The sequence below is a fragment of the Theobroma cacao genome, chromosome 10, assembly GCF_000208745.1.
Source record: "Theobroma cacao cultivar B97-61/B2 chromosome 10, Criollo_cocoa_genome_V2, whole genome shotgun sequence".
In the NCBI taxonomy this organism is placed as follows: domain Eukaryota; kingdom Viridiplantae; phylum Streptophyta; class Magnoliopsida; order Malvales; family Malvaceae; genus Theobroma; species Theobroma cacao.
The window spans coordinates 3,613,921-3,828,848 of record NC_030859.1 but is presented as its reverse complement, the minus strand read 5'-3'; the positions used below and the strand labels follow the sequence as shown (position 1 = coordinate 3,828,848).

At 33.1% G+C, this 214,928-nt stretch overlaps 28 protein-coding genes and 1 non-coding gene across 49 annotated transcripts; 12 read left to right on the top strand and 17 right to left on the bottom strand.

Moving 5' to 3' along the window:
• Nucleotides 16,687-27,649, top strand: LOC18586373 (uncharacterized protein slr1919). Of its 3 annotated transcripts, XM_007009740.2 has the most exons (16): nt 16,687-17,223; nt 17,714-17,889; nt 18,690-18,855; nt 19,018-19,070; nt 19,514-19,657; nt 20,467-20,571; nt 20,664-20,789; nt 21,220-21,420; nt 22,124-22,230; nt 22,322-22,484; nt 22,723-22,788; nt 23,781-23,874; nt 24,729-24,841; nt 25,349-25,419; nt 26,163-26,316; nt 26,649-27,649. In XM_007009740.2, the coding sequence occupies exons 1-16, from the start codon at nt 16,866-16,868 to the stop codon at nt 27,087-27,089; spliced, it is 2,538 nt and encodes an 845-aa protein (XP_007009802.2). In that variant the 5' UTR covers nt 16,687-16,865; the 3' UTR covers nt 27,090-27,649. The 3 variants fall into 3 exon arrangements, with proteins under 3 accessions (XP_007009802.2, XP_017984759.1, XP_017984760.1); XM_018129270.1 differs by lacking the exons at nt 24,729-24,841; nt 25,349-25,419; nt 26,163-26,316; nt 26,649-27,649 and adding an exon at nt 23,984-24,100; XM_018129271.1 differs by lacking the exons at nt 23,781-23,874; nt 24,729-24,841; nt 25,349-25,419; nt 26,163-26,316; nt 26,649-27,649 and adding an exon at nt 22,935-23,013.
• LOC18586372 (rhomboid-like protein 19) lies at nt 27,319-32,941 on the top strand. 2 transcript variants are annotated; one of them, XM_018129272.1, is made up of 9 exons: nt 27,319-27,410; nt 29,263-29,329; nt 29,434-29,555; nt 30,990-31,050; nt 31,140-31,306; nt 31,650-31,755; nt 31,852-32,054; nt 32,145-32,282; nt 32,406-32,938. In XM_018129272.1, exons 2-9 carry the CDS (start codon nt 29,318-29,320, stop codon nt 32,506-32,508), a joined length of 912 nt encoding a protein of 303 aa, XP_017984761.1. In that variant the 5' UTR covers nt 27,319-27,410; nt 29,263-29,317; the 3' UTR covers nt 32,509-32,938. The 2 variants fall into 2 exon arrangements, with proteins under 2 accessions (XP_017984761.1, XP_007009800.2); XM_007009738.2 differs by lacking the exon at nt 27,319-27,410 and having other exon boundaries at nt 29,075-29,329; nt 32,406-32,941.
• Nucleotides 34,080-44,545, top strand: LOC18586371. 4 transcript variants are annotated; one of them, XM_018129194.1, is made up of 8 exons: nt 34,080-34,209; nt 40,746-40,903; nt 41,457-42,197; nt 42,273-42,709; nt 43,259-43,351; nt 43,435-43,570; nt 44,143-44,303; nt 44,416-44,545. In XM_018129194.1, exons 2-7 carry the CDS (start codon nt 40,804-40,806, stop codon nt 44,286-44,288), a joined length of 1,653 nt encoding a protein of 550 aa, XP_017984683.1. In that variant the 5' UTR covers nt 34,080-34,209; nt 40,746-40,803; the 3' UTR covers nt 44,289-44,303; nt 44,416-44,545. The 4 variants fall into 4 exon arrangements, with proteins under 4 accessions (XP_017984683.1, XP_017984682.1, XP_017984685.1 ...); XM_018129193.1 differs by having other exon boundaries at nt 44,143-44,418; XM_018129196.1 differs by having other exon boundaries at nt 34,082-34,209; nt 41,886-42,197; nt 44,143-44,418.
• On the bottom strand, nt 44,634-48,621 carry LOC18586370 (probable ubiquitin-conjugating enzyme E2 C). Its single transcript, XM_018129197.1, has 6 exons — nt 48,301-48,621; nt 47,712-47,739; nt 46,129-46,359; nt 45,628-45,691; nt 45,481-45,540; nt 44,634-45,079 (listed from the first exon to the last, which is right to left on the bottom strand). The coding sequence occupies exons 1-6, from the start codon at nt 48,435-48,437 to the stop codon at nt 45,024-45,026; spliced, it is 576 nt and encodes a 191-aa protein (XP_017984686.1). The 5' UTR covers nt 48,438-48,621; the 3' UTR covers nt 44,634-45,023.
• LOC18586369 (MLO-like protein 6) lies at nt 50,025-54,949 on the bottom strand. 2 transcript variants are annotated; one of them, XM_007009730.2, is made up of 15 exons: nt 54,585-54,949; nt 54,045-54,102; nt 53,718-53,953; nt 53,418-53,534; nt 53,267-53,327; nt 52,662-52,750; nt 52,285-52,359; nt 52,078-52,172; nt 51,942-51,991; nt 51,656-51,696; nt 51,392-51,565; nt 51,244-51,279; nt 51,096-51,163; nt 50,915-50,975; nt 50,025-50,795 (listed from the first exon to the last, which is right to left on the bottom strand). In XM_007009730.2, exons 1-15 carry the CDS (start codon nt 54,708-54,710, stop codon nt 50,358-50,360), a joined length of 1,725 nt encoding a protein of 574 aa, XP_007009792.2. In that variant the 5' UTR covers nt 54,711-54,949; the 3' UTR covers nt 50,025-50,357. The 2 variants fall into 2 exon arrangements, with proteins under 2 accessions (XP_007009792.2, XP_017985033.1); XM_018129544.1 differs by having other exon boundaries at nt 54,594-54,944.
• LOC18586368 (tetraspanin-6) lies at nt 64,980-66,898 on the bottom strand. Its single transcript, XM_007009729.2, has 3 exons — nt 66,249-66,898; nt 65,680-65,996; nt 64,980-65,172 (listed from the first exon to the last, which is right to left on the bottom strand). The coding sequence occupies exons 1-3, from the start codon at nt 66,738-66,740 to the stop codon at nt 65,133-65,135; spliced, it is 849 nt and encodes a 282-aa protein (XP_007009791.1). The 5' UTR covers nt 66,741-66,898; the 3' UTR covers nt 64,980-65,132.
• Nucleotides 70,008-72,672, bottom strand: LOC18586367 (serine carboxypeptidase-like 28). The gene is made up of 9 exons (XM_018128697.1): nt 72,248-72,672; nt 72,058-72,153; nt 71,846-71,938; nt 71,658-71,743; nt 71,238-71,501; nt 70,930-71,057; nt 70,720-70,815; nt 70,512-70,620; nt 70,008-70,389 (listed from the first exon to the last, which is right to left on the bottom strand). The coding sequence occupies exons 1-9, from the start codon at nt 72,663-72,665 to the stop codon at nt 70,237-70,239; spliced, it is 1,443 nt and encodes a 480-aa protein (XP_017984186.1). The 5' UTR covers nt 72,666-72,672; the 3' UTR covers nt 70,008-70,236.
• On the bottom strand, nt 75,026-81,092 carry LOC18586365 (serine carboxypeptidase-like 27). The gene is made up of 9 exons (XM_018129421.1): nt 79,865-81,092; nt 79,677-79,772; nt 79,441-79,533; nt 79,253-79,338; nt 78,872-79,132; nt 77,339-77,466; nt 77,160-77,255; nt 75,734-75,839; nt 75,026-75,480 (listed from the first exon to the last, which is right to left on the bottom strand). The coding sequence occupies exons 1-9, from the start codon at nt 80,226-80,228 to the stop codon at nt 75,340-75,342; spliced, it is 1,371 nt and encodes a 456-aa protein (XP_017984910.1). The 5' UTR covers nt 80,229-81,092; the 3' UTR covers nt 75,026-75,339.
• Nucleotides 93,849-102,735, top strand: LOC18586364. 2 transcript variants are annotated; one of them, XM_018129200.1, is made up of 5 exons: nt 93,849-94,157; nt 94,263-94,549; nt 95,329-96,201; nt 97,170-98,342; nt 99,507-102,735. In XM_018129200.1, exons 2-5 carry the CDS (start codon nt 94,360-94,362, stop codon nt 102,506-102,508), a joined length of 5,238 nt encoding a protein of 1,745 aa, XP_017984689.1. In that variant the 5' UTR covers nt 93,849-94,157; nt 94,263-94,359; the 3' UTR covers nt 102,509-102,735. The 2 variants fall into 2 exon arrangements, with proteins under 2 accessions (XP_017984689.1, XP_017984688.1); XM_018129199.1 differs by having other exon boundaries at nt 99,504-102,735.
• On the bottom strand, nt 102,717-107,726 carry LOC18586363 (RNA pseudouridine synthase 5). Of its 2 annotated transcripts, XM_007009722.2 has the most exons (14): nt 107,570-107,726; nt 107,435-107,492; nt 107,321-107,348; nt 107,182-107,228; nt 106,993-107,083; nt 106,287-106,452; nt 105,764-105,851; nt 104,841-104,925; nt 104,579-104,654; nt 104,315-104,382; nt 104,007-104,076; nt 103,761-103,839; nt 103,149-103,242; nt 102,717-102,992 (listed from the first exon to the last, which is right to left on the bottom strand). In XM_007009722.2, exons 1-14 carry the CDS (start codon nt 107,670-107,672, stop codon nt 102,909-102,911), a joined length of 1,137 nt encoding a protein of 378 aa, XP_007009784.2. In that variant the 5' UTR covers nt 107,673-107,726; the 3' UTR covers nt 102,717-102,908. The 2 variants fall into 2 exon arrangements, with proteins under 2 accessions (XP_007009784.2, XP_017984690.1); XM_018129201.1 differs by lacking the exons at nt 106,993-107,083; nt 107,182-107,228; nt 107,321-107,348; nt 107,435-107,492; nt 107,570-107,726 and adding an exon at nt 106,561-106,769.
• Nucleotides 108,212-111,099, bottom strand: LOC18586362. Its single transcript, XM_007009721.2, has 4 exons — nt 110,795-111,099; nt 109,581-109,727; nt 109,181-109,474; nt 108,212-109,025 (listed from the first exon to the last, which is right to left on the bottom strand). The coding sequence occupies exons 2-4, from the start codon at nt 109,713-109,715 to the stop codon at nt 108,393-108,395; spliced, it is 1,062 nt and encodes a 353-aa protein (XP_007009783.2). The 5' UTR covers nt 109,716-109,727; nt 110,795-111,099; the 3' UTR covers nt 108,212-108,392.
• LOC18586361 (general transcription factor IIF subunit 2) lies at nt 112,288-117,111 on the bottom strand. Its single transcript, XM_007009717.2, has 6 exons — nt 116,784-117,111; nt 115,168-115,276; nt 114,094-114,224; nt 113,892-113,960; nt 113,575-113,721; nt 112,288-112,837 (listed from the first exon to the last, which is right to left on the bottom strand). The coding sequence occupies exons 1-6, from the start codon at nt 116,997-116,999 to the stop codon at nt 112,721-112,723; spliced, it is 789 nt and encodes a 262-aa protein (XP_007009779.2). The 5' UTR covers nt 117,000-117,111; the 3' UTR covers nt 112,288-112,720.
• On the bottom strand, nt 117,780-123,969 carry LOC18586360 (beta-taxilin). Of its 2 annotated transcripts, none has more exons than XM_007009714.2 (12): nt 123,790-123,969; nt 123,184-123,553; nt 122,977-123,056; nt 122,398-122,506; nt 121,500-121,567; nt 120,606-120,683; nt 119,881-119,945; nt 119,494-119,560; nt 119,202-119,384; nt 118,590-118,646; nt 118,351-118,446; nt 117,780-118,249 (listed from the first exon to the last, which is right to left on the bottom strand). In XM_007009714.2, the coding sequence occupies exons 2-12, from the start codon at nt 123,548-123,550 to the stop codon at nt 118,115-118,117; spliced, it is 1,305 nt and encodes a 434-aa protein (XP_007009776.2). In that variant the 5' UTR covers nt 123,551-123,553; nt 123,790-123,969; the 3' UTR covers nt 117,780-118,114. The 2 variants fall into 2 exon arrangements, with proteins under 2 accessions (XP_007009776.2, XP_017984670.1); XM_018129181.1 differs by having other exon boundaries at nt 122,977-123,053.
• On the bottom strand, nt 125,104-137,898 carry LOC18586359 (E3 SUMO-protein ligase SIZ1). 3 transcript variants are annotated; one of them, XM_018129178.1, is made up of 18 exons: nt 137,826-137,898; nt 137,655-137,716; nt 136,796-136,876; nt 135,951-135,993; nt 134,580-134,658; nt 134,178-134,343; nt 132,523-132,653; nt 131,062-131,130; nt 130,689-130,776; nt 130,495-130,570; nt 130,189-130,262; nt 129,890-129,997; nt 129,323-129,484; nt 128,262-128,366; nt 128,097-128,177; nt 126,780-127,953; nt 126,203-126,564; nt 125,104-125,616 (listed from the first exon to the last, which is right to left on the bottom strand). In XM_018129178.1, exons 2-17 carry the CDS (start codon nt 137,676-137,678, stop codon nt 126,437-126,439), a joined length of 2,589 nt encoding a protein of 862 aa, XP_017984667.1. In that variant the 5' UTR covers nt 137,679-137,716; nt 137,826-137,898; the 3' UTR covers nt 125,104-125,616; nt 126,203-126,436. The 3 variants fall into 3 exon arrangements, with proteins under 3 accessions (XP_017984667.1, XP_017984668.1, XP_017984669.1); XM_018129179.1 differs by having other exon boundaries at nt 125,104-125,611; XM_018129180.1 differs by lacking the exons at nt 134,580-134,658; nt 136,796-136,876; nt 137,655-137,716; nt 137,826-137,898 and having other exon boundaries at nt 135,951-135,979.
• Nucleotides 140,543-142,320, top strand: LOC18586358 (peptidyl-prolyl cis-trans isomerase FKBP13, chloroplastic). Its single transcript, XM_007009705.2, has 5 exons — nt 140,543-140,993; nt 141,101-141,193; nt 141,638-141,698; nt 141,806-141,874; nt 142,006-142,320. The coding sequence occupies exons 1-5, from the start codon at nt 140,634-140,636 to the stop codon at nt 142,068-142,070; spliced, it is 648 nt and encodes a 215-aa protein (XP_007009767.2). The 5' UTR covers nt 140,543-140,633; the 3' UTR covers nt 142,071-142,320.
• Nucleotides 142,609-148,106, bottom strand: LOC18586357 (transcription factor GTE6). 5 transcript variants are annotated; one of them, XM_018128598.1, is made up of 9 exons: nt 147,946-148,106; nt 147,042-147,172; nt 146,433-146,648; nt 145,656-145,733; nt 144,849-145,073; nt 144,564-144,662; nt 144,336-144,394; nt 143,375-143,525; nt 142,609-143,257 (listed from the first exon to the last, which is right to left on the bottom strand). In XM_018128598.1, the coding sequence occupies exons 2-9, from the start codon at nt 147,165-147,167 to the stop codon at nt 143,087-143,089; spliced, it is 1,125 nt and encodes a 374-aa protein (XP_017984087.1). In that variant the 5' UTR covers nt 147,168-147,172; nt 147,946-148,106; the 3' UTR covers nt 142,609-143,086. The 5 variants fall into 5 exon arrangements, with proteins under 5 accessions (XP_017984087.1, XP_007009765.2, XP_017984088.1 ...); XM_007009703.2 differs by having other exon boundaries at nt 147,042-147,167; nt 147,946-148,105; XM_018128599.1 differs by having other exon boundaries at nt 147,042-147,167; nt 148,020-148,105.
• LOC18586356 lies at nt 149,443-150,096 on the bottom strand. The gene has a single exon (XM_007009702.2). The coding sequence runs from the start codon at nt 150,094-150,096 to the stop codon at nt 149,443-149,445; it is 654 nt and encodes a 217-aa protein (XP_007009764.2).
• Nucleotides 150,592-150,663, bottom strand: TRNAP-AGG. The gene has a single exon. It is a non-coding gene; the product is annotated as a tRNA-Pro (tRNA).
• LOC18586355 lies at nt 150,736-153,093 on the top strand. The gene is made up of 2 exons (XM_007009701.2): nt 150,736-150,871; nt 152,168-153,093. Exons 1-2 carry the CDS (start codon nt 150,799-150,801, stop codon nt 152,815-152,817), a joined length of 723 nt encoding a protein of 240 aa, XP_007009763.1. The 5' UTR covers nt 150,736-150,798; the 3' UTR covers nt 152,818-153,093.
• Nucleotides 153,631-156,437, bottom strand: LOC18586354 (elongation factor 1-alpha). Its single transcript, XM_007009698.2, has 3 exons — nt 156,346-156,437; nt 154,996-155,477; nt 153,631-154,891 (listed from the first exon to the last, which is right to left on the bottom strand). The coding sequence occupies exons 2-3, from the start codon at nt 155,455-155,457 to the stop codon at nt 154,004-154,006; spliced, it is 1,350 nt and encodes a 449-aa protein (XP_007009760.1). The 5' UTR covers nt 155,458-155,477; nt 156,346-156,437; the 3' UTR covers nt 153,631-154,003.
• LOC18586353 lies at nt 163,029-163,901 on the top strand. The gene has a single exon (XM_018128790.1). The coding sequence runs from the start codon at nt 163,029-163,031 to the stop codon at nt 163,899-163,901; it is 873 nt and encodes a 290-aa protein (XP_017984279.1).
• LOC18586352 (nucleolar complex protein 2 homolog) lies at nt 164,494-171,312 on the bottom strand. Its single transcript, XM_007009691.2, has 14 exons — nt 171,209-171,312; nt 170,980-171,112; nt 170,802-170,862; nt 170,217-170,322; nt 170,076-170,127; nt 169,885-169,991; nt 168,454-168,522; nt 167,316-167,846; nt 166,637-166,939; nt 166,141-166,464; nt 165,836-166,042; nt 165,394-165,483; nt 165,208-165,305; nt 164,494-165,005 (listed from the first exon to the last, which is right to left on the bottom strand). The coding sequence occupies exons 2-14, from the start codon at nt 171,086-171,088 to the stop codon at nt 164,849-164,851; spliced, it is 2,214 nt and encodes a 737-aa protein (XP_007009753.2). The 5' UTR covers nt 171,089-171,112; nt 171,209-171,312; the 3' UTR covers nt 164,494-164,848.
• Nucleotides 171,678-174,115, top strand: LOC18586351 (elongation factor 1-alpha). The gene is made up of 3 exons (XM_007009689.2): nt 171,678-171,744; nt 172,357-172,840; nt 172,947-174,115. The coding sequence occupies exons 2-3, from the start codon at nt 172,379-172,381 to the stop codon at nt 173,832-173,834; spliced, it is 1,350 nt and encodes a 449-aa protein (XP_007009751.1). The 5' UTR covers nt 171,678-171,744; nt 172,357-172,378; the 3' UTR covers nt 173,835-174,115.
• Nucleotides 175,484-180,898, top strand: LOC18586350 (cyclin-L1-1). The gene is made up of 9 exons (XM_018129613.1): nt 175,484-175,626; nt 176,365-176,541; nt 176,649-176,730; nt 176,995-177,135; nt 177,376-177,545; nt 178,892-179,165; nt 179,500-179,926; nt 180,029-180,067; nt 180,161-180,898. Exons 2-9 carry the CDS (start codon nt 176,390-176,392, stop codon nt 180,229-180,231), a joined length of 1,356 nt encoding a protein of 451 aa, XP_017985102.1. The 5' UTR covers nt 175,484-175,626; nt 176,365-176,389; the 3' UTR covers nt 180,232-180,898.
• LOC18586349 (protein IQ-DOMAIN 1) lies at nt 182,608-186,330 on the top strand. 5 transcript variants are annotated; one of them, XM_018129644.1, is made up of 7 exons: nt 182,726-182,820; nt 182,930-183,008; nt 183,178-183,258; nt 183,343-183,660; nt 184,392-184,619; nt 184,974-185,093; nt 185,261-186,330. In XM_018129644.1, the coding sequence occupies exons 3-7, from the start codon at nt 183,190-183,192 to the stop codon at nt 185,981-185,983; spliced, it is 1,458 nt and encodes a 485-aa protein (XP_017985133.1). In that variant the 5' UTR covers nt 182,726-182,820; nt 182,930-183,008; nt 183,178-183,189; the 3' UTR covers nt 185,984-186,330. The 5 variants fall into 5 exon arrangements, with proteins under 5 accessions (XP_017985132.1, XP_007009748.2, XP_017985133.1 ...); XM_018129642.1 differs by having other exon boundaries at nt 183,175-183,258; XM_018129645.1 differs by having other exon boundaries at nt 182,930-183,015; nt 183,175-183,258.
• LOC18586348 (mitochondrial import inner membrane translocase subunit TIM14-1) lies at nt 187,067-190,324 on the top strand. Its single transcript, XM_007009682.2, has 3 exons — nt 187,067-187,245; nt 188,468-188,646; nt 189,710-190,324. The coding sequence occupies exons 1-3, from the start codon at nt 187,243-187,245 to the stop codon at nt 189,864-189,866; spliced, it is 339 nt and encodes a 112-aa protein (XP_007009744.1). The 5' UTR covers nt 187,067-187,242; the 3' UTR covers nt 189,867-190,324.
• On the top strand, nt 191,881-199,043 carry LOC18586347 (mitochondrial substrate carrier family protein C). The gene is made up of 7 exons (XM_018129231.1): nt 191,881-193,864; nt 194,340-194,760; nt 195,166-195,310; nt 196,188-196,303; nt 196,406-196,484; nt 197,198-197,431; nt 198,335-199,043. The coding sequence occupies exons 1-7, from the start codon at nt 192,679-192,681 to the stop codon at nt 198,683-198,685; spliced, it is 2,532 nt and encodes an 843-aa protein (XP_017984720.1). The 5' UTR covers nt 191,881-192,678; the 3' UTR covers nt 198,686-199,043.
• Nucleotides 199,266-202,376, bottom strand: LOC18586346 (ATP synthase subunit d, mitochondrial). Its single transcript, XM_007009677.2, has 5 exons — nt 202,082-202,376; nt 200,976-201,057; nt 199,921-199,985; nt 199,738-199,824; nt 199,266-199,650 (listed from the first exon to the last, which is right to left on the bottom strand). Exons 1-5 carry the CDS (start codon nt 202,250-202,252, stop codon nt 199,549-199,551), a joined length of 507 nt encoding a protein of 168 aa, XP_007009739.1. The 5' UTR covers nt 202,253-202,376; the 3' UTR covers nt 199,266-199,548.
• LOC18586345 (LOB domain-containing protein 1) lies at nt 210,673-212,429 on the bottom strand. Its single transcript, XM_007009676.2, has 2 exons — nt 211,981-212,429; nt 210,673-211,345 (listed from the first exon to the last, which is right to left on the bottom strand). Exons 1-2 carry the CDS (start codon nt 212,317-212,319, stop codon nt 211,022-211,024), a joined length of 663 nt encoding a protein of 220 aa, XP_007009738.1. The 5' UTR covers nt 212,320-212,429; the 3' UTR covers nt 210,673-211,021.

The window sequence follows — 214,928 nt, the reverse complement described above, 5'->3', positions numbered from 1 at the left end:
CATTTTTTTATATAAAACAATATTTATAGAAACACGTGTAAGAAATCTTTTGTAATGTGTAAGTAAAATAAATTCACACATACAAAAATTTACAAAGTTATAATGTACAATAATGGTTACAATGACAAGTGACCCAAAATACACCTAGTGTTGGTGCTAGAAACCTACGTCTGTGTGGTAGAGATGTCAACTGGAATCCTCGACAAAATAAGGTACTACAAGCTACCACAGACCTGAAATGTTTGGAAAGGAGGTGGGTGAGATTTTGCAATCCCAATGAGTAAACAGACATTATTATAAATATCTAAAGGCGAGTAACAGGGAGGCAAGTTTAAACAACAAATCACAAACCATTTCATAATGTTTTCAATTTATTTCTTAAACCATAAAATATTTATAATTTACCAAAACAGTTGTTAAGGCTTATGTATTTTATAAAAGAAAACAAGGCTCAAGTCAAAACTAATCCTCGGGGATACCTTGGTCGAGGCATCTAACCGAGTCCGCCAAGGTTGTTATAACATTTACATGTGAAACACATTTTTATTTTTAAAACAAGTCGTTCCTTGGCGTTGACTTGGAAACCCATGTCTACAACCGGAGTAACTATATAACCAGGTTTACCGTGTCTTTCTAATAAGCAATCCATGGAAACCCGTCACTGCAGTGACTAACCCACCAATTTTAATAAAATTTAGACAGTATAACGTGACTTTTATTTATTTATCCAGTCTACATAGTAAAAACAGCTTACATAAATTTCTCAATACACTTACAAAATATAGCCACATATACTCATATCTCATAAGCCATTCATAGAAAAATATATAATTTTCAAGACAGTTAACAGCCTCCAATTACTCAATTTCATAATCAACACAATATATTTTGTTGTCACATTTTATTTCTAAAACATCAAAAATCCCGTTTTAATTTCGTTTTCATTTCATAAAATACATAAAGAGCATTTTTAAAATAACTCTAGATAATTCACAATAATAATAGGTTTACTCACCGTTTGTACAAACTAATTGCTTTTTAGGTGCCCCAATAATTACTCGTCAGGTACGATTTCCTTGCATTTACCGGAAGGCTCTCCTCCTAGTCACATTGCAAAAATTTACTCAATTCATCACATTAATGCTAAATCACTATATATTTGACTTAAATCTTATACTAATGCATGGTATGAAATGCAATAGTCAAAAATGGCTTAAACGTAGTATTAACCTATTTTTGACACTTTACCCGATAAATTGCTAACGCGCTCCCTTTTAGCTCTAAATTGTCCCATTCTCTCTCCAACATTTCTAACCATTAATTATCAGCCAATAGTCCTCTAATATAACCAAAATCAGCTCACTCTATTCTTTGAAAAATTCGGCCAAAAATGGGACATTAACTCTGTAAATTTTCTACTTTGTTTTTCTATCACATTTAACCATTTTTTAATCATTTTCTCTTCATTTCTCTTAGAATAAAAATCAGATCATCATCATTGTACATCAATGCATATTCAGCTAAGGGTGGGTATTGTGAAAATTTAATGGTTTCTTGCCCAATTTAATTTCTAAACACATTTAACTAACTAAAACTATCAATTTAACTAAAAATCAAAACCTAAAAATTTCAATTTCTCTCCCCTAGAATTTCGTCCAACCCTTTATATCACTTTTTGATCTCTCTCCTCAAGCATGCTAAATGGAAACAAAGGCATAGGAAAGGTAGAAATCAAGCTAAAGTCGAAAAATTTTGCCGTTAAACGCGTAAACGGGCGAAAAACGCGAATTCCCCTTTGAATTTTTCTAGTTTCCCTTTGTTTTCTTTCTTTTCTTCCTTTCCTCTCTATTTCCTCTCTTGTTCTTCCTTATGGCCGGTCAGCACTTAAAATGGGGTTTAAATGGGCTGACTTTTCATTAAAATAATATTATATCATTTTTTAAAATGCCACGTGTCACTTTCCTATTGGTCTATTTTTAAAATTTCATCCATTTGTTTCCAAATTATCACCATACACTTGTCCCACATAGCCATAGCTTAGATAAAATTCTCAGACTTATCCAAAGTCTCGGTGGAGTAATTTTTGAAATTTACACTTTTACCCCCATAAAAGTAAAAAATTACATTTTTACCCAAAAAAATTGAAAAATTGCCCACAAACATGTTTTTCATCCCTTATACTCATACCATTCTCCAATTTGTCAAATTTGATCTAAATTCTCTCAAAATCTCAAATTTTATCCGCGAGTGGTAAAATTACGATTTTTACCCCTACACTCCAAAAATCACCAGAATTAAACTTGTTCACTTCCTATCATTAAATTATACTCCAAATAGTTAATATTGGTCAAAAATTTCACTCCATGATCAAATTATTATCTTAGGTGGCAAAATGACGATTTTATCCCTGAACATCAAAATTTTTAATTTTACCCCTAATGAACCCTTGAACTCCGAACAATCATTTTTAGTCATTCCTTGACTATAAAATAATAAATTTTATCCTACGATTCCTATTTAAACTAGTTCGAGGTTAAATCAATTCAAGTGTACCGTTAGGTACAATACTGGGTTTTACACATACCCTCTTCCCTTCATCAAAAGGTTAAATTCATAGTTGAGGGCCAACTGATAAGTGTATCTGCGGAGGAAAAAATGAGTGCTCATCTGATAGTTGAGCCCTCTTCCATTCAACCCTCATCTGCCCCCTATGTAGAGGCGACAGAAGAAGTCCTAGAGTGCTCCTTCAGATCTTTTGAATTTGTTAATGCTACTTATGTGGGGGAGGGAGAAATGATACCAACTTTTTGTTTGTCAGTAGCAACTGAAATAGGGGTAAAGCAGACAGTGGGAAAAAGATGTCGTGCAGGTTTGGGGTTAGGAAAGAATTTACAAGGAATTAATCGTCCTTTGACTCCAATAAAGAATGAAGAAAGGTTTGGTTTAGCGTACAAGCCTACCAAAGAAGAGAGAAGGAAATTGGCAGCTCAAAAGAAGATTAAAGGGATGGCTTAACTTGAGGGAAAGGAAGAAGAATTTGGGAAACGGACAATTTTGTACTTATATGGGACTTTTCGCTCTACCGGTTTCATTCATCCCGAAGCACTAACAAAGGTCAATAAGGTTCTACAGATGGTTGATGAGTTGTCAATCCATATGATCAAAGACGAAGAATCTAACAAGAAGAGCCCTGTGGTGTATCAAGTACTACCAAGAGAGGAGCTAATCAATTGGACAGCCACAGAGTTACTTGTCATCTTTAAGTCTTTAAAAATGTAATGAACAAATCTAAATGCCTATGCCCAGGGGTGTTAAGAGTAATTTCTTGTTTAAGTAGGGCTTTCTGTTACCTTCATCATTTAAATAATTGACAATGCATAATATGTTTCATAATTCATCAACCTTTTTACATATTTCTTTTTTGTCTGTTCTTTTAGCCAATAAATACTTGCCCATACATATGTCCAATTTTACCTATTTGCAGGTCTTTAAATAATGAACACGAAGATAATTTGGAGAACAATGTGAATTTTGATTTCGAGAAAGTTTCGAACATTGATGAATTGAAAAATGAAGATGATGTGGATGACTATGACTTACCCCATGATTTGTCAAGATTGTTGGAACATGAGGAAAGAGAGATCTTACCTCATCAGGAACTCACATAAATGATTAACCTTGGAAATGGGGAAGAAAAGAAAGAGGTTAAGATTGGCACTTCGTTATCATCTGATGAACGGCAGAAGCTAGAAGAACTACTCCGTGAATATGTGGATGTGTTTGCTTAGTCATATCAGGACATGTCAGGTCTCAATACTGACATTGTCGTCCATAAGTTGCCTTTGAGATCAAACTGCAAGCCCATTAAACAAAAATTGAGAAGGATGAAGCCAGAAATGTTGTTGAAAATTAAATAAGAAGTAAAAAAATAATTTGATGCTGGGTTCTTGAAAGTGGCCAAGTTTCCTGAATAGGTAGCTAATATAGTCCCGATTCCTAAGAAGGATGGAAAAGTTCGAATGTGCGTTGATTATAGGGATTTGAACAGAGCGAGTCCGAAGGATAGCTTCCCTTTGCCACACATCGATACTCTTGTGGATAACACAGCAAAACATGCTTTATTCTTATTTATTGATGATTTTTCGGGGTACAATCAAATTAAGATGACACCCGAAGATATGGAAAAAATAACGTTCGTAACTATGTAGGGAACGTTTTGTTACAAAGTAATGCCATTTGGATTAAAGAATGCAGATGCCACCTACCAAAGGGCAATGGTGACTTTGTTCCATGATATGATGCATAATGAGATAGAGGTATATGTGGATGACATGATTGCAAAATCTCGTACAGAAAGGGATCATACTGTCAATCTCAAGAAGCTGTTTGAGAGATTGCGGAAGTTTCAGCTCAAGCTGAATCCTGCAAAATGCACTTTTGGTGTTACTTCTGAAAAATTGTTGGGGTTCATAGTGAGTGAAAAGGGAATTGAAGCGGACCCAAATAAAATACGAGCTATTCAAGAGTTGCCACCTCCTAAAACACAGAAAGAAGTGAGAGGATTTTTAGGGAAGTTAAATTACATTGCTTGATTCATATCCCAACTCACCTGCAAATGTGATCCAATCTTCAAGCTACTTCGAAAACGAGACCCAAGAGAGTGGAATGAAGAATGTCAAATAGCCTTTGATAAAATCAAATAGTATCTCATAAATCCACCAGTGTTGGTACCACCAACGACAAGAAAATCTCTATTTTTGTATTTGACTGTGAATAAGAATTCCATGGGATGCGTATTGGGGCAACATGATGGAACTGGGAAGAAAGAACAAGCCATATATTACTTGATCAAGAAATTCACAGAGTATGAGTCCAAATACTCTGCGCTCGAAAATATGTGTCGTGCTCTAGCGTGGACCGCCCAAAAGCTCCGACAATATATGTTGTATCATACAACGTGGTTGGTGGCGAAGTTGGATCCCATCAAGTATATTTTTGAAAAGCCTATCCTGTTTTGAAGAATAGCACGAATGGCAAGTTCTACTGTCTAAATATGGTATTGTGTATGTGTCCCAAAAATCAATCAAAGGGAGCGTCATCGCTGATTTTCTTGCAGATCGAGCTACTGAGGATTATGAATCTATAAGTTTTGATTTTCCAGACAAAGATTTGATGGCCATCTTGCACATAGAAAAGGACGGTCTCAATGAACCTAATCCCTGAAAAATGTATTTGGATGGGACATCCAATGCTTTGGGGCATGAAATTGAGGCAGTGTTGATTTCTCCAAATGAAAAGTACTATCCAGCCACGACAAGATTAAATTTCAATTGTACTAATAGTATGGCGGAGTATGAGGCGTTGGTAATGGGATTACAAGCAGCAATCAAGATGAGGGTCGACATGATAGAGGTTTACGAAGACTTGGCTTTGGTGATATGTCAAATGAGAGGCGAATGAGAAGCTAGAGATTCTAAACTAGTTCCATATCAAAAGCTAGTTACAAAATTAAGCAAACAATTCAAGAAAATCAACTTCAACCATTTGCCTCGAGAAGAGAATCAGATTGCTGATGCTTTGGCCACTCTTGCAGTGATGTTCAAAATAAAAGAGGCGGCTGATATACGCCCTTTTGATTTAGAAGTCCGTGAAGCCTTCGCACACTACTTGAACGTTGAAGAAGAGGTTGATGGTAAGCCATGGTATCATGATATCGTACAATATATTAGGCACCAGAGATATCCGGAGAATGCCACGGATAATGACAAGCGGACCCTTAGAAGATTAGCAACGGGTTTCTTATTGAGCGGAGAAGTGCTATACAAAAGAAGTCGGGATCAAGTACTTTTGAGATGTGTGGATGCTATTGAGGCCAACAAAATAATGGAAGAAGTCCACGAAGGAACTTGTGGAATTCATGCTAATGGACATATGTTGGCCAGACAAATTATGAGAGCTGTATATTATTGGTTGATATTGAAATCAGACTGCATAAACTTCATTCAAAGGTGCCACAAATGTCAGATTTATGCAAATATGATCCATGTTCCATTAGCCCCATTGCACGTTTTCACGGCGCCTTGGCCATTTTCAATGTGGGGAATAGATGTAATTAAGCTTATTACGCCAAAAGCCTCCAATGGACATCGATTCATATTGGTGGCCATTGATTATTTCACGAAATGGGTAGAAGCGGCTTCCTATGCTAATGTGACATAAAAGGTGGTGTGCAAGTTCATCCAAAGGGAGATAATATGTAGATATGGGCTGCCGAAAAGGATTATTACTGATAATGCAAGCAATTTGAATGGTGCGATGGTAAAGGAGGTTTGCACTAAATTCAAAATCAAACACCATAACTCAACAACTTACCGTCCGAAGATGAATGGAGCGATAGAGGCAACCAACAAAAATATTAAAAAGATTATTGAAAAGATGACTGAAGTCTACAAAGACTGGCACAAAAAACTTCCTTTTGCCTTGCACGCATATCAAACTTTTGTGCGTACCTCTACGGGGGCAACTCCGTACTCATTAGTATATGGTATAGAAGCAGTTCTACCTGTTGAAGTAGAAATCTCATCATTGAAGGTGTTGATGGAAACAGAATTGGAAGATGCTGAGTGAATTCGCTCTCACTATGAACAATTGAACCTGATTGAGGAAAAAAGGCTTACGGCTCTTTGTCATGGCCAGTTGTACCAACGAATGATGATGCAAGCATACAAGAAAAAAGTTCGTCCCAGGCAGTTTCGAGAAGGAGAGTTGGTTCTTAAGAGAATACTCCCTAATCAAACTGATTTTCAGGGAAAGTGGATGCCGAATTGGGAAGGGCCATATGTGGTAAAGAAGGCTTTTTCAAGAGGAGCTTTAATTTCGGCTGACATGGAGAGGGAAGATCTGCCTAATCCGATAAACGCGGATGCGGTGAAAAAGTACTATGCTTAAAAAAAACAAAAAACAAAAAACAAAACAAAACAAAAAATATAAATAAAAAAGAAGGGGGTTTGTGTTGAAAACCCGAAAAAGGGCAACTCATACCCAAAGGAAGAGGCTCATGCTTAAAACCCGAAAAGGGCAGCTTAAGGCCAAAAGGCAAGAATTTGGAATGAAATTGTCAGTCCAAGAAGAGTACCAGATTGAGGTGAAAATGCACTATGAACGGAGCTCCACAATTTCGCAAAACATGAGGAGTTATAAAGTCTGCAACCTACAAATTTGCTCAAGGCATCAATCAAGGACAATTCTTGAAGTCGAAAATCAGATTGGTTTCTCTAAATGGTCTAAGTGTTCATTGTTTGAATGATCTAATCATTGCTTTGTAAATTTCCCTCCATTTGATCTTTTGTACATTTATATATATGAAATCCTCCTTCACTTCTATATTTCAAGCCTTTCTTTCCACTAATATATAATCCAACATGATGATTGTCATGGATATAAATGATGACTGGTAAAGAAATGAACTAATTAAGCAAGAAATTGCGTTCATTGTTTAACAAAAGACTTAATGATGAGAAAAAGGAATGGCAGAGCTTTAAACTTGAGCAACAAAAAAAAAAGTCAAATGTCAAAAAGAATAGGGCACGCCTAAAGAAAATCAAGAATGTCAGCCAATGAATAAAGGTACAAGACGAAGGTCATTGAAAGCTGCAGTGAAAAATTGGATGAAGCAAGAGAAAGGTCTTGGAACCTTAATGAATCATAAACATGAAAGCGTTCCATCATTTCAATCATGCATACATGCTTAGCCATGTACATAAACTTCTTAAAACAAGAATCAAAATTAATTCATGTTTTAAGCTTCGAAAGCAGGAGTTTTAATTTTTAACTCAAACCTGTTGTGAGATAGGTCGAGCCTAGATTAAGTCTAAGAATTTTAATTTTAAAATCGAACCTATTTTGAGATAGGTCGAGCCTAGATTAAGTTTAGAAATTTCAGTTTTTAAATCAAACCTGTTTTAAGATAGGTCGAGTCCTAGATTAAGTCTAGAAATTTCAATTTTTAAATCGAACCTATTTTGAGATAGGTCGAGCCTAGATTAAGTCTAAGAATTTTAATTTTTAAATCGAACTTGTTTTGAGATAGGTCGAGCCTAGATAAAGTCTAGGAATTTTAATTTTTAAATCGAACCTATTGTGAGATAAGTCGAGCCAATTTAATAAAAAATTAGTTAATAAGCAGGGATTAAATCAAAAGTAGGCTATAATAGGATAACTTAAGATTAAATGGTACCGTTCGTGGAACGGGCGCCACGGAGGTACTAACTCTTCTCCGTGCGTAACTGCACTCCCGAACCCATCTCTAAAAAAAACGTGGATCAGTTCTCGTTCTTTTTACGGACCTAAAATTAATTTAGGACTTCGTCAATTAGAATCGGGTTAATAGGTAACCAATCACACTTAGATAAAAAAGATTGGTGGCGACTCCTAAACAACCTTATTTTCGTCGACGTTTGACGGTCGGGTTCTCGGACCCGCACGTTACGACACCTTGCCTTCATCGTCATCATTTTATATACTAGATTAAATTCAAATTCACTTTTCTAAATTTATATTATGAACATAACATAATGAAAATTGATATAAATTTAGAACTTTTAGTAGAAAACTATATGACTGTGTAACCAATTCATAAGTTAATATTTATAATACCCACGATACAACAAAATGAACAATAATATTATTCATACAGTATATTGAGCTCAAATTAGGAAACAAGAAATTAGCAAATTGGTTTGAGCATACTCATAGAGGGGGACAGGATTTACATGGAACTTATTCAGCAAACTAATACCAAATATTAACAAATTATCGAACATATTCAGCAAAACCAAATTAAATCCAAAAAACGAAAAAAAAAACTTCATACCGACAAGATTTATAGCAATTAACCGTCTTCCAATGGCCTAAATGAAATGGGAGATTTTCACCATGTCATCCTCCCTCCGCATCTAGTGCCACCTTGTACCGATTCCATGGAACCTCAATCTTTGCGATCAATCACAACGAAATTTCTCTCAAATTCAAAAACCTTAGAGTGAGAAAGAGAGAAGAGGAGATAAGATGATTGGGAAAAACCTAGAGGCAAATGAAATTTCCAAAAGGCTTTAAGAAATTGTGAAGAGAGGGAAAGAGATGATTTCATTGTTATGAATCAGAGAAATTAGAAATTCAACTTTTTTTTTTTTTGATGACAAAAGGATTTAAAATTGGGGTAAAGAGTATAGAGAAGTGTTTGGGCAAGAATCAACAAAAATATTTAAATGAATAGAAAATGATTTTTTTGTTAAACCCTTAAGCTGCCACCAACAAAAAAAAATCATGCGTTATTTGCTTAATACACTTTATTTAAATGAAATTATTTAAGTATTATTTAACAATATTTAAATACACTAATTTTTTATTTTTTATATTTAAATACATAAATTTAATTGCAATTAAAGTCTCAAAATGTTGTAGTGATATAAGAACATTTTTTCTATTTTTTGAAAAGAGTCTTATGCCTTTCAAAAGCATAAAATATTTTACGAGATCAATGAGTTTTTTTCCTTTTAACTCATAAAATGTTTTATATCTATAATAAATTTTTTATCTTTTAAACAAATATAAATCTTAAAAATGAAAATATTTTACGTTAAAACAAACAGACTCTTACTTTTACAAAAATTAATTATTCTATTTTATACTTATATAATAACTATTCTATTCCAATAATCATTCTTTTCCATGAATGTTAAGAGTTGAAAAAATGCTTATAAGAGCAAGCATTGGCCCATCTTCAAGGAATCAACTCAGACTCCTTGTAGCTCTCAAGGTTCTATGGTACTTCAAGGGTGCCTATCAATTTTTTTTTGTCAATTATATGAGGATATTATTGGGTTGAAGGTTGGTTTTTTTTTTTTTTAGGATTTTAACAAATACCTTAAAATCATATATTTTGCATTATTCAATCTGATTAAATAAGATTTCAATACAAATTTAAGTAACGTAGTGATATTAGGATACATATTATTTAAATTGATTATAAATAATAATTTTAAATGTTAAAATTTAATTTATTTATATTACCTTTTGTTTATAATTTTTTTATAAATATTGTAATATTTTTTAAAAAAAATAATCATTGATTGCTACTCATAGACATAAACTAAGACATAGGTTGGTGGCTTATTAAGTATATAAAGAACATGAGAGAGAAAATACCGCAATAGTATCTAAAGAATCTAGACTTGAGATATTTAGATACATTCACTTATGCACAATAAATTCTAACTAACTAATCATGTTGTCCAATTTGGGACAATTAGTTACGTCTCAACTTGCTAGAATCTCAATTTTCTCAACAACTCGCTATATAATAACGACATAGATAGTTAGTAGCAAAGCGTTCCACCATCGCTCAATTTGAAGAGAGTTTCACTCCCATACAACTTTATCTCTGTTACACACTAACGTAATTAAGAAATTAATGTAATACTTATTAAAATTTGTTAATTATTTTAAATATAATTTTAATTTTAATTTATTTTTATGAACTATTGTAGTTTATTAATTTAATGTTCATTAATAACATACTTAAAAATTAATTTTAATCGGATATTTAACGGATATGGATATTTATTACATAGTGTTTAGAATATTCAGATACAAATTCTTATAATAATTCAAAATTTTAATTGAGTATTTATAGAATTCAAATACACTGCATCAAATAATAGAGTTTGAATTAAGATATTTTAAAAATAACATATACCTTATTCATTGATATCTCTAAATTTAATTTAAATAAATAATCATTTAGTATGGCCAAATTTATAATTAAGGTGATGTCACGCTAAGTTTCCGTAATAATTTTGATGTACTTGGGTTTGTAATATAAACACAGATGCTTAAGGCATAATTGGAATCGGAGAATTGGGCGACAACTCATTTAAATAAAATTGTTTGCTTCACACATCAAATAGCACTTCGCAATTCCTAGAGTTTGGAATCTGGGTTCATATCCTGACAGCGAAAATAAAAGATAATATCATAAATTTAAATAATATTTTGTTATACTCAATTAAGTTTTATATTTATATTTTAAATTAAATAAATTATTATAACTAATAGTTAATTAATTATCATTAGTCAAAACGTCATATGTCATTTTATATCATGTGAGGTTAACATTTCATAATACATAACGACACAACATATTGATACAACATAATAATATGATATTTTCATTTTTTATCTCAATCTCACGTCAATGACACGTAAATATAATATTTTAATTAATAATAGTTAATTAACTGTTAACTATAAAAAGTTAAAAACTTATTGACATAATACTCAAATAAGTCATAAACTATTTAAGAAAATTCAAATAAATTTTTTTTTTGCATTCATTCAAACCCCTATAATTTGTTTTAAAATCAAATAAGCTCTTATAATTAATGATTGATTAATTGTTATCAGTTAAAACATGACATTGACATAGTGTTGATGTAGAGGGTGAAAAACGTCACATAATCACGTTATCATTCCAAATTAACATGCCACGTTTTCATCAATTATGAAATGTCAACATGTCATATTATCATCAATTATAATATGTTAATATGCCACATTAGAGCCATGCATCATAAAATGATAAATAACATTTTAACTAAGTCAATCATTAGTTATAATGGCTTATTTAACTCAAAATAAAATTATAAAGGTTTATTTTGCTTAAAATAAAAGTACAAAGGGTTGATTTTTTTTTTGTGCTGAAAATTCTTGCAGAACCCAACAACCCTATTAAAATTTTATTAATAAAATAAAATAAAAACATACATAGGAAGGGGTTCATCAACCTTACCTCTGATTTTACATGAGCATAAACTAAAATTAAATAAGGCCAAAGGAGGTTTCATTGTTATGTGCATAATTTTGGATGCTACAGTAAAGATAAAATCTTTTGTTTTACAAGAGCCTAAAAGTAAAAGGAAATAACAATAAAAATAAATTAGGAGTACTACTCTTTTACATTTATTTAAAACAAACATATGGTAAATTAAATCTATTTAATTTTAAAATACCACCTAATTAGCCTTGAACTTGAATGAAAATCTGAATATTTTGGTGAGTATGGCCCTAATTTGATAAAAAGTCTGCCGGCTGATTACCTTTCTTATAGATGTGTGAAATTTTATAAGAAATATTCTGCAAGCATTTTTTTTATAGATTTCAGTAAATACTGTAATTTGTGTGACCGTTCTTTATCTTCTTGCAGCATATTAATAACTACCAAAACATCCATCTCTATCCAAACCTTAGATATTATGTCAAACTTATTTGATTCGAAATAAAAGTATAAAGACTTGATTGATATAATAAAAAAATCAAAACGACTCAATAATCTCAACAATCTAAAGTTTTTTTTTTTTATAATTGGGGGATGGGAGATTCGAATCATGTTCTATAGGCAGGGGGATCATGCACCAACCAATGAGACAAATGCTCGAGTGCAATCTTAACAATCTAAAGTTAAATATTCAAATGAAACTTTTTTTAATTGAAATTAAGGAAAAAAAATTCATGAGTGGATATTATAAATTGAAAAAAAATTGATTTTATATATAGGAAAAAAATAATTGTGGGAGATCATTAAATACATATTATTATTAGTTGATTGAGAATATGAGAAATAATTGAGAATTAGGGTCTGTTTGTTTTGCAGTAAAATATTTTTCGAAAAACATTTTCAGGATTTGCGCTTGTTTTGAAAACAAAAAATTAATTTTAAATGTAAAATATTTTACAAGTCAACAGGGTTAACCACAGAAAATATCTTACGCCCTTGAAGGGCGTAAGACATTTTCCAGATAACAACAAAAACACTTTTATACTAAGTTTGTGAGTATAAGTTTGATAAAATATTAATATTTAACTTAAAAAATTAATTTAAAATATTAATATTTAAATTATACAACACTATTAAAATTAAAAAACATATTTTTTAATGAAACCATTCAACACAAGTAAATTTTTTATTTATTAATGGAATAAATCCTAGTAATAATTATAATAAAAAATATTTCAATGATCATCATTTGATGAATACACATTTATAATATTTTTAAATTTTACTAATAATTATAATAAAAAATATTTCAATTATCGTCATTTAATGAATACATGATTATAAGTATAGATTTTGAATATCTTACACAATTGATGAATATTTATATTTTTATAGTTATGATAAAAAATTAATACGGTGGAAAATTTTTTGAAAATTAAAGTCTATTTTCATTACAGATATGTGGTTAAATGCTTTGGGAAATATCATTATTGATTTTATCCATTTTCATTTTCATTCTTAATTTTGATTCAAAATAAGTGAAAATCAAATATCAATATTGTTTTATAATCAACTCTTATTTATTATTTTAACACACATAAATAACTCCACCATGATAAAAAATATTTTTCATAAAATGATACAAATAATAAAAAATATTTTTGACAGTTCATCCAAACAGTAGAAAACATTAAATTATCCTATAAAACATTTTATACAAAAAAAAAATTTCTTCAGCAAGTCATTTTCTAATTACCAAAGGGAATATATAAATCAAAATTGCAACACCATGGGTAACAGAGAATCATCAAAACCATCCAAACCCAAATTAAATAATATCTCAAATTCCCAAAATAAGAAATCTAAAAAAAAATTCAAACCCATATAATTATCAAAATAAATGGCAAGAGAATTTAATCAAAATCGTCTAACTCTTGAAAAAATGAAGAAAATAAGATAAGTGAAACTATCTATCCATGTGATGGACACTTTTTGGAGATGGAGAAAAGAAAAGGAGCAAAAGCATGTGAGATAGAGAAACTTTTAACTACCTTTCTTTTTTTTGGTTATTTCTTTCATACAAATTTTTTTTAAAAAAAAGACTTTGCCTTGATATAGTAATTAGGAAATAAATTTATGAGTACAAAACTTTGGGAAAACTTTATTTTCTTTTTCTCGAGTAAATTTTAGCGACGATCATTGAATTTATATCTTTTTTTTCGTTTCTCTTTCCGAATCTAGTCACTAAATTTTTTAAAGTGTGTAATAAATGATTTCATCAAAATAAATAATAAAATAATAATATAATAACCACTTAAGTAATCATATCGTTTAAAAAATAATTTATATTAACCTTTTTTAATCCATTTTTTTCTCACCATTTTTGTTTCTTTGAAAAAATCTATGAAAATAATAATAAAAATGAAATTGAGAATGATTAAAAAAAGTTTTCATAGATTTTTAAATAATGTGATTATTTGAATGATTACTATATCGTTATTTCATTATTAATTTCAATCAAATCAATTAGAATAATCGTATCGAGTATAATTTTAAAAAAATAATGATAAAATTGAGACTAATTGAAATTTGGTGGGTAAGATGAGGAAATAATATAAATTTAATGATCGCCTATGAAATTTAATCTCTCTCTCTCACTCACATGCCCAAAGAAAAAATGCTATGCCGACCTTTCGTAAATGTTATTTTCCCTCATTCAATCACATGTTTCATGCATAAAACGTGGTCAACCGGCCAAAAAGGCAAAAACTTGTCCACCATCTGCAAACTGTAACAAGCAAGTCAGCAACCAAAGTAGAATAATAATAATAATAATAATTTATTCTTTATCTTCAAAATTTTCTCCATAATTAATCAAAGTAGGGGCAAATTTTAGGTTGCTATAAAGTATAAATTAATAATTTAATACATAGCCCACATTTTTATACCAAAAAATAATTTCTACACGCAAACATAAAGCATACTACTCCAAATGAAAATAAATATAATTCAACAATTGACCATGTTGGAAGTGTAAAAATAGTTTTTCGGGTAACATGTACTGATTTCTCAACTTTTGATTATAATTATATGCAGGTACATTAATTTTTAAAATAAATATTTAGATAATGTTAATGCCTAAACGTAAAATGTTTAAAATGTTTTTTTTTTTCACTCTTTTATTTCTTTAAGGTCAGTCGGTGATGCTCTTTTACACTAGTTAGTCACCTCGCGAATGGATTTGGTCATGGAATATCAAATTCGATCGGATCTCCTTAAGGGAGTGCGAGATCTAACCTTACACTATAGATCTCAAGTTTCCCTGGAGAGCACCATCATAATCATGCTACTAAAGGGAGCACTAGATCAATGTTCCTTAGGGGAGCTTACAGTGCTCCCTAAGGGAGCATAGATTAGAGCACTAGATCTAATGCTCCCTTGATGCGCTTTCTAGAGAAGGTCGCAGGGTGATCAGTCGAGAGTTTTAAAAAAAATAAAAAAAAATATATAGTAATAATTTTTAAAATTAATGAAAGATAAAATTATTTTCAAAATATTATTACATCATCGAATTAATGAAAATATTGACGGTTGAGTAATGGCAAAACTTATGTGTCCAACGAAAATATTCTTCTAGAGTGAAATATTCATTTTGAAAACTAATAAACTTACGTTTAATTATGGTTAAAAATTGAGATGTTAGTGTATTTTACTCTAATTTTTATTTATTTTTAAAAAATGACATAATATATTAAAAATTTCTTAAATTGTTTAAGAAAATTTAAATAAAATTTTAGTTTTTATTTCATTCAATCAAAGTTTTTTTATTTTCAATTAAATAGATTTTTTAATTAATAATTGTTTAACTGTTATTAATTAAAATATTATTTCTTATTTTATATTCAAGTGACATTAATATTATATTAAGATGAAGGATGAAAATATTATTTAATCATGTTATGATACCGTCACTACCTACCATAACAAATTAACTCATGTTGTATAAAATGGCATGAATTGTAATTACAGTTAATGACACTAAAAATTATAAAAATATATTTAACTAATTGATCTCGTTGTTTTATATTCTTTTAGTAAAAATATAATTCTCAAATACTATAAAAAATAAGGTAAAATACCCCAATTATCCTAAATTTTAATCAAAATTTTAAGCAAATTTATTAATTTTCAAAATAAATATTTCACCTCAAAAATGTCAATACTATTAGCAAATATTAGAAAAAACTAAAAAATTCTTTTTTTATTAATTTAAAAAATTATTATTATATTTTAAAAAAATAAAAATAAAAAAGAAAAGAGCACCAATCGGTACTCCCCAAATCGGTGCTCCAAACGGAGAGGAGCATCGATGCTCCCAAAGGGAGCTCCGACGCACCCCATGGAAGTTTTTTTTTAATTAATAAAAATATAAAAAAATAAAATTATATAATAATAATTTTAAAAATTAATTGAAGATAAAATTATTTTTTATTTTTATCACGTTAGTAAATTGATAAAAATACTAACAATTGATTATCAGTTGGACTAACACGTTTAATAAAAATTATTCTGTAAAATAAAACGTTCATTTTCAAAATTAATAAAATTTTACATAATTTTGATCAAAATTTAAAATAAAATCTTTTATCTTAAAAAAATATAAATAAATAATAAAATAATAATATTTACTTAACGGTCTACTAGCTTACGTAGCCAACTGCCAATTTTTAACTGTGGTGAAAACCGGGCACCAACCTTCTGGCCTCATGTAAATGTACGTAGACTCGACACGCGTCAGTTTATAATGGATAAATAGATATCTGATCATTTTCTTTAACAAATCATCATCTTCACGGCGTTAAATTTTCTTGAGATCGGCTGCAGTGGAACCTCCTCTCTTCCACCGCGTTTTTCCCTCTCTAGTCTCTCAGCGTCAGAGCCACAAACTCCCTGCACTTTCCAATAAATAAATAATAATAAATCCCTCCAAAAAAAAAAAACCAAAAAAGGGCGAAGAAGAATAACCAGAAGGATGGCTTTAACGACGTCGCTAACGGCGGCGGTTCCGTTGACGGCGTTTCGTGATAATAGAGGAGTAGTAAAGACGACTACGTATAGGATGAAACAGAGGCAACGAGGGAAGCAGCAAGAACAACAACGACAAGTGCAGGCGGTTTTTGGTAATTTTAGTCATTTCGGCGATGCTGTGCGGAGAGACGTGGAGTTTTTGAAAAAAGGAGTTAAAAGAGGAGCGGAATGGGCGAGCGAAACTTTTCGGGTTCCTCAGGTGAAGAAAGCTTTGGACGACGTCGTTTGGCTTCGGAATCTCGAGGATCCTCACTTCTCTCCGCCTGCGCAACCGCCGCCGTGGCCTCAACCATATTATCCAGGTTGAAATTTGAATTTCTTTTGTTTTGGTGAATTAGTAATAAATTAAATTGTTGAAAAATGTTAGCTAAAAACTTCCGTGGTATATGGATTCAGAGAAGTGGAGAAAAAGAGAATGAAAAATGAAGAAGGAAGAGAAGACAAGAAAAAGTTCTTTTTTATTTTTATTTGTATTTGGTTTCTATTTTTAGTGAAATTAGTAAACAATAAATGGTTGAAAGCGTTATTTACACTTCAGTGGTGTTTGGATTGAGAGAAATGGAGAGAAAGAGAAGGAAAATGAAGTGAAAATTTAGTTATATGTTCTCTTGTTTGGTTTAGAAAATCACAAGAGGAGCGAATGAAAAGAATATAAAATTTTCTTTTCTTTTAATTTTTTATTTTATTTTGGGTCAATTAGAAAGCATAGGGAGATAAAAATTAATTAGTTAATTTTAAGTTTTAATTTGTTTTATTTTAGTTACTGATGGTGGAATATTGATGTTTTTATAGAACTCTCCGGTTTGGATTTGATGATGGCTGATCTAAAGGCATTGGAAGCTTATGTTAGTTATTACTACTACCAGTCAAAAAAATGGTCAAAGCCACTTCCAGAAGCTTACAATGCAGAAGAAGTAGTTGATTATTTCAGTCGCCGGCCTCATGTAGTGGCCTTTCGACTTCTTGAGGTAGTTAAAGTGATCGATCAACCATGTTTGAACTTCTGTTTGGTTTTTACATTTTCTGTTTGTTCTTTTTGCCATTTGCTTTTTGCCTCTAAAAAGGTTGCTAAGAGTAAAAGCAAATGGTAAAGGAAAAATCATTATTGATTAAAAATGAACAAATGACTAAAATGGTTGTCTTTGAGGTTTTAGATGATAAAAAGAACAAATTATAAAATGTATGTTGATTTAAGAGTTACAAAATTTTTTTATTTATTTAAAAATATTAAGTGTCTGTTTTTGTATCAAAACATATGTATTACTTTTTTGCTTCCAAAAGCAACAAGTAGAGCTTTTGGATATACAGGCATATAAAATTTTTTGAATAGTTAAAAAGGACAGTACTTTTAGTGAATAATAAAGTGTATTATCAAATATGAATTTTCATTCTGCTCTTTACTTTTATTTTTTTAACTTTTGAGAATTGAAAAATAAAAAATCATGTAACAGAAACAACAACCTCATGAAGTTTAAATTGTATAATCAGTGGGTTCTTTTTAATCAATGTGCTCATGGGGCAGACAAGGCATAATCACCAAATTTATTGCTTTTGCATAGGAATGAGATAACATGACAGAATACATAACTATATAATTCCTAAATTCTGTTTCGAAATTCAATCTACTTTCTAAATATGCCTGTCTGAGATGAGCTACTTCTTCTATTAGATTTTCTGTTCACTATTCCCAGCCTCTTTGTTCTTATCTCTATAAACAATTAGTTATATGAAGCAATTCTGTTTTGCTTACGATATTGTGTTCTGGAAGGTGTTCTCGTCCTTTGCCTCTGCTGCAATTAGAATTCGAATGTCAGGGATCAAAAAGTCCTTAAGACCAGGTTCAGCAAAGGGTATTGACGAGAACTTTGCACAGTACAACTTTGGAATGGTGTTAAAAGAAACAATGTTAAGCCTTGGTCCCACATTTATCAAAGGTCAGAATTATGGTCTGGTTGAAGTGTGAGCACTTGTTTTGTTGTTTGCAACCACTGGGTAGTTGTTGTTTCTCTTTGAGTTATATGCTGGGCATTTTATTTTTCTCCTGCAGTCACAAGCTTATGAATATGCTAGTTACATGCATTTCCTTGCTGATGCAGTTGGTCAGTCCCTTTCCACAAGACCAGATATTATTGGTCCTGAAATTTCCAAGGTTAGTATAAAGAGAATTTCTTACTTTATATTTGCTGTATTTTATGTGGGAAACTTTAAGTGACTATAATGTTGGTTGATGTAGTTATTAATAACTGTTAGATAATTTATGCAGCAAGATTAGCCTTTCATTCAATGCATTTATGTATGTCTTTAATTTCAACATTTTGAACCTAATAAATTAATTGGATAATTTTCCCTTGTTTTGGGTGCTTAAATTGTTCATCATGTGATTCAAATGCTCTGTGATCCTTCTATTCATTTATTAATAGTTATGTTTTAGACTTCGGACTTGATATTTCTGTTGTTAGTTTATCCTTGAATGTGTGCTGATCCGTTTTTGGGGTACATGATTGATATGATGTTTCTCATCTTCTTCTGGATTTTCTACATTTTTTATTGTGCTTAATGGTTCAATAATCTGGTTTTGAGTTATGATGGTAGGCATTATCTGAGCTACACGATCAAATTCCTCCATTCCCCAGGCCTATGGCTATGAAAATTATTGAGGAAGATTTAGGTTCTCCTGTTGGATCATTCTTTACCTATATCTCTAAGGAGCCAGTAGCTGCAGCATCATTTGGTCAGGTGGGCCATTAAATACCATTATCATGTCATATCACTATAAGCTGCTGGGGTGGTGGGGGTGCTGGCAGGGGCCTTGTTCTCAAAAATGTTTTTGGGCCCCATTTTTAGAACTTGTGGATTAATATAACAAACTTGTTAACTATTTTTGTTTTAAATATGATATTGACTTAATTCTGTATAATTTTTTATGTAAGCATGAACATATGCGATCTTTAATTCTTACGTGATTTTTTATTTCCTTAAATTAAGATTTTTTTAATCATCCAAATAAGCACACTAATGTATTTTAATTATTTTCTCAATTGGTTTCTTTTTATGTTAATAATAGAAAAACCAATTAAAGAAAGTTAAATCATTAAATTTTTATGCAAAATTAATTGTGTATTTACCTTTTCTTTTTTTTTTTTCCTTTTAAGTTACCATAATTCTTTTAAGGTTTTAAAAGGCATAATCCTTTGCCTTTTTTCATTGGTAGTTAGACTTTGTAATTTGTTTTTCATTTTTTACATCGAGACCTTAACATTTTATTCAATCCTTTCTATATGAAATATGTATTATAACATTAGAAGTTAAAATTCTTTTATTCATAAAAAGAAATTTATACATTGTTATGCAATTATACTATAATTGTGTTAAAATTTAGTCTCTTTTATACTATTTTTACTTTTAATTTAATTACTTTTTTTTGGGTAAATCACTTTGATTATATATAAAACACAATTTTATTTCAGCCCCCTAAACAAATTTTCTGTATTGGCCCTACCAGTGTATTTGTAAATTTTTTTATTGTCTTTCAATCACCATTTTAGGTCTACCGTGGGTGTACTCTGGATGGTTTTGATGTTGCTGTGAAAGTTCAACGTCCTAATTTGCGCCATGTGGTAGTGCGAGATATTTATATTTTGCGCCTTGGGGTATGTATTGACATCTCTAGCAGTGTTCCCTATGTGGTTGAGCATTCAATTTTTTAATTATTTAAACTGAGTGATCGGTTTTCTTTTTCCAGCTGGGGTTGTTGCAAAAGATAGCAAAGAGAAAGAATGACCCTCGTCTATATGCTGATGAGCTCGGGAAAGGTTTAGTTGGGGAACTGGATTACACTTTGGAGGCTGCCAATGCTTCTGAATTTCTGGTATTCATAGCGTTATCTGTTTAAATTTGTAGCTCTTTTGGGAAATAAATAAATAAAATAGAAAAGTCCTGGAAAGGTTACATATTTAGTCACCACAATGGGAGCTTTATATATGTATATATTTGGGGGAAAGGGGATTTGAACCCTACTCTTTTTGAGAGGGAGATAATGCACTAACCACAATGGGAGCTTAGTTATTGAAGTTGGCCAAAATTGTTGCCTGTGTAATATGCCCAGCCTGCTGAGGCTTTGCCTTAAAAATTGAGGTAGGGTGAGAAGGAATTATTGTCTATGGATTTACTTTGTTGTGGCAGGTCAAGGATTTGGATTTTCATCCCTTTTCCCCACTCACCTTTTTTTTTTCTTGTTGTTCAATTCATGTCTTGGAGAGAGTGCTCTTTCTTCTACTAACTAGATGTGTTTTCTACAGGATGCTCATTCACGTTTTTCGTTTATGCAAGTTCCAAAAGTATTTAAAGAGTTAACCCGGAAGAGAATTTTGACCATGGAGTGGATGGTTGGTGAGAGTCCAACTGATTTACTCTCTGGAAGTACAAGTAACCCCATCAATCATGGCTCTAAATATTTAGAGAGGCAGAGAGTTGATGCAAAAAGGCGTCTTCTTGATTTAGTGAGTAGCGATTAGCATATATTTTCCATATCTTCATGACTTTTATCAAACTCTTTGCTTACTGCTTAGTATTTGATACCTTGTATATAGACTTCTGCTCCTGAACAATCGGTTTGTATTTGAGTATGGTATGTGCATAATCACATTAATTTTAGACCTAGGTGAGTGATTTGGCTGAGAATAACTGGGAGTGGTAGCGACATATCATATTTCCTAAATATATATATATATATTAATGTGATAAACATGGTCTGGGATTATTTATGAACTGGTCCAAAGAAGCTTGCTCTGTATACGGTGCAACTTAGAATATCATCATTAATTTGTCTACCAAGAAGTTGTAGAGATAAGAAGATCAAACAGCAAGTGCGTAACAAGAAAAAAATTTGATTGGCAGTTGCAAATGTGAGTAGGAGGTAGAGGTCAAGGGGTTGAACCATGTTTAAAATTTTGAAATCCTTTAGTCTGCAAATTGCAAAATTTGATCTGCTGTTATGAATGAAGTATCCACATTTTGGTATCAAGTCAGTCCACCTAGGGGCCATATTATGGCACTTAGATTGGGATTGCAGTTTCTTCCCCTAGTTAATGGCTCTTAAAAACTAATTTTCTATATACCTGGCATAAACAATGGTTTGTTATTGTTACCTAGCTAAAAGTTATTTTCAATTGATTGATATCTTTTGTGTTTTAACTATTATAGGTGAACAAAGGAGTGGAGGCATCACTTACTCAACTCCTTGAAACAGGCTTGTTGCATGCTGATCCACATCCTGGAAACTTGCGATACATGGCATCAGGACAGATAGGGTACACTTGTCCTTCCTTCTTTCAATTGTAGGAAGATCTTGTTTTTGCTTTGCTAATGTAAGGGTTTTTCTTTTGGTGACTTCTGCCTCAGGTTTTTGGACTTTGGTTTGCTTTGCCGAATGGAAAAGAAGCATCAATTTGCGATGCTAGCATCCATAGTACACATAGTAAATGGTGATTGGTCATCCCTTATTGAAGCTCTGACTGAAATGGATGTTGTAAGGCCCGGAACTAATACCCGGCGCATTACCATGGTATGATTTACTTGTTTAATGGCTCTATGTATAAACTACAAATTTTTATTTGAGCTTAGAGTTTCTACAGGGGACTACAGTATTCTGCTTATTGTTGTTGCTATAAAGCCAAGTTCATCTTGTTGATTGTTGTCATGCGACAACTGTTAAGATTCCTGCTAATGATACCTTTTTGTTTTTTTTGCTTGATTCCTGCCAATGATACTGATGGCTTTTTTTTTTTTTGAAAATGGTTCAGGATCTGGAAGATGCCCTGGGAGAGGTAGAATTTAAAGACGGAATTCCTGATGTCAAGTTCAGTAGGGTGAGAATCACATTTTGAACTTTAGTTTGCGTGCTTATGCTAATTACGCAACCATAAGGGATAGCTTTCTATGTCTGAATCAAATTAGTAGAATTGTGAATTCCAACTGGATTTGATTGGCAAAAGACCTTTCTCTTTTTATTCAGAAAAGTATGTGGGTTGATGGATATCTGGGGACATAGATTCGATTTAACCTCATGGATGATCAGCTAATTTCCATGTAAATTGTTACCTGCTATTGATATTATATTTTTATATTTGTTTTACATGAAGTCATGGTTAGAAGATTGTTATCATGTTTAGAATTAAAAATACGGGTTCTGATTACCCTATTGGGTTCATCATTCTAAAAGCTCAGCTGCTCAGTCTTTAAACAATTAACTAATTGATCTTTGCAAGCCGTATTTTTTCTGAACGATTCTGCCTTTGAGTTCCTTAATTTCAACTTAGATGCCAAAAATATTTTAGGCCATTGAACTCATAATCACATACCTAGTGTCCCATTCTTCATAGTTTGACATGAGATGACAAACCCCTATAATTTCATAACACAGATTCCTTTGGAAATGCTTATTATCATACTTTCTTTTTCTCTCAATGACTCCATATAGTGTTATTATACATAATTCCTCTCACTGAATCCAGCTAATTTTTTTTTTGTTTTTTCTTACTGCCTCGTATCTTTAAGTGCTGATTGTCATATTAACCTTGTTGATGGTTCTGGGTAAAATATGAACTCATAATCACATATCTAGTGTTCCATTCTTCATAGCTTGACATGAGATTACAAACCGCTATCATTTCATAACACTGAGTCCTTTGGAAATGCTTATTATCATCCTTTCTTTTTCTCTCTATGACTCCATCTAGTGTCATTATACATAATTCCTCTCACTGAATCTAGCTAAATTATTATTATTATTATTATTATTATTATTTTCTTACTGCCTTATATCTTTAAGTGGCTGATTGTCTTGTTAACCTTGTTTAAGGTTCTGGGTAAAATATGGACTGTAGCTCTCAAATATCATTTCCGCATGCCGCCATACTACACACTTGTCCTACGTTCTCTTGCTTCGTTGGAAGGTAAGTTATAGCATTCCTTATTTCTTAATTTTGATTTTTTTTTCTATTTATTTTGGTAGAAACTTTGATGTTGGTTATACTTTCCATTCATCTGGGTTTTAATCTCAAGTCTCAACACCAAATGTTGCATGAAGACCTTCAAAGGTGGTATAAAGAATTCAGAATGGAAAGTTTGAGAAAAAGCAACGTGTTAAAAAGGATTCAGAAGTATGTCATGCATAATTTTGATACTATTTTAACTTGAAATTTTACATGACAAAAAGAATATTGTTTACTACTTTATCATACTAATGGAACCTCAGGCAGAGGAACCAAGTCTAAGTGATTTGAATGATTCACATAGCTCAATAGAGTTGATTTGTGATCAGCAATGAAAAGAACTTGAGTTGAGTTCAATTGGTTCAAGTTTTTCGTGTTCTCTTGATTAATATCATTAGTGAAATGTAAGGTCAAATTATAAGAAGTCAGGAGAAACATTAAAATATCAATCTAATAGGAGTGATCGTCAACAACTTTTCTGTTGTAATGTGGAATTTTTGTGTATCATTAGTTGTAGCTTTTCTGTCAGGGAGGTGCTGTGATTGTGCATCTGCTTTCTTGTTCCATTTTCTAAAATGAAAAAGGAAAGGGACTAATCTATACAGGTTAAGTGTCAATATTTTTGACAAAAATGGAATGGGAAATACTTCTGACAATGCACGTTTCTTGCATTGCATATGTTTATTTAATTGTTTTCCATAGATGCAGCTTTGTTTTAAATTTTTGTAGGGTTCATCCTGGTTCTTTTATAGACAGCTTATTTAATGATCCCAACTGGCTGTAATCTCTAAGTATTCTCCATGATATTCTTTCAGGTTTGGCAGTAGCTGCGGATCCAGGTTTTAAGACATTTGAGGCTGCTTATCCTTACGTTGTCCGCAAACTTCTAACTGAAAATTCAGCTGCAACAAGGAAAATTTTACATTCGGTAACAATTTAAGACTATAGTTTATTTAATGAGCCATACACCTATACCAGTTTATCGTGCGTCATTAATGAAGTCTCTGTCAATAGACCTCAACAATTAGTGACAGTTTTATTCCAAAGTAGTTTTGCTGCTGCAAATGAAAATGTAATTTAGGCTTAGGGATGTTAGTTTTCAAGTTAGTAAGATGCGGATGTTACAGAAAAGGAACTTAAAGCCTTCCCAATTTGTGGCTGTTATATGTTTGAATTATACTCTGAGGTACTTCTGCTTGACCACTGTTAGCATCTCATAATTTAAATTTCCAGAAGGTTAAACACTAGTTGGTTATTTATTACCAACAGTGTGAAATGCACCATGTAGTTCTTGGGACTTTGTAGTAGTGGTCACTTCTATATATAGGGTACTGAACTATATTTTTTGTTGGTAGCTCCAGGTGACATAGGGAGATTCCTAAGTTGATTTTGTAATTTTTTTGTTGTTTTATCGATTTGAATTTTTCCAATTCAGGTGGTTTTGAACAAAAAGAAGGAATTTCGTTGGGAGAGGATGGCACTTTTCCTGAGAGTAGGTGCAACAAGGTATGTTGAACTGTTATGGTTTACCATCTTTTATTCATATCATTAATGATGCCATGACCCAATATTTTGGAAGATCCTGTCCGTGACTGGGACCTCCATCATTTTCCATTACCGTATAAGTTGTTCTCTTAAGCTTTTGAAAGTGATTATTTCATCTTATATAAGTTTTAAGCTTTTTAATTTGAAATTCACGTGTGTTTAGAGGAGTGTGCTGTACAAAAACAATTTGAAAAGAAATCAGAAGGGGGAAGGAAGAGTCTTCATTAAGAATTTAAATACTTTTACTTTGAAGTCATGCATGTTCAGAGATCTTTTCCATTGCAGATTCTTAAACCTATACGGGTAAAAGAAAAGAATGGAAGACTTGTAGATTGAGAAATCTAGGTCCATATGAATAAAGAGGACACACAATGACAGTGAAATGGACTTACCATTTATTTAATGAATATGAAAAGCATACAGTCTAGTTTCGAGAAATAGAGGAAAAGATGGTAGTTTTCTTATCCTTTAAAGGTTTATGAAAATGCATTTGGACAAGCCATGCCTGCTCTTTACTGTGTGCTCTCAGGACAGGCATTCTAATTAAACCTTTTATTTTTTTCTGATAGCTTTATTTGTAGCTTTTTTTTTTGTGCTTTCAGGACAGGCATTCAAATGAAATGGTTTTTTATTTTTCCGGATAGCTTTTAGTGTAGTGTCATTTGGTGTTTAAATTTAGGCTCTAATTCCAACATTTTCTGCAGAAAGAGTTTACAGTGGGTGGTAGCATCAAGTGGTGAAACTTCCATAGATAATTTACCAAATGGAACTAATGGAGTATTTGACGTTGCATATCTGTTGCTGAGGCTTTTGCCTTCCAAAGATGGTGTGGTGCTTAGAAGACTTATAATGACTGCAGTGAGTGCTGTTCAACTTGATTCCTTTCTTCTTTCCAGATTACCTCCTGTTCATGGGATGGTTGATGGCAACTTAGTTGCCCCTGAAATGCACATTATTTGAATTTTTTTGAATTCAGGGTGCCATCAGCTTTTAGTCAATATGTCATGCCTTATGTTAGCTGGGATTTTCCAGTACATTTTTGTTGGGGAAGTTGGGGACTGATGAATTTGGACTAGATCTCTTGCATGGCGACCTAGTCCAAGATGCAATGACTTTCACTTAGCAATATCAATCCTTTTTTCAAATGTTGTATTTTGTATTTGAAACTCAGTTTGCCTTCTGATGAGCAGGATGGAGCTTCATTAGTCCGAGCTGTGGTTTCTAAAGAAGCAAAGGTTTTCCGTTTCCAACTTTGCAGAATCATTGCCGATATCCTATGCCAATGGATGTTTGAATCTCTTGGGCAAATTGTGCCAGCTAGCCAGTATAGTTACCACTTAAGGCTGGCCGGTGGGCCTGAGAATAGAGAGCTAGGTCCATCTTCCAGACTATTTACACCCACCTACGACTACCAGTCCCTTTTGAAGGATAGACGACTGAAGGTGATCTTCTTCAAGATCCTAAACTCTGCAAGAAAGGAACCTGCGTTGATGCTAAGGTTTTACTGGACTTCATTTGTAATGTTCATTGCTGCGTCAGCCCTGGCTTTTCATCGGCTTTTAATCTCTTTGTCTGAAGCCCACCTGGGCACATTGCCATTTGCTCCCAAACGATTTGCAATGAGCACATGAACCTTTAGTTGAATCCTGCAGAGAGCCTATACTTTTTCCACAAAAATATTCTTCAAAGCAACAACTGGAGCTGATCTTTGGGAGAGTGAAGCTAACATGGTCATGACTATTCTTCGGAGTTGGATTATATGGCATTTCTCGAATGAGTAATCTTCCTCGGTATATCTATGGAAATAAAGCCACCTTGTATTGACATTGCCAATTTGCCAAATATGCAACATGCAGATAAATTCACTGTTTCAAGCCTTGAAAGACATACGAAGGAGAGATTTCAACACTCTGTCGCCAGCATTCTTGCGGCCATGTTTACCATATTCAGAGGTAACTGTACATTTTCAAGCTTACCAGTAACGATTTTGGCAAAAGAATTAGATTCTACATGGAATTGTTAGAATATATTTGTAGTATGTGTATATGTTTAGGATATAAAGGTCTTTACATATATTTTTATGTATTATATAAACTAATGTACCAAAACCCTAAGAATTACTAGAATATTTTTTCTACAGTGAGTAGCCAAAGAATTTAACATCATCATTCAATAGAATATATATTTTTTATATATACATATTGTTAAGTTCATTGTATAAATTCAGAGATACACTTGTAATATAATTCTATTAGTAGGCTAGTTAATTAGATTACAATACTATTAACTAATTAGAGTTAGACTGCCTGACACACAGTTTTGGAATACAAGATTTCTTATCTTGCATTGCCTCTCGTTGATGTCTCTTTGTGATGAGTTGTTACGTGTTAGGTGCATGGTTTTTACATGTCAGGTGTCTTGGCGGGTCTTGAATACATAAATATAATAATAATTATTTTATGTATTATCAAGTAATTTTAAATTGAATGTTCATCTTAAAAGATTTAATATAATATTATTAACTAATTAAAGTTAAACTCTAAATAAGATTAATTTTATATATATTGTATACTTCATTTATCTTTGCAATTATATACATAGTTTCGAATTACAAGATTTAGTTTCTTATAATATATATACACATTAAATTCAGGGGTTAACCTACATATCCCTTTGTTTTGTACATTAAAAAATTCAAGCTTATCTCATTGAAATTGGCAGGCAAGAAGCTTTCATTTCTCAACTAGGTTTTGTCCTCAGAATGAAAGAACCCGAAAAACTACACAATTGAATTTGTGTTTTCCTTAATGCATCTCCGCTATAGCATGATTCCCCTTCTGATTTGAACTTACAAGGATAGTAAAAAACATGCTTCCATAGAATCGTTGTCAAAATTTTTGGGTTTGATTTTGGTATGTGGGGCAAGTGGGGTGTGAATTGTGATTGAAAAATTAGTATCAAATATGTGTTTGTTGCATGGGACAATTGCAAAATTTGCAATCATCATTTATAAGTTGAGGGCTTATGGTTTCATTTTTTGATATTGATTGAGCATAAACATTGATCATACTTTCCAAATATGAACCAACATTAATTGTTTTTTAATTATTTTTAACTTACTAATCATTTTAAATAAGTAGTTCCGACGCTAACTTATCGGTTGTATTTTATTTTTAATAAGAAAATCTCGTGTTAAAATTTCATCTTTTTAATATTTTTTAATTATTTTAAGTTTTAAAAATGTTTGTGTTACGGATTTCATTTCAGTTTTTGAATTTATAAATAAAATTTTTTATAATCAAATAAATATATATTTTTTGATCCAAAATATAAATTTGTGACAAATGATATTAAAATTTACTTACATTAAACCTTTTTTAGAGACACAAAATTGATATAATTTCGAATTAAAGTTTCTTTCTCAACTAAGTTAAAGAATGAGAAAATATCCCATCAAAGAACATAAATAATAAATAAATGATATGAGTGTTAAAGTTGGAATTTAGAAATAAAATATTTTAATCATTATTTTTTTTTTCAGAAAAATAAAACATAAATGTATGGGAAATAAAAGATTAAATACTGTCGTACTCTACATTTTTTGCGAGTGTCAGTATAATAACATACCTCTCCAGTCTCCTCTCCGCTATTCCCAATCACGCGCTTTTCATTTCCTTACTTCCTCCGTCACTCCGATCCAAAACATTAAAAAAAGGAAAGAAAAACCCCCAAAATTTCTCACCATAAAAAAAACCCAGAAGATAAAATTTCTCATTCGTACTTACACTTCCATATTTTGTTTAGATCATTCCGCCGTTCATCGGAATAAAATCAACCGCCACAGTTCACTCTCTCCACCATGAGCTCTCCGGTAATCTTATCTTCACCAAATTTCAATCCATAAAAGAAATATATTCAAAATTCTTATTTATTTGCTTTTTTTTTTATAATTCTTTTTGAATTTAAAATTTATAGGGAGGAATATTCAGTGGGTTCACAAAGCTATGTAAGGGACTAGCAGTGATTCTAATCGGTGGCCACATTCTGGTTCAGCTTCTTCCTTCTTCTGTTGCTTACCTTGCTCTTATTCCCGCCAGGTTCGTTTTCCCATTTTTCCCTTTTTCATTTGTTTTCTTCAATTTCATGTTAATATTTTTCAATTTCAATGCTAGAAATTTTTGGTTGCCCTTTCAGTGAAAGACCCATGTTGGATTTTGGTCCAATTTTCATTCTTAATTGAACAAATTCTAAATCATAGCATTAGAATTTTCTTCTTTTTTTTTTTGACAGGTGGGGGGGGGGGGGGGATTGGGTGTTTATTTACTGATGGGTTGGTTCTAGTTTAATTAAACAGTTGATGTCTTTACATGCTCGGTTGAGTGACTTGAGATTTATTATTTGGATGTTTAGATCTGGATTCTGGAATAGTGTTAGGATTTTCTTGAACTTGGCTGGTTATCTTTTGATCATTTGATGGCTTTTTTTCTAGTTAATTGGAATCTATATTGCTGTTCAACATATTCAAAGGGAGTGACTTAGATTTTGTTTATTTGAATGCTTAGATCTGGGTTTAGGAACTTAAATTAAACTATTATGTTTAGATTTCTTGAATTTGCTTGCTTATTTTGGCGAGTTGTTTCGAGTTGAGTATAATATTTGTTGCTTATACATGTTGCTGGAGAATGACTTACGATTTCAATATTAAGATACCTAGATCTGCATTCCAGTGCTTCAAACAAGCTTTTAGAAATCATTATGTTTACCACCTTCCTGCGCATGGCTGCTTACTGTTTGGTTGGTTGAATTTTTTATGTTTTACACTGGACCAGGGGAGTGGTTTTGAGGTTTATTTAGATTTTAGATGTACATTTTGAAACTTGAAGATGGATATCAGCTTACAAACCTGTGTCTTACCTGTTATTGGTTCAGGGATTAAAGCTCTAACTGTGTTTTTGGATGAGTTGCGAAAATCAATATAATCAGATCCTGTCAAAAGAATGGGTGTTTTTTGAGATCAGTGATCTGGTTGTAATCCATTCTGTTTGATGTTAATGTATAAATATTGAAACAGGAAGCAAAATGTTACATAAATTGCCTGCTGGAACACATACTATGACTATGAGATAGTATACAAGTTGTCCGTTATGGTATGGTTTTTAGCACACATGATAAAGCGTGCACCTGTAATTTCTATATCTTTATCTGTTGCTGATATTAGATTCAGATATGTTGAAATACCTTTTTTCCTTAAGTTGCGAGAGAGAAGTGCTTTGGTTTGCAAGCGTTATTTCGGTGACTTGATTCTTTTTGGTCCCACATGAAACTTATTTGCAGGCCTGTTATGGTATGGTTTTTAGCACACATGATAAAGCGTGCACCTGTAATTTCTATATCTTTATCTGTTGCTGGCATTAGATTCAGATATGTTGGAATACCTTTTTTCCTTAAGATGCGAGAGAGAAGTGCTTTGGTTTGCAAGCATTATGTCAATGACTTGATTCTTTTTTGTCCCACATGAAACTTATTTGCAGGACAATTCCTTTTGGTTGGAATCTCATAACTGCTGGTTACATTGAGCAATCAGTACATGGGGTAGGAACATATTTTAGTTTACTCTTTCTTTTGCCTAATTTTTATTGTTTTGATCACATAGTTGTACTGATGGCTACTGATTTCTGCAGGTGGTTGTCAGCACTCTTGGTCTTCTTTTCATGGGGAAGTTGCTTGAGCCTGTATGGGGTTCTAAGGAGTTCTTGAAGTTCATCTTTGTAATTAACTTTCTAACCTCTGTTTGTGTTTTCATCACTGCTATTGCCTTGTACTACGTAACAAGGCAGGAAAATTACCTGTGAGTACTATTATCTCCTTATGTGTTTAAGAAGCATTTATTTTTGATTGCTTCTTCTCCTTATGCCCTTCCCTCTTCTGTTTGTTCTTTTTTCTACCATTCTTCTCAATCAGATATTGGAGAAGTAAAAGAGAACAAATTTATGAAATTGTAGCCCTCTTCCTCTCCACTCCCCCCCCCCCCCCCTTTTTCACTGACTGATTGGTAGGAAAATGATGTAATGATCTCAAAGTTGATGAAAATATATTGTGCTAAAGTTAACCTAATTATTTTTCCCATCATGTGTACAATTTTTATGACTCTCAACCTTGATATGCTGATTCTCTTTTGGTCTTTGTGCTAGTTACATGCCTCTTTCTGGCTTCCATGGGGTGCTGGCAGGCTTTTTGGTTGGCATGAAGCAAATTGTACCTGACCAAGAGCTGTCTTTATTGAAAATAAAAGTAAAGGTAAACATTGATATCGTGAGCACCATGTGATAAAACTTTTTTTAGTTTGGAATCCGCCCCTTCTCACTCTTTGATGATGCTTCCTGTGCTATGCAGTGGCTGCCATCACTTATGCTGTTGCTATCCATTGTCATAAGTTTCTTCACCCCAGAGTCAGCAACATATCTTCCAACTTTGATATTTGGAACATATATGGGCTGGATTTACCTCAGATACCTGCAGAGAAAACCAGAAGCCAAGCTTAGGGGTGATCCAAGTGAAGATTTTTCATTCTCTACGTTCTTTCCTGATTTTCTCAGGTATTGTTTGTTTTCCTTTTAGCTCATGAAATGACAAGTTCATTCTAAGCTCTCTCTTTCTCTCAAGTATTTCCCTCTAATGTGGTACAGACCAATCATCGATCCCATTGCATCAATATTTCACCGGATGCTTTGTGGAAAGTCTGAAGCTTCCACAGATGCTCAAGGTTATACCTTGGGAGGTGCAACATTACCTGGTTCTGACCCCATTGAGGCAACTAGGAGAAGGTAGCTTTTGCATGAGATCGCTATGGTTAAGATAGTAATGATTTTGTTTTATTGTAACAAAACAAGGGCAATTCCTTTGAGAAAAGAAAATTTTGGTTTCTGACCTCTCTGTAAACCTTGCAGAGAAAGAGGGGCTAGAGCACTAGAGGAGAGATTGGCAGCTGAGACGTTGGGTGTTGCACGGAATTCAGAAGACTCACAAAAAGAAGGCGCTGATAATGTTTGATTGCTCAGAAACTCCAGCATCATTGACAACTATGGAGGTTATGCCATCTCTGGAGAAGTATCTCTTTGTGGACTCTGGTTGGCAGTTTTGTTATATATTCTTCTGTGGATTATGATTCTCATAGTACACAAATTTCTCTTCATTTTTCCTTTAATTTTTCTTTTTTGGTTTTGTTTTCTGCACAATGAAATGGTCCATTTGTGCTCTTGCACCATATATATAGAGTAGAAATGGGAAGAAATCCTAGATTATATTGTTACCCTTACATTAAAAATAGAGGCAAAATTCATCTTAATTTTATTTTATTTTTTTTGTTCTTATTTAGGCTCTTTAGCATGCTTGCTTTGTGTAATATAGTTTTATTACCATTGTCAATGCACTTTCTCCACATTGGGGACCCTTTCTTTGTTTGTACAAGCTCTAATTTTTGCTATTGTCCTTTTCTCTCCTCACCACCAGGTTGGACAGCCTAAAGGGCCACCTTATGTACAGTTCTCTCTCTTTTGTAATCTTTACTTGACATGTTTCATTGTTATATGTGGTGATCCAACGTTGATAATTTTTATTACCTTATCAAAAATAAGATTAATAAATATATGAGCAATTTAATTTAATACCAATTAAAGTAAGACTTAAAAGATTAATAAAATACTTTACAAAAAACACATTTTCTCATGTTGTGATTCATAAATTTTGTTTTGAAAAATAAAAAATTTTAGACATAATGGTCGAATAAGTTTTTAAATTTTAAAAAAATTTAAATAAATTTTTAATTTTTTATTATATTTAATTAATTTTTAAATAAATTTTTATTATTAATAATTGATTAATTATTATTAATTAAAATATTATTTATTATTTTATATATATATATATGATATTGACATGAAGTGACGTGAAAAGTAAAAAATATTATATAATTATGTTATAATATTAAATCAATATATTATATTATTATCAATTATAATATGTTATATCATATCATTATCAATTTGAATATATTAATATATCGTGTCATATGATATAAAATGATAAATAATATTTTTATTAAAATAATAATTAATTATAAAAAATTTATTTAATTTAAAATAAAAATATAAAAATTTATTTGAATTAAAATAAAAATATAAAAGTTTGATTGAATATAATAATGTATAATGGTAAATGATATTTTAATTAAGATAATTATTAATTATAAGAATTTATTTGATTTANAATTTTTTATTTATAAAAAATTAAATTTATAAAAAAAATTTATTTAAAAAAAAAAAGGAGACGTGTCTCGCAAGCGATGTTTAAAGGTGAAAGTAGCCCAACACCAAAAAGGGCTAGAAAAAAAAAGTTAAGATTATCTACTAGCAGTTTCACGCGCACCAAACTTTACTCTTCTGCGTAATCGCCACGTCAATAGAAAGGAGACGTGGCTTCTATTGACTTTCCAGATGTACCCTTCTTCGCTGATTTTTTGATCCTACCAACTGGTCTCAGAACTCGAGTCGCACTCGATTACTCCTCTTTTTCATAAAGTTTTTAATTTTTTTGAATTTTCTTTTAGTATATAAAAGCAAAGAGAAGAGTCCCCGAAAAGCCGCTTGTAATTTCATTTTTGTCAGAAACTTTTATTTTTTGGTTTCCGCGTTCTTTGGCCACCTGATGATCGGTTGAACATTCTCCCAGTCAACGTTGAATCGAACGGTCAAGGTAATCTATCGGGTGAAAACTTTTCCGTTTCCTTGATCAATCATCATCCGATCAATTTAATCGTAATCGATAAATGTTTTTTGTTAGTATCTTTTTGATGCTTGATTTCGGCGATGAAAATTTCTCTTTTCTGTTTGAATTCTCTTGGAAATAATTATCTTAATTTTGAATAATTGTCATATTGTTCTATTTAATTTGTTAACTCGGGTGATATGTATCTGTAACTACAGTTGTATTATGTACTAGATTATGTCATTTGGCGAAAAATTTCTAGGAAATTATTCTTAATTGTGGGATTTTTTTTAAATTTTTATTTGGCGAGATATTTCTTGGAAATGAAATATTGTAGTATTAGTTTATGATTCTTTGTATTTGTGACAGAAATGCGCTTTTATACAAACAATAATTATAGTGAGGAAAAGCAATGGGACTGGACTGGTATTTAAGGTGAAAATTTGTTTATCGTTTGTGGTCGAATGAATCAAAAGATAACTGGTTACTGGAGGGTATTAAAAACAATTTTGGACAATTTTATGGCATTAATGTGAAAAGGATGTGTTAAATTGTTCTTTTACATATGGAGACTCATGGGGTCTTTGAACTATGTAATGGGAGAGGTACGCTCAATATAAACTTGAGAACTCCAAGTTCGAGTCTTAAATTTTAATTGTCGGGGCGTTCCTTCGGAAGCAATGTGTTAAACTGTTGCAATGAAGGTAATGGTATGGTATATATGGCAATATGCAGTATGGTAGCTGGCTAATATCTTACTATGGTTGTTTGTCGGGTTTTTTTTTTCTGGCTAACCAGGTCTTGTTGAAATTGGCTGTTTGTTTGGAGAGAGGAAACAGTTTCCATTTGCTTTGCTTTCTTTAGGTGTGCAGGTTTTGATAATTCTTCAGAAGTGGAACTCTAGCATTATATTGGGGCTTTGAGATGCAAGGGTAGAGGCTATGGGATTTAGGGTAGAAAGGGAGTTGCTGTTTTTAATATCTGGTCCTAAGGGCTTCGGAGATAAACTACATGTTGATGGGTCGGATCTTGGAGAGCCTTGAGCTGCAACTTTAATAATATAATAAGAAAACCCAATTCACAACTGATTTCTCCTCCCCTAGCCCCCCTCCTCTTTAATGATTAGTTCTTGATAATTTCATTGAAAACTTACATGCTCTATCAGCTTGATTAGCACGTTTGTATTTTCCCTTTTGGCACCTCTTCTTGTGTTGTACATGATGCTATGTATTTCCTTTTAGAAGAATTCCCCTTATCTCATTTTGTACTTGTATTATTTGCCTAATAAAAGCCTCTCTTTTCCATAATCTGTATTTTTGTTAGATTAAACCTAGCAATTTAAATGCGCAAACATTGAGTTGCTGCAACAATTAAGTATTAGAGTATATGCTGTTAATTGCAGAAAATTAGTGTGTACCAACTATATATTAGTGTTAGGGTAGAAAATTTTTCTTTTATTATTATTTATTTTTGGGTTGGTGTACTGTAGGTAGAAATAATTAATTCAGGCTTAAAGTGAAGCCACAACAGAACTCCAAATAAGCTTTAATTTGCAAATATATATATATAATGTAAAAACTATATATTAGTGTTAGGGTAGAAAATATTTCTTTTATTATTATTTATTTTTGGGTTGGTGTACTGTAGGTGGAAATAATTAATTCAGGCTTAAAGTGAAGCCACAACAGAACTCCAAATAAGCTTTAAAATCTTTTAAATCTAGTTATATATTGTAATTCTTTTGCAAATATATATATATATATATAAATCTACTCTTGAAGCTGTCAAGTTCATTTTGATTACAACTTCACAGAATGACAAACAGAATAAAGTACTAAGATCTTAGGTTGATTAACTAGTGTACAAAGAAAAGAAAGTACTTGTATCAAGAAAGCAACTAAAGTTATATTTGATGGAGGACTATTGCATGGTTATGAATGAACACTTAAAGATTTCAGTGAGATAGAATTGGAGAGATTTGTAGGATCTCATATATATATGCTGTAAGTTTAACAAGTTTCACATCCAGATTGCTAAAGAAGAAGGTAGTGCTACAAAGAAAACAATCTAAACTAGTTTCAGATGTGCTTAGATGCAAAAGACTTGATTGATGGAGAAAAACTGTACCATGAGAAGATGCAACCATGACATTGAAGCCATTAGATGTATTTCAATGACTGTAGAAAGAAAAAAAAAAAACCCCCAAGCTTTTGAAAATATTGGACTAGTAGACACTTATTGAACCTTGCCTTTTCAAAGGCTTTGCCATTGAACATCAAGAGGCTTAGAAATGTCATTGGTGATGGTGACCTCCTTTTGTAAGAATCTAATTGGGTAGTGCATCAACATTTTCTCAAAGGAGATAGGACATGACATGCTGAAGTTTGTTTTTCTCATTTTCTGCTAAGATGATGAAGGATGATATTCTCATGTTAATCTAATGTTATTCTCTTGGTGAAGGTTGTTATTAACATGTTCTGCTGAGGAAATGACAGTTAAGAGTGTTAGTTTGAAGCTTAATTTGATTGTCTCTCACTTTCTCTGTGCCTCTTTCTTCTCTTGAAGAGTGAGATGGGTTCTTCTCTTTAAGTTCTGTCCGTGTTAGCAATTTATTTGCCAGTAAGTTTTTACTCCTTTTAGTTATCTGTGTTTCAGTCTTCTTCATTTTCATTTGTGGACAAATAGAACTTCTGGAAACCTTGGGCTATTTTTGGGTGTCAGAGGGTATTTAAGGGATAATTGCTGGCAGCAATATTTGGACATTTACAAGAAATGTTCCAGTTGAAAGTATTTGTTTTCATGCAAGCAAATCCACTAGTTATTAAATAACTCTCTCCCCATCTTTCTTTGAAACATGTATTTTGTCAAACATTCCTCAGATCAGATAAATGTTTAGTTAGCACTTCTCGTTTCCAACAACTTTCTGTGCCTACTCCATTGACTTTCTATCAGATTCTTCATTCATTCTGTTGCAAGAAGGCCTCTAATAAATGTTCTCTTTTAACAAAAAAAAAAACTCGTTAAAGGTACGTGTTCCTATTTTTTTAATGCTTCTGGTTAGTAGTTTGTTGCTAGCCATCAAAAGGATCACCAAGATTTGGTTGAAAGCTTGGTAATTTTCTATGTTATTAGCATTTATCTAAAGTGTACATGTTGCATTGCAGGCACTTTTTGGTCACATTGAGCAACAGAAGAAAGAATTTTCCTTTTTGAGCTTTCTATCTTCATATCAAGATTCTTTGTGCCCATACAGCTGGTATATTTTGTTAGAAATCAGTTTTATACTGGGGAAGGAAGTGGTTGTGCTCCTAGAAGTTTGAAACCTCTGTTGTGCAGTTTTTCATACTGGAAATGTCAACATATGTTATTTAATCTAAGCTTGGGGATCTTCACAGCCATGTATTATGTAATTGTGCTGATCATTTCAAGGATGATGTGGCATTGGAACTTAGAACTATAGGATATTGTAAGCACTCTAGAATGAAGTCTTGAAAAAGCAAGAAAGCTTTGGCATAATATTCTTTTTATTTTGGAATATCCATTACTGGTGTGGTATGTCATATATTGTAGTATTTTATTTTGGGCCCTTAGTGGCATAGGTGGACTGTCTTCCCTCAAGAGGTATTCTGATGGTGGGATATCTTGTGTTGATCATTTTCTTTTGCAGTTGAGTTCTTTAGAGTTGGAGTACCAGGAAGTGCTGCTGCAGAGAATTAGGAATTCCATTCTTGGGTGCAGTCAAATAAATAGATGGACAGAATCTTAGTCAGTTGCATGAATTATTGGATTTGCTTCTGCTAGCTCCTTTATACCTCTTGTCATCTGATATTTTCCAATATTCTCACACCTTCCATTTTATTAAAACTATCTACTTCTTCTAAGATGATCAACTTCCTTATTGTCTAACATCATGTGTCTGGGCAGTAGTAATGAAAGAAGCACATATTGCAATCTAACAATTTGTTGAAACTTTTTTCAAGCAGTTGCGAAGTGCCAACTAGAGGAACTGTACTATGTAGATAACTGCTGAGTGTTTTGCTGTGATTGTGATGATGATTGTTGTAAGGAGGATGATGAGAATGTAATAGAGTTGATAATTACCAATATTTTTAAATTTTCTTTTGCATCACATAAGTGCATGGAAAGAGCAACATCGAGTTACCTGCATTCTTTTTAAGCGTTCACCAAAAGTTGTGTGCGGTGGTAAATCATTGGGTTGTGGATGGTTTAGACATATGATGCCAGTCTCACTCTCTGTGACTGCATGACAAATTTTTTTGGTGTCCATTGGTTATGGCTCATTACCCCTGAAAGCATCATTGTGATGGTTATGAAGTCCATTCATGTGCTGTCTAGAGTTGCTTTGAGAATTGATCTGGAATTTTTTTAGGCTCAATTTTGCCTGAAGTGCCCAATCTCAAGCAGTTACATAGACATTATGTTTTACAAGCTGCAGTATTTTCCTTTCATGACCCCCTTTAACATGTGATGGCTTCAACAGGTGTAAAATCAGATATAATTTTAGAAAGGAGTCATTCCCCTATGGCGTATCTGAATTTTTGTTTTAAATGTTTGGGACAACCTTGTAACTAGGGTGATGTTACTGGTGTAGAATAGTATATAAGTATATTTGGTGGTTTATATTCTGTACTGAGATCAAAGTTTTCAAAGTATAGATGTAGTTGCTTGTAGTGACTTATTGTGGGGTAATAGATTGCTGAATTGACAATGGCAACTTTTGTTTTATCATTTTAGGTTTATGGATTTTTCAAATTTAAATGGGCTTGATGTTTTCTCTTGTATATGCAGACAGTGATAACCAATGTTTACTTTTTCTTTTCTCAATGTTTGTCTTGATTTGAATCCGTCACTTAAGGCTCTCATCCTCAGCTTTCCTTATTAATGTAACTTTTCAGGTTGGGCTGTTATCTTTCTTCCTTAGGAAGACATTTTTCGTTGCTGCAGCATAACTTAGAGGTTACTTTAAATGGGTAGAAACATTTTATTGAAACATTTTATAGTATAATATGTTTCTGTCTTTAAAAAAATTTGAGATATATGTTGTATGATGTAGAGTGTAGATAGGCTTTGATAAATTTAATGATACATGGGAGGAGTTCGGACATACTAAGTTGTTAATGGAAGTCAATTAGACTTATCGTTTCAGATGAAGCCTACTTCTTGAAGCATAAAGGTTCTGAACTCACGGAACAGGTTAATATGCTGCCATAAAAAGAGGAAATTTGGTCCTTGCTAGCAGTACTTATCATCTGCATTTATAAGAGACAGAATCGAAGTCTCATTTCCTACAAAAAGAAAAAAAAATCAAAGTCTCATTTGGCATAATCTGCTTTTCTAATTCTCTTCCTTTTGATGGGAGCTTGGCTTTTGTAATTTTCTAATTGAAAATAGAACTTTGTCTTCCTTTTTGCCACAATATTGATTTCATAGAGTATTTTGCCCTTGACAAGGAATTTCTGCTTTGTTGTTTGCATTTCTTATTGTTAAATCTCTCTTATTCAAGAGAAATCATGTATAGAACTTAGAAATTTTGGTTGATAATGTTGGTTATGGGTGTAGGAAGCTGTTGGTGGTTTCCATCTGAAGCTCTATATAATTTTAGAACTCAATCTGTTATCACAAACATTATTTTTTTAGCATGTCCATCTTTGCACTTCCTTAATGAAAATTACCATCTCATTTTCTCATAACCTTATGAATGTCTTGTTTTTTCTTGCCACTTGTTTAGTGCAATATGACATTTTCTGTAGCTCGATCTCTGTCTCAAATTGCTACCTCCTTTATCTTAAGTCAATCTTGACCTGATACTGCCACTACTGTTCTCTCTTTTGAGATTACAGCTTATTCTGCAGTACTTGTTACCATATATGCATCTGAATCAAAATAATATGTTCAAGATGCTTGCAAAGATTACCAATGATCTTTTATTTTTTTGAGCGTGCTTGTATTAGATATTTTGAACTTCATTTGCTATCCAATTTCTTCCATTTCTGCTTCTCATCGGTAATCCATCTTTACAACTTCTGTTGTTTGCATCTCCATGCGTATGCACCATGTTTTACCTATTGTTTTTCGAGTTCTTTTGGCTGATTTTGAGATCTTTCAAGAAGCTCATTCCAAGGTGTGTTATTTATTTTTTACTCTTTGTCATGAGATCACATCATTTTGTTTTTTTTTTTTTTTCCTATGTATGTACATCTGAGATGTAATATGTCTTCATCAATGCTTGAACTTTAAGCTCTGATCCTGTGAGGTCACATCCTTTTTCTTTCTGTTTCCATGTATTTGTACTAACTAGCGTGAACATATTAATATGGCTTCCTTAATACTTAAAATTAGAATTTGTTTTGTCAAGTATAATACTCATGTATATGAATACTCATATATAATGCCTCTGTGTGTCTTTGGGTTTATGTATACATCTGTTTCACCAATTTATGGTCTATTTCATGGTTGATAAGCATTTGAACTTTTCAGCTACCTCCTGTCCCATGTAAATGCAGGTTGGTGTCCTTCTACACTTCTGATTCTAGACTCTGGATCATCTGATGTGCAGAGGGTATGGAACATAGACAGTTAACAAGTGCAGTGCAATTGTTCAAGATAGACCAGAATCATAATCAAAATAGTATAACAGCTGAACAGCCCTATATGCATAGAGGTATTCTGGATGATTTTACATTGCCATCCCACTCATCAGATGCTCTTTTCCTAGTATTTTATTTTATTGAGTGATGCACACTGATTATACAGATCGGAAAATCTAGAAACAACTGGAAATTTGCTGTGTAGGGTGTTAGCTTCTCTCAATTATTGGGATAATGTGAAGTTTGATGTGAGATTTAGTTCAATACGATCCTTTGTTGAAGCTTCAACATTTCTTCTTTTAGGCTATGTTGGGAAACGAATGAGGATGGAATTTATTTCAGTTTCATTTGGAAATGAATTTTATGCTAAAATTTGTTTTGTAAATAAATTCTCATATTGGAGACACTATATATTAAATTGTAGATTTTAAATGAACTCAATAGGCCAGTTCACTTTTTCTCTTGTTAATCTTCTTGGCAATGTAAAATTGATTTCTACCAGCCAAAACTGTTAATTGGTTCTAAAAAAGCAACCAAGGTTTCACCAACAATGCTACCTTCGATGGACAATATAGTGTGTGTTACTTGGGCATAATAGTGTCTGTTTCTTCTGAATATTGTGGGCAGGAAGGGCTATTGCTCCTGAAAATGGTTCATTTGTTTATCCCATGGAAAATGTTCCTAGAAGTACACCATACTCTGCCATTCCACAGTACATAGCAAGTAGGCCACTTGAGCATTATTCATCAAATCTCCGACTGGGAGATTCACAAGTTCATGCTCCTCATTCCTGCCCATCTTATGACTCCTTCCCGCACTTCCCTGGAGTTGGAAGCTTATATTCAACCCCAGTGAATGATACCAGCCATAGCTATTCAATTCACCATGACAGTTTTGCTGTTTGTGAAGTTGGGGATGGTTTACTTGATTGTGGAATGAATATCGGAAGAGGACTATTTAAAAGAAAAAGCCGAATTTCTTTAAGCTGTGAGAGAGGTGGCACAAGCAGATACTATAGTGCAGGAAGTTCATCTAACTCATCTGAATTTCATCCAGATAAACAAGCTACAGACTATCCAAATTACCCTTCTGGTACTGTTGGTTTATCACATTATAGGGGAGGCAACCTCTCAAATGGCAATGAAAATCCTCCGAGGAATGTGAGAAGCCGACCTAGAAATGATTTGGAGCACAACCAACGACAAATACATCCATCAAGCTATTCTTCACACCATTATTGGCCAACTGCTCATCAGTCAAGTGATTCTGGTAGAGTGAATCTTACTTCCTTATGTGCTGGTGCAACTAATTACAATCAAAATAATATTGGCATTTCTTATCCAACACAGGGAGGGTTTGCAATATCAGGTTAGTTGAAGATACATTACTTCTTTTTCTTATTCATTGAACTATTTCTAATAAAATTGTTTGATACAATTGTAGGAAACACTGGCTTAAGATACGAGACAAATCAAAACTTTGTTGGAGAAAGTACTGCAGGAATTGGTGGACACAGCCATGACTCTGTTTCAGGCAGAGATCCTGTTTCATCAGCCCAATATTTTCCTATTCTGCATGACCAGGCTGCTATGGGGATCCATAGTAATTATTCACAAAGTGCAGTTCCTTCATATGGTGTGGATCTAAGGTCTTCTCAGTGGCCTCAAGGTGTGGGTCTAAGGTCTTCTTGGTGGCCTCAAGAAACAGCTCCCACAGAAAATAGTCTTCCGTCTCTCACAGAAACTTATCCTTCCAGATATTCTAGGACATTTTCTGCCAGAAGTTGGCGTAACCGTAGAGACACAAGGTCAAGGATAGCAGCTGAGAGATTCCAATCTTTCCAAAATGCAGAGAATGCACATGATAGAATGGGATCTGAGGTGTGTAATTGTCATTTTTGGTTTATCTTGGTCCTGATAAGCTCATAGAATATCCCTGTTTATACTGCTGCTGGTGCTTCAAGCTTTTTATATTTTGCAAGTAGGGTATTTTACTTTTCTGCCTGTACATTTCTTGCATTTCATTCTGGTGCATTTCCTCTTTTGGCATCATTACTTTTGTAAATTATTACCATTAATGATGTGGAAGTGTGAGCCTTTGGTCTCTGTTATGGAGTTAGCCGTACTGATAAAGCACATAATATTATACATGCCAAATTATTAAGATATGCTGATAAGCATATATTGTATGGATTCACTTCATGTAAATAGAAAACAGGTGAAAAGACAGATTACTTTAAGGATATGATTCCTGCACCACATCATTTAATCTCTTGAGCTATATCTGATTTCTGGACCTGTTATATAAGCTTGTAGCACTCTAGTCCTGTCCTATTCTGTGCTTCGGTTGTTATTACGATATGAATAGAATTTATAGCTTTTATCATCTAACTTCTCATTGATCATGTATTGCTGTTGCATTTTTTGCAGGCTCAAGAGGATCGCTCATTTTTATATGGCTCCAGAAATTCCTTTGATCAGTACAGGGATATGAGACTAGATGTTGACAACATGAGTTATGAGGTTGCTGTTTATTTCTATTTACCCCCTTCTTCTCATATATCTGTACGAGCTCGTATAAACTTCCAGTTATTTTCTGTTTATAGGAACTGCTTGCCCTCGGAGAAAGAATAGGGAATGTCAACACAGGATTGTCTGAAGATGTAATGTCAAACTGCTTGAAAGAGACTATATACTCTTCAGATAAGAACCAGCAGGAAGCAACCTGTGCCATCTGCCTCGTAAGAAGCAGTTTGCTCTGCCTGATTAATTTTTATCCAAGCATTCTTTTTCCAATGGAATATTTGTATCCGAGAGTTAAGCAAGCCCTATATACATTTATTATCCTAATACTATAAATCAAGTGAACTCAACTTATAGATCACCTAGACTTGGCTTTGCGAAGGAAACAGGCCTTGTCTTATGGTTTAGGCTTGAGCTTCGTCCAACTAAGGAACAAGCTCGGAAAACAAGAATTTTATGAGGTCAAAATGAAACCCTTTTTTAATGGTTAGTTATTTTGGAACATCTGATTGGAATGGTTTTTCCCAGTCTTCAAAATGTTATAGCCCCAGAAGACGAAAGATTTCTTTATGGGGATTTAAATCCTGCCAATATCTGAGAGGTTCTCAAGATTTTCGTGATGAAGAGAAAAGGTGAAAATACATGACCTTGGATATCACGTCTAGTTGTTAGTAATTTCTTAGGATTTGAGGTTTGGAAGTCCTGTTTGTCCCTTTTGATATATTCCATCTCATTTGAAACTTTCTCCAACTGGGGAATTTTAGCTTGTGCTCTTTTCTTGTTAAACCTGCAGGAGTACAAGAACGGTGATGGAATTGGGATGATGCGCTGCGGACATGATTACCACCTTCTCTGCATCAAAAGATGGTTGGCAGTGAAAAATGCCTGCCCCATATGCAAGGCACCTGCTCTTGCTGATGGTTCAAAGGAAGAATGATTCAAGTTACCTTTGGTACATTTATGGTTTATTTTTCTCTTTAAACCCCATTTTTTGTACATATTCATGGAGATTTATGACTTATTTCTGAACAAACTTGGCTTCGAATGCCATTTCTTCTTTTCAGTCTTTCCTCTCTTTCCTGTGATATAATGTGCTCATACATGAACAGAAAAAGCCCCATGTCTACAAACAGAAGTGTCATATTCAGTGATTACCAGCAACATTTCTATACATTTGGAAGGTGACTTTCATACGCATGTAATTTGAGAAATATGTATCCCATGCATCTATCATAGTTAGAGGAAGGTGCCCAAAGAAGGGAAAGACAAAAACAAAAAAGAATAAAAACCCTCAACTCTTAATTCTTCATTTGGTTAAACTCCACAATGATTTATTGAGGTAGACTGATACAATATGTTACCAAGAAGAATATGAACACCCCTTTTTAGTCTGACTCAAGAAATTTACCTCCACTATAGACTTTATTTTGCTTGCAATTACAAGAGTGATGTCACAAACATATTTATGGAAAGACAGATTCATGCAAATTCCGTGTGTTTCTTGTGTAACATGATATAAATTCCAAGTTGGGTTACTGATTGAATGTACATTGATTGATGCCACTGCTATTAAATTCTGAATTATATTGCTCTTCCTTTGAAGCTTTGTCGAGAAATTCTGTCAGAAAAAACAGACATGCTGATATGGAATCAAAGATGGACTCTCTGCATATCAGCTCTCTGATGTTTTTTCACCAAAGTACTGTTCTTGGACCATTTTCCTGTAATCTGAAGAAAGAAAAGAAAATATCATGGTGAATCTGATACAATTAAGTTCTATTCCATATCAAAAGTTGTTGGCTGCACTGAAATTTAAATTTGAAACACCATAATTTGCAAACTCTAGTACTGCAAAACCGTGGCAAAAGATTCCAACAAAAATCGAGAAGGCAATGCTCTTTTGATTACCTAGAATATCTCGACAAATGTTTAGATGGAGATATGCTAGTTCAGTCATCGATGGAACATGCAGAGCAGTAAAAAAGGGTATTATATATTTCTGAGCTTAGTAATGCTTAAGCCACATAACTCATCAACCTAAAGAAAAGGTGCAGTGATCTGGATGCATTTAAACCGGAAAGAACATCAAAACGGAAGTGTTAGTTCGAAAAGCTAATTTTTGTTCATACCTTCCTCATTGTTCAATAATGCTGCAGCATAGGTGTTGAGAGGACTCTCAGGGTTTGGCTCTGCATGGATGAAATTTCTTAAGCAATCAGAATGACAAAGAAATTATCTGTTTCATAGATCAAACATGTAGAGAAGAGCAAGCAGACCTCCTAGTAGACTTTGAACAGACAAAAGAATGGTCCTACAATCATAAGCAGAAGACCACTTATCCTGTAATAATATGAAGTAAGGATTTATGAGTATCGTGAAAAATTTGGTAAACAGAGACTGGAACTGCAATTCCACTATGCAAGTATATAAGAATGCAACTAGAAGAGGTAGCAGGCAAAGCGAGGGAATATAGAAATTTCTAGCAATTCCAGCAATTGTAAACATGAAGAATTTTCAGATCAGTCTTAAGAGCAACCCTCTTCTCAACTATCCAGATATTGGAACCAGAAAGTGCTACAAAACAAACTCTAACATCAACTATCCTAGGTCCTTCAAGGTTAGATATAATTAACTTAAAACATCCAACCAATTTCACTAGGTACGTCCACACTTCAAAGAAAATGGATCAAAGAATCCTTTTTTCTTTTTATCTCATCATTAAGATCTTCAGCAGCACAGGAGTTTTCTTGGAAGCTATATACCAAGTAAATTGATACCTGAAGAATGTCAAGGCAAATATTGCCAAACTGGTCGACATTGGGATGGAAACACATTGTCTCGAACTTTACTTGTGGTGGTTTGAAAGGATAGTCCAATGGGAAGCGCATAGAAATTTTGTACGATAAACCCTCATACATAGTTCCCTTTCCACCCTCAATTGTGCCAATCCATGCAAAAATGCTTTCACCTTCAGGAAAAGCCGACACTCCAAGATCTCCTTCAGTCATCTGCAGCAGAAAACAATATCAGATATTCCATGAAGCAGTGCTCTAAAAGGTTTTTCCCACATGCAGGAATCTGCATGCTACTACCTTGAAGTTTGATCAGTTTCTCCCTTGAGTCGTTTGACTCCATATCTTTTCTTTTCTCTTATTAAAGTAAATGTTTTTGCAGGCTTGTGAATATAAATGTGCTCAAACAAATGTGGATGTGTGTGCACGTCTGCATGCACTCAAGTCCATCAACCTTCTGTAACCTAAAAAGTCAAAACCATATCTGATGTCACATTAAAATCTTGGCTAAAATACTAAATAAGCTCTTGAACTTTCTTAGTTTACCTAAATAAGCCCCCTTTTCTTATTGTACCTAAATAAGCCCTTATATTATGATTTGTCCTAAATGAACCCTTATGTTGACGAAAATATGTTTAAATTTATCAAATGACCTCAACAGCTATTAGGCCCATGGCTACCTGACATCTTCTGCACACATGGATGCTGACTTGACTTTCCTTACATGAAGAAATTGGCTAAATGGGAAAAACTTCCCTCCTAAGACAGTCATTCTAGTCAGCCAATTTCGCCATATTAGAAAAGCCACATAAACTATTACATGAGTGTGAAGGATGTCAACTGGCCATGAGCTTAACAACCGTCAAGATCACATATATAACGTGACATCTGTTTGTGAACAAAAGAGCTTATTTTGGTAAAAATCATAGAATAAGGCCTTACTTGGGTACAATAAAAGAATAAACGCTTTTCTGAAAAATTTGAGATAGTTCAAGGGCTAATTCGTGCTTTAGTCTAAAATCTCCATTTCAAGTTAGATTTATTTTCAGGAGATCTATGCCATATACACTTGATGAAGCATACATGAAACTCTCAGTGTTTACATGACATATTATACCACCAGCTCCACTTTAGACTTAAATTTAAGATGAGAAATTATACTGTGGCCAAGGCATAGCCTAATTGGTAACCAAACATCTCCTCCATAGACGAAGTCGCATCCGTTCCCCTAATTGCCAATGAGGGAAAAGGGAAAAAGAAGATCCAATACTATGAAAACATAACAACAATCAGCAGGTAAGCTGCCATTCCTTAAAACTAGGTGCCTAATTCCTTCTATAGACCATTTAAACATACCTCAGACCCTTCAAAATGGATATTATCATTAAAATCACTTAATCAAGGTTTGATAACAATGCTGACACATAAAGAATCACTATTGATAAAACTCTAGCAAGCCTTGTTTTCACAATGATACTTCATCCAATAAAACAAAGATAAAACCAAACAAAACATCAAATAAAGAAATGAGGTTTCCAAAATTAGAACAGTAAAAAGGATTCACATACCATGAGAGCCATCAGCTCCTTTTGTAGCCTGCAAAAAATTTATTCCAACAAATGCCATGTCAAAATAATCCTTGAATTCAATTCAAATTTCAATTTTAAAAAATTATTCATAAAAGTATGTAGCATAAAATTCTTATTCATTTCCATAATTTTCTGAGCAACCAAACAAATTCCAAAATAATGAAATATATGAGAATTTTCAAAATTTTATTTTTTCAAAGCCTGATATTATACTTGAACAAAACACACACACCTTTCAACTAAACTATGTTAAGTTAAAGTAAACCAACGGACCAAACATAAGCAACTTTTTACTAAGTTAAATATCAAACTTGACCCAAAAAGAAAAGGAAAAAAGAAAAAGAAAACAAAAACTAATTTTCCCGGGAAACGAAGACAGAAAATTCAAGGAAAAACTTTTTTTCCGAGAACCAAACAGGAAAAGATTTTCTTTCATTTCCAAGATTTTCAACAGAATCAAAAAGAAACGCCAAGAAACTTCCAAGGAAAAAAAAAATCTCTTTCCTTTCTTATCTTTTATCTCAAATTTTCGCGGGAACCAACAGAAAAGGCAATTCTCTCCTTTTACCTCTGAGTAACGGAAGTGGTGTCGACGGCGTCGGGAGCGGTAACGGGTTGCTTAGATGAAGCGGCTGCTGCATGGCTCTGATGCTGCTGCGGCGAGGTCGACGAATTGTCCACCGTTCGATTGGGCCGGTCTTCCATCGCGACGATCAAAAGAAAGATTGAAAAAGAGAATCGACGATATCAACGGTCAGAGTTGAACGCTGGAATTTCAAATGAAAATTAATCAATCAGTTTTTATTATTTTTAAATGAAATGATTAATCGATGAATCGAGAGCCGTTTTAAAGATTTCTTTAAATATTTTTTTTATTTTGTTTTTTTTTTTTATTATTATCTGAACGAGTATAATGCAGCCACGACGGTTGTTTATTTAATATTGATAATATTAAAATACAAATAGTCTTTTAATTTAAGATTTTTTACTGTTATTTTAATTATTTATTTTTTTTCATTATTATTACAATAATATTTTGTTATGAAAGAGAAAGGGTGATGAAGATGCTTGAAATTAAATAATAATAATATAATAAGCAAAAGATATTATTTACATCAAATTAAAAAATAAAAAGGTTATGTGTAAAATATAATACAAAATTGAATAGAATAAAATAAAATAAAAAGTACATTTTTGAATAATTTGGTCTAATAAAAATTAAACTTTTGAAAAAAGGACATTTTCATCATTTCTTTGCCTGATAGTGATTAACTACATATTGCTTAATTGAAAACTCCCATTTATAATATTTTTTAGTAGATATTAAAATTTTTGTTTATTTTGGGCTTTTTTGGAAAATATTTTTGGATTTAAATTCGATGTTTTTTAAATTATCATGCAGATAACCCATCAAATAAATTCTTTAAAATAAAGTAAAATTTTCCTATCAAAAATAAATAAATAAAGATCAAAATTTGTTTTAATATATACTAATATTTCTTTTAATTAAACCAATTTATTTCCACCTCAAAATAAAACATATTGGTAAACAAGGACCCTACATTACAAGTGGGTACAGCATAAATTAAAAGCAATTTTCCACAAATAATAGCATGATTATTTTTTTTCTTTTCTTATGATAAATAGTTTGATTTTTGAAAAAGATAAAGAAAGAAAGGGAATCTCATATAAAAACCACACATATTTACAAAAAGGATGAGCATCCAATCAATCAATCAATCAATCATTTTTTTTTTTTTGTTAAACAAAGAATAATGGATTGTGGCCAGCATTGACTGTTCAATGATTAATGGCAACTCAACCAAATTTTCAATTTTTTTTTTTTTACACTTTGCTTCCATCCTAATCCTCCTTTTATATATATATATATATAAATATATATATATTATNTATAATCATACTTACAATAAAAGTGATGGGCAACTTTTTCTTTTATATATTTTAATTAATTAAAATATTTAAACATAATAAAAATTTAAATTTTAAAACTTTTTATTAATAAACAATTAACATAGATAGGAGAATGTTATATATTAATCATGTTAAATTGTTTTTATTTAATTAATTGTATATCTTTTTCTCATACAATAAGAGTTTTATATAATTAATTATGTTAATGAATTTATTTATTTTTTTAATTATTATTATTACTTTAATTATGATATCACTTAAAAAAATTACTGAATCCAGTCTTAAAATTAAATAGTCATAGCAATGAAATACAATAAAAGAATAATTGAATAGTTTAAGAAATTTTTGAAGTATTATGGCTTGATAAAGTTACTTGCTTATTTCAAGAACAAAAAAAAAAAGGAAGATAAAAAATTGTAAAGCTGGATAAAGTGTTATTCAAAACTGTAAAGTACAGCAAGTAGAAGATGCTATAAAGAATAAAAAAAACTTAGCAAGTATCAACAAGGAAAAAGTAGTCCAATCTCTCTCTCTCTCTCTGTGCCTTTGGTTAATTTCCATGTGTCCAATCTCCATTGCCCTTTGGTTTCCATGCAGACTGACATCAGTGTATGGCATGTGCCAAGAAATGTACACGACAAATGTTAGCAGCATTGTCCCTTTTAGTCCGACCTGAATCTGGAATGAGTTCGATCATCTTTTAGCAAATGAGAAATCTGATGAACTGATGTCAATTTCATGTTGTGTTCGAAGTGTCTGGGGTGGCTGAGGCATATGTGAAGAGGAGCTAGGGTACTCTTGAACTGTCCTGTCTACTTCCCTCATTTCTAGCTGTCTATCATGCACAGAATCATTGATTGCACGGCGGCGAGGGGAGTCGAGATCCCACTGATCATTCTCAAAGTTGGAATTCCTAGGAGATGTGTGGTAGCTTTCGACACTTCGGGGATGATTATGCAGAAGATGAACAGGAGACATCCCATGAGTTGGGGTTGCTGGCCTGCTTGAAAATGGTGTTGTGTTCTCAGAATGCTTGCTATGTTTAGTGTGTTTCTTTGCTGTGTGGTGCCAGCTTTTGAGTGCAGCTGCTACTCTATCGTTAAAGATTGTTGGTCTCATGTTAGTTCCCATCTGTAAACAAACAAACCAGACAAATTACATATAGCGTCTTTGATTTATTTGCTTAATTTTCAGCTTAATATCCATCTAGTTAATGGCATATAGATCAGAATAAGAGATTGATATCTGACCTGAGTCACCAAAGCATAGAGTGGGAGAGTCACGTAACTGCAAAGAAACTGTATAATGACCCTGGAAATGTTGCAAATTTTGCATTTTATCAGCAAGCTTTTCACTTTGTCAAATCTGTAATCTTTAGTTATAATGTTTGTCAAAAAGATTCTGCCAATGCTTGAATGTTTTTGAACTCACCCCATTGATACTCTAATGATGATATCTTCAAGGTGCTCATGGTAGCAAGACTTTATGGTAAATTCATACTGAAAAAGATGGAAAAGTACTTATTAGATAAGCTGATCAAACAGTCACAGGAAGGATTGAACTTGTAGAATTTGCTTACCGTGCTCCACACAAAGAAGGCTAGTTGAAATGCATTCTGCAGAGGAAATGGGGAATCAACATACATGAGCATTAGCACAATGATGATGATGCTTAGATGTTGGTAGACTAAAGGAATCCATGAATAGAAAAATATGAAGGAAAATTACCGTAAAGAGGACTAAGTGGATGAGGAAAAGAAGGAAGCGTGGGCGTCCAAACCAGAAGAGGTCATCGCCTGGTTGAACCACAGGTGCACCCTTGACCACATCACCTCTATCTTGAATCCTCAGTCCCAGTTTAGTTATGATCACCTGTAGCTTGGTTCCAACCATTAGAATTATCTGCAAAGTCCCAATTGAGGGTATGAGATCCTATTTCTAGCTACATCCTCTATAAAAGATGTACCATATCAAATATGGAATTGTACTTACAACTAAGGGGAGAAAGGGTAGCCACAAATAAGAGTACCATCCTGTCCATAAAGAGCAACATATTCATTAGTCGGCAAACACTAAAAGGATCCATAACTATGTTCATATATTAGTATTAACAGATTCCTATTGCGGCAAAGTATCAGCAGATAGGGAGTTAAGGTCCAACAATTGTGGAAGTTATGTAGCCCTTGTCTCCCATCCAAGTTAACATGGAAAAGGAAAATTCTTGTTAGAATTGGTTTTGTCTTGTTCTGAACTTTAAATTTAATCATTAAGTCCTTACCATGTGTATAGGCAAGCAGGAACAAGACAGCAATGAACCATATGATTGGACTGCAAACCAATGCAACATTAAGTTAGTAAGCTAATGTAACTAATAAACTGAAGAAATGTTGATTTACATGCTTGAGAGCACTAACCTGATCCCAACTACCACTTTGAAATCTTCTTCTAATGATCTCTTGATGTATTTCTGAAAATCAAATTTTGTTTCATTTCCAGGTGCCAGATGTGCCTGAAAGCATACAGTACATTGAACTTCCAATTAGCAACAGGAACTAAGAAACCTGTCTGTGAGTAGATGGCACAAATATTGGCATATGTAAAATTCCATGCCTTAAGCTTACCGTGATAAACCCATGCCTCAGTGTCAGGTAATCGACCTTTGTAACCGACCCAAAGAATTGTCTAAAGAAGCACACCTGATAGGAAAAGTGAAAAAACAGAGAACCATTAAAATTTGCTTAAAGTGACTAATGATCACAAGAGAAGAGTGACAGTTAAAAAGTTTCACTTAGGAGAGTCATATCCAAACTTAATATCTCAAGAGTACCATAGATAATACTATATACTTATTCCTGATAAGATATTTTGCTTTCTCAATGGTAGTTTTGATTCGGATATCATGTCTTTGAGCATGAAGATCATGCATTAACCATTGAACCAGATACCCAGGTGCCTCAATGGTGGTTTTAATGTTAATAATTTTCATCTGGCTACTTACAATCCAAAGGGATAAGGTTGAGCGGCTCCAAAAGTTCATATGTCTGCGCCCAAATGAGGTGTCCCTTGCAAACCTGAACCTCTCTGGATCTGCATTAGAAAAGTCAACTCAGTTATATAGCATTTATAAAATTAAATAAATAAACAAATAGCTATGATTAATAGGACCACCTAGGCTTAGCTGAAGTCATTAGATAAATGGGGCTCTGGCTAGAGATCTAGTTTGGAGACATGCTTCTCCACTCTTGTATCATAATAAACAAAAAGAAAAACAGGCTTGTTTTGATGATTATAGAGTGTGAAAGAAACTTCCCTAACAGATACTAAAATACTGTGGCTAATATACAGGGTCCAGGTCTACTTTTATGTAAATCTCCACAAAGAAATGATTTGATTGACTCAAACAGTTGTAGATGATCATAGATTTATTTGACTTTTGACCAACAAAAGTTTGTCTTATGCAATCTTTCTTGTAATGGCAGATTAACTAAATCATTATCGAGTATGGGACCCTGGAGAGGGAGAGGTAGCTCTTCCAGGAAATTTACCAGTAATATCAATCTAATTATTAGACCGCTCTTATTGATTTCAATTTGGATAACATACCATTGTAGTATTGATATTCAACTGTCCTTGTCTCTTTCTCCCAGGCCTTCCATTTCCTCATCTGCAGTCCAAGCAATCAGTTAAGAAGGGAAAAACAGGCAGAAGAAAGACTGGAAAATGGCAGAGAGATTGCATTTCTTTTTGTAAATACCTTGGTTCTTCCCAAAGCATAGGTTATTATGCAGTAGAGGATATGGGAAATTGCTAACACAAAGATGAATATATGGAGCTGGTGAATACCATAGGTCGATACAAATGCAACTTTTCCCTGCAATAAAAGTTTAGTTTCTCAGTCAATTAGATTCCAGTCTCCTTAATTAATTCAACTAAATGAGGAAACTTGTTTCCTCGATGAACAATTTACATCCATCTGCCTTCCTTCTATTACCAAAGTAAACTGTCAACTATGTATGGAATAGAAGTGATGACAGGAAAGAAGTGGTAATCTTGCCTCAGGACAAGTGTCTTCTTTTGATGCAAGACTGCGCCGAGCAACAGTACTGACGTCTGAGAATTCAAGAAGTTTTCTGCCAGTGCTTTCAGAATCTTTTTCAGAATCTTTTTTAGTCTCAGCCTTCTTACCACAGGGATGCCAAGTGTTTGCTATGCTTTCTGGTATACAAAAACCGGATATGGTACCTTGCGCTACTGTCAGGAGCAAGGATATAAATCCCATGAGCATAAGCTCTTCAAAAAGGAAAATGAAATTTTGTTAGTGTCTGATGACAGCTTCTTTCAATTCAAAACTAACAAGACTATACCAGTATCAGTCCGTTACCTGCTTTAACCTTCTCAAGTGCTTCATAAAGAGCTGGCTTGTGCTTCTTCTTCAACCACTGTGGAAAAGGGTGCACGAATGTCATGTACAACCAACAAAAACTATGAAAATCATCATTCAAAATGAACCATTTAGTACTATTCCAAGAGAAAGGATAAGTTCCTCATGAACAGAGCTCCAATTTAGTTTTCTTCATATCTCCATATTATTGCAATAACTCTTAATTATCTTTCTTAAAGTAAACTCAATCCAACAAAGGGTGCTCTTTTCTTTTTTTTTACTTGAAGACCTCTTCTTTCAGAACAGGTGTGAGAATTAACTAGGCTATGCCTTTGATTCAAGGTCTGAAACACCAAGTTTTGCACAGAAAACTATGGTGGCAAGTGCAACTCTGATTGCAGGAACTCAACCTTCCTTGGACTAAACTGGATTCAAACAAAGCCTTGAACTATAAGAAACAGTAAATCATTTTTTTCTTTCATATTCTGAGCAGACAAAAGTCCAAATTTAGAATAGAGCTAAACACTTCAAAACACTAACCTTCCCTACCATGTGAATGGCATGTTCAATGATGATCGAAATAACAACCAACACAAAACACACCACAGCAACTGCCCATGTCGGTGTATACTCCAACGAACGTGCTTTATTAGAAGTTTCAGCCATTGATGTATTGCTGCAAGCTTCTGCAACTATACAAACTTACTTAAAATTCTATTCAACAACAACAAAAAGGAAAAACGTTCACAGAACTTTGCTCCAAACCCAAGTGTTATAACTAACAAAGGAAAGCCAGCAAGAAAAGATGATGATGATTATGAGATCAGGACAAAGGTATAGGACCAAGCTGATAAAAAGTTTTATTCTATTTTGTTTGACAGTTGATGAGAAGTTTATTAATGAAATACTTATTTATAGTTGATTTTCTTTGAATGAAAAAACGTGTATCTCCTTGTCCTCGAGAGGAAGTCATAGAACCATTACAAATAAAAGAAGACTTTGACTATTTCAAAGAGTGAGTGCCAGTGGACTGGAGACCCCCCCCCCCCCCCNCCCCCCCCCCCCCCCCCCCCCGGCGCGGTTTTGCCATGGCCCCGCCGGATTGACCAGAAACTCATAACAGGAAAAACAGAAGAATTAAGGTTATAATTTACATATTTTTCTTCAAATTTTTTAGGATAAATTATTGTTTCAACATAAAAAAATTAGAATGGGATTTTTATTTTGTATCCGAATATTTAGTTTAATATTGAATTGATTTCGTTCATATCATCTTTTCTGAATATTAACATAGCTTATTTTTTAAAAAATTATAGAAAACAATTACTTCATATCAATTAACATATAAATTTTGTCAAAATTAATTTAAAAAAAAAAAGAAAAAACCCATCTCCAAGATTGAAGGAGTAAATACTAAAAGGGTCGCTTAACACATGTACAAGTCATTATTACAAAGGGTCTTGGAGTCTAGACTGTACCCTAGTCCTACACGTAAACCCCTATAAAACAAAACCTTGTCTATTGTTTTTCCTTGTGGGTTTTTTGTTGCTTACGATGCCTATTCCACTACGTCTCCTTTCTGGCTTGACCGGCACTACCTAATTGTTTTTTGCCCATAATATTTGTTTATCTATATTAAAATTTAATCATTCCAATAATTTTGAGGGATATCATGTAATTAATTAATGAATTTTTATCAATGTGAGACATCAAAAATATATTTTAGATGCATCAAAAATGGTCATAAATAATATTCGATCAAGAATTATCAACATGAACATTTTTCACAATATATATTTATATATGAAGTCAATGGAATTAGAATTTCATAATCTTTTTTTAAAGAAAACCCCGATAAAGTTATGTCAGTCAATTGTTCATTATTGGTACTCATCAAAGGGATTAGAATATTATTATACCAAATAAAAGCATGGATTTTAATATTATTGGGGAATCTATTTCTTTATTGATTAAAATCAGCATTATTGGTTTATAAAATTAAACAACCTTACTCCAATCTTTAAAAGGTCAAACAAGAACCTGAGATGACATAGAGAGCCTAACGATATGAGGATAAAGAAATAAATAAAAATAATTCAATATATCTGTATCCTTAATTAATTTATACCACAATGTATACACAAACATAAGTAGATATAAAATTATTAATTATCTCCTCCTTAACTACACTTTTTTTTGGGTACATATCATTAATAACACTTTGTTTTATGGCGATTACAACAGAAAATATATGGAACCTTAAAAGAAATTTAATAAATATTTGATACATTATGCCCTTTCATTTATTTCTAAGGCTCATTCAATGCCCTTTTTTATAATTTAATTCATTCAAATCAAAAGTTGGGTTAAATAATACCGTAATCTCTCTCGTTTACGAAACTTTCATTTCTGACTAAAGTAATTCATTATTAATTGATTAATATTTTTTAAAAAATATATTCACAAGTAAATTTAATGAAAATAATTTACTTTTTTAAAGAATATTGTTATAACATTAAAAAAAAAAAAAAACCCCGAAGGGATGCAATTAAGTCTTCAAGGAATCTGTGTTGCCTCCCCTATTTGAAGTCTAGCCTGATTATGGCCTATATCCTGAAATTTTTACATGGACACATTAAAGAATCTGAAGGTATCACCTTCGCTGTCATGTTTCTGCCTGGTTGTCACCTCCCTATTCTTGACCATATAATTTCCTTAATTGTTTAGCAAGTATAAACCAATTGAATTTCCCCCCTTAATTCTATATATATATATATATTCTCTAGGGGAGTATACTTTGAACTATTCTTTCAAGCAAGCTGACAAGAGGATACTTGTTCATGAATCATCACTAAAATTATATATAAATAACCAAATTCCAAAAACCTCTTGTTTCTTTGATAGAACAGTCTTATCCCTAATCAAAGGACTAATCATTACTTAATTTAGTAATCCAAACATTCCATCATTTGTTTAAACAAAAATTAATTTCGAGAGCAATAGATGTTCTTTTGGCTCTTGTTACGCGGTTACGCGGTAGATACACCGGTTCATATACGTAATAATGATGAAATCTTCTTGAAGCAGGTAAGGAATAGTAAACAAAGAAAAAAAAACATTTAATTTGAGGAATTGAAAATGACAATTGTTGATCACATTTTAAAATATATATAATTCTCATAATTCAAAATGTCATTGTATTTAATGTCCTTTGATGTTGACGTATTTATTCGTAACTAATTATAAAGGACTTTTATTTTTACTCTTCAAAATTTTAAGAACCAAAAACTATTCCTGTGGCTATTCTTAGCACCCAAAAAATCAATGTGCAGTCCAATCTTGATCATTTCAATTGGAGTTTTGCTTAAAAATGATGGGATTAGTCCTTCTTGGATATAGAAACTTGAACTTGTTTTAGAACTTTCCATATATCTAGACTTCACAAGTAATAACTAATTTCAAACCTTATTTTCTCTTTTGACAATTCAGATTTTTCATCTATAAATTTCAATGTGTAGGCTTGGCCTTTTTTTTTTCTTTGGGTTAGTATGAATCCAATAATAGAGAGCATATAGTGGTATAAGATTAAAATATAATTTAATATGCTTGAAACCATATAAAATTGATGAAACATTCTGAATTTGGGGCTGTTTTAATTAATTTAAAAGTTAAAAGTGAACTAAACTAGAAGATTGAAACCCACAATTTCTTTTGTGGGTCAACACAAAAGTAAGGCATTCTCACTTGATAGTTATTCTCAAACCAACAAATCAATTCAGAACATCATACTCAATTTTGATTTCAAATAAGATCGATTTTTATTTGATTTTTATCACTAAAAATTATTTATTTTTACAAGATTTAAATGCGAATCTCGAATTTGTGATAACCCTTTACCTTGAAAGCGAAAACGACATAACCCTTCTCTACCAAGTTAATCTTGAACAGCAAAGCTGACTTGATTCCCCCCATACACTTGATCAAGTTGGATGGTGTTGAAGATGATAATATGGTCCATCTAATTACAAATGAAAGACAAAATAATCTCAATCTGTGTTCATTTTGAGAAAGAAAATATCTAATGGAAGTCTTTTTGCAAGTGGCTTGGTTGCATTAATAAGGGAGATGTGTCAACATAGCTTCAAGAAATGGATAAAGTAATAAGAGTTTGCATAAAATATCTAGATTTTTTTATATTTTAATTGAAATTTCAAAGGAATCCATTCATTTTCGAGATGAATACTTCGTTTCAAAAAAATAACATACAAACTCAACCATTAGTCAATTATTAGTATTTTCATTAGTTTGATAACGTGATAATATTAAAAAGACAATTTTATCATTTATTAATTTTAAAAATTATTATTATATAACTTTTTTTGCAAAAAAAAATTCAAGTGTGCTCCTCTCCCTTGCGGAGCACTTGATTGGTGCTCCTTTCCTTTGGGGAGCACCAGTCGTGGCGTGATCAGTTGGCAAATGGAAGTGTCGCCGGTCAATCACATTGTTTGAGAAAAAAAAATGGGAGAAAGAAAAAAAAATATTTTAGTTTTTTTATATTTTTTTTGTTAATAATGTTTATACTTTTGGGGTAATTGTTCATTTTAAAAATTAATGAATCCGTATGAAATTATGACTAAAAGTTAGAAGAATGAGAATATTTTAACCTAAACGTTTTAAAAGATGACCTCTTTGTGGACATATCAAATGCAAACTTTGATTGCAATATTTCCATTTAATTTTGCCTTTAAGAGTCATGTTCCCAATTAATTTCTTGCCCACTTTTCTAGGGTTGTTGCCCCCACCAAGTCTTCAAACTGGGTTTTGCTTGCTATTGATTGAGTCATGCATGGTAGTTGAAATGAACCCCACAATGTCAACTGTGAGTTTATAACAAAATTTAAGAAGCAAGCCAAGCCGTTGGGTTATGATCACCACCCATTGCCTTAACAAAAGGGTCAAATTCATGTGCCATTTCACTTCTTTCAACTAGAAGCAAAAAGGGTCAATTAATCTCCAAAGATGGATAAATTAATTGATAGAACTGAAAACACATGGATTCATGTACATCAATATGATATTTTTAATTATATATTTTTGTTGTAAATCTTTTATATAAAAGTATTGGAGGATGAGTTTAATTAATATTTTCCTTAATTTTACAAATATGAGAAAATGAGTTCTTAGAAAGGGGAAAAAAAAAAGGAGAAGAGAAACAATAAAATATTTTTGTTTTTCATTTTCCTTTCCTCTTCTTTCCTGCAAAACAAACAACATGATTTCATTAATTTGTCACTCTTTTGTTTTGTTTTGTTCTTTACTTTGTCTTATTTTCTTATGCTATCCCTTTCTTCCCTTTTGCCCTCGACCAAAAAATGCCTTGCAGCCAAACAAGACCAATTGGAACAAGACCTGCACTCGTCATATGAGTTCGGTCCACTCGTTACACCATCTGAAAACAAAACACATGTCGGCTTGCTGATTTTTCTAATTGTTCTAAATTATTAAAAAAATAATTGGCAATATTTTGGTCAATTGTTGTTATCTTTTTTTAATTATATTTTATTACATACCTATCAAAATATTAAGAATAGATCTTTTACTTGATAAACATATCTTGTAGGTTCATAATGTAATTTATAATCTACTCCAAAGATTGATGTAAGGTTGAAGTAGCGAACCAATGCGGGTTCCTCTATAGGCGGAAGAATTAGCCGAATGATTGATGTGGGGTCAAAGCACTGGACCAAGGTGGGTTCCTGTATAGGTAGAAGAATTAATGTAACTAGAGCCTAGCATAATTGAATAGAGTAGAATGTGACTGATACTGAACATTAGACTTGTAAAAAAGATTTTTCAAATAATTAAATTTATTTATGGTTAAATTTGAAGAGCATTTATTAGTTCGCCAACAAATATACATGTGGCAACTGTGCATGGTCCCACATACCAGATGAATTGTTCAGCTGTTTAACAAAGCTAACATTAATTAATACCATAAAAAATAAGTTTCAAAGGTATTACTTTCTCCAAAAGCAAATTACCTAACTAACACTATTGAATTCCCCTTCGAGAAGGTATGTTGAAAAAGTCCAAACACGAATAAATTTTGTCATTTTCAATCAATTTATTTATCTAACAATTGTCCTTATCTATTAAAAGTGAATTAGTTAGAGGAAAATCTAATTTTTTTGCTTTTCATCGAAAGAAACCCATATATATATATCCAAACTATCAAAAATATCTCGTTACAAAAAAGTCTTATTCTCATAAACAAAGTTAATCAATTTTTATTAGGAACCAAAGATAAAGAGGATTATGGATTGAAAATTTTTAATATTAATATATTGAACTTAATCAACAATCAAGAGATTCATAATAAATAATAATTTTATATAATATGTAAATTAAAAGAAACAAGAAAAAAAATTTACAATAATCTTTTAAAAAAATTGTGTTCGATGTTTGAAGAATGAACTATGTTTCTGTGATAAGTTACAAAAAAGAGAGTGAAGTAAAAATAAAAACACAGGACTTGTTGGCTCCAGCTTCATAACATGTGCAACCTATCAAGATTCGTATTTATGCCTTATGTTGCTGGTGTCGTAACGTGCCGGGTTCGAAAACCCGACCACTAGACGTGAACGAAAATAAAATATCTTGGAGTCACCACCAATCTTTTTTATTTAGGTGTACTTTGCCACCTATTAACCTGATTCTAATCGACAAAGTCTTAAATTAATTTTAGATCTGTCGACAGAACGAGAACTGATCTACGTTTTTTTATAAATAGGTTCGAGAGTGCAGTTACGTACGAAGAAAGGTTAGCACCTCAATGACGTCCGTTCTACGAACAGTACTATTTAATCTTAAGTTACCCTATCGTAGCTTACCTTGATTCTATTTCTATGTTTCCTTAAATCTTTTTATTAATTAATCATTTATTATATTTTCTGATTGAATCTTTTATTCGATTTTACGGATGCACGTGATGCAATCGTAAAATGATATTATAATTTGTTCAATTTTAAACAATGAGGTCGACAATCGTTTATTGGACAACCATTCGTAAACTATCCCAACACTTTAGTGAAATCTCAAAATTTTCCTCACCTAGGGATATCTCAGGAAGAACTTGTCTCTACAAGCTCTTCGAGGAAATCCCATCATCGAAATTCTCGCCCTATTAACAAGATAAAATGTGACATGTTATGACAGTATAAAAGGATGACGTCTACATGACCGCACTTATTAATTTAATTGGTTCGTAATTTATACAATAATATGTTTAATAGTTTAGGGTGATTTATTGTCTTATTTACATATTTTATTATTTTTATTTTTATTATTTATTTTTTTAATGTATATTATTATTTTATTATTTAATAAAAATTATTTAAATTAATGGGTATTGAAGTATAAAGTTCGAATTTATCCTGACGTTTCGATGAAAATTCGTCTCAAACTCCATACCTAAGTAACCCACCTGAAAGAGGCAACTATTTACCCTTTTTAGGTGAACTCACTCAAATAATCATTTCATTATTTTTTTATAACAATTATATTTACATCATGTATTTTTTTATTTATTATATTTTAACAACGATTATTTGACTTAACGGGTATCGAAGTTTAGAGTTCAGATTTATCCCAACACTTCTGTGAAAATCTGTCTCGAACTCCGTACCTAAATAACCCACCCGAAATAGGTAACTTTTTGCCCTTTTTAGGTGAAATCACTCAAATAATCATTTCATTTTTCTTATAATTTTATATTTGTATCATAAATTTATATATATATATATATATTATATTTACAAGTATCTAAATATATTTATAATATAAATATTTCTTTCTTTCTTTTTGTTTTATCTTATTCTTCTCATTCACTTATCATTTTTATTTTTTTTATTTATTTATTTTTTGTTTATTTTGATTTTCTAACACTAAATGGACACATGTATATAAAGATCTTACTATTATAACCATTACCATTTTTTTTATTTTTTCTAATTCAAATGTTTTTTTTTTTTTTAATATTCCTTCCCAAATTTAAATATTTTTTCTAAACATTTTATTTCATCTTATTTAAACCATTCACATATTTTAGCTAAAATATTTTTCAATACACTAAACTAGCCACTTCACAATATACTTAATCAAAACCAAATCAAAAAAATAAATAACCCAAAAAAAGAAGAGAGGCCTTACCTTGTGTGGGCTCTTTTTTGGCCCAAGATGTAGCAAAGCCTTTAGGTGGCCTAATAGACGGGCCTGGTGGTAAGAAAATATAGTGGGCCTGGTAAGCTTTGATCCACAACCAGCAAATTCCCACAAACCACCAGCTCTTTCTCCTGCAACGCACCGTTTGGTGCTAATTCAACCACCCAGAGACAACACAAAACGACACCGTTTTTGGCCCTCAAGCCCTAGATTTAAACCTTATTTTCTCCTTGCTCTTTCATTTTTGGCTCTCTTTTTCTCTCTCTAGTCGTCACTCTCTCTATCCTCTCCCTAATTTTTTTTTCTTTTTCTTTTTTTTCCTTTTTTCGTTCTTTCTCTCTTCAACTTTGCCTTTGGTCGGCAGATCTCCTCTCTTTCTCTCTCCTTCAACTTTCTCTTTTCTCTTTCTCTCTCGCTCGGTAGATCTCCTCTCTTCCTTTCTCTCCTTCTTCCTTCTTCAACTTTCCACTGGTTAGCCTCCCTTGTTGCCGTTCTCCCTTCCGATTCTCCTCCTACCCAAAAAAAATCAACTCTTTCCTTTACACTTAAACCCACCTCTCACTCATTTTTCAGATCTGACTAGAATTCTTTCTTTTTTTTTTGTTATGTTTGTTGTGATGTTTGATTTTTTTTTTTTTTGTGGCTAGGGTCGTCTGCTGCTAGAATACTTAGGAATTTTTTATTTTTGGTTGTTGCCGTTGGATCTGTTTTTTGTTTTTGGAAGATTTTTTTTTGAATCGTTTTCTCTGGTTTTCCCAAAATTTCCCCTTAGCCTCAGATTTTTCAGGGTTCTTATAGAACCCAGTTGTCCAAATATTTGGACAATCATGATCTTGGCAGCACTAATTCCAGATGAGTAACCTTCAAGTCAAAGAAAATCTACCAGATTAATTTTCTTTTCAATATTGATGTATAGTTAGATTGAGATCTATCCAGTAAGGATGACACCCAATGCTTGTTGAGATTTTTTGTAAATCAGAGAGCTTTGTATGGAAATTGTGCATTAGTCCTGTGTTTCAGAAGGAAATGGCTCTAAACTTTGGTTGTTCTTGTTGGTAGACTGTTAAGTTTTAAATGTGTTCTGTTTCATTATATGCAACTTATGACATGTCTTATATGTTTTTGCTGCATACTATTAAAATGAAGTAGCTTTTATATGCATCTATTAAGTAATGGAATTTCATCGAATGTTTTTCAAAAAAATTAAAAAGAAAAAATAGGAGAAAGAGAAAAAAGAAGAGAAAGAAAGAAAAAGAAAAGAGAAATAGATGTAAAGAAATCTAAGAACTAAGACAAAATTGATTATGATTTATATCATCATTTTGTTGTTTTTTATTTATATTAATTAGTAAATATAAATTATTTTAAAAAGAATTAAAAAATATATAATAATTAAATTATTAAAAATTTTGGAAGGGTCACGCTCCTAATAAATATACTATCGTCCACCCTTGATTAAAAAATATATATATAATAAATAAAATATTTTAAAATTTTTGGGAGCCTCACTTAACTACTCTCTGTAATGCTTATTTCAACGGAAAAAATTACAAAAGAATCTTTACTTATTCCAATGAAAAAAATTCCATCAAACAAATTTCATTGAAAAATTTCAACGGAACTAAATTTATTATTTTTTGACAAAATTTACCAATGAAAAAAATTTCATTGAAAAAATTTTGTTGAAAAATTTCAACGAATTCCTATCAATTATTGACAAAAACTAAATCTACTATTTTTTTACAAAATTTTTCAACGAAAAAATTCTCATCTCCAAGAGGCATTAAATAGAAAATTAATTAGCCCAAAAGTGAGAGTGGTAGCATGCATTCCCTTTTATTGAATTAATTTAAAATTCCAAAAGAAAGAAATATAGAAAAATTAAATTGTAAAAAAAATGTATATATTAGCTTTAGTTTTTGGTATTGGAATTTTTAATTATATAGTTCTAGTTGGAACAGGAGAATAATACACTTCTTGGTTTGTCAATAAAAAAGTACCTTATGTATCACATTTCCTTATAATAAAAGGAAGATGAGATTAATTGTCATATCAATCCTATCATAATATTGATTAATTAATTAAATTATCAACCTTATAATAAGAGGTCGGTGACTTGAGTCAATCCTTAATTAAAGTTTTAGGTTTATTCCTTAATGCATTTATTATTTTAGGAGTTAATTAATAGTCTGATTTATTTATTAAGTAAATTTATAACTAAAATTTAAGACTTTTACCTGAATATCCACAAACATTATTAAGTAATTTATACTAACAAAGCCAAGCTTTAAAACTATCTCACCTCCAAGATTTAAAGGGTTGAAAATACAACTAAGCATGTACCCACTAGGTAATAAGGTACATATATTCTGGCACATACTTTTTTCATATGTCGAACTTTAATCAAATCTCGTGCAGTTTAAATTTTAAAAATAAAATTTAAATTTAAAACATCGCAAAAACAAAAATATAAGAAACAAAGAAAATAAAATATTTTAGAGAAATAAAATATTTTGTATTTTTTAATGTGATGTCATGATTTTCATATTGATAGGCACTTTATAACTTACACTAATGTCAAAAGGTAATACAAACTGAAAGAAGGAAAGATACTTGCATGATCTTTGAAATTAAAGTTAAATTGCACCCTTACTTCAAAAATTGAGAAAAGAAAAGTTCAACTAAACCCATCTTTTTACATAGAAAAAAAAAAAAAAAAAGCAACCATGGAAACTCTGTCAAGAAAAGTTGCAATGCCATACAAAAGAAAAATAACTGAACTGTCCCATCTTTACAGAGCCATTAGAACATTGACACCAAGAAAGTTTTGGGGAAGATAAAAGCAAAAAGAAAGACAAAAACCTGCTAATAAAGCTGCTCTCTTTTGTCACGCCACCATCTCCACCTGTCATAAAAAAATTAAAAATTACAAAATAAATTAATAATTAATAAAATATTTAATTTATTAATTAATGTATGATTTTTGATAAAAAAAAACAAAGATTTAAATTACCCTTTTTTCAATTAAAAAACTTAACAATTAAGAACTGTGGGCTATTGGTCAAATATTTATGGGACCTACTTCTAAGTGGGCCCCTTGCCTTTTGGACTGAAATGGACCCATGTTCAGGTTAATTCTACCAGGCCCAACTAGGCCCTACCCTAAGTTAATATTCTTCTAATTTCAATTTGTCAAATAAATATGGTGAACCCCATAAAAGAATTGTTATAAGAAAAGAAAAATATGACAGATTAATTGCTACACAACTGATCATACATAAAATTGACTTACCAATACTATACACCCTTTGTTTTCTTTAATTTTCTTTCAAAAATAAATAAAAGAAATTAAAAAAATAATAATAATACTAGTAATATTTCAGTAATTAATTTGGATGATTGATTGACTTACCAGTAGTAGTCCCATCTTGGTCTAACTTTGGACATCCGGTTTTGGCCATAAGGGTAATCAGTTTCAGCCCTCTTAGTGTTTTGGAAAGCACAGCACCCTATTGAGTAAATCCCAATCAACAGCAGAACCATGACAATGTTTAGAACTGAGAGTTTGTGCCAATCCCTCCTCACAGATTCAAGCACCCCAGCTTTGCATGAATCACACTCATAGCAGAGCATGGTTGGAGCATTGTTCCACCTGTAGCAATCTGGGTTTTGGGCCACCATTGTCACCATGTTGTAGTCGCATGATGTTGGTGGCTTGCAGCAACCAGACTGCATCCAAAAATATTAATTAATTTGATATAGTAAGCAGCTTTATATTAGTAAAGCAAGATTCTCAATGAAATCTCTGGGAGTCACTTTCACTGTTTGAGATTTGAAAACAAACTTATTTAGTTATAACAAGGAAAAGAAACACCCAAAACTGAAATCAGAAGAACCATAATACCAGTCTACCACAAACCAGAAAAGATTTTTTCTTTCTTGAAGGATGAAAATTCAAAAAAAAATGGTAGATATTCTTACCTGGACTGGGGTCATGTCTTTGTTAAGATAATCAAGAGGAGTCCAAAAGGCAACTTTAGCACAAGTCCTGGAATTCAACAAACAACTTCTAATGGTATTCCAGTACCTGGGATCCTTAATCCTGTTTCTCAACCAGGGTGAATAATCTTCCAACCTATACTCCCTGTAAACCCTACCAGGAACTTCCTGGCCACGCCCTCGGCTAGTAACCACAAATCCAAATATAGTCAAGCCCATCAAGGTTGCAATGATAAACAACATGACAAGCAAATAAACCCAGAGTGCCCACACCACATTGAAACAAGCTCCAATAAAACCTGCCAAAGATATTATCAATATGACAAAGCCTAATACAAGGAGTGGGGTTTGAAGGAAACTTTCACAGGTCGTGCTACTCTTTGCCATCCATAAACCTGCTCCGATGATCGGTATCGATGCTAACAGTGTGAAAAGGTTCAAGAAACCTATGACTGTGTTGCTAAACCTATACATCTTCTAATTGTTTGATAGTTTCACCCAATTTTTTTCTTTGGGGGGAGGCTCTTTAGCCTTCTATTCTGCACCACTGGACGTGCTGCTCTCTTCTTCTCTACTTATTGGCATCTTTATCTTTCTTTTGGTTTTTTGCTTCTTTTCTTGTTACATGGTGTCTTGTTCTACTTTCTCTTCTTTTTTTATTGGTGACATGCACAGCTTTGCTTTTCCTTTTTTTTTTGTTTAAGCTGCTAAAAAGCCTTCCAAGAATTCAAAATGTTAATCCCCTTTGCTCTCTCTCTCTCTCTCTCTCTCTCTTCTATTATGTATGTGTATATTTGCTTTTCCCTGTATGAGGAGGGTATAATCACAAACTTTATTTCCATGTCTGCTGAAAATCACTAATCTATACTTCTTAGTGATTAAGGAACTTTATCTACACTTTATACCGTCTAAAGGCTGCCCTCTCAATACACTGAAAAGGGAGTATATGTGGGACATGCAGCCCCAGACCACAAGCTAAATTAATCTTTTATAATTTGCAACTATATACATCATGCATAATCTAGCCTACCAAATGAAGAAGTTAATAGTACGAATGAGATATTTAACTCAAATTTTGAATTGAGAGTGAGGTTACATATCGGTGAAACTTTATTGGTTGTGAATTACTTAGTGATTAAGCTTATTTAAAGGATGAATATACTTAATGGATATGAATTTTTTAGAACCAAATAGTAGGACTCTCTAAATATATTGATATGGAGATGTAGTCTCTATGTGAGAGATGGATTCTTTGTGAGTATTTCACAAGGCTACAAGAATGTGAAGAGTAGTAGGAAATACACTGGGTTACATAAGATAGAGGATGTTCTATGGGTTTGGACACTAATGTGTATGAAATTAGATTCTTTCGATGTTTGGATTTAGTGTTTGTTTATGCGTGTTTTGTATTTTTTTGTAATTTTATATTTATAATTAATTTTTCTTGATTGTAGATGTAAACAGTAAGTGTTGCGTCATGTTAAATATTTTTTTTATATGTGATTTTTTTTTTATTGATCTAGATATAAAATACGTTTTCATTTTAAAATTTTAACACCGTAAAATTTTTGTTTAAAATTTTGTTATATAATGCCAAATTTCATAATTGATATTTCATGTATGCATAACAAGTTTATCAAGAAATTCAATTAAACACGATAAAATGTGATATCATGTAAATTTTATTACGAGACATATAATTTAAAATTAAAGACTCACAACATCTTATTCATATTTAAACTATGTGTGATTTATTGTTAACAATATTCCCTACACATATAGTTTAAACTTAGACAACACTTATTCATTGCTAATATCTATCCTAAGATAAGGGCGGTTGATAAGATGGACTATTCTTATCTCATAACTTCAAATTTTGGGAATCAATCTAATCCATATATATATATATGACTTCGAGAGGGAAATTCTCTTGAAACCCATTAAGACTCGATCAGAAAGGCATTATGGAAAAGTTGATTCTTAAAAATCCTCTTCTCTTGAGTACCACAAGATTCTAAAGGCATCACCAAAATCCAATTCAGAAACAACTGCTGCTCTATCCAGAAGCATCAATTGACTATGCAATGCACAAGGCAAGCAAGGAATAAATAGTAGAATACTAGTGATAGGTACAATTTCTTCCTTTTTTTTTTTCTTTTATGAAATTATATTTATTAGTAGAAATTATTGATGATGAAGAGTGAGTCTATTTTCACTCCTGTTCTGATTTTCTTTATGTAAATATTAATTATCACTCGACAAGTTAGTAATAAGCTTTTCCAAGACGGACTTATTCGAGACTAGACATTATTTTTTGGTTTTAGATTGGTTCAAGAATATTATTATATTTAATAAATAATATATTTTAATATTTAATTCATTAATTGGTATATATTTAAGAACTCAACTGTGTTGAGTTGAGCCGGACCTCGACTAATTTACATTGAGAAAAAATAAATATAATATGCAGGCACAAAACCCATTACAAGAAACCAATTAAACTAAAAAATAAATATAAGATTAAAGTTGGATAAAATCCACCTATAAAAATGGGTGACTGGAACCTTTGGAAACTAATAATCTGATTGTCCATTGAGATAAAGCCTTCCTGAATGGAACAAAAGAACAGGCATTTTGGCAAATTGCAAAAAGTTATAGTTTGAGTGAGAAGTTACTTTTTGAAAACGAATGGACCCCATTTTTGCTTCTTTTCAAAGCCATGAGACTCGTGGTTTTCCATCTTTTGGGTGGAGATAGAATATTTAGTGGCTTGTTTCTCATTCTCTTTACGGCTCCACTAGACTTGACAATAGTTTCTTATACCAGAACAGGATTCCACCTTAGTTTTCCTGCATTCCATATTCTTTGCTACTTATTCAACAATGATAGCAAACCTAATTAACAACTTTTTAATCAGTAATGATTCTTTATTTTTTATTTTGTTTTTGCTTACACGGCATTACAACAGGAGAAATATAATTTTTTTATAATAATATTTTAAAAAATTTAATAAATTGTTATTTTTTTATTACATTCAATTAAATTTTTATTTTTATTTGGAATCAAATATATTTTTATGATAAATAATTAATTAATTATCATTAATCAAAATAATATTTGTCGTTTTATACACATGTGGTGCTAACGTGGCATTAATATGGACAGTGAGCAATGTCATGTGACCATGACAATATGTCACATCAACACCAATAGCATAAAATAACAAGTAATATTTTGATTAACGATAATTAATTAACAATTAATCATAATAACTTATCTGACTTAAAATAAAAATATATATGAATGAATGTAATAAAATAATAAAAACTTATTTAAATTTTTATAAATAATTAAAAAGATTTCTAAGTATTATGTGATTTTTAAAAAAAAATCATAATGACCTGTTTGACTCAAAATAAAAATATAAAAATATAAATGAATATAACAAAAGAATACAGACTTATTTGATTTTTTATGAATAATTAAAAAAAATTAAGTATTATGTGATTTTTTTTCAAAAAAGTATGTACTAAAATAAACACCATACGTGTTCATTGTTCAACATATATATGTGTCCAAGTATTTGTAATTTATATCTAGAGCACACTTAGTTTGACATTGCTATTGATAGATATATAATTTGAAAAATACATCAAGGCACATAATATGAATTATAAACATAACAATGTGGAAAAGTAAGCTTCAACTTTGAATTTAAAACAATAAAGAAAGATTACAAGGAACATAAATACATCTAATTGCCTTTATTCAATTTATCACTATATAACACAACAAATTAATTGGCAAGTATAAATAATATAATTTGTAATACAACAATTAAATCACTATAATTAATTAAACCCGGAATTCTTTTTCTTTCCTTTTTTTTGCTGTAATTTTCTGTTAATGCTAGCTATTTGTAAATAAATCTCTGATGATCAGCAGGATCATAAGAACAAATTAATCCTAGCTAATCGGAAAGAGAAGCCGGCAGGCGCAGATTCCTCAGGAAGTACCTAAACAGTACCAAGGCACGTTTAGGCTGTGTCAAAGGAACTTCATGCCCTGCACCCCTCACTGTCACATAGGTTAGACCATTGTATACTTCTGTCCACCCACCAACCTGATCATGATATTTCACCCAAATCCATTTTCATTAGCAAAACTTGTTAAAAGTTAATTATTGTAGAATCCTATTTTTTTTCCTTTTATTATTCCAAGTGGGAAAAAAAAATGGCTAAGTACCTCTGCTTGATCATCAATCCAAGCATACCAGCTGATGTTGGTCTGCAGCTTAAGTGCTTTAATGGAATATCTGGTTGCAGTCAGAGGCAAAACAGCATCTGTATCTCCACTGTTCAAAAATACATATAATATCTGTGATTACCCTCCAGCCATTGGTTTTCCTTTGGTAAACTTAATTAACACAAGGAATTATAAGAAGGAACATTACCTGAATATCCAGATTCTAATGCCAGCTGCAATAAGTTCTTTGATGATAGGAAGCATGGATTTTGGAGAATCAGTCCAGTTTCCCCTAATGATAGAACTGCAAATACATATATATGCCAAAGAAAAATCTAGCTTAGCCTCCTTAGTGAACTGGGGAAGATAAGTTGAAGAAATTGAGAGGAAAAAAATAATAAATGAAGATGAAATAAACCTGCAAGTAGCCCAGCGATAAGGAAGGCGAGTAAGATTTGCATGAAGAGCCTTCTGCACCCTTCGATTATTCATGTATTTTTTCGTATACATTACTACGCATTCATCATTACCTCTGAATCTCCATGGCTGAAATACATGAGACCTTTTGGTCATCTTAGTAAGAATAAGGCAACTATTTGCCATCATGTTCCTTTGGAGATTATTAATTCATAGCATGCACGTTCTAATAACTGAGAAATGAAGTACGGTCCATGTGAAATTCACATGGACATGAACATGAAAGTGAGAATAGAAAAAGAGCTTTACCAATGGTATTTGACCTAGATTATGCTTAAGAGTGGCAATCCCATTGCAAGGAGGGCTGTAGATGTTGTAAAGATTGATGTCTCCAATTTCCCCATAGGCACTATTTAGAGCATTGTTACATCCATCTCTTGGGAATAAGAATGTGTCATTTAGACATGACTTTTTCAGGTCATTGTACGTAGAATCAGATATCAAACCATGATTCCACCAATACTCATGAGTTCCCATATTGTCGTAATAATCATCGAGGAGCGGATTTCCCAACTGATCCAAATTCATAATTAAATTAAAAACATAAACAAGAATGTATTAAAAATTTTAAAAAAAATTACTAAATTAAAGATGATCATAGTAATAACTAATAAACCAATTAAAAATGTTCATGGGGTAAGTCTTGCCATATCCATAATATTGACTTACCAGAAAACCTTTGAAGTTAAGGACGGGATTCTTGACTCCTTTGTTGCGGCGGACGATCAGTTGGGATAGCTCAGGAATGTAATGGCCTGAAAGTTGACAAGATCAAAGAGTAACCCAAAGTTTATTAGGTATTAATTAACAGATTAATGCAAGATTAATTAACTCGAAATGGGGATTGGTGGAAGAACCTGCATAGCTTTCTCCAGCAATGTAGAAGGGCCTGTGCTTGTAATTAGGGAACCTCTCTAACCATTTGATGAGAAATGTGTAAGCATCTTCAGCTGTAACAATGAAAGAGTTAGTTAGGGTTAGGCTAACTAAATCTTTGACAATTTTGTGTTATTGCATGACTCTTGCTAGCTGCATGCCTTGGTCTTTTTAACGTATAATTACATTATACCTGTCCTCTTGTCACCAACTGTGTATATGTCGGACGAAGTATTCGAATACGAGAATCCGACACCGGCCGGTGAATCAAGGAAGAGCAAATTCGCCTCTGCAAAAAATAATACAAGTTGCCTTTAAGAGTATATAAACATGAGATGTGCAATAACATATGTTATGACTTTGAATTACGTTGTGTTGTATACCTTGATTCCAAGCGTAGGGATTCAGACGAAGAGTTTTCCCATCGGATCGTACACGAAAGGGACCCACTTCCTCGGAGGCCCCATAAGCCACAGATGAACAGCCAGGCCCACCATTGAGCCATAAAACCAACGGCTTAGATGCAGGCTGACTCTTAAAAGGGGCCTTGATCAACCAATAGAACAGGGCTCGGCCCGCCTTTGGGTCAACAGTTATGTAGCCAGAGTATTGAGAGAAGTTGACCTTTGGTGGCTGCCCTGGTAGCTTGACTATCCTATCTCTCTCCTGCTCTTTCCGGTGATTACCACCTGCAGCCGAGGCCGAAGAAACTGTGGATAGAAGAAGAAGGGTACCAATGACCAAAACATGGAGCAAAGAAGAAGAAGAAGAAGAATTGTTGATGTAATGATCTCTCATCATTCAGCAACAAAATGCTTTGGAAATGTGAGGTCCAGACTTTGGAGTTTGGGACTCTTAAATTAAGTGTCTCGATTGGTTTGTTAAACTTGTTTTCACTGACTTTTAGATTAAACTAGTTGAAGCTTTGATTTTCCTTTTTGTCTAAGTGTTTTGGGAGTCAAAATTAGTTGTTAAAACGTGCATGGGGAACTTTTATATGGGAATTATTTTAATGTATTGGATCACCACCCCAAAAAAGTCCATTAATCTTAGTGTCTTGACTTCTTTTAGGCAAAATATATATATATATTATTTTCCTTTTGTTGAACCACACACGATTTCTCCTTGATAGCCTTTTCACATTTTGTTGAACCATTTCAACACCCAAAAGATCAATGATTTCTACCAGTTTGGATGGTTATGGTTAGTTCCTACAATGATCGAAAGCGATTGAAAAGCAATATTGAGTAGAACAAAACCTTTATTTATAAATTCGAGATTCATCTCATCTCTTACTAATATAAAATATTAAAATCATTAAATTGAGTTTTACTTCTAATTCAAGGTAGAATATATAAAGATAATGTTGTTGAGTATTAATTACATTACATTTTTATTAAATTAAGATGATTCCTTTATAAAAAATATAAGATTTAGATAAAAAAAATTATATTTTGGAGAACGAAATGACGTATTGAAATTTTAATTTATAATTGATATGGGTTGTATTAGATATTGTTATATAAATAAATGAATTATTTTGATATTTTATGAAATTAATTAAACATGATGACGATGCAATACTTTGAAATATAATATGAACAGCATAAATTTCTCCTTAAGCAAATAAATAAATAAATCCTTAAGGCCTTATTCCAGCCATGCTGTGTCTACACTTTAAAATGTTCCGATATTTTAAAAAGAAATTAATTGCGTGTAAAAATTGCAAAGACGAGAAGATCAAATCGAGCTGTATCAAAGATTCAAGCTCTGCCGCCAGTTGCTTTGACAAAAGTTTGTTTTGACTATCCATTGACGGCGCCGATGCAGTTTCTAAATAAGCAGATCACGATTCTAATTCGGTCCATGTGGTCTTAATATCCACCGTTCAAACCAGAGAAAATCCACCGTTGGATTTACTACAAATTTTTGGACCTCGTGATTTTCTTCTATTTTTTTTTCGCTTACCAATAAAGTACAATTTCTTGGATCAGACGATTGGGATCCGCTCTCCCGCCCCATCGAACGCCTCGTATGTCGGAAACTTGTTGCCCACGGAATCAAGTTTTTTTTTTAATTTTTAAAATAAATTTTTAATATGATATATATATTATTAAATTAAATTAAATTAAATTAAATTAAATATTCAGTGTAATTTTTGACTTAAAAAATTTCAGTGCAAATGGTATCAAAATTTATCTAATTTTTTCGTTGACGTGAAATTCTAGTAAAAAATATTAAATTCGAGATAAATTTAAATTGAAGTGAGTGTTTTTCTTTTGTAGATCAAGAGTCAATACAACAAGCATTTCATAATAGAGTAAAATTTTTTGACGAGTCAATGAGGTAGAATAATACGACACTCATATAAAAAAAATGAGATGAGTCTAAGACTTATAAATAAAGTTTTTTCTTTACTTGATAAGTGTTTTTTAAATTAAATATATAAATCGAAACCTACTTCCTCTCACAGCTTAAAAAATTAAATTTTTATCTGATCATCTTCAAAAGGAAATTCCATGAATTTTTTCATAGAGAGATTCACTTTTAAGTCCTAACCATTTTAAATAAAAATTAAACCAACATCTTCAACTCCAACTACGAATTATACAAATTAAAAATTAGTTCTTTGAACCTTTCAAAAGGAAAAAAAAAATATAGTTCTTGAGAAACACATATTTCCTAAAATAACAAACTACTTGACTTTCAATTAAAATACAAAAGGCATCCAACTAAAAAAAAAGGAGGCATTGATTGACCTAAAACAAGAACTTGGATTCCCAAAGTGTGGGAAAGGGAAGATTGACCTAAAACCTATATGAATATCAACTACCCAACCAAACCTATACTTTAATATGTCTCATCAGGACATCAACCCAACAGGGTTTTTGGTTGGTTTGCTCAGCAACAACAACAGGACAGCCAAACTACCCACAAAAAGGTTCATAGGGTAGAAGAGTTTGATGATCTTTCTGGTGATAAAAGCAAAGAGCATGAACATTTTTATTAATTATAGGAAGAATATATCTCATTCCAAAATAATTACAGTTCTACCATACAGGGTAATCACAACTGGCTTTGATCAACATTTTCGGTTTCATTATTTTAAGTCCTATAAAGAATAGAATATCTCATTCCAAAATAATTACAGTTCTACCATACAGGGTAATCACAACTGGCTTTGATCAACATTTTCGGTTTCATTATTTTAAGTCCTATAAAGAATAGAATTCATACAAATATTCTACAATTTTGGCAAAGTTTGTATTCTAAATTCAAACTCCAAATCTCTCTGCACTTTCCTTTTCACTTCAACGTATCCAGGAAAAGGAACAAAGTAGGCAAGAATGGAGGGCACATGAGAAGAATGCGTCTCTTTTTGCGACTTGTTTCATGGCCCTGTGTATGAATGATTCTATAAAAAAAAATTCGGCCTATTCATCGAGGGAAATGAATAGTAGTACTAAGAGGAGTTTTAACTAGGCATTGGCTTGTTCTCCAAAAATGATCTGAAAAGGATAAACGCTTGACGGGGACGATGGAGTGGAACCTCGTGACCTGCTCCAGTTACTGTTACAAATGTCAGCCCTTTGTATGCTTGGCTCCACCCACCAACCTGTATCAGGAAATGCGAAATCTGGTGAGATAAGCATCTATGAAGGCCTTGTAACGGAAAGCACGATGATACAGTCATGTTGCAAGAGGATTAAAACGATCTTAGTTCTTTTTTAACCTATTTTTGAGCTTTAGCAGAAGAATATGCAATGGCTGTATCTGATAGTATCCACTAATCCACAAAATCAAAATTTTAAGTAACCTATCTCAACAGAAACAAGTTCCAAAAACTGTATCACATTATCAGTACTAACCTTCCCATTGTCATACCACGGGTACCAATTGGTAACAGTAGGTAGCTTCAGAGCGTCGATGGAGTATCGAGTTGCAGTCACAGGAACCACTGCATCAGTGTCTCCACTGGAGAAAGATTTCAATCGGACATCATATTTACATGCATTTTGCCAAAAAAATATGTAATATTAATACATGGCTGCAAAATCCCTTGTAGAAAAATAATAACCAGCCTTTAATCCTAGATGGATATGGTAAGCTGTTCAAGCCATCACCACTAGAAACTCATTTCACTAAAATGAATTTGGCCACTTAAAGCCTTTGAAACCTTTACCAATAATTCAGAAAGTAACACTTCAAGACAATTGATTTTGTCATCAGAAATTAAAGTTTATCAGACATTTAGCATTAACATCAACTTTATATAAGTGTATCTTCGACTAACAGGAAATGTGTGTGGAGCAGAAGCAATTCTTTGTGCTAGAGCACAATATTTTTCTAATTAAACCATTATCTAAAAAAAATTCCTAACTTTATTACCTACAAAATTTCACTTCTTAACTTAATAAAGAAGTTACATTATAAGAGCAAACTGCCTTCTTTTGTTACATGGAGAATAGACCAGAAGAATGACAGTAAGTTTCATTTCCACTTTCCAAGTTCATATTAAAAGGTTACACCCATCAAAACTTAAGCCTCCAGATCTTATAGAGAATTGAAATCTGAGATACACGTTACAATCATGAAGTCAAAAAGTAGCATAAACAATCAAACCACCAAAGGAAGGTACAGAGAAGAACCCAGACCAGATATCTAAACCTTAAAAAGTACAACAAACAAATCAAAGAATGAACTTTATTGAGAGTTGTGACCAGGGAACCTTAGCAAAGGTACCCTACATCCACATGTGAAAGGTCGAACAATTTCCAGGACAAAACATGACCATCTTTGGGCCTTTCCGCCTCATAACTCTCACAATATCAGAAGGCAGGTTTATTTTAAAGGCATGCCCAACAACTAGTCAAACAGAGAAAGGTGGGAACACCAATGGGCTTACATCCTAGAGTAATAGAGTCCACTTGAGGAGCATGATGTGGTAAATTTACAAAGGAGTCTAACCATAGCATGGATAAAGGATAATTAACTCTTTGATTGACAACTGTAAAGTTTTCACTAAGGCTTTTGTCAAATTCAGTTATGTACTTATGTTAGCACCTCATGAGATTTTAAAGAGGGTGGCAGACCAAAAAACAATAAGAGGAAAACAAAAGATGCAAAAGTAGATTCTTTGACATTTGCAAGTCATAAAATTCTTAATTATGCTAAAATAAATTCCCAATGACAGAAAAAGTCTCACTGACTACTTCTGCAACAAAAATATCAACTTTTCGGGAAACACAAATTCTTTTTTGTGGAGACAAAGGAAAAAGAAAGAGAGAAACTTACCTGTATACCCATATCCTAAAACCAGCAGCAATTAGTTCTTTGTATATAGGAAGCATAGAGAGAGGAGCATCTGCCCAGTAGTTTCCAACAAGATCACTGTAAAACAAAGATTTTTTAAACCAACACTACTCGAAGATATCTAAAAGCAATTATCCAAAATATACAAATCAATTACCCACCTGCATGTTTGCCATGGATAGGAAATCCCAGTTACATTTGCATGAAGAGCTTTCTGGACTTCCGGGAGATTAAAGTACACTTTAGAATACCTCTCAGTGCATGGATCATAAGCTCTTGACATCCATGGCTGCATTTTGGTAGAAGACAAGGTCAATTGGGGGAGCAGGAAAGGAAAAAAGGGGCAAAGAACTCCACTCGAACAGTTTGGTAAGTACAAGATGAGATTAAGCATTGTCTAAGGATGTCATGAGGACATCATATTCACACAGTAATTCAAAGCAACTTTCATCCAGCCGTTGCATTCATGTCAAAAATCAGCTTAGGAAAGATTCGTATCCCATTAAATTCCAATTACCAAGGTAATACAGAAGATAGTTGGGATAGACAAAAATTTAGCAAAGAGGAAAACAAAACAAAGAAAAAAGTTTAATGAAAATTCAAGGAGTTCAAATATCCGCATTAATTATTTAGACCTAAATTGAATGCCTTTGATACTACATACATAAAACATTAGGTAGACGCATTATATTGGAATGTCAAGCTCGGTTGAAGTTTTGTCGAAATGTACCAAAAGTTTTAGCAAAAAGCACCTAGTTAATAGAAGACAACAGCACTGGTACCTAAAATATTTGAAGGTACAACAACCAAATAAATAGATATGCAGTTGTCTTATCACCACTGCCAATCACCTTTTACTGCATCCCATGGCTATTATATGTAAATGTGAATACATGTGCCTTTTTTTATCTTTATCTCTTTATTGAGTTCACCAACTTTAACAGGAGAGAACTAGGTGGTCCACAACTGTCAATAGAACCTTTAGTCAACTAAATGTTGCATACTGACAACCCTCTATAATTTTTGTATTGATTAGGCGGGCCACAAGCATGCTAAGGAGAAAGGGAAAAAGAGGAGGAAAGAAACGCTAAGTGTAGAAGGTGAGTACAAAAGAACCAACGCTCCCAGGTTGTAACATCATTGAACAGCGAATGTCACTCAGGGACCACCCCCTTCTGCAGCTTTAGGCTTAAAATTCAACAACTGCATTAAGTATCTAAGATGAGCCCACAGATTCAATGCCAAGTTTCACTAGAAAACCAGTCATAGTATGGAAGCTCTCATAATTTTCAGAAAGATACAAATTCTACTTAAATGTGTTTGTTTCTAGAATGAATCACATATTATGTATAAAGATCACATGCAGCATACATAACCTGCTTTATATGCGCATAATTCAGCTTAACTGCATTTTATTATGATCATATTACTGGATGACTCTGAATTTATGGGCAGGAAAGATGTGCTTCTTTCAGTCCAACACTCATCCTTCCCAGGATAAAGTGTCATTCAAACTCTATTCAAACTAGTGACAAAAACTCCTTACAGAAATTAGAAGAAACAAGACTGAATGTGAAGATAAGTTTCAAATAGATCCGGTTACAGGTAAACAACATTGCTAGAAAGATGCAAAGATTCATAATTGAGATCACCGGAAAAGCCCCATTATTGAGTTCATAGGAATGAAAACTTACATAATGACCCCTCATGTTCCGTTTTAGAGTTGCAGTATCCTTGCAAGGCTGTGTGAAGATGCTATATGGATCAATGTTTCCTTGTTCCACTTCAGCAACTCTGAGAGCACTCATGCATTGCAAGGATGGATGTGTAGAGGATCCCAAGTCACAGGCAACTCGCAGACTTCTATAGGTTGAATCAGATATCAAACCATGAGTCCACCAGTACTCAAATGTGCCAACAAAATCATGGTAGTCATCAGTAACAGCATTTCCAACCTAATATAATGACAGAATAAAATAGAAGGCATTTGCCCATAATATGAAAGTTAATTACGATTAATAATTGAAATTCCAACCATATCATAAAAAAATTTCTCATCAATAACACATTCTCACCAAAAATCCCTTGAAATTGATAACAGGATTCTGAACCCCTCTGTTTCTTTCATAAACAATTTGAGACAATTGAGGAACATAATGACCTGAAAGTAATTTACCAAAATTATAGTCCTGTAATTTAACCTTCAGGCTCCAACTACAAATCATGTAAAATATAACAGCCAAAATCGCGATTGAAGTCACACCTGCATAACTTTCTCCAGCAATGTAGAAATCTCTATGCTTGTACTGTGGAAACCTTTCAAACCAATTAACTAAGAAAGCATATGCATCTTCAGCTGCAATTATACAACACACAGATCCCAAAATCATTTCAAGATATCAAAATCAACTATGTAGATTCTAGAAGCTAAAGCAAAACATTAGGCAGAACCAACTAAATCATCAATACAAATTATCCAGATACAAACAAATAAGTTACCAGTTCTCCTGTCACCGGCAGTGTATAAATCTGATGTCGTGTTTGTGTATGAAAAACCAACACCAGCTGGAGATTCAAGGAATAGCATATTTGCCACTAACAACAATTCAAAGTAAACAATCTTAAATGAAATTCAGACAGAAGATAAATAGAAGAACAACAAAAATAATAGATCATAGAAGACTTACAGTTGTTCCAAGCATAACGATTCAAGTCAAGGGTCTTTCCATCAGGTCTAATATGAAAAGGACCAATCTCTTCAGCTGCACCATAAGCAAGAGAAGAGCAACCAGGTCCTCCATTAAGCCACAGAACAAGTGGTCTTGTCTCAGGACTACGGCTCACTGGTAACTCAATCAACCAGTAAAATAAAGCCCTTCCAGCTTGTTCATTTACTGTCACATATCCTGAATACTGATTAAATTCAACATTCTTTGGCTGTCCAGGTAACTCAGTGATTTTATCCAAATTTTGATCTCCAAAAGAAGAACAAAAACAAGTACAGCAAAAGAAAAGCAAAATGGAAAAAACAATGAACCTTGACTGACCCATTAATAAACCAATCAAGAATTCACAAAACAAGCAAAACCCAGAATCACAAATCCAAAAACACTTACGGGTTTTCAATGAAGGAATTTTTGGTGAATCCTAGAACATGGGGTTGAGTAAACTGTAACCAATCAAGAAGTAACAAAAACAAGCTCTGGGTTTTCAAAGATGGAACCTTTTGGAAATCCTAGAAAATGGGGTTTAGTAAAAATGTAAATTTGAAGTGAAACAAGAGAGAGCGAAAGAGAAACGGACAAGTCAAATGACACAATGAAAGTACAAAATTAGATAAAAAAACAAAAGAAAACTCAGCAGCAACAACAACCACTAAAAAACAGTTACTTTGAAGTTTGCTTAAGTAACTTAATCCACAGAATTCTAAAACATGAGAGCATTAAGAACAAACTAAGCCAAGCTAACAGCAGCAAGAAACAAAACTCAAGATATCCAGATCCCAAAATATCTCCTGAGTTTCCCAAAGAATCCTAAAAAGTAAAGAGCGGTGTTGACATTTATAACAATTAATATTCACAATCTCCAATGATTGTGGCTGGTTGTCATGAGGTGTAAAAATAGACAGGAAACCAATTAAGCCATGCAAATTTCTATTTTGTTTTAGTACTTTTTTTATTTTTTTGCTTTTGTGTGCTTGTTTGTCTGTTGATCAGATTCAAATGAATGCTTTGCATTTGCTTTTCTTTTTCATTTTTGGTTTTGGTTTTGTTTCTCTCAGACAATTCACCCCAACAGGTAAGGCTGCACATGGGGCTTGTTCCAAGTTGTTTTTTTTTTTTTTGCAAAGTTCCAATCTTTTGAACATTGGGGATAAAGAAAAAGGTAAATTTGCTGTCATCAAAATGTAGCAACAAATTATAAGGATTGGGAAAGATGCAAAGCAAAATTTACTGATTTCTGTTCTTTGTTTTCAAGAATCCTACAAGTAAAAAAAGTACTAGTATTAATACTGAGGTTATGACTTATCATTCATGAGTTATGAGCAGCTTTAGAATATTCTAAAGCATGCAAGTGATGGACCAGTTGAGGTCGAGCCTTTTTCCCTTTTGGTAAATACTAGTACTTGTCATTGGTTGTTCTCATGGCCCATGCAATTTACTTTTAGAACAGAGGAATTTATATTTTTCTCTTTATTAAATTTTTAAATTTAATCACTGATTGTGATTAGTTGTGATGTAATATGAATAGTTTTGAATTTAATTAATTTTTTAAGTACCTTTGTGTCATGCTAATTAATCAAAGTTAAATGCATTAATACAAATTTACTATATGAATTCGTTTTAAACTCAAATATAAGGTAAGGTATTCGATTAAAAGACATCCATTGTCGGCCTTGTATTGATATTTTTGTCTTTTATTTTGTTGTGTGTTGTTTCTATGCTATTTGACCAAAAACAGTAAGATGTGCACATGGGTTTGGTGCTGGAAATTCAATCTTTTGGACTTAAAATCCATTAAAATAAATGAAAAAGGTGGAGAGCTTTTAATTGAATCTAATGAACATGATGGAGGAGGATTAACAAATACTCCAATCATTTACTTTCTTTTTACTGGATAAGAGTTTTTAATTAATCCATGACTCTGTCTGTCTCTCTCCTAAATTCAGTGGACCACAGTTCTTAACAATAATTGATGAAATAATTAGAACCTACATATTCCAAAATTGTTCAAGTTTCAAGTCAATGATCTATGTATAATCTATATTTCATGTAATCTCATCTCACTTTTGTACAGGGATGTTAATAGGTATCTTATAAACGGATTTAGGTCCGTCACTGATTCGTACAATGATTTTAAGATACCTATTATTCAAATTTGAATATAAATAATAAATTTTAATATTAAATTTTAGTTTTATATATTATTTTTTATTTATAAATTTTTATAATTAATGTAATACATATTAATATTTATTAATTGTTTTAAATATGATTTTGAACTTCAATTTATTTTTATGAACAAACTTTAATATATTAATTATACTTTTATTAATAATATACATAAAAATAATTTGAAATGAATATTTAACAAGTACGGGTATTTAATAAGTAATGTTTGAGATATTCGAGTACGGGTTTACATAATAATTCAAAAATTTAATCAAGTATTTATAAAATTCAAATAATTTATTAAATAATAAGGTTTAAATTAAACTAGCTCAAAAATAACCTTTTGAACTTATACAACTTCACATTCCGTCTCCTTGCCAGTGCTTACCCTTTTGGTACAATTTTGTTTGAGAATGAACATGGTGACAGGCAGTCCACACCAAACTATTTTGATTAGGGTAGAGACGAAAGTGCAGGCCAGGACCCCACGTGTTCCCACATGGGTCCATCATGTTTACGTCGGTTTTTACACCCTTGGTTTGGAGAGAAACCATATATGGAGACCGCCCCTGTCCAATGGGTCCGAACCATGAGACATGTGGAAACTGGACCATCACACAAAAGGCCCACGGCAAAAACAGAAAGACAGACTTATGGCTGAGTGGAAAATCAGTGGGCGAATAAAATCTCCTTTGGATGGTTGTATACAACAATTTTTACACTTCATTTTTGCTTCTGGTAAAGGTCTTGAGGGTTTGCAATAGAATAAAAAATATTTTATACTTTTTTAATTAACCTGTAAAATATTTTACGTTCGTAAAAGATTTTTTTCATTTCAAACAAGAAAACAATCTAAAAACCCTTTTCGAAAAATCTTTTCGACTTTACTAAACAGAGCTAAAAATTTAACCTAATTGTTATTTTGAATATAAAATTATAAGTATATGTATTTAAACGTTTTTTATAATGAATTGATGGGTTGGATGATTAAGATAGATGTATATATTATGTTTCGAGACATGTGAATTTTGTTTTTTTTTTTTTCAAAGAACGAAATTAAGGACTTCTATTAACTTAATTTAATTTAATTTAATTATTCTACCTTTTCTATGACAATTATGCATTTAAAATGTAAAGAAAATTGGGGTAGGAAAAGCTTCAAAGGACAAAAGATAAAGTCTGCATGGGGCTAGAGAGGATACAAAAAAAGAGCTAGGGCATTATGCATATAGAGAAGAAGCATAGAGTGATCAACTGGCAAACATAAAAACAAAGAAGCAAGAAGGACCTACCATGTTGACAACTTTGCAAAGTGAAGGATTGAAAATGATGGCCTTTGGTATGGGCCAAAACCATCATGCCATACTCCAAGCTTAGATTTTTTTTAAATATATATATATTTCATGTCAGCTTTTGCTTTGAAAATAAAAAATATATATTTGGCATGATTTGTGAAAATTAAATATTGCTATAATTTAATTTAACCCTTTTATCTTCTTGTCTTTGCTAACAAAAGAAGAAAGTTTTAATTGCATGAATCTAAATCAAGGATGAAGATAGGCACCCTAATTTTGTAGTCTAACTATTAGAATAAAGAAAAAGGAATTTTGACATCTATATCGTTTTTTTTTTTTTTTTGAAAAGTAGACATTAGCATCGTATTAACAATCAAGATTAATAATTTGAAATTCATAAAGAAGAGATAGAAATAGAAATATTGACTGAATGCATATATAATTTCATATATTATTATATTCGTCTCGATATTTAATTTTTTATTTATTTTGAAGAGTTTTAAATTAAGGTTTTGTTTTCGTAATTGGTTTTAAAAAATAAATTAATTTTATATTTTATTTTATTAAATATAACCCAATGCACTATCTTTGTCATTTTGTTTTCTTGTTATATAGTTTTACATTTTTGTGATTTCTTTTTGTAATATTCTATTATTCGATATGTTTCTATCTCTACCTTTGAACTTTCTAAGGCACTCCACAATTATTGGGCCTTATTATTCACTGATGGGCCTCTGCAACAAGGTCCATATCTAGAAAATACAGACTCCCATAAAAGAAAACAGAGGCATGAGTTTTATTCTTTGGTTACTGAGAACCGACCAGCTTAGAAAGAACCAATAACAATATTAAAACACAACTTATGGCCTAAAACTCCTCTAATTCTTTGTCTATCTATGTTAATACAAGACAAACCATAATGACTTTTTCCTTAAAAAGTCTTTGGATTTTTCTTTTTACATTAAAAACGGGTATTCGAATTTAACTCTTTTTTTTTTTAAATAAACGTATTACATTGATTTGATTGTAATATCTCTTTTATATATCAGATGATATATCAAAAAATTAATACGTTCACACATCTAAATTTATCCGATAATTAAGTGTTTATGTTAGGGATTATAAATATTTAAGATAAAAATAGCTTGACTCAAAATTTGAAGCTCAATTCTTAAAATAATTCATGTGAGAAATTGGGCAATGACTTCAAAAGGACTAAAGCTGAAGAAAGTGGTAGACTGCTGACTTATTTGTTTTAGGTAAGTCAAGTAGTCAACAGGGAGAAGATTCTTTAATAAAAATTGAAGACATACCATTTGTCTGATCGTTTTTGTTTGGACATTTTCTTCCCTACTCGATGTGATTTGATTGTAATATCTCATTTATGAATTACTTGATTTATCAATGAATTGATACACTCGTACACACGTATGAATTTATTCAATTACTACATGTGCGCATTCATATATATATATATAAATATTTAAAAGATACAAATATCAAGACAAGTAACATGACTCGAAATTGTAAATTCAAATCTTAAAATAATTCATATGAGAAATTGGGCACATTCCTTAAATTTATGCCAACAACCCACTAAAAGCTAAGGTTGAAATCTTTCGAGAATGATGATAGGAAAATGGTAACATTAATTTGATCTTAATGTCTTGTTTATAAATTAATTTTATATTATATAAAATTTTAACAGTATTATAAATAAAATGAAGTTATAAAGATTACATACAGTAACAAAAATTACATTTTTAATATTAATATTAATTGTGAAAAAAAAGTATACTTAAAAATTTAAAAATAAAAATTTTATTGCAGTGTAAATAAGTACCATTTACCCTCCAAAATTCATTAATTATTTTTTGAATGCAAAATAAGTACCCATTTGTCATATCATATCTCTTCCCCGTTTCTCACTTTATTTTAAACTTTGGGTGCATTAATTAATTTCATGAATCCAAAAATTAATAACTCCAGAAACCCCACAACAGTACTGGTCAGTACTTGAAAACACACACATAGTATACTAGCAGAGACTTGCCAGAGCTGCCATTGCAGCTGATATATGATATAATTGCTACACTCCATGGCAACAATCTACTGGATAACTGGTTTTTTCTTCTTCTTTTTTTTTTAATTAAATAATTATTATTTTTTTTTTCCTTTATCGTGCTGCATTCCACACTTTCCCTGGCCTGCAGCTCTGCAGAATCAAATACTATATTGAGTACTCTAAATAAATAATCCATGGAGATGAGCCATACGGTGATGATACATTTGGTGATAAAATAATTACACCACACCAGTGGAACTGATATTATTGTTGAACTTGCTCTGAAACAATCATTATATGGAAAGCAAAGGTAGATTATTATAAATTGAGGAAAGTTTTTGTTTGTTTATTTATGGTATTTTTCGGGTTACATGATGAGAGATAATTCTCGAATCTTATAAATATTATTTTGTTTATTTCGAATTTAAAGTTTTTGAATTAAAATATTAAATTAAACGAATATGTTTGTCAAATTATTATAATTTTTAAGATATATGAGAATCCATTAAATCTCAATGTCATTTGAATTTTTATCTTGATTATGTAAAATAATAAACCATATATGAAAACTTAAAGAAATAAAAAAGGGATAAGTTTGGTTTTAAGTGTCAAATTGTTAGAGTTAGTATAATATCAATTTTACTTCAAATTAAAGTAAAGAGTTGGTGAGAAATAGGTTAAAGACTAATTTTACAAAGGTAGATTGTTTTTTACTATATTAACTTTGATATTGCATTTTTCTTTCGTATTTTTTTCATTCAGCAAATCATCTTTACGATGAGAATTTTATATTAGTAATAAATGTGATGGATATTAGATTTATAAGTGAGGGTTTTTCTTAATTTAATCGACAAATATTTTAAATTAAAAATATAAATTTGTAACAAAATGATATTAAAATTTATTTAACTTTCTCTCGTGTAAGATACATCAAGGTCGAGGTAGGTCTGGACTATAGCGAGTCATTGTTTTTTATAAGCGAACAAATCAGTGCAACAAGAATATTGTATAATTGTATTTCTATATCAGTAAAAGATTGAGACGAGTTTTAGATAAAAAATTTTTTTATTTAATAAATATGTTTTTAAAATTAAAAATATGAACTCAAAAAAATAATTAAAAGGGGAGGGTAAATCTAAAGAGAACGGGTAAAATTGGTAAAAAGTACAAATCAAATGATAAATCGTGGCTCAATAGGAAAAAATGTAAAAAAAAAAAAAACTCGGTTTGTGACTTTAATCATTTACAGTCTTTGACTTACACTTATCACCAACATCAACGGCTGAAAGGGTGCACTGACATTATATTGTAATGGTGGTGGCGTGCCACGAAACATTGAATCTTGTCACTCTCACACTATAGAAATGCCATAACTTCCCTTAATGAACTTCTCTTTCTAAAAAGTTGAAGTAATAAACTTTGACTTATTGGGACAGTGGAGACTGGAAACTTGGGGAAGCGCACATTTTTTTTCTGACAGCTCCTGTTGTAATTGAATTTATATAAATACCCTTTGGCAAAATTAAAATTACATAAATACCATTCTAAAGTGTAAGTTTTTTTTAGGAATAATTTTTTAAAAATAAAAATGTATATGTAAAGTCTTCATTGTTTTTAGACACTCAAACCTATCATGAATAATAATTTTATTATTCAAACTCGATTATAAAATATTTTAATTTTATTTGATCGAATCTAATAATAAAAATACCCAATTACAAAGTATATATTATCATACCTGTTACTTGTGCCTATTAGAATTGATTAAAGGTGATATTCATTAAAAAAATTATAATTAATATTATTGTCTCTTCTAGAAGCAATTTTCCTTTTTAAAAATCATATTTTAACTATTTTTAATTTGACACTCTATATAATATATTTTTGGAAAAGGTCGAGGGTACTATTGTCATTCTAAACCTTACTTTAAAAAAGAATTATAAAATATAAGGGTAAAAAATTAAAATAAAAAATTTAAGGAATCAGCATTTTTGCTGCCGACGGGCTCGGAAGATGCCGCTTGAGATGCGCCACGTTAGCCCTAGATATTTTCTCACGCGCTGTTTTGGAGTGTACAAGTTGGATTATTGTAAAAACGACCGATGGCACGTGCGAGAAATTTTCACGTGTTTATCTAGGACATTCCACCAAAGTGAGGTCGTTCGCATGTGCGTCGAGCACGTGCCGTAGTGCTGACGTGGGCACCTTTTGGCGTTTTGTGGTTTTGACTTCTTCGTCTTTGCCTGCGAAAGTGCGAAGTGCGAAACTCAACTGAAACCAAACAGAGCGTGCGAAGGTGAGAAACGTGTCCGATTTTACATATACGCCCTTGAGCTTTTCCAAAAATGATGATCAAGTCCTCGATTAAATGCAAACTGCAATTTATAATTTTTTTACAAAAATTCATTAAAAATATTTTACCAAACAAAAACTGACAAAAAATGGTATGCCTTTTATTATGAGAACGAAAGAGTAACTCTACACGTTACAACTATTTTTTTTTCTTACCCGATATGATAAAAATTTATTAATTCACTTATTTATAAATAATTTATATTTTCGTAAATCGTTAAATTTATACTTGAATTTATCTAATAAATTTTTGTTATATCAAGTGAGACAAAAATATTGACAGAAATGCTGTTGGTACTTATCCAACCATCCATCATGTCAAAACTTTAGGTATTTGTTTTTATTAAAAAATATATATTTTATTTCAATGGATGAAAAATAGAAATAAAGGACATTAAAATCATTTTTAAAAATCTCCCGTATTTCTTTTTATAGATAGACAAAAAAAGATTCCTTTTATTTTTGGTACATCTCTTGTTCATTCTTAATTTTTATAATGCAAAACGTTGCTCAATTCTTTATTGAATTTGACATGATTCAATTCCAACCAAGTCCAAAAATAATTACAAATAATAAATATCTCATACTGTTTATTTTTCTTTTTCGAATGTTAAACGTTGCCATAGTGTTATGGATCTTGCATCAATAAAAAGTGAGAAAAATCTTGAGTATATAAATATGAATATATGTTTTTTGAATTTAAAATGTATGTTTGTAATTTATAAGTTTATTTACACCCTATTTTTAAAGCTTAAGATCATATGAGATTGAGTTTAAATTCAGACAAGTGACAATAAATATTTTTTTAAAAAGACAACTAATATTTTATTTATTAATTATTTTCTTTAATAAATGAGGGAAAATAATGGGAAAAGAATGTAGATGGTTAGGCAGCATGGACTTCTTTTCTTGCAAACTGGGTCAAAGAATTAGATGTACCTTTATTTATTTTTCTTATTTTTTACAATAAAAAAACCCTTTTTTACTATTTATTTCACAGTTGTAAATTGGTTGCTTATAGAAAAAGGTAGGAATAAACATGGATGTACATGATCTAAGCCACCATATTCTTCATGTCGTTAGTCTTTATTAAAGAAATGTTCCTTTCCTTTTCTTTTTCAAGAATCTTGATGGACAATATTTCTAAAATTGGAGTCGAATTTTTTTTTTACCTTTCATAACTTTTATTTTGTCTAATTTAGAATTCGATCTTGACGATGTGGGGGCAAATTTTATAAGTAAAATTAGTTTTTTTTTAATTTTAAAATATTAATTTTTTATATATATTCTAGGGTAATTTTATTTTTTTAAAGCTATTCTATTAGATTTATTTAAGTATGGATTAGGCTTATCTATTTTTATAATAAGGTATATTACAACATGATTTTAAATAAAATAATTCTGTAATTATATATTAATGCTAATGTGAGAAGTTTTTATTGAATATGATTAAGAAATAAAATTAATATTAATGACGACATAGCGAGAGTGTTATAGATAAATAATAAAATTTATACATTAAAATTGATAATAATTAAATTGAATAAATTGTTGAAAATAAAATATTAAAATATTTATAATAGTAAAATATGAATAAAGTCCACAAAGTAACTCTAAACCAAAGAAAAAACTCTAATTTTTTTTCCATTTTCCTACAATTTTTTCATTTCTTAATTTTTTTAATTTTTCTTCTTTCCCCCCTTTTTGTCAATGTTTTTTTTATTTTCATTTACGTTAAATTAATTCATTATACTTAATATCTAAAATTAATTTTATAATAAAAACAATTTACTATATTCTTTTCTTCACCTTCTACTCTCACGACCGACCAAGAGCATGGCCACGATGGGTTGGGACCAAATCTGGCCCTCCCAGCTTCGCGACGGCGTCTTGCGCTAGATTAGCTCCCGCCACCGTCGATCCAGCGGGGGGAAGGGCTAGATCGGCTTCCGATCTCTCTCGCTCTGTCCCTGTCTCCACCGCGTCCATAGCTTTCCCTTTCTTCCCTCCTTACCAGTGCCGGATCCACACCATAGGACCGGTCCGAATACCATCAGCACGAACCACCCCACATTTAATCTTTCTAGCTGCATGTCCCCTCTTGGCTGAATTTTATCCTACATTTAAACCTAAAACCCCTGAATTTTCTAATATTAGGAGAATATTTTCAAATGGTAAAAGACTAAGAGTCAATAGCAAGTAAAGGTGCAAGTGATGGCTTGAGTGGTCCTTAGATTTGACCTCAATTGATTAGTCTTTCACAAGTCAGTGGACCAAAGCTCCCTACTCCATTCACCATCTATTGCATTCTTACCAGCAAGTTTTACAAAGAAGAAAAATACTAATTCCTTTTTCCTAAGCATTTATGGAATAATAATAACTTTTTTAATGAAAATGTTAATAAATTATGTAACAAATCCAAGTAGAAAATTGGGTCTTTGTCATTAATTATATATATGCTAAATTTCAGCCCATTGTCTCCTAAATAATAATAATAATAATTAACATTAAAATATTTTACTCATTAATTAATACATAATTTTTTTAAATAAAATATTTTTTTAATTTTTTAATTTAATAATAATAATAATAATAATAATAGATAGATAAGCAGCACTCAAGCACTCAAGCACTCAAGCATTTAGCTCGCACCATCTCCTTGCTTTAGGATTCGGACCCTTTCCCCCAATTTCAGAATAATAATAATGATAATAAATAACTAACTCCACCAACTTTTAGAAATTTAGAAAATCAAATTTAAGAATTCAATAAATAGGTATTAGATTAGCTGTACGGGTAGATATGCGACGTAGAGAATTTGTCATTGGTAGATGAACTAAAAAAGAAAAAAAAATTGCAAATAAAGAACTAGATTTAATATTTTTAAATTAAATCAAGTTTAAGAATTCAATATATAGGCATTAGATTAGCTGTACGTGTAGATATGCAACGTAGAAAAATTATCATTGGTAGATGAGCTAAAAAAGAAAAAAGAAACACAAATAAAGAAATAGGTTTAATATTTTAAAATTACTTTTAAAAATTAAATAATTTTATTTTATTATTATGTTAATTAATTTTTTATTTTTTATTTAATTAAATTAATATTAATAATTAATTTACTTATTATTTATATCACATGATACTGATTATTGTAATAAATAAAATGTGACATGATTACGTAACATTTTACGTTTCACATTTATACCATGTTACATAAAATTATTCTCAAATGTTAGGTAAAAAAAACAAGTGATTTTGAGGACAGGGCATCTACCAAGAAATGGTCCCTAATAGAGGTAGGCCACTCAGTCTCAAATAGATGAAGTTGGCTGTCCAATATTACACATCTTCCTTGATCAAGGGAGGAAACAAAATAAATCATGTTGGGGGCCATGAGGAAATTATTGTCTTAGTGACAAAATAAAACTTTGTAAAACTATTCTCATAATTTTTTATCAAGGTAAATAGGTCCACAATTAATTAAATACTAATTACCAATTTGCAAAGGGATTGTCATGGAAAATTAGAGACAAGGAAAGAAAGTTGGTGAAAATTTTGTTCCACTTCTTTCTCCCTTTAATTTCTCAAAAATAATATTAATGCATATTTTAATTTTAGTGTTAAATTTTGACCAAATCCCACAGAAATTAATTAATTTTGAAACTAAAAAACCAGTCAAGAGATTTTTAAGCCATTTTATTGAATTTTGACTTTTTAGAGATAAAATTTCTTAAATTGGTCATAGCTGCCTAAGCCTGGTATGCTTGGTGCCAAAGCAATTTATTGGATTAAGATATTTTTGGTTTAAGCAGAAAAAAAAAGCTTTTTTGTTTAACCAATAAAAACAAAAATTCTCCTTTTTGGTTAATTTAATTGGCATTTGACCAAAAAGGAAAGAGTTTAATTGAGTAATTGAAAAGAAAAATAAAATATGTGGCTTTGGATGAATTTCAAGAATAAAAACTTGCCCTACATTTGCTTAATTAGTAAAAAATACTTTTTCAGTCTTTTTTTCTTTTTCGTTTCAAAGTTATTAACAATTTCGTGAAATGAAAATTGACATAAAAAATAAAACTAAAAAAATAAAAAATCTAAAAATGGGTTTGAGTTTGAGTCAGTGAATGCATACTTACATATATATATATAGAGGCAAATTGCTTTCGAGAGAGGAAGTATTTTTTTTTTCTAATTTTGAAAAAGTTATCAAAAGGAGGAGAAAATTGTTAACTTTAGATAAGTATTTTCACAAATAAAGGTATTTTTTGTTTCAAGAATTCATTTTCAGCAAACCCAACAGCCATTTAAATAAAAATAAATGTTATTCTTTTCTTAATTAGGTAGTATTTTGCACTGTTTTCACACTATCAAAACAGTGTAAAACTTCAAATTCATATAACAAATATATAAATTTTTACATTAAAAGAAAAAAAGAGAAACCAAGAGATAAGGTAAGCATGATGAATAATTGGGATGCAAATGGCAAAATATAAAATGAATTATTATCTTTTTATTATTTTATATATTGCTGATAGAATTTTTAAATTTATAAGTAAAATTAAAATATTGTTATATCTTTATATTTATCAAATTTAATTATTAATTTTTTAACATACATATTAATAATTTTTTAAAAGAAAAGTAGTTTATAATCTTACCTTGAGGGATGAAATTTGAAACGCCACAAGCAATATTCTCTTTGTGCCATGTGTAAATTAGCAGAAATTGAACATAATAATAATAATAATAATAATAATAATAATAATAATAATAATAAAATTGCTATATATTTATTAATATCTATAATTTTTTTGCTGAAATTAATAATTTTTTATTAATTTATAGTTGGTTCTTATTTAATTATGTTATTGAAGTGTAAAACGTAGTAATTCAATAATTTTTTTAATTAGTAATAATTTAGAGGCATATTAAAATGGAAGTTTAAAATTTAAATGACATAAAATACATTCTTAAATAAAATTTATTTAAGAATTTTTGGAGGCATATTTTTAAAATGACATAAAGCGGAAGTTTTTAAATTTTTTTAGAGGCATAATTTTTTAGCTTAATTGGTTTCTTCAATAGGGTTGAAGAAAAAATTGAAAATGAGAAGAAAATAAAATGGCATAAAAAACATTCTTATTAAATGAAAATGAAAATGAAACTGTCGCATAAAAATATACACTCAATTACGAAAAAATAAAAATGTGATTAAATAATATATTTGAAATATTTAATTATTGTGTAACTAATAAAACCATATATATGCATATATATATAAATATTTAAGTAAGAAGTGTTTGGATTAACTCTTAATTTCATGATAATTTAAAATTTTAAAATTGATTTTCTTCAAAAGAAAAATAATTATCTAATTAATATTTTTATATTAAAAAATCCGTTGAAAAAATAAAGCATTTCAAAAGATATTGTCATATTAAATTATATAAAAACTATCTATTTTTTTAATTCAAAAATAAGACTTTATTGTAATTTTTGTTATCAAATTTTAATTTGCAAATTTAATCCTCAATAATTTGTTTTAGATTCTATTAGATATAAAACTTATTTCTTCTTTTAATTGAATTTTTTTCTCTAAACGATGATATCTCTAATTTTTACTGGATATATTTACGCATTTTAAATTATAAAGCCATTTGACACGTAATAAAATAAGAAATAAATTAGAAAAAGGAAAAACGAAAAGCAAAATTAATTCAAAATTTAAAAAAAGCATTGCGACCACAAAATGACACGCAAGTGTTGTCATTCTGAAAATCAAACGAGGGCAAATCAGTCAGCAGAAAAAGAGGGGCTGACAGAAAAACTGAACTTTTTTCGGTTTTCGTAATTTCTGATTAAATCCAAGGGCAATTTCGGGGCATTAAATGAGGACGCAAAGGGCGGGTCCATTTCCAAAAGATAAAAAAAGTTGACAATTACAAAAAAGAAAAACAAAAAATAAAAAAGGTTTTATTTTATTATATTTTTATAAAGTAAATAAATATAAATCTAATAAAGATTTTTTAAATATTTAATTCAAATAATTTTAGCGGACGTGAAAGTTGATTGAAATTTGGTTTAATGGAGGTGTTGAGATACGGATGCCTATCTCTCACTTCTCTTTCTCTCTCAAGGCTTTCTTTGTCCCTTATCGGCTTCACGTTCTCACTTTCTCGCCCCCACAGATTTTTCTTTCCAAACAAACATTAGACAGAGAAACCCAACAAAACCCGAGAAAATCCAAGCAAATTCACTCTTTTCCGCTTTCTCTTTAATTATTCCGATTAAATAGAGATAACCTTTCAAAAGCTGAAGATCACCACCGATACCACGCTGTGGGATCCGGTTCACTGACGCCGCAAAATCCGGTTCGGTAAGTTTTTTTAAGAAAAGAGCCATAGATTTATTCTGTTGCGGCGCCGTTCTGATTTGTGGAAGTTAGAAAACCCTAGTAAACCGGTGGTTTTTTTTTTTGTAGAGAAGAAGCGCTAGGTTTTTTCTAGGGTTTGGTATCTTGTGGAAAAAGAAGAAAAACGGTGGCGTTTTGTTGGGGTGGTGCTGCCTCATGCGATTTGATGCCGCCAGAACCGTTGCCTTGGGATCGGAAGGATTTTTACAAGGAGAGGAAGCACGAGAGGACGGAGTCGCAGCCACAGCAGCCGTCGACGGCTCGATGGAGAGACTCGTCTTCTATGTCGTCGTATCAGCATGGGTCCTTTAGAGAATTCACTCGTTGGGGATCAGCTGACTTGCGTCGTCCACCTGGTAAGTTCTTTCCTTCCTTTTACGCCGTTTGTTTCACCGCAGTCTCTTATTTTAAGCCTTATTTGAAGGATAGGATTGTATCAGCATGAGTTTTGCGAGATGGGTTTTTTGGGGAGGGAAGAAGTAAGAATTGGTTAGATCCGTGGGTATTTTAGTTTTTGATTTGATTTCCTTTGGAAATATTAGAAATTTTCATTCCTTTGGGTTCTTTGAGTAATAGATACCTTTATTGTAGTTAATGGGGAGTTTTTCTTTTTCTCTTTCCTGGAAAGTTTTTCTTTCTCTTCTTGCTTTATTTAAGAAATAAAAGAAATAAACATTCTTGGATTTCCTGAGTAATTTTTTTTTCTTTAGGGATAGGAAGCATTTATTTTTCTTTTAATTTTTGGGCTCAAAGAGGAACATATAGTTTGATTTTTGGGTAATGGATAATTTTAATTTTTTAATATTCTTTTTTTTTTTGCTTTTTTTGAAGGAACCAACGTGTTCTTTGTGGGGTTTTCTGGTACTGTTTTCTTTTTCTTTTTTGATCTTTGGAGGTAGGAAATATTGAATTTGCTTTGTCTTTGATTCATTGAAGAACATGCACTTTGATTTATTAAATGGAGAAATTTAGTTTTTTCTAGGAAATATATTCTATTTTTTTGGGTTTTTTTCTTCTTTGGGGAAGACTTGAGAGATTTGAGTTTTTTTTTTTCTGGGATTTGGAAGAATACATATACCTTGCATGTGTTAATGGTTTTGTATTTTTTCCTTTGTTGTTTAAATATTTTATGAAGGTCATGGTAAGCAGGGCAGTTGGCACCTGTTTGCCGAAGAGAATGGTGGTCATGGGTACGTGCCATCTCGGTCAGGTGACAAGATGCTGGATGATGAGAGCTGCCGTCAGTCAGTTTCTCGTGAAGATGGGAAATATAGCCGAAACAGCAGTAGGGAAAACAACAGAGCGTCTTATAGCCAGAGAGATTGGAGAGCTCATTCTTGGGAAATGAGCAATGGGTCCCCAAACACTCCTGGGAGGCCTCATGATGTGAATAATGAACAGAGGTCAGTGGATGATATGCTAACATACCCTTCTCATGCTCATTCTGACTTTGTAAGCACATGGGATCAGCTTCATAAAGATCAGCATGATAATAAGACAAGTGGTGTCAATGGGTTGGGCACAGGACAGAGATGTGAGAGAGAAAACTCAGTAGGCTCGATGGATTGGAAGCCTCTTAAGTGGAGCCGCTCTGGAAGCTTGTCTTCACGGGGTTCAGGCTTTAGCCATTCAAGTAGCTCAAAGAGCTTAGGAGGTGTAGATTCTGGTGAAGGGAAGCTCGAGTTACAACAGAAAAATTTGACCCCAGTCCAGTCCCCTTCTGGAGATGCAGCAGCCTGCGTCACATCTGCTGCACCTTCTGATGAGACAATGTCAAGAAAGAAACCACGCCTTGGATGGGGCGAGGGTCTTGCAAAATATGAAAAAAAGAAAGTTGAAGGCCCTGATACAAGCATGAATAGAGGTGTGGCTACAATTTCTGTTGGTAATACAGAACCTAACAATTCCCTCGGTTCAAACTTGGCAGAAAAGAGCCCTAGAGTTCTTGGATTTTCTGATTGTGCTTCTCCTGCAACTCCCTCATCGGTTGCTTGCAGTTCCTCACCAGGTAAATCTTAGGTTTTCTTATATATTTATTCAGTGTTAAGCAGAGTTATCTGGAACCCGTGAATTTTATTGACAATAATATTGAAGGTGTGCTTGGTGAACTGGATTGTTGCTCAGAACTGGTTTGAGAAACATATAATCTGTGCTTTATTAATATTATTATTATTCTCTTTATATAACCGCTTTAGCTTGACAGTCATGTGACTTTTCTTATAATTATGACCCTTGTTTGCTTATATGTTCTTGACTCTCCACTTCTCCCCCCATACCCTTCTTAGTAACTTGAAATTGATAAGGTTGGATTGTGTGTATTCTAATTGACAATAATCTTGTAGGCCCATGTGGCCAATCAAATTTATGTTTGGAACTGATCATGGTATTCTGCATTGTACATGCTTTTTTTTACTTGCTTTAGTTTGATAGTTATGTGACTCTTGTCATTACGATGACCGCATTGTCCACTGTTTTCATGGCTTAAGAACCGCTAGTTGAATAAAAATATGTTCTTGACTCTCTACTTCCCCCTTAAAGCAAACTCATTGTAATTAAGCCTATGTTTTTATGAGGTGATGGCTCTTCTCTTTTTGTCACCAAGGTGCCATCTCTTTAAGGCATAGAACCTAACTATGTAGAATTCTAGGCCTTGTCAGAAAGGAGGAAAAATGACAAATATTTGGCAAGATTAGTTGTTTCCAATTGAGAGTTTGACCTATGTTGAAAACTGTGATGAAAGATATTTGTGTATTTGGGACTGATTTATTCTTTAGATGTTTTCCTCTTTAATTTTCTTTAGCTTTCAAATCTTGTCCAAATTAGACAACTTTGTAATGGTTTTTTTATCTTGGAAAATGTCTAATTGCTGGTGGTGAAATGATACCCCTTCTCCCTGTACTTGTTTTCTTGCATATGGATTTGCTTTCTGAGTTGTGGTTTTCTCATTAATTATCAAAATATCCCTGGTTGTTGCAGGTGTAGAAGAGAAATCATTTGGCAAAGCTGCAAATATTGATAATGATATTAGTAATTTATGTGGTTCTCCAAGTCTTGGTTCTCAAAATCATCTGGAAGGACCTTCTTTTAATTTAGAGAAATTGGATATGAACTCGATTATTAATATGGGCTCTTCACTTGTTGATTTGCTTCAATCTGATGATCCTAGTACGGTGGATTCTAGTTTTGTTCGGTCTACTGCAATGAATAAGTTGCTACTATGGAAAGGTGACGTTTTGAAGGCATTGGAAATGACTGAATCTGAAATTGATTCACTTGAAAATGAGCTTAAGACGTTGAAAGCGAACTCTGGAAGCAGATATCCATGCCCAGCAACATCCAGTTCTCTTCCCATGGAGGAAAATGGAAGAGCCTGTGAGGAACTGGAAGCCATATCCAATATGATCCCTCGACCTGCTCCTTTGAAAATTGATCCTTGTGGTGATGCTCTTGAGGAGAAGGTGCCTCTTTGTAATGGCGTCTTGGAAGAAGTTAATGCTGATGCAAAGGATGGGGATATTGATAGTCCTGGAACGGCTACATCTAAATTTGTGGAACCATCATCTTTGGAAAAAGCAGTTTCTCCATCTGATGTTAAGCTTCATGAATGTTCTGGTGATTTGGGCACTGTTCAATTGACAACAATGGGGGAGGTGAATTTAGCTCCTGGTTCAAGTAATGAAGGGACTAGTGTGCCCTTTTCGGGGGAAGGGAGTGCACTTGAAAAGATTGATAATGATGTGCATGGTCCAGAACCTTCAAACTCTGTTGTGGACATAGAAAATATAATGTATGATGTAATAATCGCTACCAATAAGGAATTGGCAAATAGTGCTTCTAAAGTATTTAATAACTTATTGCCAAAAGATTGGTGTAGCGTTATTTCTGAAATTGCCAATGGAGCATGCTGGCAGACTGATTCTTTAATCAGGGAAAAAATTGTAAAGCGGAAGCAGCGCATAAGATTTAAGGAGAGAGTTTTGATGCTTAAGTTTAAAGCATTTCAGCATGCGTGGAAGGAAGATATGCGTTCGCCTTTGATAAGAAAATATCGTGCAAAGTCGCAGAAGAAATATGAACTGAGCTTACGTTCAACACTTGGTGGCTACCAAAAGCATCGGTCCTCCATTCGTTCTCGACTCACTTCTCCTGGTAATTGTTTGACCCTCCTGATGAGTAGTTTTTATGTGTTGCTAGTTCTTTTGTGATTTTCATGTGGTTGAACGGCCTTACCTTAATTCAAGTATGTTACACTTTATTTTGTTTCCTATTCCATTTTTTTGGATGGCCAGTCATTCATGATATTATAGATTCTTGGCTTTAGTTAATGGATTTTCTGGGTAACAGTATATTGCCCTTTGTCTGGTAAAACTCATTGCATTTATTGTTCAACTCTTATTATGATTTCTTGTAAATTTGTTATTTTGCTGTTAGAAGCCTGAGGTTAATAGAACTAGTCTACCATGTTTTGTCTTTGAAGTTGATATTGGTGAGTGAAGGGTTGGATGTGTTGTGGTGCATCTTCCTCAATACCTTATGCATTAGATATGAGCTGGTAGCACAGATTACTTGCCTGCTGAACTATTTCAGTAGAGAATTAGCTCCTGGGTCCTGCTTGGGAGGATATCATTTTAGTATTTGATTTGGCAGAATTCTATGCTTCTTGTGGATTATAAAATGAGATATCTATGTTGTATATTCCAAAACCTTTCAAAGAATCCTGGTCTCTTGGCGATATTGCATTTTGTGAAAATGCACAAAAATTGGGGATTGCATGTTGGAGATTGAACTGTATTTGCTTAATTCAAAGGATGGGTTTGGGTTGGCCGTGTATGTTTTGTAGCTTGAGATTTAAGTAGTAATGAATAGTCAAAATGTTAGAAATTAGAATATATCTGTTTTTGTTTGGTAGTTTTATGGTTGATGCATTAAATGCAGCCTAACATTCTGCTTCACTGCAGTTATCTCTTATGCTTGTGACATAGTAGATTGTAAAATGCATTCTTGATGGCTTCAGTTTTCCTGGTGAAAATTTGTAAAAAACATGAAAAAGTATCTTATGTTTTTTCTTAAATGTTTTCTTCTGTGGTAATTGTTGTTTCTAATGGAACTGTTTGAGTATATTTAGAATCAGTGTAATAAGCAGGTCACTTTTGACATCGATTAGCCTTTATTAATGCTGCTGATATGTATTTTGATAATTTTTTTTTTAAATTTATGAGTTTTTGCCTTATGTTTGCGTGGTTTTTTAAGGACTTAGGGTTTATCAGTAGTGATGCATATTCTCTAATTATTTTTCTGGTTGTTTTGCAGCAGGAAATCTGAGCCTGGAATCTAATGTAGAGATGATTAATTTTGTGAGCAAACTGCTTTCAGATTCCCATGTCAGGCTCTACAGGAATGCTTTGAAGATGCCAGCATTATTTTTGGATGAGAAAGAGAAGCAGGTTTCTAGGTTTATCTCTAGTAATGGATTAGTTGAAGATCCATGTGCTGTTGAGAAGGAAAGAGCTTTGATCAATCCCTGGACATCTGAAGAGAAGGAGATTTTTATGGATAAGTTGGCTGCCTTTGGGAAGGACTTTAGAAAAATTGCCTCCTTTCTTGATCATAAGACAACTGCAGACTGTGTTGAGTTCTATTACAAAAACCACAAATCTGAATGTTTTGAGAAAACAAAGAAGAAGCTTGATCTGAGTAAGCAAGGGAAGTCAACTGCTAATACCTACTTGTTGACATCAGGGAAAAAATGGAGCCGTGAATTGAATGCTGCCTCCCTTGATGTTCTGGGTGAGGCTTCAGTTATAGCAGCTCATGCAGAAAGTGGCATGCGAAATCGGCAGACATCTGCCGGTAGGATCTTTTTGGGAGGGCGTTTTGATTCTAAAACATCACGAGTTGATGATAGCATTGTAGAAAGGTCAAGCAGTTTTGATGTTATTGGGAATGACCGAGAAACTGTAGCTGCTGATGTTCTAGCAGGGATATGTGGTTCGTTGTCTTCAGAGGCAATGAGTTCTTGTATCACTAGTTCTGCCGACCCTGGGGAGAGTTACCAACGTGAGTGGAAGTGCCAAAAAGTTGATTCTGTGGTCAAAAGGCGTTCAACATCTGATGTCACTCAGAATATAGATGATGATACTTGTTCAGATGAGAGTTGTGGGGAAATGGATCCTGCTGATTGGACAGATGAGGAAAAATCTGTCTTTATACAGGCTGTTTCGTTGTATGGTAAGGATTTTGCAATGATCTCACGATGTGTTGGAACAAGATCCAGGGATCAATGCAAGGTTTTCTTTAGTAAGGCTCGCAAATGTCTTGGACTGGACTTGATACATCCAAGAACAAGAAACCTGGGAACACCAATGAGTGATGATGCCAATGGTGGTGGGAGTGATATTGAGGATGCTTGTGTCCTGGAGAGCTCAGTTGTTTGCAGTGATAAGTTGGGCTCTAAAGTGGAGGAGGACTTGCCTTCCACTATTGTGAGCATGAATGTGGATGAATCTGATCCTACTGGGGAAGTCAGTTTGCAGACTGACCTGAATGTATCAGAGGAAAACAATGGGAGGCTAGTAGATCATAGAGATTCTGAGGCAGTGGAAACTATGGTGTCTGATGTGGGCCAGCCTGAGCCAATTTGTGAAAGTGGTGGTGATATGAATGTTGGTAGCAACAAGACTGAGTCAGTGGAGGTCCAGAAAAGTGTTGCTTTGGCCAATTTAAATGCAGGAAGAAAGCAAGCGGCCGAACAGGGTGTTACTGTTGCAGTACCAGCATCTGTTCGGGAGGCAGTTGATCCTTGCCCTCCTAGTTTAGTTGCTGTGGTTGAGCCTATATCAGTTTCTGGTTGTGCTACTGAGGGGTTTGGAGATGATTTGAGGGCACAGGAAACTTCATTGGCCAAAAATGGTGTGGATGCACCTGATATAAAATGCAGTGCAGAGACTATCAGTCAAAGTATCTCTAGGCTAGATTCAAATAAAACTAGTGATGCGTCCATTGATAAAAGTTCTTGTTCAGGTTTTAGCTTCAACACTAGAGGCCTGCATCGAGATCCTCTTGACTTGGACTCTGCTGAAAAGCCTTCTGCAGTATTATTGCCAAAGAAAAACTCTACTGCTACAGGTTCTACATTGCATGATTCCGATGCCTTTCAATGTGAGAAAGTATGCAACCAAGATAGATTGTCATCAACACTTGATTATCAGGAGAACGAAGACAAAGAGGCTCACAAATCTGTGAGTGGAGACGAGTCTGACCGTTTGTCTGGAAAGCCGGTAGTGAATCTTACTGAATCTTACCAGATTCTAAGGGGTTATCCCTTGCAAGTTTCAACTGTGAAAGAAATGAATGGTGATGTCAGTCGTAGTCAGCTTCCTGAAGTTAAAAGCCTTTCATTGTTGGAAAGGGGTGTTACTGGTCCATATTTGGCTCAGGATTGTCATCTTCAGAAGTGTAATAGTTCGAAATCAGTGGCTGAGCTTCCACTCCTGGTGCAAAACTTGGAAAAAGCAAATGATCATCTAAAATCCCATTCACGGAGTCTGTCAGATACAGAAAAACCTTGCAGGAATGGCAATGTCAAGCTGTTTGGTCAAATACTGCATTCTAGTTCCCAAGATGATGACAAGGTAGCCCATTTTCCAAAACAGACCACGAAATCATCAAATTTGAAATTCACAGGTCACAATAATGTTGATGGAAATGCATCTTTTTCAAAGTTTGACCGAAATAATTATCATGCGTCAGAAAATGTTCCCAAGAGGAGTTATGGGTTCTGGGATGGGAACAGGATACAAACTGGGTTGTCATCTTTGCCTGACTCTGCTATCTTAGTGGCTAAGTATCCTGCTGCGTTTGTCAACTATCCGTCATCCTCATCCCAAATGGAGCAGCAGGCATTGCAGACTGTTGTTCGGAGTAATGAGCGAAACTTGAATGGTGTTTCAGTTTACCCCTCAAGGGAAATAAGCAGCAACAATGGGGTGGTGGATTATCAAGTGTACAGGGGCCGTGATTGTACCAAGGTGGCACCGTTTACTGTGGATATGAAGCAGCGGCAAGAAATGTTCTCGGAGATGCAAAGACGAAACAGGTTTGATGCAATCCCAAATTTACAGCAGCAGGGAAGGGGAGGAATGGTTGGAATGAATGTTGTGGGGAGAGGAGGGGTAATTGTAGGGGGACCTAGTATTTCGGATCCGGTAGCAGTACTAAGAATGCAGTATGCGAAAACGGAGCAGTACGGCGGGCAGGGTGGGAGCATTGTCAGGGAAGAAGAGTCATGGAGAGGTAAGGGGGACATAGGCAGGTAGTAGGAAGCAACTTGAGGGCCGGATGGCCTCTGGCGGCAAACATTTCTTTGCTGCGCTCTGTATAATAGTTTTGTATTTGTTTTAATGAAAAAATGATAGGGCAGTGGACGGTTCTGAAGTGTCCCGTCTTTTTGGTAAAATATTTTAGGTGCTTTGTAATATTCCAGCAGCCTTGTATTTGTTGTATTTGATGGAAAATACACAAAAATAATCTGTTGAAAGGCCAATTTCTGGTTCCACCCTCTAAACTGGTCAATTTTTTTCCCTTTTAGCCACAAACCTACAGGAATGGAGAGTTGCATGTAGACTCTTACCACTTGGGCTTCAAATTATATCATTAGGAATAGGACTGTTTTTTGACCATACTCTATGATAGTCCTTGTAAACAAAACTGGGTATTCTATATGGATTGGGATTCCCTGGACCTTCTGACCTCATCTTGTGTTTGAAGGACAGGTGGAAGTGGTGCAGTTATGTTAATTATCTGCAACCAAAATTGACAAAAACCTGTAAAAATTGTTGCTAAGGACCAAGGTAAAAGAAGAAGAAGAAGTGGACTGAGTTTGGCCAAACCAAATTCACGATTTAGTCGGGAGTTTTAGGGTTTAGGGTGCCAGTTATTCATGTGCGTATAACTTACCTCATCTGTGGTTGGGTGTGAGAGAAGAAGTCGATGTGCATGCAAGTAGTAGCCACAGTCTCCAGGTACAGGGTTCACCGGCCTCTGGTACCCTCTGCACAATTTCTCAATAATTTATTTCCAGACTATTGCACCTATAAAGTACACAGAATATCTAATACACTCTGATAAAACCCTACATAGATATTGTAGTCTATTATAACTCTTAACTAGATCATTTGTAACAGTTATTTTGGAGGCAAAATGTTCCATAAAGATTTACTAACTTGGCATCAAACCGAAACTTGGCTCAGGATGGAAATCCATGAGTCCAGAACAAGACATTCATGATGGATATCCAGGACAATTTAACAGGACTTGGTACTTTGTTCATATTAAGGCTTTGTCAATTGAACATTTCCAGACACAGGCAAATGAGAGCACAGAGTTCATGAACAATTATACATATTAAGTTAGATACTTTTTTATGTTAATGCTTACTCTTATTCTGCCTACCTTCAAATTTTAAGGTAAGCCACAGCAAAGGTTAGCACATAAGAGAAGCTGCTATTACTCACAGAAAAATAATAGGGAGATCAGGAAGGAAATGAAAGCAAATCCATTATGTCATACCCATCTTGTGCATAATTTTCATCTACAAACTCGGAGTCAAAGCACCTCGGCTGGCCACCAGCAATATAAAGTGGATCACCTGATCAATAGGAAAAATAATATCTCATTTCAACCACAACAACAGGGTCACTTAGAGATGCTGTTGTGACATGCTTTCCTTCAGCAATTGCAGCATTTAAGTAAAAGAAACTCCAGACTTCATTTAAGATTGAATTGACAAAAACAAAACAATGCTTCAACGTTTACCCAACAAAGGATGCCCTATGAAAGAAAGATGAATTCGTATTTGGTGAGGCCTTCCTGATTCAATCTGAACCTGTCAAACATATAACTTAAATATTAATTCAAGTAAATCAAAACAGAACTCGATATAAGTTTCTTCATAACCATGAAAATATTCATGGAGATGCTATCTTCAAGAGGTTCGCCAAATGTTTAATTGAATAATAGCCTTCATACAGCACACCTCCACCACACCCCCCCCCCCCAAAAAAAAAAAAAAAAAAAAAAAAAACAAAAGAAAGAGACAGAGCAAAATAAAGAAGATTGGATACCTGGACCAATGTGTGGTTTTGTTGCTCATCTTTCTCAAGAACTTCAACTTTGCTCAAAGCAGGTTTCCCTGGTCAAGTGCAAAGTGATCAAGGAAAAGCCATTAATACATTTGATACTTCAGATGGCATCATGTGATAGCAACTCAAGGGTATCAATCAGTATCCTAAACTTCATGAAAAGCTGGTGCTGCTCTTTTAATTCCATGGATTAGAAACTATATTGAACTTTTAAGATGACATCTATTGGACACATGATGAACAAACCTGAGGGTGAAGCAACGTATAGTCCTTTGGCCACCCCAGGATATTGCACAATTCCAATAGGCTGATTAATAACAACCTATGATGCAACAAATTTCAGTTGATGTAAATCTTTATGCCAGGAAAAGTAACTAAGACACAAGATCGGTAGATACAGATAACTCAAATTACCATCTTATACATATAATAGGAAATAAATGCATAAATAGAAATGCAAACAACCATTCTTATTGTTATGAGAAAAAGTGATTGATGCAGGCATCACCTTGTCCTCACCAAGTATCCCAGTTACAAGTGCCCGATATATCTTCGAAATTTTCCTGGTACAACTAGGTTGCATTTTCCTATTGCTATACATGTAAGAATGGTTTTATCAGTAACTTATATATACATTTAAAAATTGGAAAGATGGCTATAAAAGCTAGAGAAAGCTCCAAAGTGAATGATTCAATCTGTATTGTGAATACAAAATCTTCCATCTTGATTATTCAAGCCAGTTATCTGCTATTATTGCATCAGTCAACTACAGCATGCCCTTACACTTCTTTAATTCCTTTTTCGATTGTCCAGCTTTAAAGCATCGAGAACTGAATGCTCGCCTTACTAAAGTTGCTCTTTCCACTTTTTATCATCTTATATATTGCTGCTGTTGCTTTTTCCGATGGCTTGTTTATTTTTAGCCCCAAGCTATTGTATTCCTTGTTTTGTAGTCTTCTTTGGAGATTTTGATGACTTTAAATTATGTACATTTAACTTCATCATATAGTGAAAATTCCTACATGTCTCATCTTAGAATTATAAATTGCATCGTATTTAAACTGAAACTTATTTTCAGTTCCGTATATATTTATGGATGCTCTCCAAACAGCTAGAATATGAGTGTCAACAGAAACCACTAACTCAGACATGATGCTTAACTTCTGACGATCAGGTAAACAGAGATTCCAATAACAACTTGTTTAAAACATTTTTTAAAAAAGGCTACTAGAAGGAAAAATAGGTTTTGCTGACTTAAACTATATTTGGTTGGTACTTTTGCTATTTGCTTCTTACTTTTTTTTTTTAATTTTTGCAAAAAATTAAAAATGAATAGAAAACAAAAGGCAAATGGCAAACGCATCAACTGAACAGAACCTTAATAAGCTACAAATGGAAGCAAGCCTGATGGAAATTGATTTCTCTCAATACCTGTTAGCTCCAATGAGAGATGTTCCATCAGCAAAATATGCTGCGAGGCAAGTTTTAGCAGCTTTTGTCTTTGCACAAAGTAAAATTCCTAGACGCCAACCGGCAACAAATCAGACCACCACAAAAAATAATTAGAGTTCCGTTGTTGCTCATGCTCAATGAATTAATATAAAATTAGGAAAAAGAACAGTAAAGAAGTAAGCCAGTAATATCACATAGAAAGGAACATAAATTGCTGACATGTTATCTATGGAAGAATCACTACAACAACATTTAATGATTTACTCCAATAATTCTGTTCTCCGGTAAACTATTGCCGAACTTGTAACTCTACTGTCAAAGATAAAGTATGGGGCTCTAAAATAAATTAACATTAGCTTTTTATTTCTCCATTTATTACTTCCTTGCATCAACACACCCTTGCTTAACATCTACTCTTGAGCAAGTAAGATCATGAACGCGGAGAAAGATAAAGCCTTGGTCATGTTATCAGCATCAATTAAGAAATGATGAATGTGCGAACCTGATGTACCCCTGCCTAGACGATGTACAGGAACTGGATGTGATTCTTGACTTGCCAGGGAAGAGGTCTGCTTCCTCATACGCCATGAAAGCTGTGTCAAAACAGTCCGTTGCTGGAAAAGACCACCAGGCAAAACTTGAAGACCGGAAGGCTTGTTTAAAGCAATCTGAAAACATAAAAATTTCAATTTTACATCAAACATCAACCACGACTGCAAACTGCCACACTCTAATTTGGGTACTGGTAATATATAGAGAATAACAAGAAATTCAACCGAAACCCAAAGTCCTTCAATGCAACCTAAAAGCCAGAGAAGATGTATGTCACACGAACACATCAAGGTGTCCATAACACTGAAAAGGATAAATCTATGCAACCTGGAGACCCAGAGCAGAACTCGAAACATGGATATTTCTCTTAAAAACAAAAAAGGATATTCCAAACAGAAATTTTCTTCAACATAATCTAGTAGAAAGAAACTATTACTACTTTACTAACCGTTCGAGACTATTCTTCTTCGACTCTACATATTTCCTAAAAAGTAGCATGTCGACATGTCAAAGTGGACTTGAATAATGAAAATGTTGACTCTTCAAAGATAACGAAAAACCATAGGATAAAATTGAATGCACTCATGTAGGACAAATACCTTTGTCATAGCAACACAGATTAAAGATGGTATAAATGTGCACAAAATTACATTTACCATATCATCATCCTCGTATAAAACTTCAAGCGCGTGAGGCGCGTCTGGTTCTTTCCAAGGAAGCCTGTGGTAAACTAACTCTGAACGACCTCTAAAAGAAACAAGAAATCAATTCGAAAACTAAACAAAAGATATTAAAAAACTGGCAAATAATTTCCATAGCGTCAATGAGAAAAAGAAAAAAGAAACCTCAGAATTGTGTTTGGATCTCTAACGACTCTTCCATCAACTGATATCTGCATATGGACGAAATTGGAATTATAAAGAATTAAAAATGATTAATTCTATAAATTAATTTCCTTTTTTTTTTTAAATTTTTGAAACGAACCTGTCCATTTTGAATTCGCTGCAACCAACTGTTTAATAGTTAACAATTTGGAAAAAAAAAAAGTTTAACCGAAAAGAAAATGGAATATAATTATAAAGAATTAAGCATAAATACCCTTGTGAAGGAGCTGAATTTTTGTACTTGCTAGAGTAAAACTCAATCAAAGTGAGCTCTGTCAAATAAGTGGTTTCAGTTTAAAATTTAACGCAGTAAAATTAAAATACTAATAATAAAAAACTATGGAATTACCGGAATCCGACGGTTTGATGACGTCGTCGTAGAACAAGCCGTCGTTGAGTTCCAGCCAAGGTAAGCCGAAAACCAGAGACTGAGTTTGCGAATCGTTTGACATATCGTGGTTTGAATTTCTAAGTGGCAAAGCAATTTTACTTCGCTGAGGATTAACTGTTATTCCATATGTTAACCAGATATAATCAAAAAACTAATTTTGCTTATTAAAATTTAATAAATTTATATAAAAAATAATCCATATTTTAAAACCCAATTGACTTCTCAGCCTATTCACTGGGCCGTGAAGAACATGAGAGAGAGGTTCCGTCTCCTGGATTTGGTGTCCTGAGAATTGGGTTTGTGGCAGTGAATCGGGTTCTAGATGGGCCAGAAAAGGAGCTAAGCTAGTCCATGGTTGCAGTTCTTCAATTGGCCATGAGTTACTGTTGAAGCTTTGGTGTTGCGTAGTGGGAACTAGTTGACGTAATAATTCTCACACTGAATATGTCAACAAAAACATTGCAAGAATATGGCAGCGGGCAGCCACCATTGTTGAAATCCTTTGACCAAGTCAATGTTGGAAGCTATGGTTTCGGACAGAAAAAGATACTTTTAACTGTCCCATTCAGTACCAGAGAGAGAAAGAGAGAGAGAGAGAGATTATGAAGAAGAAAATTTCTCTTTCTGCATCTTTTATTCTCTCCATTGATTTTGCCAAAACATGTCTGGTACAAGAAAGGAACACAAAAGGGAACACAGAACAACTGAGAACATTGTTGAACACAAATGAATTACACTATGCAGAATGGCAGTCGCTTAAGTTACAACAAGGATAAAAGTATCAGCAAAACACATCTGTTGATGAAGAAGGCCTCGCCACCTGAAGAGAAACTGGATCCCATTCAACATCTTTGCTGCAATAACCATTTTTTACCGCAACGACTTCAAACTGGCTTGCATCACCGACAGAAACAGAGGATTCCTCAATACCTAATCGTTTCGCTGCTACTGCTTTCATTCGATATCGTTCTGCCCTAGAGCCGATAACCTGTCCTAATACAGATGCTGCAATGGTGAATGCCATTGCTGTCTTGGGCATCAACACAGATTTCCTAAGCATGGCTATGAATGGAACAGCTGCATGGATAGCCACAAACCAAGATGGTGAGAACTTTTCAGTGTGTTCCCTCCATATCCCTAAAGGAACATTTGCTGCCATGCCTAACATCCCAATCACCAGCACTTTTGTGGGTAAGGATTGAGGGCGTAGGTTCTTGGCAAAAGCAGTTTGTGCTAGTGCTGCCCGGGCTGCAACCACTGCTGGGGGGCACCGGAATTTCATCCCTGGAGGTGGCTGAAAAACCTTTGCGACAAGTGGCAAAACACCACTAACTGCCCTATACGACTTTGCAATTGGACAGTTCCCATTTTGTAGCCATTCATTGCCCAATGCTTCATGATTGGAATTTCCTCCCTGAAACACCAGCACAAAAATATGTAAACAAAGGAATGCTTCAAAATAAATAATCCAAAATCTTTATGACATTTGGTGATTGTTTTAAGTTTAAAGCCCTAGGTCTGAAGTCCAAACTACTGTCGAAAAATAAATGGATACACACTTTCAATTACCTGTGAAGAAGACTCTTTCTTGGATGGTTTTGATTTTCCTTTTTGATTGTTCCACTTATTAGAAAATGCATCAAAACTGAAAGGCCCTCCCGGTCCAAAGGATGAGAGGCTAATGGTGGCTGCCCTTGCAGCCAAAGGATTGAACTTGGGTGGAGTTGTTTCAGGCTCTGTTTTCTCAGTGCGAAAGGAAGATCGTTCAGACAGTGGAACTACTCCATCACGTCCATGGAAAAGCCTGAATGCCATGTCAAAATTGGGTCCATCTTCAAAAATTGGACCTTTGGCTCCTCGTACCTGAGAGGTAGAAGTGGAAACATAATGAGAAGTTGAGTAAAACACATGAAGCAAGAAGCACAATGCTCACGATAGACACAACAGTCTAAAAGAAATATAATCTTACTGGCATGGGGAAAGGCATGGCTGATGAGAAGGAAAAGTTAGTCGGCTCATTAATGTTTCTCAAAAATGGACATCTGAGAATGTCCATTTGGGAAGATGCAGAATCCTCATTTAGGCCTCTGAGGAAAAAATCCATTGTGGAGGTGACCTGCACAAAAACATAAAATTGTTTAAGCAAGGTGCTAGGAGTAAGAAGGTCTGTCTCACTAAATATTGAACTGAAACATCAAGAAGTTAACAATCAACATCAAAATGATCAAACTCTAGAAAATCAACAGTTAATGTTAATAATCAGAGAACAACTATACATCATAAGAACAAGAGCCATGTATCTAAACAACTTCAATTTATCTATAATGACGTCCAAGATAGATTCTAGACATCATAAAAACAAATAGAAAGGAGTAAACCCCCTATGATTATATCTCTTAACATCAAAGGAGCAATGTACTCATAAATCAGGACCATACAAAACCAGCCATACTACAAGCCGAAATCAGTTGATCACAAATTGAAATCGAACATGTCAGATCAAATTGAGAAGTCAAGAATAAAGGAAAAATTGAAGCTTTTAAACAGCAACTATTGAAACAATACCAGATTTCCAACCCCAACTTATCAACCACATGGAATTCGCTAAAGCACTCATAAATGAATACCAAAGGTTGCAAATCCACCCAAGAAAGTAAAATCAAACATGTTTAATCGAGTCAAAGCAGTGGAGAAAAAAGAAAAAACAACTGAAGCTTTTAAACAGCAGATTAACCAATTACTCTTTCAAAGACTTAATAATTACCATGAAGATCAAATAACAAAAACCAATAAAGTATATAATAGAGATCTTAAAAACCCAATTACAAGAAAAACCATGGATTTCTTTAAAAAAAAACTGAAATGGACCTTAAAAAAAGAAACCCAGAAATTACTACAAAAACGAAATCCCTGATAACAAACATAAAACCCAACAAAAAAATTGAACTTAAACCCCAAAAAAAATGATAAAAAAAATAAAGAAAACAGTAGAAACCATGGGAAAAAAGGATCAACCAAGTAAAGCTAATCAAACCAAAAATCTAAAGCAAACCATCGAAGAATTCGAAAAGATAAACGATTAAAATCAATCGGAAGCTAAACAAAGGGCATTACAAGCAATAAAATTAAGGACAACCTATCACAAAAAACCCCCCCAAAAAACAAGAGAGAAAAACACCGTACCTTTCTGCAGATGGCAACGATCAAGGAGATTGAAAAAACCAAAGCAAAGAGAAGAGTCTTTGAGAGAGAAATGAAAGAATGGAAACAAAGAAAAGAATCAAAGGAGAGAGAGAGTTAGGTGGCAAACTGACAATGCGGTTCCAAAATAAAAATAAATAATGGTAATTCCACAATAATTCGTGAAGACAGAAAGAGAAAGAGATACAGGGGAAACGACGCCGTGGTAAGCACACGCCTTTTGGGGGAAGGGTGGATATGGTAAAAAGACGCCACAGTGGTGGAGTTTTTCATTTTTTGAGTCAACGGACGCGTGTGGCAGCCATAGTTGATAGTTGGAATTGCCCATTCTGGAAATTAATTTATTAATATATCCGAATTTCCCTTTTTTTTTTTTTCTTTTTCCCATAAAATACGATTGCAAGCTGTACAGGCAAAAAGTTCAAAATGGTAGAGAAGGAAATATATTTTTAAAATCAAGTGAATATTTGATAAATAACTAAAAACAAGGGGAGGGGAAGCAGCGTGCATGTTGCATTTTGAAGATTTCCTTTCCCCATATTTTTTATTTTACAATATAATCATTTTCACTAATGCATTTATACATCAATGAAACATTATACGTACAAAAAAAATCTCTAAATGATTTAAAAAATTAAATAAATTTTTATTTTTTGTTATATTAAATTAAATTCTTATATTTTTATCTTAAATTAAATAAAATTTTATAACTACATTTTTGTGCCAATGACATGACATTTTCACTAGTGCATGCATATATATATATATATGAGCTTAATTGAGTTTTGAATTTGACATTCTATATCTCATCATATGGAAATTGTCCATAAACAAAGACTTTTCCACATTGTCTGAGTACAAAGAAATTCAATGTTTTTATTTTGATTAAATTGGAAAACTAGTTTTCTTTAAAAAAAAAATAATAATGAGAAAGTCCGACAAAGATTTTTAATATAACAAAGTCAACATTTCACATGAAATGCCCAAGGGGGCATTTAAGAATAAGTTTTTGGTGAGACAGAAATTCTAAATTTCATTTTGTTAGAAAATAAATTAAATACAAACTTCTTTTTATTCTGTTTTTTTTTTTATTTTTATAACTAGAAGCCTAACAGGTAAAGAAGTCACCCATTTCCTTTAAAATGAGAAGACAGCTTTGTTGTCATCACCATTGTTTTGTCTTGCTCTTATCTCATATGTAAGAGAGGGTTAGGTACGTTTTAGTTCACCCAAAACCTGACCTATTCTAAAGTTGGGATCAGGTAGAGGAAAGATGAGGTCCCCCTCCCCCTTCTTCCTTCCATCTCAATCTCTACTGCATCTACAATGGAGTATTAATATCAAAAATGAAGTACCAAATTCAGTTTAACAAATCATTTATTTTGATTGGTATTCTTCAGTTACCTTCAATCTTGAACAAAGTCAACGCCATTGCTCAATGATGAAGATATTAATGATCTCTTTACCCAAGAAAAAAAAAAAATCACCCACACATCTTATCCTCAATCATCTGAAAAATGTTTAGCATTCCATCAAAAAGACAAAACAGAGTTAAAAAATTTCACATATTTACATCAAAAAGCATAGAACAAATCAATGCTCTATCTCATGATGAAAAGATATAATTCCAAACTGCAAATAGGACTCTAAAATGCTTGAGCCAAGTTGGGGAAATGACAAAAAATGGCAGCATTTACTTTGCTCTGTGGGAAGCATGTACTAAAAGGGAGAATCAAATGTTCTTTGGTTATTTCTTGACTCTTCACTGGCATTGAAGAATTGGAGAATAATACTCAATTCTGTTTGAAATGAAGGGATCAAGGAAGTAGTTTAGGGACAAGCAAAAGGCAAATAAAAATCAGCTGATGATACTCTTTCTAAAGTAGCTGATCGGCATAGGAAGTTTACTTAAGGGTTAGTATCGTTGCTTGCTTTCTTGTATTCTGGCTTCAGCTCATATGATCCTTGATTAGTTCCCTTGTTGTTGTAGACACAGAGGTCTTTAAGTATATCTTTCAGGAATTGCTTCAGAGAGAGTTCAAAGAAGAATCAGAAAACTGTCAACTTTTGGCCCAAAGGCAATTAAAAAACCAGATAGGTTGTATAGCCAACAAAGATCAAGCTTGTGGCATTTATGCTTAGAGTCAATAACAGTTCATCTTTCAAATACCATGATTGGTGGAAGAAAGTATGGCAAACCCTGATTCGCTGAATTTTAAGTTTGCAGAGTGACAATCCATGTAGCACATATCTTAAAAAATTTCAAGCAATATAAGTTCACAGAAGTTGTACCTTCTTCATGTCTAGAACATCAGATCTTTATTTAATCCTAGAAAAAATTTTGATGGATTAACTCTTAATCTAATGAAATCACCTTTATTTTATGAAGTCTGATTTCTTTTAACCTTATTTGATGTTTTCACTTTTCTACTCTTTGTCCATGGCTAAACAGACCTCATAGATGTGATCTTCTTTCTGTTTGATTATATACATGGGAGTTATCAATCAGCATTTTCTCAATCAGATGTCTATCCCTGCTAGAATAAGGAAATAAATTTAGGTTCGTTATTCTACCCAAGACTATATTCATTCTTAATATAATGTCTTTAGCACCATTTTTTCTTAATCACTATATCTTCTGAACCATTTGTCCAAATCCTTTTTAATTTTGAAAGCAGGATTAGCTAATTGATAGGTACAGCATTAAAGTTCTCAAAGTTACCAATAAGCATTGAGTAGGAATAATTGTTTAAGAAACATACTTCAGGTTGGTCTGTCTCTTGAATCAGTTGTCTTAAAGTCCAATTCGGTTGCCTTTCAAAGAGCTTAAACATAATATCTTCCATCTCTCCACGATCCCTCCTTGTTCTTTTCGTCTCTGATGTCTTGGTAGGTGTCTTCTTCTTTTCCTATTGCAAACACATCAGCTCTCCTCATACAAATGGCGGACAGATTATAAATATATTCTGATTGCATATATGAGAGCAAAAAGAAACAGGGTCCCCAGGAAAAGAAATCAGTGAAAAACATAATATTCACTTGAGAAAATTTTACATGAAATGAAAGTAATCATATGTACATTGAATACAGTAGCAATCATCATCCCTGGCATAGGCCTCATGTGAGTACCGTTATCATTATCGATGACCTGAAATGTAGAATAAGGGGAAAATTAGCGGAAAAGTTAAGGAATGTGGAATGTGGGGGAAATAATAAAGCCAAAAAAAAAAAAAAACCATATAGGAAGCATGGACATAAATATACAAAGTAATTACAAGGACCTGTATCTGTCTGGATTTGGTCATATATTTATTAGTCCTTTCACGGCAGAGTTTCCCATAGTTCTCAATGTTTTCATCATGAGGTCTCATGTCAAACTTGTTTAGTATTTTTCCCTCAACAGAAAGCTTTCCTGCAAGACAAGATGAATTCATAAACATGAGAGCAACAATGTTTCTCAATGTTAGAAATCTCCATCCTGAGTTAATAATAGAAAATTCTAGATATCTTCACTCGCTAACCAGATCTTTATTGAAGCAGCAGTAAATTATTGGCCAAGTCTTCATGCACAAGTTTTGTGTATTAACAGGTCAAACCTATGATCTATTGAAGATTCAAAAGATTCTCAGTTATGTGAACTAATAACATATGCAAGCAGAGCTAATATTTAAAAATAGAAGTGTCTCAAGTTGGCAACTTGAACCGGTACCATATTCAGGTTTCTTGTTTGAAACCACTTTAATTCAGTTTAATCTCAAGCAGTTAATAGTATGACACAATTTCAGAATCTAGTCTGCTAATAAGCCAATAGAATGGTGTATCACTCAGATTTTATGCATGAGCAGTATATCAAGAGTCCTGCAAGAATGTTCTTTTAACATTACATAGTCATAATAGAAATGGTTTAAGTCCAAAAGAATAATCCTTCGTAGTTGGAAAGAGTGATGAGATGGTATGACACTGTTAGAGGTCGATAATTCAATTCTGTGTCAAGGATAATGGTTTCTGGGCAGCTGACCCTTTGTTTTCTCCTCTTAGAAGAAATAGGAGATTGGAGGCCCCTTCCCAATGTATACTGTAGACCATGTTAGGATTTCTCATTTACCCTTACTGGCCAGCAGCCTATGTTTCATTCACTAGAAAGACAACACATCACAGCACCACAATTACCCCATTAATAACAGTGGAATTAAAACATCCCCACTTCCACGTAAAGAGTATGGAACAAAACTAGATAAAAAATATCTCAGAAATAGATATCATGTAACTACAAATGACAAACTTACTTGTAGAAGCACTTCAACCATGCCAAGTGAAGTATAAGGCTAGTGTATCCTGGAATGAAATATGCTTACCTTGGGATGACTCAGAAAACACAGACATTGGAACAAGGTCTTTTGACATTTCCATGGAATAACGCTTGGGTACATCTCGAATTTCTGTGCCAACCAATTCCATGGTAAACTGAGGTTCAGAAAACAACTTATATAAGACAGAAGGTAATAAAAGCATTATTACTCTCAGGCAAAATAAAAACCCATCCCACCCGTGCTCTGCCAACGAGGAAAAAAGGGAAAAGAAAGGGTGAGAAAAACTCAATCTGTCACAATGGATTGACAAGTTCTGCACAACAGCAGAAAACAAGACGGGAATATGAACAAGTTAAACTTCATAGCAAAAACTGTGGGCTTGCAGGTAAAACAATGTTAGGAGAAACACAGGGACCTAAAAGCATGAAACACCTGGCAAAAGTAAACACAAGAGCTACCTAATTCCATTCTGATAATCCTTCAAGTTGAGGGCTAAATTCATTTTTTGCGATTCCCTATAATTTTACAACAGCTGAGAATCAAACTTAATCGCTGTGATTCAAACCCTCCATTAAAAAGCTATGACTTCATTTAACTTCATTTACCGAGGTAAGGAAAATTACATGCTTCCAGAAAGATATTTTTCATTCCTCAAGTGAAACAAAATTAATAACGAAACATGAGCAATGAGTAAACCAAAGCCAAAAATACCACAGGGAATGAGAACCCATTAACTAAGAACTCAATGATAATAATGTTGCTTAAAACAGCAAAACTATATATATATATATATCAAAATGAAATTGAAAAGTTGCACAACTTTGTTTGAAAACTCTTAAGACTTGAGGGCTAAGCTCTTTGTTATGATTCCTCATGGTTTTTGTCCAAGCTCTCAATCATTAAATTTCTATAAGATCATCGCTTGGATCCTTCACCCACTTCAGGAACTAAATTATAATTTCAGCTAACTTTCAACAACAAAGACTGTCATAACTTCCCCTGAATGTTATGGCTTCAACTAACTTCATTACTATGGCTACTGTCATCCCATCTCTTATCACCAGAATCATCATAGAACAAAAATTCACCACCCTATTAACTCACTAACTCTGCAAGCAAGCAATTTGTAGTGGATGAAAATAAAGATTCAACCAAGTCAACATATCTGCAAAGTAACCAAAAGACGAAATAAAAAGAATTTGCTTACCACATTCCTAAAAGATAAGAACAAAAACATAGTAAAATTTCAAAACTTCATCACAATTCATAAGCCAAAGAAAAATTGTTATTTTATTTCCCAGTGTAAAGAAAGATAAACAAGAAAAGAACAAAAAAGGAAGACCACGAGCACGCCAAAAAGAACCACAACTTAAAGCCTCCATTAAACCATAATAAAAATCCTAAAAAAATTCAAATACCCACTAAGGAAAAAAAAGAATGAATGCAATGAACAAGCCAAAAACATTAAAAAAGCCTTAAAAGTTTAAGACCCCATATTAACAAAAAAATCCCCTAAACATAAGATAAAGAGAAATAGAAAAAAATAATAAATACCCAACAAGGAAAAACAAATGCATGCAACGAAACAAACCCAAAGAAATCACCACAATGCAAAAGAAATAATGAAAAATGCAAAATGGCTTTTGGGGGAAAAGAAAAACCTGAGGAGAAGAAGAGTCATTATCATCATTGGAAACGCGAGGGTCAATGGAAAGAATAACTTTGGCAACAGCTTGAGGTGTAGGAGGAGAAGAAGAAGTGGAAATGGAAGAGGGCTGGGGGGTCTTGAAAGAGCGTGAAACCAATGCAGGGCACTTCATTAACCACATTGATCTTTCAGCTTTGCTTGTTTCTAGATAGCTATCCTTGTTTTCCATGGATGTAAGGGAAAAGACAAGGGAAAGGAAAGGAAAAGGAAGGGAAAGAGAGGAGGGAAATGGCTTTTGCTTTTTGGGTTAGAAAGGGAAAAGGGGAAAGAAACGGTTTCTTAATTTTGTTTAACAAACTTGTTATCCCTGAGGGAGGGTTTATATAGGGAGTTGGACTGGGAAGATCTTTTGCTCCTATTTTTTTTTTTCTTCTAATTTTTTTCTTGAATAATAAATAAAATAAATAGATAAAACTGTTATGTCGTTTAACTTTTTAAATTCTTATAAATGTTTGATTTTGCATAAATCCCTTTAATAATTTAAGAAATTTGCAATAATAAGGACATTATTAAATTTAAAATTGAGGATATTTATATTTGAGAAAATGATGGAAATAGAATGTCATACTTGGGTTAAGCCACCATTTTAGTCCAAAGGAAATCAATGAAAGAAAATGTAAATACATTAGGAAATTGCCAGTAAACATTTTTGAGTGCTTGAAACCTGACAACAATGTCTGTTCTTTGAATGTTGATGCAACAAAGAAGAAAATGTTGACAGCTTTAGGCTAGACAGCAAATCCCCATCCTTCCTAATAAATTTAATTCAAAAATATATAAACTTCCATGAATAATAGAACAAATTAATATATTTTAATGAAAATTTTAGACAGTGAGCTGTAATTAAGGTCATTGACTCATTTCTTGTAGCCCAAAAAGAGTCATTGGTCATCTGGTTTAGCCTGAAACTCTTCTACTGTATAAAAGCACTTCAATAACACAAATAGTATTGGCTTTCAAGGATGCAACATTGGACTGCCTTGCTTTCTTATTTGGGTAGGCCAAATGCCGAAAAGCCTAACTTAGATTCAATATGGCAGTTCCTTCCAATCAAGTAACATGGCTAAAAATAGAAAGTTATATCCATACAAGGAAATCCACCAGCCAAAGAAAATGTTCTTATAATACAATAATTGCTGAGAGGATGCATATTATTACACTCAAGATATCAAAATGTGCACTGCCATCTTCGGTGACTTCTCTCGACAAGAAGAGACAAAAGGCGGTATAATCATAAGATCATAATCACAAAATGCATTAGTAGTTGGTTAAATATGTTTACATTTAAACAGCTACAGTATCAGAGCTGTTTCCTCCGGTGGAGCTCTGCTTCCTCTCTGCTTGAAGTGATCGGCACAATGATTCAAGTTTTTCCTTCTGGTTCTTTGTCTTCTCCAATTGTTTTTTCAATCTCTCACGCTGCTCGAGCAAAGACAAAAGTAAGTGCTAGATACCCCTCTTTCATGATATATATAATAATTCTAAAGAATGAAAGCTTAAAATGACATGTCAACCTATACCTCTTCCACAAGTTCTATGAGAGTAACATCTGATTTGTCACATTTGCTCTTCAAGAATACATTTTCCTTCTTGAGTTCCTTGATTGATTTTGCCATCTAATTTTTTATATACATGGGAAAAAAATTGTTGGTAACTTGAACAGAATACAAAATGCAACATTGTAAAGTGGAGCAATAGGAAAGCCAAAAAGTAGTGCTTTGAGGAAAATGTTCCTCTCAAAGATAAAAGGCACATGTACCTTTTCAATCTCTTGCTTAAATGTTTCAAAGACCTCATTGCTCTTTAACAAAGCATCCTGCAAAATAAAGTAGAAGTTTAAACATCATGAAGTTGATGAGATAGGTTAAAATATCAATGGCATTAACAAAAGACATGGAAGTACTAATCAGCCTTCAGCACTGCTGCATCTCAGAAGTCATGCAGAGGATGTCAGATGAGTGAAGTGCATTCAATAAAAAAGGTCCAAGTACATCCAAAGGAAAACACCTCAAACATGAAAACAGGTCACTTATTACTCACCTAGAAAGGTATTACAAAAGCATCCCACTACTATTCTGTCAATAATAGCACTTCAGGTAAACCTTCACTACTTTTCTGTCAACAATAGCACTAAGATTGTAGCCTTTTACTAACTTATGATACTATAATTTCAGCATTATGCAGTTGACAAAAAACCTTCCAATTAGTATAAAAAATAAGAGAAAAAGACCTCTTAACTGATGGATCCTGCGTCCAGCCATCCAAGACATATGATACAAGCACTCAAAATACAGAATATTCTATTCATCAACCTAAAAGAGAAAAGCTGCCAATAAAAGCAAGTTGATAAATGACATGGAAAGAATTCGACCTGAAACTGTTGGAATTTTTCTCCATCGGCTGTCAACTGCAAGCGTAAATTCTTTTCAGTCGCCAATAACTGTGACACTTGCTCTGCATATACTTTCATCTGCGCTTGTTCCTGGATCAATTTCTCTTCATGTTGTTTAATTTTCAAATCAGAAATCTGTAACTCTAGTGTTTTCTGCTTTAGCTGTGTTTCAAATATCCAAAACATAGAAGTAAGCTCACAGTCCTTGACAATAGAATTGATTAGCATTTCAAGATAGAAAACCTTAGCTACCAGGAATTCTAACCTATACCTTCTGAGCATATTGTTGTTCAGAGAGGGCATACTGATCAGCGAGCTGCTTCAACTTATTTCTCAACCTATACATGAGTCCAAAACATATTATGAATAATGAAAAGGATGACACCAAAACAATCTGTTAAATCAATAAACAATAGGGTGAGGGTGATGCTTTCCCAGATGGGCAAATTTTTTTTTGAAAATTTACGAACTATCCAATATATCCAAACTTCTAATCTAGAAAGAACAGAGGCCCACATTAAAAGATTCTCATTTTGGCAAACCCCCAAAGGACAAGAATGTGGCCCAGATGTAATTTGGTAGCTTTTAATGTATAGATGTTACCAAGCTCAAAGGGAACAAAAGTATAATAATTACACATGCATTCCCTGTCTCTTACATCTCATTCTCCTTCAGTTGAGATAGACATTCATCCTTCTGCTCTTCCAGCTTAATGCTCACATCCTATATGAGGAAAAAAAGATCAAGAAACTAATAGTAAAATATGTAACAAATGAAAAGAAAAACTAAAGTTTGGCTATGAAAATTAAAATTTCCAGAAAGTGATCTAGAATGTTGAGGAAGCATTTACATTTTGTACATGCCAAAATTGAAGAGTCAGAAGAATACACACACAACAGACAGAGAGAGAGAGGCGGCCAGGTGGAAGGGAGTCAATTCAAAGAGCAGAGATATGGCAGAACTGGAATATTCAACTATATAATTATTGTACATCTACAGTGATACATAAAATAGAAAATCATATGAATTATTCATCTACCGCAATATTTAGTTTACTTCAACTAATAGAATTGCAATGCTCTGCTGATAATGATGAGCGATGACTCACTTCACTTTACCATCTCTCTTGCTTTTGACGTATCATCTCCACTGACCTATGGTACATATATTTTAATCATGTAACCCCAAGTTTTGGGATCAATCATGCTTACTGGAAGAGTTGTATCACAAATTTCCTCTAATTATAGCTAAAACTGACGGGCTGTGACAAAGTTTAGCCTCTATTCCCATGAAGTAACATAACTAGAGACAGCTGGGCTAGTCAATATGCAAGTCAGCCCATCCACCATGATAACTTTCAAAATTGAAACAGGGAAATCAAACCTTGATTGCATCTTGGAACCTGGCTGATAAATCTAATCTTAAGTTTTGCCCTTCTGTTGATACCCGTTTGCATTCATCCTGTGACATCATGAGCAAGCCATCAGCACCTTCATAAAAGAAAGTCAGACAAATAAGCATCACTTTTTGTGTCAACCATGCAAACTATAATCATGAGAGTCGAAGATTTTACACAGATCATGATCAGATTATGACAATCACTGATCTCTTTAATATGCCAAAATGTTGAACAGACATTACAAACAGTAAAAATAAAGGAAAGTTGCTTTGCCTATTAATTAAATTTGTTATGGAGATCCACCATTAACTTGATCATGTGTATTCATAAAAAAGAAATTATTAAGTGAATGGCAGACACTTTTGAAAGAAACCAGAGGTTCACAAAAAGTTTAGCACAGCAAGCAATACTATAAAGTTAGTAAGAGCAACTTTACAAAGGAACCCAGTTAGAGCTATTATTTAATCCATTTTATAGTTGGTTGGGTGAAATTCAGAAAGTTCACGACCTGTGATAGCCACAAGGATGCAGCTTGTGCTATAACACTCAGGATACCTAAAACTGTGACAAAATATTCTTCCATTCCTTTTAACCACCAGAAGGAATCCTACGTTTCTGCAATTTAGAGCTTACTCCACCCCCACCCCCTCTTCTTATACTCTCTCAGAAATTTTGGGTGCATGGTATCTTTGATGGCTAGGTAACTGACCCAAATGAGAAAAATAAGGATATGAAAAGGAGATGAATTTCAAGGCCAATTGCACTCATAACAAAATTAAAAGGTCAACATATGAAGCACAAAGTGCATCAAGAACAAATACCAGCTGTGGAATGTAATCAATCAAAAAGAGATCAAGTATCTAAAGAAAAACACATACCATTAACATTTTGTTTTGACGTTGTAACTCCCTACAAAGTGATTCAAGCTTATCTCGAACAGCAATAGCTACGAAACAGGGCAAAAAAGAAAAGAAACAAAATTCAAGCTTCCTTGATGTTCAAGATATATGGAGACATTATAGAATAAATCAATTAGTAATATGTGCCTCTTGGGTATTTATATATCATAAAAGACTTTCTAAACTCTAAGTATTCACCAACGGCTTCTAAATTCAGCTGGTCAAAGTTTCCAAGGAAATGAACATATCTGGTTAAGACTGAAGTCAAACGACTTTTCTCCTCTTTACAACAAAAGAAGGAAAGAACCTGTAATTTTAATCTGTCACAGAAGTTATACAGGATGTTAAAATTAAATGGAAGTCCTTGAAGGCAACAGTACTGCACCACAGCAAGATTGTTAAAGTCATTCTGGAGAGATCACAGCAATAGTCATCTCCAATCACATTCCAGGGGAAACCAAAGTGACCAATAGAACTAACTGTTTTCATTTTTGTTCTTTAGTGCTCACATCTTAACTAAAGAGAGAAATCATATCTGGTAATTTTCTTTTTTTAATTTCTGACACCAAACATTCAGAAACTGCATGTTAGTTCTAATTAGTTGATTAAACAAGAGCAGATTCACTTAGTAAAATGTGATATACAAAGATAGAACTGAGCTTTAAGCACGAGAGGAGGGAACAGCTCCCCCTTGAAGCTATAGCATTTGGCTGGACAAGTATCACTCTTAGCAACATAAAAATTAACTTCACATCAAAACAAATCGGAGTATTAAGATGAACTGAAAAATTTGACAGTCTTCGGTAATTAGACCAATATATTCATCACATCAAATTATAGTGACCTTTTGGACATCATAAATGTTATTTCAACTTACCTGCATCTCTTTCTGCAAGAACTTGTTGATATTTCAAAGAGAACTCAAGAAATTCCTTTTCTGTTTTGACTGTACGTTTTGCATTCTTGCGTTTGGTTTCAGTGGTTTCCTGAGAAATAATAGTCCAAGTAATTAAGACTGCAGTGAGTTCAATTTATTTAGATGAAACTGATGTAAAATAAGCATATGAAAGTACCTCAAAATAAACTGAACCTAATTCTACAGACTGACTGAGACAATTTGTGAAATAGATTAACAAAGTGAACAGTCAAATGCTTAAAACTGCTTATCTCATGAACCAAACAAGTAAATTTTTCTCCTGGAATAATACATTATTTTAATCATCAGTAATTGATATAAAGATTATCATCCATCCAAGGCTTTTACCTAGTGAAATATTACTAACAGCCTATGGAGAAAAAAGAACAGAAAAGATGCTTTCCTTATAAATAACTATCAGCACTTCTTTGAACCTTAGAAATAACCACTACTCAACTCATGCATTTATAATTCTCATACAGGACCCTACCTACTAGCATAGGAATTTGAAAGAACAGTCAAGTACTATGATCTACTAACTGGTTTTTTATTTTTCACCAAATCGACACTTTCCGATGAAGATGTTTCCTTCAAATTAGTTTCTGATCCTCCTTCAACTGCTGCAAAAAACAACAACGAATGAGCACTAAAAAACCTAAAAACTACCCGCATTTCATATGTGAAATTTTAAAAAATAAACAAACAAAACAAAATTTGAGAAACAAATTCGAAGTTAAGAAAAATTACTTCTCTCCGTACTTTGACACTCCCCTTTAACTTCTCCTTTCACCTCACTGCATTCTGCCTCCCCAACTGCAGCAGCCTCAGGAACAGAATTACTGGACTCATTACTGACTAACTTACCTTCTACAGAATCCAAAGAACCATCAAAACCATCCACTTCAGACAATGCCACAGGAAAAGTTCTCTGCTTTTGGCCCTTGCTTGCTCCAAACTCAGCGGAAACTAGATCATCTTCTCTATAGTCAGGCTGCAAAGGCTTTTCTTGTTCCAAAATTGGAGTTTTTGGAGCCAAACGCTCTGAAGGACTCTCAACAAAGCCATCTGGCAGTGAATCCACTTCAGGAAGCTGATTTGCTTCTGGGTTTTCCATTTTCTACCCCAAAAACAAAAAAAGACAAACTCACTTTTAACCCTTATTAAACAAAAATAAAGAAAACCCAGATCAAAAAACATCTGAGTTTTCATTATAAATAGGTAAAAGTTCAATCTTTATTATGCCAAGGTTTTATCAAGATTCCAACTTTTCAAACTAGGGGTCAAAAGGAAAAAAAGATGAAAAAAGAAATTAAATTCATTAACTTTGAAGGGATGAAATAAGAGATAGATTACCAGATATGAAGATGAAGAGAAGAATAAACTAAAACCCTTTTAAGGTTTTGCCGTTTGGTTGATCTTTGCCTGTATTCCTTCACTGTTGCCTTTATGTGCGTGTGTGTGTTGAAGTGAAAGTGAGAGAAGCTGCAAAATTGAACTGATTTGTCTCTTGTCGTGGGTTTTTTTCTAATAACGTATTTTTTTATAGAAATTTTTAATTTTTTTTTTCTGAGGCTTGTATTTAAATATTTCTTTGGGTAATTATTATATAAAATATTGTTGCAGTAGTTTTATTTTTTAAAAAAAATTAAATAATTTACATTTTTATAATAAATGTAAAAGTAACATGTATTTGGCTTCATTATTCATAAATTTTAAAATATTTTTTAATCAAATGAAAATTTTTCTGTTTTGGAGTTGTCAGCAATATATTTATATCTAATTATTTATGAAAAAAATTATACACTGTTCTTGCCTTTGGCCCTTTAAAATAAATCCCATATTAGGAGCCAAAACTTCAAAGCAAATAAGTTTATGTGACTCCAAATATTACAATTATTATTTGGATCTTTTCCTTAATCTCTTTTTGCTCATTTGAGCTTTGTTTTTGGTTAATATTTTTATTATTTGTTTTTTTCTTATTTTTATTTATTTAATTTAAAAATAAAAATACCCATCAAATGAAATGTTAAAACTCCAAACCATAACTTTCGAAAACTTTTAAAAAGATTCAAATTTTTGATCTCAGCGACTTGATTTCAAAAAAAATTACTACAAAAAAACTTGACATAACACAACTAAAATCACAAAATTTTAAATTATAATAAATAGTTATAATTATTCCAATATTTAAATTGAAATCTAAAATTTTTTTTTGAAAAAAAACTTATGTAATTGAAAATTTATGATTATAATTAAACCACCTCCAGATTTCTTAATAATTCTAATAAAACCAAATGGTTTCTTCAGAGCTCGCACTTTCATTCTAACTTAAGAGCGTAAGTGTGAGATTAGCGCTTCTCTATAACTTTCTCTCTTCTTGTTTTTAGACTGCAAGAGGTTTGACTAAAGTTTCGAAATGTGACAGTCCAAATAAAAGGGTTAAACTTTAAAGCAACAAGTATCTTCAAAATACCCTTGGAGGCCTTGGAAAACAAGTATCATACAACTAACAGCTCCCATATTTTTCCATACTCACGTGAACCCAATGAGCAGATTCCCAAGTGCTTATACTAAGGGTGAAAGGATACGTAGCTGCTCGGAGTCTCTTCATTTTCCCATAAATACCCTTCGTCGGACACTTAACTGACATGTCATAGTAAACGCGGATAAGGAAAATATTACGAAAAACTTTACGAAAGGAGCAACATAAAATACTCTGCTATACAAGGTATTTTCTCTCCACAAGGTAGAAAATAAACTCCTAAATCACAATACCAACCATTTCAGCAAGACAACAGACCACTTTCCATAGTTACTTATCAGAGTAAAATTCAAACGTTAGTCTTTACCAATTTACATCTGGACATGCATCTAATATTCCTCCCTGTTTTCTAAAACAGCCACAGCAAACTGTACAGAAAACCTGTCTGTTATGTACAATTATAAAGATAAATATATAAATATCGATTATCAAAGGAATTTTCTTCTACTAATACAATCCAGACAACTGAACAGTCCCTGAGATAGAACCAGTGACAAAATGAAGTTCTATATAAATGAGGTGGAAGGATTACCGTTGGAGAATCAATATTCAACCTGCCTTGTTTCTTTTCTCAGTAGCAGCTTCCCAGAAAAGCCCGATACTTACTGCTTCAAAGGTCCGTTGCAGGTATCTCTGCTCTGAAACCAATACAAATTCAGTAACCTTAAAAAATCCACACAATGTTTTCTTTCATAGTTGAGCAAACTGAATAACATGGGCAGGCATGCAGAATACAAAGGCCAGGCTTTCAACAATGTCCAAAGACTGACAATTAGGATGAGTTTTTCAACTTTTCATTTAACTTTTTTTTTATCTTCTTTCTTTTGGAGTAAAAGGGTTATGCACATGAATGCCAGCAATTAAACATCGAGAGCATCAAAGAATGCTATTGGTGTAATCTAGTCAAAGATAATGTTCTCACATATCTATAAATTTCGACCTACTTGTTCCAACAGCAGAAGGTTTAAAAATAAAACAGTCCCCAGATATGTTTCCAAATCAGCAAAAAATTTACCCTGTTTAGTTTGGTTTACCATACAAAGAGCACATTTTCGATTGATCAGCATACTAATTGAATCAAGTTATGTTTCACCATTGTTATGAAAACATAGATTGGTCTGCGATTTTTAAAACCATATTTTGTTCTCATACTAAATTTACAGATCACTCATATGATATATTTTGAGGAGACTATATAAACATCAATGAACCGTCAGGGCTCACCATTTGTTAGGGCTGTTCCATGCTGCCAATGAAAGCATGATGTAGATGAATGCCATTTCAACTAACAATACAATCAGTAGGCTTCAACTGCAACTCAAAGAAAGATGCTTGTTTCTCCTTCGATAAGTGAATAATTGTGATAGAAGATAGGGTCACCATCATTATCTCAGTTTCCCATAACATGCTGTAGATATCAACTTCTCAATGAATCCTGAAAGTAAGTTTCAATTCCATCTAATTTGAGTCTGAAGCTATTGAGTAACCCCGTCGCCTGACAGACCTTGGCTGGCGAGGAAATGAGAAAGGGCCATTTAACTTTTTCCTATTGTCTATCCTGTTAGACCTGGCTTTGTCATTCATCCCTGTAAAGTAATGCGTGCGATTGATTGTTAGCCTAAGCCGATAATAATAAAATAAGACATGCACAAATGTTTCACTCTTTCCGTTGATGGATTTAGTCACACTGAGCAGAAATGTTGATGTGTCAAACAAAGAAAGATGAAATCTATAAATTCACAATCCAAAAGTAGTATAACCAACTTTGAGAGAAAATACAGCACTAATTAGACGTTTCTACCTTCATTTGATCTACAATCATTTATTAAATCCAACCCCTTTGAAACAGCAGACTGAGCAATAGTACCAACACTACTGCCAATACTCTCGCCATTGCAGCCAAGCCTAAGAGAAATCCAATCCTCAGTATGGGTACTGTTTGATATGGGGGGACAGTGTCCTAGATCAGTTTCTGCCAAGGTTCCAACTGGTTGAGTAGAAAGGAAATTTTGTAGAGAGGGGTCCACACTTACAAATGCAAAGGGATTATCAACCAGGTCATCATCTTCATTAATATTGGTACTGAAAATAGAAGAATCAGGAACCTGTCTGCTGGAGTTCATGGTTAACTTTGAAGCCAATGTGTAACTGTTCATAGGTCCAGAGCATGTAACCCCAGAACGCTCCAAATCAATAAGAACATCTGAGACATCAGAATCTTCACCAAACAGTTGGAACCTTGAACTTGCTTGGGTACCAGAAGAATATGCCCAGTCAGACATTCCAACATCTTTTCCACTGTCATTGAAGAGATCCAAACAAGAACTTATACCAGAATCAGGAACAGGGTTTTCCAGATATGATTGTTCGATTCTTGGGGGGGCAGACAAAGCCCCACAATCATTCAGGACACAAGATTTGTAATCTGTATGACAAGAAACCAAATTGACATCCTCTTCTTCTGAATCACTGACAATAATGATGTCTGGCTCCCCTATTGCTCCATAACTTTGATTTTCAGTACTAAGAATTGAATTAAAATTGTGACGAATAGAATTGATCTCATTTCCATTCATGCCAGGGATAGAATCATATCTACCATAATCCTGATTAATACTTGGGTTTTCATCATCTCTACCGCTTCCACTGGCACTACTGCTCAATGTTATGACCATCTGACAAAAGTTTTCTAAATCTTCCTCTTTTGGATTTCGCAAGGGGAGATGCTGGTGTTCACTTGCTTCTATTTTCCCTCCTTCTGTCCCATTTTCAAGATTAGGATTTCCTGACTTTTCATGCTTATTGATCTGCCTCCAGGTCTCTGAGTTGGATATGACTTCATTCATATCTCCATGAAGTGAACCGTCAGGGAAATGCCATTTTCCAAGATCACTAAGCTCATCTTTGGTCTTAACGGTCCAAGAACCATCAGGCTTCACCTCAATGTCAGTTACATCTTCTCCACAGTGCAGCATCTGTCCCATGAGAATTTTTATTTTTTGATTAGTACTTTTTTTTTTTTTTGTAGAGAGAGAGAGAGAGAAATGGATTTAAACAGTATTTCTACTTATATAATTTTTTACACTAAATAGATCAGGATATAAATAGAAAGTAATACCATAGTTGTGATTCGATTGAAATATGGATCAATAATGATATCTTCTAGGGAATAGTTCTTGAGACAGATGGGACACTGCCACTGCAAGCATCAAAAGCCTCTTGCTCTTATCAATGCCTTTGAAATTTCAAAACTGGAAAAATCATAAATATGATGATTACTTGCCTTCCTTGAGCGCTGATTAAGCTCCACAAAAGTTTCAAGATCAAAACATCCCATGTGAACACATGGTTTAAATCTGCCAGCGACCTTTATTCTGGAGCCACTCATCTGACAGTTTCAAGTAGTAGATAAGAAGACATCATGTTAGCAGTTCAATTAACAAATTTTGGAAATAGAAATCAAGCTCAGAAGTAAACTTGTGAGCAATATGCCTAATAATGATGACAGTATAAAGTAGATAAAGTTAAACAAACATCAAAGATGATAACAAAAAGCATACACTGACAAAACATTGGAAGGCACTAAACTGACATTTGCATAGAGCCTGAGTAACATATGTGGTATGAGGCCTAGTGTTGGGGGGATGCAAACCTGGGAGATTGTTCTGTTCAGATGCTTTCTCATAGCCTAGGTTCAACCTAATATATGTCCCATTCCCTCGTCACCATCGATATAAGCTCCATACACCATAGGTTATCACCCTTGCAAGGCCCCTTGTTTTAATGGAATAAAAGTGGACAAAGAACCTCTATTACAACAGGGTACTTCCAAACTAGGACTAGAGGGAAAAAAAAAGAAGAAACACCCTTCCAAACTAGACAATATACATGGCTGGTAAACTATATATGACCTAACATCAGAGAAAACTATGAGATGATCTCATGCACATTCTAGAAATTACAAATTTCCCAAGCCTTTGTATAACAAACAATATCTGTCTAGTGAAACAGCCACCTTCTTGACACGTAGTGAGGGGAAGCTATATCTGCATCTGAACCCTACATGATCAATTCAAATTAATGATATAATGAAATTCGATGCCACATTCTTAACAAACCCAAATGTTTTCTATGCACATGCAAGTCACTTAAACAGTTTCAAGTCTCCAGAATAATGATGGTGGCTCAATCAATAATTCAATATGGATACCCAGTTCATTCAGTTAACTACTCAATGAGGCGCTTCAGTGTTCATGCATAATTAAACACTAATCCAGTAGAATGGAAAAAAAAAAAACAAACATGGCGGAACTAAAATCCATTAAGAAATAAGCTATCACTTACAGGACAGCGAAGGTTAACTGTAATTGTATCTGCAATGACTTCTAAATCACTATCACTATCTTCATTTGCAGTGCGCATCCCACCACCGACGCAACGACAAACACGGGCAAGTGCATCTTTGAAGGATTCACCATCTGCTTCTTTAGGAATCAAACCGAGAACCTTGGCATTTAATCAGACAATGAGATAAAAGAAAAAACATCCGCTGTGATGCAGATGAAACCAAACTCTAAAGTAACTAAGAGAAATTGATGGCAATGACACATCATAATAACTTCAAGAAGCATGCTAAAGAGCAAATAGCTTTCCTTTGCTAGTTTTGTTTTACAACAATTCGAGGACCTCCAAGAAGCCATAGTTTTCGGGTGTACCATAAAAGATTTGGAAGAACAATGCTGGCATAATAAACAAATAGCAAAAGATATAGAAACTAATAAACTAACTATTTTCCAAAAGGAACTAATTGGCAATATCCAAGTTAAGGGCTTGATGTAATTTGTGCTATTACTAAATTACAAATTACTGCAGTAGCTAAACACGAGTAAATTCATAAGAGTGAGAGGATACCTGTTCTATTGTATGACGCTTCACAAGTCTGACTCCAAAACAGAAAGAGCGAGCATCACATGCCGATAAAGAAATTTTATTAATGCCCTCCACAACATATAATGTGATCTGGGATCAAAACAAAACATTAAATCAAATAAAAATCTTTAATTAAATGACAGCAAAAATAAAATTTAAACATATTATGTACATAAATAAATAAAAAACATATCACAACAAAAGATGCATATTTAAGTGTCCTTGAATCAAGATTTTAGCACACATAAATTATAGAAGTAGCAGAAGGTGAGAGAAATCACCAGTGCACCATCATCGCGACCATTAGCACCTAACAACTGTGAACCAGGTCTGTTAAGAGTTCTTACTGCAAAACCTGTAACAACATGTAGGAAGCCAAAAATCATGATAGAGTAACTTCATTAACAAGGTCTGTTACATATCTAAATTAGCCCAAAGCCCTCTCTGAAGTTTGAACCAAGAGGCACCCCAAGAAAAACCCTATATAGCCAGGAAACTAAGCCAAAGTGCTAAAGACAATGGAAAAAAAGATGAAGATGCAGGTAGATATATGAGAAAAAAAAAAGTAATGAAGCCGAATAGTGTACCATTAACATGTAAATCAGCATATTGTGGCCATTGCATCCTAAATGAAACATTATCATTGAGAAGAACACACCAAGCCTGAGAAAAAATAGCATACAAGTATGAATAATCAATGCACTGGTAACCTTCAAAGTAGGATGACATGTTATAATGAGCCTAAGCTGCCATATGACATGTTATTCGATGTTGAATTAACCTGAATATCATATTCAGTGTTCTGTAATGAATCACTATCTGCCTTTGTCAGGTGAAATGTTTTTTCCACGTTCAGTAGGGGATTTGTCCTGAAGAATTGAAAATGAAGTAAAGTATAACAAATCTTAAAGCAGATGAGTTCAACAACATATCATCAGAAAACAAAAATGGACAAATATACTAAGACAAAAAAGAAAAGATTAGAAAATGAGATCTCATTTCCTTAAAAAAAATGGTTGATTTGAGTATAAAGCCAATGCTTTTCATGAGTAACTCCAAAAATATTGTCAGTGGCTTTGAGTAGGATATAGAGATTTCACGGAGATAAAAACAAAATTTCCTTACAGGAGAGAGAGAACTGAATATGAACTCACCCATCAGATGGAATATTTGCAGCTATTAACTTCACAGGGGATATCAAATGCGCCACAGTGACACAAAAGCTGTGGATACAAAAGAAATATGTTCACAATATATTAAATTAAAAGGAGAATGATCTTAGAACGCAAAACACATTCATATATCTACCACAAGAATTTCCAAGAAAACAAAAAAGATTGCATGAATCACACTCAAAAAGATGCAGAAAGTCAAAAGTACATATATACATGTTTCCCAAGTTTTAGCTACGCAACCAGAACATACCACAATGAATTAAAGATCATAGGAAAGTCAGTTGTGATGGTTATTGCTAACATGTTTAAGTAATTATTTTGATTTGCTTGAGTAGTTAAAAGAAATAAACATGTTCATCAGCATTTGTATGGAATTTGGACCCATATTGCTCACTACCAGAAAACAAAAGAAAACAGCATCTCATACTACTCTTCTTAGTCTGACTTCTTCAACAGCACAGAATGTAAAATCACATTTTAATAATTAAGTAGTAATTCATTAAAAAATAGGCCCCAGTAAAATATTCAAAGATGTATATGTATCACATGCTTTATAACCATATCAAGTTAAACTCCATAAGATTCCAACATTATTAGCTATCTTTAGTAGAGGATAGAAATGAGCACTAATTTTGATGATCATAGTGTTTTCATCCCCAGTCCCCACATCCAGTTTTCCCCTTTAAATGCAGAATAAGTGTAGTAAATAAAATATACTAAGCATAATACTTAAAAAAGCATTTGCATCATTCAGGAATATTCAAATAAACCTTTACTCTTTTATTGCATTGAATCGAACCTTTATAACTTTTATTGTGGACCAAATAAGCCCTTATGACTAATGGTTGACTAACTATTATTAATCAAAATGCCAATTGTCATTTTATGTTATGTGACGCTTACGTGACATGCTGACATGTCATAATAAATGATGATGGGGCATATTGACGTGGCCGTGTGGCATTTTTCACCCTCCACGCCAGTGCCATGTGGGCATAAAGTGACAAGTGGCATTTTAACTAATGGCAATTAATCAACCGTTAGTTATAAGGACCTATTTGATTCAAAATAAAAATACAAGGGCTTGATTGAACACAATAAAAGAAAAAGGACTTATTTGAATTTTCTTAAATAGTTCAAAGGTTTTTCCAAACATTATGCCAATATCCAATAATCTACAAGTATTTTGAGAAGATGGAAACAGTTGGTAAGGTTCAAACTCAAAACCACCTATCAACTTGCACAATAGTACAAGCTCACAACCACAAACATCTCCATGCTTGTTAAGATCTGGATTTGATTTGGTGTCAAAACACCAGGGTCATGTCAACTACAACTTACTACAAATACTAGTTAAGTAGCATACTATTAGACAATCACAGTTTCATTAATAGGATAAATATATGATTCAATTTGGCACAGGAAATAAAGACAACATACGGATCTGCACGACTGATGCGACACATTTCACAATGAAATATAGCTGGAACTGATGGAATGACTTCCATAGGCTTCTCTGGAATAATAACACAGCTAACATGCTGCTGAACTCGACATCCTGGGTCAATGCACTGCAAATAGCGAAACAGACAGGGAGAAAAATAAGAAAAATATTTGCTTCTTCGCTAGTAGAAATAAGAACCACATGATCTATGCAAAGACATAAAACTATTACAAATCTTTGTAAGATGTAACGGACTACATATGCAGGGTAATAAAAACATTGAAACAGAAAAGCAAGTCATGAAGAACAAAAAGGAAAGACAGGAAAACATACTAAATCACCAAGATTGTTTAGAATGGCATATATTACATATGCGCAAAGAAATTAGTGTAAAGTTAACTAGCATAGAAAATTTTCTTAAAAGGTAGATTATCCTACAAGAGAGTCAAAGAGAATAATGGCTTCTTATACTTATCAGGAAATGGGCATTTCAATGTTAAAAAATGAAAGAATGTTGTGGATGCAAAGAAGTTAAGCAGAACCAGACTGCGAGCTTGATTGTTTAGGCTCAGCTTAGTGCAATATAAATTGAGCTCAAATGCTCAACCAATGCCTCAAGTATGACCACACCTTAGTTTGCACAGATTTTGGAAATTGTTAAAGCTTGTTAGCTAGTCTAACCAAGTTTGCTTAATAAAAGTGATACTCCCACATGATTCTCCAGTCATTATAAATAGTGTTTCAGGATTATAATGTGAATTTGATTCAAACCATTAAAGTGATTATCACAGCAAGCTTAACATAAACCTGACAATGACAACTGTCAAAGGGATCGTTGACAATCTGCCAGAAAAATGCACCACCTTGTAATGATTTGGGCATTTCCATCCCCAGCATTCAGCTGAAAAGATAAATAAATAAAATATGGAAGAGCACAATCCTTCTTCACCCTCACTTAAAAAGGAACCACCTAAATCTCAAATGAACACCCATGACATCCTCATTTGCAAGACAATCAACAGAATGCCTAATATTTCACTACTTTCTTGCCTTGCATATCTTAGCATTGCCTTTCTCTTCTCTCAAGTAGGTCCAGATGTCATCCAATAATAAAGACAAACCTAGGACTACAGCCAATAATATAACTGCAATATTTCAGGGCTAACTGAACACTCAAGCATTTGAAATATTTAAAACAATCATATAGCACAAGGAAGTCCTCAAAGTCATTCAAGGTCATATATCCATACACATTAAGTATCCACATAAAAATATTCGGTAAGAACAAGAAATTACTGTCAACAGTGGGACAACAACCAGCCAGTTTACTGCCCACTGGCTACCACTTTCTTATTGTTCATGAATTTGAACTATATAATTAAGGAAAATAGTAAACGTGTCCAAACATTGGGACTAACAATGCAACAAATCAAAACAAATTATATAAAATCACCCATTATTATAGAGAAAACTATCTAATATGCATGAAAAACCTCAAAATAACTTGTTTAACAAAGCAACATGGGAGAAGTTGAGCTTGGGACCTTAATCACCTCCTAAATCTCAGAGGACATGCCATTTGGCCAAAACCCATGGCTACTCAACCTGATTTATAAAATAGAAAATCAAAACTAAATTCAATTTTTGTTACCTGTATCATGGGGTCACTATGCAATGAACTTCCACAAGGACAGCAAATCTTCACAGCCGAATATGAAAAATCTTCAGCTTCCACTTTATGCTTCACATTACAAATATCTAAAGAAGAAGTCTGTCTCCTTGTTGCTAAATCAGACTCATCAGCTATCTGCATTTTTCTGGAATACAATGGGTTATTTAATGCCTGATAAAGGACCACAAAATGGTGGGAATGTTACAATTCTGTGGCACAGAGAAGTAACGGATAATGAATTTAAAAAGAAAGTAAAACAAAATTACTAAATGCATGAACAATACCAAATTTAATGCATATGTGTACATGCTAAACTGAAGTTACATGTCCAGAACATCTATCAAATTTTACATAGACAATGATATTTAAAGAAAGTAGCACCTGTAAGCATCATCAATTAATTTTGCTACTCCTTCCTTCCCAATAATTTTTTTCTTTGCTGACCCATGTGTGCTAGAAACTGCATATAATGTTAAAAGCACACATGATATATTTGATCAAAATTTTATTAGATCAAGGATGCATTGCATAAATGCATAAAAACAAAGTCTGAGCTATAATTAAGTCAGAACCAGAGTGCTAATATTTATCCTTCATAAAAACGAAAAAATGTTGCAATATTCAGTTAGTGAGAGGCCTAAAATCAAGACATATACCAGCACATGCATCACCTTTAAAAAAGCACATAAACAAGCATTTCCAACAAAAGAAATGCATATAACACTGAGATGCTTAAATATGACAAGCTAATCACTGACATGATAAAATATAGTACCAATGTAGTCAAACAAGAACTAAAGTACGCACATTCATGCTTAAGCACGCAGACAAGACTCAGTCTGATAAATGTTTAATAAGGCCAGGTTAGGGAAGCAATCTGACACGCCAAAAGTCAAGTGTAGGCTGGAAAGAATAATAACTCAATAAAGCGTTACAGACATAACCAACTGCTCTGATTAAGTACATGAACCAATGAATGCATTTCAAATTCTACTCCCACTGCATGCTTTTACTGTGTTTCTAATCACAAACCATTATTCTTTCTAACACAAAAAGTAGCTAGTTCTAGGCAGTAAACTCCATATAAATAGAATTATTGTAACCACTGAAAATTAATTGGTAGCAATATAATTGTCATCAAGAAGAAAGAAAACCAGGTTGAACAAAGTAGCCATTTATGTTTTGGCAGCAACTCTAAACAAGACAGAAACAACATTCAATATCATTTTAAGTGATGGTAATTTTTTTTTTTTTTTTTGAAAGTGAAGGTAATGTTGACATTAAAAAGCAACTCTAAAAGTAAAAAAGATGAAATCCTAAATAGAAGTTTGATTGAGCTATCCTAAGCTGAGTCAGAAAATATCATGAAACTGCTTGAACAGTACTATAACAGAGAGAACTTTGAGAACAGATCAACAGGAATACTACAATCCAAGAATTTCAAAGAGAGAGAGAGATAACGGAGCTCATAAAAACACTTAAATAACAGTTTCCATACAAAAGTTATTCTAAAACACAGAAAGTGAGATGATCTGAAGTCCACTGTGTATCACAAATCCAACACTTACTACAAATGATTTCCTCTGAATTATATAGATTCGTAGAAGGTCAGAAAGAAGCTTAATGTCCTAATCCACTTATAATATAAAACTCAACAAATGGAAGGATGTATAATCGATGCAGAAGTAAAAATCAGAGTATTCATCCATTCCTTAACAAGACAGCTATAAAAGTCCAGTCAAAAATACTCACCTTCTTCATCTGAAATCAAGCCTAATATTCTGTCCATCAAATCCTACACAGATAGATGTAAACAATAAGATCATCTTAAGTATCAGGAGAAATCTCCCTCTTCAAGGGGCATCAAAACACAATGTAGCTACAAAATTTAATATCTACTGAGTAACCAAGTCTTGTGACACAAACCATAAACCTGATGGTCTAATCCACCAAGAAATCACACAAACATGATGAGGAAAAGTGACGCCGGGCCGTTGTGAAAGACACCAATCGTGGCGAGGTTAGAAACCCCACTAAGGTGAATCACCAATCTTGGCAAGGTTCAGAACCCCACTAAGGTGAAAAATAACCAAAATCCAGAAGAATTCTATTATACCTATAATTCCTAAATAATAATAATTTAATAATATACTCTTGTATCAAAAAAGAATTAAATTAGTGAAAAATCTCCATGCAGGGGAATTGCAATCAAATTTTAAGGGGCAAAAAAAAACAAAGAATTAACCCACAGAGGAGCAAAACTATAGCACAAAACAATAACCCATTTAAGAAATTACAAGTGAGTAATGGGTGTCAAAATAAATGAAAACCCAAATTGCTCAGTTATTTGGCAAGCAAAATATTGAGAATGGTTACCATTCTTTGATGTAATAAATAGCTATTCTTTGAGGTGATTGATCATGTGCAACAATTACATTAGTGAGGAACAGAAGATATTGTGACATCAAAAATGTTCTGTATTGCATTAGGCCTATTTGCAAATAAATTTTCTCATTCAATAAAATTCTAAGCATGCAGATATTGTCAATTGTACTGTGAAACCAAGAATGCAACTGAGCATGAATTTAGCAGCTTACCTGCTTCTTCCCTTGTTTTGAAATACCAAGCTGGGTAAGAACATCCTTGAGCTCTTTAATTCGGAAGTAAGCCAACTGGCTCTAAACATAGATGCATGACACCAGAATGAAAAGTTCAATTTCAATTATTAAACTTTATAAAACTATCCTATATAAACCATAAATACTTGAAATTAATAATTTCAATATATCATCTAATTTTATGGCAATCTACACATCCCTACTCTCTTCCAAAAGCATTTGTCCAATCTTTACTATGTTGCTTTCCAATAAATAATTTCTGCTCTTACTCTCACATCTAGAACCTATGTACCAGGAAGCCAGTGCATTTACAATTTATAAAACATCCATACACAATAAACTGCCCATAAAAAAGCATTATCAAAAATGAAGAGACAAACAATTGATTTCAAAAACTCTAGAACACACTTTAGAGCTCCATGACAGACATGAAAAGAAAGACTGTTTTGTAAACACAATAACATTACCAAGAATTTTCATTCTAACACAAAATGATAGCGGAAAATCTCGAATAAAATGCAATTATTTTTGTTCCACAAAAAACTTGTACCACATATTCCTTACGAAGTTGCAATTAAAATGATCAACTGCATATCAAACATAAATAAAATTAATTTTATTCCGCACACGATCATCTGTTCCCTAATTTCAATTATAGTTGCAATCATCCAAGTTACAATTGAAATTAAACGTAAATTCATATAGAATCAATGACAATTATATCTGCTTAAAAAATCAAAACACTCTAACCAAAGCTTTTTTCGTCATTTAATATACATAAATTAATAATAATCAAATTATAAAAATTAAAAGCAACCAAATAATCAAGATGAATTACCCTGCAAGTCGACAGCAAATCCATTCCTCGTTCACAAATAAAAATAAAAATAAAAATTAAATCTGCCAAACATGAAAATAAAAGAATATATATCAGTTGATTATTAAATTGAAGTATCGTAAATTGAAACGAAAAATAAAAATCAAAGTAAAAGAAAAATAGAGGGCTCACGCTGGACTCTGGACCTCGGAGTTTTTCAGTTACTGTCGCAGAAGCTTTGACTCACTGAGACCACTTTCCCTTCTTTATATACGAGCAAATTTTTAATTTATAGAATTAAATTAATTGATAAAATAAAAATGGACGTGAACTTGATTTATTAAATCTGGTTTTGGATTTTCCGTACATGTTCGGGGGGTTCGGATGCGGTGTTTCCAGTGGTGTGGAGATTCCGTTGCATGGAATATTCTCATTGGACGGTGAGATCTGTAATGCTTAATGGGCCAGTAATCGTCTGACGCGTGTCGAGCTCTTCTGGCTTGTCAAGGAAGCAGTCGCAAGAATTGGGGTGGCGGTGTGGTTTTTTGTTTTGAAGGGAACGAAAAATGTCATTTTAGGAAAGGAAGAATCGAGGGATGGGTCCATTTGGAAGAACGTGCAACCAATGAAGGAAACGCAGTTGTTTTCCACTCTTTATAAAAGTAAAATTACGAATATGACCAAAAGGTCAGTTGAAATAACAGGCCCAACCTTGGGTGGGGCCTAGCCCATGGACATGCATTTTTGAATGGAAGAGTTAGGCAAAAAGGCTTGTGGATGGGAAATATTTGGAATTTGTGAATAAAGAGATAATTATTTATATAGGAGTCTTTTCGAATCTTATTCTTTAAATAGATAAACAAATAATCGAGTGCTATAAAGAGATGTATTTGATGAATTATCAGTTTATAATATTTATATATTATTATTTAATTATATAATATTTGTAAAAAATTAAAATTTAAAATTTTTTTGAGTGAAATATTTTTAAAATTATAATTTTTTTTAAAGATTCTCAATTATTAAATTAATTTGTTTAAAAAGATGACAACATTTGATTATGATACTATATAAAATCTATATAATGGTAGTACATTGAATATAAATCCAATTTCAATCTTGTCAAGTAAATTTTAAATTGTATGATATTTCAACGTAGATTTTATATAATTCTACTTGCTGGTTAATCTAATTTAATTTCTGAACTTCAAAATTTAAGTTCAAATTATGCCATTTTAAACTTCAAAAGTTTTTTTGAATAAATATTTTTTTTAAGATTCACAATTATTAAATTTATTTAATAATAAGATGATAACCTTTGATTCACTAATTCCATATAAAATTTATTCAGTGACAATTTATTAAATATAAACTCATAATCAATCTTATAATATAAAACATATGTTGAATGATCTTTCGACTTATATTTTATGTAAAATGATTTGATTGATTAATCTAATTTATATTTTTATAAAATTCTATCTTACTTGATTGATCCAACCTTCGTTTGATGACCATTGACGGTGTGATTCCTATGAGCAACCTCTCCTTTCATTACTCTATCTCTCCTCGATATAAAATCACAAAAGAAAAATCAAATGAGTGAAATATTTAAGTATCAAAATCATAATTTCTATTTCCTTAATAATAATTATCCAAGTTGTCACTAAAGATAGTAACGGATAATCGCGACTATCTGATCTAGATACTTTATATTCGGAATTGAGATGCATTTGGGCAACAAATTTAGTTATCACTTCCCAACTAGTAAATATTTTATTCCCATTGCATCAAAATGGAATATCATTTTCTCCACTACACTTCTATTACATACTTAAAAATGGATTCCTCATTTAGCCACATGTTAGTTAAGAGGATAATCACGTTTTTAAGTAATAATAATTTAAAGCTTAATAGTTGATTATTGTAGATCTTAAGGTTAGTCTGAGTGTGATGAAATTTAGGTTGAGCTTTTTTAATTTCTTTTCGACCTTTCTGTTTGGTAGGTTTAATATGCTATAGGTTGGAACTATCTATTTCAACCTCACAATGCTAGGTTGGTTTTGTGTTGATAGGCCATTTGGACATAGAGAGAAAGAAAAGGGGAAAAGCAAGGGAAAAGATCATAGGTAATTATAATATTAGGTCAAAAAAATATTTTGATGATTTTTTATCATTTGATTTGTTGTACTTATTCTACTTATTATTTCTTTTGTTTTATTCAAAATCTTGATTATAAAAAATAATTAAATTATTGTTGTAGTAAACAGAGTGAAAATATGGGATAAAAAAAGCAAAAAATATATATAGGTGACTGGTAAAATATGTGAAAAATGTTTTGATTATTTTTAGAGGATAATGATTTTATAAAAAAATAAAAATGATATGCAATTGGGTAAATGGTAATTTCATTGGTTACAAGATAATGAATAAATTGAGAGAATATATCAACAATAATTTGATTAATATGAATAAAAAGAAAATATGTTTATTTTATGTTAAATGCTGATATACAAATGTTGTGAATGATTTTAAAATCTATATTGTTCTATATATAATTATTTAAACATTGCATTTATATTTATTAAATAAACATATATGGATAAGATTGTAGATAATAATTAAAAATATAAATTCTTTATTTTATTTTCCTAAAATATTATAATTATCAATTTTAGAAAAATAAGATAAATAAAAAAATATGAATCTATAACTTATTTAAAAGAAAATCCATTTATTATATGTCAGTTAATAGGGTATCTTTATCGAGACTTAAAAAAGGAGTTTTAAAACTCAGTTGAGAGTTAGAGAAGTTGTATAGTAGGTTTGTAGACTTCTCATCTTTTGACAGATGGATTCTTGACCCGTGTGCAACGCACGTGTCATAACTCTAGTATTTCTAATTTCCGCCCTTTAATTTCTTGAACGTGGAAGCTTAAGAGCTTATCCCTTCCCCCTACTTCCATCTCTTTTCGAAAAATCTCTGGTGTCAAGTGGAAAATGAGCTCACTGCCATTTGCAGTTGGGACTTACTCTCCCAGAAACCTCAGCAAACCCCATTCCAAACTCCTAGCAAAGAATGTGGATAAAGCAGTTACCAGTATTAAATGGTCAAGCAACAAGCAAAACATCTCTCCCATTGAGCAGCTAAATGAGAATCCCAGGGTTTTCCAGAGAAGGGAAGCAGTTGGTTTTGGTCTTTGTTTTGGCCTGCTTGAAGCTGGGCTGTTGCAGCTGCCACAGCCCAGTGCAGTTGCAGAAGAAGCTCCCTGTGAACTAACTCTAAGCCCGTCTGGCTTGGGTTTCTGTGATAAAGTTGTAGGGAAGGGCCCTGAGGCTGTTAAAGGACAGCTGATAAAGGTAATGAATCCATTAGAGAGAAATGGTTTACCATTTAAGGCCAGCAAAGTTGTGTTCCTGGTTTCTAGTATAATCGAACCCAATTAAATCTACTAAAATGAAAACAGGCACATTATGTTGGGAGATTGGAGAATGGGAAGGTCTTTGATAGCAGCTACAATCGTAGAAAGCCTCTTACATTCCGCGTCGGTGTTGGTGAGGTACTTTGTTTTCGTTGTTTTTCTAATAATTCTTAGTTCCTTGGAACTGGCTTTAAGATGCAATCTATGTTTCTCGAACTATAAGCGAGTGTCAGGTATGAATATGTTTCATATATTAGGAAAATCAGATTTCCGCATCTATATTCATGTACGCCGTGTCACGGTTCACACCAACTTATAAAATATTATCCGAAGGTGCAAGTTGAAGATGGTATTAGTACTAAAATACCTAGTTGTACTTTAGTACATAGCAGATGTAGAATTTATGATTTTCCTCTACGATCCTGGCATGTTGGATATGTATAAGACACAAGCGTTTCAAGGAAAATTTAGAGCAACATAGAATGAATGCAACAACTGCTAGCTGGAATGTTTAATCAATTTCTTATGAATCAGCACAGAGGAAAAAGGGTTTTGCAAATTGATCTTCATGTATTACCACAGGTCATCAAAGGCTGGGACCAAGGTATATTAGGTGGTGATGGAGTTCCTCCCATGCTTGCTGGTTCGATAAATCTTAATCTTAATTCACTGTACTAATTAGACTACTACTAGCAACTATTAAGATGGAAATATGTTCATCAAATCTTTGTTTCCTGCTACATAATTTAGGGGGAAAACGAACATTAAGGCTTCCTCCAGAACTCGGATACGGTACTAGAGGAGCTGGTTGTAAAGGAGGTAAGCAACTAAAAGCAGCCTTCCATACCTGTTTTTTGTTGAATTATTCATTTATCTGGCAAAAAAACAGAGGAGAAGCAGGGGAAATGGGGTTAACGTATCTCTTATAGTTTAGCTTTGCATGTTTGCAGGTTCATGTATTATTCCTCCAGATTCAGTTCTCTTATTTGATGTGGAATTCATTGGCAAAGCATGAAAGAGCTTCCTCTTCTCTCCAAATCCAATGGAAAGGCTTGCAAATATGCTGTGGTGATCTTTTTCTTTTGGTGGTGAAGAATGAGAAATTTTACAAGAAATCACACTTTTAATCCTTCTTTTTAAGTTTTGTAGTTGTTATGAATTAATTGATATTTATTGTTATGACAAAACCCTGTCTTAATATTGTATACAGAACAAAGAGTTTACAGATAAATAAATAATAATGAGATTCATGGATGTGGCTACTATCATTGGGGCAAATAGTGAGTGCTCTTTTATGTTTAACCAACTACTCAAGAGGGAGGGAATAGAGCAATACCCATCATATGGTTTCTATGAAGACAATGGGAGAGTTACAGACTGCCTCCATGTCATATATTTCTCCCTTTTCAGCATCTGCTGAAGCAACCAATTCTAGTTCAGCCTTTTAGCAAAAGAATATGTAATTATTGAACTAAACGTTCAGAAGCAATCATCTCATCAGATGTTAGTTTTGACGACAGAGTTCCACCCATCAGAGCTTAATACAACAATGATAATCCTCCGAAATAAACCAAGTTTGCCTATAACCATTGCATACTACAGCACAACTAAAAATTCAAAATCCCTTTCAGCAAAAAGGGGTGAAAAACTGGTAAAGAATAATGCTTCAGTAAAACATTGTCCATAGAAAGTTAGCTCACGGCAGAGGAGATGAGAAAAGAGACTATAAAATAAAGAATTTAATTGTTCATTATACACCATGATATGTAAATTGTAATACAATGATTAGCATTGAGACAGCAACAGGGCGATTTACAGGGCATCAGAACACCTAAAACATCTGTGCGTCGATCATATTTGTCAGAAGCAGTCATGCCAGAAAATGATCATGTCCCTTGGTTATGTCCTTTATTGAGCCAAAACCAAGATAGTTTCACTGCCTAATTTTTAGAAGTGCTTCCCTGGTTATTGTTATAAATGGAATGCAACAAAAGACAATTCTTATGCTACACTTATCATCATGTGATACGATCAAGAGGAAGGCTTTTTACTCTTTTTCTTGGCAGTTTTGGCAATAGCATCACAAATCTCTTTTTTCCGTTTGTTGTTGTTATTATTGCCACCTGCACTTGCTGCACTCTTTCCCTGACCTTCCAAAGCATCCTTGACAAAAAATTTTAACCTCCATAGGGTAGATTCACTCTGCATAATAGAATCAAATAATTCGGTATTGAACCTTGATTAAGCAGATTGAATAAGGGTTCCAGACAATGGAAAAAGATAATTACAAAAACACCACAATTATTTAGATTTTATAACCTGAGCATCAATGTCAATCTCCACCTCTTCAGCCATTGCTTGAAACCCTGGATTATTTTGAGCAATAATCTCCAATGCCTTACCAAGATCCTCGGTAGACAATCTGGCAATGGCTGTCCCAAGATTTCTTTTCTCTTCAGTTGACATTTTCCTAAAAAGGCATTCAAAAATACCATTCAAATTGAAAACTTGACCAGATTTAACACGCTCACCAACATCTGTACACAAGGTTTATCACAAAAAGAAATGAACTCACCCCTCAACCTCTGTTCCTTTTTATATTTCTTTTTTTTTTTTAAATTGCCAAACTAATAATGACAATCCTAAGCTTGTATAAAATTTAACAAAATAAAAATGCTGTTTTCTGAGTTCAAAGTTTGCTCTAAGACAGTATATTTTCATGGACTATACTAGTTAAGGATAGTTATAACACTCGTCCATAACACCCAACACAAAAATAGAAACAAAAGATTAACAAAAATTGAAAAAGGAGACTATATTCATGACAAATCCAACCTCGATTAATTTCATTAGGGCAGTTCGGGGTGCAATCCGAGTAAAGTGGGCATGACTGAACAAACAAAGATCTTTTGATATAATATATTTAGTATGTAAGATGGAAAAATCTCAAGCAACCTTATACAATAAACAACAAGTTTAACCATCCAACAGGCTATGATCAAAAACATACAGACCAATCTATTATACTCATCAGAAAAATTATCATTCTCAGTTGTTTAAAAAAAAATTGACTGACTAACACATGCACCCAGCATATTTGCACATACACAGAAAATGTCACAGACACAAACAAAGATAATAAAAGAGAAGTTAACTAAGTCATAGTATATAAGTTTTGTTAGACTCAACAAAAATAAATGCACATAACAGTAGACAGATAGCAAATCCAACTCTAAGTTTACAATATCCACTCTGCCATACACAAAGTTGTAAAACCAACCTGCACTTTTGAACAACTGTTTCTCTGAGCTGTTCCAGATGTGTATCAACCTCGTAAAGCTGCAGAGAGTTCAACATTGTACTTTGTAAACATTGTGCTGATTGAACTACACTGTGACCATCAGAAAACCAATTCCAACAGTCTGGAAGATATTTGACAGCATAGGTCTACATAGCTATTTGCGTTTTATAATATCTTTACAAAGCACATTGCAAAATTTTAAGATACCTCATTACATATCTCCCGGACCAGTTTGGCATGAGCAGCCTCTCGCACAAGCTGCATATCTATCTGTGCTTCTGCTTCCTCCTCTTCTCGTCTTTTCTCCTATAAGCATTAAGCACCAAATATAAGGTTTTTTTATTTAAAAAATCAGGAACTAAAAAATGGAAATAATTTAATATTTGTTTTTTGCAAAAAGCAATGCTACTGATCCCAGTAAAATTATGGAATACAAGCCATGAAATCTAAAGCAGAGCTAGTCACATTGGGATAGCCTGGCATGAGCTTTACCTCTTCAGTAACTTTAGGAAGAAGTTGATTCCACTTCTCCTCAAATTTTTCCAACAAAGTTTTGGCCATTAAATGAACATCACTTCCTTCATCATTGTATTTCATTGCGTTATTGAAAACTAATCTTACGTCAGCACATATTTCTCGAACATTCTTATATCCAGTTCCATCCTTAGCCTCCATTTGGTTTTTTATTGTACTGAAGTCCATTGGCTTTTCAATAACCTAACACAGGAAAAATAAAACTAATTAATCAATAAACCACTTCCAAAACCATATAGAAAGATTCAGGAAAAAACATATAGTATATGCAGCAATATTTCCAGTTAGATACTACAGTTTGTCACACCTATACAAAATTAAAGTCTGCACATGATGATGCAACCTTACACACTTAGGAAAGCATCCCAATATATAAATTTAGTACTGCCAAATATGATAATGTGCGTAATGCATCTTTATCACCTAAGTTGAGATAAAGTCCATAAGTAAAAAATATTCTTATATTCCATGACTTATTGATGCCTTAAAGCTCATCATATTGATGATACAAAGGGCCACATCATCAACAAGATTATTCAAAAAGAAGATGATATGGCCATGAACATACTGGTGCGCATACTGCATATGGCTTTAATAAAGGCTAAGTTATCACGGTGTTATTCAAAAAATTTGTCAACTAGCATTTGAATTCCTAGATTATGCCCACCAGACTCCTCAACTCAAACAGGATAATAACAAGAAAATGGACAGTTTACATACCGGAAAACTGAAAGGAAACAAGAAAAAAATTGCAATACACATTACCTCATAATAGTCATGTAAACCAAGACCTTTGACATCTACTGGTTGCATAAATGGCCACGCCCACTTGTGCTGTGTGATCTGCAAGAGGGAAAACGCACATCACCAAAATTTCTTGCAACTTATCAGCAGGAATCTATAATATTGCTCTTTTTATCCTATAAGCACCCAAATTATGAGATTATATCACATAAAACAGTCAACAAGCATATTTCCACATATAACACTTAGCTCCTTTTATAATCTTTTGGGGGTAGAATGAGCGAAGAGCAATTCTTCTGCTCCTAATAGAAGTATGATCAGCAGTCTTGAACATATATTACAGAAGAAACAACTCCCCCTGTGTTGCATGATATAACTCAGAACAACAGCAATAGTAAGTACATAAACAAACTTGGCCGATTTTCTCGCCGCTCATCCTGTGCCAGGATTATCATTGTGAAATAGGCAAAAAGTAAATCATGTCACCCATGTATGAGTGTGGTTGGTTTACTTGACCTAGATGTGAAAGACGAGAACAGGCTGTTCAAGAATCTTAAATTAAAATTTGAAATTAATCATAAATGCTTGAAATTGACTTCAAATGACCACTATAATTTCTACTGCATGCTAGACCAATATTCTATATTACTGAAGACATCCAAGACTTAAAGCAGTCCAGCAACCAAACAAGTATGTACTAGGCAGAAGACATAAGGCTGCGAGCATTCTGATTAAGATACCAGTTACAGCATAAGGTAGCTGAAATCTAATATTCACTAGCAGAGAATAAGGGATTACCTGACGCAATATTGTGCCGATCTGACGCATGAGCTCTTGCATTCTCTTTGCAGCAGCTGCTTCTCGTCGTGATGCATCTTGCTGCTGCTTTTTAATGCTTGGAACATGCCTTTCCTTATCTCGTTCCTTTCCAAACGAGCTACCCCTAGAACTACGCTGTTGTTTTTTATTTGTATTCAAGTAGAATTGTTCCACTTCATTCACTTTTTGCTCAAGCTACAAGGTAAAAAAAAACATTTTAAAAATCACGTAATACGCAAAAATCTGGAAACTGGAATCGTGAAACAGATCCAAAGAATACTGAAGCACCATCCCTTTTCCTTTGAAGGGTAAAGAAAATAAAGCACTATGATCAACATTGTAGTAACAACATTATTGGAAATGGTCAATTGATGCTAATATAGGACAGAATTATATGCTATAAAAGATTATATCCCATGGCCTGTTCATTGAATACTTTCTATTTTGAAGGTTATACTTATACCTAACAGGTTACAATGATAATACAATAATACAATCTTTTTAACTAGTCTTGTTTTAACAGAAAATTATGAAATCAACTCTAGAGGCAAGAATCGATACAAATTTCTAATTTATCACTTCTCTTACCTCATCAACCTTTTGAAAGATTTCATCAACACAACATCTGAATTGCTCCACTTCTGCACTATTATCTTTGGAAATTCCCATCCCAGCATTTCCAATATCAGGAATTGATGCCATCACCGGTTCCATCTGATCTTGAAATGGAGGTGAAAAAGAATAACAGTGAATGACATATAACTGTTAAGATAACAAACATACCAGTAAGAACATATGCATTTGTGAAGGTAACATGCGTAACAGCAATTCCAAAAGAAAGCAGGAAGAATTGGCGAAATATACAGAAAATGAGTCAATGAAAACTGTTCAAGGACTAAAATTCAAACTTCTCAGAATTCTGATAGAACACACTAGTTTAGAATTCCGATAGCCCTTAGATGCAAAAATTTCCCCTTAATTTTGCCAACTAAAATTTAAAAATTCCAAATCTCCATCATTCCCAAAATGAAGAAAAACAAGAACCCAAAATTCAACAAAGCCCAGTGCATACGCACCTAGTCAACTCAACCAGTTAAGCTCATTTTCTTATGTTTCTTCTTTAAAGGCCCCAAAAATGATTAATTTTATTTCCCACCAACAAATAACAAACCGAAGGACAAAACGAGTCAAGAAAGAACACACACACACACACACACACAAAAGGGGCAATTTTAACTTTATTTCATTTGGGTGGGATTCAACTAAAACTTGAAAAACTGAAGTTTTAAGCAAACCCCATTTCATTAAATCAACCAAAAAAAAACAAACAAATCCAAAAAAGAAAATTTTGAACACATGAAACAAAGAACACGTAGAAACATGCATTCAAATACGTACATACGTATCCCTATGCGTAAAAATACGCATATATATGTATATATATATATATATATATATATATATAGAGAGAGAGAGAGAGAGAGAGAGAGACCAGTGACGAGAAAGGGAGAGTTCAAGCGAGAAAACAAAAATCGCTTCAAAAACTGGAAGAAGAAAAAAACTGACGGGAGTTCGGCCTGTCGCAAAGTTTCACTGTTCGAGAGCGTGCTCCGCTGGCTCTATGTTTTGTCTGCACGGCAGGGAACGATGTCGTGTTTCGATAATACATACTTCCATTATCTTCTTTTTTTGATTTCTCCTTCGTTTTGTTTTTTTGTATAATTAAAGTCATTGTCATTAATTGAAAAAAAAAAAACAAATTAACTTTTTCATTTAAGTAAAACGTTCTTGAATTTATAAATATAATTATTTTGTACTTAATAGACATATTTTTAGATTAAAATTGTGATATCAGATTTTACTAAATTTTTTAATGACATAAAACTCCTCGTAATAAATATCAAAATCGAAATAGATCTGAACTAAAGTAAGATGTTATATTAGAGAACATCGTGAATTCTACATAAAAATTACTAAAAAATGAGTTAGTAAAAGACGAAATGAGCCTTAATTTATAAGTACTTTAATAGATTTAATTTTAGTTAATTTTTATTATTTTAAAATATTTCAAACAAATTTAACATAATTTTTATCTTATATTATAAAAAAGAAATTGTGAAAATTTTCGATTTACTTTGCAAAAAAAGTTTGCTTGCATTTTGGGTAGTAACAATAAAGACCCATTGAAGCTAATGAATTTAATGGATTAAAGAACCTCTCACAATAAATATAATTGAATTTACACAATTAATTTTTCTAACATAAATATTGACTAAATCTTTATATGGACTAAATAAAATTAAATAAGAAAAAAATGTAAATTCAAACTCAAAGATTTGCATTAATTTTTCACATAGTTAACTTTATATTTGATTAAATAAAGATTTTTTTTTCTAAATCTATGTCCTTTTTAGTCACACAATCTAATTTAAATTTCCCTAAATTAATATATAGGTAAATAGAGTGAATTAAAAATTAAATAAGAAAAAGGTATGTAATTCAAACTCGAATAAAAATTCCAAGAGGTCCGTATTTTTCTTTCTTTTTATGTTTTATTTGAAAGCTTATCAAGTTAAATTAATGAAGAATTTAAGGTACAAGTTACTATTTTTAGGTCCCTAAGCAGGCAGATCAATGCTGAAAACCAAATAAACTATAGAACCGTAATTCGTAGCACTAAACACAATAGATCGAGATTCATACTTAGTTACAGACTGTGATTGTCATTTGTCATCTATATTTATTAGTATTATTTTTTAATAAAAAATATAAACAATTGAATAAAAATCAAATTATAATATAAAATGTGTCAAATGCAAAGCCTTGGTTTAATGAAAAGTAAGATAAATGGGAAAATTATTAGTAAAATAAATAAATATAATTTTACACACGATATCTATAGAAAGAGTCGCAAACAATTTTAGACTTTGGTTTAGACTTTAAACTTTGATGCCCAAAATCCATTCACACGTGCGAGGACCAACTACATTCACACATGTGGAATACATCCCAAGGACGCCTTGGCCAATGCAGTAGCAAGATTAGCTCTACACCTCAAAGGCCTCACCAGACCCCAGTGATGTCCTCTCCGGCGACCACCGCAACCGTCACCAGCGGCCACTACCTCCAGATCACCGGCGGCCACTGGAGGAAACATGGGTGATGGGTTTCTTCTGCTTTGTCTTTTCTTTATGTCGCTTAGCTCCATCTTTGGTGGTATCTTTGCTAACCCTATTAAAACCTTGTGTTTTCTTGAAGAAGAAGAAGAAGAACAGCTTTGAGACTTGAAAAATTTAGTCGATAAAGCTGAATTCGGCTTTGACTTCGCTAAACAAAGAGAACCCAAATCTTTCTTGTCGCTGTTCAAGAGTCTGGCCGAAGATAAAGGGAAAAGATACCTACTTTGATCATCAAGATCATCAAAGTCTTGTTCTTTGATGAGTTTGCCACAGAAAACGATGTCGTCTTTATTGTTTGAGAAAGTGTTTAGAGTGAAGGGAAACTCAAAGAGTTCATGAGAAGGAGAGGTCGGTGGGTGGTGATCAAATGGATCAAGGACTTGGTTTTCAAGTGGAAGGTCACAAAGGGAGAGAGCTTCTTCAAGTTCTTCTTGGTTGGTGTTGTAAGTATCTTTTTGATCCATGCTTTTTGGGTTATTTTTGGAGTGAGAAACAAATTTCCAAGAGAAGAAATGAGAAAGAAACATGGGAAGAGAAGTGAATGATGGGTTATGTATACTTTGATAAGCAAATTTTCCATTATATAGTTGTAGGAGATTTGGTGGGGCTTTCTAGAGGGATGGGTAGTTAAAAATTAAGAATAATAATAAAAATATTATGGGGTAGTTGCTTTCAAAGAATAAAAATATTAGGGGATGGTTGCTTTGAAAGGAGGGCTTCTAGAGGGAGAGAAAAGGTTAAAGAAGTGAGGAAGAAGAGCAAAGAAACCAAGTCTAGTGGGTTGGGGGAAGAGGCGAAAGAATTGACTACGACAAATAGGAATGAAAGAAGCTTCAAAAGAAATATTAAAAAAATCTAAAACCGAGTTTCTCTAGAAGGATAAGAAGCTTCAAAAGAAATTAGAAAAAAAAAATCTAAAACCAAGTTTGATGAGAAAAAGGAAAAGAAACGGCAAAGAAGGGGCATTCCGAGAATTGAACTCGGGACCTCTCGCACCCTAAGCGAGAATCATACCACTAGACCAAATGCCCTTGCTGATGGTGGGTTTTTAACAAATATTAAGGATTTTGAATATTGAATTTAAAAGTAAAAACCAGAAACCCTTCGAAATGACAAAAACCCCTCTTTAGTGTTTCGGTCTCTGAAATCTAAATCGAAGGCAAAAGATGGCGAGAGCTGCTCTCTTCCACTTGCTCAGATCCCAATCCAAGCAACTCATTTCAAGAAACATCCATTCAGGTTTTCATACCACTTTTCATATATCTAATTTAGACATTTGATTCTAACAACCCATGTTGTTAATCCTCTATAGGATTTGTTCTGATAGTTTTCTGGGGTTTTTTCCTTTGATGTGGGAACTGGGGGCTTTAATCATAATTTATAACAATTAAATAGTAACAAAAACAGATACATTTAAGGAAAAAAGATTGGATTTTTATGTTGTTGGGGTGTCCCATTTTTGTCTAAAGATGTAATTTTTTTTATGGGCTTTTGGCAATTTTAGTGTTGATGATGCACAAAATTTTAATGGGTTTTTAGTTATAGGATGTGATTGAAGTTGTGAATTGCTTTTCAATGACTATAAGATATTTGAACATGCGATGAGGCCAAGATAGTTCAAAGCAAGTGAAAAGTATCTAGTGTGCTTGTTGTTTTATGGCTATGGTATGTAAAAGCAAGTGAAAAGCATCTAGTGTACTTGTGAGTGCTTTAAAGTTCCATGGCTTAAGGTGCGGCGGGAAGGGAGGATTGCTTTGAGTTATTGTATGATAGAGTGCTCAAAAAATGAGGAAAGCTGCATCTGTGTTGAATTCCTGCCTGAAAGTTCCCTGTCTTTTATTAGTGGCTGCTTGCATATTTGGCATTTGATCTACCAGGACCACATTCAGAATTTGCTTCTGTGAATCATTTGTCACTCATAGACAGCTGAATAATGATGTGAGACATTACTTTAGTAGCACGTTTCTTACCATATCACTTTACTGTTTTTTTATCTAATCCCCAATCTTTTATGGATTAGAAAAAGATTGGGGATGTGATGTTTCTCAAATTCTTTAATTTCCTTTGTTCATTGTTCAACAATTGGTTGTAACAGAGCGAACTTCAAAGCATATAGGACTCTAACTACTTACATTGTATGGCTTGGGAAATCTACTATGGATTAGGTTAATAATTGTAACAGGACATGTAGTTTCATTGCAAGAAAAGTTAATCTGGATCGCACTTGAATAGGAAAATGCAAAAGGTTGCATGGTTTACTGGACATGCGATTTGTAATATATTGTGGCCAGGAATGCCATGTTAAGACTTAATTCTTGAAACTATGTTTTATTAATGCATCTTGTTAGCATCATATGTTACAGATGTTTTGTCTGCCTGTAATTATATTAGAAGCCTACAATATCTTATTCTCCTCTTGATCATCTGTGTATAGATGTTGTTGGGTATATTGCTTATATTACAAAATAGAAAACACAAAGTAAGTAAAATGGATTGCATCTGACTTTGCTGTAAATGATCTTTCCACTGCTCTAGGTTATCCTTGTAGGTTGGCAACATGGTCCTACACCCAATATGCCAAGCCCAACATCAACTCTGCAACGAGCATTTTCACTGTCCAGAAAAGGTGGAGTTCTCAAGCTACAACAACTGAAAATGACAACAAAATCAGCATTGGTCCTCGTAAAGGCAGGGAAGAGGAGGAAGATGAGAAGGACAGAGGGGTTGTTTACAATGGTCCAATTTCATCTACCATCAAGAAAGTAAAGCTGCTTTCTCTTTCAACATGCTGCCTCTCGGTATCATTGGGCCCTGTAATAACGTTCATGACTTCTCCAGATATGAATGTTATTCTGAAAGGTGCAGTGGCGTCCTCTGTGATATTCTTCAGTGCTACAACAACTGCTGTACTTCACTGGTTTGTAAGCCCTTACATCCACAAGATCAGGTGGCAGCCTGGTTCAGACAGCTTTGAGGTGGAGATGATGTCATGGTTGGCAACTTATATTCCGCGAACTATAAAGTTTGCTGATATCCGTCCACCAGAGACCAACAGGCCCTTTGTGACATTTAAGGCCAATGGGAATTTCTACTTTGTTGATGAAGAACACTGTCATAACAAGGCATTGTTGGCAAGACTGACACCCCAGAAGGCAACTCATGATTCTGCTCTTAAGAACTTATGATTGGAACAGTTGGGAGCTCGCAAAAGTTTCAATTGTCAAGATGAGCTGTAATTTTGGATTATGATAAAACCCTGAACAGATTCAACCCTTTTCGGAGAAGCCTGTTGATTACAGAAACACAAAAAGTTTGATGTTTTTCATTAGAATTTCAGTTTATTGCTGCTTGGTAGTTTTTGATCCACATGGTTTCCTTCAGAGTAATAAAAATTTTATATTTGCTTGCGATTGTAATACTGTAATGACATAAATTTTGCCAATGAAGCTAAATTTGGAGTAGGATTCTTTGTGGTAACTGCTTGGTTAGGAATGCGAGACATATAACTAGCAATGGTAACAACATGAACAGAGGAAAGATCTGCATGCCATACAGGTACCATGTCGGGCCATTGAGATTGACATGTTATGTTAAATATTTCAACAGCATATGCCAACTGCATGCTCGGACAGAACCAACCCCATCTTGTGTGCAAATGATACCACATAGCTACGAAGTGGTATCAATGGATATCTAATGGCCACATAGCTACGAAGTGGTATTAATGCATATCTAATGGCCTTCACTAAACTCTTGATAGATGGACTTGTCAATCAGCAGCTTTCACTCAGCGAGTAGAGAAAGCTCGAAGGGGTACATCTCCGGACCAGTTTATGGATGAACTTATGAACAGATAAAAAAAACTGTTGACAAGCCCTGATGATTTGAGCAGCAAGACCTTTTAAAATCGATTACATCAATTTGCAGATAAAGGATACAAGAGAGCTAAGTACTGCACTACATCAATTTAATAAGGTAAAAAAAAGATGGCAAAATCATAACAGGAAAACACACAAGTTTAGATGATATAAAATGTTTGATTAACATTCAAGGAGCTCAGGAACAGACCTAAAACTCCTGAGCTGGTTATGGTGCAAAATAGCAACACAGAAAACAGACACCTTTTAATGTTTTCAACTCATAAGACAACAGCAAATAAGACACACTACGGACTCAGACAATAAAACCTCGCCACCGCCTATCAAGAACCCAGTTCTGTGAACAATTTCCTCGACATGACGGTGATAACTTAAAACTATAGCCATCAAAACAAGTAATTAAATGCCCAATGATGGACCCACTAACAAGAACCAACTCTTTATTGTAGGAACCATGATAGACTTTAGCTGAATCAGCCAAAACCTGCACGGTTCACTTGCCACCCTTCTTGGCAGCAGACTTGGTCACCTTGGCTCCAGTTGGGTCCTTCTTCTCCACATTCTTGATGACACCAACAGCAACAGTCTGTCTCATGTCCCTCACAGCAAATCGCCCCAGTGGGGGGTACTCAGAGAAGGTTTCCACAACCATAGGCTTGGTGGGAACCATCTTAACCATACCAGAATCACCATTCTTCAAGAACTTGGGCTCCTTCTCAAGCTCCTTACCAGAACGCCTGTCAATCTTGGTCAAGAGCTCAGCAAACTTTACAGCAATGTGGGAGGTGTGGCAATCAAGAACAGGGGCATAACCATTTCCAATCTGCCCTGGGTGGTTCATGATGATGACTTGGGAGGTGAAGTTGGCTGCCTCCTTGGCAGGATCATCCTTTGAGTTTGAGGCAACAAAACCACGCTTGAGATCCTTGACAGCAACGTTCTTCACATTGAACCCAACATTGTCACCAGGAAGAGCCTCCTGAAGAGCCTCGTGGTGCATCTCAACAGACTTAACTTCAGTGGTCAATCCGGAGGGACCGAATGTAACAACCATACCAGGCTTGAGCATACCGGTTTCAACACGACCCACTGGGACAGTTCCAATACCTCCAATCTTGTACACATCCTGAAGTGGGAGACGGAGGGGCTTGTCAGAGGGTCTCTTGGGCTCATTAATCTGGTCAAGAGCCTCAAGAAGAGTTGGACCCTTGTACCAGTCAAGGTTGGTGGACCTCTCAATCATGTTGTCACCCTCAAAACCAGAAATGGGGACAAAGGGAATCTTGTCAGGGTTGTATCCAACCTTCTTCAAGTATGAAGAAACTTCCTTCACAATTTCATCATACCTTGCCTTTGAGTATTTGGGGGTTGTGGCATCCATCTGTCGAGGAAATAGATATATATTAGCTACAAATGCATTACATTATCACTAGACAAACCGATTAGAAACTACTTTAACTTCAAATTATGAATGCAATAACTTACCTTGTTGCAACAGCAAATCATTTGCCTCACACCAAGAGTGAAGGCAAGGAGAGCATGCTCACGGGTCTGTCCATCCTTAGAAATACCAGCTTCAAAACCTCCAGTGGTGGAGTCAATGATAAGGACAGCACAGTCAGCCTGAGAGGTACCAGTAATCATGTTCTTGATAAAGTCACGATGTCCAGGGGCATCAATGACAGTGCAGTAGTACTTGGTGGTCTCGAACTTCCACAAGGCAATATCAATGGTAATACCACGCTCACGCTCAGCTTTCAACTTGTCAAGCACCCAGGCATACTTAAATGACCTCTTGTTCATTTCAGCAGCTTCCTTCTCGAACCTCTCAATCACACGCTTGTCAATACCTCCAAGCTTGTAAATCAAGTGACCGGTGGTGGTCGACTTTCCAGAGTCAACATGGCCAATAACCACAATGTTAATGTGAACCTTTTCCTTACCCATTTTGTAGTATTAGCCTGGAGCTGGACCAACATAAATAAAAAAATTAAACCAGAATCCTTTATATATTTAAACAGCAAAAAGAACCGTCAAAAAAGCAATAAACAGGCAACATCTAGAGTATTGATTGGTTTAACTACTTGCTTTCCACATTCAAAAATAAAATCCAAAAAGCACATATGTAAAGATAAGAAAAAAACTAAGTATGTTTGAAAACAAACAAACACATAATACAGCTTATTGATACCAAAACTGATGTTGCATTTCATTCATTTGCCCGTTTTCAATCTACTATGATTCACATATGAAACATCTATCATGCAAAATAAGACACAACCCAGATAAAATCAAACATATACACTTACTTAAAGTCTCATAATTTAAAGCAAAAGACATAGAATGATTAAATCATAGACTTTTGTCTCAAAAAATAACTTAATTGCACAACAAAATCCTAAAACAAAATTCTCTTAATATTTTAAGAAACAACAAAAATAGCACAAATCCACCCGTTTAGCTTCATTCTACTTCACATAATACTCATAATTCTCATATGTTCCAACAGATATCTATAATAAAACAACAATTCCTCTTAAAAAAGCAACCAGATCTTCGAATCATCATTAGAAAAAATCGACTAACAAAATAATAATAATACAACAGAATAAAAACTAAAACAAATTTAAAGCAAAAATAAAGCAATCTCATCTAAAAAAAAAGACAAAAATCAGCAAACAGATCTTCGCAATTATAATATAAGTGAATAAATAAGATCTTTAAACAGCAAAACAACGACTCCAGAGAATTCAAATCGGGAAAAAAGAAAAATAAATGAATTAATCGATGAAAAGGAACTAAAAAAAATTAAAATTGAGGATCTGAAGATCGAACCTTTGCAAAGGTGAGAGACTTGACGCTAAAACCCTAGCGGCTAAGCAAGAAAGCTATATTAAAAGAGAGTAAGTGATAGGGTTTCGACTGAGCCTCACGTTCCTTTATATCATCAGTTTTTGCCCCCATACTATGTTTCCTAAAATACCCTTATTCAAATTCTGTTTTGCCAGATGTATCCTTCAGTTACTTAGCCGGGGGGTAGCTCCGTTTGACACGTGCGTGAAGAATCGAGTGATATAAACGGACTTTATTTATTGGGAAAGTGAACTGGACGCGTTGAAATGAGAATGAGATTTGGTTCACTTAAAGTTTCCGGTGCGGGTCAGGGACAGATTGGATTGTCCGGGAATGTCGTGAAAGTTAAGTATTAAAAAACTTTTATTATAAATTTATATAATATTGAAATTTTTTAAAAAAAACAATAAAACTTGTAAAGGACTCGGGCCTAGGATTACAAAATTCGAACTCAATTTAACAGCGAAAGCAATCTAACTCGATAATGAATGAATCGAATTATAAATATTAAAAAATTAAAAAAATATTTTGAATTAAAGTATGTTAGAAAATCGAGATTTCAATTCAATTGAATTTTTTTCATTTATTTTTTATTTTTGAGTTTGAGTTAAAAAATATTTAAATTATTCACATTGAATTCGATTAAGTTTGATTATACAATTAATTCATATAAAGAGTTCAAAATTGAACTCAATTAATATTTAAATTAAATTAAGTAAATATTTAAAATTTAATAAAATACTTAAATATTACAAAATTTAAACTCGATTGGACTTGAGAACGACCAAACAAGGTTCTTGTCTTTCTTTTTGAAAGAAAAACTTTTCTTTATTCATGGTGGGTGGGCCATAAGCATGGCCCACCATTATCGGGCCCAGTTCTTATATAAATGCTCAAAAAGTTCTTCTCGACCCAAAGAATTGAAACTAAACTTTTAGAAAAACTAGACCTAGTGAATTATTTTTTATTTAATTATTTTTAATATTTTTTAAATAATTTTATTTATTTATTCTCTGTATTTTTGGAGTTAGGTTTTTAAATTTTATATAAAATGTAGTAAACTTTGAATTATTATATCATAAATATTAAAGATTAATAAATATTATGAAATTGAAATTATATTAGTTTTACTAGCTTTGTGGGGGCCTGGTACGAGGTTTGGCATAGCGTCCGTTACTTTATGTTTCATAAAGTGCCCTTTTCTAATGTTTATCTGCCAATGGGTGGATCAGTTTTTGACGCATGTGGTTTAAACGGACGTTTTAGATTGCGAAAGTGTGATTTACGCGTCGTAATGAGAGTGGCTTTGGTTTGTTTTTTGTTTTCAGGTACGTGTCCGGTTGAGATTGAACGATCTTGAAATGCAATGAAATTTTGTCGATAAATTCCGTTGTGAATTACTCTTCAACATGTCGTCGATAATCTATCAGTAAATACCCACGGTTTTTACTGTAAGAAATAATCCCATCCCGGCGATAAAAGTGTGATTTTTTACGGCGTTCACTTATCTATATTATAATGTAAATGTATATTTACCAATTTGTGTTTAATATAAATTAAGTTTATAATGAACTTGGAATTTTAGATTAATGGTTCAAGTTTTGTTTTATTTTGATCATATATCTCGACGATTATTTTACGTGATTTTGAGATTAAGCACGAGAAAAAGAGAACAAAAATAGTTATTTTACAATGTATCATCAATCATTTCGAAAAAAAATGATTATGATCAAATTTCAATTAATAGACATTTAAACTTCAATTATTCAAAAATAAAATAATTTTATCATCAATTGATTTTAGATTTAATATTAATTTTAAAATTTAAAAATATTAAAAAAATATATTTAAATATTTTTAAATAATTTAGAGACTTATTAGAGCATTATGCCATTATGAATTAATAGATTGGGATGAGTTTCAATTGTCCAAAAACAAAATAATTTCAACAAAAAGTAAATATTTCAACATTCCAACATTGAAAACCAAAGAGCCGACCAATTACCCCAAAGTCAAATTTACGTGTTTACTGGTCTGTGTTTACTTGAAAACAAAAATTTGTGCTTGGAGTGTACGAAACGATGTGATGTTTTTCTTCTCCAATTATAAGGATTTGGATTTTGGGACTAATTAGCCCTGGGAAAATGATTGGATACAAAGAATTTTCTAATCTTTTTTATGTTTAAGTTAAAATTTTGTTTATATGTTATTTTTAGTTTTTAATTCACTAAAAAATGGGTAAAAAATTATGTTAGGGAATAAATGTTGAATTTTATATTAAAAAGAGTAAATTTTATCTATATTTTCTTGTGATTTTAATTTTTTTTCACACGATATTTTATGTTTTTTTTTTATCCAATTTGCACTTTGTGAATATTTTTTCTTCTCAAATAAGTATAATTTCTGTTCTTACATTAGATTAAGTTATTAATTTTGGTTGATAAAATTATCAAATATTCTCAATTCAAAGTTAACTTATTTGTTTAAATTTAAGGATAATTTTATAACCCTTTATGGAAATAAAAGTTTTTCACCTAGTACGCGAATTAAAAAAAAAAAACACAAGATATCATACGAGAAAATTAAAATCACGAAAAATGCAAGTGGAATTTATAACCCGTATTATAAAAAAACTCGATTTAAAAGTAAAAAATCACTAAAGAAAAATAAATAAAAATTTTAAAAAAGTCCTCTGGATTTAGGGTGGCCTGCAAATCCTAACAACTCTTGCCTAACAACAGGTATGTTCAAATTGTAACAGCTAAATAAATCCAAAAGCATGTTTAACATTTTTTAAGTGTAAAGCACGAGGCCAAGGATTCTTGACTTGCAAAGCATTAACGTACACAATATTAGCAGTCAATATTGATGATTAATCAGCTTCTAGTGAAGGAAAAAAAAAAGAGAAAGAGGACAAAATTAGTAAAATTAAAAGGGAAAAAATTGGAAATATTAGTAAATTTTCATCTTACATTTTTGACTAGGAGCACACCACTTTAGAATACATGTCTCATTTAAGTATAATGCTTAAAAAATTCTTAAATTATTCAAAAAAAAAATTAGTACACTCAATTAAGTTTTTATATTTTTATTTTGAACTAAATGGACTTTAATTAATGATAATTAGTCAAAATATTATTTGTCATTATTCCATGTGGTACTGACGTGTGAAAGGTGAAAAACACCATGTGATCACGTGATTATGCCACATAAACATGTTATGTCACCATTAATTATGATAAGTTAACACCACACGGCATAAATGTATGATAAGTGATGTTTTAGCTAATTAACGACAATTGATATTTAATTAATCATTAATTATAAAAACTTATTTGATCTAAAATAAAAATATAAAGAGGTCATCGAATACAATAAAAGAAAAATATTTATTTGAATTTTCATAAATAGATTAAAGGCTTTTTTTTTAGTTACTATGTCATTTTTTTTAATTTTATTAAAAAAATAATAAAAGAATATGATTTGAGGATATAAAACAATATTGTATAAAATATTTTAAATGTTGACACTCTTTTATTCAAATTAAAAGTACAACGAAAAAATTACACCCGTTTTCAAATGAGTAATAAATTTGATCCGTCATCCCGAGTGAGTAATAAATTTAAACCTTTTTTATTAAATGTAATTAAATTCATTTTGAATCTCGACCCCCCTCCGTCTAAAACCATGATTTCGATTCCGATATTTTTGTTTAAAACACTGCTAACAAAGCAAGTTTAGGTTGGTAATGTAAAATCTAATTTCAAAGTCAATGGTCGCATTTCTTTGTTGTTCTACGAGTAAGTGTGTTTTTCCTTGGTCTCCAATTCATGGAAGACTACGTAAAAAATAAGTTGAAAATTAGTAAACAATCTGACGAATTTGTAGAAAAAAAAAATTTTGAATCTAAAGACTTTTTGAAATTCTTTAGTATATTTTTTCAACTTGATAGAAAATAGAAGTTGAAAATTTCAAGTTGAATTGGTACTTAATCGAGTCGTTTTCCTCTTCAGTTATAGTTAATTTTCAAAGCTGTTTGGACATTAGGAAGGAGGAAAAAGCAAGAAAAAAAAAAAAAAAAGAGAGCTTTGAACGAGTTTTATGTTTGAATTAATGATTAATAAAGACAACTAATTAGAATTAATTATTGCATGATTAATTACAATCACTACCATTAACATCAAAATTTGAAGTATTCAATTGAATTGACTGCTAACTTTCTGTAAAGGTTATAATTTGTTTGAATTTACATGTTTTTATTTGATAACGATGTTTTGGAGCAATCTCCCCCGTGAATTTTGGATGGTAGAAGAAAATTACTACAAATTTTAAATTTTGTTTGTTCAAAATTAATTATGATATATTAATATATTACGTTATTATTAATTATGAATTATGATAGGTTAATATATTACGGCAACACTATACGACATAGAATAACAAATAACATTTTGATTAAATCAATCATTAGTTATAAAAATTTATTTGAGTCAAAATAAAAAGTATAATGACTTGTTTGATTCAAAATAAAAGTATAAGAACTTGATTAAATATAATAAAAATATAAATATTTATTTAAAATTTTTAAATAATTTAAGAAATTTTTTAAATATTATGTATAGTTAAAAAATTCACAAATTATCGAAAAAAATTCAAATAAGTTATTATTTTTTATTACATTCAACAAAACTCTTATATTTTTATTTCGATTCAAATAAGTCTTTATAATTAAGATTGACTAATTATCATTAGTTAAATTGTTACTTTTTATTTTATGTTACGCGATGTTAATATGACATGTCAACCAGTCGATATTGTACTAAATAATAACGTGACATAATGATAATAATTATGTGATATTTGATCATTAACGTTAAACTTCACTTGGACGTAAGAATGACAGATATTGACTAATAACACTTAGTCAATTGTTAACTATATCAAAACAAAAATATAAAACTTAATTTAATTTTTTTAAAAAAAATTCAAAATATTATGTCATTTAAATGAAAAATTCTTATTTTCTCTCTCTTTCTTTTTTGCTTTGTTGTGTGCTTAATTATAAGGTTATGCACCAAATTTCAATTTTATTTTGAAAAGGAAATTTTTTGTCCAAATTCATTATTTCAAAGATATCTCTGAACATTAATCATGTCAAATAGTAAAAATGTTTGACATAAATGATATTAAACCAATTAGATTCGAAATTACACTGTATTTTTTTTATACTTTTATTATTTATTTACCTGGCCAGAGAAAAAGTCCAACGCGTAAATTTGTGGGCCCCGTTTTACTTGGAAATATCAACCACAAAGGTGCATTTTGAAAATCCTCTCCACTCTGGAAGGCCATTGCTTTCTCCATTTTTTTTAATTATTTAATGTAAGATTCATTAATTTATTGACATTTTTATATTCAAAACGTATAGACAATTAAGTCAAATTTAACCAAAATTTTCAACAAAAAACAATCTCAAAATGTTACAATTTGAAACAAAAGGTAATTAATAGAGTAATTAATTCACCCTCGATTTTAAAATTTTCTCTACACTTTCTCTCCATTCATGATTGGAGCAAGGATGAAGAAGATTCGAAGGTCTTGATTCCACTTTAGATTTCTTGTTGGTTACTTAAACTCGTTAGTTTAAAGTTTTAATTTTGATTGGTTCAATCAAATTTGATATCTAAAAGGACATTAACGTTAAGATCGGTTCAATCTAATAATTTATCTCCTTCTTAGTATTTTGAATTTTTAAAGAATATAAACAACTAAATCAAATATAATCAAAAATTTACAATTTAAAACAAAAATTAATTGATAAAAATTGGATGGTTAATAGTAACTAGTAAGTAACAGCATACCAAGCTTCTATTTATTCTCCAATTTTTTGTGGCATTCATTTATTCCATTGTCTAGTTCTTTTTTTTTTTAATATAATGTTTGGCTTGAAATTTGGAAGCTGTAACTCTCCCCTTTCTTATAAATCTATTTATTTAATTCAAAATAAAAATACAAATACTCAATTGAACCTAATAAAAATAATAATAATTTATTTAAAATTTTTCCTAAATAGTTCAAGCTTAAACCAATTAAATAAGCCACATCTTTCATTGTCTAATTATTTCAACATTATTTCACTATCTTAATATCAATATTCCATTTTACTCATTCTTTATTCAGTTAAGAGAGTAGTTAATAAAAAAAAATCACATAATTCAAACCTTTTTTTGTTAATAAAAAGGTTTGAACAATAACCAATTTAGACCCTTCACATCCATAAAGTTTTCTTTTTTTCCTTTTTCTTTTTCATACTAAAGTTGAATGCCCTTTTTTTTTTTTCTTAAAGACAACTACAAAAAGAAAGAAAAAAATAAAAGACAAAACTGAAAAAGAAAAAAGAAAGAAGGAAAAGAAAGAGAAATTCATGTTGGAAAGTGAAGCCTAAGAAAAGGGGGTGCATCTAGAAAAAGCCAACATCTAGAAGTCTAACTCAAGAAAGGATCATCTTCTCACCTTCCTTTTTTAATATTTATTTATTTTATTCCTCTAGAAGCCATCAAAATTAGATATATAGATATATGTCTTTGAACTGGGTCTCCTAACCTCAAATTAAACCCCAACTTCTTTTTTTTTTTTTTTTCATCAAAATTAGCTCTTTCTTTCCAATGGGTGCTCAGGAGTTGAACCATGGCCTGGAAACTTTGCAGCAGAACAATGATTCCTGGCAGGAATTTGGTGATGAAGCTGAAGAAACACTGTCTCTTTGTGATCTTGTGATAAGCAGTGATGCTAGTGAATATTGGAATGGTGAGCAGTACCATAGGAATTCTTCATCATCATCATCTGATCATCAACATCAGGATTTGTTTGAGTTCTTCAGTACTGAAGATATTCCTGCTGCAGCAGCAGCAGCAGCCTCGAGTAATTATCAAGGTAACAACATCATCTTCTGTGGGAAACTCATTCCTTACAGAGGCCAACAACAGTCCATTGAAGACAAACCCCAGAGGCTGGAAAGCAAAGTGATCAAGCCAGAAAATGGAACCAAGAACAGTACCAGCTGCTTGTTTCCATGGAAAACTTCACTGTCGTTCAACAAGTCAAGAACATTTCCTCCTTCTTCTTCATCATCAGCACCGGCAAAAGCATCACAAAGGAAGAGTTTCAACAAGTCTTTGTCGCTGCCAGCTGAAGGGTCCAAAAATAGTAAGAAATTGGGTGATGATAAGTTCGATTTCTCTGTTAAGAAAGTATCCGTAATAGAAACTCCTGTCAAGTCAAGATGGTATCTGTTTGCATTTGGAGTGGGAAGGTTTCCAATGGAGATTGAGCTTAAGGACATGAAGATGAGGCAAAGCAGGAAGAGTAAGGCAATGAAGCTTCAACCGGACGGCCAACCGGAAAACGCCAAGTGTAATAAGGAACGGAGGAGATCAGCCAAGGGTTTGTGGAGGTTGCTCAAGGTTTTAGGGTGTAACAATAAGCATACAAATGCAGCTGTAGTTCAGGCTTCCTATAGTTGCATTCCACATGTGTGAGCTTCTTGTTATTTCACACGTGTGTGGTTCAAGTAGTCTAGGGGTGGTATAATAGGATGTAATTCTTTATTTCTTCTCTTTTAAGAATAAAATATTACCATGAAATTAAATTCAATCCTTCATTTTTCCAATTTTTCAATATCTGGGCATTTCTTTTTTCGCCTATTTCCCTCAATTTCAACAACAAAAACAAAAGCAATATTCTTTATCTATGAATACAAGATCTCGGATTATTATCTTATACACAGACGTAAGAGGTTTTATCGTTCTAAACCGACCTCGAAAAACATTGATCCATTAGAGTGAAATTCTAAATGTATAACAAATCCTTTCCCAAAAGCCACAAATGCAAAAAAAAGAAAGCTTTGCTTCTGTTGAATAAAAGGGGCAGTATGCATGCACATGTTTTCATGTGCTCCACATGCATCATGCAACCTACTACTGTTACATTAAAAAAGAAACAAGAGTCAACCTAATTTTGCTTTAGTGCTTTACATGTCCTGCTTTAGCAACCGAAAGCATATTCATAAAGACATCAAATTAATCAGCAATGTGATAAGCAAGGGGCATCTCCTCCAACTTAAACACCAAGTAACCAACTACCAAACCATAAATCAATAACTAAGTAGGTTCCAATCATTGTTGTCTTCCATTATGGATCGATTATACAAAGAAACCAACAGAAGAATCTAAACTAACAGATAATCCGAGATTAGATTCTCTCTTTAACTAATGTCACATTCAAAACCTGTTTGACTTGATGTTCAAACCTAACTTTTGCCGGCTCTAAACAAAATTTTCCTTTGCATTTCTGCTTTACAAAATAGAAATATAGAAGCCTTAGGCTACATGCAATAATTGATCAATAAAATGAGAAGGAATTAATAATTCACAGGTTTTCTTACTCTTACAAATTGGTAAGAAGAGGCAATAACAAAGTATCACTCTTAGGTTTTTCTTTTCTTCACCCTTTTTCCATCTCTTCCATCGTCAATCGACAAATCTACTTTTCTTTCCTCCAAAACTTCATTATTAGCACCCCCATGGAGAGTGTTGTTTGGAAGCAGTTGTTTTTTTCTTTTTGATTTCTTTTGTAGCATGGAACTGCAGTTATAATAACTTCAGGTTAGCTCTAAATGCAGCAAGATACTATAGTTTCAGCATAATTTTTTATGCTCTTCAATGATATTGCAATGTCGATAAATAATAGTAACTTGGACTTTATCAGAATTAGAAATTCCTCCTAACCCACCCCCAACCCAAAGCAATGTAAGATCAGAGTCAAGTCACACAGAAATAATGGCACCTTATCTTCTGATTCATAACCAGATTCCTCGAAGCAGCCTTCTCCATGATACTCTTGTAATATTGCGTAAATCGAGTATTAGCACTGGACTTTTCAAACTGCATGTCAACCATTTATGAAGTTCAGAAAATTCACTTCATTATAATTCTACAAAATGTATGTATAATTTAAACGAAGAATGCAAACCTGCAGAAATGATTCAACAGATTGATGATCTTTCGGTGAAAATGCCACCTCATCTCTCTTCCGCTGTACAAATTCAATGTTCTGCTCCACCTACAACACCAGAAAAGAAAAAACTTTTGTAATTTTTCCTCTTTTCCATTTTATTTTTCTTTTTCAACGTTGTTTGTACAATTTTTATTTTTTTCAAAAGTGCACTGCACAATGACAAATCTTACTTCCTAATTCCTATCAATCTATATTGCTAGCAGATGACTGCCAAAATCATCATAGCATGAGTTAAAAGGCAGCATTTTTTTTTTGGGGGNGGGGGGGGGGGGGGGGGGGGGGGGGGGGGTGGGGTGGAGAGGGGGAGGCTACGTTCTTGTATTCCTATCTATCCTGACACTGATAAGGCAGATCTGGTCCAGCAAAAACACAACTACAAACATTATAAAAATCTTACCTGATCAATAAAACGCTTCACCACACGCCGGAAACTTTCAATGGTTGTTGTCTCATTAAACTTCCTTAGGCGGATGAGGGGAATAGTAGCCAGCTCAGGAAAAGTTATATGATAGCTCCACTGAGCAAAGTGCATTGCGAGTAATTCAATGACAGAAGACACACACTTTTCCTGAAAGTTCCGAGATTTTAACCAATGTTTTGGCAACTGCACCATAAAAATCCACATTAGTAATAGCAGAAATACATAGATGCTGTGCCCAAAAGACATTTCAATACATAGTAATAAAATAAACAATCAATAACCTTCACACTTGAAGAGAAGTTGAAATCTTTTCCAGGTTTCCCATTGTCCTTGCCAGTTTTATATTCCAAGATATCCAGAGCAAACGATGCAACAGGGATGAAAACCCCACTTGAACTAGAAAGGTTATTCAGCCACTGAATGCATTTAAGTCTTAGAGGCAAATATCTTGGTCCAGGAAATAAGACAGCTACCCCATTTATAATCTGAATGATTGTGTATAACAATGGCTTAAGATCATAATCTTGTATGTTTGCTGATATAAATGAAACCCAGATATCAATGCAGTTTGTATACTGCCAACTGCATATCCTTTTGACCGCTTCCTGCATGCAAGCAATGACAAACAAGCACCATTAAAAACTTGACCATGCTAATAACATCAAAGTCATAATGAACTACATACATCCATAGGCATCTAATTTAAGGAGCGATGAAGTAATGTCAATCCAGTCTGACTGAGTTAAATGAAACAGCAAAGACATGTGCATCACATACCTTCTTCTTTGCGCGTAGACCCATCTGCAGAATCTTAGCAAGTTGCTCAACGCAAACCATTGCCTTGCTAGATGAGTTTGGCACATCTTGAGAGCATAGCTCAATAAAGGAATTGCGGAGAAATTGTATATGTTTGGATGAAACTGGATCTACAAATTTGCAGTGACCAATGAAGGCCTTGTACGTTTTAATCAAGCATGAGTTGAAGCAATCTGAGCGAAACACAGAAGCCACATCTTTTATGACTAGGAAAGAATGTGAGGCAAGACACCCTTCACCTGTTACCCACAAATGAACTGCAATCTGTAATCAATTAAAAGATTTACTGCTCAGCACACACGAAAAAAAAGATTTATTTCTATGGTATGAAAGTACGAGATGAACACATAAAGAAAGAAAAAAAAGAAAAAACAGAACCATTAGTGAAAAAAGAGATGGATATAGCAAGAGTTTAAGATTTCTCATCTCATGCATTTTCTGAATTTCCAGATATATTACCAATTAAGACATTGGGTACATAACCCATGGAAATATATAACCTCATATACCAACTGAATAGTAAAAACACTAATATAAGACAATATTAACATTCCTCTATCATATCCTAAAATTCCTATCATAAAACTGACCATTAAATATATATATTTTTTCAAGTGTCATATCCCAGAGATTAAAATACCTTGATCAGTCTGTGCAGCAATGGACGAAAAGCAGCAAAAAATATTATAGACACTCTGAGTTGAACCAAGGAGAATGCAAGTATCTCAGAGTCAGTAACTTGATTCAGGAGAAATAGTGTACTTCTCAAATAAGACTTGATCAGCGGCTTCATAGTTTTCCATTTCAAAGTATTCTTCAACTCCAAAATGGTCTCCTTTTTGCAACTAGAACATGATATTCCTAGCATTCCTCGAAAAATATTATCAGCCTCCTGAAGCATGAAGATTAAAATCTTGGAAAAAGTTTTGCTATCTTGAAGTCCACAGCATGAGTCAACATCAAGAAGACCAGATGGTTCGGTTCCACAATGGCATGCAGCTCGATACCCATTTAATAAACTAGTAAGTGCAGATATACTACGCTGCTCTCTGACTAGTTGGCACAAAGTATTAAGGGCAGAGCTAGTCAACAACTTGTCTTTACTTAAAATTGCACTGCCTTTACTGGGATTTTGTGTGCCATCATCACTAGTATTGTCCTCATCTGAAAACTGTTATAAAAAATTATATAAAAAAATCACGAAGGCATTGCCATTAAATGGACAAAAAAAGGGTTAAAAGGAGGAATAAAAAAATTCCACTGCTTATTTTTGTTTTTGTTTTTTATTTTTTGAAATACTCACGGATGATCATGAGTTTATAATTCTTTAACATAGTTTATTAGCATATAACCATAATATCTTAGCCAAAAAAAAAAAAGAAGAAGAAAAAAGCACATAACAACAATATATTTCCTTTCTCTCATATATCTGAGTATCTGATCTTCATGGTATGATTTTTTTTTTTGTTTTAATCTGCACTAAGCAAAGTTGAAATTATTATTATAAGTTGTTGGTTTCACCCCACTAGACTTACAAATTTGTAAACTTTGGATGCAGAAAAATTGATCAAAATTAAAAAACTTATATGTTCTTTCTTATGGCCTCCTTAGTGACCGTGTAGACTTATTCACACATATATAGGGCAAGCAATGGAATGCCAATCAAGAGCAGACAATAAAAGGAATTAGAGAATAAAAAAAAAACTGATGTATTTTCCTGCATAATCATTTATCCTGTCAACCAGTTAAAAGGAAAATAGACAAACTAAATAACTTACATTCTCCTCATCCCTCAATTTTTCAAGGCCATTCTCATAGCTTTCCAGAAACTTAGAAAATTCAGGGTCCTGAAATTTACAAAGCAGAAATGCTCAATTAAGTAAATATGATAGAAACTATGTGTGTTCACTTTAAGTAACAAGAAACTTACAGGCTACAGCTTGGTATAAAATAGGATAAATAAAATCAAATTAAAAGGGGAAAGAAAGAGAATTTCAAAGACCAATCGAATATATCATAGTCTTGATTTGAGGCCAATACCTAGAAACATGCATTAAACAAAAAGTCCAGATCCAAATTTCTTTCATTATTGAATTTTACATAGAACCCAATCAGATTGTGGTTTCAAACACATAGCACAAAATATATTGCTCAATGCCTGTCTTCACATGTTCCATGTGTAACAATAATGCACATGCACATACGGAAAACAATGGTGCCTAGAGTTCTGAGAAAAACTCAGTAGTACAATTAGTTGAATGTAAAAGGTCCAGATGAATTTGGTCATCGATTCATCGAGTTACACTAAAGAGCAACCTAGTCACAGTAAATGGAATTTGATTCCTGGAATAACACCAAATATAGTACAAACAATTGTGGCAAAATGGTACAATGGTTTTTCAAAAACAATTAAAGTATCCAGATTTCTAAAATAAGACAGATTGCCAAACTGTTGTAGTAATCTGAAACATTATAAATGGCATCAATAAATCCCCAAATTGATATAAAATGCAAGCCAACAAATTTTCTGATTAATCAAACAAAATAAGAGAAAAGAGGTGACCTGTGCACCAAATTCACAATTAAAGAGATCAGACACATCAATCTATAGTTACTGAACTTACAAAGCTCTCCTCCAGTAAGTATACTTTTGAAGCACAGCAACTTATAAATGTACCATAAGAATGAGTGACTTTACACAGATATTGGATGTTAAGCCTATCTTATATGTATTCAAACTGCTTACATAATAAGGTGAGAACGTGAATGAATAGAAGTACTACAAGAGGACATGTAGCCCCAACAGTTATTTAATACGGGCTTCTGATAAAAGATTCTACAATACCGTAGAGTTTATAGGACCACAATTGATTAATTGAAACCCCATAGGAATGTCTGGGTCACTTTTAGTTTTTAGGAAAAAAGAAAATCACATTGTGGTCCTAGTAGATAATTTACATAAAAATTCTGTGCATGAGTAGATATATGTGCAAAGATATTCAACTGCATGAATATATATAAAGCAATTAATTCTAGGATTGTTTCCATTATGCTATTCTAATCACATCTAGGAGCATTTCATTTTTTAGTATGCCAGCGTGAAATTTGTGTGGAACTCCTAGCTGGTTGAGAAGGAATCAATTATTGACTCTCAAAACATTAGGTAAACCCCAAAAATCAGCAGTTTGACAGCCCTAATACATAACTACCTTTTTCTCCAGCCTCTTCAATTTTTTCCTTTTCCCTGCAAGTTCTAAAAGAATTTCCCTGTTCTGTACCGATAACTCACTGGCACCAATGTTGTCTACATTCATATCTACAAAAGCATATGTAAATCTATCAGAAATATTAGCAAAAGGAAGGAATTGCATATAAAAACAACTCTTTATAATGTACTCACCATCTTGATTGCTCTCACTTCCATTTCCATCCAAATATGCACAGCCCGAGTCCTGATCATTGAATTCAAATACCAATATCAGAAACTTTATCAACCCTGAAAGCCAACAAAAGGTTTTTCAGGAATTTTCTATTTCAAAACCTCAGATAAATATCCATCACTCTCTGAATCATCTTCAACCACATCGCTCTCATCACTAAACACCGCATCAAGCGCAGCATCCTCTATATTTTCACTTTCCAAGTCTCTGGAAACATATTTTAAATGTTCAGTAAAGGAACAACATTGCATATTGACACTGAAACACTATTTGAAACAAAAACTAAAAAACAAAAGGAGAGAAAACAAATGAAATTGAGGATTATAACCAATAAAATTCTTTTTAAACTACGTTGATTGATACCTTTGCTACTTTCTTTCAATTTCCTCCAAAAGCTGCTAAAATGCAATTATATTTAACGAAAAATGAAGAAAGAAACAAAATTATAACATATATGGAAACATAATGGTTCTATATAAAAATTAAAAATTAAAAATTAAATAATTATTCTGTTGTTCACAAAAGTTAAAATTTCAATTATTCAGAAATATTTTGTTTGCTTTCATATCCAAAAGTACTTTCAGAAGCAAAAAGAATAGCCATGTAGCAATACTGAAAACCAAACAAGGCCTTATTTTTAAATACGTAATGCAATATCATTACATTGTTTTCAAAAATCTTCTTACCTTCCATTAGACTTGCTTATTTGCTCTTCTTGGAGGTTTTCAGCTTCATCCTGCTCATCTCCTAGAAAAATTTTCAACACAGTGAGTTGCCAATAGCAAAATTTAATTACATTTACACTTTCAAGAACAAGTGAACAACCACAAATTAAACTAAAAAAAATCCCTCAAAAATCCTTACTTTTAGAACCTTTCTTTTTGAACATAGATTTCAACTTCCGCTTTCTTTTCAACACAGATTGAAGATTCTTCTTCGCAAATTTCCTCGCCTTTTTTCCTAATTTCCCCATTTCTCTAACTACTGCGCAAAAATCCTAAGAAAAAAACCAAGACAATCATGCAAATTAGTAATTATTTACAATATTATCGATTTAACTCAGTATAATAATGAAAGAGAGAGGTTTTTGAACCTGCAACAATGGCGGCTTCTTTGTTTTTTTTTTGGAGGTTTTTTTTTTCTATTTGTTTCGTTGTTTTGGGGATTTTGAGTAAAACGGAAAGATAATAGGGGGGCGATTTTTAAATTTAAAACATTTAGGGGAGGTTTTTGTAATTTTGAGAAATAAGTGGGCTTTTATAGTCACTAGCAAGCCGCCAGGCGCCCACATCTACAAGGCAGAGAGTCAACGGACTTCTCTTCTTCACAACCGTTGGATGAAAATCCGACGGTCCAACATCACTAGGGTTTTGCGAAGTGAACGGTAGAGTTTGAAGACAGTCTGGCAAAAGTAATGGGTAGCATGGTAATTTTGCACTCAGGTCATGTTGGACTCCACGTGGCGGCATTTGAACCGTAGATTGAAATTTGGAAGAATCTAATCTAACGGCAGAACGAGAAACCCTAATCTCCACTAGGGTTTTATATATAATACACTTCCTCAGTGCTTTCTCTCATTACTCAACTCTTTCTCTCGCCTGCCGATTGATAAAGCTTGGGAAATTCAAGGTTCGAATTTTTTTTGAACTCTTGATCATGTTAGTATCTTGTTAATTTCTTCTAAATCGATGCTTAGATCTCTGTTTAATGTGGTTATTATTATGACTATTATGATATGATATTTTCTTGTTCAGATCTACTGTTACTTAAATTTGCCTTTCATGTATTTTCAGTATGTAATTCTTTATTTTGTTGTTGTTTTATTTTTAAGTAGTTGTTTAATCAATTACATATGATTATGTTTTTCAGGTTTTTTTTTTGAAATTTCTTGAGTTTAGATCTGTTCATATATAGTTGATAAAAAATGGTCTATAATGTGAATTTAGTTGAAACGAAGGTTAATGTTGTTGTGTTGATAGATTGCAGTATATGAAAAAAAAATTGTTCACGGTTCTTCTAAAATAGATGTTGAAAATATGGATCGATGAAACCCATCTTGAATTGTAGTTTGGTGATTTAGTTTTAACGATTTTTGTTAAGTGGGAGATTTGATTTATTGAACTCGATAAGCAGGCCATCATTTGTTGGATATTTGAATATGCTTGTTAGATCTGTTTTATGCTTGTTGTATGTATAGATTTCACTTGCTGATCATCATATATTTTATATTTTACTTTGCAGTTTTATCTGCTAAAAAGTCGCTATGGGTAAGGAAAAGGTTCACATTAACATTGTGGTCATTGGCCATGTCGACTCTGGAAAGTCAACCACCACCGGTCACCTGATCTACAAGCTTGGAGGTATTGACAAGCGTGTGATTGAAAGGTTCGAGAAGGAGGCTGCTGAGATGAACAAGAGGTCATTCAAGTATGCCTGGGTGCTTGACAAGTTGAAGGCTGAGCGTGAGCGTGGTATTACCATTGATATTGCCTTGTGGAAATTTGAGACCACCAAGTACTACTGCACTGTTATTGATGCCCCTGGACATCGTGACTTTATCAAGAACATGATTACTGGTACCTCTCAGGCTGACTGTGCTGTCCTTATCATTGACTCCACCACTGGAGGTTTCGAAGCTGGTATTTCCAAGGATGGACAGACCCGTGAGCATGCTCTTCTTGCCTTCACTCTTGGTGTGAAGCAAATGATTTGCTGCTGCAACAAGGTAAGTTGTTGCATTCATATTTTAAGTTAAGTAGTTTCTAATTGGTTTGCCTAGTAATAATGTAATGGTTTTGTAGCTAATACATGTCTATTTATTTCCTTGACAGATGGATGCCACAACCCCCAAATACTCAAAGGCAAGGTATGATGAAATCGTGAAGGAAGTGTCTTCATACTTGAAGAAGGTTGGATACAACCCTGACAAGATTCCCTTCGTCCCCATTTCTGGTTTTGAGGGTGACAACATGATTGAGAGGTCCACCAACCTTGACTGGTACAAGGGTCCAACACTTCTTGAGGCTCTTGACCAGATTAACGAGCCCAAGAGACCCTCTGACAAGCCCCTCCGTCTCCCACTTCAGGATGTGTACAAGATTGGAGGTATTGGAACTGTTCCAGTGGGTCGTGTTGAAACCGGTGTCCTCAAGCCTGGTATGGTTGTTACATTCGGGCCCTCCGGATTGACCACTGAAGTTAAGTCTGTTGAAATGCACCATGAGGCTCTTCAGGAGGCTCTTCCTGGTGACAATGTTGGGTTCAATGTGAAGAATGTTGCTGTCAAGGATCTCAAGCGTGGTTTTGTTGCCTCAAACTCAAAGGATGATCCTGCCAAGGAGGCAGCCAACTTCACCTCCCAAGTCATCATCATGAACCACCCTGGGCAGATTGGAAACGGTTATGCCCCAGTTCTTGATTGCCACACCTGCCACATTGCTGTCAAGTTTGCGGAGCTCTTGACCAAGATTGACAGGCGTTCCGGTAAGGAGCTTGAGAAGGAGCCCAAGTTCTTGAAGAATGGTGATGCTGGTATGGTTAAGATGGTTCCCACCAAGCCAATGGTTGTGGAAACCTTCTCCGCGTACCCCCCACTTGGGCGTTTTGCTGTGAGGGACATGAGACAGACTGTTGCTGTTGGTGTCATCAAGAATGTGGAGAAGAAGGACCCAAGTGGAGCCAAGGTGACCAAGTCTGCTGCCAAGAAGGGTGGCAAGTGAAACTTGCTTCTGTCTGTTTTTGCTTGTGGATTGCGCGATTTTATTCTCATAGTTGCGAGGTTGGTTATGTTGAGCATCCAGATGCAAACCTGGGTGCTTGACAGACGGTGGCGAGATCTTTTATTATTTTTATATGTTTTTCTTAAGGTTTTGTAACTTCATCCCAGACTTGATAATTTTGTGTTTTTAATTTTATTTGAGTTGAGACTTAAGACTAATTTATTATTTCATAGTTTTTATCTTGTTTGCCTCTTTAAGTTTATTTGCAACTGTTATGTTGATCTCTTCTGGGCAGGTTGCAAATCATTCTGGGGGAATTTCCAAGTCTCCAAAATTAGATTGCAAAAGTTGATGTTCTGAATTAACGCAGTATATACTAATTGTTGTTAGGTTTTAATGCATTTTTTTAACCTCTCTTGTGCTTAAAAAGTGGGATTTCCTTTTCTGGGTTTGTGTCGGCTTTGCATTTTGGTTATGATTTATTGCCGATAACAGTGAAATCAGAAGGTAGAGACTATAAGACCGAATCAAAATTAATTATCCTTAGGGGTAATTGTATTTTGTGCATTAATTATGTTGCTTAACTTGTTAAGACAAAATTAATGAATAATATTATTGGCCATATAAATAATAATTTATTTTATAATGATTATAATTAATTTTTATTTTATTGGGTAAAATACTTTCACAATTTTATGTGGATTTATTAATTTTCAAAATGAATAGTTCATCTTAAAAATTGCTGAATATATAAATACAATGATTAGTCCATTGTTAATATATTTGTTAATTTAATGACATGATAATATTAAAAATATAATTTTATATTTTATTAATTTTTAGAATTATTATATTTTTTATTTTTTTAAATAAAACTATATCGCTAGATTCGACCGAAGCCGGATCTCCCTCATAGTCTCTCTGAGAGCATTGTTTTACGTGTACCCTAAGGAGCACAATCATAAGGGTACTCCACATGGAGTACAAATCTAATGCTCTTTGAAAAATTTGATTGGATCTGGTTTAAGTCGACACTTAACAAAAATGAAAAAATATTTTAAATATTTTTATTTAAATATTAATACTGTTTAACTATTTAAGATAGAGTGTTCAATTTATAAATTAGTGGACCGTTCGTAATTATGATTAAAAGTAAAAATCTATTTAATTTTATTATATTTAATCAATATTATAATATTTATAATTTTTATTATTAAATTTTAATAATAAATTAATATATTAATTTAATCATATTAATTATATAAATAAATAATAAATCATATAAATGTTAATTGTGTTGTATAAAATTTAACTCAAACGTGTTAACATGCAAAATATTGACATATTTTTATTTTTGTTTCCAAAGAACAATCACAGAAATTAACTTGAAAATCTTATAATTTTTTTAGACTATTATTAGTGACTTGGAATGTAGCTTAAAATTAAAAACTTTGTCCTGCTATTTTCATTGCGAACCAAGTTCTTTCTAATTTTTCAATACTATTACCGGGCCTTTCTATTTGGGCCTACCTTCGGACCCTCCAAAACCGTACAGCCCTATATAGGAACTTGATCTGCAATTTAAAATTGTAATATAAAAAATCAATTTTTTTTTCTCTTGGTTTTCTTCCTTTGACTCCTTCGGTTAATACGACGTCGTCTATTTCTCCTCCTTTCCTTGCTGCAGTTTTTAAAACTTTTCTTCAGATGTTCAGCTCCTCCCTCTCTTTTCTTGTCCATTTCCCGATACCTCAGCGCCGCCGTTGGCCCCCCGAGTTTCACTGTAAAATTGGTGAGTTCTGGTTCCTGACCTGTTTTTTCCGGTTTCAATTTCTTTTATTTGCCGTTTTTGTGGTAAAATTTAGGGTAAAGCATTTGTTCCATGCTGTAGGATGACAATTTAGGGGTTAGGCTAATTGTTTTCTTTCATATCTGTAATTAATTAAATTTCGTGTTTAGGTTAGTTTGAATTTTTCTTCCTTTTTTTTTTGCTTTATTAGTTTTAAATTGTAGGTAGATTGAAATCTCTTCATTGTTTAGTTAATTAGTTTTGTGTTAAAGCTACTTTGGAAATTTGTTCCTTTTTTATTAATTAACTCAATATTAATACTGTCTGCTTAATTAGTGCTGGGTTAAATCTTGTAGGGAAGTTTCATTTCTCTGCTAAAATAGTTTCTGGTTTAAGTTGATTAACAATTTCTTAATTTTTTTTAACTTAATCAGTTTCATGTTTCAGTTAATTTCTTTGACTATTTTTGGCTTAAATAAGCTCACTTTGTTGAATTTGATGCGTTTAATTGCATGGGGGTAAGTATATCTGATCATATTAATTTGCCACCAAATGGCTCCTTAGGGTCTCAAATTCCATCATTTCCTAAGATTTCTCAGCATCAAACAGGTTCTTAGGGTGCTCTAACCGAAGTTATGATTGATTAGTTTCTAAGCCTCAGTTTTCATTTCTCTGTAATATGTTAACATGTTGATAATGGAATGCGGAAGTTTGATTTATTTTTTGTTCACTTTGTGACAGTTAATAGAAGGTAGTTAAGGAAACAATGATCTATACGGCAATCGACAACTTCTACTTAACAGATGAGCAGCTAAAGAACTCACCTTCAAGGAAAGATGGCATAGATGAAGCAACTGAAACTACTCTAAGAATCTATGGCTGTGATCTCATCCAAGAAAGCGGAATTTTACTTAAACTGTATTGTATTTCTTATTTAAGTTTTTGTGTAATTGTAGTTATATATATCACATATTTTTATAATTATTTTCTGGTTGATTTATGTTTCCTTAATTTTACACTTACAGACCTCAAGCTGTCATGGCCACTGGCCAGGTTCTATTCCATCGTTTTTATTGCAAGAAGTCATTTGCCCGCTTTGATGTCAAGGTTAATCTCCTTTATTCTTTTCTTTGGCTGTTGATAAATTGTCAAATGGGAGGAAGAGAAGGTTTAGTGCTATTTATCTATGCTGTTTGTTTTTTTGAAGGATTAGTTGTGTTGCATTTGGTTGTAGTCGGTGGGTGGGTCTGCCTGGTTTTGCTGCCTAATTTCTTTAAGATTTTAGGAATTATGGTTTTTTTTTATCCTTCTGATTGAAGTGGAAGCAGGTGGAAAATATATCCTCTTTTGACATTTTTAATTTCATTGCAGATAGTTGCGGCTAGCGCTTTGTGGCTTGCAACAAAACTAGAGGAAAGCCCTAGGAGGGCAAGGCAAGTAATCATAGTTTTCCACAGAATGGAATGTAGGAGAGAGAACTTACCCCTAGAGCATTTGGACCTATATTCGAAGGTGAGATTTGATAAGTTCTAAATTACTGAAATCATGCCATTTATTATTCATGGATTTTGTTTTTGTACTTGTTTCTTACAACAATGATTTACTTGTCTCTTTTTTATTAGTTGGCATTGGGGGCTAGGCTTAATCTTAAGTGCCATTGCAATTAACAAATTTTGGATCCTCCTTTGTAAAGCAGATTGTCCAGGCCTTATTGCTAGTCATTATTTCTTACTTTCTGTTTGTTATTTGCAGAAATTTTCCGACTTGAAAGCAGAATTGAGCAGAACAGAAAGACACATATTGAAAGAGATGGGTTTTGTTTGTCATGTTGAGCATCCTCATAAGTTCATATCAAACTACCTTGCTACCCTTGAAACCCCTACTGAGTTGAGGCAGGAAGCATGGAATCTAGCTAATGATAGGTATTTATTGCAACATAAACATAATTTTTTGACAATGTTTCTCTTGTTAGTGCTTTTTTTGTTCATGTTCATGTAGTTATTTTACCATTAACTACAGTTGTTGGTATTCAGATAGCAGATTCTATATACTACGTGTTCAAAATGTCAACCACAATGTCTCTGCTATAATGACTAGTTTATAATTAAGATTAGATGGCAAGTTCAATTCCCAATTAGTAACCCAGGGGAGGTAGATTCTGTAATTTGTTCTTAGAATTATGTTCTTATGTTGTCTTATGGTGGATAACAATCCTTCCAACGAATCTAACAATTTTATGCAACAACAAATTAAGCCTTGATAACTAATTTAACAGTTAGCTGTTTCTAAGTCTTGATATGTAATTAGAAATAAGACAAATCACATTACCAGACGGGAATTCAAATATCTACTGGATTGTGCATCAACTGTATAGAAGAGGTTCAGCGTTTTGGAAACATAAAACAAATGAAGGTTTGATGACAAATCTAACATAGGATATAAGGTTTTCATTTAGTTAATTTTGAAATCTGAAGTGGTCTGATACTGACAGAGATAATTGTTTTCTAGTTTTATTTATTATTTTGGCTGCAAAAACATTCTTTGGCATAGGCCATCACTGGAAGTTTAGTACTTTTGACGTTAAGAGCTTTATTTTGGTTTTCCTTCTTAGGAAGAAACTGTGAGGGTCTTTAGCCATGCTTGTACCCTTAACACATACATGGAGTTATATGGGTGAGAGGGTGAGTGGAAGGAAGATAGCATGAATAACAATGGTGGGAATGCGAATATTTAAATGAAAGAGTAGTGCAGCACAAGAACATATATTACACAAGAGTGTGATTTGATTTCTAACTTGTCAGTAGAAATTAACATGGCTATGTCTATATGTCTTAAAGCATCTGTTCAGGCTTGTGGTGGTTTATGCCAGAATGACAATGATTTACAAAGAAATGGATATAGATAGTGTAGCTAAAACTATAATTGCTTTAAAGTTTTGGTTGCAGATAGTCTTTCCGATGCTTTTTTTTTTTCTCGAGCTCTAATGCTTATAATTGTCTGCATATTTTGCCATAAATGTTTTTTGTGTGCATGGATGGTACTAGTTTCATAATTGGATGACATTAGTTATGAACTTCCTTAGAAAATCCATTGCTAACGTGCTTATAGGATGACTTTCATTTAGATGAAAGTTCGAATGCTTTTCTTTTTTTAGTTTGTGCTGTTACAATTCCCTATTCATTTTGCCACTAGCATATCATTATTCTATCTTTTGGTGGAACTTACAACCTTTTCTGTGTTTAATGTCCATCAACTCTCTTTGGATTAGCTTACGTACAACATTGTGTGTTCGATTCAAGAGTGAGGTTGTGGCTTGTGGCGTTGTATATGCTGCGGCTCGTAGGTTCCAAGTACCCCTTCCTGAGAACCCGCCTTGGTGGAAGGCATTTGATGCTGAGAAATCTGGGATTGATGAGGTTTGTAGGGTTCTGGCTCATTTGTACAGCCTTCCCAAGGCACAATACTGCCCTGTCTGTAAGGATCGAAAACCATTTACATTTTCCACCAAGTCTGCAGATTCACAATCTCAGCTAATTTCTAAGGTGAATCTGACTTTCATTCTCCCACTTTTTTCAACTTTCACAGATAAGTTGTGGTTGCTAACATATTCTTTATGTAGTGTTTTTAATTGTTATCCTATTTCCAATTGCGGTATGTTGCATAATTATACACACAGCAAGTGCTGCTAATGTCTTCTTTAGTGATTGGTTTGAACACTAGTTTTATGGTTGTGTAATACTGCACTTCTAAGAGAAAGGATAGCAGTAAGGAATTCCAGGAATTTGTTTATTATATGTCATAGCTAATGTTGAGATAAATGAGCTCTTTAGGGTAGTGGAATTGAGGTGGAAGTAAAATTTTCTCGCTGTTTTGCAGGAAGTTCCACTGAGCCCACCAGCTAATAATAATGCCAATGTTTCCAACACCACTGTAGCAGCAGCTGATCTGGAAACTGGTGGATCCAAAGAAGCTAAGGTTAAGATGGCTCTTGACAAGCTGAAAGAATCTAAGCAGAGTGATGATGAATCCAAGAGCATGCCTACTGAGGGTGATGCAAGAGAAGAGCCTAGGCATAAATCCAAGTCTGAGCAGAGGACACAATCGGGTGGGGAAAAGAGCAGGGAGAGGGACAGGGAAAGGGAAAGGGAGAGGGACAGAGAAAGGGATAGGGAGAGGGCAAAGGCCCGGGATCGTGACAGGGGCAGAGATTCTGATAGGGAACGAGAGCGAGATGAGACTGAAAGGGACAGAGATAAAGTCAAGGATCGAGGTCATCGCTCAAAGGATAGAACAAAGGATTCAGGTTATGTCATATATTCTCTTAGGGTTGGACTATATATCTGGTTTTGATTAGTGTCTCGTATATGATTTGTCTAACTACTATGATTTTATATCTTGAATGCAGGGGGACATTCAGAAAAATCAAGGCACCACTCATCACGTGGTATGTATTTAGCTTTCCTCAAAGTTTCAATCAATGTAATACGTTCACTAAGGAATTGTGGTTTTCATCATCTTAAGCCTCTTCTCATTTCAGATCGTGATTATCGTGGCTCATCTTATTCTTCAAGGGAGAAGGATCGTCATAGACATCACTCATATGCTTAAAAAAATCTTCAAGGTGTGGCACCTTTGTTACCAGAATCACATACTGGGTTCGTTCAATATCTGTAATCTGCAGAAATGAAAGTTAACACAAATTTCTGTAATAGATTTGGAGTCAAATCTCTGCACTCGTCAATCCTAATTCATTATGGAAACAGTGGCGTTCACATTCCTTTTACACAACATCTTCCTGGTTCCCTTGCAACTAATAATAGTTTTTGCCAGACCTTGAAAGTAGAAAGTTTCCAACAGATATTGTTATTTTAAGTCGATCACACTCTTGTGTACCTCAAGCTAAGAATTGCCAGGTTGTGGAGGTGCACTCACTGCAAGCATCAAATTTTGCATGACATGAGTGATTCAGCACATCCAACAGGGTGGGGGACCTTGATATCCTGCTAGGTCGGGCCAGCTTGGCTACTCGTGAAGGTCAAATCTTCTCCTTGACCGTATTCTAATTTTGTGCATCGTCATCAATGGGTGGCAATGGGGCACTGACACTCCCTTTTTGAACAGAAAAAATCTGGTGTTTCTTGAGTTATGATTGAAGGGTTTTTCTTCTTTTCCTGCATGTGAGGGTAATCCTTTTGACTTACAGACAGATAGGTGACTTCTCATAATACCAAAGTAGAATGTCTTTGTTTATAAAGAGGATCGTGATTTTATTTTATTTTTTTGATTACCTCTTTGTGTTTTTATAAAGCCAAGAGTATTGTACCTTATTATTTTTAATTTTTTTGGGAAAATACTGAATTTCTTCAAAAAATTAAAAATTTGAAAATGCAGAAATAAAAAATTTTTAAAAAATATTATAATGAAAAATAAAAACAGTTGAAAATATTCCAACACGTGATGTTATTAATGTTATCACCGGAAGCACGCACATCTCATAAATATTTTTCCGATTAAAATAATTAACATCGATTTATGCTCACCTTGCTCGTCTTTTCCACCTTCACCTCGATGGAGCGTAAGGAAAACGCTCCTCACAAGCTTCAAGGCTCGTGGTCAGCACGCGCTACTTTTCGAGTGGTGGGTAGCCTCCCTTACCCCTCATTCAAATTTTCTGTGGGTACTTACCTTGCAAAACGGGGTAAGTAACTGTAGCGTGATCTGTTATAAATAGTTGTCTTGTGAATTAAAAATCCGAAAAAGACATTTATTTAATTCTTTTTTAAATACTTTTGTCAGTTTTTTTTGGGTAATTATTTACTCCACTTGGCTGTTACCTTTTATGGCTTAAAAGAAATATAGAGTATCATCTCATGTACCCAAGCTCACCAAAAGCTATGGCTTTCAGTGCTACTTCCATTTAACAATTCAATTTAAAGGTTTTACATTAGATTTTAGGGTAAAAGTGTTAAATTTTTAGAATGGGTAATTTTTTTTTGAAAGGTAAAAAATTTGGACCATTTTTTTATTTGTGCCTATCATCCTTGTGCAGGGAGCATTGTTAGTCTTCTCTATATTGTTCTAATTTTATTAAATGTTCTTGAAAGGACAAATGGGTAATTTAATTTAAAATCAATTAATTATAAATAGAATAAATTTTAATTATATTTATATGTTTATAATACTCTAACTCAACAGACATGATATTTTTTATAAGAATTCAGATGTATAAATATAATAATAATAGTAATAATAATACATTAGATAACTTTTTTATTATGAAAAAGATAAAATGAAAGAGAAAATTTTAAAAGGTATCATCATTTGTTTCTTGCTTAGAAACCAAACCAGAAAAAGACAGAAAAAAGATAAAAAGGAAAAAAGGGTGGGAGAGAGTGGTGATTGTGGTTTATAATGAAGTGTCAATTGATGGTAGTTATACATGCAATCAATCTAAAGTTTCAAAGATAAAATTTTGTTTTGTTTTGACAACAAAGTGTGTGTTGATGGATTGAAAAATGATGGGATGATTGCTTATGTTTAAAGTCATTGCTTATTACAAAGCAAAAAAGACAATTCATATTTTCACTTTTTGTGTACTTCCCTATACTTTGGTGCCTTCTTCCACTTGCTTTCATTATCCCTTAAATATCAAATGTTTATTATTATTTTAAAATAGATTTGTTTTTGAAGCAACTGTTAAAAACAAACTCAAAAAACCCTTTTTGGACCAAAGTAAAAATGAAAAAAGAGAAGAAAAAAAATCAAAAGTAATTAAAAAAAAACACAGCTTTGATGTACTTTGTTAGTTGTAGTTGTTGTTGCAGTTATGCCTTGTTGTTGGTTTTGTTTTGTTTCTTAAAAGTGTTTCGGATGCTATCTGATCCACTTTGGGTCCCATTTGTTTCTTGGTCCCACATTAAATATCCTCTCTAAGTGCCAACCTGGTTTTATTTTTTATTGTCTTAAATTTTCTTCCCATTTTTTGCTGTCTTTGAAAGCCTTTGTTTTAGCAAGATCTGCTTCCACTTCTCTCTCTGTGTGGTCATAAGAGACGCGTGTTGAATCTCTTTGGATTTTTCTTTTTTCTTCTTCTCATTTTGATTCTCTATAGGAAAGAAAGAAAGAGAGAGAGAGAGAGAGAATAAAAGAAAAAGTTCCCATCTTTGAACAGAGATCTGGGAATTTTCCCATGCACAGGTATTGGAATTTTTCACAACATTTTTGTCTTTGTTTTTGTTTTCCTTGTTGGTCACATTTATTGAGTTTTGTCTTACAAAAAGTGTTTAAATTTGGAAACTTTGATCAGGGTTTCTGTGCTTTTTCATGAAGATCTTTCATTTTTGGAATCTGGGTGGTTCTTCATTTGTAGATTGAATCATTAATTGGTTTAAAGTTCAATCCTTTTCATTCCTTTTTTGTTTTCAATTCCTCACTTCCTTGTTAATTTTGCTTTATGCTCTATTTGCATTTCAATGAATTTAAGAGTGTTTTCTTTATCAATCTCTTGGTCTCATTGGTTGAAACTCCATGGCTTGTCTTGGTTTTTTGAAGAAGAATTATTGACAGATGGGAAAAAAAGGAGGCTGGTTCTCTGCTGTGAAGAAAGTTTTGAGCCCTGAGTCCAAGAAAGATCAGGTCTGGATGAGTTAGTTCATAATTCACTGGTTGATTTTTCTAGAGAGGTTTGCAACTAAATGGTGCTGTGTTTTGTTTCACCAGAGAACTCCAAAATCAAAGAAGAAATGGTTTGGGAAAAGCAAGGACTTGGGGCCAGTTCCTTTGCCTGAAGAAACTGAAGTGACTGCTCCTCCTCTTCCTCCTCCCACTGAAGACGTCAAATTAGCAGAAGCTGAAAATGAACAGAGCAAACATGCCTACTCCGTGGCTCTTGCCACGGCCATGGCTGCAGAGGCGGCGGTTGCAGCTGCTCAGGCGGCTGCTGAAGTTGTCCGCCTCACTTCTGTACCACGCTACCCGGGAAAGTCAAAGGAGGAAATAGCTGCCATCAAGATTCAAACTGCATTTAGAGGATACTTGGTATGGATTCTTCCTTTTATTCATATTCCTTGTTTGTAGGTTCTTATTACTTCTTTTATACGTGAGGTGGAAAAGTTATGGAAGGAAGTATCAGAAAATTTCTGTACTAGGAGATTCATGTATTCCAGTTTGAGGGCCATTGGTTGTTTCATTAATATGCTTCCTTTTGTCATGACAAGACGAACGTGTTGTAAGAGATGATAAATGTGTCACGGCCCACACCAATTGTCGGCTTTGGCCCATTGGTCCTCACAATTGTATCTTACAAAAGACATCTCGTAGATTGAAAAATGGGTTGAACACTTAAATATCCGAACTCACTCTCGGGATTCACGGCTGACCTATGGACTTGCCAAATGTGTCTTGTCATTGTTGTTTTGTTGCTTGAAGCCGGCCCTTTTTCATTCTTATGAAATTATGAGCTCTTAAGAAACCATTGATTTTCAAATGCTTGTTAGACTTTTTAAGTAAAAAATGCTGCAACGTATTGCATTTAGTTATATGGGGCCTGTCTTGAATTTATTCTCTCTTTAAGGAGGGTTCCAAACTTTCTGCTGTTAGTTGTTTCTTGTTGTTATGTCAACCTTGAGTCATGATGATTTTGAAAGGTGTTCCGGTCAATTAAGGAAAATAAAAGCATGATGATTTATGATCACAGATTCTCTGAAGCATCCCTTTCATGAGCAATTAGTTGTTTTTATGTAATGAGTTATTTGCATTTGAGTTCTCAGGCTAGACGAGCTTTGCGAGCTTTGAGAGGGTTGGTGAGGCTGAAATCATTGATCCAAGGGCAATCTGTCAAGCGGCAAGCAACTAGTACATTAAGATGCATGCAGACTCTTGCTCGTGTGCAGTCTCAGATTCGTGCGAGGAGGATTAGAATGTTAGAAGAGAACCAGGCTCTTCAGCGGCAGCTGCAACAGAAATGTGAGAAGGAGCTCGAGAAGTTGAGAGCTTCTGTAAGTGACTGTTTTTGCTTATTTAACCCTTGTGGTGCATGTGTACATCAGTAGTGGTTTCATAGTATAAATCCTCTAGGGACTTTCTCACTTTTCCCGTATTTCTCCGAACTTGTAAGACAATCTGTCCTCAAGAATTTTTGCTTACAAAGACTGAATTTCTTGAGGGTTGAGCCCTCCTTTCCCTTTTTTTTTCAAAAAAATTTCCATCCTCTCTGACAATTGGTTTTGGTGTGTTACCAGTGGCTTCCTTGAAAACTCTTGCTTTAGTGAAAGATTCATGCTTCTGAAAATTATGGAGATTATCATAGTATGGTGGGTATATAACCGGTTGTTTAAACAATTATTTTACAGATGGAAGAAGACTGGAACGATAGTACACAGTCCAAGGAGCAAATTGATGCAAGACAACAGAATAAGCAAGAAGCGGCCATGAGAAGGGAAAGAGCATTGGCTTATGCATTCTCTCACCAGGTATTGGGTTTTCCCTTTGGTTTGGCTTTTAGTTTGCAAACATCTAGAATATGATATACTTTTGTCCTAACAGTGTATTAGATTTCAATGGTTTTGAGTGCTACAACCCTCATCTAGAATCATGAATCTAATTCATTACTAACTTAAATGACCTTTTTTTTTAAAAGCAATCGTGGAAGAACTCTTCAAAGTCAGTGAATCCAACATTTATGGATCCAAATAACCCCCACTGGGGTTGGAGTTGGTTAGAGAGATGGATGGCAGCCAGGCCATGGGAGAATCGAAGCACAACAGACAACCATGACCGTGGCTCAGTTAAAAGTATGGGTGCCCGTTCAATGTCTATAGGTGAAATCAGCAGAGCTTATTCTCGAAGAGATCTTAACAATGATAATAAGCCATCTCCAACCCCCCCAAAATCAAGTCGACCTCCCAGCCGCCAATCCCCTTCAACTCCACCCTCCAAAGCACCTTCTATTTCATCAGTTTCTAGTAAAATAAAACTGCCAAGCCCAAGGGGGAGCCAATGGGGAGGTGATGAGGACTCAAGGAGCATGCTCAGTGTCCAGTCTGAGCGCTACAGGAGACACAGTATTGCCGGCTCATCAGTGAGAGATGATGAGAGCCTTGCAAGCTCACCTGCAGTTCCGAGTTACATGGCACCAACACAGTCAACAAAGGCCAGGTCCCGGTTGCCAAGCCCATTGGGATTAGAGAAAAATGGGACACCGGATAGGGGATCGGCAGGCTCTGCAAAGAAGCGGCTCTCATTCTCTCCATCCCCAGCTGGGAATAGGAGACACTCTGGTCCTCCCAAGGTGGATATCACCCCTGTTAAGGATATTAAAATGCACAAAGAAGAGAAACTGAGCAACGGAGGAGGCAGGTAATACGGTGGAAACAAAAGAACTTCGGGTTTAAATACAAATCCAGAAAACAAAGAAGAAATCGAATAAAACATGTCCTCTTGGTCTTCCTTAGCAACTGCTTCCTGATAATAGCTGCAACAACAAGAAGGGTGAATAAAATGGGGAGGTGGGAGGGTTTCCACTCATATATCCACACATATGCTGGTGTCTTTGTGATCTTGTTCCTCTTTTGCTCATCTACCTCTCTTCTTTGAGTTGTTATTTAGGATTGGTTTTGGGGTTGAAGATTAGTTTATGATGTGTTTGTTTGTGTTGTATCATGGACAAAGATTCAATAATTCTAATATATTCTTTTCTTTTTTCTTCTTCTTTGTTCAATTTTTAGTTTCAGTTCTTGAAATTTGTTATGAGGATCTCATCCACACCTGTTTGTTGAATGAAATTTGTAGACTGTTTCTTTTATCAGTTGATGCATTCTGACTTTGTAAGTTATGTTTTCTTTAGGTTGCTTATGGGTTGTGATATTATGTTAACCATAATATAATTGTAAACATTTTTCATTTAATTTTAGCAGAAAATTTTATAAAAAAATTCATCAAAAATTTTAAATAAAATTAATTTCTATATATATATATTTATTAAAATTTTCTTTGATAAAATGTTTAAAATAAAAAGCTTAAAATAAAAAAATTTTTACTAAAAAAGGTCAAATTAAAACATTATATATGATATTTTTTTGATAAGTGATTAAAAATGAAAATTGTAAATAAGTTTATGTTTAATGAATGCTTTTGAATTCAAATATGAATCAAAGCATCGAGATAACAATAACGAGATAAACTCGTTGAATTAAAAAATTTTAGATTTTTATTTTGATAAAAAAAAATACAATAGTAATGTTTTCTCAATTAGAAAGTATTTAAATTCATTTATAATTAATAAAATCTTTATTTTATTTTTCCTAAAAAGAGATTTTCACCACCCTGCTTATAAATTAAGAAAATCAGATTACTATAAAAATAAAAAAGAAAATTGTTTTATAGCAAACCCTGACGCGGCGTAATGTTATTGGTAGCTGCACTTTTGTGGAACTAAACAAATGTGTCGAAGCAAAGCCTGATCTGGCAGGCTCGCTCGATGTTTCGTGTCACTTACAGAAGCTGAAAGCCGAAACCCAAAGCAGCTTCAACTCAAAAAAAGAAAAGAAAAGAAATTTTTTATTTTTTCTTTAATGAAATTTTGAGTCTTCTTTTCAGAGACTGAATTCGAAATCCCATAAAATGGTAAATTCCTTTTCTCAAGTTTATTTCATTTTTCGTATTTAATTCCCATTTTTCTGTGATTTATATATTCGTTTGGAGAATAATTAAACTTTTTTTAATGTTTTTGTTTGAATTTTCTTAGTCCATATTTTACAGTTCTAATTTGAATGCTAGAGTTGGAGTATGAAAATTCTTAATTTTCATTGATTTTTTACGAATTATTTTATACAATGGATGCCATTTAGCTTCATAACATGAATAAAAGGACAAAGTTTTTCAAAAGAAATGTTATTAATGTAATTTCTTGTTGAGGGATTAGATGTTTTTAGGTTAAAGGGAGAGATTTTGTTGTTTTGCTCAACTCTTTTGTATTGGGTGGAGTTGGAAAGTTGTAAAGATTGTAATTTTGACTTGTCTTTTTAAGTTCCAAGCATTAGGGGATCCACCCCAGTTAAATCAATTCGTGCTTTTGTGGAGTTATGTCTTGGAAAAATCATATCTTGATCATAATATAAAACTTTTTTCATGGATTCAATGCCAATGGATTGGGATAAGTCCTAGAATAATTGCATAGGTCTTGTGTATTGCATAGCGAGTAATATGCCTCTCAAGAAGCTTCTAATGTTGTTGGCATTTGGCAGTTGAAGTAATGCCCATGGTAGAAAAAGAGCCAAGGGTTCTTTGGCCTTTGCTTATGTTTTTAAAGTACTTGGGAAGTATTTGTTTTCATTATTGGTTTCATGCTATGTGACTTAGGTTTCTTGTTTATGTGTGTCTTTTATGTCTTTTAGTCAGTTCTGTTGTGCTTTGTGTTGGGTTTCAAAGATCAAAGGAATAAGTTATGAGCTTGTTGGCACTCAAAAGCGGTAGAACAAGATGCTTGGTGTGGAGAGGTTTGGATAGTGAAACATAGAGTCTAAGGTTATGCTGTTCTTCTTTGATAGTTTGATTATATTCTCTCACTAGTTAGAGTTCCATTGTCACTGGACCAGTCTCTGCAATCCATGCATCAGCACATTTGTGGGACTCTTGAAAACAGGTGTTTTTTTGCGATGTGTAAAGTATACGGTTTTCAGTAAAATGACATAAATGTGCCTGTTAATGATGCAGTTTGTCGTTTAAAAGAACTGTTTTTGCTGCAACTGAGGACTAGTTGAGCACCTCTTTTCTTGTTTAAACCAATTGGAGATTTAGTCTTTTGTTACAATAATGTTTAATTAATGAATTTCTAGATGTACATCAGGCTACACCATTTTTCGCTGGGCTTGCAGTTGCTGCTGCTGCTCTTGCTGGTAGATATGGAATCCATGCTTGGCAAGCATTTAAGGCAAGGCAGCCAACACCTAGAATACGCAAATTTTATGAAGGTGGTTTCCAACCTACAATGACAAGAAGAGAAGCAGCATTGATTCTTGGTGTTAGGTAAGCATGTTCAACATGGATCATAAAGTAAGGAATTATATTATGATGTATTAACGTAATCTATCTGAGAGCTGTATCGGGATTTCAGATTCTTGAGCATACATGACCGGTACATTTATGAAATTTGTCCCAAGAATATCTAGCTTGTAGAAAGATAATGACTACCTTTAATGTGAATTAGTTCCCAGATTTTAAGGATGACCTCAATTTTGAGTGATAGAATTTTTTTCTTTTTTTTGCTTAAAGATCCTTTAAGCTGTAGCATGACTACTAAATACTAGCATTTTCAGCTATACCACTTATGTTTAATGACTAAAGCATATATCTTTTCTTGTTTGAATGCTTCCTGCATTAGTGGTTTGATCATAAAACAATATACTGACACCTGAACCCACCCTACCTTTTTTACCACCTTGGCAAGGCCAAGAGGCGATTGTGAATCTATGCACTGTGAATTAGAGGGATTAAAGGGTTTATTTATTCTCTACAAAGGAGTCAAGGAATTGTTTCAAGCTTTCAATCATTTCAACATTTTTAGTGGTGAAAATAAGAGAAAAAAGTTTGAAATGTGACTTCCAAGAATTAGTAAATTAATATCCCATTAGCAAACTAAAGTGAAAAGTGTGTCGCTTTGATAGATATTGCAACCATGCTTGAACATATCTGGTATATCTTAGTCAAGCTCAAGATATATAAAGCATCAAAGGCTTAGCCTAAGGTTAGCTATTGTTGCTTCAATGAACACATTCCAATGGTTTTCTGTTGAATCAATTTATCATTAGTCAGTGTTTATGCTACCAGCTTTGTTGCGAGCATACATGCCAAATATACAGGACTATAATGTCAGAAAATAAAAGATAAACATTAATATGTAAAATCCTTAGGTTCTATGGATTTTTTTTATTTTTTTAATGACTCTGCTAGTTGATTATCTGACCTATGTGGCTGGGTTCAAAATTGTGCATCTGCTTGTTTATTTTGTACACTATTATACTTAATATGCATTTCTTTCTGTTCAACATCACGTATGAAGTTTATTTATTTATACCATATGACTTAACAGGGAGAATGCAACACCAGACAAGGTCAAGGAAGCACATAAGAAAGTAATGGTTGCAAACCATCCTGATGCAGGTGGTAGCCATTACCTTGCTTCAAAAATCAATGAAGCTAAAGATGTGATGCTTGGGAAGACAAAGGGCAGTGGATCTGCATTTTAAATCATAAATTTTGATTCTGCCATGCTTTTGACAATCTGCAAGAAGTAAAATCCCTGTCTTCGGCCCTGCAAAAATATCTTCTTTTATAAAGAGGCTTATGCTTGCCAAATGAATTGCAGCTGCTTTTGCCCCAAAAGCATGGAAGTTGTGGCTCTTGTTCTTAATGTTTTTGTATCTTAAAAGCAAGACTCCTAACAACTAGGCAGTCACTGGTGAGACCTAGGTGAGTTCAAAGGGAATTGTTTGTCTAGAAATTCCGGGTTCATCCGCAATTAAGTGTTTAGAAATTTACGAGTTTTGGTTGAACGCGATTCGAGTTATGTAATGTTTCAAGACTTTGGCCAATGAAAATGAGCCCTGTCAAGATGTAAGTAGGCAAAAGAAAGCTAATATAAAAGATGAAGAAGGTTGTTGAGCTTAAAGTCAACATTATTCTTTTCTTCATCTTATGAGACATATATGCCTATTGTCATCTGTATCTCTAGTTTCATTCTATTTCTATTTTCATAGAAAATGCTTGAATGTCTGGTAGCATCCTTACATTCAAATGGCTTGATTGATTATCGAACTCTTAATTCCTTTTTCTTGTAAGAAAGATGTTTCTGAGAAAACAACTGGTGCTGCTTCTGAAGCAGTTGACCTATACAAAGGATGGTTGTGAAGGTAGATTGGATAACTATCCATGTATTAATGTAAGCATAATTAATTAATAATTGACTTTTTTGTATAAACAATTTGTGATCTCTTCCAATCCCCAGAAGACATGTAGCAAATGAATAACAAAGCAGCAACTTTCATTAAAGCAACCCATCTACTTATTCTTCGTTTTGTCATCTTTAGGGTTTAAATTATGATTATCACAGCTAAACTAATGTTGATGGAATCCTTAATTTTCATTAGCACATAATTAGCCCTTCTCTATAGGGTAGGACAATTATTCACTCTTTTGTTTCTTTAGGGAAAATTCTTCATTAATTCAAGTCTTTTTCCTAGGGTAGGTTAGATAGTGTCATATTTATATGATAATTAACTAAAAACCCTTTTTCAAAAAAAAAAAAATCTTTTTAATGCTAAAAGGATAATTGTTTCGATCTAGGGTTAAGACAAAGATATTAATAATTATTGTATTCATTAAATATCATTAAGATATATTACTTTTTATTGATATTTAAAATTTGACCAACTTATGTCAAGACGGAAAATCTTATTAATTAAATCAATCTTTTAATTTATAAGTAATTGGAATTGTAATTTAATTTTTTTTCTTCCTTTTTTTTTCAGAGAATAAGAAAGAGCTCCAATGGGTCCCATTAAAACAACAGACGTTATGGTGCCTAAAATGACACGTGTCACAAGCAGATGCAAAAGAAAAGCTAGATGTCAATTTGTCATTTGTCCGTCCTATTTATAGCCACTAACACAAATTCATGGATCCAACAATTTCGTTTTGTTTTTCCCCAATTTTTTTTGGTTTTATTATTAAAAATATTTATATACATGTAAAATATATTAGAATTTAAAAAAAATTTAATTTATCACCATTGCATATTTATGCATAAGATGTTTAAAATTATTTTTTTTATATTTTTAGATATTTTATAGAGAAAATGTAAATAGTATTGTCAATTTTAAATTGAAATAGTCAATTATTTGAATTATAGTAATATTTTTTGTGACTGAAAAAATTCATAATATAAATATTATTTATTTTAACTAAAAATATAGAAATCCAAAATTAACAAAAAAAAGAGCAAAATATAATCCCAAAATTTAATTGAAGCTCTTAATTAGTAATTACAAAAATCTAAAATAGATAAACATTGGATATCTTGTTTTAATTTAAAAAATTTTAAATTAATTTATTTACTTCTGAAAATTGAAGGGGCAAATGCTTCCTACTCAACCTTACGTCAGTCTTTTATCCACACGTTCTTCTCTATCCAAAAAATTAATTTAATTATTTTTTCCATAAATTGATAAAATAAAAAAATTAATAAAGAAAATAGAAAAAACCCAAGCCTATTCTTCTCTTCTGCTTCTTCTTCCTTTGTCACCACCACCATATCTCTCGCTCTCTTCTAAAAGCTGTCCCAAAAAAAGAAGAAGCTAAATTTAGCATTTCCTTTTGGTAAATCCCAATTCAGTCCCTCAATTTCACTTTCCTTTTCAAAGACAACTTTAAACCACTTCCTTTATTTTTTGTCACTTGGGAAAAGAACTCAGAAGAACCCATTTTCAAGCTCTAATGTTTTCCATTCGTTGCAGGGTAAAAATGGGATTTTTTTCCATAAAATAGACAAAAAAAGTACTACCCATTTGGTTATTTTTGTCTGAGCAGATAAGGCTACTTTGCTTTAAAAAGCAGCATCAGTTTCTTCATTAGATCCTCTCCCCCAAAGTAAAATCTCCTTTTAGCTCATTACTGTGTTTTATGGGCTAAAGATTTAATTTTCCTTCTGTGTTTTTATTGTTTTAATATTAATTTTCTTTTGAAGTTATGGTTCTGGCTTGGTGGGTTCTTTTAGTTGGTGTGAAGAATTTGTTGAATCTTTAGAAACGTGCAGTTTTTGAGTTTATGTTATAGGAAAGTGAGGATTTTTGGGTCTTTTAGGGGGTAATGGAATCGATTTTCAATTCGATTTAAGTAGTAAAAGAAGCTCTTTTCACCCTTTGAATCGGTTGAAGATTTGATTTTTCAATTTGGGTTTTGATTTTTATGTGTTGACTATGGTTCTTGTTGAATCTTGATAGAGAAGGAGAGTTTGGGGGAGTTTGTATTGAAGAGTAAGGAGTTTTTGAGGTGGTAGGAGTAATGGTGTCTACAAATGATCCCATTGAATCGATTTCGAATTCGATTCAATTTATAAAGGAAGCCTTTTTACCTCTTGAATTCGGTATTAAGAAAGCTGCAAAAGATCTCGAAAGTTGTTGGGGAGTCTCAAATGATAAAGGAAATAATGTTGAATTGATTGCCCAATTGAATGGTAGTGATAGGAATGGTAAGGTTCAAATGTTTGGGGTGAAGAGGAGGAGTAGTGGTAGTTTTGGTGGTAGTGGTGTTAATAATGGGCAGTGTTGTGTTGGTGGTGAAGAGAGAAAGAAAGGGTTGTCTATTAAGGTTCCTATCAAGGCTTTTATGGGAATGTTTTTGCCGGCAAATGAGCAGAACAATGAGAAGGTTAAGATGGTTAGGAAAGGATTGAAAGATAAGGATGTGGATAGAGATGAAGGGTCTTGTATGAATTGCTTGCAGTTTGCAATGACTTGGTCAGTGTTGGTTAATAGTTTTGTCCAGGCTATTCCAAGCTTGTTTAAGTCAGGGAGGAAACAAATTCAGAAAATGGGTGACAAAGATGAAGTGTGTCTAAATTCGTATTCTCATGACATGAAATTAAAGTCTTCCTTTGAGTTTGAGCGTAAAGAGTCAAGGGCTCAGTTTGTTGCAGAGAATGAGGGTTTGGAACATAATGATGGGAAACGTGTATCATTTGAATGCCTTATCGGGTTTATATTTGATCAGTTGACTCAAAATCTTCAGAAGTTTGATCAACTTCTACAGGAAAGTAATCAGAAGCATTGTGATTGTCCATCGGCTCCATCTCCTCCCGCTCACTTTGATCATTTAAAAGCAGTGACAAGTCTTTGGGAAGGACGAAAGGCTGATGTAAATGGGTTTCTGGGAAATTTGAAGTTTGCTAGAGTGGGAGGTGTTCCATCGGGTATAGTTGGAGTTGCTTCTTCAGTGAATGAAGAGGGTGATGATGGTGTTACTACTGGCAGTAGGGAAGAGGCAGGTGGTAATTCCCCACAGAAACTTGCAAGTGGGATACTTAGCATTCCTTTATCAAATGTGGAGCGTTTGAGATCCACCTTATCCACTGTCTCATTGACGGAATTGATTGAGCTTTTACCACCTTTGGGCCGCTCTTCACAAGACCATCCTGACAAGAAGAAATTATTCTCTGTCCAGGATTTCTTTAGATACACGGAGTCTGAAGGTATGGCTTCTCAGGAGCCCAGCAAACAATCAATGATGCATCATTTTTTTGTTTGTTTCCTTGAATAGCAGCATCAGGAAAGAATTGTAGTGTGCTTTATAAGATTAACATAATTCAAACTATAATTTTCTTTAAGGTTTGTAGTGCATTTTTCTTCCTGCTGGAAAAGAGTAGGAACTGGGTAGTTTTGAAATTTTGATTTCTGATATCTCCTTTCCCCAGTCCTAATTGAACTTGGAGATTCAGATTGTAACTTTTGCTCATAGCATAAGCTGTTCTTGTGTTTGTGACATGTCATTGATAATATCTTTTGTGACTTATCAAACTTTGTGCTAAATGAGTTCATATCTTTTGAGTTTTCATAGCATTAAGTTAAGGTTAGGTAATATATCATGGTCTAATGTGATTAACTGTAGTGCTGTATAGTGCTCATGCTAGGTATGCTCTGACTTATACTCTTGCATTACTCTTTCAGGGAGGAGGTTCTTTGAAGAACTGGATAGAGATGGTGATGGCCAAGTAACTTTAGAAGATCTTGAAGTTGCTATGAGAAAAAGAAAATTACCACGGAGGTATGCTAGGGAGTTCATGCGCCGCACTAGAAGTAATCTGTTTTCAAAATCTTTTGGTTGGAAGCAGTTTTTGTCCTTGATGGAACAGAAGGAGCCAACCATTCTTCGAGCGTATACTTCTCTTTGTTTAAGCAAGTCTGGGACCCTTCAAAAAAGTGAAATATTGGCATCACTTAAAAATGCTGGACTTCCAGCAAATGAAGACAATGCTGTCGCTATGATGCGATTTTTGAATGCAGACACTGAAGAATCTATTTCATATGGACACTTCCGCAATTTTATGCTTCTGTTGCCTTCTGACCGACTACTTCAAGATGATCCTCGGTAAGATTAGTTCTCGATTTCAGAGTCCTAATTAGGAACTGAAGTATAAGTAGAAGCTCAAATTTAATTTACTATTGCATTGTTAGAAGTTCAAACTTTAGTTTTGCATCTTGGTTACCAAATTACAGTATGTAGGTTCAGTTTGTGAAATTGTTTTATTACTGCAGTACTGCTCTGTGCTTCATGGTTTGGATTACCTTGCAAACAATGTCATCGTTTCTAATTGATCAATGTGTGTACTTAGTATAAAATTTTGGTGCCAGGCCATGAAGGTTGTTACAGCAGCTTAATCCTAATAGCACTTATCCTCACCTTCCTTTTTCTTTTGGCGGCCATAAATTTTTTGTTTTGCACAACAACTGGTGACTAACTGTTGATAGCAACTTCTTTATGTATTACATACAGGAATATCTGGTTTGAAGCTGCAACTGTCGTTGCTGTTGCACCACCTGTGGAAATACCTGCTGGAAGTGTTCTTAAATCTGCGTTGGCGGGGGGTCTTTCATGTGCACTCTCCACATCTTTAATGCACCCAGTTGATACTATAAAGGCACATTCTTCAGCTTAGTGCTGTTTTTACGTAACAAAATCTGCCTGTTTGTGAACATCTAGTAGAATCCTTAGTAATCATATCTTTTGTCGAGGACAGATCTGCACTCTGCCATGTTAGTTTTTACTTTTAGTAGACTATGGAGAGCTCCTGTGTATGAGACTTCATTGACCAACAATTTTCTTTATGGCATATGGTGAAAAACAGTTTCTTTGTGAGATTTAGGATATATTGGGTTCTATTGCAGATGGCTTTTGCTCAAAATTTTGGTAATTGCTTTTCTTCATGATAAACCCACAAATGGTATTAGACAAATGCAAGTACTCTGTATTTTTATACTGTTTTTAAATAGCTGAGTTTTTTAATTTTATTTTTTTCTTAGATAAATATTGGTGAGGCATTGGGCTAATTGTGCATGTTCTGGAACATTTTCAACTGATTGCATAACTGGTTATACTGTTCTTCTAGTCCCTGTTTATCTGTGTTGTATTGTTTAATTTAATATTTGTCTCCTTCACTTGGTAGAGGTGCCTTTTTGGTAGTTTAATATCTCCCTTTGGACTCTTCACTAGTCTGTGATCTGAGTAATCCAGGAGGAAAATCAACTATTCATTCACATTTTAAAAAGAACAAAGAAATGCTTATTTTTAGTTCTCCTCTCAACACTAAAAAATTAAAGCACTTAATACAAAAGGGAGTCAAAGAAGTGTTTGTGCTTAAATATGCATGTACTCTTGCAGGCTTTCTTGCTGAAACTGCTCATGTTTTTGCTCAACTTGTGCCATGGCCTTTTCTTTTTATGGAATACACCTTGTTATGTGCCAGTAGGGCTGTTTGATGATTTTTTTTTCTTTTCCCCTTTTTTGTGTTTTATCAGACTCGGGTGCAAGCATCAACCCTGACCTTCCCGGAAATTATTTCAAAGCTTCCACAAATTGGAGTGCGGGGGTTATATAGGGGTTCAGTCCCTGCAATTCTTGGACAATTTTCAAGGTTTTGTATAGTTTTCATTGTTTACTATTCTTTTTTTCATTCTGATTTTGATTTTACTTTTGTCATTTATCCGTCTGTTTGGTTTTATTTCAACAATTGTAGCCATGGCCTGCGAACGGGAATATTTGAAGCAAGTAAGCTTGTATTGATCAACGTTGCTCCAAATCTTCCAGACATCCAGGTACTTGTTGTTGCACTATTATTTGGTTGTGAATTTGTGATTGAATTTCTATTTCTTCTCTGTAGCACAAAGCTCTAGCATTCCTTGATTGTCCTTTTCATAGGAATGTCTTACATCACGTAACTTTTCTGATAAGTGGCATTCATGTGGCTATTTTCATTTTGCCCAGTCTATTAGATTAAGTAATGGAATCCTGACTTCATGGATATTTCTAGACTAGTTGTGAAAAATTAGAAAAAGGAAAATTTACATGTTGAAGCTTAAGTATCTTCTCTCCTTCTCCTTCCTTGTATAAAGGATGTAGAGCAGGCTACCCTAGAATATTTGAACGGTGCTCCTTTGGTCATGCATAGTGCACATTCGCAGCACCCTTTATGCATGAACATATACAATAACGAAATTTGAAGGAACTGTTTTTGGAAAATTTATTTCTTTAATCTACCTTTGAAAAGGAAAGATTCTAACTTCAAGTAACTGGTTACCCATCTTTTAGATTTGTACTGGATCCTCTTGTTTGTTAATAGTGTTTTTCATGTCTCTCTTTGTGTGCATGCAGAAAGAACCAGTCTTGCTCTTAACTTGAAAGGAATGATTCTAATTAAATTGCAGAAAGAACCAGTCTTGCTCTTAACTTGAAAGGAATGATTCTAATTAAATTGTCTGTTTATATTGATCTGCAACAGAGTTAAAATTTGCATTTGTGTGCTATGTAGGTTCAATCAATGGCATCATTCTGCAGCACATTATTGGGAACAGCAGTGCGGATTCCTTGTGAGGTACTAAAGCAGCGTTTGCAGGCTGGCCTATTTGACAATGTTGGACAAGCTCTTGTTGGCACTTGGCAACAGGATGGTCTGAAGGGTTTTTTCCGTGGGACTGGGGCCACTCTTTGTCGTGAGGTGCCATTCTATGTTGCTGGGATGGGCCTTTATGCTGAATCCAAAAAGGTAATGATATCTGTCTGGACATTGAGATTTTTTATTTGTCTAAGTAATTTGCTAGTGTGGTCATGCTCAAGGCACTGAAACTTGTTTGTATCACCAAGGCAGTGCTAAAAACATGCTTGCCATAATGAAGCAAGTTTCTTATAATTATAAAATCCTGTATAAAAAACAGTATATGCCAAATAAACTACAGATTTAAGGTTTTAGTTTATACTAAAAAAAGACATTAGTGCAGCTTTATGGAACAACTCTATAACTAAAATCACTCGCTGGTATTACTCTTCTCTTATTTCTTATCTGGTAAAATGAAAATGCATATGTTTTTTAATCGAAAATAAAGCTAATGTTTTTTAATGAAGAAAACAACAAGACATTCAACTTGGTTTTATTTACTTTAGGTTCTGAAATTGGTGGTGAGTTTGAAAATCTCCTGTATACTGCTTACTTTAATCAGTGATGAGTGGAGTAATTTACTGAAGATGCATCCTACGTGTATGCTTGCTTGAAATCATGATTGTACATACACTTTTGTTAAGTCAATCTTGGACTGCTTCACGATTGGCTGTGGTGTGCTGCCCTTTATGCACTGCTGTAGCAGTGACACTGTCATGGTATTAAAACAGTAATGTTGGGCAAGGTTGTTTTTTTTCTGGAATTCCAAGAAATTTTAGTTTCTTGATTTGGTCTCCACCATATCATATTTGGATTTGTTGAATAATTTTTCGCCTCATAATGCATTTGATTGTTTTATTTAAACTGAAATTGCTTATTTTAAAAGGATGATAATTTTATCTTCTTTTTGCTTTAACTTTAGGGGGAAAAAGCATGGTGAATATTAAGATTTAATAATAATTTCCATCATCAGTTTTATAAGAATTATCATATGAGTTCTGCATGGTGTTTTAGCTTGCCCAGCAACTTCTGAGACGGGAACTGGAACCTTGGGAAACAATTGCAGTTGGAGCTTTATCTGGAGGGTTAGCTGCTGTTGTCACTACACCTTTTGATGTTATGAAAACTAGAATGATGACTGCACCAGGTGGCCGACCAATATCAATGTCGTTGGTCGCCTTTTCTATTTTGCGTCATGAGGGACCCCTTGGCCTGTTTAAAGGAGCAGTACCCAGGTTTTTCTGGATTGCTCCCTTGGGCGCCATGAACTTTGCCGGCTACGAGTTGGCAAGGAAGGCCATGGACAAAAACGAAGATGCGGCTACAGATCAACTCTCCCAAAAGAAATTGGCTAATTCTGGGTAGATACAAGTCCTTCCAAAGTAAGAACACAATCCACAATGGCCTCTGGGTTTTTGTTAGTGGTCAAAGCAACTGAATGCTGCTGGAAATTTTTGTGCTTTTTCCCGAAAACTAACAGCAGCTAGTGCTTCGAATTTCATTTGTCAACAACACTGTTTTTGGCTAAAACTTTGTAATTTTTCTGGCAGTTCACACATTTTGTAGCCTTGAATTCCTTTGAAAGCTATATTTGGTCTGCCCTGGGAGTGGCGGGTCAGATATGTTGATCAGCTCTTGGGTTAAATTTTGTATCTTGAATCCATTCTTCATATTTTGTGTACATTCTTTGTGCAGTAAATCTTCTTCCTCTCAATTGATTTAATCAGGCAATGTCAATTCTTATGTAATGCTGATGGAATTCATACAGGGCATCCAGAATCATCTCTTTATAGTATATTGGCAGAGACTGAGCAGGCTTCCCATTGTGCTGCAGACTGTCAGCAATGAATTTTTTACATACAAGAATTCCAGCTTCTATGCTAAATCCGTGGTAGATATCAAGATCTTTTCATTAGTTTTGTACATCTGAAACAGACTTCACATGGAAAGAGGCTAAGGCAGATGAAAAAATTTTCCATTGAAAACATGGATGTGGATGCCACTTAATGGAGCATGTCTTACAATATTCTGTTTCGTTCTCAAGTGAATGGATAAGTCTGTTTCTCTACACAGAAAACCCAATTATTATTGGAGCCCAATCTTTCCAACCCAGAACAACCAAATTACACAAAAAGAGGTTCAGTATCATTAGGGTAGAACAACAGAAACAAGACAACTCAGAAATTCTGGCTGAGACTGAAAGCTTGCCCCTTAGATCAGCAAAGATGTCAATAGCCCCAGTAATCGTTCCGGATCTCATCATCAAATTTCTTCTTCAGCTCAGGATGTTTCTCAAAGTACTCATCTGCTGTCATGGTGCTGATCTTTTTCTGTTCAGATAAAGAAAAAGAATAACAAAATCAACGGTTGCGATCGGATCAAAGGATGAGTCATTTTGGGCATTGTTTTCCAATTACCTTCAGTTCCTGAACCTCAGCAATTTCTTTCTCCAAACGCACAGACTCTTTCAAGGATTTCTCCTCTGCTTCTTTCAATTCAATCAACTATAAACACAAGTAGATAGCACATCAGATAAGGAAAATGAAAAGGACATCTTGAGACAGAGGTAGAAGAGAGTCAAGTATCATATTGATTCTCACCAATGCATCAAATTTTGGTTTGTACTGAGGAGTGACTGTGTCGACAAACTTGGGGATCTCTACACCTGCAAAGGAAGCATATAGAATGTGTAAAGATGGGGGGAAAACTCATAGGTAGGGAAAACGAAAAAGGATGGAAATAGTGAACCCCCCAGCTCCACCAAACCCCAAAACGTGCAGACAAACAACGACCAGGGTGCTAACAATTGCAGAGAATCCAGTTAGACAAGTCACTAAAAGCAAGACAAAGATAGTATGTTGATGAAGGGGTGGTTCTAGATTGCAATCAACTAATATGTCAAGAAAACTGTGAAATATCACTAGCCTTATTTCACATGGCTCATTGCTAGTGCGTGCTTTGCGAAAACCTTACCATCAAAAGTTTGATAGTAATCTGGTTTAATGGTGAGTGGCATTCTATTGATCATAAAAATTAGAGGTCCACATTGAACTTCATTTACATTAAACATCCAAAGTATAGGAGTACCTGGAGTCTTAGATGTTCTGAATGATCTAATCACCATAATAGCAATATGGAAGTGGAACATCTAAGGCATGAATCTGAGACTATTAAATGTTAATAGCATGGTACAAGAGAATCACATACACATACAATATTAAGAATTGTATGAGCAAATAATATAGCAACTGATTAATACAATGTCCTTATTGGCAATTGATTTCCATCTTAGCTTTTAGATCAAGTATGGGTCATGGAACTGGCCTACAAATATCAAAGATATCTGCAGTTGAAGAATGGTTGATAGCATTAACTTCCATCCTTTACTAATCATTGAAGAATGGAAAAGGAAAGAGGCAGCTTGTCAAGGTGACTATATCATCATCTGACTTAGAAAATTGCCGCCTTGTATCAAGAAGCTGAGCTTAAAATAAAATGTTAGTCCAAAGAACAGATTCAGGAAGCTCCAACCATGTGAGGGACACAAAATGGGAGGCAAATAGATAATTTATGCTTTTAAGCACCTGGAACTGATCTAAAACTGAAAAATAGCATTGGAAGTAAACCAACCATGGCAACCATCAAATGAACTTACTGTCATAAGCCTCTTTGTACATATCCACCAAGCGAGAACCAATTCCTTTTCTATAGTATTCCCAGTCAATGGGTTCAGGTTCCTGCTTAACAAAAAAAAAACACATTATTACCATGGTAGGGCTCAAAGTCAACAATCACTCCTAATGACAAATAAAAGTCTTCAAAATGAAACTTCCAGACTGTTTGCTTCAATTTTCATATTTTTTACTTTTTAGCATCACATATTATGCTCATTGAAAAATGATATGTTAAATAAGGTTTATACCGTAAAGAATTCCAAACACCAAACCGACAAAGCAGCTAAAGCTGGTACTGTTTTTGTGTGTGTGTAGCCATAGTGTTAATCTGAGATTAAGTCCTTTTGATATTGCCAACTTGAGATATCCTAAAACTCAAATGTGTAGCTAAATTCATGAAGTTAGAAATTTTAAAATCAGAAGAGACTTCTACCTCCTCTGCTGGAAAATGGTAGAAATCCATGAATAACACAATTGAGCAAAATCAAATGGGAAACAAAAAATAAAAAGCTTTAACACCTGTATAGAGAGAATGAAGAAAAGGTACTTAAAACCCAAAATTCTACTTTCCCCATATATATATATATATATATATATATATACTGAATTTCAATTCTTTTTNCCCTACTATATATATATATATATATATATATATACTGAATTTCAATTCTTTTTAATAAATAAAGCAATACACCCCTAAAAAATGTCATTCTTTTTATTCATTTTTTCGGGATCAGTTATTTTACATGAATTCCTTTCTACAGCCCCACTAAATTTAATAGGTTCATCAACAAATAATGTAAAATTACAATAACCAGATTTCCAATTTTTGTCTGGTATTTTCCTTCATTTTTGAACAATCTTCTCATCCCCATTTTTGAACAATAATAAAAAGAACTAAAATTTCATTGAAAAAAACTTAAAAAAATTCCAAACCAAATCTTGAAAAAAAAATTCAACAGTAAGGAATATTTCTTTCAATCAAAAAGATTAAAAAATCACCATAAAAAACCAATACCCTGGAGATCTAATCAAAAGTTTAACACAAAAAAATAAAAAGATCTAGAGAGAGAGAGGAAACACTAACCTGGCTGAACTTGGTCTGCAAAGTGGAGTTAACCTCATCGAAAGCGCGACGAAGAGTGGCGAACTCTTTCCGAGCCTCATCGGAGACCAAAAGCTTAGCCATCCCTTCCCAATCAATGTTCTTGGATGCTTTGAAGGCCACATCCACTACCTTCTTTCCTGCTCCGCTCATTTTCTCGCACTTTCTCGCTTCCCAAACGCAAAATTTTCAGGATTTGTCCTTTTTCCAACTCCTGGTGATGAGGGCTGCTTCTTCTGGTTAGGGAAATGATGGTCTTAAAAGAGGAATTCTGATACTTGATCATGGATAAAATGGGAAATTAGTATTTTCATTGGGGCCGGTTTGATCTACTCCTTTTGGGCTTAACCCAATTACCTGTCACCTTTTTTATTGCCTCTGACCCAATTCCATTCTAATCCGGGTTTTGGATCCAGAAAATAGGCCGGTTCATGCACAATTGAACGTTTTGGTCCGGGTTTTTTAGCCTCATTGCTTTGGCCCAAAATTAGAATAGTAGGGCCTTTTTTTTAACAAGAGCAATATTGGGCTTCTAAATTAACTTGGTTTGGATTGGACTTAACCCAATAATATTTTTTTCATTTTATAATAGAAAAGCTAAATCAAAATTTTTTCGATCTATTCCTTGACCCATGAAATAGCTATTTTTAAGAGAGATCCGTAATAGCTATTTCGGTCTCTCTATAAATGATCATTTTGTGAATCAAACAAAATATAAGAGGGTACTAAAGAATAAGCGAAGAACAGAATCAACATTTTCGTGACCAAACATGTCGATAGTCTAATAGTGAAAAGTCTTTTTAATTTATCAAAATAAAATTTAAAAATCATTTCACCTTTGTTTAAATAAATAATATTGGGTTTTTTTTTTATTTTTGGGCTTGAGAGAAAAAAAGAAGAAGAGAAATTGCACTTGATTCACTCCGAGTGCTCTCATCTCTTCTTTGTAACAAGCTTATAAATATGACAATGTTCTATATTGTTACTCTCAAATCCTAGACTTTATCTCCTCCAAACAAATCATAAATACTTTTGGATGTATATAAGATATGTAATTCACTATAAAAATAACATTTTTTATAACCCAATTTCAATTCACTTTTTGTCACTTAAAATCATTTAGTTTTGAAACACTCTCCTATACATCCGTACACATATATATACACATTATAATATTGACGACATTAAAAAATGGTACCATTTGTTGTAATTACTAAATTTACATGATACATATTGTAATTAATAACATCAACGCAATTGTTTTGGAGAAATATTATGTTGTTCGAAATAAAAACAAGACAAAATGTAATTTGTAATAAATTTTGTATCTCGAAGTTGATAAAAAGATTATATATTTTGTTGGTTGAATACATATTTTTTGTCTACATTAATTTTTTTAGAATATATAGTATATCTATTACTTTAAACATAATTAATACTTTAATAAGCAATAACGTTTGAATATAATGAGGAAAATGATGTCAAAGAAGGAGGTCGGACCACGGTGTGTTCAAATTGGTGGAATTTTGCATTGATCCTGTTTAGATAGACAACTACTTAAACATGATTATTAAATATTAAAGCAAACATTAAGAGCTAATTGAGGGTCCGCCGGGGCAACAGGAAAGAGTTTAGTTAAAATTGCTTGCTTGAGTGTTTACACTTAGCATTACATTAATTATAAAAGAATCAACTTTTGAATTTTGTAATAAAGACTTGCTTTACTTTAAAAAGCAACGAACTCGTGAAAGATAAGGATCGTAAACTTTTCATTTTTGTTTTTATGTGATATGTCGATTTTATAGATTATTTCTCTTACTTAATATAATAATAGTTTATTGATGTCAAAATTTCGAGTTTGATAAATCAAGAATTTTTTTTTAACATGGTATTAGAGTTTCGGATTTAATAAATTAAAATTTTCTTTTCTTTTACCATAATCAAAACTTTGAATTTAAGAAATCAATATTTTTTCTTTTTCAAACAGTTCAACTTAAACTATTTCATTTATAGATTGATTGAAACATTAATGAACTTATAGAATTTTTTTGAATTTATTTAATAAATTATTATTACGTTAATATAAGACAAATGACCGAGACAAAAATAACGGGACGGATAGCATCTGCTCAAATAAATTATTTTTATAAGATTTTACGCTCTTGTTTTTCTTATATATATAAATATTTTAGGGTTAGGGCTTTTTTTTTTTCCATGTAAAACAAAAAGATAGACTTACAAATCAAGGACTTTTGATTCAAAAAATTAAAAAAATGAAATAAATAAAATTCTTATATGCGTGAAACGCAAAAAGAGTTGACAGATTGACTGTATCACTATCAATTGACTAATTCAGCAACTATATATTCTCCCTGCCAAGTCCCAAAGTTTCAAAGGTTAGCTGGCTGTGAAGTATAATTCCAAAAGAAGCAAATGGGCTTCCACTAGAAGAACCATGTTGAAATTTTTGTCATCCAAGAGGGTGGCCAACAATTATAAAAACATGGAAGTTTTTGACAGCATATATGTATTATGAAATAAAACAAAAATATACGAATTAATTAAAAATTATATGAAATTACTCAAGATTTCAAGCTAGCTAGTCACTCTTTCTACAGGTTTTTCTCGATATTTCGATTTGATTTAACGATTGTTATCTTTATTTAAAAAAGACGGTGAAGTTTTTGAATTTTTTCTACTCTTTTAAATTTTTTGAAAAATAAATACGAATCGAAAGTAATGATAAGAATGAGCATGAGTGACAGTCACTCCTTAATTTTTATTTTTTAATTTAAAACGAATCGTTAACTCGATCCATAACTTTGTATGATTACTTTTTAATTATTTTTCATGTAAACTCCCCGAATTCATCACCGCTGAGAAACAAACATGCATAACTTACAAAATACATACAGATGGATCAAAACCCGTCAAGGAGGTATAGATTGAATCTCTTCTCTGCCTCTAGAATTCTAATAAAATAGTCAAAAAAAGAAAAGCCCGTCAAGCAGGCAATGGCACAATCATGGATATGTTGCAACGTGGTGCTGATTCCTTCTAAAAAGCCAAATTTAATCCAAGTCAAGGGTCATTTTGCAGTTGTCTCTTTCCATTTTCAAAGACTTCAAAATTCTTCCCAGGGAGTCACGTACAATTAATATGATACGTTTAAACAGATTTCAAAAGCACATGCTCCAGTTTCACAACCGATAGTTCATTCCTTGACTTGAATTTAAAGCTTATTATATATAGAAATATATAGGTACGTTTTCCTTACGAGTGAATGTTGAATTTAAGATTACGACTTTATATCCAAATTTTATTGTATTCATATCTTCGAGTTCCCATTACCAACTGCTTAATCTTGCTTTAATAGTATTAAGTTCTTAATACTATTATTATTTGCTATATGTTAGAAATTTAATTAATAAGCTCGAGTTTAATAGAACAATGATCAAAGGGTTACAACTTGATTGACATTTTCTAGCAAAATATTATTATAATGAATCAGATATAAGTTTATATATATATATATATATACACAGAAATTAAGATTTTTGTACTTAAATATGTTTGTGAATGTTAGAGTCGTTTCTAATAAGTCTCGTGGCTAAGAGAAAAGCTGATTACTCTGACATGAAAGAGAAATAATGTGCTTTACTCGTAGGGTTGATAAAATTTGTTGATGGAAAGATAAATGGAAGACTCTCATAAATGATGAATGTCATGCCCATGAATGTCATGCACATGAATGTCATGATCAATTCTAATAAGTCTCGGCACAAAGAGAAAACTAAATTACTTCAACATAAAAGAGAATAATTAATGAACTTGACTTATAGGGTTGACAAAACAAAATTTTTCGATCGATAGACAAGCGAAAGACTCTTTTAAATGACAAAGTCTATGGATTAAATGTGAAAATAAATATTATATACACACAGAGAGAAAAATTAAGATTTATATATTTAGACTTGCATATAAATATCACGATCAATTTAAATAAATCTCGCCATTAAGAGAAAAGCGAATTACTCCAACATAAAAGAGAACAGTGTGCTTGACTTGTAGGTTCGATGAAACAAAATTTGTGGATCGATAGACAAACGAAAGACTCTTTCAAATGACAAAAATTATGGATTAATATGCGAGTCTAGATGTACTTGTTTGACGGAGCTAGCATATACAAACAAAATATTCTTTTAAAAACTTCATTCATATATAAAATAAATATACAATATTTGAAGGAGTTCACACCAGTGCTATGATCATAAATCGTTGTCGACATTTACCATGAAAATATGAATAAATCATCATTAAATATAGAATCTATGAACATGCTGAAAATCAAGGGAACTGACAAAGGAAAAAGTGTACAAAATTTTTCAAACACAACGGTCTTCTAGATATTGAATTTTCCTTGCTCACAAGCAGTACCTCAGTGTAGTTTTCCATGTGAAAACAGGGTTTAAGTCAATGGAGGAATGGTAAATTCTAGAGCTCTCCACTTCGAATGAAAAAAAACCATACCAACTTAACTTGTTAAAGATTTTCCATATGTTAGCAATTTTTCTAATTTATTCAATATTGACTTGTTAATCTCAAATTTCTACTAAATGGGTTAATCATTCTAGTTCTAGAATTAATTCTCGAGTCAACTAAAAAGCTTAATTTGTTTTTTATTCTTTTGCAATTAAACCAGGTTAAAAAAATTTAAAAAGGAATAACTATTACCAAAATTTTGTTTGATTAATTTTTTTCTCAATCAAATTTGATTATTTTATTAAGTATCATGAAAACTAATACAAAACTTCGACTAGAGTTAAACGTGTAGTCAAAATAGATTATACAAACGAAAACCCAATAAATTTCTATTGACATAAACATATTTAAAAATTATATTTGTATCATATATAGATCACATTATCACGTAATAAACACCTCACTACTGAACGAACAATAGGAGATAACATACAACTTATAAGTTTGCAAAACATCATTCAATTGCTGCTCTAAGTTAAATAAGAATCTTTGCAAGAGCTTGATAATTGCATGTGGTAATGGTTTTTTTTTTAAATAAAAATACTAAAATGTTGGACAATAATCAGACTGTGTCATAACTAGTCATAGAACATAAATATTGGTAACGTGATTATTTATTATTCCTTACCATTTCTGTGTATCAACAGTGCGAAATTAAGTCAAGCAAACCATATACAATAATATCATTCCATGAATTTAACATGCACTGTCCCTCTGCATCATCATGCAGTGGCTTAATATCTCCCTAATATGGTTCACGAGTCACAGCGGTAGCTAGCCTGATCCCCTGCGGCTAACTTGTTCAAACGTGGTCAAGATAAGTATGGATTTATAGCAGGAGTTGCTGCTTGATATAAATATTGATGAAGCAATACACATTAAAACCTTTTTATTTCTATTCTGATTTCTGGCCCATTCTCTTAAATGATATAAGTTCATCAGTACTATATATTAATGTTTCTATTCATAGTGTGAATGTTACACTGCTAGGAATGAGCCCTAATTTTGGTTGTTAACACACCTAACAATAATCAATTTCATGTTGAAAAATGGTTGAGAAATGAGGAAGAAGAAGCAAGAGGAGAGAGGGCTTGAGAGATGGTGGTGAAATCTGAATGCATTTGTAAGCGATTGTGGCTATAGGATCAAAGTTGTTTAGAATAATGCAAATACATTAGCATGCTCCATTCTCATTGGACCAAAGAACTGACTTTGACAGATTGAGGGGAATCACTAACTAATTTTGTCCTAGTCTGTTTGACAAAACGGCAGCCGATTAAGCTCTCCACAACCTTTGCAATTGGAACTATAGACTCCACACAAAGAAGAAAGTTTTCAACACAAAAAATGTGTACGTAGTAATTACTGAAATCAATAGGCATCGGCAAATTAATGAAAAAGAAGACAAATCTTACCAACAAATGGAGAACCCCAAGGTTGATTCGTTATGAGTTCAATTATGCATATTGTAGGATAAAAGAAGCTATAGTACTATAGTGGATATACTTTTAGCTGCTTATTTGCTTTGAAAAAAATTTTAAAAAGGAAAGATTTAAATATGATATTTTAAATAAAAAATACATACATATATTGTTAAATCAAATACTTAATTATAAATTATTATTATGAAAATTGAATAAATTTTAACAATTAAGTCATCCTGAAATTATGAGTACATTTCAACCTTGGGCTGTCGACTTTCATCCATTAATAAGGCTAGGGTGACCACTGGTGGATCATTCCTATGTAGATATTGAGTTGCATTCATATCAAACCGCCGGTTTTCTTATTTTATTCTCATTACGAACTAGTAAAAGAGTTGAAACCATATGAAAAATCAAACAAATGCCCTGCCGAGACTGCTTATGTTTTTTTTTTATGAGTCCGGTGGTACGTAGACTTTCACATTTCACATCTCAATACATTAATTATACGATTGACTCAATTAATAATGTTTTCATCTTGAAATGAAATATATTTAACTGTGCTAATCTTAATTATATAGTAAAAAAAGCAATTCTAAATATTTATATTTAAATACTTTAATTCGAGGATAAGATTAACTAATCTATTTAATTTTTTTTTTTGATAATTTTGAGTGGTTTGAAATATAGGATTTGACCTTGGAATTTCTTTGTCAAATTGATGTGATGTATGTGGGGCGGGGACCAAGCCAAAGAGGGCACATGATTGTCAAAGGGCTCGAAGCAAATCAACGTTATATTCTTCTTTTTTATAGTAGAATGAAAGAAATAAAATAAAATAAAAATTAGAAATTAAAAGAGATTTGAGAAGAGTAATGTAAATGCCTTTTCTTTAGGTTACGAAATCAAACAAGACATGTCGGGCGCACGTGATATGATGAAAAGTGAAATAAAAGAGCGTCGGGCTCAAAACGCGTTTTCGCCTTTTTGTTTATTTTATATATCTATATATATATATATATATATATATATATATATATATGATTATGTAATTAATTTGGGTTTCAGGGGGAATTAAATTAAACCTTCAAATTATACATGATTTAAATCATGAAATATAACATAAATTAATAGAGTTTTAAGAATTTTGTATAATTTGGTACGTCAGTTTGGAAAAATATATTTTATACTACCTTATAAAATAATGTAAATACGTGAAAAATATTTATTAATAATTAATATTTTTATATAAAAAGATTCCTTTAATTTTTGAGTGAATGGTGAAAGAGATAAGTAACATAAACATAATATTTTATAAATTTGATTTATTTTTAAAATTAGGTTGTTTTATACCGTAATATTAAACAATATGTTATTATCCATCAAAAGAAAGAGATGATCATAGTATTCAAATATTTATCTTATTAATTAATATATAATTTTTTATTTTAAAAATAGCATTAGAATCTTCTTTTTTTCGTTAAAAAAAAAAAAAAAAGACTGTCATAGATGATTTCACAAAACACCTAAGCAATCCCGTCAATCCCGTCCATGTAAGAATTGTGCATCTGTTTTCCATGACCACCCAAGCACTGGACCAAAAATAGGGCAGTCCATAGGGGCAACTAATTTCTATATATTGACCATAATTCTCTATTTCCATATATTATTGGAGTCTACTCCTATTTATTAAAAAAAGTTTGTGACATTGGAAATCTGTCACATTAATGCAAAACATCTTTCTCTAAACAATTCGTAAACAACCAATCAAATGTGTGATCGCGTCAAGAAAATTTGCTTACACATCGATGATAAAATTAGAGAATTGACATGTTTCCAATTATATTTCAAAAACAATTATTATCTTTTTTTTTTAATGTATTTAAAGTAAGCCTATAGTGCGTTTGTTATAATTGGTTGCAATAGTGGTGTAATAATATGCATTTGCCATGTCATCACTTTTATTTTGTCACTCGATCCGAGTCAATTTTTTTCTTAAACATGTAAACAAAAAAATATTAATTTAAACAATTTTTTAAGAACGAATCGAAATGTCAACGGATTCAATCTGAATGATCGTGGTAATAAGATATTTTATCACTTGTAATATTTTATTTTATATTTAAGTGGTTTGTAGCATTTGAGCATTTATTTCAATAAGTATTGAGAAAAATTACAAGTAGAGAATTTTCTATCTTGGGTTTTGCTTTGAAAGATTTATTTTTATTTTCTTAATTATCAAAAGCAAAAAACACATTATACTAGTCAAATGGAAACTTTGCTTTTTATCTACTGGGAAAAGCTAGAATACATAAGAAGTCAGTAAAGCGCTTTTGCAAAAAAAACAGGAGTACAGTTGTTTTGAACATTGTCTAAAGTACAGCCTAAGTACATTAATTATATATAATGGAATTGTTTTATGATAATTGAGTAAATATATTAAATTTTTTTTAAATAAGTAGTATTATGATTCAAATTTAAGATTTTTATTTAAATCTCGTTTATGCAAATAGTTAAAGAATTTGCCAACCATGATCAGCTTATGGGATGACAAAGGCCAAAGTTAGTCAAGAAATGAGCAAAGAGCAAGCTAGTTTGACAAGGAACTGATCAGAGAAACTATTTTAGAAGATAAAATTAGGTAACAAAAGTTGCTTTAATTCAAAAATTAGCAGACTTAGGGATAAAGACAGTCATGCCTGCTCTCTTTCCCTCCCTCCCTTTTGTATCTACCATCACTCTTTTCCTAATATTTTTATATTTGGCCATTGTAAGATTACAAATAAATTATAAGAAACCCTCAATCTGAAATCCTTTTGCAAAGGTTCCCTTTGGTTAACAAGACTGATTAAAAAGCATTAGGGACACATACCTACCATAAACTAATCACTTTATTGAAAATTCTTTAACTAATATCTTTCTTCTTTTTGATTTTTTCCACCTTAATATCTATTCTTCATGTCCAAAGAGGCTCCCAGGCTGAGGCAAGATTACTGTCATCTAGGAAGCAGCTTGTGTCAATGCTGTAAGGTTGCTGCTGGGAAGTGGGTTCTTTAGATTGTGTCATTTCCATGCAGATTAAGGCTAGTAAATTGGCTTGTTGGCACTGCATGGTGACGAGCTCAGCTTGTGTCTTGGCCAGTTGTGCTTGGAGGTCACTGACTTGTTTTTGAAGCTGGCAGATTGCTCCGGCACAGCCGTATACCGGGTCCCGAATCCGAGCACTGGCCTCATACACCATGCTGCTAACTGCATCTGCTCTTTGAGACTCTGGGAGTTCCTGGAAATAAACAACGGACAGAAGACTTAACCTTCAAAACATTAATGGGAAACCACTTTGGAACCAAGTACAGGCATGCAGGACTAAAATTTTGAGAAAAACTTGGCAATGATGCCTTTTGGTAGACAATATGATGCACCCCCTTAGCTAGTCAACTTGTGATTTATGTGTATTCAACCCACTGTGCAAGTTAAGGGGATGGTTGACCTTTCCCTTGGTTTTTTTGGTTTGCCTTTGTCCCCTCTAAGGGCAAGCGGTAAATCAAAGCCAGGCGCCGTGGGATTAGAGGAACATGATCATTGAGCCAATGGCAGACTAAATATTTTGGGAAATAAATCGTTTTAAAAATGGTTGATCCGTAATGCATTAGGACATTTTGTAATCTTGACTGACTAATAATAAACGCTAACTTCCACATGTTTTTTGGCAATTGATGTTAGATCCTTTGACCATGAACAGTGTGACCCTTTATCAGGTTGAGAACAAAGCAGGAAGAGAATTTTCTCCGAAAGAGAAAAAAATTAATCAACCAAAACAAAATCATATATCGATCTTTGTTTTGATGAAAACCCAGTTTGGTAATAATGGCAGATTGATATAAGAAAAACAGAAGGCTTTAAAAAGATATAGTTTACCTGCAAGGACTTAATGATGTTGCTAGCTCCAAAAACTCTGTGAGCAATGGTGAACTTATAAGGCTCAGTTGGAGGGAAATAAGGGGCTAAAACACACTTCTCGACGCAGCGGCGGCGGAGGATTTTGCAGGCGGCGCAAGGGCTGAGAACAACTGGAGGAGGAGAAGCTGGTGGTGGAGGGGGTTGATGAGAATTCTTGGGAGAATTAGACTGGGAGTTTGGAGAAGGAAAACCTGGCGAATAATGAGGAGTAGGGGGTGAAGAAGAAGAAGATGGAGAGTAAGAAAATGGGGTTGAGACTGAGATTGGAGAGATTGCAGCTTTGTCATTGTTTTCCATTGTTGAAAAAGCAGGGGAGAAAAAAAGAAAAGAAAACAGAGAGAGAGAGAGAGAGAGATTGAGTTTTGTTTGTTGTGAGAAACAGAGGAGCTGCTTTAGTTGAAACCAGGGGGAAGGAATATATATAGAGAAGGGGGAGGCAATGGAAAAAAAAAAAAAAGGGCAATAAAGCAGACTTCATCAAAACCCTTTGATGATGTCATTGATTAATCAGTATGAAATATCCCTTTGTCTATGTGGGAATTTTGCAGTCTATTTTGTTTTCTTGTTTATTTTCTAATATAATTGGAGTTTATTTCATTTCCAAGTCCTTTTTTTTTGGCTGGGGGGGTGAATTAAAATTTATTACCAATATTCCATGATACTTTAAGGATACTTTTACAGTCAAGTCATACATGACTCCCTCAAATTTAATCAATTATTATGTCAATATAACAATGGTGGGATATACCACAATTCTCCTTTCTTACTTCGAATATTTTTTATATTTATGTTATTATGATTTTTTAACTACTTTTTTCTCACAATAAGACTCAAATTTAACATTTTTATTCAAATCATAGAAGCGATTGACCATTATCAATGATTAATTATGTCGAAGTTATTAATTTTTTTGAGTTATTAATGAGTGTCATGTGTGCCAAATGGTGGAAAGTACAAAGAAAGTTTGACACATTCACTGTTGTTTTTTGTGGAATGCAAGCTCCATGTTTTAGTGACCACCGAATTAATCAAAGGGTTTCTAAAGCCTTGACAATAACAAGTCATACAAATACAACTCTAACTAATGATCCAGCACACGGAACCAGAAAGAGGACACAAACAGGGAGGCAGATGATTTTTGTTCATGATCGTATACCTATTCTCGACAACAAAAATTACATATGAAATTATCAATTTTTTCGGCCTCATGAGTTGTCACAAACGTTTTAATCAATTAAAATCATAAATCGAGAATTTAAAATTTTTTATAAAAAAAAAAAATAATAGTTAAATCGAGTCTGTATGACTGCAGCTCCTTATGCATGTTCTTCATGCTTGTATGACCAGGTAGGTAGAAACAGAGTAATGTGGTGAAACATGGAGAAGGGAGACCGTGCACCATGTTTGAATCAAAATTTTCTGTTTCAGACCCGAAGCCAAACCAAAAGGACAACAGGAAACCCTAAACAAATCCCCAATAGGGAAAGATTGGGACATTTTTCCTCAAGGGGGGTCTGTTTCTGTCTGGCTTTTGACTCTTGAAGATAATCTGGGGGCATGTTCATGAATCAGAGGTAGGCAGCTCTCTGGGTCTGTGTCATTGCTTGCTCTCACTGCCTAAACGATTCAAATTTTATTAGGTTTTAGTCATCCACGTATTGCTCCTTTTCCTTCATCATCTTATCCAAAGTCGCATATCCCCCTACAAACCTAGCTTCTTCTTGTTGTTGGGGGCTGATGCGAATACAGTACCTCTTTCAGCTTCCCTTTGCCATGTTACCCATGTTCCCAAACATGCTGCATAGGATTTTATGGTTTGTTTCCATATATTTCCCACCCACATCTTATGCTAAATAGTGCTTTATTTGATACATAATAAATACCTCCGATCACATCAGTTATAAATTCAACCAATCAAAACACAACACGATATTCTTAAATTATAAATTTAGACAGATTAACAAGTAATACTTTTATATTTATTGTATTGACTCCTTTAAAATAAAGTGACACGAATGAATTAATTAACGAAAATTTTTTTACTTAAAATAATGATTTTATTTTAAAAAATACCGGTCCAAACTAAATTCTCAAATCATCCATATCTTATCTTAAATTATACTATAAATACATCAACGTCGTAAGGTGGAGTGTGCCATTATTCATTCAGCTTAAGCTTTCATTCAATCCTCTCCAGGACCATCAGCAAATCAATAATTTGAGCAATCGTTTTAGGACAACGATCACAAAAGAAACGTTTCTTCGTCAAAGCTTTTAAACTAAGACTAGTTGAATAACACAATTGAGAGCTTGTTCAAACACCATGACTTGGCTTTCGTCATGTTACCCATGTTAGAAAACATGGGACTGGATTTTTGTGGATGTCTCAATTTCATTGTGTTTATCATGGAATATAGCAGTTGGGATAATTCTTTCTATTCAATGCCAAAATTCATTGGATTTTAAATAGCACCTTTAATTTATTTTTCTCAAAATTTACTCAAAAAATTTTAAATTTTAATCGTATGCCTTTCTTTTAAAAAAAATTAATTAATTAAAGAAAAAATAGTGATAGTGTATAAAATGGTAATTTTTCATTAAATTGTGTTTAATTTCATATTAAAAATGGTTAGAAAGTTTTGTCATATATTTTCTCAATCATGATGAAGGGAATAATATTTAGTGATCATTCAAATGAGTAGGTGCTGGTCTTTACTTACTCTAAAACTAGCAAAGCAATTTTCAATCACATCAAATTAGACTTGGTTGCTCCCAAGCTGATGCACTCACAGTACCTCAGTTTAATTCCTCAAACTGGATTAGGCAAGTTCCAATATCTAATAACAGCTTTTCTTGTCAGGTTTCCATCACCTCTCTCTCTCTCTCTCTCTCTCTCTTCTTACTTA

Excerpts from the sequence above, each read along its gene's own strand:
- LOC18586373 (XM_007009740.2), top strand. The coding sequence starts at position 16,866 with ATGGCTTTAACGACGTCGCTAACGGCGGCGGTTCCGTTGACGGCGTTT. Across the intron at positions 18,856-19,017 it reads TGGTCCCACATTTATCAAAG|TTGGTCAGTCCCTTTCCACA; the intron begins GTCAGAATTATG and ends TTGCTGATGCAG. Across the intron at positions 20,790-21,219 it reads CCAATGCTTCTGAATTTCTG|GATGCTCATTCACGTTTTTC; the intron begins GTATTCATAGCG and ends TGTTTTCTACAG.
- LOC18586372 (XM_007009738.2), top strand. Across the intron at positions 31,051-31,139 it reads TTGAGCAATCAGTACATGGG|GTGGTTGTCAGCACTCTTGG; the intron begins GTAGGAACATAT and ends TGATTTCTGCAG. Across the intron at positions 31,756-31,851 it reads TATTGAAAATAAAAGTAAAG|TGGCTGCCATCACTTATGCT; the intron begins GTAAACATTGAT and ends TGTGCTATGCAG.
- LOC18586371 (XM_018129194.1), top strand. The coding sequence starts at position 40,804 with ATGGAACATAGACAGTTAACAAGTGCAGTGCAATTGTTCAAGATAGAC. Across the intron at positions 40,904-41,456 it reads ACAGCCCTATATGCATAGAG|GAAGGGCTATTGCTCCTGAA; the intron begins GTATTCTGGATG and ends TATTGTGGGCAG. Across the intron at positions 42,710-43,258 it reads ATGATAGAATGGGATCTGAG|GCTCAAGAGGATCGCTCATT; the intron begins GTGTGTAATTGT and ends CATTTTTTGCAG.
- LOC18586370 (XM_018129197.1), bottom strand. The coding sequence starts at position 48,437 with ATGGAAGACCGGCCCAATCGAACGGTGGACAATTCGTCGACCTCGCCG. Across the intron at positions 46,360-47,711 it reads AGGAGCTGATGGCTCTCATG|ATGACTGAAGGAGATCTTGG; the intron begins GTATGTGAATCC and ends TTTCTGCTGCAG. Across the intron at positions 45,080-45,480 it reads ATTATTGAACAATGAGGAAG|ATTACAGGAAAATGGTCCAA; the intron begins GTATGAACAAAA and ends TTCTTTCTTCAG.
- LOC18586369 (XM_007009730.2), bottom strand. The coding sequence starts at position 54,710 with ATGGCTGAAACTTCTAATAAAGCACGTTCGTTGGAGTATACACCGACA. Across the intron at positions 53,328-53,417 it reads ATGCTTTGGGAAGAACCAAG|ATGAGGAAATGGAAGGCCTG; the intron begins GTATTTACAAAA and ends CTTGGACTGCAG. Across the intron at positions 50,976-51,095 it reads ATCATTAGAGTATCAATGGG|GGTCATTATACAGTTTCTTT; the intron begins GTGAGTTCAAAA and ends CAACATTTCCAG.
- LOC18586368 (XM_007009729.2), bottom strand. The coding sequence starts at position 66,740 with ATGTATAGGTTTAGCAACACAGTCATAGGTTTCTTGAACCTTTTCACA. Across the intron at positions 65,997-66,248 it reads AAGACATGACCCCAGTCCAG|TCTGGTTGCTGCAAGCCACC; the intron begins GTAAGAATATCT and ends TTTTGGATGCAG. Across the intron at positions 65,173-65,679 it reads CCAAGATGGGACTACTACTG|GTGGAGATGGTGGCGTGACA; the intron begins GTAAGTCAATCA and ends TTTTTATGACAG.
- LOC18586367 (XM_018128697.1), bottom strand. The coding sequence starts at position 72,665 with ATGATGAGAGATCATTACATCAACAATTCTTCTTCTTCTTCTTCTTTG. Across the intron at positions 71,502-71,657 it reads TTAACTTCAAAGGTTTTCTG|TTGGGAAATCCGCTCCTCGA; the intron begins GTAAGTCAATAT and ends AATTTGGATCAG. Across the intron at positions 70,390-70,511 it reads GGATTGATGATCAAGCAGAG|GTTGGTGGGTGGACAGAAGT; the intron begins GTACTTAGCCAT and ends TATCATGATCAG.
- LOC18586365 (XM_018129421.1), bottom strand. The coding sequence starts at position 80,228 with ATGGGTCAGTCAAGGTTCATTGTTTTTTCCATTTTGCTTTTCTTTTGC. Across the intron at positions 79,534-79,676 it reads TGCCGGTGACAGGAGAACTG|CTGAAGATGCATATGCTTTC; the intron begins GTAACTTATTTG and ends GTATAATTGCAG. Across the intron at positions 79,339-79,440 it reads TGCTGGAGAAAGTTATGCAG|GTCATTATGTTCCTCAATTG; the intron begins GTGTGACTTCAA and ends AATTACTTTCAG.
- LOC18586364 (XM_018129199.1), top strand. The coding sequence starts at position 94,360 with ATGCCGCCAGAACCGTTGCCTTGGGATCGGAAGGATTTTTACAAGGAG. Across the intron at positions 96,202-97,169 it reads TGCTTGCAGTTCCTCACCAG|GTGTAGAAGAGAAATCATTT; the intron begins GTAAATCTTAGG and ends TGGTTGTTGCAG. Across the intron at positions 98,343-99,503 it reads TTCTCGACTCACTTCTCCTG|CAGGAAATCTGAGCCTGGAA; the intron begins GTAATTGTTTGA and ends GTTGTTTTGCAG.
- LOC18586363 (XM_007009722.2), bottom strand. The coding sequence starts at position 107,672 with ATGTCAAACGATTCGCAAACTCAGTCTCTGGTTTTCGGCTTACCTTGG. Across the intron at positions 107,349-107,434 it reads AATTCAGCTCCTTCACAAGG|TTGGTTGCAGCGAATTCAAA; the intron begins GTATTTATGCTT and ends ACTATTAAACAG. Across the intron at positions 104,655-104,840 it reads GGATACTTGGTGAGGACAAG|GTTGTTATTAATCAGCCTAT; the intron begins GTGATGCCTGCA and ends GTTGCATCATAG.
- LOC18586362 (XM_007009721.2), bottom strand. The coding sequence starts at position 109,715 with ATGGATTTTTTCCTCAGAGGCCTAAATGAGGATTCTGCATCTTCCCAA. Across the intron at positions 109,475-109,580 it reads CCATGCCTTTCCCCATGCCA|GTACGAGGAGCCAAAGGTCC; the intron begins GTAAGATTATAT and ends TCTACCTCTCAG. Across the intron at positions 109,026-109,180 it reads AGAAAGAGTCTTCTTCACAG|GGAGGAAATTCCAATCATGA; the intron begins GTAATTGAAAGT and ends CTGGTGTTTCAG.
- LOC18586361 (XM_007009717.2), bottom strand. The coding sequence starts at position 116,999 with ATGGAAAACAAGGATAGCTATCTAGAAACAAGCAAAGCTGAAAGATCA. Across the intron at positions 115,277-116,783 it reads ATGACTCTTCTTCTCCTCAG|TTTACCATGGAATTGGTTGG; the intron begins GTTTTTCTTTTC and ends TCTGAACCTCAG. Across the intron at positions 112,838-113,574 it reads AAGAGACAGACCAACCTGAA|CAATTCCTGAAAGATATACT; the intron begins GTATGTTTCTTA and ends CTCTCTCTGAAG.
- LOC18586360 (XM_007009714.2), bottom strand. The coding sequence starts at position 123,550 with ATGGAAAACCCAGAAGCAAATCAGCTTCCTGAAGTGGATTCACTGCCA. Across the intron at positions 119,561-119,880 it reads CAACTGAAGGAGAATGAGAT|GTTGAGAAATAAGTTGAAGC; the intron begins GTAAGAGACAGG and ends ACTCATGTATAG. Across the intron at positions 118,250-118,350 it reads TCATAGAACTTGTGGAAGAG|CGTGAGAGATTGAAAAAACA; the intron begins GTATAGGTTGAC and ends TTGCTCGAGCAG.
- LOC18586359 (XM_018129178.1), bottom strand. The coding sequence starts at position 137,678 with ATGGATTTGCTGTCGACTTGCAGG. Across the intron at positions 129,998-130,188 it reads GTCGCGATGATGGTGCACTG|ATCACATTATATGTTGTGGA; the intron begins GTGATTTCTCTC and ends TTTTGATCCCAG. Across the intron at positions 128,178-128,261 it reads TTAATCAGCGCTCAAGGAAG|TGGCAGTGTCCCATCTGTCT; the intron begins GCAAGTAATCAT and ends TGATGCTTGCAG.
- LOC18586358 (XM_007009705.2), top strand. The coding sequence starts at position 140,634 with ATGAGCTCACTGCCATTTGCAGTTGGGACTTACTCTCCCAGAAACCTC. Across the intron at positions 141,194-141,637 it reads TCCGCGTCGGTGTTGGTGAG|GTCATCAAAGGCTGGGACCA; the intron begins GTACTTTGTTTT and ends GTATTACCACAG. Across the intron at positions 141,699-141,805 it reads AGTTCCTCCCATGCTTGCTG|GGGGAAAACGAACATTAAGG; the intron begins GTTCGATAAATC and ends TACATAATTTAG.
- LOC18586357 (XM_018128598.1), bottom strand. The coding sequence starts at position 147,167 with ATGGAACCGGTGATGGCATCAATTCCTGATATTGGAAATGCTGGGATG. Across the intron at positions 145,734-146,432 it reads TCGGCACAATATTGCGTCAG|ATCACACAGCACAAGTGGGC; the intron begins GTAATCCCTTAT and ends TCCCTCTTGCAG. Across the intron at positions 143,258-143,374 it reads AGATTGACATTGATGCTCAG|AGTGAATCTACCCTATGGAG; the intron begins GTTATAAAATCT and ends TCTATTATGCAG.
- LOC18586356 (XM_007009702.2), bottom strand. The coding sequence starts at position 150,096 with ATGGATCAAAAAGATACTTACAACACCAACCAAGAAGAACTTGAAGAA.
- LOC18586355 (XM_007009701.2), top strand. The coding sequence starts at position 150,799 with ATGGCGAGAGCTGCTCTCTTCCACTTGCTCAGATCCCAATCCAAGCAA. Across the intron at positions 150,872-152,167 it reads TTCAAGAAACATCCATTCAG|GTTATCCTTGTAGGTTGGCA; the intron begins GTTTTCATACCA and ends CCACTGCTCTAG.
- LOC18586354 (XM_007009698.2), bottom strand. The coding sequence starts at position 155,457 with ATGGGTAAGGAAAAGGTTCACATTAACATTGTGGTTATTGGCCATGTT. Across the intron at positions 154,892-154,995 it reads TGATTTGCTGTTGCAACAAG|ATGGATGCCACAACCCCCAA; the intron begins GTAAGTTATTGC and ends TTTCCTCGACAG.
- LOC18586353 (XM_018128790.1), top strand. The coding sequence starts at position 163,029 with ATGGGTGCTCAGGAGTTGAACCATGGCCTGGAAACTTTGCAGCAGAAC.
- LOC18586352 (XM_007009691.2), bottom strand. The coding sequence starts at position 171,088 with ATGGGGAAATTAGGAAAAAAGGCGAGGAAATTTGCGAAGAAGAATCTT. Across the intron at positions 170,128-170,216 it reads GTGATGGATATTTATCTGAG|GACTCGGGCTGTGCATATTT; the intron begins GTTTTGAAATAG and ends TTCAATGATCAG. Across the intron at positions 167,847-168,453 it reads AATTGAGGGATGAGGAGAAT|TTTTCAGATGAGGACAATAC; the intron begins GTAAGTTATTTA and ends TTTTTATAACAG.
- LOC18586351 (XM_007009689.2), top strand. The coding sequence starts at position 172,379 with ATGGGTAAGGAAAAGGTTCACATTAACATTGTGGTCATTGGCCATGTC. Across the intron at positions 172,841-172,946 it reads TGATTTGCTGCTGCAACAAG|ATGGATGCCACAACCCCCAA; the intron begins GTAAGTTGTTGC and ends TTTCCTTGACAG.
- LOC18586350 (XM_018129613.1), top strand. The coding sequence starts at position 176,390 with ATGATCTATACGGCAATCGACAACTTCTACTTAACAGATGAGCAGCTA. Across the intron at positions 177,136-177,375 it reads ATTTGGACCTATATTCGAAG|AAATTTTCCGACTTGAAAGC; the intron begins GTGAGATTTGAT and ends TGTTATTTGCAG. Across the intron at positions 179,166-179,499 it reads AATCTCAGCTAATTTCTAAG|GAAGTTCCACTGAGCCCACC; the intron begins GTGAATCTGACT and ends GCTGTTTTGCAG.
- LOC18586349 (XM_018129643.1), top strand. The coding sequence starts at position 183,190 with ATGGGAAAAAAAGGAGGCTGGTTCTCTGCTGTGAAGAAAGTTTTGAGC. Across the intron at positions 183,661-184,391 it reads CTGCATTTAGAGGATACTTG|GCTAGACGAGCTTTGCGAGC; the intron begins GTATGGATTCTT and ends TTGAGTTCTCAG. Across the intron at positions 185,094-185,260 it reads CTTATGCATTCTCTCACCAG|CAATCGTGGAAGAACTCTTC; the intron begins GTATTGGGTTTT and ends TTTTTTTAAAAG.
- LOC18586348 (XM_007009682.2), top strand. Across the intron at positions 188,647-189,709 it reads GCATTGATTCTTGGTGTTAG|GGAGAATGCAACACCAGACA; the intron begins GTAAGCATGTTC and ends ATGACTTAACAG.
- LOC18586347 (XM_018129231.1), top strand. The coding sequence starts at position 192,679 with ATGGTGTCTACAAATGATCCCATTGAATCGATTTCGAATTCGATTCAA. Across the intron at positions 194,761-195,165 it reads CTACTTCAAGATGATCCTCG|GAATATCTGGTTTGAAGCTG; the intron begins GTAAGATTAGTT and ends TATTACATACAG. Across the intron at positions 195,311-196,187 it reads ACCCAGTTGATACTATAAAG|ACTCGGGTGCAAGCATCAAC; the intron begins GCACATTCTTCA and ends GTGTTTTATCAG.
- LOC18586346 (XM_007009677.2), bottom strand. The coding sequence starts at position 202,252 with ATGAGCGGAGCAGGAAAGAAGGTAGTGGATGTGGCCTTCAAAGCATCC. Across the intron at positions 199,825-199,920 it reads AACCAAAATTTGATGCATTG|TTGATTGAATTGAAAGAAGC; the intron begins GTGAGAATCAAT and ends TTGTGTTTATAG. Across the intron at positions 199,651-199,737 it reads CTGAGGTTCAGGAACTGAAG|AAAAAGATCAGCACCATGAC; the intron begins GTAATTGGAAAA and ends TTATCTGAACAG.
- LOC18586345 (XM_007009676.2), bottom strand. The coding sequence starts at position 212,319 with ATGGAAAACAATGACAAAGCTGCAATCTCTCCAATCTCAGTCTCAACC. Across the intron at positions 211,346-211,980 it reads ACATCATTAAGTCCTTGCAG|GAACTCCCAGAGTCTCAAAG; the intron begins GTAAACTATATC and ends GTTTATTTCCAG.